Source organism: Hypanus sabinus, chromosome 1 (assembly GCF_030144855.1).
Source record: "Hypanus sabinus isolate sHypSab1 chromosome 1, sHypSab1.hap1, whole genome shotgun sequence".
Taxonomy (NCBI): Eukaryota; Metazoa; Chordata; class Chondrichthyes; order Myliobatiformes; family Dasyatidae; genus Hypanus; species Hypanus sabinus.
The window spans coordinates 13,802,035-14,090,392 of record NC_082706.1 but is presented as its reverse complement, the minus strand read 5'-3'; the positions used below and the strand labels follow the sequence as shown (position 1 = coordinate 14,090,392).

Here is a 288,358-nt window from a genome sequence, read left to right as displayed (position 1 = left end):
AAATCTGCTGCCTTATGAAATCTAGCCTATACGTCACTCCAGATTCACAAACAGTGTGGTTACCTGCCTTCTGACAAACACAGCTTGCTCAATACTTAAGAGGTTCCTCACAATCCAGGGTAAGTTTTATTGGCACACCGTCCATCACCCTAATTGTTCTTCCTCAGTATCGTGGTCACAGTGTCCATCACCTATAATTACTCTTCATTCCTTCCCTGAATTCATCTTCAAAAGGAAATGCCTCAAAAAGGTGGCATCTATCTTGTAGGACCCCCATCACCCAGGACATGCCCTCTTCTCATTGCTACCACCAAGGAAGAGATACAGGAGCCAGAAGACACACAGAGAACCAACCCATAAACATCACCTCACTAATTTTGCTCTCTCTTTTTGCACTACTTATTTAATTCATATATACAAATGGCAAAATTTGTGTGTTGTGATCTGGAATTTTGCCTGCATTGGCTCATATGCCATGTAACCAATCAGTGACGAGATCTCCTTGCTACATCACAATTGAGTTTCCGAAATGACAACCAATCAGCTCATAAGTATATGAAGGCCAAGCATTCGGACGATGCACTACAATTAAGAGTGCACTGATGTCGTCTCCTTGTATGGTGATGAAACATTTGTAAGTAAATTGCCGAGATCAGAGAACAACTCAACCCAACCATTTTTTATTGTAATTTATAGTATTTTTATGTATTGCACTGTACTGCTGCCACAGAACAGCAAATTTCATGATATATGTTGGTAATATTCTGTTTCTGACTCCCAGATCCACAACCTTTATTGAGATCAGTAAAACAAGACAACAGACACATAGGAGCACCTTCACTGCACATTCTCCTCCAGATCTCATAAAATCCAACCTTGAAATGTTATATTCTCATTTCTTCATTATTGTCGAGTTTGAATCATGGAAGGACCACAACCTTGTTGTGGTTTGGAGGCTTGTTTGCCTCAATGACCCGGAGAGCGATGTTGGCTGGGGTCAGTCATGCCAAACAGGTCAAAGGGCAGAGGTCAGACAAAGAGTGGTCCACCAGTCCTCCAGGTTGAGGGGTTCAGATCAGGGCTAACAACCCTGACTGTAAAACTGTTATGGAAATAGCAATAGAGAATCCTTCTATACAGGCAGAGGTGGAGGACCTTCATTGCAGCACAGAACGCAATATTGGGTAGTAAGTAGGTAATTAAGTTAAATCGTGGAATCCAACAGCACACTGGAGCATCTCCATCAGACAGACTGAAATGGCTCCCTGCCAGCGGCCATCTCAAACTGCAGTCAAGGTTGGGAAACAAATGCCGGCATTGCCTGCTCTGTCCACATCCTGCTCAGAAAGACAAAGTGAATCTGAACCACCGTCTCCATTGAATCCCAATGAGGAATGTCCATGCGCCCAGTATGTATGATGCACCATCAATAACTACAGAAGCCTAAAGATGCACAATCAACAATTCAGCAACATCTTCTTCCTCTCTACCATCCAATTTCTGAAAGGACATTGAAACTATGAACACCATCTCACTCTTACTTCTTTTTTATTTCTATTTTTTGCACTTATTCAATTCAATTATTTTATATACATTTATATACACTTAGCTTAATGACACCTGAGGCTATCAATACATATATATATATACACACACACATACATACATACACACACACACACACACACGTATGTATGTGTATACTTACTGTAATACATTATTTTTTCTATTATTATGTATTGCAATGCACTGCTGCTGCAAAGACAACAAATTTCAGGACATATGCCGGTGGCATTAAACCTGATCCTCACACACAAGATGCTGGTGGATCACAGCAGGCCAGGCAGCATCTATAAGGAGAAACACTGTGGACGTTTCGGGCCGAGACCCTTCATCAGGACTAACGAAGGGTCTCAGCCCGAAATGTCGACAGTGCTTCTCCCTATAGATGCTGCCTGGCCTGCTGAGTTCCACCAGCATTTTGTGTGTGTTGTTTGAATTTCCAGCATCTGCAGATTTCCTAGTGTATGTTAAAACTGATCCTGAAGGTTTGACTGGAGAGTTTTCCAATCGTCTCTGGCTAGCCATGACGTTGTAATCTGCAGACACAGCAAATCATAGCTTGCGATCGACGGGAAGATCAATGTACTGGCTGGATCATTGCAAAGAACTGGTACAATAGAGCACCTCCCATTTACAAGATGAAAGGGTGAGGTAAAGGTTCAATGTATAGTTGGAAAGTGTGCACGTAACACTGTTTGGGTGATTTTTGAATCGGGGCAGAGTGCAGATAATGAACACTGAGCTGAATCGAAACACCTTTCGATTATATGTTTTTACATCCTGTAGTTTTTGTTGCCTTTTGCTCGATTTGCTTTTTTTGCGCATGGGGAGATGGGGTTTTAATGATTTTTACTGTGAACAGGTTCCATGATTCTTCTTTGTTTTGTGGTTGTCTGTAAGGATGGCGAACCTCAAGGTTGTTTAATGCAAACACACTTTGATAATAAACGGACTTTGAATCTTTGAATCCTTTGAAATGGGATGGCATAGTAGCACAGTTGTTCGCATAACCCTTTACAGTGTCTGTGGTCAGGGTTCAATTCCTGCCACTGTCTTTAAGAAGTTTGTCTATTCTTCCCGTGACCACATGGGTTTTTAAAGTTTAAAGTAAATTTATTATCAAAGTACATACATGTCGTGATATACCGCCCTGAATCATTTTCTTGCAGGCATTCACAGTAGAAGAATCAATGGAAAACTACACACAAAGACTGACAAACAACCAAAGTGCAAAAGACAAACTGTGCAAATACAAAAAATGATGATAATAATAATAATAATGATAAATAAGTAAATAAATAATACTGAGAATCTGAGTTGTAGAGTCCCCGAAAGTGAGTCCATAGGTTAGGGAATCATTTCAGAGTTGAACAAACAGAGAACATAGAATAGTACAGCACATTACAGGCCCTTCGGCCCACAATGTTGCGCCAACCCTCGAACCCTGCCTCCCATATAACCCCCCACCTTGAATTCCTCCATATACCTGTCTAGTAGTCTCTTAAACTTGAAGTGAGTGAAATTATCCATGATGGATCAGGGACAGTTATGGACCGTTTCCTTTGGGGGCTCCACATTCCAAAAACATTAAGGTTAGGGTTAGTGAGCTGTGGGCATTCTTCGTCGGCACTGGAAGCATGGCGACGCCTGTGGGCTGCCTCAGGTATGAACTGAGAGGTGGTGGTCTTTGACGCAAATGGCTCATTTCACTGTATGTTTTGACAAATAAAGATAATCTTTAATCTAAATATACAGGCTGAAGGAAAGTTCGAAGTTCAATCTACACTTATTATCGACGTATGCAGGCTATATACCATCAGAATCACCGCAATATCTCGCAAAATTTGTTGTTATGCAGCAGCAGTACAATGCAATATGCAGTAATAAAACTGAAAATTACACTGAAAGAATGCAGGTGACTGTAAAGGAACGGAAAAGCAGCTTTGGGGGGGATCAACACAACAGTGAGTTCCATTGGAGAGCCCCTGTGAAGTGTTGCCGTGGTGCCTGGACTTGTTCCTATGCCCTTTCATTCCACGACATGCTGTACAGTGTCTCACCCTGTCTCACCCTGTACTGCTACACCTGCAATGCACCTGCAATGCACGAGACATCAAGGCATTCCTTGAAACCGGTCATCATCGCAAACATTACATACACGTGGAAGGGAGGGAACAACTGGGCTCTGATGAAACGAGGCGGTTCAGTTGCTTATACAAGCTGAAGCAGCACAAACTGCATCAATATACATGCCCCTCGGTGTCCCATCTCAAAGAAATTGCTTCATAGGAAGGCGATTAAACACAAAGGTATTTATTTATACAGAGATCGTATTACCTTGTATTCAACAGATCTGTCGCAGGCAAAGCCCTTCCCACCAGTGAGTACATTTACAAGGAGCATCCATTCCCAAGGACTCCCACCACCCAGACCACGCTCCCTTTCTGCTACTACCATTGGCCAGGAGGTACAGGAGGCTAGGGTCCACACCACCAGGTTCAGGGGCAGTCAATCATCAGACTACTAAACCAGAGTGAATAACTTTACTGAACACAACTCCAAACTGATACTGCGACCTACAGACTAACTTTCAAGGACTCTTCACAACTCATGTTCTCAGTAATATTATTTTATTCATTTGCACAGTTTATCTTCTTTGGCACACTGGTTGTTTGTTAATCTTTGTTTATGTGTGTGATTTTGTAGTTTCTATTATTTTGTTAGCTTTCCTGCAAATGCCGTAGAATGCGGTAACATAAATGTACTTTGATAATAAACTTACTTAGAACTTTAAAATCAAACTATCTTTTGTCTGCTTCAAGTTAAAATCATAATAATATACTGTGTTATAATTAAGTACCGCAGAATGTGAAATGATATTGTACGAAAATGATACAAATCACCAAATCCCTCCAAAGATTAGCAGGCCAGCTATGACAATATCAGACATTCAGTGTGACGGGACCACTGGGTGAAGTATCACAGGGTCAGTGTGTGACGGGGACACAAGGTGAAGAGTCTCAAGGTGCAGGCAAGATGAGGATACTGGGTGAACTGTCAAAGGGTCATTGTGAGACGGAGACACTGGGTGAAGAGTCAGAGAATAAGGGTGAGACGGCGACACTGGTATCGGTGTTGGCATTGATTTATTATTGTCACGTGTCAGGAAAAAACTTCTGACGCCAAATGTTCATACGAATCGCATCACTGCACAGTGTGTTCAGCCAGAACAGGGTAAAACAAAAACAATGCAGAATAAAGTGTAAAAGCTACAGAGAACATGCATTCTAGGCAAACAGTAACAACAAAGATCATAACAGATAGATAGAGAAGTTAAGAGCTCATCTCATCATACAAGAGGCTCGTTCACGAGTGAGATAGAGGCTGTCCTCAAGTCCTGTGCCATGTGCTATCAGACTTTTGAATCGCCTGCCCAATTGGAGAAAGGAGAAGACAGAATGTCATTGATGGTGGGAACGGTGACTATTCTGGTTGCTTTCCTGAGACAGACAGAACTGTAGATGAAGCACCCGGAGTGGGAAATGGCTCCATAATGAGCTATGTCCAAACTCTGCAGTTTCTTGCCATTACATGCAGAGCAGTTGCTGTGCCAGGCCAGGTGTCACAGGGTCAGAGTGTGACACGGACTCAGGGTGAAACATCACAGGATCAGAGTGTGACACGGACACAGGGTGAGACATCACAGGGTCAGAGTGTGACAGAGACACAGGGTGAGACATCACAGGGTCAGAGTGTGACACGGACTCAGGGTGAGACATCACAGGGTCAGAGTGTGACACGGACACAGGGTGAGACATCACAGGGTCAGAGTGTGACACGGACTCAGGGTGAGACATCACAGGGTCAGAGTGTGACACGGACACAGGGTGAGACATCACAGGGTCAGAGTGTGACACGGACTCAGGGTGAGACATCACAGGGTCAGAGTGTGACAGAGACACAGGGTGAGGCATCACAGGGTCAGAGTGTGACACGGACTCAGGGTGAGACATCACAGGGTCAGAGTGTGACACGGACACAGGGTGAGACATCACAGGGTCAGAGTGTGACACGGACTCAGGGTGAAACATCACAGGGTCGGAGTGTGACACGGACACAGGGTGAGACATCACAGGGTCAGAGTGTGACACGGACTCAGGGTGAAACATCACAGGATCAGAGTGTGACACGGACACAGGGTGAGACATCACAGGGTCAGAGTGTGACACGGACACAGGGTGAGACATCACAGGGTCAGAGTGTGACAGAGACACAGGGTGAGACATCACAGGGTCAGAGTGTGACACGGACACAGGGTGAGACATCACAGGGTCAGAATGTGACACGGACTCAGGGTGAGACATCACAGGGTCAGAGTGTGACACGGACACAGGGTGAGACATCACAGGGTCAGAGTGTGACACGGACACAGGGTGAGACATCACAGGGTCAGAGTGTGACACGGACACAGGGTGAGACATCACAGGGTCAGAGTGTGACACGGACACAGGGTGAGACATCACAGGGTCAGAGTGTGACACGGACTCAGGGTGAGACATCACAGGGTCAGAGTGTGACACGGACACAGGGTGAGACATCACAGGGTCAGAGTGTGACACGGACACAGGGTGAGACATCACAGGGTCAGAGTGTGACACGGACACAGGGTGAGACATCACAGGGTCAGAGTGTGACAGAGACACAGGGTGAGACATCACAGGGTTAGAGAGTGACACGGACACAGGGTGAGACATCACAGGGTTAGAGAGTGACACGGACACAGGGTGAGACATCACAGGGTCAGAGTGTGACACGGACACAGGGTGAGACATCACAGGGTTAGAGAGTGACAGAGACACAGGGTGAGACATCACAGGGTCAGAGTGTGACAGAGACACAGGGTGAGACATCACAGGGTCAGAGTGTGACACGGACACAGGGTGAGACATCACAGGGTCAGAGTGTGACACGGACACAGGGTGAGACATCACAGGGTCAGAGTGTGACAGAGACACAGGGTGAGACATCACAGGGTCAGAGTGTGACACGGACTCAGGGTGAGACATCACAGGGTCAGAGTGTGACACGGACTCAGGGTGAGACATCACAGGGTCAGAGTGTGACAGAGACACAGGGTGAGACATCACAGGGTCAGAGTGTGACAGAGACACAGGGTGAGACATCACGGGGTCAGAGTGTGACACGGACACAGGGTGAGACATCACAGGGTCAGAGTGTGACACGGACTCAGGGTGAGACATCACAGGGTCAGAGTGTGACACGGACTCAGGGTGAGACATCACAGGGTCAGAGTGTGACACGGACACAGGGTGAGACATCACAGGGTCAGAGTGTGACACGGACACAGGGTGAAACATCACAGGGTCAGAGTGTGACACGGACACAGGGTGAGACATCACAGGGTCAGAGTGTGACAGAGACACAGGGTGAGGCATCACAGGGTCAGAGTGTGACAGAGACACAGAGTGAGACATCACAGGGTCAGAGTGTGACAGAGACACAGGGTGAGACATCACAGGGTCAGAGTGTGACAGGGACACAGGGTGAGACATCACAGGGTCAGAGTGTGACAGAGACACAGGGTGAGGCATCACAGGGTCAGAGTGTGACAGAGACACAGGGTGAGACATCACAGGGTCAGAGTGTGACAGGGACACAGGGTGAGACATCACAGGGTCAGAGTGTGACAGAGACACAGGGTGAGACATCACAGGGTCAGAGTGTGACATGGACACAGGGTGAGACATCACAGGGTCAGAGTGTGACACGGACTCAGGGTGAGACATCACAGGGTCAGAGTGTGACAGAGACACAGGGTGAGACATCACAGGGTCAGAGTGTGACACGGACACAGGGTGAGACATCACAGGGTCAGAGTGTGACACGGACACAGGGTGAGACATCACAGGGTCAGAGTGTGACAGGGACACAGGGTGAAACATCACAGGGTCAGAGTGTGACAGAGACACAGAGTGAGACATCACAGGGTCAGAGTGTGACAGAGACACAGAGTGAGGCATCACAGGGTCAGAGTGTGACAGGGACACAGGGTGAGACATCACAGGGTCAGAGTGTGACAGAGACACAGGGTGAGACATCACAGGGTCAGAGTGTGACACGGACACAGGGTGAGACATCACAGGGTCAGAATGTGACAGAGACACAGGGTGAGACATCACAGGGTCAGAGTGTGACACGGACTCAGGGTGAGACATCACAGGGTCAGAGAGTGACAGAGACACAGGGTGAGACATCACAGGGTCAGAGTGTGACACGGACACAGGGTGAGACATCACAGGGTCAGAGAGTGACAGAGACACAGGGTGAGACATCACAGGGTCAGAGTGTGACAGAGACACAGGGTGAGACATCACAGGGTCAGAGTGTGACACGGACTCAGGGTGAGACATCACAGGGTCAGAGTGTGACAGAGACACAGGGTGAGACATCACAGGGTCAGAGTGTGACACGGACTCAGGGTGAGACATCACAGGGTCAGAGAGTGACAGAGACACAGGGTGAGACATCACAGGGTCAGAGTGTGACAGAGACACAGGGTGAGACATCACAGGGTCAGAGTGTGACACGGACTCAGGGTGAGACATCACAGGGTCAGAGTGTGACACGGACACAGGGTGAGACATCACAGGGTCAGAGTGTGACACGGACTCAGGGTGAGACATCACAGGGTCAGAGTGTGACACGGACACAGGGTGAGACATCACAGGGTCAGAGTGTGACACGGACACAGGGTGAGACATCACAGGGTCAGAGTGTGACACGGACACAGGGTGAGACATCACAGGGTCAGAGTGTGACACGGACACAGGGTGAGACATCACAGGGTCAGAGTGTGACAGAGACACAGGGTGAGACATCACAGGGTCAGAGTGTGACAGGGACACAGGGTGAGGCATCACAGGGTCAGAGAGTGACAGAGACACAGGGTGATGCATCACAGGGTCAGAGTGTGACAGGGACACAGGGTGAGACATCACAGGGTCAGAGTGTGACAGAGACACAGGGTGAGACATCACAGGGTCAGAGTGTGACACGGACACAGGGTGAGACATCACAGGGTCAGAGTGTGACACGGACACAGGGTGAGACATCACAGGGTCAGAGTGTGACACGGACACAGGGTGAGACATCACAGGGTCAGAGTGTGACACGGACTCAGGGTGAGACATCACAGGGTCAGAGTGTGACAGAGACACAGGGTGAGACATCACAGGGTCAGAGTGTGACAGAGACACAGGGTGAGACATCACAGGGTCAGAGTGTGACACGGACACAGGGTGAGACATCACAGGGTCAGAGTGTGACACGGACACAGGGTGAGACATCACAGGGTCAGAGTGTGACACGGACACAGGGTGAGACATCACAGGGTCAGAGTGTGACACGGACTCAGGGTGAGACATCACAGGGTCAGAGTGTGACACGGACACAGGGTGAGACATCACAGGGTCAGAGTGTGACACGGACACAGGGTGAGACATCACAGGGTCAGAGAGTGACAGAGACACAGGGTGAGACATCACAGGGTCAGAGTGTGACACGGACTCAGGGTGAGACATCACAGGGTCAGAGTGTGCCACGGACTCAGGGTGAGACATCACAGGGTCAGAGTGTGACACGGACTCAGGGTGAGACATCACAGGGTCAGAGTGTGACACGGACACAGGGTGAGACATCACAGGGTCAGAGAGTGACAGAGACACAGGGTGAGACATCACAGGGTCAGAGTGTGACACGGACACAGGGTGAGACATCACAGGGTCAGAGTGTGACAGAGACACAGGGTGAGGCATCACAGGGTCAGAGTGTGACACGGACACAGGGTGAGACATCACAGGGTCAGAGTGTGACACGGACACAGGGTGAGACATCACAGGGTCAGAGTGTGACACGGACACAGGGTGAGACATCACAGGGTCAGAGTGTGACACGGACACAGGGTGAAACATCACAGGGTCAGAGTGTGACAGAGACACAGGGTGAGACATCACAGGATCAGAGTGTGGCACGGACACAGGGTGAGACATCACAGGGTCAGAGTGTGACACGGACACAGGGTGAGACATCACAGGGTCAGAGTGTGACTGAGTCACTGGGTGAGACATCACAGGGTCAGAGTGTGACAGAGACACAGGGTGAGACATCACAGGATCAGAGTGTGACACGGACACAGGGTGAGACATCACAGGGTCAGAGTGTGACACGGACACAGGGTGAGACATCACAGGGTCAGAGTGTGACTGAGTCACTGGGTGAAGTGTCACAACATCAGGATCACGGCAATGCAACATATTTTTAAAATACAATGTTAAGTATTTCTTTCAGAAATCAATCAAACTTGTGTCTGTTGGTGGTGGTGTTGAATGCAGTCTGTGTTCATTATTACATGTTAAAAAAGACACTTCTCATCTCTAAATCCATTTATTGCTTTACAAGACAGGCCGAATTAACCGCAACATTTGTCAAGGATGTGAACTGGCCGAATTAACTCCGAACTGACCCAATCTGTTCTGGAGAGGTGTCTGTGACAGTCTCGCATTCAGTCACAAAGGCAGTCATGCAGTGCTGACAGTGCAGGCATGTGCCTGAACCCCTGCATGAGCACGTGATGGCCGTCAGAAAGCACGGGCAGCTTTAACCTCAGGCTCTTTGTTTCCTCATCACTACGGCCAGCGTAATTTTAGTTTGGAAAACATCAGCATTATTCACAGGTGTCGAGCTGCCGAATGCAGAGTAGGTTCAGCCGAGGCAAACGAAAGGGTTATAGCTGTAGCAGCTGTGTGGGATATGGAGTCAAAGGATCGCTCGTGACAGCAACCAATATGGTTTATACTTTTTTGGCGTCACAGCAGATGACTTGGAAGTTTGCCATAGACTCTGCACCGGCAGAGAGTGTGGATTCTGACAGCAGAGTCACCTTGAGCTGTGTCCTGCAATGAGCAACAGGATATTCACAGAGTCTGCAGTTTCTCCTTGCCCATTCTGGTTGAGAGATGGCAATGTCAAAGCATTTACTGGATTGGACAGAGTGGTACAGAGAGAAGGTGGGATGTATCCAGAGTGCAGGCTAGCACTTTCAGATTTGGCAATGTGTCTGCATTCCTCATGAGGAATGATAGAGAACTGGATTTCAATGTGCTCAGCTCCAGACAATTCACCTTCCGACAGGTCTCAGAGAGAAACAATGGGTCAGAGACAAAGCAAGTTGTGGCAGGGGGAGTGTGGAGGGTGATTAGAGAGAGAGAGAGATGACAGGGTCAATAGCAGACAGCAAGGTAGAAAGATGTGGGGTTAGAGCGAGGGAGAGAGAAGCTAGGATAGAAAGATGTTTGGGATAGAGAGAAGTGAGAGAGAGAGTGGGGGAATAGAGAAAGAGAGAAAGGCTAAGGGGTAGAGAGGGAGAGAGAGGAGGGTTGAGGGAAGAGAGAGGTTGGAGGGGGGATAGGGAGGGAGAGAAGCCAGTGGGAAGGGAGGAAATAGCAGGAGAGAGAAAGAGAGAGAGAAAAAGAGAGATAGAGCTGATAATCAAAAGTTTTCAAAGTCATGAATAGATTCATCACAATGTATCCATTGAACCAGAGATCAGAAATGGAGCCAAGAACAGAAAGCATGGAAACACTCAGCAAGTTAGATAAAATCTGTAGAAAGAGAAACTGATTCACTGCCGAGCGCTTCCACATTTTCCATTTTCATTTCAGATTGATGGCGTCTGCAGATTCTCTGATAGGTATGGGAAATCTTTTTTTCCTTTATCAGGAGAGTTTTGATGCAAAGATCCTTGTCTGAGAACACAGGTTTCAGCATTGACTCACCTTGAAAATTATTTTACAGGGACACAGATATCAAACAGAAGATTGGTATCAGCCGGATAGTGCCGTCAAAACCAGCACAGTTAATGTTGGTTACATAGCATTCTCACGCTCGAAGATTTTATGGCTTTGGGCCTATACTCAATGGAAGTTAGAAGAATGATGAGGAGATCTCATTGAAACCTATTGTCTATTGAAAGGCCTAGATAGAGTGGATGTGGAGAGGAGGTTTTCTATAGAGGCAGAGCCTAGGACCAGAGGGTACAACTTCAGAATAGGACCATGGTCCTGGAGGAACGTTGTTTCATTTTTACTGTGTACTGTACCAGCAGTTATGGTTGAAATGACAATAAAAGCAACTTGACTTGACTTGACGTCTCTTTAGAACAGATATAAGGAAGAATTTCTTTAGTCAGAGGGAGGTGAATCTGTGGAATTCATTGTTACAGACAACTATGGAGGAAAGTCATTGGCTATAGTTAAAGCGGGGATTGATACATCCTTGATTAATCAGGGCATTGAAGATTACAGCGAGAATGGGGTTGAGAGGGATAATAAATCAGCTATGACGGAATTGTGGAGCAGACTTGATGGGCTGAATGGCTTAACGCTACTCCCATGTCTTGTGGTCCATATAAATTCCTTAGCTGCCTTAAAAAGGGGCATGCGTGTGTGCATGCATGTCGGTGCACCCGGGAGAGTATGCACGAGTCCGTCTCTCTGTTGTGTTAAACGTGGTCAGGCACTCTGGCCACTGTGAGTTGCATCGAGGATCTTCCAAACTGAACAACTCTCGAAAGCACAAGCAGCAGCACGGCACGGAGCGCAGTCCAGATGGGAACCGAGACCCACTCCAAGTAGCATCTCCACTTGAAAACGGTTTGGTGCTAATTAAATTTGCATAGCCATTGCTGTTTTATACATAAGCTGGTCAAATGCAGCACTGAGGCCTGTGTTACTCCGAGATCTCACAGTAGTCTGCTTACTTCCAGCTCGTTATGCTCACGACACACTCTAGCTCAGCATCACTGTGAGCCAGTCTTCACTGACGACAAGTATGCAGCACATTCAAAGCAGAAATGATGATTTAGACTGTTGGCTCCAGTCATAACCTGCTTCCCATATGTCTTATAGATCTTGTTTTGAAAGTAATTCCTTATCAACAGAAGTTTTTGTTCTTAATACTGCTAATACAAGAAGTTACAAGTATGGTTAAACTAACCGAGGCTGTGAACCTTCGGTTTGCTGAGAGCTTTAGTTATAATAAGCGTCATCACTATTCAAGGGTTTTGTCAATCCCATATCTCAGCACAGGTACAGGCAACTGAACACTCAACTGATATTGAAATATGAACCCTGAAAGAATCAGAATCAGGTTGATCTTCACTGACATACTGTAATATGGTGTTCTGTGCCAGCAGTACAGCTCAATACGTTGTCACCGTGAACAAGGTCACCAGAGAGATATTGAAGATAATGGATATAGAAGTGTTTTATTCAGCAAAAACATGCAACAGGCATCATATTGAGACACTCTTGTAAAGAGAGGCCTGCTACATAACATTTAATATGCTAAAGATCAACAGTAAAGGCAGGACAATTCTATAGTGACAATGTATCTACAGTGCTTCCTTTGAATTACATATAGTCTTCAAACAACTCCTTCGCACCCACACTCCAAACACTCAAAATGGACGTTAATCAGCATTGGCTGGTTTGCATCAACTCTGGCGCACAGCTCCAGGGAACCCACTGTTCAGAGCTGCATTTTAAATTCAGTCTACAATCCATATTCAGGTCTGAAGATTGGCTGCTGGTGAAATTCTTATTTCCTCTGTACTCTTAACTCCAGAATTTTCCCCTGGCACAATACGCAAAAGTTATAACAAGTCACAATAATATATAAGATATAAATAAATAATGCAAAACGAGAGCAAAATAGTGAGGTAGTGTTCATGGACCATTCAGGAATCTGATGACAGAGGCAAAGAAGCTGTTTCTATAATGTTGAGTGTGTGTCCTAAGGCTCCTACCTCCTTCCTGATAGTAGTAAGGAGAAGAGGGCATGTCCTGAGTGCTGGGTTCCTTCATGATGGACATTGTAGAAAATAAAACTCCATGGTGTAGAAGATAACATACTGGCATGGATTTCCACTTGGTAGCGAACAGGAAATAAGCAATAGGTATAAATATAAAGGGAAGTAAACATTTGGCGTTTCAGACTGTGATACTTCATCAGGGCCCAAGCTGATGAAGAGTCCAGGTGAATGGTCTTGACCTGATATGTCAACTGTCCATTTCCCTCCACAGATGCTGCCTGACCCACTGAGTTCCTCTAGCATATTATTTCTTGTTCCAGATTCCAGCATCAGCAGTCTCCTCTTTCTCTAGGTATAAATGTAGCTTTTTCTGTTCAGCAAAATGTGTTGGGTAGTGTTTCACAGGCATCACAACTACTCACAGTGTTAACAAAGACACAAAGAGTTTCACTAGACAGGTAAGTTAAGTGGCAAAGAGCGTTATAAACAGGTGACTAAGAGTATAGCCTTTTAAGTGAGTGGGGAAAAGATCAGGCATATGAACAATTATTCAGCAGATTCAAAGTATATTCATTATCAAAGTATATATAAATTGTACAACCTTGATATTTGTCTGCCTGCCCGCAGCCACAGAGCAAAAACCTCAAAAGAACCCAATTTAAAAAGGACCAACATCCAATGTGTAGAGGAAAAAAAAGAAACACAAATCATGCAAACAACAGCAATAGCATTCCAGACCAAATTTAGTCCATTGATGTAGAAAAATGTGAAGTTGTCCATTTCTAGAGGAAAAATAAAGATGATCAAAAATAAGAAAGCATGCTATCTAAGTGCTGAGAAGTTGCAGAGGGATCTGATCATTTATTCTAATGGGATATACTTGTATATAAATGCAGGGAGATTACGCTCAGTCACCACTTTATTAGGTACACTTGCACACCTGCTCGTTTATCCAAATATCTAATCAGCCAATCACGTAGCAGCAACTCAGTGCATAAAAGCATGGAGACATGGTCAGGAGGTTCAGTTGTTGTTCAGACCAAACATCAGAATGGGGAAAGAAATGTGATCTAAGTGACTTTGACTGTGGAATGATTGTTGGTGCCAGGCTGGATGGTTTGAGTATCTCAGAAACTGCTGATCTCCAAGGACTTTCACGCACGACTGTCTCTGGAGCAGCAGTTCCCAATCTTTTTATGCCATGGACCCCTAACATTGACTGAGGGGTCAGTGGACCCCAGGTTGGGAACCTCAGCTAGAGTTTAGACAGAATGGTGCAAAAAACAAAACCCAAAAAAAGCATCCAGTGAGTGGCAGTTTTGTGGATAAAAATGCCTTGTTAATGAGAGAGAGGTCAGAGGAGAATGGCCAGACTGGTTCAAGCTGACAGGGAAGCAACAGTAACTCAAGTAACTACCCGTTACAACAGTGATGTGCAGAAGAACATCTCTGAACGCACAACATGTTGTATCTTGAAATGGATGGGCTACAGCAGCAGCAGACAATGAACATCCACTCAGTGGCCACTTTATTAAGCACGAGGTATCTGATGAGTTGGCCACTGATTGTAAATGTAGGGAGATAATATTTTAGTCATATACTGCAACAGAGAGACCACCTCTGAAATACTGTGTATAGTGTTGGTGTCCTTACTAAGGAAGGGAAATGCCACTCAGAGATGATTTACTGGAAGGGTCCTCCACAACCTGGATCAACATATTGATGTTGTGTGGAGGCCTGCGTACTTCAAGGACTCCATCAGGTGATGCCAGCTCAGGGCCACCCATTTTGGAATGGCTATGGACGAGATGTCAGATGAAGATTGATTCAATTCTGGTTCCCAAGCAGAAAGACTCGTGTCTGCCCCTCCTGGGCTACATTTCATCTTGACAAAAAGTGTGAAGGGAAAAAACATCTGCCATACAAAACAACAACAAACTGGACGGGAGAGGTATTTAATTTAGAGGAAAGGTTTGAAGAAATAGAATTGGATCTGTTGGAGTTTGAGGTATACAAGGACCTGCGAGGGTAGACATCGAGAGCAATGTTCCCTCTAGTTTGTAATGACCAGTATGTGCAAAAATCTTGTGCTGTGCAATTTTGTGCCCAGTGACAAAAACTTGTGCGCAAAGAATAATTTCTTCAACAAAAACTGTACAAACAAGCCAGTTCAAATCATCACAAGCATCACCTCAACACGCTCCGCATCAGAAACTGGAAAGATTGTAAAACATCGTGAAATATACTTAAAAATGCCAACGAGGTAGAGAGGGTGACAACCTCTTGTGCACCATTTAGATTCCTTTGTGCGCTTGTAGCAAATGATGTGTGCACGCGCACACCCACACCCACACAAACCTCAGAGGGAACACTGATAGAGAGGATATTTCCTGGAGGAAAACATGAGGAAACCTTCCATCGGGGAGGAGATACAAACACCTGAAACCATGTACCCTACCAGCAGGCTCCAGAAAAATTTCTATCACACTGTTATAAGACAATTGAGCAATGTGTCTCTTGTAAAATAGGTTGGACTATTGACACCACAATCTTCCTCATCCTGACTGTCTACCTGCATTACACTTTCTGTGACTGCAACATTTCATTCAGCATTCTGCTGTTGTGTTAGCCTTGTACTACCACTAAGCACTGATGTAATGATCTGCATGGATGCAATGTAAAACAATGTTCTTCGGTACAATAATAAATCTATTGACTCCCTATATTAACCAACGTCGAGCGGAGGTTTTCTCACAGAAAAATTGAGATTCAGGGATCCCTATATAAAATCAAAAGATCAACCACTTAAGGTGGAAATATTGCTCTCAGAGGGTCATGAGACTGAAACATCCTTCCCCAAGGGCCTAATGGAAGCGGAGATGCAGTAGATAGATAGTTGTAGTAAGATGGTTGTGTGCTCGGATACAGCAGCCTCTACAGGACCAACCAAAGGTGATATTGATTTTTTTCAATGTGCTATTTACAATCACCATGCTGGACATTAAGAATTTAATTATTTTGCAGGTCTACTCCATCAGGGAGTTGCTCGTTGGCAGAGAAACTGAAGGAGCTGGACTTGCTGCAGTTTGTGCAGCTGCTTGTGTCAGAGAGGCACTGGAGTTGTCACGTGAAAGCAGTGTGCAGTCTGCAGCCAGTGATTGTCGGAGTCGCTTCCCTTGTGATCGCAAGACCCCGTTGGATCTTGGTAATGTGGAGTGCTGCAAGTCCAGTTCACTGGTTTATTGGCAGGACTGACGGCGGGGGAGTTGTGCGGCCTTGGCCGTGGGAAGGAATAGCCCTCACGCCGTGGTGTCGGCTGTTTGCAGCCACTCAGGAGAGAGGCATCGGGGCCAATGCCAGAGGTGGTATGCCACAGTGTCCATGCTGGAGTCAGTGCTGCCCTCCAGTGTTCACTTGGTGGATAACAAGTTGTATTGTGCTTGACCAGATTGCTGCAACATTTATGGACTCAGCGACTCGGACTCTGTTTTTTTACATAACTATATTTTACTGATATCTTATAAGTGCTAAATGTGCCTTATGCTGTGTATAACTGTTGGTACTGTGTTTTGCACCTTAGCCGTGGAGTAATGCTATTTCGTTTGACTGTATTCATGGGTATTCATGTATGGTTGAATGACAATTAAACTTGAACTTCAAGAGCAAAAAAAGGGTGAAAAGTTACCACAGGCAGAGTTGATGTTTGAATCTGATTAGCATTGATCCTATTCAGTGATGGAGTCAATCTGAGAGACTGACTGGTTTAATCCTATTTCAATTCATATACTTATATTCAAAATGGGGGGGTGCGGTGTAGATACACCTCCACCAAAGGAGGTGTAAGGTTGCCCTTGCGCAGGGTGTATCACTTGCTTAGCCCACCTCCCCACCCCTGATCATCGTCACGTGAAGCCATGGAAGCAAGTGCTGAATGGTCGTACAAACAGCCGGTGCAAATCACAAGTCCTGGTTATGCGATCACTGACGCCAGGCAGACAATCTCTGAAGAGCATTGATAATGGCTGGGGTCACCCCTCTTGTAAAGACACTGCCCAGGAAAAGGCAATGACAAGCCACCTCTTAGAAAAATTTGCCAAAAACAATCATGGTCACGGAAAGACCATGATCGCCCATGCCATACCACACAGCACATGATAATGAAGATGATGACATTCAAAATAGTAAAACTCTGCATCTGCCTCAGCAGATGCTTAGGTGCCAGTATCTTGTTTTAATCTTAGGTGGCACTCCTGTAAGCTGCAAACATCTTGTTCACTACAATACTCACAAACATTGTCCTGTGGGTGAACAGGATTAAATGATTTATGAGACAGCATCTTTTTAAAAGCAGCTGTACTATGAAGCAATGCTCAGCGACAGCCCTTCTATCAAAGACAGACAGTAGCAGGTATGACCAGCCTGAGCAGATTAAATGTGCAGGGATATGGGAAAGCAGATAAATGGAAACCATGACAAGGCATTTCTTCAGTCCAGGGACTTCATACAACAGTACTGAATCAAAGGTGAACTCTAACCACAAACTTGAATGGTTTATATATAGAACATTACATAATTTGATATCCGATTAAAAGCCTTTATTTTGGTTCATTTGAAGCCCAGCATTTACTGTGCATCCATAATTTCCCCGGATGGGAATGGGTCACCTTCAGGAACCCTTGCAGTCCTGCTGATAAAGGTAGTCCCTCAGTGCAGTGAGGAAGGTGTTTAGACCAAGCAATGATGAGGAAACAATATTGCCTATTTGGTGTAGTGTGTAGCTTGGAGGGAACCTGCCGTTGGTAGGTTTCTACGTCCTGGGTGATTTTAACTTCCCTGTTGGTATTGGACAGTGGTTACTGTAGTTTCCTTGGCAAGCAGATGGCACCTAATTGCATTTGCCCTAATTGAAGTGGACAGGACATACCTGTATAATTTGTTAAAGAAACACCACCTCCAGCCAATCTTATTTCTTGTCCCACTATCACTCTTTCTCCCTGCACTATCATGCTTTTAATTATTTAATCTCTCCAGTTCTCCAAACCTCTCCAACTCTCCTCTCCTTCACTGAACCTTAAATCCTATCCACCTCCAATTTCTCCAAGTCCAGCTGAAAGGTCACTGATTTGAAACACTAACTCCACTCCCTCTGCACAAGCTCAGCAGAATCTGCAGAGATTCAACCCTCATTTTGGTCCATGCACCACCTCTCTTGGCATCCACTGCCTGCTACACCAATGGCATTCCTTGCTGAAGGTCAACACTGGCACACCTCAGGGGTGTGTGCTTCACCCACTGCTCTACCCTCTCTATACCCATGACTGTGTGGCTAGGCATAGCTCAAATATCATTGATAAATTTGATACAACCATTGTTGATAGAATCTCAGATGGTGACGAAAGAGCGTACAGGAGTGAGATATGCCAACTAGTGGAGTGGTGTCGCAGCAACAACCTGGCACTCAACGTCAGTAAAACAAAAGAGCTGATTGTGGACTTCAGGAGGGGCAAGACAAAGGAACAGATACCAATCCTCATAGAGGGATCAGAAGATGAGAGAGTGAGCAATTTGAAGTTCCTGGGTGTCAAGATCTCTGAGGACCTAACCTGGTCCCAACATATCAATGCAGTTATAAAAAAGGCAAGATAGTGACTGTGCTTCATTAGGAGTTTGAAGAGATTTGGCATGTCAACAAATACACTCAAAAACTTCTATAGATGTACCGTGGAGAGCATTCTGACAGGCTGCATCACTGTCTGATATGAGGGAAGGTGGGGGGGGGCGGAAATTGAGGGGACTACTGCATTGGACAATAAGAAGCTGCAGAGGGTTGTAAATTCAGTCGGCTCCATCTTGGGTACTAGTCTACAAAGTACCCAGGACATCTTCAAGGAGTGGTGCCTCAGAAAGGGAGCATCCATTATTAAGGACCTCCAGCACCCAGGGCATGCCCTTTTCTCATTGCTACCATCAGGAAGGAGATACAGAAGCCTGAAGGCACACACTCAGCGATTCAGGAACAGCTTCTTCCCCTCTGCCATCCAATTCCTAAATGGACATTGAACCCTTGGACACTACCTCACTTTTTCAATATATATCATTTTTGTTTTTGCACAATTTTTAATCTATTCAATATATGTATAACAATTTATTTATTTATTCTTCTATATTGCATTGAACTGCTGCTGCTAAGTTAACAAATTTCACAACGTACGCCGGTGATAATAAACCTGGTTCAGATTCCGACCCTGATTTAGGGCAATGATCCAGCTCTGGCAGTGTTCAGGGCTTCCTTCATCTTGTCTGTTGCTTCCTCTCAGTTTTCACTACTGTCTATTCATGCAGGTCCCGGGTGGAGACTCAGGAACACCATCACACTCAGATGTAGAAGGATACTTCATTGCTGTTTCCTAACAATTTAGTTTTACCAGCCAGGGTTGTTAGCCCTGAGCTGAAACCCTGAACCTGGAGGACTGGAGGAGGACACTCTTAGGCTGGCTTCTACCCTTTGATCTGTTTGGCATGGTTGACCCTGCCAAGACCCAAAGCAAGAACTCTCTGAGTCACTGAAGCACGCAAGCCTCCAAACGCTATGACCAGGATGTGGTCTCGTTGGAGGCACCACTCCTGGACCCAGTGTTAATGGTGGTGCCACATGGTCACTGAGTTACACAGTATGGAAACAGACCATTCAGCCCATCCGGTCTATGCCAACTGAGATGTTCCATCCAAGCTGGTATTTGATGATGAGTTGAAGTCTCTCATCCTGAGCACATTCAGAGCCTTTGATCCTCTCTGCTCAACCTAGAGGTGTGGTTAGTGTTAATCAGTAGCACCATGATGTACCCAATCAAACTAATTGAGATCAACAGCCAACGTTCTGGTGTTCCAAGGCCACTCTTTCCTAACAGTAACTAGAGCAGCTGCTGTCCTACCAGGTCATGTTAAGGAATGATGGAAGAGGTTTAAATGTTAGCTATAACTTACAATCTGTGAGTTCAACAATGCCAGATTGCAGGCTTGACTTGGTTGCATAATACGGCTCCCAATTTAGACATCAAACCGCTGAACAAAGCCCTTTACAATGCCGATTGAGCTGGGTCCATACTTGTCATGTCCACATCTAGCTGAAAGGTGAGTTCAGAATCACGCCTTGCTGTTGGTCCAGAGTCACTTGTTCATACAGGGTAGGGGCATTATTATTTCATTTATAGATACGTCATAGGACTTCCCAGCCCAGTGAGCCACTCCACCCAGCAACCCTCCTACTTAACCCTAGCCTAATCTTTAAGACAAGTTGCAAAGATCAATTAACCTACTAACCAGTACATCTTTGGACTGTAGGTGTAAATGAGAGTACCTGGAGGAAACCCACACATGCATAGGGAGGACATACAGATTCCTTACAGAGGACGCTGGAACTGAACTCCAAACTTTGACATCCCGAGCAGTAATAGTGTTGCACAAATCGCTATGCTACTCTGGCACCCAATTCTAGATGACGTAATTTAGTGGATTTAAATTTTGGAGCAGCAGTGGTGGGCCTTGAATTCGGATCACATGGAGAAGAAAATATTAGCGGGACACGGTCTGAATGAAGACGAATGGGATAGGCATAGCGGATGAATTGGGCCAAAGGGCCTGTTTTCATACTGTGTAACTCTATGAACCCATTGTTATTCCAGTCCTCTTCAGCAGCTTAACCTTGACACCCTTCTTTGAATACTGTACACAAAAGAATGACATTTTGTCACAGAGGGTAAGTATTTGGCACAAGAATGTGATATCTTGTAACAGATAATCCACATTTAGATTTTTGAGATATGCTGTTTAGCTCTCTTGCTTCAATTGCCATTGTTTAGTAATGCTTTCAGTATAACAGTTCTTTATTTATAGTTTCTCCATCACTATTGGCAAAGTAATATTTGAACATCCATTGCCTACTTTTCCCTTTCCATTCCTTTGCCATAGCAGTATTGGAAAGTTAGGTGAGGCAAAAGAGATGAGCTTCATTTGTCATTGAAACAAAGAAATGTGTTGCATTGCGTCAACAAACAACGCAGTCTGGGGATTGTGCTCGGACGGCTCACAAGCGTCCCCACACTTCGAACATGCAGCAAATGCCCGCTGACCCTAACCTGTGGGAGGAAATCAGAGCACCCAGAGGAAAACCGCGCAGACGTGGAGAGAGCGTACAAACTCGTTAAGGGCAGTGGTGAGAACTGAACCCTGGTCGGTGGCTCTGTAAAGCAATCACACTAGATGCTGCGCGACCATATAAGGAAAGGATCCATTTAGGAATAGTGCAAACAGCACCCAGAATGATGCTTTCATCACATTAACCCTCACTGAGAAAAGAAAGCAATAAGTAATTACAAATTTTGAGAGAACCCCACATTAAATATCTACCACCCTTAATTCAGGTTTTATCACCATGCTGCATCCTGCCCAAGGTATATTATTATTCTCTTGTGACGTTACCTGTTGCAGCTTAGAGAAGGTTCAGAATATTTACTCCTTTCTGTGAATTACTACTTCAAGGTTCAAACAATTTGTCTACAGTCATGCTTGGTGGGTTAGAGATCAGCCAATGGTCTTAAACTCCAAAATACATTGATTAGCGAACTCCAACCCTCTCAAGAATAACACCAAGCTCACAAACATTCACTTGACACTCACACCCTGTGCATATTTACATCAGAAAAAAAGACTGATGTTAAAGACACAGGTTATGAGATGAAGGGCAGCAATAGATTTGAGGTCATACTCTAATGATACGCAAATAAAAGCCAAACAAATGTTTGTTTGGAAATTTCACCTCTTGATTATGTTTGATTGTGAGACAGCTTGCAGACATTACATCTCCCAATCACATACCCCCATTTTTTTCTGACAGTAATATGCAAAGTACTGGAGAACACAGACTTCTCCTTGAAACAGAGGAGATTAAGGACAGACCTGACAAAGAGGCTCAAAGTTAGGAAGGGGTTTAGTGGGTTAAAAGCTGAAAAACTTTTCTACATGAAGGAGGAACAGAGACCCCAGAGCAAGTAGTGCTGACTGGCAAGAGATGAGTTGTTGAGATGTGGACCATCCTCTCCCTAAGGAGCAGGGAGTTTCTGTAGTAACTTTCAGAAGTGAATTGAATAAACTTTTCAATGTATTTGTATATAGAGAGCTCAACAAAACAGAGGGTTACAAGACCTGGATGGTCTGCCAAGGAACCAGAAGTGCAGTGATTCAATGTCCTATGTTCTATGTTCAATAGATTTGCAGTGAAGGGGTTATAGCATGCATGGGAGGTTGAGAATTCCCTAAAGATCTGTGGGATCAATCAAGATGTGAGTGAGGTTCTCCCGTTGTATCCCTTCTCTTACTGCACCTGAGGTGAACATATGATCTCCTGACCTGTGTACTCTGTACTCATTCTGAAGAAACTGCCCAATGTTGTGGTTTCTGCTTGTCAGTTCAGACCACACTGAAGAGCAGATCCCCCAACAACAACATTGATGCAGGAGCCCAACACAAATCTAGCCACGTCTGGCTCCCAGCAACTCCCAATGCCGAACGCTTCAGAGACGCGCAGCTTCCCTTCTCCGGCTGAGGGCACCAAGTACAAAGATGGGAAAAGTTAGCCCAGTGCGAGAAAACAGAATACGATCAGTCAAGGCAAAGCTGGATTTAGGTCCTAATGCCTACAGTTTCAAAATCAGATTTATTTATCACATGTACGTCAAAATGCGTCATTTGCGCTAACAACCAGCACACCAATGGATGTACTGGGGGCAGCCCACAAGTGTCATCATGCTTTCCAGTGCCTACGTAACATGCCCACCCTGCTCAGCAGAACAACACAGAACACAGTAAAACAGAAGATAACAAGCAAGAACAACAACAGGATTCTATGATGGGAAGACGTTGTGTAGACAGAAGCCATGAACTGGGAGATCCACCCTGCTGGGTTCTGCTTTGCTAACGTGTGCCTCTGTTTGCTGGGCTTTAACTGAGTTTGTTGGATAGTGTTTCAGTATTACATGGTGCTTCGAATAACTTGAGCAAGCTAACTTCGAGCATGCAGGGCAAGAATGAGTTATTTAACAATAACCAGCCACTGGCGAGTCTAGCACCCTGATAGAAATGTAACCTGGCCCTTAAACTCATGAAAGTCAAATGAGTGAATGGCTGGACTTGGTACGTGCGGGTTGAAATGGAGACTGCTGAAGATAGGTATGCAGGTCGTACAGCGTCTTCAGAGAGAGAAGATTGGTTAACGTTGCAGCTTCAATGAAATGGCATCAACTTCCCCCTCCAAAGATGCTGCCTGACTCACTGGTCCCTTCCAATGTTTTCTATTTTTATTTTGGATTTCCAGTGACTTGCCTTTCCACTAGTGCCCTTGAAACGAGTTGCTGGTCTCTTTAAGTACCTGGTGCTGTCGCACTGTGGTTGCTGAGCACCTGACCATGGCTGGTACTCACAATCCCTCCTGACGCTGGGTAGCTATAATGCAATCGGTGTCACAGACAATGGAACATCCCTTAAACCAGATAATTAGTCAAGAGGAGGTTACCCACAAACTGAAGGTTACCAGATGTGCCTTTATGCTGGAAACAGGTTGGAGGTTCAGGCAGACCAGGAGGGGATGACTCCACCAGATCTGCATGATGGACTAAATTAACACACATATGATGGGCCAAATGGCCTCCTGCGTGGAAAATATCCAATGATGTCATGGTTCCGTGATCCCAGACATTAGAATCACAGTCTCCCGAACCTTAAGCACTATATTTCATAACACCTGACGAAATACAACTCAGACTGGCCAGCAAATCCTCAGCTATTGCAGAGACATCATTTGTTAAAACTCCGGCTCCTGACATCGCAATCACACTTAATCTTGTGTCAACATTTTTCGGCAGTTGTTTCCGTCTACTGCAGCCAGCACGCGCATACAGCTGCGGGACTTCGCGTCACTTCAACGCTATTGCCCTTCCAAATCAACCTTGCCCGTGGCGCAGGCAGGAGATACCCCTGGGCAGGTCTCAGACCGTTGGCCGGAATGCTTCGTTCCGTGGTTGTCCCCAGAAGGAGGTTGTTCTAAACGTTTCTGCATCCTGTGAAACTGCACCAACAAGTGTACGTGCTCGCAGACTCTTACAAACTTTACACAACTTAGCAAGTCAAAGGCAACCGTGGATGGAGGTTACACTCGCTGAGGCGCGGTGGAGTCCAAACGCATCTGATCCCACTTCAAGTGTCTTCGGAAATTACTGAATTGCCCACCTCCCTGCCGCTGAACTTGACTTCCTTTGCTAATCACCTGCTTCTTCTGCCTTCCCCTTCCCTCGCTTCAGTGCTGGGGTTGAATTCGCCCTTGGTCAGCTCAGGACCACTGACCCGTGGCGGTTCTGGTCCCTGAGCGCTGCGGCTTCACCCATAGCCGCCTCTTTCACGCTCAGCATTCACCCGGAATTGATGGGTGCTCGGCGACAGAGGGAATACATCACCTGTCACCCCGCCCCCCAACTCTGCCTCACTGTAACCCCAATTCCCTCCATCGCGCTCACCATCCACTCCATCTTATTCACCTTCTCCCCCAACCCAAACGCCCTCGCCACTCATCTTCACTCCCTCCGGTCCGTAGACCGCTCAGCGGCGTTCCTACCTTGCCTCTCTCTTACCCCTGGATCCCACTCAGCCCCATTCACCCTCTCCCTCATTCTCTACCGCACTCACTCATTCACACCCCTCAACCCCAGCACTCGGGGTGGGGGGGGGGGGTGGAGGTAGATGCCTCACCTTCTTCCCCTCTTTCTGTCTCACCTCTTCCCCCTCACCTCGCCCTCCCCAACCCCTTACACCCGGGAGGTCGTTCAGTGACAGAGATGGTGGCTCGTCTCCTGCCCCAACCTGCCTCACCGTCACCCCTTCCGTCCGTCCCGTTCACCCCCACCTCTCGCACCCCAACTTCTTCCACCTTCTCTAAACTCCTTCCTACCTTTTTCTTGCGCTCCCGGGAACGGTTCCTCTTCTTCCGTTTCTCCTCCTCCTTCTTCTCCAGCTCGAGATGCGCCTGAGCCTCCACATCTTTGATCTTCTTCAGCTGCTTGGCGGCTTGAGCCATGTCAGGTCGGACCCCGGGGTGGAGGGAGCCCCGCTGCACGCGTGGCCCGCACTCACTCCCTCGCTCCGGGGCGAGCTGCCCTGTCTCTCGGCTCTCTGGCGCTTCACGCCCGCAGCCTGCACATCACTTGGTTTCAAATCAGCAATGCGTTGTCCTCACCGGCGCTGCTGCTGCTGCCTCGGGGTCCGGCAGCGAGAGATCCCTCCATTCCGCAGCCCACGGCCGCTGTGAACTCGGACTGTGCACACAGACATCATTCAGCCTCCCCCGTGGGGCTGGGTCTGTGGGGGGCGGGGGTGGGGGGAGGTTGGTGTGGTGGTGCGTCTACCTCGCCCTGCACTGGAAGACCCCAGGACGCTGCGGAGACTGGGCGGGATCAGGACCCGGGTCCTAGAGGGGTGGGGTTCAGGGTATATGGGCAGCGGGTGGGTGCCCGCGGGACTGCGCCCCCCGCCCGTCGGCTGCCGCCTGGATAAGACCGAGCCTGCAGCGCTGCTGATGCAGACTGGAGCTGCAGAGCGAGCAGCGGCCGCGGCGCAGCCCCGACCCACCTGAGGCTGGAAGCCCCCGGCAGGTGCAGCGCGCCCGCGCCGGCACCGCTCAGACCCGCCCGCGGCCACTCCGCCCGTCCCGCCCCGACTGTTCGGGCCAAGTTGAAGCGCTTCTCATTCTCTCTGATTTGTGTTTGTGTGTGTATGTGGGGGGGAGGTGGTGTTGTAGTGTGTGTTGTGATGCTTACAGCACTCCTGACGTAAACGGCGGACGTTCCTGTTCCATAATGCAGGAGGCTGGTAGCCAGGCAAGGGTGCTTCAAAGAGAAGCGTGTTTAATGCACTGTGCACGGCTGCAGTACTTTCCCCAGAATTAAATCAAAGCCCCGTCCATGCGACGCCAGAAGGAGATGCTACACCAAAATTCTGCAGGAGTCGGCGTGCGGTACCAATGTGAGTCCATGCATCTGCCGGTGCTTTCCCCGTTAGATACTGCACATAGCAAACTCGGCACAACGCCGGTCGCATCTGCCGGCGCTTGGCTCAAGTCCAACTTTCCTGTCCACGTACCCGTCCGAACGCCTTTTAACCGTGGTCAATCTACCCTCCTCTCCCACTTCCCCTGACAGCTTGTCCCATGACCCCACCACCCTGTGAGAAATTTGCCCCTCGGACTCCATTCAAGTCTTTCTTCGTCTCACCTTAAACCTATACCCTCTAGTTTTGGAATTCCCTACGGTGTTGGGGGTGGGGGGAGTACTGCAGACTTCCGCCAAAATTGGAGTTCAATTCCCGCCACTCTCCTTAAGGAGCTTGTACCTTCTCCCCATGACTGCATGGGATTCCTCTGGGTGCTCAGGTTTCCTCCCACGGTCCAAAAACCTACCGTTTGGTAGGTTAATTGGTCATGGTAAATTGTCCCATGATTAAGCTAGGGCTAAACTGGGGGTTGCTGGGCTGTGTGACTGGAAGGGCTATTCCACTGTGTATGCCTCAATAAATAAATAAGGTCACCCTTTGTGGCAACCAGGTAACACGACACTGGTAGTAGGGTGATATTTTCCAGAGACCAGGGTAATCAAGAGATACGTGGCTAGGCAGGAGAGTGGTACCAAAGTGAAAGATCGGCCATTGCATGCTAGGAAAGATTTGAGGGGCCGAATAGCTCCATTTCTTAAGTGTTACAGAATTTTTTAAGGAAGAGATAACAATGCACTTAGGACCTGGCAGAATCAACATGGACTTATGGAAGGGGACAACCTTTGGCAAATCTATAAGGGTTCTTTACATCTGTCACTATCAAGCTAGATCAGTGGATGGCATCACCAGCACCAGCCCATTTGTCATCAAGCACTCATACACAGAAAGGTGCCAGAATAAGGCCTGTAGTTTCATCAAGACCCCCACCCATCCTGCTCATGGACTGTTTGTCCCCCTCCCATCAGGGAGGAGGTGATGTAACATCCATGCTCGGACCAAAAACAGTTATGTTCCCCAAGCAGAAAGTCTGATCAACACCTCCGTCCACCAACCCACCCCTCCACACCCCCAACCACCACTACTTTGTCATTCCCTGTCAGTCACCTTAAGTACAGGCACTCCTGTGCCTAGCGTTACATTTTGGGCATACAATCAATCTGTATTATATTTATTGTTTTTTTTAATTTTTGTGTTCTTTGTCTTACTGTGTGTGTGTCTTTGCACTGCATCAAATCCTGAGTAACAATTATTTTGTTCTCCTTTACACTTGTGTACTGGAAATGACAATAAACTATCCTGAATCTTCTTTGACTTTCAGAAGGTCTTTGATTAGTTACTAAAAAAGAGATTATTAGATTTAAACCCCGCTACACTGAGGAGAATATATTAGTGAATAGAAGATTAATGAATACCCAGAGAGTGGAAAGAAAACTGTTCTGGGGGAGCGGGGTAGATCACTGTAGTTGCCTTGAGTTTGTTGTGGGACCTCAGCTGTTCATGGTCTTTATCAGGGACTCCCAGTCTTTCTTATGGCACAGACCAACACCATTAAGCAAGGAGTCCATGAAGCACAGGGTGGGAAATCCTGATCTATATCAAGCATTTATATAAAAGGACTCAGTGTCACAATGCTGCCGAAGCCTCACTCAAAACACCGACTCTGCTCTTTTCCATAGATGCTGCCTGGCCTGCTGAGTTCCTCCAGCATTTTGTGTGTGTTTTCCAGCATCTGCAGATTTTCTCTTTTTTTTTGAAATCTCAAGGTTCTATAATTCATCTATATTTATTTGTTAATAAATATACCTTGAATAATATTAGCAAAGCAAGTAGAAGCACCGTTTAACATCTGTTTCATCCATTCTCATCAGCAACAGCATCGCGAACACTTGGAATGCAGCTTCTCTTTGGGGCAGGTACCACCTTCTGCACCACATACAGAAGATGAAGCGTAAAGTGGCATTGCAGTTCTGCCACCAGACTGAGAGCAAACATCAAAACCCTTGCATTAATCAACAGTACTGTCAGAGTGTAAACAGAAACCCAGTCAGTACACAGACATACACCACCTGCAAGAACAGAGGAGACGAGGACTTCTAGGCTGGATGTCTGGAAAACTGAATGGAATTTAATTGACTGAGTCAACATACTCACCATCCAAATAGTTCCTTTATTAGAAGGGGTGGGGAAGTTACTGAGGACTGTTCACGCTGTGACTGGGCTCAGGAAGCAGCAGTCCGCTGAGCATACAGAGCAAATGCATCAATAGTCCACATTCGATTACTGCGGACAAGCCATTATGCTCCTTAGCATCAAAAGACACAGAGAACCGTGTACTTCAGCTGCAGGGGGCTGGCATCAATCCCACTCATCTGTAGACAGACAAGATCTGCCTGCAGCCCAGCTGGCCAGAGCAAGCGTTATCTAACGTGCAAACCACCCCATTCATCAGCATCCTGTTCAGCAGAGTGGCCATGCTCAAGGCTAGTTCTGCCATTCCCTACTGAGCTGTTGTCTTGACAGCACAAAATTCCACCAGTGGTCCTTTCGCACTTTATGACTTCAAACAATCAACATCAGGGAACTGAGACGTGCCTTCCATTTGAACATGGACAAAGAGGCCATAGTGAACATTCTTAAAACGCATTTTATAAATGTCTCCGCCTATAGAGCATGGTTTGGCTACTACTGAAGTACTGTGTCCATTTTGGAGAGGTTAGAGAGATGTTAAAAAAAACAATTCCACCACTAGTCGCCTGGATAGATTGGAGAAGCTGGGCTTGTTCTCCTTGGAGCATTGGCGTTTGCAAGGGATTTGACAGAGGCATTTATCATCATGAGGAAAACGTACAGAGGAAATGGAGATATACTCTTCAGCTTCAGATTAATTTATTGTCATATTCATCAGGGTGCAATGAAATACCTGCTAGCGTGAAGCTCACAGGGGGAAACACTATACGTGTTAATAATAAACGCAACGATGAGTGTAAAACTACAGACTGGTGCAAAGTGAGTTATTGCAAGAAGAAATGATCAATAGCAGAGAGATAGAATTAAGGGCTTGAGAATGTGGCAGCGCTACTGGGAAGGAGATGCGAACAAAAACTACAATGTGGCTTGGTCACTCTACCCAGAGCTCAGGAGGTAACCTGCTGCAAGTGTACTCTCACCCAGTACATCTGTACTTCCCTCTGTCTCAGTAAAACAGCCAACATAATTGTTGAAAGGACTAGATAGGGTGGATGTGGAGAGGATGATTCCTGTGGTGGGGTATCCAGAAATAGAGGGCACACACAGCCTCAAAACCGAGGGCCGACCATTTTGAACAGGGGTAAGGAGGAATTTTTTTTAAGGTAGAGAGTAGTAAATCTGTGGAATGCTCTGCTGCAGAGGTGGCCAGGTCCGTGGGAATACTTAAGGTTGAAGTTGATTGTTTACTGATCGGTCAGGGCATCAAAGGATATGATGAATAGGCAGGTGTATGGGGTTGAGTGGGATCCAGGATCGGCCATGATGAAATGGCATAGCAGACATGTTGGGCTGAATGGCCTAATTCTGCTCCTATGTTTTATGGTCTTATGATCTTATAATCAAGGACTACACCCAACAGGACTTCAGCTCTTCTCCTTTCTCCCGTAGGACAGAAGACACAAAGGCCTGAAGTCGTGTGCCACCAGGCTCAAGGACAGCTTCTATCTGTTCTCAGACTCTTGAATGATAAGACGGACACTTGGCCTCACCATCTCGTTATGATCCTGCACGTTATCATTTACCTGCACGGCACTTTCTTTGTAGCTTTTACACTTCATTCTGCATTGTCATTGTTTTACCCTGTCCTACCTCAATGCACCGATTTGAGCTGTATGAATGGCAGGCAAGACAAGCTTTTCACTGTATCATGGTACACGTGGCAGTAATAAACAAGTACCAATAAGGCCTTTTTCCACCCACTGGAACTCGTTCCCATCTGCTTCCCCCTCCTTTACCTTCTGCTTATGTCATAAGGTGGGCATTGAGAGCGGACCCAAATGCAATACACAGACACTGACGTACTAGGGACAGGACTCGGTGTGTCAAGAAAGCAAGGGAAGTGGGGAAGCAACAACGCTGGACAAGACACAGGGCCTGGGCTAGGACAGACTAAAAAAGTGGGACCTGGACAGGGAACTAGGAACTGGGAACCTGGACCAGGACTCCGAGCCAGAGACTGGACAGGGACCCGGAACCTGGGTCTTGACTCGGGCTCGGACTCCGGACCCAGGCGAGGACAAGACGTGGCAAGGTAACAGGACTGGACGTTGGGGGCAGGACACGGTTCTTCTGGGCCGGACAAGGACGTGAAGCTCAGAGTCGGACTTGGGAGACCAGAACACAGAGCCTTGGTCTTGGGAGACAGGAACGCAGGGACATGGAACACAGAGCAGGGACCACTCCTTGGGAGCAGGACGTAGGGCCGGGATGCATACACAGAACACAGAGAGAAGGTTCCCAAAACAAAGTAGCGGCAAACAGCCAGACCTACCTAGCGAAGGGGTGGACGCAGAGACGGTTCCAAACAACAATAGGCAGTTCCTTACCTAGACACAGCAAAGCTCAAGTCTTGCTCCAGCGGTAAAACCTGACAGCGATACAGGCAGGGACGCAGGCAAGGTTGCTGACATGGCTTCAGGAGGAAGGTGAAGGGAAGGGAAGAGTCCAGCCTCAGGGTAACAGCAAAGACAGCCTGACTTACCCCACAGAGGCCAGGACAGGATACTGACAAGACAAACCATCCCCCACACTCAAACCCAGGGCCCAAGCCCCAAGACCAGCATCAGGTGCCTATGATTAAGCCCAACTGAAACAAGGGACAGCCAGAAGACCCGGAGTCCGGAGTCCACGGACCGGACCGTGAACCTGAACGCAGACTTCATGGACCTGACTATGACAGATTAAGATGATTAATATCAACGACTTTGTGTGATAGCAAGAGTCTTGAATAAAAAACTGCTCCTAAATTGTCCAGTAGATTTTAATGGCTCTCTCATATTTGTAAGCATGGACTTCTGACCCCAGGGCTTGTCAACCAGCAGACCCTTGCCCAGATTCCCAGATGTCTGGACTTCAAATTCCTGAATTACTGATCCAAGGGCTTCAACCATCAGTCCCCGAAAGAGAGTCCACGTCCACGAGCCACTGAAGTGAGTGAGGCTGATCCCAAAGCTGGTGACTACAGGCCACGGCCACCGGCTCAGTCAGTTCAGCACCGTGTCGATGACCGCAGGCCACAGCCGCAGGGCCAGTCCTGTGCCGAAGTGCCTCGATCAAATCACGCCAGTAACAAAAAAAATAAACAAAAGCTCAGGGAGCATGAACTGCAGAGTTCCCAAAGTGAGCCAGAACTCCGAGCATGTTCGGCATTGAGGACACTAAACATCAGACTGCAGGAACCCCAAAAGTGAGTCCATGGCATTTTTGTTTAAAATGTTAACTTTTGTTATGATGGTCTATCAAATCAACAATGACACAATAAATGCAGCTGATATTGAAGAGCACTTACAGTCCTCCCTTATTACAGCTGCTGAAAATTTGTTTTTAAATCATAAGTTAAAAAAAAATATGAAAGCTATGGAAGACCCTAAGACATCGGAGCAGAATTAGACCTTTTGGCCCATTGAATCTGGTACACCTTTCAATTATGGCTGGATAATAGCAAATGTGATTCTGGTTCATTTGGGGCTGTGAGCTACATTTTGGTGGTGTGTTTTTGGGCTGATTGAGCAATCTGGCACTTCGCTGTCTCCGAGATTGTTTCAGGAGTCAGGTGGCCTTGAAGCTTAGAGATTGACTCCATTGAGCCCATGATTGACTCCATTTCCTGCCAATCTTGCCGATTAAAGCGTCGAGGAAGTTTGAAAGATCAAGCGAAGGCAGAAAGCTAGAAGGTGGTCAGTGGCGTCTACCAGCCCTTCGCTCAATGCTGCCCGGAGGAGGTGTCTGCATGTGATGCTCTCTCTGGTTCCCTCTAGCTTGCTGCTCCTGAGGGAAGGTCCCTGCATTCGAATGGTCTCTCTCCCCATCGATGCCGACAGAGTACTGAAGTCCTGGGTCTGAGGTTTATGGTTTGGGCTCTAGTTCCTGGTTGCTCTTCTACCTGTTGCTGTTCTAGGGGGACTTTGAATCAGGGCGACCGGCAGATAATGAACACTGAGCCGAACCGAATATGTACTCTTTCGATTTTGTCTTTTATACTTGGTGCTTTCGGTCATTCCTTCTTGTTGCTGTTTGCGCGATTTTTCTTTTGTTGCGATTGGGGTGGGGTTGGTGTTTTTCTTTGAAGGGGTTCCATGGTTTTCTTTGTTTTGTGGCTGTCCGTGGAAAGATGAATCTCAGGGTTGTATAGTGCATACATACTTTGATAGTAAGTGTTCTTTGAATCCTTTGATTTGTTATCCTTCTCAGTCCCTTCCTTCTCCCCAATTGTATTCATGTCAATCTTAATTGAGAAGACATTGTATGATGGGGAATGTATTCCTTGTGTGACTTTCATCTCTGTAAATTACATGCATTAATAATTTACTGGGGCTTCTTTAAAATGGGTAACTTAGTAAAACAAATTTTACGCTTACTCCTAAATTTAAAATCTCTCCTTCCCTTCCCCCACCTCTTACTCTGGCTTCTTCTCCCTTTCCTTTCCAGTCCTGATGAAGGATCAGGGCTGATGCACCAGCAATAACTCTCGGAGACGTGAGGCGAGAGATAGGCTTTTATTGACTGGGAGAAAGCACCGTCAGCAGCAATTGACCACCACACTGCATCCTGGAGACTGAGGCCGGGGCTGTGTCTCCAATCGCCTTTATACAGGGGTCTGTGGGAGAGCCACAGGAGCAGTCAGCAGAGGGGCGTGTCCAGACAGGTATATATAGTTCACCACAAGGGCCCAGAATGTCAGCTGTTTATTTCCCTGCATAGATGCTGCCCGATCTGCTGAATTCCTCCAGCATTCTTTATGCGTCTTCAGAAGAGCTTGGACAGCGCATCTTGAAACTCTGCCGCAAAATTTCTGCTTGGGAGAGACCTTGCTGATGCAGGGTAACCATCTTGTGTCTTGTTGCTATCCTCACTCTTGCCATGGTGAAAGAATTGACGATTTGAAGGTTAAACGGCCAGATTGGCCACAAACCTCTCACCTTTTAGTTTGATTGTCCTTCACCCAGTTTGATTTATTTTATGTCCATTTCTGTTTCAGTTCAACACACACAGAATGCTGGTGGAACTCAGCAGGCCGGGCAGCATCTATGAAAAGAGTACAGTCAACATTTCAGGTTGAAACCCTTCAGCAGGGCTGGAGAAGAAGCTGAGGGATGGATTTAAAAGGTGGAGGGAGGTATATGTAGTTCACCACAAGGGGAGAAAGAAACACCAGGTGATGGGTGAAGCCTGAAGGGGGAGGGATGAAGTAAAGAGCTGGGAAGTTGATTGGTGAAAGAAACAGAAGACTACACAGGAAAGAAAAGGGAGGAGCCTGGTGGAATTGTTTCTACTGACAGGAGAAGGGGCAAAGGCGGGTTACTGGCCCTTAAAACCCGTCGCTTCAGGCAGAGGTGCTTGGGGCAAACAATGCATTTCACTGTGTGTTTCAATGTACATGTGACAAATAAAGTTAATCTTTATCTTCCTGAAGAAAAAGACTGTGCAAAACAAGTCCATGGAAGCGTTAGGGGTGATCCACAGTGCCCTGTGTTTTAAGTAAGGCTTGAGTTGTGCAGGTTGATTCAGCAACCCGATGGAAGGTAGCAATTCCTGAAGCCGGTGGTGTGGGGCGTCAGACATGGCAGAGGAAACAAGAAGGGGGCTTGAACAAGATGGCAGGGATTGTTGGTGATAGGTTCCACCTTCTTAAGGTCGCTGTCAATGGTGGGGAGGGCTGTGCCGGTGATGGATCAGGCTCTACCCACTACTCTGTGCAGCCTTGTCCGTTCCTGTGCACTGGAGTTGCTGTGTCAGTATGGAGGAGAGAGTGTGGGATCAGGGACCCAGTGTGGGATCAGGGACCCAGTGTGGAGGAGAGAGTGTGGGATCAGGGACCCAGTGTGGAGGAGAGAGTGTGGGATCAGGGACCCAGTGTGGAGGAGAGAGTGTGGGAACAGGGACCCAGTGTGGGATCAGGGACCCAGTGTGGAGGAGAAAGTGTGGGATCAGGGACCCAGTGTGAAGGACCGAGTGTGGGATCAGGGACCCAGTGTGGAGGAGAAAGTGTGGGATCAGGGACCCAGTGTGAAGGACCGAGTGTGGGATCGGGGGCCCAGTGTTGAAGCGAGTGTATGGAAATGGGAATCCAGTGTGGAGGAGAGAGTGTGGGATCAGGGACCCAGTGTGGAGGACCGAGTGTGGGATCGGGGGTCCAGTGTGAAGGACCAAGTGTGGGATCGGGGGCCCAGTGTTGAAGCGAGTGTATGGAAATGGGAATCCAGTGTAGAGGAGAGATTGAGTGATCCAGGACTCAGTGAGAGGCAGAGAGCGTGGGCATACAGACCCAGTGTAGAGGAGAGAGGGGACGGGTGAGTCCTGGACTGGACGTCCTGCTCACTCAAGGAAGGTGAAGCGTCTTCCATAGCCTCTCCTTTCCTGGTGTTGTGATCGCCGCAGGACCACTGTTCGGCTTGCTGTGCAGGAGGTCACTCTTATATGGCCTCTCCTACACTACCGTGCCCATAGCACAGCCTTCACATGGTGTCCCTGCTCTTACTGAGTTTGCTATGCCATGGTGCGACGGAGGGTTCAGTGATATAACTGGGCGGACAGGCTGGGCTCTTCAGCCTCGGCTGGCAGCCCTGACAACTCCCATTCCAACCCCAGGTAGGTGGGACTCGTTAGCCCTGCCAGGCAGTCTGTCTAGGAGAAGGAAAACTCCGATACTCAACCTCCAGCCTTGTGGTCACCATATTCATCGCAGCGCACTGCGCCATTGTGGAACGTTCTCCGGCCTAAAGAGAGGAATCAATCTGCATACACCGATCCTCACTATAAACCTACACAGCGCAGGCGGGAGGAAAACTCTGACAGCGACGGAGATGGGGTGGAACGACATTTGTTAGATGACACTGGAAGTCGCAGTCTTAGTTCCTTGACAGTCACCAATGATCCTGAGGCTTCATCTTCGCTTCTGAGCTTTGTGAGCAAAGAGAAACAGTCATATAACCATATAACAATTACTGTACAGCACGGAAACAGGCCATTTCGGCCCTTCTAGTCCGTGCCAAACGCTTACTCTCACCTAGTCCCACCTACCTGCACTCAGCCCTTAACCCTCCATTCCTTTCCTGTCCATATACCTATCCAATTTTTTTTTAAATGACAACATCGAGCCTACCTCTACTACTTCTACTGGAAGCTCGTTCCACACAGCTACCACTCTGAGTAAAAAAGTTCCCCCTCGTGTTACCCCTAAACTTTTGCCCCTTAACTCCCAACTCATGTCCTCTTGTTTGAATCTCCCCTACTCTCAATGGAAAAAGCCTATCCATGTCAACTCTATCTATCCCCCTCATAATTTTAAATACCTCTATCAAGTCCCCCCTCAACCTACTACGCTCCAAAGAATAAAGACCTAACTTGTTCAACCTTTCTCTGTAACTTAGCTGTTGAAACCCAGGTAACATTCTAGTAAATCTCCTCTGTACTATTTTGTTGACATCTTTCCTATAATTTGGTGACCAGAACTGTACACAATACTCCAAATTTGGTCTCACCAATGCTTTGTACAATTTTAACATTACATCCCAATTCTTATACTCAATGCTCTGATTTATAAAGACCAGCATACCAAAAGCTTTCTTCACCACCCTATCCACATGAGATTCCACCTTCAGGGAACTATGCACCATTATTCCTAGATCATTCTGTTCTACTGCATTCCTTAATGCCCTACCATTTACCATGTATGTCCTATTTTGATTAGCCCTACCAAAATGTAGCACCTCACACTTATCAGCATTAAACTCCATCTGCCATAGTTCAGTCCACTCTTCGAACTGGCCTAAATCTCTCTGCAAGCTTTGAAAACCTACTGCTCATCATGGAGGAGAGAGCACAACAAACTTTACTTGGTGAGCCAGATGCTGGACCTTTGGGATTTCCAAAGGATTTGATATAAAATTACCAGAATTTTATTGAAGCCTTGCCAACAGCCATTCAACCATTTGATTTTGGTGATCAGAATCACAAGTGTGATGGTAGAACACTGAAACAATGGATTTTCACTTCTGACTAAACAAACACTTGCAGCTTCTGAGTTTGCAGTTGCATTTTCAAATGTGCAGTCAATAATCCTAATAACCCCTTCTGCAGTATTATTGATTAACTTATATCAGGAGTTGAAGTGCATTAGGGAGATGTGCACAGTCAACACTAAGTCATTTGTGAAGAGATTACCTGTCCACCAAAGATATCAGCGTAGACTGTGATCATACTGACAACCAATATCAGTGGCAAATATGCCTCTTTAGTTGCACAAACATATCATTTAGGAGCAGGAAAGGGTCATTGACTCTGCCATGGACTTCCTAGCCCAGCTAAGAAAGTAGAGTTGGCTATGGGGCTATCAACCGCATCCCATAAAATTTTAGAGCAACAGAAACATCAGCAGAAGCTCCATAGACCTCATCCCTGGGAGAGGAAGGACCCTTGCCTAGAAGATGTATAAAGCAGTGTGGTGAAAGATATAAGTTTGTGGAAACCACAGCTTTCTATCATCCAGGACTAAACTAAGTGTAAATGTCCACCATTACAGACATTTACATTACACGCTGCATCCACAAAGCAAACAGCATTATGAAGGACTCCACGCACCCCTCATACAAACTCTTCTCCCTCCTGCTGTCTGGGAAAAGGCACCGAAGCATTCGGGCTCTCACGACCAGACTATGTAACAGTTTCTTCCCCCAAGCCATCAGACTCCTCAATACCTAGAGCCTGGACTGACACCTTACTACCCTATTGTCTTGTCTTGTTTATTATTTATTATAATGCCTGCACTGTTTTTGTGCACTTTATGCAGTCCTGGGTAGGTCTGTAGTCTAGTGTAGTTTTTTTTCTGTGTTGTTTTTTACGTAGTTCAGTCCAGTTTTTGTACTGTGTCATGTAACACCATGGTCCTGAAAAAACGTCTCATTTTTACTATGTACTGTACCAGCAGTTGTGGTCGAAATGACAATAAAAGTGACTTGACTTGAAAAGCAAATTGTACAGAGGATGTGGAGAGTCTGCAGAGGGATATAGATAGGTAAAGTGAGTGGGCCAGGGCCTGGCAGGTGGAATACAATGTTGGTAAATGCGAGATCATCCACTTTGGAAGGAATAATAGACGAGCAGCTTATTATTTAAATGATGATATAATGCAGCATGCTGTTGTGCAGAGGGACTTGGGAATGCCTGTGCATGAATCGCAAAAAGTTGGCTTACAAGTGCAACAGGTTATTGAGAAGGCAAATGGGATGTTGGCCTTCATTGCTGGAGGGATTGAATTCAAGAGCAGGGAGGTCATGCTGCAACTGTACAGGGTACTGGTGAGGCTGCACCTGGAGTACTGTGTGCAGTTCTGGTCTCCGTACTTGAGGAAGGATATACTGGCTTTGGAGGCAGTGCAGAGGAGGTTCAACAGGTTATTTCCAGAGATGAAGGGGTTAATCTATGAGGAGAGATTGAGTCACCTGGGACTATACTCTCTGGAATTCAGAAGAATGAGAGGGGATCTTATAGAAACATAAAAAAAATTGAAAGGAATAGATAAGATAGAAGAAGGAAAGTTGTTTCCACTGGTAGGTGAGACTAGAACTCAGGGACATTGCCTCAAGATTCAGGGGAGAAGATTTAGGACGGAGATGAGGAGAAACTGTTTTTCCCAGAGGGTGGTGAATTTGTGGAATTCTCTGTGCAGGGAAGCAGGCTTCTTCACTAAATGTATGTAAGATACAGTTAGATAGATTTTTACATAGAAGGGGAATTATGGTTATGGGGAAAAGACAGGTGGATGGAGTTGAATTTATGGACAGATCAGCCATGATCCTATTGAATGGCGGGGCAGGCCAGATGGCCTACTCCTGCTCTTATTTCTTATGCTCTTATGTATGTAGGACCACTACCATTGGCACATGAAATGTAAAGACCATGTATGGAAGTGGAAAGACAGCACAAGTGGTGGCTGAAATGTGGTGGAAGAACAATGATCTGAGCCTGCTTGGCATCAGCTAAGCAAGATGGCCACATTGTGGGGAGAGGCATTTGATGACTGAGGAACTACTGATTTATCCAGAACTTGAGGAAAATGATGTCCCACACACACAAAGAGTGGCATTCATGCTATCAGCATTGATAGGATGGGAAGCCCATGAGACCCAAATCATCTCAGCATCCTTTAGAAAAAAGAAGAAGAATGTCAAGATGAAAGTCATACAGTATTACGCACCAGCTAATGACAGCGTTGAATAAACCAAGGATGCTTTCTACAGCGGTCTCCAGAATATGTTAGAAGTGTATCCTGAGAAATATGTTAGGATTCTTATGGGAGACTTCAATGCAAAAACAGGATCGGATAACACTGGCTACAAAGACACGATAGGAGCAAACAGACCGACTATCATGAAGGAGAATGGAGAGCACTTTGCTGACGTGTGCGCATTGGATGATATGGTCATCAGAGGCAGCATCTTCCCCCACAAAACAATTCACAAGAACACCAGGGTGTCTCCTGACCGCATAGCAGAGAACCAACTAGTCTATATCTGAATAACCAAGAAATTCAGATCACTTCAAGATATCAAAGTGAAGAGGTGAACAGATATCGTAACTGACCATCACCACCTTGGTTGCAGAGATAAAACTCAAACTGAAGAAGAATTGGATGGAGTCAGCATCAACCAGGCAGAGATTCAACATCAAACTTCTGAAGGACACACAGAGACAAGAAACATTCAAATTGGTCCTCAGCAACAAGTTTCAAGCACTACAAGAATGGCAGAAAGTTAAGGTGATGCTAGTCTCGACATGTCGAGAGGTGCTGGGTGCCTAAAAGGACCTGTAGGAAGAATAGACCTCAACTGAAATGTTATGCAAGATCGAGGCAGGGAAGCAGAAGAAAGCAGTCATGCAGAGGCTCACAGGGCAGTGAAGAAGTGTGAAAGCTGCCAAGTGCATGTACCCCCTTTCTTCTCAGGCATCCCAGGAAACAGCCCATTAGCCCTCGCTGGCAGTCTCCCAGCTCAGTGCTGAAAGACCCACTGTTCTCCAGCTGCCTATGTCTAGGGAATACACACTCCAGTCCCGCCAGATCTGTGAGATTGGGGTGTTATGCCCACCCAAGCCCTGATTTGTGTGACTGCTGTGAATTGCAGCCCTGTTACAACTCGTTACCAGGAAATAACAGACGGCACACTGCGTATAATTAAAGGAAGTATATTTAGGAATATTAACTAAAGGGTTAGTAAAGAAAAGAAAGAAAAAATAACAAAAAAGAGCCCTTTATAATTAAACAGACAAATGTGCACAAATTGGAGCTTAACTCTTCCAAAAGTCATATTCACTGATCCGCAGTTGTCTCCCACACCTGCCTCCATTGAATCACAATCTCCACTGCATGGAATCCTATGGCCGGTTCTCTCCAGCATCTTCCCTCTTCATCTCCTGCAGAACAAAGACAAAGGAGTCAGGCACAAAAAAAATCCCGGTACCCCAGCCTTCTCTCCTGATTGGATGGCTCAAATTCTTAAACATCCATTGTCTCTAACACCGCTTCTCCAAAAAGACCATCACGACAACGTTAGCAGTGAAACTTTTTACACCAGCAGCAGGGTGAGGCAACATAAGGAAGCTGTATGACACCATCAAGAAACTGTCTAGCAAGTACAGTAAGCCTGAGATACCAATCAAGGACTAGGATGGAAAGACAGAGCAGCAGCTGAAAAGGTGGGCTGAATACTTCAAAGATTTGCTGAGCAGACCCACAGCTCTTTTTCCATCTTTAATATCTTTATTTTTCCCTTTCAGGGTTCTTTTGAAGACCCTGACCTGCAGTTACACACCGACTTCGGTTCTTTGCAGGAACGGGACTCGTTCTCGGCGTTTCAGGACTGGCCGTTGTTCGGCACGCCAAGGGCTCGGCCTGGGAGTCCGGCTCGGATTTGGAGGCCTAAGATCTCGGGGCTCTGGAGACGGGCGGATCAAGTGTCGGTGTCACTGCAGGAGAGCCATGTGTCGACGGGGTAGTTGGAAAATCTTCTGTGTGCCCAAAGAGAAGGGATCTTTGAGAAAAAGCAATGTAACTGACTTTTAACATCATAAACCAGTGAGTTGTTTGATATGTCTCCCCGCTCACCTGGAAAAAATGGAGACACCTCCTTCTCCCTTATTAGGGAGAGAGAGAGAGCCTGTGGTATGTTAAATACTGGGTGAAACACGAAGTCTTTGGGATTATTGCAAGTCTGTGTCTTTGCTATTGCTTTGGTCGCATTTGAGTGCTCAGCAGTGGGGGGCTGATGCTTTTTTTGCCAGTGGGAGAAGTGGGGGGGATCATTGCTTGCTGCCAGTTACACACGGGAGGGAGGGGAGCTGGGGTGGGTCTTTGGGGTTCTTACGTTTAGCTGTCATTCATTCTTTGGAGCACTCCTCTGTTTTCGTGGATGGTTGCAAAGAAAAAGCATTGCAGGATGTATATTGTATGCGTTAAATTAAATTGGACCTTTGAACCTTTGAACCTCTAACACCCTCCAACTGCGACAAACCTACCAGAAAGGAGATAAGGAAAGCTGCTAAAGATCGGTAAAGCAGCTGGTCCAGATGACATCCCTGGAGAAGCTCTCAAGACAGACGTGGACACTGCAGCAGAGATATTGTACCCTCTCTTTCAGAAGATCTGGGAAGAAGAGAAAAATATCAACCAACTGGAAAGAGGGCTACCTTGTCAAAATTCCAAAGGGGACCTCAGAAACTGCTCCAACTGTAAAGGCATCACACTCCTGTCAGTCCCAGGAAAAGTCTTCTTCTGGATAATACTAGAGAGGATAAAGGATGCTGTAGACGAAAAGATGAACTAGCAGGCTTCTGCAAGAACAGATCATGAACTGACCAGAGAGCCACACTACGCATCATAGTCAAGTGGTCACTTGAGGGGAATTCATCTCTGTACATCAGCTTCATCAATGGTGGAAAAGCCTTTGACGGTGCAGGCAGAGAGACCCTGTGGAGAATCCTGTGGCGCTATGAAGTTCCAGGCAAGAACATCAGACTGATCAAGAATTCGTACGAGTGTATGTCCTGCAGATTTAACCATGGCAGACAGCTCACCGGCAGCTTTCAGGTGAAAGCAAAGATCGGATAAGGGCGTCTGATGTCCCCTTTCTTGTTCCTTCTGCTCACACACTGGATCATGACGGCATCTACAGCTGTCACGATGTGTGCTGGCAATGTTGGAGGAAAGACAGACTCTGAGGTAGAGATGGTGACGAGACTTTATTCATAATTCCAAAAGAACATCAGTGACGTGGAAAGTACAAGAAGTAACTTTCTCAAAACTAAGACCCACGATTAGTGCTAATGAGGCATCTGCTTAAATAACACAGGTAACACAGAAACCCTGTGTCTATCAAAGTAAACCTAGCAAGTTTGGACAGAAAGTACCAGGAGACCACATTACATAGAGTCAGTCCATAAGATCATAAGGCCATAAGATATAGGAGTAGAAATAGGCCATTCGGCCCATCGAGTCTGCTCTGCCATTCAATTATGGGCTGATCCAATTCTTCCAATCATCCCCACTCCACCATCTTCTCCCCAAACCCTTTGATGCCCTGGCTAATCAAGAACCTATCTATCTCTGCCTTAAATGCACCCAATGACTTGGCCTCCTCAGCTGCTCAGGGCAACAAATTCCACAGATTTACCTCCCTGACTAAAGTAATTTCTTCGCATCTCTGTTCTAAATTGACGTCCTTCAATCCTGAAGTTGTGCCCTCTTGTCCTGGACTCCCCTACCATGGGAAATAACCTTCCCATATCTAATTTGTTCAGGCCTTTTAACATTCGGAATGTTTCTATGAGATCCCCCCTCATTCTCCTGAACTCCAGGGAATACAGCCCAAGAGCTGCCAGACGTTCCTCATACAGTAACCCTTTCATTCCTGGAATCATTCTCATGAATCTTCTCTGAATCCTCTCCAATGCCAGTATATCCTTTCTAAAATAAGGAGCCCAAAACTGCACAAAATACTCTGTCTGGTCTCACGAGTGCCTTATAGAGCCTTGACATCAAAGCCCTACTCTTTTATTCTATACCTCTAGGAATTAATGCCAACATTGCATTCGCCTTCTTCACCACCAACTCAACCTGCAGGTTAACCTTTGGGGTATCCTGCACAAGGACTCCCAAGTCCCTTTGCATCTCTGCATCGTGAATTCTCTTCCCATCTAAATAATAGTCTGCCCGTTTATTTCTTCCACCAAAGTGTATGACCATACACTTTCCAACATTGCATTTCATTTGCCACTTCTTTGCCCATTCCCCTAAACTATCTAAGTCTCTCTGCAGGCTCTCTGTTTCCTCAACACTACCCGCTCCTCCACCTATATTTGTATCATCGGCAAATTTAGCCACAAATCCATTAATCCCATAGTCCAAATCATTGACATATATTGTGAAAAGTAATGGTAGCAACCCCGATTCTTGTGGAACTCCACTGATAACCAGCAGTCAGCCAGAATAGGATCCCTTTATTCACACTCTCTGCTTTCTGCTGATCAGCCAAAGCTCCACGCATGCTAGTAACTTCCCTGTAATTCCATGGGATCTTATCTTGCTCCTGTGTGGCTCCTTGTCAAAGACCTTCTGAAAATCCAAGTACACCACATCTACTGCATCTCCTTTGTCTACCCTGCTTGTAATTTCCTCAAAGAATTGCAGTAGGTTATAGTTAGGTCGGATTTTCCTTTCAGGAAACCATGCTGGCTTTGGCCTATCTTGTCATGTGCCTCCTGCTACACTGTAATCTCATCCCTAACAATCAATTCCAACAACTTCCCAACTACTTATCTCAGGCTACCAGGTCTATAGATTCCTTTATGTTGTCTCCCACCCTTCTTAAATAGCAGAGTAACATTTGCAATTTTCCAGTCATCCGGTACAATGCCAGAATCTATCAATTCTTGAAAGATCATTGTTAATGCCTCCAGAATCTCTCCAGCTACTTCCTTCAGAACCAAAGGGTGCATTCCATCAGGTCCAAGAGATTTATCCACCCTCAGACCATTAAGATTCTTGAGCACCTTCTCAGTCATAATTTTCATGGCACATATTTCACTTCCCTGACACTCTTGAATGTCCAGTATACTGCAGATGTCTTCCACTGTGAAGACTGATGCAAAATATGCATTCAGTTCCTCTGCCATCTCTGTGTCTCTGATTACAATATCTCCAGCGTCATTTTCTATTGGTCCTGTATCTCAACTCTTTTACCCTTTATATACTTAAAAAAGCTTTTAGTACCTTCTTTGATATTAGTCACCAGCTTCCTTTCATTATTCATCTTTTCCTTCCTAATGACCTAGTTTCCTCCTGCAAGTTTTTAAAAGCTTCCCAATCCTGTATCTTCTCACTAACCTTGGCTTCCTTGTATGCCCTCTCTTTTGATTTTACTTTGGCTCTGACTTCACTTGTCAGCCACGGTAGTGTCCTTCTTCTATTCAAAAATTGCTTCTTATTTGGAATATATCTACCTTTCACTTCCTTCATTTTTCACAGAAACTCCAGCCATTGCTGCTCTGCTGTCCTTCCTGCAAATGTTCCTTTCCAGTCAACTTTAGCCAATTCCCCTCTCATGCCATTGTAATTTCCTTTATTCCATTGAAATACTAACACATTAGAATTTAGTTTCTCCTTCTCAAATTTCAAAGTGAACTCGATCATATTGTGATCACCGTTCCCTAAGGGTTGCTTAACCTTAAGCAATCTTATCACCTCCAGGTCATTGCACGATACCCAATCCAGCACAGCCGGTCCCCTACAGGGCTCAACAACAAGCTGTTCTTAAGTTGCTCAAGAAAAACACAAGGAACTCTGAACAATTTAGAACTGTTTTTGAACAACAAGTAACCAATTCAGGTGCTCTAAAAACCTTGGAGGCCAACAATCTCCAGCATTCTGTTTAGGCCCAAAGATCTCATTAAAGTGCCCCTCTCCTTGTGGGCCAGGGAGACCTGAAAACTCGAGATGCAGGGACAACTCAAGAAGCATGGGGAACTTGAGAGGGAGGTATGAGTATCCTGGAAAGGGGGTCCCGGGAGACCTTGAGAGGGAGGCATGGGAAATCTCAAGGGAAACTTAACAAGAAGGGAGACTTGGGGACCTCAAGGGGAACCTTGAGCAGGCCCTTGGAACCTCGAGTGGGGCTCGAGAGGAGGGCCTGGGAGTCCTTGAGATGGGGTTGGGAGTCCTCGAAATGCAGAGAACCTTGAAAAGACTTTGGAGACATTGAAAATCTATTGGAAACTGAAAAAACCTTGGAGACCTTGAAAAGTCCTGGGAGATGTGGAGGGCCATTGGAGACCTGGAGAACTTTGCCAACCTGGACAATCTTGAGAGACTTGGACGCTTAGACTAATAAAAAGTCTTGAGACCCAGAAACGGCATTGAGACCCAGAAAAAACCTTGAACCTGGATACTCACTGAAAACATGAAACTTCAAATGTAGGAAAGATCCTGGAAGGATCTTGCTCACAGTGTCTTATTCTTCACTACTTTCCAGAGGCATTTAGGATGCAGTTCAAAGTTGAAAGTAAACTTATTATAAAAGTATATATATACATATATCATCATATACCCTGAGATTCATTTTCTTGTGAGTACACTCAATAAATCCGTAACACAAACAATGAAAGGCTGCACCGACTAAGGCGTTCGACAAGTCTACAAAAGACAGCAAACTGTGCAAATACCAAAAGAAAGGAAAAAAAATAATAATTACAATAATAATAAATAAGCAATAAATATTGAGAGTCTATTGTTTGTGAGAATATTTTAATGATGGGGCAAGTGAAGTTGAGTGAAGTTATCCCCATTTGGTTCAAGAGCCTGATGGTTGAGGGGTGATAACTATTCCTGAACCTAGTGGTATGAGTTCTGAGGCACCTGTACCTTCTTCCTGATGGCTGCAGTGAGAAGGGAGCATGGCCTGGGTGGTGGGTGTCCCTGATGATGGATGCTGCTTTCCCTTGACAGTAATTCATGCAGATATGCTGAATGGGTGGGGAGAGCTTTATCTGTGATGGACTGAGCTTTTCGTGGGATTTTTCATTCAGTGGCATTGGTGTTTCCATACCAGGCTGCGATGCAAACAGTCAATATATTCTCCACTTCATATCTATAGAAGTTTGTCACAGTTTTAGATGTCATGCTGAATCTTCATATGCTCCTAAGGAAGCAGAGGTGGTCCTCCAAAATTATAAGAATGAGGAATTTAAAGTTGCTGACCTCTCCACCTATGATCTTCTGATGAGGATAGCTCATAGACTTCTTATTTCCTTCTCCAGAAGTCAATAATCAGCTCCTTGATCTTACTAACATTGATTAAGAGGTTGTTGTGCCACCACTCGGGAAGATTTCCAGTCTCCCTCCTGCATGCTGAATTGTCACCACCTGTGACAGTGATATTGTCAGCAAATTTGAATATAGTATTGGAGGGTGTGCTTAGCCACACAGTCATAAGTGTAAAATGAGCAAAGCAGGGGGCTAAGCACACAGGCTTGTGATGGACCTGTGCTGATGGAGATTGTGCAAATGTTGTAGCCAATCTGAACTGACTGAGGTCTGCAAGTGAGGAAATCGAGGATCCAATTGCAGAAGGAAGCAGAGAAACAAAGGTCTGGGAACTTATTGATTAGTCTTCAGGGGATGATGGTATTGAATGCTGAGCTGTAGTTGATACAGAGCATCCTGATGTATGCAACATTGCTGTCCAGATTTCCCAGTGTTGAGTGAAGAGTCAATGAGATGGCATCTGTAGTGGACCTGTTACTCCGGCTGGCAAATTGGAATGGATCTATGTCACTTCTCACTTCATCAACAAACTTAAAACACTGGACAATAGTCACTGAGTGAGGCTGCCATGTTCTTAGACACCGGTAGAAGTGAAATCTGTTTGAAGCAGGTGGTTACATCAGACAGCTGAAGTGGGAGGTTAAAGATCTCAGTGAACACTTAAGCCAGCTGATCAGCACAGGTATTTAGTACTTGGCCAGGTACCCCGTCTGAGCCATGCTTTTCATGGGCTCACGCTCCTGAAGGCTGCTCGCACGTTGGCCTCAGAATGAAATCACGGGATCATCGGGAGCTGTGGGAGTTCATGATGGTTCCTCCATGTTTTGACAGTGGAAGTGAGCATAGAAGGCATTGAGCTCATCTGGAAGTGAGACCCTGCTGTCACTGTCGCTTGATTTAGCTTTATAAGAGGTGATTGTATTCAAGTGTTGAACATCCTTCATTGATACGAGTTTAGTCCAGAATTACCACTTTACCCATAAGATAGCTTTCCAGTGATCGTACCTAGACCTCTTGTAACTTTCTTGGTCACCAGACTTGAATGCCTCTGTTATGGTTTGCAGTGGATTGCAAATCTCATGGTTCATCCAGGACTTCTGGTTGTGGAAGACTCTGAATGATTTTTTGGGAATACACTTGTTTTACAACTGTTTTATTAAAGTCCATGACCACCATGGGGTAATCATTCAGATCTACAGATGAGTCCTTGAACACGGCCCAGTCCACTGACTTGAAGCAATCCTGTAGCCACTCCTCCGCCTCCCACACCAACCTCTTTGATGCCCTAATCTCTGGAGCTTTGTTCTTTAGCCCCTGCCAGAATGCAGGTAGGAGGACAGCCAAGTGATCTGATTTACCAAAATGCAGTCTGAGCAGAAGGCTATACTCTTAACTTTACAGATCAATTCATCATAGATAGGCTCTCCTCATCGCTGAGCCAGCTAGCTGTCTATAGATCTGTATCAATTGTCACATGAAAGTTCAATTTTCACAGCCTGGAGCATGATTTTTATCAAGAAGTTAAATATAAGGTAGCTTACTCTTGATAAGGTTACTTTACCTGTCTGTTTGCACACTCGAGTCTGCAATTAGCATTTGGAGCAGGGCTCTTCAGGATTGGAAACTCAAATTGCTGTTTCTGGACACTCTTATACACTGGAACTTTTGCTACCATTAACATCATTCATTAGAACAGACAGAAGGTTAGTCCATCTCACTACAGTTGTTGGCATGTAAGCTTATTCCCGATAGTGTCCTTTCGAACATTGATTTGACATAAAGAAAGGTGTACCATTACTTGCAATGAACAATATTAGTAAAGGGTGAGATCTTCCAGAATTTGCACTATTGGCTTGAATGCTGATTAGTTGAATCAAACAAGCTTTATCAATAAACTTGCTTGAAGCAGTCAATTATTATGCAGACCTGAGTCATGGGGCCTCAAAGCTGGGAACATACTTGAAAGTTTGGAAAGGAGAGTGGAGGAATTCAGAATGTAGACTAGAGAGCTCAGAACATGGACTCGGGACATAAACTTGAGGAACTCAGAACATGGACTTGGGAACAGATGGCATTCTCACCTAAAGCTGACCGATGTCAAAACCCTGCTGTTCAACCTCTGCTGGGTCCGCGATTTGTTGGGCTCCTTCTGTCACAACGTGTTTTGGCAATATCAGGACCCAAGAGAGGAGAAAAGACAGACTCTGATGTTGAGACAATGACAAGAGTTTATTCATAATAAGTCCAAAAGAAAATCGATGGCTTGGATGAGCAACACTGCAAGAAGTAACATTCTCAAAACTAGGACCCCACGGTTAGCACTGATTGGGCATCCACTTCAATAAAACAAGTAACACGGAATTCCCGAGCCTATCAAGATAAACTTAACAAGCTTAAACAGAAAGCACCAGGCGTCTGCATTCCCTCAGCTCATCCACTGGCAGTTTCCTGCTTCTGGAGTATCATTCCCAACTCTCTGCTTTTCCCTGCTCCCTAGTTCCACCTCTTTCACCAAGTTTATCATCATCTGCACTGCACATCTCCGCATTTGCATACATGCTTGATAATCCTCCTGTAAAACACTTAAAGATAGCTTGTAAACAGGAATTGTTGGTGTAATGCCTTGGGTAAGATTTCTACTGCCGTGCTGTGAAGTATTTTTATTTCAGCTGTTTTCTGTAAAAGCAGTGTGTCCTGTTGGTAAGAATGTTTTGGCTTCGGCTAAAGATAAGGAGCCATGTTGCCCAATTTGGGAATGTTGTGTCAGCCAATCAGGTCTGTCTTGGTACTCATTGTAACTTTCTGCTCAGTGGGCTGTGAGAGAAGATTCTAGGGAGCTGGGCAGGATGAGATTTCTGAAGGACAGTAGTCTGGTTTGGGAGAGCGAAGAGCGCCAGGGAAGACACCTGGGGGATCCCATCTGAAGGGGAGAGCCTAAGGAGAGCTTTGCAAGATGAAGGAGTCCAGGAAGAGAAGTTCTACTGTGGTTGGTGATGGGAATGAAGCACCATGAGTAAAGCAATACGTCCAGCTACTGCAGAAATGAGCTCCAACGTTTATGTGCACATTTAGACGGGTTAACTGTAATGGGCCCTTTTATTTTTTCTTTTATTAATTGTTAGATAAATATACCATCTTCATAATTTTATACTGGTGTATGATCTGTCATTTTTTGATGATCAATAGTTGTGTATGGTCAGTATTTCCTCTTCATTTGCTATAGTCAACATTCCTTAATTGGAACATCCCAACTTCCAGTTTGGTTAGCATACTGATCCTAGACATATTTTGCTTATGTAAGGTGGCCTTCTCACCACCGAGTCACGTGGCCGTTAGATGAGTTAGTTCACAAGCCAAGTTGGTATATGAGCCCTGGTGAGAGGGTTGTATTTGTGGGGTGCTTATTTGGGTTTTGGATGCTATGTGAATGTTGTATCAGGACTGGTTAAGTGGTTTATTTGTATGTTTATCTAAGCCAGTGTTTAAACTAGCATTTGTGGAAGGTGAGGTGTGTCATAATTAAGGTAATTTATTACGGATGCTGCAGGAATTAAGGTTTGGTGCGATTCTAAGAAGTTATCCACAAATAATGCTTGTGTTCTGAGCTGGGTGAATATTTGAATTCCAGATGAACTGCTACTTAGAGAGCTGAGTTCTGTAAAAGTATTGGGGAAAGTTATGCTGGTTTCAGGGCTTTTTGACCAATCAGCTGGTAATGGTGTTGTGCTAGTCCAAACTACCAATGACGTGACTGAATTGCACTGCCCAATAGGATAGGGGCACCTGGAAGAGGCAGGACCATGGGCAATCTATATTTTCAAAGAAGGGGGGAATGTAACTGAGGGTAAAGATTTTAAAAGTAAGGTGAATGTAGCTGAGGGTGAAGGCTTGAAAGACAAGTTGTTCTCTACTCTGCAAAGTGAGGTAAAGTGATTGTCTGATTTGAAAGGTCTAATAGGTCCCTCAGTAGTTAACTTAAATTCTGAGCTGGTTTAGGCTATTACATCACTGGTTGATAAATGCCAAAGTGTACCAGTGGAGAGTCAAAGATATCATGAGCGGAAAGTGCTCTCTGGAGTCAAGCCCACACTTGATGGGGAAGATGAATATGAGGTTTGGGAGGAGTGGACGTCTCAGTTGCTGGATAAGTTGTAGTGCTCAGTTAATATGAAAAAACAGTGACTAGTACAGACTTTAAAAGGTCCAGTAGTGAGCTCCTTAAAGGCAGGAAACTCGTTGGGCACATCCGTGAACTACGTGCAAGCGTTAGAATAATTGTTGGCATGACAGACATCCCAGCTGATCTTATGATGAAGTTTAGGCACACATTCTAGGAAAAATGGGAGAAACTTTCTGCTGACATTTCCAGGCACAAGGGACAGCTGCATTGCTTGTGCTGTTCAACTGGCTGAGATAAATCGATTAAGGATGGAGCAAGCTGTGAAGGGCACGCTGTCACATGATGTGATTGCTTTAAGCATTCGAATGACTCACAAGATGTGTCCCCCTCCTCGCTTGTTGAGCTGATCAGAGAAGTAAGAGATGATATGATGGAGGAGAGGAAGACCTCCACCACTTGGACAATGTCCTCAGTAATAGATTCTGTGACCCTTGATGCCAGACAGGGAGGGATTTGCAAGATGAAGTGAAATGCCTGCAAGCCGACTCATCTCGATAGACATCAGCTAGTCCTGCAACAAAGCACGACAAGCCAATAGGAAACCTGACCCGCCTATAAGATGTTCTAAACAGATGCTGCTGAAAGGGGTTTTTAGATGAGGGAAGTGACTGGCATTTTCTGTTGCAACTGTGGAGAGGATGGGCATTTCCAGCTGGAGTGCGAAGGGCAGGAAAGCCTTTGGAAAGTAACCCAGCTGTTGCTTAAACAGAGAAGAAAGTTGGGTAACTTTGGAGGGGCACAGTAAGGGAATGGCCTGGTGACTTGGAGAGAACACATTGCAATTAGTGTATCAAGGGAAATACTAAAGTGCAAAACTCTATTCCCCAAGGTTTATTGGGAACAAGCTCAGATGTATCCATACGGATAGAGGGTATTGATGCTAGAACTATACTTGACATAGGTTCTCAAGTTATTTTACTTTACAGATCCTTTTACAGCTGGTATTTGACGCATTTACCATTGACGTCCCACTCAGTGCATTAGAAATTTAGGACCTTAGTACTGATGTTTACCCATATCATGGTTACTTGTCATCAAAACTGGTGTTTTTGGAAGCAGCTGGGAACCTTGATACACTAGTATTAGTCTGTCCACATGTGGTCGATAAAGGGGAAGCTTCCATTCTTGTGGGAACAAACACTTCCCAAGGCTGTGTGCTCAGCCCGCTGCTGTCCACACTGCTGACACATGACTGTGTCAAAGAATCCAGCTCAAATCGTGTCATCAAGTTTGAGGATGACACAACAGTGGCTGGCCTTATCAAGAATAATGACGAGACAGAGGTGGAGCGGCTGGTGGATTGGTGTGAGAAGAACAACCTAAGCCTGAGGACAAAGGAAATCAGGAAGGTGCAGATGAGCCATCCCCCTCTGCGAATATACGGCTCCTCCATAGAGAGAGTTAAATGCACCAAGTTCCTGGGGGTTCACATCACGGATGATTTCACGTGGCCCCTTAATATCACCTCCTTGAACAAGAAGGCACAACAGCGCCCTCACTTCCTAAGAAGATTGAGGGAAGCAAGTGTCCCCACCCATCGTAACTGAATTTTACAGGAACACCATTAAGAGTGTCCTGACAAGTTACATCTCCATCTAGTACGGGAGCAGCCGAGCATCAGACCGGAAATCCCTACGAAGGACAGTGAGAACAGTTGAGAGGATCATAGGGGTCTCACTATCATCCATTGGAGACATTTATCAGGAGTGCTGCATACGCAGGGGCCTTAGTACTGTTAAGGATCCCTCCCTTCCATCCAGCATCCTATTTGATTTTCTACCATCAGGAGGAGACTACGATGCATAAAAACAAGAACGGTCAGGATGAGAAACAATTTCTTCCCCCAGGCCATTAGGCTTCTGAACTCCCTGCCACATTGTATTTAAAGCATCACTGGTTATTCTATTCCATACCTTACAATACTTACAATACTTAATACTAATGCAGTTTAGTTTGTTATTAATGTGTGATTCATCTGTAGATGCTATCTCTACCTTCATAAGTTATCGTGTGTTATGTGTACTACCGCGCTTTACATCCTTGTTTGAAGAAATGTCTAATTTATGTACACTATATGGTTATTCATGATACATATATCTATGTAGTTAAGTGAGACGATGAACATAAACAAGGGATTGTGTGATACACCCACGTAACATACTGGGGCGGTAGCTAGAGCAACGGAAAACTCCAAATTGCTCAGAATGCCTGTTACCAAAACCTTCCAGGTGGATGTTCTGGAGGATCATGAAGATGAGTTGTGTTTACCTGCCACAGTGTGGGTGAGACTGGAAATGCAGAAATCTTCTGCTATCCCTGCAGACAGTATGACAGTGATTGTCAGGAATATCTTGGAGAGAGAAGTTACCTTCAGATGGGGGATGCCAATGGCACTTCTTTTCCCTGTGATGGTAACGTCTAGTTTTCCATTGAGAAAAACTGGGAGAGGGACCGTTTCCTGGATTGGGGAAGCAAACAGCAAAGTCATAGCAATGGCATTCATAGCAAAAGGATTTGAGTGCAGGAGCAGGGAGGTTCTACTGCAGTTGTACAAGGCCTTGGTGAGACTGCACCTGGAGTATTGTGTGCAGTTTTGGTCCCCTAATCTGAGGAAAGACATTCTTGCCATAGAGGGAGTACAAAGAAGGTTCACCAGATTGATTCCTGGGATGACAGGGCTTTCATATGAAGAAAGACTGGATTGACTAGGCTTACACTCACTGGAATTTAGAAGATTGAGGGGGGATCTTATTGAAACATATAAAATTCTAAAGGGATTGGACAGGCTAGATGCAGGAAGGTTGTTTCCAATGTTGGGGAAGTCCAGAATGAGGGGTCACAGTTTAAGGATAAAGGGGAAGCCTTTTAGGACTGAGATGAGGAAAAACTTCTTCACACAGAGAGTGGTGAATCAGTGGAATTCTCTGCCACAGGAAACAGTTGAGGCCGGTTCATTGGCTATATTTAAGAGGAAGTTAGATATGGCCCTTGTGGCTAAAGGGATCCGGGGGTATGGAGAGAAAGCAGGTACAGGGTTCTGAGTTGGATGATCAGCCATGATCATACTGAATGGCGGTGCAAGCTGAAAGGGCCGAATGGCCTACTCCTGCACCTATTTTCTATGTTTCTATGTTTCTAAGTCATTGAACTTTGGTGACTCCCTGGGACCCAAGGAATGGGAAAGGAGACTAACTGAGAGGCCATTGAAGCTCGGAGATGTCTTCTCTACTGATAGGTTTGCTCCAAGATTACTCACCACACTACCGGAGTGACAAAGGACACCCCTTTCAGAGAAAAGTCTCAACAGTTAGCATCAGCAAGTTTGAAGAGATGCTGCCAGAGATTTGTGAAGGACTGTTCCAGACAAACCCGTCCTTTGTGTGGGAACTGCTTCTGTGGGGTTACCCTCCTGTGCGGAAGAAAGGGAAGAGAATGGAGGGAGAAGAAGGCAAAAGTTATCTTAGATCTCCCAAGCCTTTCAGGGCAAGATGGGATACAAACTGCAAGGAGGCATTTCAGCTGTTTTAAGTGTTGCTCACTAAAGTACTTGTGCTGGTCTTTGCAAACCGCCAGTTGCCATATGTACTGTGTACAGACACCAGCCATGAGGGATTAGGTGGTATTATAATTCAAGACCAAGATAAAGGATTGAAACCTGTTGCTTTCATTAGCTAGATAATGGTCTGTCACCATCTAATTGAAACTACCCAATGCACAGATTGGAGTTTCTGGCATTGAAGTGGACAGTGATGGATAAGATAAGTGACTATCCATATGGAGCCTAGTTTGAGGTGAGGACTGACAACAATCCACTGACTTGTATCCTGACCGCAGTGAAGTTGGATGCTAAATGTCAATGCTGGTTGGTGGTGTTGTCCGCTAATGATTACAGCCTTAAGTATCAGCCAGGGAGTCAGAGCAGTGATGTGGGTGCCTTGTCCCAGCGGTGGCATGCGGGGCCGGAAACAGCCGAAGAGTGGAAGGGTTTTCCTGCTGTTGGTATTAAAGCAATGTGCCAGATTTGCACAGTGGGCAAACCAGAGGCAAGGCTATGGCCTGAAAGAGCTGTGGGTCATTTGGGAGCTTCTAGTCATGCCATTCCACAAGCTTATGGCAAGCTGACTGCTCTGAATATGAAGCAGTTGCCTGCCTTGAGTACTGCAGAACGGGCAGCAGCCCAACGAGATGGGTGCCATTTCGACACCTGTTGTCAAAGGAGATATGGCCCAAGTTGAGAAGATAAAACACTCTACCATGCCCCTACTGCTGAGGAATAGGACAAATGAAGGTTGAGGAACAGTTTTATACAGGGTCATGTCTCCTCCAGACAGACATCAGCGTTCCCAGTTGGTTTTGCCTGAGAAGTAACGGATGATTGTACTAAAGTCACTTCATGATGACTCAGGTCATTTGGGGTTTGAGAAGTCCTATGGATTGGTCCAAAATCGGTTCTATTGCCTCTGAATGAAGCCTGAGGTTGAAGATTACTGTAAGTCGTGCATGTATTCAGAGGAAGATGCTGCCTATGAGAATTACTTCTTTATCTCAGTTACAGAGTACGGGACCACTTGATTGAGTGTGTATGATTTCTTCTCCATTGAGCCTGATTCCAGTAACATTGCAAAAGTCTTGGTCATCACAGATCACTACACCAGATATGCTCAAACCTTCCCCACAAAGGTTCAGAGAATATCCACAGTTGCCAAAATGTTATGGGAGAAGTATTGTGTTCATTATGGCCTCCCAAGAAGGATACAAAGGGATTTTGAGAGTTGGCTCATGCCTGGAGAAGAGGTCAAGGACCACGCCATATCACCCACAGGGTAATCCTCAGCCCAATAGGTTCAACTAGACATTACTTGACATGTTTGGAACCCTGGATGCCAACAAAAGGAACAAATGGAGGCAGCATATTGGGCATTTGGTACACAGGATGAAGCTACTGGATACTCACCATACTGTTTGATGTTCGGATGCGAAGCGAGGTTACTGGTAGATCTGTTTTGGAGCTGACCAGGAAGACATTTCACAGAAGATGTACCTCAAGTATGTGTCTGGCATAAGCAATGCACTGTATAAAGCTTAAGAGCTAGCAGTGGTTTCTGCTATCAAACAAAACCAAGTAAACAAGAAGAGATACGATCAAAAGATTAGGTTCTCAACTGATACCTGGAGACAGTTTTAATAAGAAATTTGGAGCTATAAGGGAAGTATAAGTTGGCTGACTGCTGGGTTTCTATGTCTTACATAGTGGAGACCCAAACGTCAAGTTTGCCAGTTTTCCGGGTGAAGCCAGAGGATGGGAACAGTCCTGTCAAAATTTTCCTTCAGAATTACCTTTTACCCCTAGGGCAGGAAGTACATGTTGACCCGGAGCCTGACACGGAACCTACACCTCGTAGGGGAGGTCTGCACGGAAGGAGGAGGACAGCAAGGCGACCCATTGACAGTGGGTGCGATTTCAGAGAGAAGAACCGAAGAGGGTCCGACTGTGCAGAGTCAGAGGATGTGGAAATGGGAGTATGGTATGCTTGCCTTCTGCAAACTCACCAAGAACTGATGGAGAGATTTCTGAATCTCCCAGCCCTGACTCAGATGTAACGGGGAGGACAAGCAGTGGACAGGCAGGCATGATAACAGGGGTAGGTAACTGGGCTCCAATATAATTGGAGATGAAGCAGAGTTCAGTCAGGTGGCAGGATCACTGGAAGGTACTAGAGGGACGAGTGATAGAGGGACGGATCCCCTAGTAGACAGGAATTGTCACAAGAAGAGGCTGAAGCTTAAGAAGCTAAGATGAGATAAGGAGGTCTCACAGAGTCAGGAAACCCCCCAGATAGGCTTGCATATGATGCACCAGGGAAACAAAGTGTTGCGTCTATCCCAATAGTGAGATATGTTACCTCCACTCACAAATGGATTGGGGGTCTTGAAATTATGAAATTCGTTTGAACACTGTGTTATTAATAATGGTTTAATAAAGATCCAAGGTCATGAGGACATGACTATTTTTGGTCGGGGGTGAATGCAATGCCCTGGGTAAAATTTCTACTGCTATGCTGTGAGGTATTTTTATTTTAGTAGTTTTCTGTAAAAGTAGTGTGTCCTGCTAGCAAGAGTGTTTTAGCTATGATTAAAGATAAGGAGTCATGTTGCCCAACATGAGAATGTTGTGTCAGCCAATCAGGACTGTCTGGGTATGTGTTGCAATTTTTTTCTCAGTGGGATGTAAGAGAAGATTCAAGAGAGCTGGGCAAGATGAGACTTCTGAAGGACAGTGGTCTGGTTTGGGAGAGAGAAGAGCACCAGGGAAGACGCCTAATCGAAAGGAGTAATTTGCAAGAGAAAGGATTCCATGAAGAGAAGTTCTACTGTGGCTGGTGATGAGAATTCAGCGCCGTAAGTAAAACAATAACACCCAGCTACTGCAGAAACGAGCTCTTCTAACACTTATGTGCACACTTAGACTGGCTAACTGTAAAGGGCTTTTTTATTTTTTTCTTTGTTTTCCTATTAATTGTTTGTTAAAGTTGAAAACTGGTAAACATACTTCCTTTATAATTTTATACTGGTGTACAATCTGTCATTTCTTGGTGACCGATAATAGTGTATGGGCAGTATTTACACTGCATTCGCTATGATCACCAGTCCTTAATTGGAACATCCCAACCTTCCCATTTGGTTGAACACCCAGTCATACCGACCTGAGATGTAATTTGCTTATGGAAGGTGGCCTTCTCACCACTGAGGCATGTGGCTGTTAGCTCACGAGCCCAGTTGGTACATGAGCCACAGTGAGAGGGTTTGCATTGGAAATAATGCTACCATGATTAAAATCAACAATAAATTACATATTTTGAAATAATTTCTGATTCTGGGAAGGGTATCTACTGCCCTAGAAATCGTGGTAACTCTGAAGCAACTGACAGGTGTCTAGTCTAACTTCGAGGGCAAGTATAGATCAAGTGTACTGGTGTGGGACTGGAATCATCTATAAGCCTGATGAAGAGTCTTGGCTTGAATTGTCAATTGTTTATTCTTCACCATAGATGCTGCCTGGCCTGCTGAGTTCTTCCAGCAGTCTGCGTGTGTTACTCACCTATAGGCCTGATGGCTTTATTTCTCTGAAGGACATTAATAGCAGTTCAACTTGTGACTTATCTATTATCTGTTTTAATTCAAAATTTTTATTTTATTTTTTTTTTTTTGAAAATGAATTAAAATTCTCAAATCACCTCACTGGAACTTGAACACGTGATTTTTGGGTTGTTAGCCCAAGCTTCAAATAAGGAACTTAGACACCAGACTTATATGCTCTCAGAATCAGAATCAGGTTTAATATCACTGGCACAGCACGTGCTGAAATTTGTTGTCTTTGTGGCTGCAGGGCATTGCAATATATAAAAATGGAAAAACTATCTGAATTACAGTAAGTATATAAAGTAGTTAAATTAAATAGATAGTGCAAAAATTGAAATAAAAAAGTAGTAAGGAGGATTTCAATGGTTTCAATGTCCATTCAGAAATTTGATGGCAGAGGGGAAGAAGCTGTTCCTGAATCAGTGATTTGTGGCTTCAGGCTTCTGTACCTCCTTCCTGATGGTAGCAATGTGAACAAGGCATGACCTGGGTGATGAAGGTCTTTAATAATGGATGCTGCCTTCCTGAGACATCGCTTTTTGGTGACAGACCAAATCTCCTCAAACCCCTAATGAACGATAGCTGCTGTCGAGCCTTCTTTGCAACAGCATCACTCTGTTGGGTCCAGTATAGATTCTTAGAAATGTTGTCAGCCAGGAACTTGAAATTGCTCACTTTTTCCATTTCTGACCCCTCTATGAAGAATGGGGTGTGTTCCTTTGTCTTACCCTTTCTGAAGTCCACAATCAGTTCTTTGGTCTTACTAACACTGAGTGCAAGGTTGTTGCTGCAACACAACCCAACTTGCTGATACACATATCTTGCTCCTGTACACCCTCTTGTCACCATCTGAAATTCTGCCAAAAATAATTGCACTGTCAGCAACTTTATAAATGGCATTTGAGCTGTGCATAGCCACACAGACATGGGTGTAAAGAGTAGAGCAGTGGGTGAAGCCCTGAGGTGTTGGTTGTCAGTGAGGTGAGGCTGTTATCTCCAATCTGCACAGATTCTGCTTAGGAAGTTGATCCAGTTGCAGAGAGAGGTGCAGATGCCCAGGCTTTGGAGCTTCTCGAACAGAACTGTAGGAATGATTGTGTTAAATGCTGAACTGTAGCCTGACATAGGCATGTTCAGTCGAACAATTCAGCATCGAAGTAGAAAATGGTGAAGCTGCCTCTCAGCTCCAGTGAACTGATCTCTGGGGCTGTCCGTGTAGAGCTTGTGTGTTTCCCCCCCTGGTTCTCTGCTTCCATCCCACATCCCAAAGGTGTGTGGGCTAACTGACCACTGTAAATTGCCTCTAGTGTGCAGATAAGGGGCAGAATCTGGGAGAGGCTTGTGAGAACGTGGGGGGACATAATGCAAATGGCATAAATCAAAGTTCAAAGTTCAAATTAAATATGTCACCATGAAATGCACCTTCTTGCATCTCAACTGATACAAAGAAATACAATCGAATTAACATCAAGAGACGAACAAACAACTAATGTGCAAAAGAAGACAAACTGCTCAAACTTCAAAGTAAATCTATTATCAAAGTGTGTCACAATGTACAACACTGAGATTTGTTTTCTCGCAGGCATGCTCAATAAATCTATAGAATAAAAACCATAACAGAATCAATGAAAGACTGCACAAACCGGTAACAGTGTGCAAATAATTAAATAGATAGATAGGTAAATAAATAATATTGAGAACATCAGTTGAAGGGTTTTTGAAAGTGAATGGCTGTGACGGTCTGGGCAGTCTCGGTGAGCTGGAGAACAAGCAAATCCACTTCTATCCCACTGTTATCAGACTCTTGAACAATAAAATGGACTCATGATATCACAATCTATCTCATTATGATCATTTACCTGCACTGCACTCTCCCTGAAGCCTTTACACTTTATTTCCGCATTATTACTGTTTTACCTCGTTCTACCTCAACACGCTGTGTAATAATTTTGATCTCTATGAACAGTACGCAAGACAAGTTTTCACTGGATTTCGATACAGGTGACTATAGCAAACAAATGCCAATTCTAATATAAATATTGACTTTTTAAAACAGTTCATAAGACAAGCTTTCCACTGGATCTCGGGACATGAATAATAAGAAACTGACCATCGTAATCACCAGCACACCACTACTGTGCCATGTCACCTGACACGGGCAATCGTGGTCTTTTGACCACGGTTGTTCGTTCAAATTTTTATACAGAAGTCGCTTGCCATTGCCTTCTTCTGGGCAGTGTCTTTACAAGTGACCCCAGTCATCGTCAATACTTATCAGAGATTGTCTGCCTGGCTGATTGTATAACCAGGACTTGTGATACACACCAGCTGCTTATACGGCCATCCACCACCTGCTCCCATGGCTTCACTAGACCCTGATCGGGGGTCTAAGCAGGTGCTACACCTTGCCAAGGGTGACCTCAAGGCTAGCAGAGGGAAGGAGCACCTTACACCTCCTTTGGTGGAGACGCATCTCCACCTTGCCACCAATAAACTGATAACCGAAACCAAATGACAAAAACAAGAAATCAAATTGAGATACTTCTACCTAATGTTGAGGAACATAGAACAGTAGATGTGAGGAACAGGCCCTTCAACCCACAAAGTCTGCACAAAGATGATGTATAAAGCTAATTCTTTTCGGATTGGTACATGATCCACACCCCTCCGTGCCCTGCACATTCAGGTCTCATTCCAAAAGCCTCTTAAACACCACTATTGTATCTGCTTCATCCACTGCCCCTAACACCTGGGTTCAGGCATCTGTGTAAGAAAAAGATTAGAATAGCTTTATTTGTCACGCGTACATTGAAACATACTGTGAAATGCATCGTTTGCGTCAAAATAAAAACACAATCAGAGGATGTGCAATTGTCACCATGTTTCTGGCACCAACAGAGCATACCCTCAGCTTACCAACCTTAACTCATATGTCTTCGGAATGAGGGAGGGAACTCGTGCTGTCGTGGGGAGAACATACAGTCAATGGGATCCAAGTCCACTGGTGCTGCTTAGCAAACACGAGGAAATCTGCAGATGCTGGAAATTCATACAACACACACCAGATGCTGATGTAACACAGCAGGCCAGGCAGCATCTATAGGGAGAAGCACTGTCGACATTTCGGGCCGAGACCCTTCCTCAGGACTAACTGAAAGGAAAGCAAAGTATTGTGCTAATCGCTACGCTATTGCGCCGCCCTGCCCCACACATGTCTTTGAAGCTTTCCCTCTTTTGCCTTAGTATTAGACGATTCAACCCTTGGGGGGGGGGGGGGGAGAAAAAGTTCTGACGATCTGCCCTATCTGCGGCCCTCGTTATTTCATTAACTTCTTCTGGGAAGTATGCTGTTCCTCCGTTCAGTAGGAATTTGGAGTACTGGCTACTGGGAAAGGTTGAGAGGGTTGTGAAGAGGATGTTTCCTTTGATGAGGGAGCCTAAGACCACAGACTCAAAATGGAGGGGTGTCTATTTAGAACAGAGATGAGAGAAATTTCTTTAAGCAGAGCCTGTGGAATCCATTGGCACAGGTGGCCATGGAAGCTGGGTCACTGGGTGTGTTTAAGACAGAGGGTGATTGTTTCTGGATTAGTCAGGGCATGAACGGTTATGGGGAGAACACAGGAGAAAGAACAGGGTTGAGAGGGAAATGGATCAGATCAGCCTTGACAAAATGGGGGATGCAGACTGGGTGCGCCAAAAGGCCTAACTCTGCTTCGTTGTCTTATAGACAATAGGTGCAGGAGTAGGCCAGTCGGCCTTTCAAGCCAGCACCACCATTCACTGTGATCATGGCTGATCATCCACAATCAGTACCCCATTCCTGCCTACTCCCCATGTCCCTTGACTCTGCTATCTTTACGAGCTCTATCTAACACTTTCTTGAAATTGGCCTCCACTGCCTTCTGGGGCAGATCATTCCACATATCCAACACTCTCTGGGTGAAAATGTTTTCCCTCAACTCCATTCTAAATGGCCTACCCCTTATTCTTAAACTGTGGCCTCTGGTTCTGGACTCCCCCAACATCGGGAACATGTTTCCTGCCTCTAGCGTGTCCAACCCCTTAATATATGTTTTGATCAGATCCCCTCTCATCCTTCAAAATTCCAGTGTATACAAGCCCAGTCGCTCCAAGTCAGTCTTATGGTCTCATGGAAAATCAAATGGATATGGGAAGCATTTCAGTTCTTGCCCGGTTGGCTGACTCAAAGTGGACACTTGGTGATTCCATGCTTGGCATTGGAACCCCATAATGTGGAGAGACATCCCTCTTTACAGCAGTGCCCCATGGGATCATTTTATTTCCATTTTCCAAAATCAGAGTCAGAGTAGCAATCAGAGTACTTTGATGGAAGTTATTCAATGGTTCGATGGTTTAACTTAATATCAGAGAATGTATACAGTATAAAACCTCAGTTCCTTACTCTTCACAGACATCCATGAAACAGAAAAGAAGCCAAAGAATGAATGATGAAAAGGTTAGAACCCCAAAGCACCCCCTCCCCTCCCATGCACAAGCATCAACCCTCCCCCCATTTGCTCCAACAAAAGCATCAACCGCTCCCCCCCCCCTCCCCCCACCAACCATGCAAGCAACAGCAAAGCCTCCAAAGAGAGACCATGATCTGGGGTCCATCACAAACTACCATCCATCCCAACACTTTGATGCTTCAGACAGACTCTCTCTCTCCCTAGCGAGCGAGGGAGACATAGCACTCCCAACACAGCGAGAGGGGAGGCCGACAGCTCATTGTCACAGTCGCTTGACCGAATATCCCCGACTCAAGGACCAACAGACTCTCACTCACCATCGAGAGAGAGGGAGAGGGAGAGAGAGAGAGGGAGAGAGAGAGAGAGAGGGAGACAGAGAGGGAGAGAGAGAGTGGGGGAGAGAGGGACAGAGAGAGAGAGAGGGAGAGAGAGGGAGAGGGAGAGGGAGAGAGAGAGAGGGAGAGAGAGAGAGAGAGAGAGAGGGAGAGAGAGAGAGAGAGAGAGGGAGAGGGAGAGAGGGACAGAGAGAGAGAGGGGGGGAGAGGAAGAGGGAGAGAGAGAGGGGGGGGGAGGGAGAGGAAGAGAGAGAGAGAGAGAGAAAGAGAGGGAGAGAGAGGAAGATCACTCGGGTGATCTTGATGGCAGATTGCTTGTCACCCTCAGAGAGAGAGAAAAGGGACCAAAGCGAGAATTCAGCAATTCCACATGGATATTTTGGATCTGTCTCATTTGTAAAGCATTCTGCATTCTGCCAACATATTGATCTCTCTGACCCAAGACTTGCCAAGGTACACTTTAATAGCGTACTGTAAATCTAATTCAGCATAATGGTGTAAGTTCAACATTATGAATGGTGTATCTGCTCAGAAATTCACATATTCTCGTTCGACACCACGCTTTCAAACGCACCCCTGTGGCATGATTTCTTTGCCTTCTCATGTTTTTCACTGGAGTTTGAGTTTCAGAACAGACCACAAGAAATTCTATGATGTTAAAAGTGGCATCACAGTTTAAGTTTTAAATCGTTCGAAGTACTTCCCATCCCATTGAGAGAAAGTCGTTATAATAGGGACCTGAGGGGAAACTTCTTCATGACACAAGAACAGTCCGTTTGGCTCACGATATCGCACCAAAGCGGGTGCAGACATTCTGGGCAGAGAGTGGTGTGTGCTTGGATCAAGCTGCCAGAGACAACAGTTCAGTCAGATAAAATAATAACATTTAAAAGACATTTCTGTCAGTACGTGGATAGAAATAGATTGGAGGGATATGTGTCAATTGTAGGTAAGTTGACTAGCTGGGTGGGCACCATGGCCAGCAAAGATAAGTTGGGCAGAATGGCCTGTTTCCATGCTGTGTTTTTCTATGACTCTATAAAAAGTTGACCTGAACCTTTGGTTTAGTTTGTGAGAGGTGCACACCACCAGGATGGTAGGAATGAGGCAGCAGGGAGCTTGGGCAATGTGGGAGGGTGTGCTGAAGCAGAAGATCTCCTGGTCCAATATCTGGCAGGCAGAAAACCAGCACACCTATTTCGAAATCCAGGCTGTGTATGATGTCCTACCTAGTCCAGTGAACCTGTTTGCTTGGGGTAAAAGTGAGGAACCATCATGTCCTCTTGAGGGACCTTGGAACAATCCTCAGCAGCTGCTCAAAAGCCCTGGAAGAAGGCTGCTGCTGCTGGCACCATGATCAGGTGCTGAAGGCAGCAGCAGGAAGTACGTCCTTGGCTAGTAACAGCAGTAGACACTGCTGCCAAGCCAGAAGGCCCGCAGCCTTTGTCAAAGTTGGACAGTCCAGAACAGCAGCAGGCTTGCCCACCACGCTCCTGACTGGCAACTGAAAATCGATCTTGGCAAACAACTGAAGTTCTCTGGCTTCATCATACCACCATCTCTGAAGCCTGACAGAAACCTCGAAGCAGGTGGTCATGGTGGAACTGACAGTGTCATGGGAAGACTGGGTTGAGGAGCCTTTTGAACATAGGAAGACCAAATATCAGGAGCCGGTAGAGCAGAGGAGGAGACTGGGGAGGAGGACATGATGTGGGCTATAGAGGTGAGGTATAAAGGTTTTGCTGGCTGCTCACTGTGCGGAACTGTCTCTCTCCTTGGCATCACGGGGCTGCAAAGAAAAGAGGCATTGGGACCATCACAGAGGCTGCTGAGTGAGTCTCCAGATGGCTGTGGATCAAGAGGTGTGACCCGTAGACCAATTCTGCAGGGACGCCAGCCGGGGCCTGATCAGTCCTGGCTGGGTCACCTGGGCTAGTGTCTCATGTTAAAAGACCCAAAAGTCCCAATGACCCCAAGAAACGTCACTGATAATGTGCTGCAGTGTCCCTAGGGTGCACCTCAGCATTGTAATGCTATCACCTGAGCCAGAGGTCATGAGTTTGAATCCCTGGTACAAACAGCAGGCTGACACTCGGGTGTTGCACCGCGTTGGTGAAAGTGCCTTCTACGTGCGTCAGACGTTGAACCGAGGTCGCTCTCAGAAACAGGAACAGAAGATATGGGAGGTGTTCGACAGATCATCTGTAGGTGAAAGTGAAACAAGGTGATCCAAAGGTAGGTGGGTGGGGGGTATGAAGTTAGAAACTTGGTGGTAAAGGGCTGCAGAAGAAGGAGTCTGATAGGAGAGGAGAGTGGAATGGACCATGGAAGGAAGGGAAGGTGGAGAACATAGAAACAGAGAGACATAGAAAATAGGTGCAGGAGTAGGCCATTCAGCCCTTCGAGCCTGCACCGCCATTCAGTATGGTCGTGGCTGATCATCCAACTCAGAACCCTGTACCTGCTTTCTCTCCCTACCCCCGATCCCTTCAGCCACAAGGGCCATATCTAACTTCCTCTTAAATATAGTCAATGAACCAACCTCAACTGTTTCCTGTGGCAGAGAATTCCACAGATTCACCACTCTCTGTGTGAAGAAGTTTCTCCTCATCTCGGTCCTAAAAGGCTTTCCCTTTATCCTTAAACTGTGACCCCTTGTTCTGGACTTCCCCAACATCATAAACAACCTTCCTGCATCTAGCCTGTCCAATCCCTTTAGAATTTTATACGTTTCAGTAAGATCCCCCCTCAATCTTCTAAATTCCAGTGAGCATAAGCTCAGTCGATCCAGTCTTTTTCATATGAAAGTCCTGCCATCCCAGGAATCAATCTGGTGAACATTCTCTGTACTCCCTCTATGGCAAGAATGTCTTTCCTCAGATTAGGGGACCAAAACTGCACACAATACTCCAGGTGTGGTCTCACCAAGAACCAGATGGAGTTGAAGAGAAGAGAAGGGGTGGATAGGAAGCCAGGAGTGGGAAAGGAAAAGGGGGAAGGGAGAAGGAGGAACAAATTACTGGAAGTTAGAAAAATTGTTTATCTCTGTTTCTTTCTCTACAGATGCTACCTAACCAGCTGAGTGTTTCCAGAATTTTCTGGTTTTATTTTGGATTTCCATTACCTGCAAGTTGTTAATGTTCATCTCTCACAGGTGTACAAAAGATCTCATGGAGTTACTTAAGAGCAGGAATATGTTTTCAGGGGCCCCGGTCGATATCCCATCCAAGCTCATCATCAAGCTTCATGAGCTGAACATCCATACCTCCCTCTGCAACTGGATCCTTGACCTTCTCACCAGCGAAAACTGATAACATCCCCTCCTTGATGATCATCCACACTTGCGCAAATCAAGTCTGTGTGCTTAGACCCCCACTCTACCGTCCATACATACGTGGCTACACGGCGAAGCTCCAATGCCACCTTCAGATTCACTGATGACACCGCTGTATCTGGACAATTCGTAGTGATGAGTCAGTGTAAAGGAGTGGATGAGTTGTGTCACAATGACAACCTCTTGCCCAATGTCAGCAAAACTGTCATGGTCCGGTCCGAAGTCTGCATTCTGGTTCACGTTCCAGTCCGTGGACTCCGGACTCCGGGTCCTCCGACTGTCCCTTGTTTCAGTTGAACTCAAATATTTGCACCTGATGCTCATCTTGTTGGCTGGGAATATAAGTGACTCTGGGATTGAGTGTAGTTGGGGTGTGTGTGCGCGCGATGTCATGTCATATCATATCATATCATATCATATCATATCATGTCATGTCATGTCAGGTCAGTCTCTGCTTGGAGTAACCCACTGGTTGAAGGCTGGTTCATTCTGTGAGTTATGGATTTGGCTGTTCTGTAGCCTGCTGAGGGTACTGGCCGCCTCGAGTCTTGGAGCCACCCCAGACTGAGCTCCCTTCCTGTCCCTCGCCTCTGCTGGGTAAGCCAGGCTGGTTGCTGTTACCCTGCAGTTGGTTCTGTCCCTTCGAGTCCCTTGCCTCTGTTGGGTTGTGTCCCACGTCCTGCCCAGGAGGCTAGCTCCCAAGAACTCGTAGAACTCCAAGTCTCCAACTCCTAGAACCCAGGCCTTGGCATGTCTTTGCCTGGTTTGGGGGTCCAAGCCTGAGTGAAGGCCCTGGTCTGTGCCCAGTCTTGAGCTTGGAATCCACCCCAGGCTCCTTGTTCCCAGTCCCTCGTCCCGGTCCTGCTTCCCCAGTCCTGTCTGTGACCTGTCCTGTCCTTTCCCTAGGACTTCAGTGTCCTGTGTCCTGCATTTGGGTCCAGTCTCAATGCCCCTGTATGACAAAAACAACAGAACCAATTATTGACTTCAGAAAGGGGAAGGGGGCTAAACGGGCATCAGTCTACATTGGGGATTGGTGATAGAGAAAATCAGCAGCTTTCAATTCCTGGGTGTTTTCATGTCAATGACCTGTCCTGGATCCTACACATAGAAGCAACCAGCAACTTTACTTTTTTAAGAGGTAAAGAAGTTTCAGCTTCTATTGATGTACTATTGAAGTGTCCTGACTGGTAGCATCATGGTCTGATACAGCAATTGAAATGCACGGGAACATAAACTGCAAAGGACAGTGGACTCAGCACTTTAATAGTATCCAGAGGAGGTGACATTGATCATCAAAGATCCCCACCATCTTGGTCATGCCGTCATCTCATTGCTCCCCTCGGGGAGAAGGTACAGAAGCCTGCAGCTCCACACCACCAGATTCAACCATTCAGCTCTTGAACCAACTACAGTTTAGCAACACTGCAGAGTTAATCACTTGATCACTGAAACAGACTATGCTTTATTTTGTTCTAACTGCGATCTTTCCTGTGAAAATTGTGCATAATTTATTTTTAATTCGTGCTCTTTATTGTGATATTACGTGCCTAAGATGCTACTACAAATATGTTTTTATCGCACCTGTGCAGACACGTACTTATGACAATAAACTCAACTTTGACGATGGTACTGTAATCTTGTGGTTATCATTACTAAAGTGAGATGATTATTCCTTTTAAACTAGAGAGTCTTCATTAAATTTAAAGTTGAAATAGGTGCCTATGTCTTATAGATAGACACACGTATGATAGAATAATTGAAAAAAGTATATATGATCTGATAATTTTGGACTATGTAGGAGTAGAGGGTTAGATTGAACTTAGAATAGGTTATAAGTCTGGAACAATATGGTGGGCTGAGAAGCCTGTACTGTGCTGTCATGTTCTATGTTTTATCTACCTGGAGGGATTTGAACTTATTAACATTCAGGCACGGTAGGCAGTTAAGAAGGCAAAAAGAGTAATGGGTTTTGCTGAAGGAGAAGGTCGTACCACAATTTATTCTGAAGGAAGTACAGCAAAGGTTTAGCAACAACACACACAAAGGTTTAGCAGACTGGTTCCTGGGAGTGCCAACCACTGGGAGGGTGGCTCTGTCACAAAAGCAGAGATAGAATAGGCAAAGTTTATATCATCTAGAGTTCAATAAAATGAGAACTAACCCCATCAAAACATACAAACCTCAAAGGATTTAGCATTATAGATACAGTCCTGATGAAGGGTCTTGGCCCGAAATGCTGACTCCACTCTTTCCCATTAATGCTGCCTTGCCTGCTGAGTTCCTCCAGCATTTTGTGTGTGTGGTGAACTACATATACCTGTCTGGACATGCCCCCCCACCCCCCCCCCAGCTGACTGCTCCTGTGGCTCCTCCCACGGACCCCGGTATAAAGGCGATTGAGGCCTGAGCCCGGCCCTCAGTCTCCAGGATGTAGTATGGTGGTCAATTGCTGCTTGTTCTTTCTTCCAGTCAATAAAAGTCTATATCTTGCCTCATGTCTGAGAGAGTTATTGATGGTGCATCAGTGTGTGTGTGTGTGTGTTGCTTGGATTTCCAGCGCCTGCAGATTTCCTCCTGTTTGTAATAGGCTTAGGGAGCCTGCTTCCACTGATTGTGAAGTGTAGAAGTAGGGGCCACAACCTCATGACCATGGGGCGGCACGGTAGTGCAGTGGTTGGCACAACACCTTACAGTACCCGCAACCCCGGTTCAATTCAGAATGAGAATGGGAATCAGAATCAGGTTTATTATCACCGGCACGTGTCGCGAAATTTATTAACTTAGCAGCAGCAGCTCAATGCAATGCATAATATAGAAGGAAAAAACTAAAATAATAGTAATAATAAATAAATAAATTGCAGTATATGCAGTAGATTGAAAATCGTGCAAAAAAAACAAAAATAATATATATTTTAAAAAGTGAGGTAGTTTTCATGGATTCAATGTCCATTTAGGAATCAGATGGCAGAGGGGAAGAAGCTCATTCCTGAATCGCTGAGTGTTCAGGCTTCTGTACTTCTTACCTGATGGTAACAGTGAGAAAAGGGCATGCCCTGGGTGCTGAAGATCCTTAATAATGGACGCTCTTTCTGAGGCACTGCTCCTTGAAGATGTCCTTGGTACTTTGTGGGCTAGTACCCAAGATGGAGTGACTAAACTTACAACCTTCTGCAGCTTCTTTTGGTCCTGTGCAGTAGCCCCTCTATACCGGACAGTGATGGCAGCCTGTTAGGATGCTCTCCACAGTACATCTATATAAGTTTTTGAGTATATTTGTTGACATACAAAATCTCTTCAAACTCCTAATGAGTTTGTTGTCTTGCCGTCTTGCATCGATATGTTGGGACCAGGTTAGATCCTCAGAGATCTTGACACCCAGGAACTTGAAACTGCTCACCCTCTCCACTTCTGATCCCTCGATGAAGACTGGTATGTGTTCCTTCATCTTACACTTCCTCGTCCACAATCAGCTCTTTCATCTTACTGACCTACTTCCAAGCACTTTAAATTATGCCCCCTCATGTTAGCCATTTCAGCCCTGGGAAAAAGCCTCTGGCTATACACATGATCAATGCCTCTTGACATCTTATACACCTCTTTCAGGTCACCTCTCATCTTCCATCACTTCAAAGAGAAAAGGTCAAATTCACTCAACCTATTCTCATAAGGCATGCTCCCCAATCCAGGCAACATCCTTGTAAATCTCCTCCGCACCATTTCTATAGTATCCACATCCTTCCTATATTGAGCTGACCAGAAATAAACACAGTACTCCAAATGGGGTTTGACCAAGGTCTTATATAGCTGTAACTTTACCTCACAGCTTTTGAACTCAATCCCATAGTTGATGAAGGCCAATACACCTTACGTCTTAACACCGTCAACCTATAGACATGGACCCCAAGATCTCTCTGATCCTCCACATTGCCAAGAATCTTACCATTAATATTTGATGCACCATCAATAACTCTCTCTGAGACGTTGAGATATCGGCTTTTATTGACTGGAAGAAAGAACAAGCAGTAGTTGACCACCATACTACATCCTGGAGAATGAGGGCTGGGATCAGGCCTCAATCGCCTTTATACTGGGGTCTGTGGGAGGAGCCACAGGAGCAGTCAGCAGGGGGTGTGTCCAGACAGGTATATGTAGTTCACCACATTCACCCCCCCCCCTTGTTTTAAAAGAGAGTCCCCAGTTTCTTACAAGTATATTTACAGGTTAAGTCTATCAGGTGGTCGAATCAGTCACTGCGATCTACGTAGCTCCGGCTGTGATTGCACAGGTGCCGGTGGTGCTTGCACCAGAGACGGTGGTTGTGCCGGTTCTGGCCTGACTTGAGGTGTCAGCACACTAGGTGTCGGTGATCCTTCATGCGTGTGCGAGGCACCTGGTATATGCGGGTACGAGACGCCTGGTATAGGAGTGTCGTGAGGAGTCTGTGTAGGGCTTGGTGTGCGTGGTGTCACCTCGGGTACAGAGTTCATAGTTACCGTGGAGTGTTCGGGGTAGTGGTCTGCTGCTCCTGTGGGCGCCAGGTCGCGGGCGGAGACCGTGTCCTCCCACCCATCAGGTAAGACCACGTAAGCATACTGGGGGTTCGCATGTAGTAGGTGAACCCTCTCAACCAGCGGGGAGTATTTATTGCTCCTCACATGTTTCCGGAGCAGCACTAGCCCTGGGAACATCGGCCAAACCGGTAGGGTGGTCCCAGTGGCAGACTTCCTGGGAAAAGAGAATAGGCGCTCTTGAGGGGTGGCATTGGTGGACATACATAACAGGGAGCGGATAGAGTGGAGTGCCTCAGGGAGGACCTCCTGCCATCGAGAGACCGGCAACCCTTTTGACTTAAGGGCTAAAAGTGTGGCCTTCCACACTGTGGCATTTTCCCTCTCCACCTGTCCATTACCCCGGGGATTATAACTCGTGGTCCGACTAGTAGCAATGCCCCTAGCCAACAGGTACTGACGCAGCTCATCACTCATAAAGGAGGACCCTCTATCACTGTGGATATAGCAGAGATATCCGAACAGAGTGAAGAGCTGGCGCAGGGCTTTTATGACAGACGTGGTAGTGGTGTCGGGGCAGGGGATGGCAAAGGGGAACCGTGAGTACTCGTCGATAATATTGAGAAAGTAGACATTGCGATCGGTGGAGGGAAGGGGGCCCTTAAAGTCAACACTCAGTCGCTCAAAGGGGTGGGTAGCCTTGATAAGTTGCGCCTTTTCAGGACAGTAGAATTGCGGTTTGCACTCAGTGCAGACTTGGCAGTCCCTGGTCATCGTCCTGATTTTCTCAAGGGAGTTTCTGGGCTTTCACGAAATGGTAAAATCAGGTGACCCCCGGATGGCAAAGATGTGCATGGAGGGTGTATAGCTGGTCGAGCTGTGCGCTGGCACACGCTCCCCGGGATAGGGCATCAGGGGGCTCATTGAGCCTTCCAGGCCGGTACAGGATATCATAGTTGTAGGTGGAGAGTTCTATTCTCCACCGCAAAATTTTATCATTTTTGATTTTGCCCTGCTGTTGGTTGCTGAACATGAACACAACTGAGCGCTGGTCGGTCAGCAAGGAGAACCTTTTGCCGGCGAGATAGTGCCTCCAGTGCCTAATAGCTTCCACTATGGCCTGGGCTTCTTCCTCCACCGCGGAGTGCCGAATTTCAGAGCCTTGAAGGGTACGAGAAAAGAATGCTACTGGCCTGCCTGCCTGATCGAGGGTAGCAGCAAGCGCGAAATCGGAGGCGTCACTCTCTACTTGGAAGGGAATGGTCTCGTCCACCGCATGCATCGTTGCTTTGGCAATGTCCCCTTTAATGCAGCTGAAGGCCGCGCAGGCCTCGGCAGAGAGAGGAAATGTGGTAGACTTGACCAGGGGGCGGGCCTTGTCTGCATAATGGGGGACCCATTGGGCGTAATAGGAAAAGAAGCCCAGGCACTGTCTGAGGGCTTTGAGGGTGGTGGGAAGAGGGAGTTCTAACAGGGGGCGCATACGGTCGGGATCAGGGTCAATGACCCCGTTTTCCATGACATACCCAAGGATAGCGAGTCGGGTGGTTCCGAACACACATTTGTCCCTGTTATAAGTAAGGTTCAGGGTTTTGGCCACTTGGAAAAATCGTTGGAAGTTGGCGTTGTGCTCCGGCCAGTCGTGACCACAGATGGTGATGTTATCCAGATAGGGAAATGTGGCCTTCAGTTGGCACTGGTCCACCATCCGGTCCATTCCCCTCTGGAAGACAGAGACACCATTTGTGACACCGAATGGGATGCACAGGAAGTGATAGAGCCTGCCGCCCGCCTCGAAGGCGGTGTAGAGGCGATCCTCTGGGCGGATGGGGAGCTGGTGATAAGCGGATTTCAGATCTATTGTCGAGTACACCTTGTACTGAGCTATCTGGTTGACCATATCCGCGATGCGGGGTAGGGGGTACGCGTCAAGCTGCGTGAACCTATTGATGGTCTGGCTATAGTCCACGACCCTCCTATTTTTCTGCCCAGTCCAAACAACAACCACCTGGGCCCTCCAAGGACTTGTGCTTGGCTTAATGATCCCCTCCCTGAGCAGCCGCTGCACCTCCGACTGAATGAAGGCCCTGTCCCCCGCACTGAACCTCCTGCTTTTAGTTGCCGCAGGTTTACAGTCGGGGGTCAGGTTGGCGAACAGCAGTGGGGGAGGGATCTTGAGGGTGGAGAGACTGCAGGTGGTGTCAGTAGCGCAGCTATCGGCATGGTGCTGGGTGGGATGTGTGGTTCGGTGTGTGTGTGTGGTCAGTAGCGGGGTATAAGGCGAGGTCCCACAAAACTAAGGATTCCTGACAGTGAGTGGTGGGAGGGGCCCATCATATGCCATAGTCACACTTTCGAGGTGGCTCTGGAAGTCCAGCCCCAATAGCACAGGCGCGCACAGTTGAGGCATGACCAGTAGCGCAAAGTTCCAATATTCTGTGCCCTGCACCACCAATGTCGCCACACAACCCACCTGGATGTCTATGGAATACGACCCAGAAGCCAAGGTGACCCTCTGGCTTACCGGCCGTGCCACGAGTCCGCAGCGTTGCACTGTGTCCAGGTTAATAAAACTCTCAGTGTTGCCCGTGTCAAACAGGCAGCTAGTCCTGTGTCCCTCCACCAGGATGTCCATCATTGACCTTGCAAGCTGGTGTGGGGCGCTTTGGTCGAGGGTTACAGTGGCCAGAGTTGAACTGCCGTCTTGGTGCCCGGTAAGCACCGGTGGGTAGGGGGCGGGGCATGTTGGCACCGACAAAGATGGCCTCCCCCATCCGGGCACGTAAGATGGCGGCCCCCATGCCTCGCACGAGGTGGGCAGGCAAGATGGCGGCCCCCATGCCTCACACGCAGCGCTGCCCGACCCCGCTCGTGGTTTAGACTTACAGACCTTGGCGAAATGGCCCTTCTTCCCGCAGCTGGAGCAGGTCGCTTCTCGGGCCGGGCAGCGTTTTCGAGGGTGCTTTTCGAGTCCGCAGAAGTAACACTGCGCAGGCTTGCAACTGGCAGCAGCTGTGGTCGGGTTCGGGGAGTTCGTGGAATCGCGACTGGCAGTGGCGTTGGCGAATTCGTTCGTGGCGGCGGAGGGGTCTGAGGTGTCCACGGAACTGGTAGGGAATCGCGCGGCTGGACAGCGTCAGTGTTGTGCAGAGCAGCCTCCATCATGTCGGCCATCTCGATCGCCGAGCGTAAGGTAAGATCGGCATTTTCCAGCAGCTGCTGGTGCACATACACTGACCTGATTCCTGTTACAAAGGAGGAGCTCCGCATGTTGTTCTGCCGTGAGTGTTTTGCAATCGCAAGTCCGCACGAGTGTCTGTAGGGCTCGGAGAAACTCGGCGCTCGAATCTCCAGGCCGCTGTCATCGCGTAGCTAAGTGATGTCTTGCGTAGACGGTGTTCACCGGCCGCAGGTTCTGTCTTTTGAGGGCGTCCAGTGCCCCTTCGTAGGTCGGCAGGCCTCTGATAAGTGAGTCCACTTTCGGGGTGACCCTCGAGAGGAGAATTCGGTGCATAACAGCGGGTTCAGTCGCACGAACCTCCTCCAAGTATGATTGGAAGCATGCAGGCCAGAGTTCAAAGGCAAGAGCTGCTTCAGGGTCTTGGGAGTCCAAATCCAATCTTTCCAGACGTAAAACGCTTTCCATGTTTTAAAATTTCCAGTCAATAAAATTGATGCACCATCAATAACTCTCTCTGAGACGTGAAGTCGAGATATCACCTTTTATTGACTAGAAGAAAGAACAAGCAGTAGTTGACCACCATACTACATCCTGGAGACTGAGGGCCGGGCTCAGGCCTCAATCGCCTTTATACAGGGGTCTGTGGAAGGAGCCACAGGAGCAGTCAGCAGGGGGCCTGTCCAGACGGATATATGTAGTTCACCACAATATTATATTCTGTCTTCCAATCTGACCTACCAAAATAAACTGCTTCTCACATATCTGGGTTGAACTCCATCTGCCACTTCTCAGCCCTGTTCTGCATCTTATCGATGTCCCGCTGTAACCTCTGACAAACCTCCGGATTATCCACAATACCGCCAACCTTTGTGTCATCAGCAAACTTACTAACCCATCCTTCTACTTCCTCATCTAGGTCATTTATAAAAATCACAAAGAGGAGGGGTGACCACTGGTCACCAGCATCCAAGCAGAATATGAACCATCTACAACCACTCTTTGCCTTCTCTGGGCAAACCAATTCTGGATCCTTGGATCCCATGCCTCCTTTCTTTTTGAATGAGCCTTGCATGAGGAACCTTATCAAATGTCTTACTGAAATCCACATGTATTACACCCTTGGCTTTATCATCAATGTGTTTTGTTACATCCTCAAAGAATTCAATCAGACTTGTAAGGCATGACCTGCTCTTGACAAAGCCATGCTGATTATCCCTACTCAGATTTTCTCTCTCCAAATACTCATAAATCTTGCCTCTCAAGATCTTCTCCAACAACTTACCCACTACTGAAGTAAGACTGGCTGATCTGTAATTTCCTGAGTTATCTCTCCTCCCTTTATTAAACAAGGAAACAACATTGGCAAACTTCCAATCCTCTGATACTCCTCCCATCCCCTATGATGATGCAAAGGTTATCGCCAGAGCCTCAGCAATCGCCTGGAATTCAGGAAGAGGAAATGGGGAGAACACACATTAGACCTCATCAAGGAATCAGCAATGGGAAGGGTGAGTAGTTTCTAGTAACACACACAAAATGTTGGAGGTACTCAGCAGACCAGGCAGCATCTATGGAAAAGAGTAAACAGTCGATGTTACAGACCAATACTCTTCATCAGGACTGGAGAAAAAAATGAGGTTGGAGTAAGAAGGTTGGGGGAGGGGAGGAAGAAGTACAGGGTGGTAGGTGATAGGCAAAACTGAAAAGGGGGAGGGGTTGAAGTAAAGAGCTGAGTAGTTGATTGGTGAAAGAGATAGACAGCTGGAGCAGGGGAACTCTGATGGGTGAAAGACCATTGAAGAAAGGGAAGGGGAGGAATGTTAGAGGGAGGTGATGGGTGGATAAGTAAGTAAAGTGGGTGAGGGGAATGGGGAATGGTGAAGGGGGGGGGGTGACAATTACTGGAAGTTTGAGAAATTGATGTTTATGCTATTGGGTCAGAGGCTTCCCAGACAGAATATAAGGTGCTGCTCCTCCAACTTGAGAGTGGCCTCATTGCGGGAGTAGAGGAGGCCATGGACTGACATGTTGGAATGGGAATGGGCAGTAGAATTGAAATGGGTGGCCATCGGGAGATCCCACTTTTCCAGGTGGACGGAATGCAGGTGCTCGGTGAGCCGGTCTCCCATTCTACAGCGACATGCCACAGGCCACAGCAGGGGCCTTGAATACAGTAGATGAGCCCAACAGACTCACAGGTGAGGTGTTGCCTCACCTGGAAGGACTGTTTGGGGCCCTGAAGGGAGTTGTGGGGGGTAGGTGTTGAACTTTTTCTGCTTGCAAGGATAAATACCAGGAGGGAAGGGATGAAAGGACAAGGAAGTCACATGGGGGCAAAGCAGCAAGTGGAGGGGTGGGGGGGAGAACGATGTGCTTGGTGGTGGGACCCCGTTGGAGATGGCAGATGTTATGGAGAATTAGGTGCTGGACGTGGAACCTGGTAGGGTGGTAGGTGAAGTCAAGAGGAACCCTGTCAGTCAGTGGTGATTAACATTCATTTTGGATGTTGGAGTGTTGGTTTGAAGATCCAGGTATTTGAGAATTATATGTAACTCAAAGGAAGCATTGTAGATACAATATAGAATTGTCCTGCCATTACCTTTGATCTTTAGCATATAAAGATGTTATTTAATATTGGCCTCTACGGAGAGTGTCTCCAATGATGCCTGCTTTTTGCGCTGAATGAGGACCTTAGTGTCTGCCTGTAACTTCAATCACAGTCACAGCAATGACTGCAGTGGTTCTGACTAGTGGCTCACCAGGACAATTAGGGATTGGAGACAAATCTTATCTTGTCACTAACACAGATAATTTCTCATACTGTCACTTTCTTTATTCCTGAAGACTTGCTGAGATTTCCTTCAGTTACAACTGCCCACCATTGCCTTTTGTATTATTCTGGTTTCTCTTCGATCATTTGAGGACTCGTGCTCTTGGCTGATCTCTCTTTTCCTCTGTGGGAGTGAAACCACACCGTATTCAAACCATCGTTGCTTTACAAGCTGCCTTTCCATTTCTGCCTGCCAGTCCTCAACTCTACTCTACTCTCTCAGAATGCAAGATAGAGGGAGGAGTAGACGACTCGGCCTCTCAGACCTGTCCTACCATTCATCATAACCTCTTCTGGGCTCGTTCACACTGCCCTCAATTGGCTTTAGCTCTGGCCCATGACCTTGCCTCCACTATCTTCTGACGTAGAAAGCTTCAGGGAGATGCAGGAATCCAAAGCCGCAGTCTGCTGGAGAACCCACTGGGCAGATTGTTTGTTGCTGCAGAAAATTCCACAGATTTTCTTCCTTATCAATATTGCATAAGTTTGAAAGAATACAGAGAAAATTTACAAGAATGTTTCTGGGATTTGAGCACCTGAGTTGTAGGGAAAGGTTGAATGGATTAGGACTTTATCACCAGGAGCATACGATAATAAAGCAAGATTTGACAGAGGTACACAAATTACACTGGTGGCATAATGGCATCAGCGCTGGACTTCAGGGCAAGAGTCCAGTTCGAATCCAGCCACCTCCTTTACACGCTCTCCATCCGTGCCTGGGTTGAGTGTCGAGCTAGCAACTCGACCTCGTTAAAAAAAACCTAGCGGGGGATGGGCTCCGTCAGGTTTCAGATGCCTGGGACACACCGTACGAGGAGCAATCCCCAAAAAGATCAGTGCAAAAAGCTTGTCATGACGGCGCCCCGACGACTCCACCAGGAGTTAAGGGTGTGCACGCACACAAGTTATGAGGGTATAGACAGGGTAAATGCAAGCAGGATTTTCCAATGAGTTTGGGTGAGATCACAACTAGAGATCTTGGGTTAAGTGTGAAACATAACGAGCCAGCAACTGCAACGGTGATTGCAGGGGTTCAACTGTAACATTTAAGAGAAGTTTGAATAAAGTGCATGGATGGAGAGCTATGGCCAAGGTGTGGCTCCATGGGACGAGGCAGTATAACAGGTCAGCATAGATTAGATGGGCCGAGTGACAGGTTTCAGTGTTGTAGTGCTGTGTTATTCTAACACTAGTCCTCTTGTGGTTTTGACATTACAGATCTAAACCTTATGCAACCATGTTCATATCTGTACAGATGGCATTGAAGTTGTGGGCATTTGTTACATTTGTCTCCTGTTGTGCTGCTGTTAAGCTGAAAGGGAGGTAAATCAGTAAAATGGCATTCCATCTCCCTGTCCATTTGTATTCATCTCATTTGATCGATCCTTTGTCAAAGTTCAGCTCTTCCAGTGACACACACAAACCTCTTTTCAAGTTGTCCCTTCAACTTGGCTGCTTTTACCCTGGAGGAGCTGAATGTGGCTTGCGATGTCAATCACTCTGTCACAGCCAAGTCCACACCAAGGCTCAGATTACTTGGTAGTCACATTCGCCGGGGTGAAACAAAATTCCTTGTTTGTGTGACTATAAATCAGGGATACTTGGAACAGAATACAGATCTACAAATTGGACCACTTTCAGAAATCTAAAGGACAATGGGAGCAAGTCAGGGGCCTGCAGCAAGAAATAGACACAATTTATGCCAAATTCCCCATGGACATGGTAGCATAGCGACTAGCGTAATGCTTTACAGTACCAGCAACCAGGGTTCAATACCCACTGCTGTCTGTAAGGAGTATGTATGTTCTCTCTGTGACTACGTGGATTTCCTCCCACATTCCAAATCAGTAAATAGGTTAGTGAGTTGTGGGCGTGATACATTTATTTATTTTATTTTTATTTAGAGATACAGCATGGAATGGGCTTCTCCAGATCTTTGAGCACCTCCACCCTACAAAGTGCCTATTTAACACTAGCCTGATCACATGGCAATTTACAATTAACCTACTACGTCAGTTAGCAGACAAATATTCAAATGACACTTATCACCGAATTTCTTACGCTTCAATGTATACATGGCAAATAAATCTAATTTTATCTTTAATCTTTAAATATGGAGAGACTTCACAAACACTGTTGCACATCGTTGAGATTGCTTGAGAACTCACATTGACCAGGGCAGAGGTGGGGCATGGAATAATTTATTAAATCAATTCCTTTTTATTTTGCTTCAGTTGAAGTTACTTTTGCTTTCATGTCTCCGAGTTAACTGCAAAGGTTCACAAATCAATGGTTTCCTGCACTGAAATACTTCTGCCATTAGTCTCCGCATATTTGCAAATTAAATTTTCATCACAACCTTGCTTTAGAAGATGTCTTTCATTCCAGTCTCTTCCTGGAGCATTAATAGTTTATTGATGAGAAATTATGCTTTGTGAAGTGGTGATAAACATTGACAAACATATGCTGGCATCTTCCTCAGCAGACTTTTATCAGCATCTTTGAAGTAAGTCTAGTGTCAGGGACTATATGTTAAACAAAATGCTCCCCAATTAGTTTCATGAGACCAAACTCCCACTCTGAGATGCTCATTGCTTTAACAGCACTCCAGTAGAAGGCACGCTCCTACGTAAACTTCTTATTACTAATATGGATAAAATAACTTGGGAGTTTTTCTGATCATCCCGTTTCAGGAAGGATGTAAAAGCTTTGGAGAGGGCATAGAAGAGGTTTACCAAGATGCTTCCTGGTTTAGAAGGCACTAAAGATTAAAATTTTGCTTTATTTGTCACATGTATGTCGACATTTTGAAACATAATGAAATGTGTTGTTTGTGTCAATGACCAACACAGCTGGAAGTATAGTCCTCAGATGATTTAGTACAATTCTATATTAGTATATTTTATATTAGTACAATTCTTAGTTAATTTTGTAGTTAGATCTTTAATCAGAATTAGATAATTAGAACAGATTTCTAATCAGAATTTTGATACAGATTCAAAAAATCATTAAAGATCCCCACCATCTTCTCTCTGCCTTCTTCCTGCTCCCTCCGTCAGGCAGGGCAGACAGAAGCCTGAAATCCTGAACATTAGCTTCAGAAACAGCTGCTTTCCTACAACCATCAGCTATCTCCAAAGCACAGCAGTGCCTCTACTTCCTTAGAGGTTTGTGGAGTTTCGGCATGACATCTAAAACTTTGACCAACTTCTATAGGTGCGTAGTGGGGGGTGCATTAACTGGCTGCATTTGTAGAAAATTCTACAAAAAGTAGTGGAAATGGCCCAGTCCATCATGGGTAAAGTCCTCCCAACCACTGAGCACATCCACATGAAACACTGTCGCAGGAAAGCAGCATCCATCATCTGGGACCCCCACTACACAGGACATGCTGTCTTCTCACCACTGCCATCAGGAAGAAGGTACAAGAGCCACGGGACTCACACCAGCAGGTCCAGGAACAGTTACTACCCCTCAACCATCGGGTTCTTGAACAAAGGGATAAATTTACCCAACTTCATTTGCCCCATCATTGAAATGTTCCCACAACCCATGGACTCACTCTCAAGGATTCTTCATCTCATGTTCTAAATAGTTATTGCTCATTTATTCTTCTTCTTTGCATTTGCACAGTTTGTTGGCTTCTGCACCCTGTTTGAAAGCCCTAGCTTGGCAGTCACTGACTGATTCTTTAAAAGTTACTATTCTTGTTGAGTATGCCCATAAGAAAACGAATCTCAGGGTTCTATATGATGACGCATACATACTTTGATAATAAAATTTACTTTGAACTTCGAACGTTAAACTACAATAAAATAAAATAATGCATCACAGTAACGGACATGGCCGAGAGAACACCTAAATGAAGAAAAGGTGGAGAAAGAAATACATTTGTCAAATCAAAGGGATAATAATCTCAATATCAATTTAAAGTGACAAGGTATATGTGCGACTTCTTTCTAATGTAATATGTAAAAAGCCCAATGATCTGGCAATGGAGAATGAGTCAGAATCGATAAAGTATGTGGAGGAACATCTAGGTAACAGTGACCTTAATATATTTCAGGATGATAAAACAGGTATCCCTAAATTTATGGATGCTCAATTTATGAATGTTTGTTTTAATACTATTAACTTTAAGGGAACGAGCTCCCATTTACATATCTATTTTAATTTTTGAAGTCAGAGAAAGGGAAATGAAATCTAGCACCCATTACCTGTAATAATAACAAGGCCTGATTGGTTTAGTTTAATTTACTACCAGAATAGAGTTTACAAGCACAGCTGTGTCACCAAAACCACTATTGAGCTTGCAGTAATAGTCCACAGAAAGCCACTGTGAATTTAGCAAATATGAGGCTGGATTTCATGCCTCGTGCAAGGCATTGGGCTGCTAGAATCTTACAGCAAAGAGATTACACGAGGAAGATGTAAAACTCATAACCTCAAGAAGTCACATAAATAGGATAGGCAGAGCAAGCTCGGGTTTTTCTCTTTGAAGCAAAGGATGAGAAGTGATCTAATAGTGGTGTACAAGATGATAAGAGGCATAGATCGTCTGGATAGCCAGAGATTTTCCCGGAGTGGGGGGAGGGGAGGTCACTGAGATCCTGAGAGAAAGTGGTATCTGAGACATTGAGACATGGGAAAGCAATGGCAATTTTCAAACATAACAACCCCAACATGGAGCACAACATTAAATATGACTGCTTGACAAAAGATGCCTGTGGGGAATTCTGTCAGATGAAAAATAGATGTCCAAATTTCCGACGACACTTTTCTTATCCCGATTCAGTGGACACTAAGAATTCTAAAATCTTATGACCCTCTGACTACAAAGCTTTCACCTTGACGATGTAAGTAGGTAAGCCCCAGGTTTGTAGCTGTAATCCCCTCATGACCCCACAAGATCTCCCACTAGACCAAATCCTCTCAGGTTCTTGTTTGACTCACCTGGTGAGAACACTGAAAGAATACACTGCCTGCTTATATCATCTTCTTCTGAGGTGTAATTGTTAATGAAATGGTCCCTGGTGATTTCAAATACATACATAAATGCGTGTTTGGGCTTCCTTTGATCTAGAGTGAAACCAGAGATTTTAATATTGAAACTAACAGGAAACATTCTTGATTTATGAATTCTCTCTTAACGAAAGCAACCCCTTTGTTGAAAGGACAAATACCTGGAAAGGATTTCAGGTGTTTAATTTAGGATGGATGGGGGTGGTGGTTGCATTCCTGGGAAACAGTCCATTTCGTGGTTTTCCAGAATGTACACCTACAGCACCTACGCCTACATCAAGAAATTAGTTTCTCAAATATGAATATTGTGTTAATTTATTTACTTCCCCCCCACCACATAAATTCCAGGAAAGCAAATTTTATTTCATATGTGAACTTACAAATTAGTCAGAATCAGATTTATCACTGACTTAAATGGCAAGAAATTTGTTGACAGAACCTGAATTGAATGAATTCTGTAAGGGTGAATTCCCTTTACCCAAATGTCTGCAGCATAGAGGTAATCTGTTTCTATGAAGAGAACCGGATTAATAAATGGGAGAGAAACAGATTTTGAGCGATTGAAGATAGAACTTGACGGAAAAAAGCAGACAATAACGCTGGCAAACAATGTGGAATACTGATAGGTAATACTGAAAATGCTGCTATTATTTTAGAGGATCTGTCCTCGGTCTAGCACGTGAGGGCAATTATGAAGAAAGCAAAGTGGTGCCTCCCATTTCTTAAATGTTTGTGTAGCTTTGGCATGTCATCTGAAACTTTGAAAAATTTCTATAGGTGTGCATCCATGGTCTGATATGGAAACACAAAGTTCATGAATGAAAGAGCCTACAAAGAGTAATGGATACAGCCCGGTCTGTCATGGCAAAAATCCTCCCCACCATTGAACATACCTACAAAGAGCACTACCCCAAGAAAGCAGTATCCATCACAAGGACTCGCACCAACAAGGCCACGTTCCCTTCTCACTCCTGTCGTCGAGGAGGTGGTACAAGAGCTTTATCCCACGTTGCCAGGTTCAGGAACAGTTATTACCCCTCAACAATCAGGCTCCTGAACCGGTGTGGATGGCTTCACTCACCTCAACACTGAACTGATTCCACAACCTATGGCCTCACTTTCAAGGGCTCTACAACTCACATTCTCAATATTATTTATTTATTGGGTAACCCTCTCACCAGGCTTACATACAAATTCGGCTCATTAGCTGGCCCAGCAGCGAGAAGGCCAGCTCTCATAAACAATTTATATCTAGGGTTGTGTGATTTAGGGGTTTAATCAAACAGGAACATCATGATGTTCCAATTAAAGAAAGCTCAATTTGAGGGAATACTGTGTAAATATTGCCCATACAGAATTATCGGTCGGCAAGAAATAACAGATCATGCACTGCATAAAATTATAAAGAAAGTGTGTTTATTAATTTCAGCTTAATCGAACAGTTATTAAAAGAAAAGAAAGAAGAAAAAATAAAAGGATTTGTTACTGTTAAACCAATCTAAGTGTGCACACGACTGTTGGAGCTTGTCTGGTCCAAAGCTGGATATAACTGCTACTCACAGTCTGCGTGAAAGCACCCGTCACAGTCTGAACATCCCTCAAGGTCCATCTTGAACAAACGGGCTCTTTCCCAGGTGTATTTACCCTCCTCCTTGAAGCCATTCATCTGCACAGAGCACTTCTTGCAACAGGGGCTTTCCTTCCCATGGCACTCTCGTCACAGTCTGAACATCCCTCAAGGTCCATCTTGAACAAACAGGCTCTTTCCCAGGTGTATTTACCCTCCTCCTTGAAGCCATTCATCTGCACAGAGCACTTCTTGCAACAGGGGCTTTCCTTCCCATGGCACTCTGTGGCATCTTCCCTTCTTTCCTGCTCTGCAGCTCCCACCAAAAGGCCCCAAAACCAGACTGCTGCCAGTCACAAAACTCTCTCCACCCCGCTCTCCCGAACCCTCTCCAGACCCCACCATTCTGATTCAACGTTCCTAAGTTGAACAACAGGGCTCACTACCTTTAGCCAAATCCACAGCATTTTGACACACTGCTTTTGCAGAAAACTTCTAAAATGAAATACCTACAGCATAGCAGTAGAGATCTTAACCAGAACATTACAATTGTTATTGTTATTTGCTTTCCTTGTATTTGCTATTTGCCTTCTTTTGCACATTAGGTATTGGTCCATCTTTGTGTGTAGTTTTTCATGGATTCTATCGTTTATTTGTGTCCACTCTGAATGCCTGCAAGAAAATGAATCTCAGAGTAACATATGGTGACATATATGTACTCGAGTAATAAATTTACTTCGAATTTGACTTTCAGTGTAGGAAGTTATATACTGCTTAAAGGTCAAAATGAAGTTCCAGGAAGAATAAGTTTGAAGAGAGCAACTGAGGAAAATGAAATCAGATATTCAGTAAGTAACAGAGAAGTTTATGATAAGAAGAGAGAAAGTAGAAGAAAAAGACAATGAGGAACAATGACATTAAATTACAACACTAAAATATTCTACAAAGGTTGAGATGGAAGTAGGATCATTCGTGGTAGTGAGGACAATATTGCCAGTAATTGCTATGGTATCAACCGGGGATTTGTACAGTGTAAGGGTGAGCAGCTAGAAGTCTTGGTGCATATTAGCACCAATGAGATAGGTAGCCAAGGTGAAAAGAACCTTATGAGAGATTTTAGGGAGCTAGGTAGAAGGCTGAAAAACAGGACCTCCAGGGTAGTAATTTCTGGATTGCTGCCTGTGCCGCGTGCCAGAGAGGGTAAGATTAGGATAACTTGGCAGGTGAATGCATGGCTGAGGAACTGGTGCAGGGAGCACGAGTTTGGATTTATGGATCATTGGGATCTCTTCTGGGGAAGGTGTGACCTGCACAAAAGGGATGGATTACACCTGAGCCCGAGGAAGTTGTGGGCAAGTTTGCTAGAGTTGTTTGGGAGATTTTGAATTAATTTGGCGGGGGTGGGGGAGGTGGAGGGGTATGGGAACTGGAATGATAGCATTGAAGATGAGGTAATTTGCTTACAAACAAAGGCAATATGTAGTGGACTCCTAGAGGAGCAGATGATGGTAGAGCAAAGTTGCAGTCAACAGGATGAGATGCAGTGTGAAAGACAAAGTCAAAAAAGGTGAATTCAGGACTGAGAGTGTTATATTTGAATGTGCACAGTATACAGAATGAGGTAGATGAACTTGCAACACAGTCGCAGATTGGCATGCATGACATTGTAGGCATTGCTCAATCATGGCTGAAAGAAGATTATAGCTGGGAGCTTAATGTCCATGGATACACATTGTATAGAAAGGAATGGCAGATAGACAGAGAGGGTGGCGTGGCTCTGTTGGTAAAAATGAAAATCAAATCATTAGGAAGAGATGACAAAGAGTCGGAAGGTGTTGAATTGTTGTGGGCAGAACTAAGGAACACAAGGATAAAAAGACCCTAAAGGGAGTTGTATACAAATCCCCAAAAAGTAGTAAGGATATAGTCTATGGCTTACAATGGGAAATAGAAAATGCATGCTAAAAAGGCAATGTTACAATAGTCATGGGAGTGTGCAGGTAGATTGGGAAAATCAGGATGGAGCTGGATCACAAGAGAGTGAATTTCTAGAATGCCTATGAAATGGCTTTTTAAAGCAGCTTGTGGTTGAGCCCACAAGGGGATCAGCTATTCTTGATTGGGGGTGTGCAACGAAATGGAATTGATTGGAGAGCTTAAGGTAAAAGAATCCTTAGGGGAACGTGATCATAATACGTTTCAATTCACCCTGAAATTTTAGAAGGAGAAGCTAATGTCAAATGTATCAGTATTACAGAGGAGTAAATGGAATTACAGGCACATGAGAGAAGAGCTGGCCAAAATTGATTGCAAAAGAACACTGGTAGGGATGATGGCAGAGCAGCAACAGCTGGAATTTCTGGAAGCAATTCAGAAAACATAGAACATATACACCCCAAAGAGGAAGAAGTATTCCAAAGGCAAGATGGCACGACCATGGCTGACAAGAGAAGTCAAAGCCAACATAAAAGCCAAAGAGGGGATATTCAATAGAGCAAAAATTAGTGGAAAGTTAGAGGATTGGGAAGCTTTTCAAAAACCAACAGAAGGAAACTTAAAAAAATCATTAAGAAGGAGAAGATGGGGTATGAAGGTAAGCTAGCCAATAATATTAACAAGGGTACCAAAAGTTTCTTCAGATACACAAAGTGTAAAAGAGAGATGAGAGTGGATATTGAACCACTGGAAAACAATGCTGTAGAAGTAGTAAATCTCTTACTGTCTTTCCTTTCAGTTAGTCCTGATGAAGGGTCTCGGCCCGAAACATCGACAGTGCTTCTCCTTATAGATGCTGCCTGACCTGCTGTGTTCCACCAGCATTTTGTGTGTGTTGTCTGCAGAAGTAGTAATGGGGGAATGATGAAATGGCAGATGAACTGATAAATATTTTGCTTCACTGTGGGAAGACACTACCAGAATGGTGGAAGTTCCAGAGTGTCAGGGGTCGGAAGAATGTGAAGTTGCCATTATGAGGGAGAAGGTTCTTGGGAAACTGAAAGGCCTAAAGGTAGAAAAATCACTTGGATCAATGGTGTACATCTCAGGGTTCTGATACATGTGGCTGAGGAGATTGAGGGGGCATTAGGAATGATCTTTCAAGAATTACTATTTTCTGAAATGGCTTTGTAAGACTGGAAAACTGAAAAGTCACTCCATTTTTCAAGAAGGGAGAGAGGAGAAGAAAGAAAATTATAGAACAATTAGCCTGACCTCAGTGGCTGGGCAGACGTTGGAGTCAATTGTAAGGATGTGGTTTCAGGGTACATGGAGGCATGTGATAATATAGGTTGTAGTTCAGCATAGTTTCCTTAAAGGATAATATTGCCTGACAAATCTGTTGGAATCCTTTGAAGAAATAAAAAAGCAAGGATAGATGAAGGAGAATCAGTTGATGTGGTGTACTTGGGTTTTCAGAAGGCCTTTGACAAGATGCCACACATGAGGCTGCTTAAGAAGTTAAGAGTCCGTGGTATTACAGGAAAGGTACTAACATGGATAAAGCACTGGCTGATTGGCAGGTGTCAAATAATGGGAATGAAGGGAGCCTTTTCTGGTTGGCTGCTGGTGACTAGTGGAGTTCCACAGTGGTCTGTGTAGGGACTGTTTCTTTTTACATTATATGTCAATGTCTTGGATGACAGAATAGATGGCTTTGTTGCGAAGCTTGTGTATGATATGAAGATAGGTGATGGGCAGGTAGTTTTTGGGAAGCAGAGTGGCTACAGAAGGACAGATAGATTAGGAGAATGGGCAGAGAAGTGGCAGATGGAATGCAGTCTAGGAAGTGTATGATCAAGCACTATGATAGATGAAATGAAGGGTTGACCATTTTCTAAATGGAGAGAAAATTCAAAAATCTGAAACACAAAGAGACTTGGGAGCCCTTGTGCAGGATTCCCTAAAGGTTATTTGAGTCTGTGTTGAGGAAGGTAAATGCGATATTAGCATTCATTTCAAGAGGACTAGAATATAAAAGCAAGGATTTAATGTTGAGGCTGTATGACAGCATGGCCACACATGGAGTATTGTGAGCAGTTTTGGGCCCCTTATCTTAGAAAGGATGTGCTGACTCAAGAGTTCAAAGGAGGTTCATGAAATTGATTCCAGATTGAACGGCTTGTCATACGAAGAGTGGTTGATGGCTCTGGGCTTGTATTCACTAAATTTAGAAAAATGAGGGGAGACCTCATTGAGACCTATTGAAAGCTGGAAGGCCTTAATGGAGTGGATTGTAGAGAGGATGATTCCTACGGTAGGAGAGTTGAGGACCAGAGGGCACTGCCTCAGAATAGATGGGCAGAATGGTGATGAGGAGGAATTTCTTTAGCCAGGGTGTTGTGAATCTGTGGAGTTTGTTGCCACAGGTGGCTGTGAAGGCCAAGTTTTTACATATATTTATGACAGAAGTTGATAGTTCTTGACTGGTCAGGGCATGAAGGGATACAGGGAGAGGGCTGGAGATTGGGGCTGAGGGGAAAAAAGGATCAGCCGTGGTGAAATGGAGGAGTAGTGTCGATGGTCTTACATTTGCCATTGGGGTGAAGCAGGAGTAAAACATTTAAAACTGAGCACGGGGATAAACTATTCAGCCTCACAGGGGATTGCAATCTTAACCTGTGATGCTTTCCTTCATTTTAAAAGGATAGCGGAGCATTACTATGTATATTTAAAACTTTGTTAGAAAAAGGTGCCACACAATAGGATGGCAGAAATTCACATTGAGAAAGGGGATAGGAAATTAAGATCGAGTGAGTTTAACATCAGGACACAGCGCATGGAAACTCAACACAGATGTGAGGTGGCACACTTTGGAAGGATGAATCGGAAGGTCACTCATTACTTGTAAGATGCAAGACTAGATGAGAGAATTGAGAGAGAAACATCCAAGTACAAAGATGCCCCTCATTGAAAGATATGCCACAGACTAGAAAGGTAATGAAGAAAGCAAACCAAGGTTTACAAGAGGGATGAAGTTAGTTATGCTGAAGCTGAACTGAATAAATGTGTACAGTTCTGGGTGCCATATTGTAAAAGGTACAGAATGCAGAGAACATTTATAAGGATGATATAAGAACTGTATGGGTGTTCTCATCAGGAACAGATGAGCTGACTGGATCAGTTTTCCCTTCAGAGGAAGGACAACTGGGGGATGACATTGAAAGGTTCAGAGTCAGAATTTGGTTTAATATCACTGGTTATGTGTCATGTTGTTTGGCCGGAACAGTACAATAATAAAAACCATAAATTACAATGAGTATATATATAAAAAAGAAAATTAAATTACATACAGTAAGTAGTGCAAAAAAAAAGGAAAAAATACTGAGTTAGTGTTCATGGGTTCAATACCCATTCAGAACTCTGATGGTGGAGGGGAGATGCTGTTGCTCAAACGTCAAGCATGTGCCTTCAGGCTCCTGTATATCCTCACAACAATGCACACAAATTGCTGGAGGAACTCAGCAGTCCAGGCAGCATCTATGGAATGGAGTAAACAGTTGTGGTTTCATATGAGATCCTGAATCTCCTCCCTGATGGTATCGATGAGAAGGGTGCAGGTCCTGGGCGATGGAGGTCCTTAATGACAGATGTCACCTTCTCAAGGTATCCTGGATGCTGGGGAGGCTAGTATCCATGATGGACCTGGCAGAGCTTACAACTTTTTGCAGCTTTTTCCAATCCTGTACAGTGGCACCTCCATACTAGATGGTGATGCAGCCAGTTAAAATGGTCCGAACAATTACTCTGTAGAAATTTGATGACATACCAATTCTCCTCAAACTCCCTTTGAGGTCTAGTCTCCCTAATGCTTTCCTTGTAACTGTATCAATATGTTGGGCCCAGGATAGATCCCGAAGATATTAACAACCTGGAACCTGATCCCTCAATTAAAATTGGTATATATTCCTTGACTTCCCCTCCCTGAAGTCCACAGTTAATTCCTTGGTCTTACTGATATTGTTGCTGTGACACCATTCAACCAGCTGATCTACCCTGCTCCTTTACACCTCCTTATTGCCATCTGAAGTTCTTCAACAATGATTGCATTGTCCATAATTTATAAATGCCATTTAAGGTGTGCCTAGTCACACAATTGTGGGTGTAGAGAGAATAGACCAGTGGGCTCAGCATGCATCCTTGAAGTGTGCCAGTGTTGATTGTCAGTGAGGTGATGTTATTTCAGATCTGCACAGCCGGTGGTCTCCAGGAGAGAAAGTCAAGGATCCAGTTGCAGAGGGAGGTACAGAGGCTCAGGTTTTGGAGCTTGTTGATTAGAATGGAAGGCATGATTGTGTTGGACGCTGAGGTACAGTCAATAAACAGCAGCTTGACGTAGATATTGCCATTGTCCATGTGATCCAAAGCTGAGCAACAAGCCAGTGAGATTGCATCTGCTGTCGACCTATTGTGGCGATAGGCATATTGCAGCAGATCCATGTCCTTGCTTAGGCAGGAGTTGATTCTAGTTATGACCAACTAGACTGGCTCTTGCCCAGTGAGTGCCTAATAGCTTGTGAAGGTTCACCCTCTTGAAAGACATTTTGATGTCAGCCTCCGAGAGAGAGATCGCAGTGTCACCAGATGCTGCAGGGATTTGCACAGGAGTAGCTTTATTCTTACTTTCAAAACGTGCATAAAAAGGCATTGAGTTCATCTGGGAGTGATAAGGTTTTGATAAGAGCAGGTGTGGAGAATGCTTCCAGTTGTGGTCATGGGCATAATCTTAAATTGTCAACTACAGGGGAGTCACTAAAGAATGTATTAGGGAATTCAGCATAAATCTTCTTAACCAAAGTGTGTCAAGGATGTGGGATTCATTAAGTAACACAGGACATTACTGCACAGTACAGCCCCTTTGGCCCACGATCTCATGCCAACCTTTCAACCTACCTTAAGGTCAATCTAACCTTAGCTTCCTACATAGTCCTCTATTTCTCTATTATCCATGTGTCCAAGAGTTTCTTAAATATCACTAATGCATCTACCTCTTCCAGCATCCTCGGCAGAGGTTTCCACACACCTACCATTCTTTGTGTAAAAAAAAAACTTATCTCTGATATCCTCCATATTTTCTTCTAATCACTTTAAAATTATACACTTCATGTTAGCAAAAAAGTCTCTGGCTATCCACTCAGTATATGGCTCATCATTTTGTATACCTCTAGCAAGTCATACATAAAAACAGTAGTGATTTAAGAGGAGGCTGGACAAGGATATCTGACAGAAGGGAATATTAATGAAAAGAGATGAGTGTTGGTTCCAGCCGAGCATGAATATGGGCATGGATTGGTTGGGACTGCCAACCTGTATCAGGGCTAGAGAGTCTGTAATCCAGTTCCAACCAAAGCCTTTCATTTCAGGATTCACTCTGGTTCTTTGTATCATTTCCAAAGCCTTGTCCTCTTTCTTTAAGGAACGTAGGCAGCAGAGCGATATATCGATTAATGCTGTCTTGCAACCCCAACAGTTGGGCTTGATCCTGACCTCTAGGGTGGTATGGAGCTTGCGCACAATCCATCTGATTGTGCAGATTTTCTCTGGGTACTCCAGTTTACTCTTACATGCCAGAGATTTGCAAGTTGGTAGATTAATTGGCTGCTATAAATTGCAAATAGCAAGTGACCCTATCATGGGTGAGTGGTTTGAGAATTAGAGTGGGGGACAGTCTTTCGGGATTTGGGAGTGGAAGAGGATTAATGTAAATAGATGCTTGATGCGCATTGCAGATAGTGAGCCGTAGGGCCCATTTCTTTGTGGTGCGGCCATGACTTAATTGCAGGCGACACTTTAACCAATCCTGGAGAAACACTTGCAAATGTTTTGTAGGTGTTCTTATATCTCTTCTTCTGGTCAATTGTCCAAGAAATAAAGTTTTAGACTACATTCTAAACAGGGAGAAAATTGAAAAATCAGAAGTACAAAGGGACTTAGGAGTCCTCATGTAGGATTCCCTAAAAGTGGAATCGGTGATATAAAAGGCAAATGCAATGTTAGCATTGACTCAAGAGGGTTTGAATATAAAAGGGTAGCACAGTAGCATAGTGGTTAGCACAATGCTTTACAGTATCAGCGACCAGGGTTCAATTCCCATCACTGCCTGTGAGGAATTTGTCTGCTCTTCCATGACCGCGTCGGTTTCCTCCTGGTGCTCTGTTTCCTCCCACGTTCCACAACCATACTGGTTAGTAGATTAACTGGTCATTGTAAATTATTCCGTGATTAGACTAGGATTAAATTGGAGGATTGCTGAGAGGTGTGGACCGAAGGCTGCAAGGGCCTTCTCGGCACTGCATGTCAATAAATAAATAAATAATAAAAAAACAAGGATGCAATGCCAAGACTTTAAAAGACATAGGTCAGAATGCCCTTGGAGTATTGTGAGCAAATTTGGGCCCCATATTTAAGAAAAGATGCATTGACAGAGGAAGTTCGCAATCATGATTCCAAGAATGAAAGGTTTAATCTATGAGTGCTTGCTGGAGTTCAGAAAAATGAAGGGGGTCTCATTGAAAACTAATGAATTTTAAAAGGCCTAGATAGAGGGGACGTTTCCTACAGTGGGGGAGTATTGGATGAAAGGGCACAGCCTCAGAATAGAGGGACATCCATGAAGAAGAGATGAAGAATTTCTTTACAGAGTACTGTACAGTGAATCTGTGGAATTCATTGCCACAGGTGGCTGTGGAGGCAAAGTCATTAGGTGTATTAAAGCAGAGGTTGATAGGTTCTTGATTAGACAGGCTTCACAGGTTATGGGGAGGAGGCAGGAGAATAGGGTTGAAAGGGATAATAAATCAACTATGATGAAATGTTTGAATAAGTTCAATGGGCCAAACGGCCTAATTTCCCACTATGTCTTATTTGACTGTTAACCAATTTATCAACTTTTCTGTGCTTTCAACTATCCCCGCTTAATTATATTTAACTTTGTTCTGAAGCACAAGTTTCTGAACTTTATTAAATGTACTTTTTATGAGAAGTTTGTTATGTGCACTTTAGTACATCCATTTTGCTACATTAAAGACAAAGGCACTTCACTGAAAAGATAAATTTATTAGTAGTTCAAATATGATTTACCCAATAGATAAAAGTTGTGAAAAAAGTTTAGACAGTCTTGATATATCCACCAGAGTTCAGAACATCAGGGACATATAAGATCTTGATGGGATAGATATGGAGAATTCTAGGATCAGAGGTCATTATTTTAAAATTAGGGGTTTCCCATTGAACACAAAGATCTCTGTAGCTTCTATCCTATGTTACACAACCTTGTCTAAGTTAAAGATGAACTCTTGACCTCACACTCTACCTCATCATAGACTTTGGACCATTGCATTTTTTGCTGAAACTGTGACACTATATTTGGCATTATGATTGCTTTTCCCTCTAATCACCTCAAGATACTTGTGTGTTGAAACAATCTCTACGAAAGACTTGCTTTTAGTCACTCTATCTCAGTACATGTGACAATAATAAGCCAATAGCAGGTGAGATTATATCTTTTCCTCAAGAAATTACGAGTGTTTCCAACACTCCCTGAAAGGCTTGAGAGAGGAGCTTGCCCAGGTGGATTGGAGGAGGATACTGGCAGAGATGACAGCAGAGCAGAGATGGCTGAAGTTGCTGGGCATAGTTCACAAGGCACATGATAGATATGTGCCACAGAGGAAGAAGTTCTCAAATGGCAGGGGTGGGCAACCGTGGCTGACAAAGGAAGTTAAGGACTGAATAAAAGCCTAGGAAAGGGCATATAAGGTAGCAAAAGTGAGTGAGAAGTTGGATAATTGGAAAGCTTTTTAAATCCAACAAAAGGCAACTAAAAAAGCTATAAGAAGGGAAAAGATTAAATATGAAGGCAGATTAGCCAATAATATAAACCAGGATACCAAAAGATTTTTTTCAGTTATATATAGAGTCAAAGGGAGGTGAGAATTGATACTGGATCACTGGAAAATGATGCTGGTGAGGTAGTAATGGGGGACAAAGAAATTGCAGATGAACTTAATGGGTGCTTTGCATCTGTCTTCACTGTGGTAAACACTAGCAGTGTGCCAGAGGTTCATGAGTGTTGGGGAGTAGGAGTGAGTGCCAATGGTATTACAAAGTTTGCTAGGCAAACTCAAAGGTGTTAAGGGGGATAAATCACCTGGTTCAGATAGACTACTTCCCAGAGTCCCGAGAGAGGTTGCTGAAGAGATAATAGATGTATTGGTCAGGATCTTTCAAGAATCACTTGATTCTGGCATGGTCCTGGAGGACTGGAAGATTGCAAATATAACTTTACTCTTTAGAAGGGAGGAAGGCAAAAGACAGGAAATTATAGGCCAGTTAGTCTAATCTCAGTGGATGGGGAAGTTTTTAAGTCTATATTAAGGATGAGGTTTCGAGGTGCTTGGAGACAAATGATAATGTAAGTCAAAGTGAGCATGGTTTCTGTAAAGGAAAATCTTGCCTGACAAATCTGAGTTCTTTGAGGAAGTTACAAGCAGGGTAGAGAAAGGAGAGGCAGTAGATGTCATTTACTTGGATTTTCAGAAGGTGTTTGATAAGCTGCCGCACGTGAGGCTGCCTAACAAGATAAAGCCATATGGAGTTACAGGAAAGACACTGGCATGGATAGAGGAAAGGCTGACAGGCAGGAGGCAGTGAATGGGAATAAAGAGGGCCTGTTCTGGTTGGCTGCCAGTGACTAGTGGTGTTCCTCAGGGGTCAGTATTGGGACTGCTGCTTTTCACATTGTTTGTCAGTGATTTAGATAATGGAATTGATGGCTTTGTGGCAAAGTTTGTGGATGATACAAAAATAGGCAGAAGGGTAGGTAGTGCTGAGGAAGCAATGTGATTGCAGCAGAACTTAAACAAAGTGGAAGAATGGACAAAAAAGTATCATGATCTTCCATGGACTAGTAAGAGGCAATGAGGCTGGTTCAGTGAGGGGATTTGTGAAGGCATTGAATTTGGATTCAATGAAAATTTTCTTAACACTGATCGACTAGGAACTCCGCAGCAGTTTGTCTCAATGTTTATAAATGACAGAACAAAACACTCAAAAAGCCTAATGGAATTTGTAGTAGGACTATTATTAATTTTAATATTGCTATAAATAACACTAATGCTATTGGCTGTCAATTCAAGTTGTTAATATTGTGTGGGAATTATGCTTTAGTTGCACAGAGCCATGGTCAGACTCCATCAGATGCAGCTTGTTCAGTTCCAGGCACTGCATCTCGTTAACGATATATTGGTCTGAGAAAAGGTGCAACAGAGAATCACCTGAATTACACAAGAACTTGAATGGTTAAAAGGACCATACCTTTTATACCAAGTGGTACATAGCAGTTTAGAAACTACTGAGTTTTGAACATTGAGAGAGCTTTAAGACATAATAAATTTGAACTGAAGTCAGGCAATTGATTCTCCCAGGAACTGGAGACACATTCTTAGAGTCTGCTCATTTTGCACTGAGATCCAGAAAATTTATTACACTGTGGCAATCTGCTATTTCATCCCCAAAGCAAGGCTGTAGCTGCAGGGTCAAAGTACAATGTCCAGTCTGAAGAGTGATTAGATTTGTATTAGGTAAGGGTCTCGTGAGAAACGCAGGGTAAAAGTTCAAATGGTTCCATTTCATGAGAAACTGTATACATTATACCACCTGAAATTCTTGCTCTTTGCAGACATCGACGAAAAACAAGAGTAACCCAAAGAATGCACACAGAAAAAACGTTAGAACCCCAAAGCCCCCTGGAGCAAGTTACTCACAAGTGGACTCAAAGAGTGGAAGTTGCAGAAGGCAAGGGTTAACTATGTCCATACGAGGATAGATTATTGATAGTACACAGAAAACCAAGGCAAGAAAGGGCTTTGAAGAACAATGCTTCCCTTTGCACACCAGTGGTCTGAGGACAAGATAAATTCAGGGAATACAAACCAACTAAAAGACAATTATTTTACAAACTTCAAACGTTTCTATTGACTTTTACACCTCTATTGTGAATACTGATTGATCTTGCAAGTAAGGAATTCGAACATATAGTTTACCTAATGTTCAATATTCATAACTGCCAGTTAATTCTGTATAAACATGGCTTTTTTCTATTCAGACTTAAGAACAGTGTGGTGACAGGGGCCATGCAGTTCTCCTTGTGCAGAAGTAAAAAAAGTATAATTGAGGAATGACAATGAGTTTTTGGAATCCAGTAAATCGCAGATGCCAAAAGGGTGAGTTATCTCATGCCTGCTCTTACATTCCAAACCCCAGCAGATGGAAGGTGACTGACTGCAATATGGCAACTATCCTTTGGCCTTGGGGATACCTTCCACTTCTAGCAGCTTGTCCTGGTCCACTTAACATACGTGCACAATGCAAGTCTATTCTCCTACAGGGGCACAAAGATTTCTGTACTTGAATTATGACTGAAAAATTCTAGTTGAAGGCATGTTTCCCAAACTATGCTGAAATGGTTATACATTGTGAGTGGCATTGCCAGAATGGACAGCGGGCATCAGTTAGCAAGAACAGATCAAATGGAATGGAATGTGGGGAAGTGTGAGGAAACCATCTTCAGTGGATAGAGTGGGAAAACAGAGTGATAGAGGAAAATGGTGAGAAACTGGGTAATGTTGATTTTCTTGGTGTGCTTGCATATACAGTGCCTATAAAAATATTCACACCCCTTTGAAGTTCTCATGTTTTATTGTTTTACAACATTGAATCACTGTGGATTGTGGCTTTTTTAAACACTGATCTACAGAAAAAGGCTCGCGTCAAAGTGAAAACATCTCTACAAAGTGATCTAAATTAATTACAAATATAAACCTCAAAATAATTGATCGCGCAAGTATTTACCCCCTTTAAGCCAGTATTTAGTAGATGCACCTTTGGCAGCAATTATAGCTCAAGTCTTTGCACATCTGGACACTGCAACTTTTCCTCATCCTTCTTTACAAATCTACTGAAGCTGTCAAATTGTATGGGGATTAAGAGTGAATAGTCCAGCCACAAATTCTCAATTGGATTGAGGTCTGGACTCTTGACTCGGTTACTCCAGAACATTAACTTTCTTGTTTTTAAGCTATTCCTGTGCAGTTTTGGCATTATGTTTGGGACCATTGCCTTGCTGGAAAACAAATCCTCTCCCAGGTCGTAGTTCTCTTGCGGACTGCATCAGGTTTTCCTCCCGGATTTCCCTTTATTTTGCTGTATTCAATTTACCCTCTACCTTCTTCACAAGCCTTCCAGGGCCTGTTGCAGTGAAGCATGCTCACAGCATGATGCAGCCACCACCAAGCTTGGAGTGGTCTTTGTCTTCATGGTGTAGTTTTTGCCAGGATACTGTCTCACCTTCCAGACACAGGCATATTTTTACTACAATCAGTTGAAACACCTTGACTGCACATGGTGATCTCCATTTAACTAATTTTGTGATTTCTAACACCAAGTGGCTGCACCTGTGATAATTTGGTGTGTCATATTAAAGGGGGGGGGGGTGAGTCCTTATGCCATCAATTATTTGTAATTAGTTTAGATCACTTTATAGAGATCTGTTTTCATTTTGACACAAAAGAGCCTTTTTCTGTTGATCAAAAAAACCAAATTAAATCCACTGTGATTTAATGGTGTAAAACAATTAAACTCTTTGGGGGGGGGGGCGAGTGGTGAAAACTTTTTATAGGCACTGTAGATCATTGAAATCCAACATGAAGGTGCAGCTAGCAATTAGGAAGATTTTAAGTCTTTATTATGAGAGGTCCTGAATACAAGAGTAAATATTACAAATACATTGAGCCTTGGCTGAGTCCACAATTAGAATACTGTATGCATTGTTGGTCACCTTACTTAAAAGATAAAACCTACCTACCACAGGGCAATGACGATTCATCAGGTTGGTTCCAGGAGCATCAGGTCTGTCATATGAATGCTGGAGGAGACATAGCCAGTCTTCTCTAGGGCTGGGGTTCCCAACTTCTTTATGCCATGGAGCCTTACCATTAACTGAAGGGTCTATGGACCCCAGCTTGGCAGCCCTGCACTGGAGGAATTAGTGATCTTGTGGAACTGAAAAAAAAATTCAGCAAAGCTTGATGCAGGGAAATGAGAGGGAGTCCAGAGATAAGGTGATCCATTGCTTAAAAAAAAATTAGGAATTTAAGATTGAGATGAGGGAAGATTTCTTCCACTTGGGAGTGTGACAGATCTATGAAATTCACTCTGAAGCTGTACAGGGCTCAGTCATTGATGTCATTCAAAACAGAAATCATTATCTTCAGAGTATTAAGGGAATCATAGAACATGAGGACTGTGCGGGAAAATGGCACTGTGAAGGATCTGCCCGTTCATGGCAATATCCAGAGGAGCTGTTCATAACATAGAAGACGGAAGATATTTTATTTTGGTTTCAAGAAGAGATGCAGAATGTGGATGTGATTACAAGCAGTATGTGCAACCAGTCCAACTTCCAACCGTTACCATTGCCTCAGTGACAATTTATGGATAGGTTCTGAGGGGCAATACTGAAGTCTCAGATGCTGGTCACTTAGCCTTTGGACCAAAGAATGACAACCAAATAAAGGCTGTCCCTGAGAAACACAGTTCCAATTTTAAGAGGTCCATGAGTCACTTCTGCACGAAAGTCATCCAATATGGTGAAGAAAGATATCAAAAGATTGTAACAGAAAATGAATTACTATACGTCAAGAGAGGAAACAGGTACTGCTGTTTGAAGGAATGAGCATATGTAAGTATATTGGATGTTTGAATTTAATAATATTATGTCTTGTTTGAATGTAAACGTATCCACAGGTCAAGATCTCATAAGCTGGAGGAGGACTCCATCAACAGAGCAAAACATTTTCAGAGCTACCAGTAGTGAACATTAACTGTGGAATTAATTAATACCGAAAACCACACTGCCTTTAGCAAACCGCTTGGTCCCTTGAGTGTGCTGTAATATGGAACATTGCTGACTGTACGTACGAGCAAAACATAAACAGATCTAATGGTTCATTGGACTCAGACAGAGCAAAATTAGGCAGTGGTGGATGCAACACAATAAATTGATCATGTGGAGGACAGGTGGATTAACACCAAGATATTTGGCAGTGGCTGCTCTTTCATTCAACCAAACTAAAACTGTGTTGCACTTAATGCTTTTATAGGAGAGGATAAAAGTACAAATGTACACTCAGTGTCCACTTTATTCAGCAGGGGAATGGAACCCAGTGCAGTTTTCTGCTGCAGTAGCCCATCCGCTTCAAGGTCCAACATGTTGCGTGTTCAGAGATGCTCTTCTACATGCCAATGTTGTTATGCATGGTTATTTCAGATTCTGTCACCTTGAACCAATCTGGCCTCTCTCCTCTGACTTCTCACGTTAACAAGGCATTTTGACCCACAGAACTGCCTCTCACTGGATGTTTTTTGTACTATTCTTTGTAAATTCTACAGCAGGGGTTCACAACAGACCCTTTGGTTATTGATAGGGGTATATAGCACAAAAAAAGTTGGGAACCCGTGTTCTAGAGTCTGTTGTGCATGAAAATCCCAGGAGATCAGCAGTTTCTGAGACACTAAAACCACCCTGTTTGGCACCAGTGATCTTCTCACAGACAAAGCCACTTATATCACATTTCTTCCCCATTCTGTTGGTTGGTGCAAACAGCAAATGAACTTCTTGGTCGTGCCTGCATGCTTTTATGCATTTGCTGCTGCCACATGATTAACTGATTAGATATTTGAGTTAACCAGCAGATGTGCAGATGTATCTAATAAAATGGTCACTGAGTGTATAATTGTAAACTTTTATTCAAAGAAAATTATTGCCGCCCGACACTGTTCCAAGTACACTTGATTTTCCAGTCGCACCTTTGGTGAAAATATTGTTGGGTCAGCTTAAAAGACAGACATCCAAAATGGCTCAACATAATTTATTTATGTTAAAATGTACAGAGGTCTTTGAAAGTACTTGCTAGAAAGAAAAATGATATTACATACAAGGGAGATGAAGAGGGAGTGTGGCCAGTGCTTGGCGTCTGAATACACAAGCCATGTTGTTCCCTCCTCTTAGCTTACAGTCACCATGTACAATTACAAAGGCTACAAAAATGAAAGCAATATAAACAGACATGAATATTCAGCTTTTTACATGCGGCTTGGAGGCTGGAGGAGGTCTATTCACACACACTATAAGTCTGGAGAATTTATTTTCTTAAAATAGCTTCAATATTCTACAACAAAGATAGAAAAACTCTAGAGATGGAATGAAATGTGAGTTGTTTAAAAGGCATCTGAGAATCACTACCAGTGAGCTTCAGTTAAGATTACCCAAGTTTAGCTGCTAAAAATACCTCTTAACAGAATTGAAAAATGACAAGTACCAATATTATGTAGGATAAATTCATTTTTAATATAGAAAAACATTTTCTATAATAATCCTAAAGTCAAAATGAGCCAGTTTAGCTTTCAAAAAAGGAAGCTGCCTGATCCAACAAAACCAAGAGCACCAGAAACAATGAAAAGGGGGAAAAAGAAAAACTCTTCTTTGTCTATCTTTAATATATCTGGTGCTCTGGGCTAAAACTGGTTCGTTTTTTTTTCTCTTTTCTTTTTTAAAAACATCTTCCCTTCTCCCTCCCACCCCACCCCAAATCAACAGTATTCCAACAAACACACTTGAAGGCCAGCCCAGAAGTGTGGAGTGGTTTTGATGGACATTAATTCCGACAATGGGACACACTATGAATAAAAGTAAGCCATCAAGTGACATTAGGTCACAGGACATACATGTGGCTTGTGCCAAATATGCATGTTTTCAAAACTCCTGCCCACCAACTGTGGAAACATTTTACGTCACATTCTCTTTATTTTTTTTTAAACGCATGAAGTTACTCTGACGGTGGGCAGAGAGAATGGTGTGATTGGTGAACGGACTGCGTGCTGTGGACTTGCAAAGTGCACCGATGACATCCGTCTTTGAGCTGGCGTGGACGGCCAGCCTCAACCCAACACCTCCAATCCCTCCCCTCCCCCTCCAGTATCGTACCACTTGATCTGACACGGGTTACCTGGTGGTAGGCATCAGAACAGACAGCCCATTGCTTGTGATAACCTGACTGCACATCTCACTTGACAGTTCAGTACCATTCACTATGGCTCACCTCTTTTCCCTTCTCATGTTCAACGTGTCCTCCGCTAGATGACGATTTTCCTTTTCGATACCCACAGCTCTGGGATTTGGGGTGGCAGGGCTTATTTTCGTTCTGTACCTTCCCTCACTCTGTCATGTTGATGCATATACTCTTACAACCCATTCTCTGCTTCCACTGGGAAGAAGCCCAAGGATTCCTGAACAGCGTCAAGTGGTAGCAAGCAAGAGACAAGATACTCCTCTCCTTGGTTAAGTGACTCCTGAGCTAATCTTGCCACTTAGTGAGCTAATTGAAACTTGATTTGGAAGCAATTAAAATACATGTGATTATAAGGGGAGTGGGGCAAGTGAGGGGGAGAGTGAAAATATTAACTTAGCTTGCAAACATAGCAGTCTTTTGCATTTGATAAATACTCTTAAAAGGGAACCAAATATACACAGTCTGACAAATCTGAATAGGCTTCTCATGATTGAGAAATTTACGTAAGAAAAATAAATTGGAAATTAAATGTTTTAAGCCTCAAATGTTTCAGGACCCTGGGCTGTCCTTCGAAAGTGCCAGAACAAATACTGTCAATTCTCATAAAAAAATAAAGGCGTACGAGTGAAATGGCTTGCAGTGACACAAGAAGCAATGTTTAAAACATAGTTATAACATACGTGAAAATGCTCTTGGGCCTGTTGCATGCTGCGCTAGAGTCAAACTCAATACCAACGGGGAAAAGGGTGCCCTCAGCATTAAGGTCCGAAGTCCACAAGCGCACAAGCGATCCGGTTTCACCTACTGGCACGGGATACAGTGAGATCAATAAATTACAGCCACACCTGCAACAATATCACCAAGGCAGAGTATGAGATAAGTGCCTCCTGCCCTGTGCCAAGTCAATGAATGGGGACCATGGATAGTCCTCACTCTGGGCTCACATATCTATGGACTCTATAAAAATGTGGACTGCACACACAAACTGAAAGATTAAAAAAATTAAAAATATAAAAAGCAGATAGTCTTTCATTTCTACAATTCATTAAGTAAGGCTTCTTTTAATTAAAAGATTTCTTGTGCATGGTTCCTTAAACCATTTTTTTTTCTTTTATTGAATTCTGTTGCAGAATTTCTTTTCTCTTCCTTTTTTTTCTCTCTTGGGGTTGGGAAATTAAGGCCAAGGTGCTCCGAACATGGCCCTAAGCAGTTCATGAAATTCCTATGTCTACAGCAACCGTTCTATTCGAAATTTCCATTATTTCGGCTGTCATCAGTATAAACAGTGGCTCCTATGGCGCCTGCAGAATCTCCCCTCATCTTCTCATGTACGGGCTGTTTAGTGATTGCTTGGACATACCGGTGTTCATGTAACTGTGGTGAGAGGGGCCTGTGTACATTACGTTGCCATGGGAATTGGACTGCATGTGCTGCTGGCCATATGGCTGGCTCCCCATCATGCCCATCTGCATCTGCATAGGGTACTGGGCTGTCTGGTTCATGTAGGCCGCGTTGCCGTGGTAACTGCTGTTCATCATCGGCTGGCTCATGCGGTAGCTCCCCATGGGGTTCAGCGGGTTCATGTTCATGGAGTTGACGTTGTAGGCGGGGGCGGGCATCAGGTTGACGCCCATGTTCATGCCCCGCTGCACCGTGATGGCGCGCTGGGCCAGCGCCGGTGTGTTGCGGCCGTAGATCTGTTGCTGGTGTGCGGCCGTGGCGGCCGGCAGGGGCGCCGACTTGGAGCGGTTGGAGAGGTGGCCCTTGGCGGGCATCTGGCCCTGCAGCCGCTGCGCATGGGGGATGCCCAGGTTGGATGCCGGCATGTTACACTGCAGGAGGGGCGAAGTCAGGTTCATGGAGGGGGGCGTGGTCAGGTTGGGCGGCGGGGTCATGGTGGCCTGTGCTTGGGGCGCCGCGGCCAGGGCATGGGGCGCGGGGGCGAGCTGGGCCAAACCCGTGTTCGACAGCGACACGCTGGTGGCGTAGGAGGTGACGGCGGCCGAGTGGCTATAAGGCATCGCATGATGGTCCATGATGGTGTTGGTGAGCTGCTGGAGCCGGGCCAGGCTAAAGTTGGCCGAGGGCTGCGGGTAGCCGCCTGTGCTGAAGTCCCCCTGGCCCATCCTGTCATACAGGCTCATGGTGGTGGCGTTGGAGGACTCGGGGATCTCCATCAGGGTCATGGGGGGCGTGGTGAAGCTGTTGCTCATGCTGCACTGGGACAGTGGCTGCTGCTGCTGCTGGGGCTGGCCTTGGGCTTGGGGCTGGGGCTGAGGCTGAGGTTGGGGTTGGGGCTGGGACTGGGGCTGGGGCGGCGGGGGCTGGTTGTTGCTGGGGGGCCTCTCGATGGCGCAGCTCTGGGGCGACTTCAGGTTGCAGTTGGCCGGAGGGGCCACAGTGTTTTGCTGCATCATGCTGCAACTACTGTTCATGCTGGTCATCTGCTGGGTCACGACACAGCTGTTCTGTGTCAGGCTGCCAGAGGAGGAGAGGCCGCTGTATGAGCAGCTAGTCTGGGAGGTGTTGTTCCCGCATATGCTGCCCCCCATGGTGGAATCGTAGCTGCTGGGGTTCTCGTAGTTCTCCGTGGTGCTCTCAATGCTGCCCAGGTCGCTGAAGCCACTGTCGACCACCTGCTGCGAGTGGTCGGACACGGAAGGCACGTCCATCATCGGGCTCGTCTCCATGTTCTGCATCGAGGGAGCCGAGAGGGAGCCCTGCTCGGGGCTTATCTGCGTGTAGCTGCTCTCCAAGGCTGGCATGCTCGGGCTGTTGACTGAGCGGACTGACTGGCTGGGGTGGGACTGCACCGAAGAGATGGGGCTGTTGTGCCCCGACTGCTGGCAGTCCTCCACCATGGTGATCTGTGGGCTTTCCTCAGCTTGGTTGTAACTCTGCAGGTTCTGGCAGGCTTCCAAGGTCTCGGCACAGTCCTGGTAGGCACCCTCCTGCTCGCTGTTTGTTTCCTGTGTCAAAGACTGCACAGCCTGCACTGTTTCTAGATCAAGTTCACTATGTGATATGTCCTCCTCTTCCTCCTCCTCCTCCTCTTCATCCTCCTCTTCTTCCTCCTCCTCTTCCTTGAACTCTGGGATTAATGTCTCCTTATTGTCTTGATCATCAACACGATCTTCATCTGAAGGTGGCACAATCTCAGAGTCCAGCGATGTGTCATTTACTTGTTCTTCTTCAGAGTCTGCATCCATCACATTTTCACACTCAGTATTTTTATCTGGTGAGGTTGTCTCTAAAAAACGTTCTTGGATTGGAGATTCCTCTTTCATGTTCTCTTTTACACTTTCCTCTACTTTCTTGTCTTCGGGGTCCAAATGTCCTTCATCTTCATCATCAGCATCATGGTCATCGTTCTGGTTGAGCTCTTCCTCCTCTTCCTCTTCCTGCTCGTGCTCTTCGTCAGTGTGCGCCTCTTGCTCCACAGATTCGGGTTTCTCATCATTCTCATGGTCAGCCTCCTGCTCCTCGACTTTGGGTGCTGGACTGTGAGAATCGTGGGGCATCCTCTGCACGTCACACGACACCTCTTCCTCCAGCTCCTCCTCATCCTCTTCTTCCTCTTCATCCTCCTTTTTGTATGCCAAGGTCAGATCTGCTACTTTCGGTTCCACAACCGTATTCCCCCGCTCCTCACTGCGGTTTGGACGGCCTTGCTTCAGAGCACCACTGTTTGTTGGGGTGCAAGCGTTCTCAAGTGCAGTATTGGATCGGGCAACCTTGAATCCTGGCTTACGGCCTGGCTTTTTCTTCCATTTGATTGTCCCCCGCTTCACACCTTTTGGCCATCCTCTCTTGCGCTTCAACACCACGGGTGGGGATTTGGGTATGGAAGGCTCTTTAACTTTCCCTTCCTTCACGGAGACAAAGGATTCAAGCGCATTCTCTCCTGAAAAATTAAGGAAACAGGAGTCAGAATTCAGATTTAGCCAGGCTGAAATGCAAGTGAAGTGGTAAATGATCTAAAACTGAGATAATCTTAATGGAATATTAATGACATTCCACTGTACTTCAAAAGACAGTTTTACAGTCTAGTCTCTCAAACAATCAATAACACCAGTCACTTCCCCTGTGTATCGACAAAATGAGATTGCCCTTGCTAACACAGAAAATGTTGGAAAAATTCAGGAAATCAAGCAACATCTGGGCCGTGCCATTTTTCTCACAGCTACCATCAGGCAGAAGGTACAGTCGACCATAAGATACTTGAACCAACCAGCATACCCTTAATCACTACTCAGTATACAGCAACACTGTGACTGCCTTGATAGTTTGCACTACAAAAGGGCTTTTTTATTTTTGTTCTAAATGTGTTCTTTTTGGGAAAATGTGTGTACAGTTTGTGTTTGTTTTATGTTTTGAAAATGCTGCTTATCTGATGCTACGTCTGTGATGTTGCTGCAAGATTTTCATTGCTCTTATGCCCACATATACCTGTGTATCTGACTATAAACCCCGACTTTGACTTTAAGCATGTGTGTAAAGAGAAGCAGAGTCAGGAACTCAGTGGAAGCTTGCAGTAAAATGCCGAATTTATCGTTTTCAGTAAGGCATGATGAAGGGAAAATAGCAAGGCAAGTACTGCCTTAGAGGGCTCAAGCAGCAAATATACACTCACTGGCCACTTATTAGGTACATCTGCTCGTTAATCAAATCAGCCAATCACATTACAGCAACTCAACGCCTAAAAGCATACAGACATGGTCAAGAGGTTCAGTTGTCGTTCAGACCAAATATCAGAATGGGGAAGAAATGTGATCCAAGTGACTTTGACCGTACAATGACAGGGTGGTTTCTCAGAAACAGATGATCTCCTGGGTCATTCACACACAAGCATCTCTAGAGTTTACAGAGAATGGTGCAAAAAACAAAAACCATCAAGTGCGTGGCAGTTCTGTGGGCGAAAATGAGGGGTCAGGGAGAATAGCCAGTCTGGTTCAAGCTGACAAGAAGGTGACAATAACTCATAATGACAGGCATTAATCATTTGGATAGTCAGAGGCTTTTTCCCAGGGCTGAAGTGGCTAGCACGAGAGGGCATAGTTTTAAGGTGCTTGGAAGTAGGTACAGAAGAGATGTCAGAGTAAGTTTATTTTATGCAGAGAGTGGTGAGTGCATGTAATGGGCTGCCGGCGACAGTGGTCAGGGCAGATATGATAGGGTCTTTTAAGATAGGGTTTTTTCACAGCTACATGGAGCTCAGAAAAATAGAGGGCGATGGGTAACCCTAGGTAATTTCTAAGGTAAGGACATGTTCGGTATAGCTTTGTGGGCCGAAGGACCTGTATTGTTGCAGGTTTTCTACGTTTCTAACTCCAATAACTATGCGTTACAACATACAGAGAAGTGGATGGGCTGCAACAGTAGTATCCATGAGTACAGACGTGTATCTAATAAAGTGGTCACTGAGTGTAAATGGCTTGGACTCAAATATTAGTCAGCCCTGAAGGGGATTAAATTTCTTTCCTTGGAAGATATTTGTGAAACATAAGTTTTTAGGACAAGCTGCAAAATGCACTTTTGCTTCCCCCCCCACCCACCAGTGCCCAGTGTAAGGTCCATAATCACTGGATTAAATTACAACTTCTCATTAAATTTTGGCTTTTAGTTCAGTAGTTGGTCCATTATAATTACCTCACATATTCCCTATCGGCTCACAAATCTGGAAAAACAAGTGGCATTCAAATGTCCCTTCCAGTTTGAAGTGCGTAAGTATTATTCATAGGAATCTCATTGAGGGAAAATCTCATTGAAACCTATCGATTATTGAAAGGCCTAGGTAGAGTGGATGCAGAGAGGATGTTTCCTTTAGTGGGGGTGTCCAGGACCAAGCGCATAGCATCAGAATAGAAGAATGTCTGTTTAGAACAGAGATGAAGAGACTTTTTTTAGCCAGAGGTTCATGAATCTGTGGAATTCATTGCCATGGCTGCGGGTATATTTAAAGCAAAGGTTGATATGTTCTTGATTGGTAAGGGTGTCAAAGGATACAGGGAAAAGGAAAGAGAATGTGGTTGAGAGAGATAATACATCAACCTCGATGAAACAGCACAGCAGACTCGATAGGCTTAATTTTGCTCCCATGTCTTATGGAAAATAAGCCATGAAGATCCAGAGATTATGTAGTTAACTTCAGACTTTACAGATGGTGTTAACATCAAACTACCATAAGCTATTATTAAACTACCTTAGGTTAACATTAACCTAAGACTAGATAATAAGAATTTCAAAAGATGATGGTCTTGCTCTTAGTTAGAGCAGGAATATTATCTTCAACAAGGTGGGACAGCAGAAGCCTGATTGGTTGAGGACTGAGACTAAACAATCAGGAGGGTCAGACGATGGGAGTTGAGTATATATGCCACTGCATTAGACATGCCTAACCATCATCTCTGATGAAGATAGCAGAGTCTGTCATTGAAATGCCAGTTAAAATCGACAACTGGGCCCGGCTGGAAGCCCAAGAAGAGTTTATGCGTTATATATGCTGGGAAAGCACTAGATCCTTTTCTTTTTATTAAACTACCATGCTCAAAGAAAGGTTACCAAAAATCTCCTGTAGCCCATATGGTGTGCCTTCTACTGCAGCACAATTCTAGTCTGCATGACCTTGAAATAATGTTTAGTGTGATCCTTCTTAACCCGTCTTGATTCAATGCTCCTGAGTCATATTGAAGTTAAAGGGGCCAATACTCTGTCTCCTGCTTACTTCAGTTTAAGTAATTGTAAGAAAGTGAAGAATGTTCAGCACCCAAGCTCTTACGATACATTGGATAGACTTAGATACCCAATGATTTTTACTTAACACAACCTCTATAAATATCCTCTGATCACACTGGTGATGGTTTATTTCCAATGGCCACATATAGAGTACTATCTTGTATACACTACACATTCAGGTGATCAATGATGTGGATAATATAGGTGCATTACAACCAATCCTGGATGCTATTTTCGATATACATTGATGACATTTTGTGTACTGAGAAACTTCCCTGCTGCTTCGTGCCTGATGAATTTCAGAATCACTACAACGTTTCTAGCGTGATGACAAGTGTGGGAACAGAGTTCCTGAGCAATCTTGTGACTTAAGCTAATGAGAATACTTCACTCAAGTCTGACTTTCTTACCAGCCCTTTAGATATCCACACTTTTGATTAACCGGTACCTTTTTTTTGCACAGAGATCAAACAATTTCCTCTTTCCAGGTCCCACCTTGATCTATTGGAAATTGGGTTTCGTTACTATTCTTGGTTGGTGCGACTGTAACGAAACCCAATTTCCTTCGGGATCAATAAAATATGCCTGTCTGTCTGTATAATCCTTGATTTCTTTCTTGTCCAAAAAATCCATTCATTCCAATAATTGAATAAATTAACCCAGACTATTAATTTCATCTTGTTCCTAATATCTTTTTACCTCGATTATCTCAAATTTCTCTTTTACAGCATGTGTATTGACTGAGCTATCTTTTCCTTTCGAAGGAATATGCTTAGTTCATCTTAAATCTGGTCATCATCAAATGTCTTTCATTCTTGTGTAAATAGTTAACCTTGCAGTCAGCTTTTCTAATCTACTAGTTTTGAATCTTTCTTGAGATCAATTCTTCCTCATTTCAGAATCTTCATTTTTGATCTCTTTCCGCAGTAATTTGAAAGGTAATTCAAATGTTGTCAGTGAAATGATAATGCAGTGGTCAAATACCTTGAACTTCACTGGCATCATCATCTTCTTCTGCAGCCTTCCTCTTGGAGGAAGTGCGTTTTCGGATTCCATCACCCGGTTCCAAGCTCCTGAAGATACGACCACCCCGATGCTCCTTGTCGTTCCTCTCATCCTCTTCCAACTCGAAGGTTGGTTCCAGGTGTGGCATTGGTGGCTCTGTGTCGGAATCGTCAAATGGCTCATCCAGAACCTCAGTCGTCTCAGAGATGGTCTCTGTAACGACACTGCTGTTGTGCTGTTTGCGCTTCCGCCCACGTTTCTTCCGGTGAATTACCACTCGCTAGAGAGAGAGAGGGAGAAAAACAGATTGTTCAATGGGTGACATCAATTAAGTCACGATTTAAAAACATCACTATTTACTTGAACATGTGTGATTGCAAGGTAAATATGTCCGAATTTTTAAACCAAATCTTAGGCGGAAATTCCTGGAAACACCCAGCAGCTCAGGAAGCATCTCTGAAAAGGCAACAGGAGTTACTATTGATGACCTCTCAGCAAAACATTCTTATTTCTATCACCTGCAATATTTTGTTTCCCGATTACACAAGAACACAAAAACATGAAAAGCAATCTAACATGTTGCATCATGACTGTATCGTACTTCAAGATTAACGCTGATTTTCAATTTAGAGTCACCTTTCAGCGTTGTCCCCACATCGCTCTCGAATGAACTCAACAGATAAGCTTCTAAAGACCTTTGGAGTAGATAATTCCAAAGATTCTCCACCTTAAGAGTGAAGCAATTCTCATCTAATTCCTAAATAGTTAGCCTCTTAGTCAGAGACTGTGGCCCCTCATATTAGAACAACAAATTCCTTACATTTAACCTGTTAGCTCTGCAAGAACATTGCAAGTTTGAAGAGATTTCTGTATTAAGTTTACTTAATCTCCCCTTACATAGTAAAGCTACGATCCCTGGCACTAAGTTAGCGAGTCTTTGCTATATTCCTGCAATAGCAGTTACTTCCTTTCTTAGGTAAGGAGACCAAACTATACACTGTCCTTCAAGTACCTATCCAATTGTGATAAAGCATTCTTAATCCTGTATTTTTAATAATAAAAACAAATACACTATTTGCTCAATCAATAATCTGCTGCAACTCCATGTTGGCTTCTGTTGACTTATCTACAAGAATGCCTAAGACCCCATTGAATATGCTACGCAGTCCTGAGACTCTTAGAAAATACACTGCCTATTTTGTGCACAAAATGAATGACTCTACATTTTTCCATATTATATTCCATCTACACTGCCCTCACCTACCTACCTACTCTCATAGTTCAATTCCCCCAAATCCTGAGTTTCTCTTCTATCTGTTCTCATGGTGCATAACCCCTTGAAGCCTACATTTCTCACCTACCTGCTTCACTTGGTCCATATCCCCTTGAAGCCTCCTTACATTCTCCTCCAGACACTCGAACCCATCTACTTCAGTATTACCAGAAACATACCAGACATTTAGTTCCCTCAAATTGTTAATACAGAAAGTGAATAGCTATGGTCAGTTAATTGCAATATCTCAGTAGTCACAGCCCACTAATCTGTGAAGGGTTTATTGACATTCTTTGCTTTCTGTTCAACAACTAATTCTCAATCATTACAAATACATTATCCTCAATTCCTGCACATCGAGCTGTCCTTCATTTATTATGTTAGTTACTTCTTCAAAGAATTTCACAATAATAGTTAAAGATAAGTGTCATAAATTTATGCTGATGTGTTTATTTTTTGTACCATTTTACACCAGTTTGTGTTATTCTAAGTGCTACAGATGAACCTTTACCTACCTCTCTCAACTCTACACCTCACCACGGAACTGCTGGTTAAATGATTTCTAAAGCAGGGAAGGGAAAAAGTTCTAAAAGTACAAACTCTGTAAATTCTCCCTTCTCTGCTATCATGGTGCTTAATAGAACAATACCCCACATAAATCAACTCACAACTTCAGGTGAGACACAGCAGTGCCCATGCTGTTTGTAACCAGCAAAATCAAAATTTATTTCAGCAGCTTGTGACAGTGGAGTAAGGTGAACAAAGGGGTAAATTTCTTTTCAACCAATAAACTCACTTAGCACCAAAATGTGGCAAACACTGCCATCTAGTGTCATTCAAAAATATGAAAAAGCTTCTGATCATCTTTTTCCCATTCGGTAGCAAAGATGATTCTCCATGACGTTACAAGCTAGATAGCTGGTATTTCTTTCATGTTTCACATTTTTATGTTCGCTGAGGTCCCAAATGACAACAAGGAGGAAGTGAAGAGGATGCTTCCTCTTATAGGGGTCACTATTCAAAACCAGAGAGTCACCTCAATACCTAGAACTATACAGCACAGGAATAGGCTCTTCAGTCCACGATGCCTGTGCCAAGCATGATGACAAATTAACTTCAGTTTCTACCTGCACGTGATCCATTCCCCATTCCCCATATAGTCATATGTCTATCTAAAAACCTCTATGATTTCTGCTTCCATTACCATCCCTCGCAGTGAATTCCAGCCACCCACCACTCTGTGTAAATAAAAATGGTCCCACATATCTCCTTTAAATTTCACCTCTCTTAAAGATTCCCAACCTTCTTTATGCCATGAACCAAAACCATTAAGCAAGGGGTCTATGGACCCCAGGTTGCAAACACCTGCCTTAAAGATATTTCTTCTCTGGGATGAAGATAAGATTAAATTTCTTCTCTCAAAGAGCTGAGAATCTTTGGAAAGCTCTTGTTGAAAGGCCAACATATATAGAATCTTCCAGTGTTTTTAAGGCAGGCCAAGACTTACCAGTTTTTGTTTATGCATGGTTTATCGGTGATTCTATTACATTTCTTTACTGTAATTTTCCCAGTATACGATGCCTATAAAAAGCTTTCACCCTCCCTTGGAAGTTTTCATGTTTTATTGTTTTACAACATTTAATTTGGCTTTATTGACACTGATCAATAGAAAAAGGCTCATGTCAAAGTGAAAACATCTTTAAAAAGTGATCCAAATACATAAAACACAAAATAATTGATTACTTATGTATTCATTCCCCATTAATATGACACATCACTGGTGCAGCCAATTAGTTTTAGAAGTCACATAATTAGTTAAATGAAGATTTGTTTTTGGAGACCTGTGTGCAACGTGTTTCAATTGATTGTCGTAAAAATACACCTGTGTCTGGAAGGCACAGCTGCTGGTGAGTCAGTATCCTGGCAAAAACTACTCCATGAAGACAAAAGACCACTCCAAGTGAAAAGGTTATTGAAAAACACAAGTCAGGAGATGGATACAAGAAAATTTCCAAGTCACTGAATTATCTGTTGGAGTACAGTTAAGTCAATCATCAAGAAATGGAAAGAATATGGAACAGCCATAAATCTGCCAAGAGCAGGCTGTTCTCAAAAACTGAATGACTGTGCAAAAAGGAGACTAGAGAGGGTGGCCACCAGTCACAGCTTTATTGGAGAGTGGCAAAGAGAAAGCGGCTCCCATGAAATCTCAGCTAGAGAGTGCCAGAAGGCATGTGGGAGACTCTGAAGTCAGCTGGAAGAAGGCTCTGTGGTCTGATGAAACCAAAATGGAGTTGTTTGGCAATTTGACTAAATGCTATGTTTGGCTACATCATGCTGTGGGGATGTTTCACTGCAGCAGGCCCTGGAAAGCTTGTGAAGGTAGAGGGTAAAAAGAATGCAGCCAAACATAGGGAAATTCTGGAAAGCTGATGCAGTCTGCAAGAGAACTGTGACTTGGAAAAAGATGTGCTTTCCAGCAAGACAATGACCCCAAGCATAAAGCCAAACCTTCACAGGAATGGCTTAAGAAACAACAAAGTTAATGTCCCGGAGTGGCCAACTCAGAGTCCAGACCTCAATCCAATTGAGAATTTGTAGCTGGACTTGAAAAGGGCTGTTCAGTCACAATCCCCATGCAATCTGACAGAGCTTGAGCAGTTTTGTGAAGAAGAATGGAGAAAAATTGCAGTATCCAGATGTGCAAAGCTGTTGGAGACCCATCCACACAGACTCAAGGCTGTAATTGCTGCCAAAACTACATCTACTAAGTATTAACATGAAGAGGGTGAATACTTATGCAATCAATTATTTTCTGTTTTTCATTTGTAATTAATTTAGACCACTTGGTAGAGATCTGTTTTCGCTTTGACAAGAAACAGTCTTTTGCTGTTGATCAGTGTCAAAAAATAATCCAAATTAAATTCACTGTAATTCAATGTTGAAAAACAATAAACATGAAAATTTCCAAGGGGGTGAATAGCTTTTATAAGCCTTGTATGCCTGCAAGAAAATGAATCTGAAGGTATGAATGAATCCACAGAGGGTGGAGAGTAAGTTGCCAGAAAAAACTGGCTGAGGTAGGTACAATAATATCATTTCAGAAGCACTGGGATGAGTACATGGAGGGGCAGGGCTTAGAAAGATATGGGTTGAATGCAGGAAATTGGGATTAGCTGGGTGGACACTCAGTGAACCAAAGGGCCTGTATCTCTGCTATAGAGCCATGCTCTATAACTCTTTAAGATAGGTTATTGACAAGCAGAGAGGTTAAAAGTTCACTGGAAAAGACAGTAATCTGTAATTTAGATTACAATCATGACCTCATTAGATGGTGGAGTAAATTCAAGAGATTGAGTTGCTTCTTCCTGCACATGTTCCAATAAATTCAGAAATTATGACTGGATAGTGTAGAGGATACCTTTTTAATTCTCCTTATCACAAAATGTTTATAATTTGGAAGGGGGCCACTTGGCCCATTGAGCCTGTAATATTTCTATGCAAAAGCAGTCCAACAAGTTTTACTCCCCATCTTCTCCACACAGCTCTGAAAGTTATTTCTGTTCAGATACTTATCCAGCTCTCTTTGCAATGTAATAATTCAACCTGCCTCCACTATTCACCCTGATAATGTAGTCCAGAACCAAATTACTCACTATATAAAAGACATTTTCTTTATTTTTGTCAAATTGTGAATTAACCCATTAACCTGCTGTAATTCCATCAAGGTATCAATAACGTACAATTCACTGTCATGAAAGACTAATATTAAAGATGTCGGGAAAAAAAAAATCGAGTGGCATATATGAGATGGGTGATTACAACATTTTATCCAGGGTGGGGGTATCTGAAACTAGAGGGCATTAGAGGGGAAAGATTTATAGGGCACCTGAGGGACAACATTTTCCACACAGAGGATGGTGTAGAATGAGTTGTCAAGAGGAAGTGGTAGAGGCAGGCATCACTATAATGTCTAAAATATACTTGAATAGAAAAGGTTCAGAGGGATAAGGTCCAAATGAGACTATTTCAGCTAGGCAACTTGGTTGGCATGGTCAAGTTGGCTGCCAAGGCTGGTTTCCCTATGAACATCTCTGGAAGTGAGACTACATTGGTGTTGGAGTAGAGTGTAAAGTTGTAATTTTTTTTTTCTTGTATTTTCCTTGCCATCTAACCTTCCTTGGCTTTCTTGCAGTTTTATATAATCCCCTACTCACTGTACATGTAGTTATTCAGTGAATTTTCTAGTAATTGTGGTATAGTTGCTTCTGCGTTTTTCTGCAGCAGGGGTCACAACATTTTAAGCTGACTATTTAATATGTTAATTGTTATCACTGGAATTTTCTGATCTTTAGTCTAAGCATGAGATGCTCATGACTTTCTTTGTTCTCTTGGCTCTTCCTTTTGTTCTTGTAACACTTAATGAAATGGCCAAAAGCAACAGGTTTCATGCCTCATTCTTGACTTCTGAGCCTCTGGATCACAAAAAAAAAACAGGATTTAATAATGGGATTGGATGGGATAACTAAAGTTGTAAATTTAGGACAGAAAAAGTAACGGGTGATGCTTGTGTCTGTTGCACTTCGGTAGGACCAATCAGGGTAGGTAGCACACAGTGAATGTTAAGATACTGAGGAGTGCTGTAGAGCAAAAGAATCTGGGGATACAGGCCCCTTAGTCACTGAAAGTGGTGTCACTGGTAGAGAGGATTGTAAAGAAAGCTTTTGGTGCATCAAAGTACTGAATACAGGAGATGGGATGTTATGTTGAAGTTGTATAAGACATTGGTGAGGTCGCTGTGTGCAGTTTTGGTCACTTGCCTACAGGAAAGACTTAAATAAGGTTGAAAGAATACAGAGAAAATTTACAAGGATGTTGCCAGGGCTGGTGAACCTGAGCTATAAGGAAAGACTGCACAGCTTAGGACTTTATTCCTTGGAACATAGAAGATTTAGAGGAGATTTGATAAAGATTTTCAAAATTATGAGGGGTATAGATAGAGTAAATTCAAGCAGGCCACTGAGATTGGGTGGGATTACAACTAGTGGTCATGAGTTTAGGGTGAAAGGTGAGAAATTTAAGGGGAATATAAGGGGAACCCTCTTCACTCAGAGGGTTGTGAGTGTGTGGAATGAGTGGTCAGCACAAGCGATGTATGTGATCTCAATTTCAATGTTTAAGAAAAGCTTAAGTGGTACATAGATGGTAGGAGTATGGAGGGCTATAGTCTGGCTGCAGGTTGATGGGACTAGGCAGTTTAAATGGTTCAGCATGGACTAGATGGGCTGAAGGGCCTGCTCTTGTGCTGTGTTGTCTATGACTCCATGTAAGAAAGTCTTAAACCACAGACATCAGCATGGCTCTTAAATATCAGCCTTCATGAGACAACCTGGATTGGCATTTAACTAGTTTGGCATGATCTCTTTGCAAATTATTTGTTGTCTTTAATGTGCAGAAACTGTAATCAGGTTTCACTTTTTGTGAAGACAAAGGCTTATTACTAGTGACGTGTCTGACAATCCCTGACCTTTCTCACCAAGGAAAGGAATAACAGAAAATATAAGGTTGTATCTCCATCCCTGTAATTCTCCCATGAAATCACTTCTTCATGTTTCTGGATTTCCAACTCCATGGTAACAGCTCTGCCTTACAGGGGTTTGAAAACTATGTGCTGTCACTGTAAATTTGTGACTTCTTATAAGGTTTTGCAACCATCTAATATTATTGCTGTGTACCTATAAAGGTTAGCTTTATTTGTTTCAGGAACATTGAAACATACAGTAAAACGCACTGTATGCGTCCACCACCACAGACCGAGAATGTTATGAGGCAGTGGCAAGTGTCAACATAGCATGCCCACAACTTAGTAACCCTAACCTGTATATCTTTGGAGTGTGGGAGGAAACCAGAGTACCTGCAGGAAAACCATATGGTCACGGGGAGAGCGTACAAGCTCTTCACAGACAGCAACCGGAATTGAGCCCCAATCGCTGGTGATGTGAAGCTTTATGTTAACTGCTACTTTGCTGTACTTCACACATTTTCCCCATTCTATCCTTTCAATTAAGTGTCCTCTGTTGTGACCATGAGGACAAAACTATAAACTGGAGGAGATTTTCCTAAATAGAATGACCAGATAAATAATTCTTTCCTGAACAAAACATAGAGCCTTGATCAAAATAGCCAGGCTTCTAAGAAGCACGACATCTGAACCAAATGAACAGTTGGCATTTTTGTTAATAGTCTGTGGACTTTATTACGCAAGGAAGCAGGAGAGGTTACCCTTTTAAATATATTTAGGATATAGTTACAACAGATTTTTACATAGTAGGAGAAATAAGGGAATGGAGAAGAGGAAGGTAAATGGAGCTGAGACCATTGCTGGATCAGTCATAATCTGACTGACTGATGGAACAGGCTCGATAGGCCGGATGGTCCACTCCTGCTTCTACTTCCTATGTTCAAGTCTGTGCTTGGAACAGTAGAAAGGATATGGAGAATATTGCTCAGGTTTAAGAGGGAGCTGGCCGAGTATCCCGCAGAATACTCACACACAGATTAGCCTTTCGGACTACTATTAAACTATAGACCAGTCAGTACTAAATCTTTCAAAAGATGGCAACATGAATAGATAGTCGGAGGATGCCACTTGGCAAATTTTTGAAGACAGGTAAGTATAGCACTGGACCATTGTACCTGCAGGAGGAGATTTACTAATCATTTGTACAATTTAAAACTAATTCCTTTGTTTTATTCTTTCTCACAATCATTAATTCCCTTTTGCTTAAAGTATTTTTCCAGCTTTCCCTTAAAAATGCAACTTTCTACCTTGAACACTAAACACTGTAAAGCATTCTAGACTCCAGCAATCAACTGTGTAAGTGGTGTTGTTAAACTTCACTCTCCAAGTGGCATTCGTAACATGATGACCTCTAAAAAACATTTATTTCATCTGTACAATGGTTATTATTTTACGCAGTTATCAGGAAAACAAACGAAGTTTCATGCGAATTCTTAGACACATTTTGTGCTATTGGACAAAAAGAGTCCAAAGTTGAATCCTTTTGCCCTGTAAAGCAAAAAGCAACTTTTCACCGCCTTACCTTCCTCTTCACGCCACGCAGTGCAGGTTTGGTGAGTACTGGTGGGGAACTTGGCCTCGCCTCATCACCTTCTTCATCCTCACCGTCTTCCTCCTCATCTTCACTGCTCTCAGTGAAATGCTTTCTTTTGTTTTCGCCATTGGGTACAGGGCCTTCCGGAGAGACGTCCTGCCGAGTTTTGCAGCTTGAGGCACACGATGCCATCTGCCGGCCATTCTGGACTGGCGCATAACCGTTGGGTTCCTTCTTATCCCACAAATCGCCCGTGTTTTCATCCTGTTGCAAATAAATCATATTTAGGGAATGAATTAACTTTCATATCTGGGTTTTCCTCTTAACTTGTGAATCACTACCAGCTCCCACTGAAGAGTGTAAAGCTAACAGAATGGATGCCTTTAGCGAGACACAAGTGCATATCAAGTGATTCACTTGTTCTGTTCCTCGGTTTCAGTATGGCATAATCTGAGTCTCTGTCTGCAGCAAGATCTCAGTACAATTACATTAGTTGGAGGAAAGATAATACTTCCATCTTACCTTTTGAAAGCCAGTGAAATGGAGCCCAAGTACATTTGGTAGTTAAGATTTGCATAAGGGAAAGTGTTTGATGGTCTGCTACAGAAAATTAGATCTTTGCTTGTGATTATTTTGTTCAATATACCACAGAACTGAGTGATGAACCGTGACTTCACTGAATTTTCAGAACCCAACCATTCTCTGTTTTGTGTCTGGGCAACATCATCAGCTTATCTTTCATAAAGAGTAAAACCCTTGGGGTGGCTTTAAGATGCTCCTGAGCAACCTTTTTAAGGGTGGGCTGTTATGTCCTGTACATTTCCTGGCCAGTGTTTCCTCTTTAACCTGTGTTGCAGTTCCTTGGGACCCCTGCAATGACCCCTCCATTGCCGGTATCTGATGGAGACTGCTGAAAAATAAGACCATTCCCACTCCCTACCTCCCATTCTGCAGCCAGCACCACCACGCCACACATCACCCTTTGTTTCCTTTACCTTAACTTTAATTTAATAAATAACTTTTGTTTGCAATTCCTGTTGTGGCTGACTCCTTTGTGTTACTTCCTGAGAGCCAAGGTTGTAACAAGGATCAACTGGCTGGAGTGTTCACTGAGAGCGTTAACCTCTCGCTTTGGCTATCTGAGGAACCCACTTGCTTCAAGCAGGCTTCAATTATACTGGAGCTTAAGAAGAACATGGTAACCTGCTTCAGTGACTATTGTCCAGCAGCACTTACATCCACGGTGATGAAATGATGAAGGAGATGAAACATATCAAATCCCGTCTGAACGGCGACTTGCTTCTGCTACAACTGACCCATAGCAGATGCCATTTCATTGGCTCTTCACTCAATTCTGGATAGCAAGGGTGCACACATCACGATCTTCTTGATAGATTACAGCTTGGCATTCAATATTATCATCTGCTCAAAACTAATCAATAAGCTACAAAACCATGGCCTCAGTACCTCCTTGTGCAATTAGATCCTCAATTTCCTCACTTGCAGACCCCAGTCAGTTTGGAATAGCAACAACATTTCTCCACATTTTCCATCAGCACAGATGTGCATAGCCCCCATCTCAACTCGCGTGACACTTACAGCTGTGTGGTGAAGCACAGCTCCAATGCCGTATTAAAGTTTGCAGCACCTTTGTGGTAGGCCGAGACAAAGATGGTGAAGAATCAGCATATAGGAGAGAGATTAAAACTCTGGCTGAATGGTGCCACGACAAAAACAAATTTTACTCAGTTTCAGCAAGACATGGAACTGGAGGTAAATGAGCCAGCCCTCTTGGGGGAATCAGAGGTGAAGAGGGTCAGCAACTTTAAATTCACCAGTATCATCATTTCAGAGGATCTGTCCTGCGCCCAGCACGCAAGTGCAATTATGAAGAAAGCACAGCAGCGCCTCTCCTTCCTTAGGAGTTTGTGACGATTCAGTATGACAGCAAAACTTTGATAAATTTCCACCGATGTGTGGTGGAGAGTATATTGACTACAGCATTACAGCTTGGTATGGAAACAGCAATGAATGGAAAATTCTACAAAAAGTACAGGTCCACAATCCCTTGTCCAAAATCCTTGGGGCCAGTTGTATTTCGGAATTCAGAATTTTTCGGATTTCAGAATCCCACCTTATTGGTTCCCCCCACCCCCCCCCCCCCCACGGATACCAAAAAAACGTATGCTCAAATCCTTGATTTAACCTGTCTCAGTGTGGGTGGACTTTAGGACTCGGTGGAGGTCCGGACCTATGCACATCCTCCCATATACTTTAAATCATTTCTAGATTACTTATAATACCTAATACAATGTAAATGCTATGTAAATAGTTGTTATACTGTATTGTTTAGGGAATAATGACAAGAAATTTTTTTTATTTCCAACAAAAACATTCAATAAAACAAAAAAATATACAGCTAAAAATGAACCAAATCAAACACATGGTAAATGACTTATTGGAATAAATGTAGAATGTCACTGTCACTATAAAACTTCAGTAACTTGTCTTTCTGTTTCTTTAAATCATATACAGTGGTAGTTCCGACACCATATTCTTCAGTAAGATGCCACACAGACACACCATGATCAAGTTTCTGCAGTCACTCCACTTACTGCGTTATTGATAATAATAGATGCTTCCTTCTCTTTTTCTCATTGTTACCCATAGGGGTATCTGCAGCTCTTTTTGACATTTTTACAGTGAAATTAAACACAAAGTCAACAGTGAACACAAAATATCAGTGAACAGCAAATGCACATGTAACCAGTACGAGCACTGAGCCGCAACTGACATCTAACGGCCTCTGCTAGTGCTGCCACATCACACCTGAGTGATGTCAGCTGTTGGCGAAAAAAACTTTGGTTTTCGGAACTTCTCGGATTTCAGAATTTCGGATAAGGGATTGCGGACCTGTAGTGAATACGGCCCAGTCCATCACGGGTAAAGCCCTCCCCACCATTGAGCAGATCCACATGAAGTGTTGTCACGGGAAAGCACCACCCTCCATCAGGGACCCAAACCACCCAGGTCATGTTCTTTTCTCGCGGTTGCCATCAGGAAGGTGATGCAGGAGCCTCAGGACTCACATCACCAGGTTCAGGAATAGTTATTACCCTTCAACCATCAGGGCCCTGAATCAAGAGAGGATAACTTCATTTGCCCCATGACTGAACTGAATCCACAACCAATGGACGAACTTTCAAGGACCCTTCATCTCATGTTCTCATTGTTTGTTTGTGTTTATTCATTTATTCTTTCCTTCTTTCTTTTTGTATTTATACAGTTTGTTTTCTTTTTCATAATGGTTGTCCACACTGTTGGTGCAGTCTTTCATTGAATCTATTATGGTTATTGGATTTATAAAACCATATGATATAGGAGCAGAATTAGGCCATCTGGCCCATCAATTCTGCTCTGCCATTTTATCATGGCTGATCCATTTTTTTTTCCTCAGCCTCAATCTCCTGCCTTTCTCCCGTATCCCTTCATTCTTGACCAATGAAGAATCTATCAACCTCTGCCTTAGACGTAATGACTTGGCCTCCAGCTGCATGTAACAATGAATTCCACAGATTCACCACTCTGGCTAAAGAAATTCTGCATCTCCATTCTAAAAGGACAACCCTCTATTCTGACACTGTGGCCTCTGGTCTTAAGACTCTCCCGGCATAGGAAACATCCTTTCCACATCCACTCTATCAAAGCCTTTCACCATTCAACAAGTTTCACTGAGGTCACCCCTCTTTCTTCTGAATTCTAGTGAATACAGTCCCAGAGCCATCAGATGCTCTGCATATGACAAACCATTCAATCCTGAAATTATTTCTGTGAACCTTCTTTGAACCCTCTCCAGTTTCAGCAGATCCTTTCTAAGAGGCCCAAAACTGCTCACAGTACTCCAAATGAGACCTCACCAGTGCTTTATAAACTCTCAACATTACATTCTTGCTTTTATATTCTAGTCCCCTTGAAATGAATGCTAACTCTGCATTTGCCTCCAAAGACCCTATGCATCTCAATTTTTTGTATTTTCTCTCCATTTAGAAAACAGCCTTCCCTTTTACTTTCTCTACAAAAGTGCATGGTTATACATTTCCCAGCAGTGTATTCCATATGCCACTTCTTTGCTCATTCTCCTAATATGTCAAAGTCCTTCTGTAGCCTCTCTACTTCCTCAAAACTACATGCCCTCCACTTACCTTCGTATTGTATGCAAACTTTGCAAAAAAGCCATCAATTTGATCATACAAATCACTAAAAAGAATCGGTCTCAACACAGACCTCTGTAGAACACCATGAGTCACTGGCAGCCAACCAGAAAAGGCTCCCTTTATTTCCAATCTTTATCTCCTGCAAATCAACCATTGGTTATCCATGATAGAATCTTTCCTGTAATACCATAAGCTTGCAGCCTGTCAAGCAGCCTCATGTGTGGTACCTTGTCAAAGGCCTTCTGAAAATCCAAATATATATCAACCGATTCCCCTTTGTCTAACCTGCTTATTATTTCTTCAAAGAATTCCAACAGATTTGGCAAGCAAGATTTTCCCTTGAGGAATCCAAGGGACTAAAGCCTATTTTATCATGGGCCTCAAAGTACCCTGAAACTACATCCACTCCAGCATCTTCCCAACCACTGAAATCAGACCAACTGACCTGTAATTTTCTTTCTTCTGCTCTCTCCCTTCTTGAAGAGTGAAGTGACACTTGCAATTTTCCAGTCTTCGGGAACCATTCCAGAATCGAGTGATTCTTGTAAGATTATTACAATCTCTTCAGCTACCTTGTTCAGAACCCTGGGGTGTACACCATCTGGTCCAGATGACTTACAGTACCTACCTTCTGACCTTTCACTTCTCCCTAGTAATGGTAACTTCAACACACTTCATGACCCCTTACACCCGGAACTTCCATCACACTGCTAGTGTCTTCCACAGTGAAAACTGATGCACAATACTTATTCAGTTCATCTGCCATTTCCTTGTCCCCTATTACTACCTCTCCAGCATTGCTTTCCAGTGATCTGATATCCACTCTCACTTCTCTTTTACACTTAATGTATCTGACGAAACTTTAGACATCCTCCTTAATATTATTGGCTAGCTTACTTTCATAGTCCATCTTTACCTTCTTAATGACTTTTTTAATTGCTTTCTGTTGTTTTTTTTAAAATTTTGCTCTTTTATATGCCCTCTCTTTGGTTTTTAAGTTTGCTTTGACTTCTCTTGTTAGCCACAGTGGTGTCATCTTGCTTTAGAATATTTCTTCCTTTTTGGGATGTATATAATTTGTGCCTTCTGAATTGCTTCCAGAAATTCCAGCCATTACTGCTCTGCTGTCATCCACGCCAGTGTTATTTTTCAATCAATTCTGGTCAACTCCTCTCTTATGCCTCTGTAATTCCCTTTACTCCACTGTAATACTGACCTTAACTTCTCCTCCTCAAACTTCAGGGTGAATCCAATCATATTATGATCACTTGCCCCCAGGAGTTCATTTACCTTAAGCTCTCTGATCAATTCTGTTTCACTGCACAACACCCAGTCCGGTATAGCTGATCCCCTAGTGGGCTCAACCACAAGCTGCTCTAAAAAGCCATCTCATAGGCATTCCAGAAATTCCCACTCTTGAAATCCAGTACCAACCTGATTTTCCCAATCTACTTGCACATTAAAATCCCCATGATTATTTTAACATTGCACTTTGGAATGCATTTTCTATCTCCTGTTGTAATTTCTACACCCTATCTTTCCTACTGTTTGGGGGTCTGCATATAACTCCCATCAGGGATTTTTATAGAGTATACCTGCAAGAAAATTAATCTCAGGGTTGCATCTGTTGACCTGTATGTACTTTGATAATAAATTTATTTTGAACTTTGCACTCTACCTCAGCAAAAGCAAGGAATTGATTGTGGACTTCAGGAAGGGGAAGTCGGGAGAACAAACATCAGTTCTCATTGAGGGGGTCAGTGGTGGAAAAGGTAATCAGCTTGAGTTTCCTGGGTGTCAACATCTCAAGAGGATCTGTCCTGGGCCCAACACAGATTCAATCACAAAAAAAAATGCCAGCAGCTGTACTTCATTTGGAGTTTGAGATTTGGTAAACCATAAGACAACCCCGTTCTCCTGCCTTACCATACCCCTCCATAACCTTTGATACCCTTACTAATCAAGAATCTTTCAACCTCAGCTTTATATATACCCAATGATTTGGCCTCCACAGCTAGAGGTGGCAATGAATTCCATAGATTCACCAACATCTGGTTAAAGAAATTACTCCTTATGTCTGCTCTAAAGGGGCAGCATCCTCTGGTCCTAGACACTCTCACTATAGGAAAGCACCTTTCCACATCCGCTCTATCTAAATCTTTCAATATTTCATAGGGTTCAATGAGATCCCTCTGCCCCTCCCCCATTCTAATAAACTTGAGTAAGTACAGGCCCAGAGCCATCAAATGCTCCTCATACATTAAGCCCCTCATTCCTGGGATCATTCTCATAAACCTCCTCTCAGTCCTCTCCAATGCCAGCTCATCCTTTCTTAGATGAGGGATTCAAAACTGTTCACAATATCCCAAGTGCAGACTGACCAATGCCTTATATAGCTTCAGTGTTCTAATCCTCTTAAAATGAGTGTTACCATTACATTTGTCTTTCTTAAAACTGATTCAACCTGCACATTAACCTTTAGGGAATCCTGCACAAGTCTTTTTGTACCGCTTGGGTTTTGAATTTTCTCACCGTTCAGCACATAGTCTATGTCTTTATTCCTTTTATCAAGGTGCATGACCATACACTTCCCTACATTGTCATCCATCTGCCACTTCTTCGCCCATTCTCCTAATCTGTCTAAATCCTTCTGCAGACTCCCTGCTTCCTCAACACAACCTGCCCCTCCACCTATCTCCGTATCATCTGCAAACTTAGCCAGAAAGACATCAATTCTGTCATTCAAATCATTGACATGTAATGTGAAAAGAACGGTCCTAACACCAACTGGCAGAACATTACTAGTCACTGCCCACCAGAAAACACCCTCTTATTCGTCTCCTGCCAATGAGCCAATCTGCAATCCATGCTGGTATCTTTCCTGTAATACCATGGGTTCTTCTTGAGCAGTCTCATGTGCATCAGCTTGTCGAAGGGCTTTTAAAAATCGAAGTAAACAACATCCACTGACTCTCCTTCATCTATCCTGCCTGTTACTGCCTCCAAGAATTTCAACAGCTTTGTCAGGCTAGGTTTCCGCTGAAGGAAACCATGCTGACTTTGGCCTACTTTACCAAGTATTCTTAAACCTCATCCTTAATAAAGTCACCACTCTTGCAAATTTCTGCAGATGTATGGTCAAGAGCATTCTGACTGGCTGTATCACAGACTCACAAAGGGCTGCCGAGGGTTGTAGACTCACTCATCTCCATCACAGGCACAACACTCCTTGTCATCGAAGACATCATAGAAACACAGAAAAAATACAGCACCACTTCACAAAACTTCAGCCCACAATGCTGTGCCAAACATGAACTTACTTTAGAAACTAACTAGGGTTACCCATAGCCCTCTATTTTTCTGAACTCCACTTACCCTTCCAGGAGTTTCTTAAAAGATCCTATCGTATCCACCTCCACCACCATCGCCAGCAGCCCATTCCATGTACTCACCACTCTCTGAGTAAAATAACTTACCCGACATCTCCTTGGTACATACTTCCAAGCACCTTAAAACTGTGCTCTTGTGATAGCCAGTTCAGCTGTGGGTAAAAGCCTCTGACTATCCACACAATCAATGCTTCTCATCGTCTTATACACCTCTATCAAGTCACCTCTCACCCTCCGCCACTCTAAGGAGAAAAGGCCAAGTTTACTCAACCTATTCTCGTAAGGAATACTCCCCAATCCAGGGAACATCCTTGTAAATCTCCTCTGCAACCTTTCGATGGCTTCCACATCCTTCCTATAGTGAGGTGACCAGAACTGAGCACAGTACTCCAAGTGGGGTCTGACCAGGGTCCTATATTGCTGTAACATTACTTCTCGGCTCTTAAACTCAATCCCACAGTTGATGAAGGCCAATGCACCGTATGCCTTCTTAACCACAGAGTCAACCTGTGTAGCAGTTTTGAGCGTCCTTTGGACACGGACCCCAAGATCCCTCTGATCCTCCACACTGCCAAGAGTGTTATCATTAATACTATATTCTGCCTTTATATTTGATCTACCAAAATGAACCACCTCACACTTATCTGGGTTGAACTCCATCTGCCACTTCTCAGACCAGTTTTGCATCCTATCGATGTCCTGCTGTAACCTCTGATAGCCCTCCACACTATTCACAGCAGCCCCAACCTTTGTGTCATCAGCAAATTTACTAACCCACCACTCCACTTTCTCATCCAGGTCATTTGTAAAAATCAGGAAGAGAAAACGCCCCAGAACAGATCCCTGAGGCACACCACTGGTCACCGAACTCCATGCAGAAAATAACCTGACTACAACCATTTTCTGCCTTCTGTGGGAAAGACAATTCTGGATCCACAAAGCAAGATCCCTTTGGATCTCATGCCTCCTAACTTTCTCAATAAGCCTTGTATGGGGTACCTTATCAAATGCCTTGCTAAAATCCATATATACTACATCTATTGCTCTACCTTCATCAACGTGTTTAGTCACATCCTCAAAAAATTCAGTCAGGCTCATAAGGCACGACCTCCCTTTGACAAAGCCTTGCGGACTATTTCTAATCATATTATGCCTCTCCAAATGTTCATAAATCCTGCCTCTCAGGATCTTTTCCATCAACTTACCAACCACTGAAGTAAGACTCACTGGTCTATTAATTTCTATTTCTATCACTACTCCCCTTTTTGAAGAACGGAATAACATCTGCAACCCTCCAATCCTCCGGAACCTCCATCATCACCATTGATCATTGCCAGAGGCTCAGCAATCTCCTCCCTCACCTCCCACGGTAGCCTGGGGTACATCTCATCCAGTCCCGGAGACTTATACAACCTTATGCTTTCTAAAAGCTCCAAGACATCCTTTTTTTAAATGTCTATATGGTCAAGCTTTTCAATCCACTGCAAATCATCCCTATGATTGCCAAGATCCTTTTCTGTAGTGAATACTGAAGCAAAGCATTCATTAAGTACCTCAGCTATCTCCTCCGGTTCGATACACACTGTTTCACTATCACACTTGATTGGTCCCATTCTCTCTCGTCCTATCCTTTTGCTCTTCACGTATTTGTAGAATGCCTTGGGGTTATCTTTAATCCTGCTCGCCAAGGCCTTCTTATGGCCCTTTCCAGCTCTCCTAGTTTCATTCTTAAACTACTTCCTGCTTGCTTTATAATCTTCTAGATCTCTATCACTACCTAGTTTTTTGAACTTTTGGTAAGCTTTTCTTTGACTACATTTTCAACAGCCTTTGTACACCACAATACCTGTACCCTACCATCCATTCCCTGTCTCATTGGAACATATCTATGCAGAATGGCACGCAAATATCCCCTGAACTTTTGCCACATTTCTGTCATACATTTCCTGAGAACATCTGTTCCCAGTTTTGCTTTCAAGTTACTGCCTGATAGCTTCATATTTCCGCTTACTCCAATTAAACACTTTCCTAACTTGTCTGTTCCTATCCCCCTCTAATGCTATGGTAAAGGAGATAAAATTATGATCACTAGGTCCAAAATGCTCTCCCACTGAGAGATCTGACACCTGACCAGGCTCACTTCCCAATACCAGATCAAGTACAGTCTCTCCTCTTGTAGGCTTATCTACATATTGTGTTAGGATACCTTCCTGGACACACCTAACAAAATCCACCCCATCTAAACCCCTTGCTCTATGGACATGCCAATTAATATTTAGGAAATCAAAATCTCCCACAACAACCCTGTTATTATCACACCTTTCCAGAATCTGTCTCCCTATCTGCTCCTCGATGTCTCTGTTACAATTGGGTGGTCTATAAAAAAACACCCAGTAGAGTTATGGACTCCTTCCTGTTTCTAACTTCCACCCACAGAGACTCAGTAGACAACCCCTCCATGATTTCCTCCTTTTCTGCAGCCATGACATTATCTCTGATTAGCAGTGCCACACCCTCACCTCTTTTGCTTCCCTCCCTGTACTTTCTGAAACATCTAAAGCCTGGCACTCTAAGTAACCATTCCTGCCCCTAAGCCATTCAAGTCTTTGCAATGGCCACAACATTGTAGCTCCAAGTATTGATACATACTCTAAGCTCATCCACTTTGTTCATGATGCTTCTTGCATTAAAATACACATCTCAAACCATCAGTCTGAGCGATCAAACCAGCAGTCTCCAAGCTTTCTCTATTTGTGAGCCAACCATCTCTTCCTCAGTCTCTTCAGTTCAGTTCCCACCCCCCAGCAATTCCAGTTTAAATTCTCCCCATTAGCCTTAGCAAACCTCCCTGCCAAGATATTGGTCCCCCTCGGATTCAAGTGCAGCCCATCCTTTTTGTACAGGTCATGCCTGCCCCAAGAGGTCCAGAAATCTGAATCCCTGCCCCCTACTCCAATCCCTCAGCCACACATCTATCCTCCACCTCACTCTATTCCTATATCACTGTCGCGTGGCGCATACGGTAATCCAAAATCATTACTTTTGAGGTCCTACTTCTCAACTTCCTTCCTAACTCCCTGTAGTCTGTTTTCAGGACCTCCTCCCTTTTCTTACCTATGTCATTGGTACCAATGTGTACCACAACCTCTGGCTGTTCACCTTCTCACAGGATATCATGGATGTGATCAGAAACATCCCGGACCATGGCACCAGGGAGGCAAACTAGCATCCATGTTTCTTTTCTGCGCCCACAGCATCGCCTGTCTGACCCCCTAACTACAGAGTCCTCTATTACTGCTGCCTTCATCCGCTCCCTACCCTTCTGAGCCACATCAAGAAGCAGTGCTTCAAGGTTGCACCCATCATTAAAGATCCTCAGGATATTCCCTTTATTTGTTATTACCATTGGGGAGTAAGACCAGGAGCATCTACACCCACCTTCAATGTTTAAATTACAGCTTCCTTCTCGACACCATCAAATTCCTGAATGATCCCTGAACCCATGAATACTACCTCGTTATTTGTCTTTTGCACTATTTATTTTGTAACGTACAGTAATTTTTTTTCATGCACTGTACTGTTGCCACAAAATAGCAAATTTCATGAAATATCAGTAACAGTAAACCTGATTCTGATGGAACAGCCAAAGATTTGACAGGAACCAACTGTACTCAAAATGTTCAATACTCTGGTAAGATCCACAAAAGCTCAGCATAACTGGAGAACTTACCAAAGTTGTTCGTGTTTCTTGGAGATTATATTAGAAAAACATCATGTCTAACACACTCTGAAGCAACATATTACACTGTCAGCCAAAGGCAAACCTCTAAACTCACTCTGGCAAAGGTTTCTTGACTGATGCTAAAATGTTGCTGTCTCCTTGATCACCCTTTTGTTTTGGAACACAATGATGTCTGCACATCTCTTGGGAGAGAGCCACTTTTTCAGTAAAAGTTTTGGTGGTTGGGAGGCGAGGCACAGAGGAGATTTACTGTGCTTAATGAGTTCAGATGAAATTCCACCTTTGCTGCATGCTTTATAATATCAATGCCCTGCATTGGTATTAGGCAGAACAATTGTTCAGCATGGAATAGATCATCTAAAGGGCCTGTTTCTGTGCTGTAGATTCTGAATAGAACTTGGTTACAGAACAAAGTAATTTTAATTTTCCCGTGATGCCTTGAAAACTGTCAGTAGGTCAAAACCATTACAATGTACTCAACATTATGATAAATCTGCTTGGACAAGAGAATACTTGACCCATTCTTTACAAAGTATAAGTTCAATCGTGTTACATTTACATTCAATTCCCACACAAGTGAGGTCCATGTAAAATATCATTGCATCTGCTGCCACCTGATGACAATGCAGCGCACTTACACATGCAGAGGGGCTAAGATCAAACCCTATTTTTGCTAGATTCGGAGGAAACTATTGGAGTATTATGGTTCTGTATTGCAATATATTTAATTCAGGACAAGCACAATTGTGTGATAACGGAGGCCAAATTAAGCCGATTAAAGTTTAGGATGATAACTAGTAAATGTAGAGTCAGGTACAACATCTGCTTATTTAATGTGCAATTAAATAACCAAGTCCTCCAAGAGGACCACAAGCTTGTCGTGGTTTGGAAACTTGCATGCCTCAATGACGTGGAGGGCTATGTTGGCCAGAGTCAGGGCTTTAAGCTTTGGCTCTTGGTAGGGTCACCCATACCAAACAGATCAAAGATTTGAGGCCAGACTAAGAGTGGTCCACTAGTTCTCCAGGTTCGGGGGTTCAGCTCAGGGCTAACAACCCTGACTGGTAAAAACAAAATAGTTACGGAAACAGCAATAGAGAAGACTTCTAAATCTGAGCACAACGGTATTCCTGAGTCTCCACCTAAGACTTGCATGACTGACAGTAGTCAAAACCAAGAGGAAGCTACTGACATGATGAAGGAAGCCCTGAACACCACCAGAGATGGAGGACCTTCATTCCTGCCCTAAACACCAGTGGCGTAATGGGCAGCAAGTAAGTAAAGAAATAAGTCACAGTTAACTCTCTGACAATTATGGTGCTAGATCTATATCTGGTAAAATTTGGCTCAGAGGGTAAAGCTGTTTGATGCATCAATGAGAAAGAGAATCAGAGAGCCTTTTTCCACTGACTTGTCCTTTGAACAGTTACCTTTAATGCTGGAGTCTCTTCTTCCTCCTCTTCATCCTCCTCTTCCTCTGACACTACTGTGTTTGAAAAGATTAAAGGCGTCCATCGTAAGCTCTCAGGATCAACTTCAATCTGACGTGGATTAGCTTTGAGCTTTGCCATGTGCTCCTGGATCAGTTTTTCTCGACGGATGACCAGAAACCTTTAACGATTTAAGAAGAAACACATCAAAGGCAGATGCACAATGAATTTTAGAACGCACCAGAGGACCACAACAGCAGGAGTATAGGTATGTAACTGTGCTTTTCAATGTTTGCTATTTAGTCCAACAACATTTGCTTCAATTACTAAAAATATAAGCCATTAGCTGTTATTTATTTCTACTTCTGACAAGAAGGCTGAAGGAGGACATGATTGAGGTTTATAAATTACAAGGGGATTAGATGCATTGTAGGTAGTAGGTAACATTTCACCAATTGAGAGGGATTTTAAAATTAGAGGGGATAAGTTTGAAAGTGTAAAGGTTCAGAAGGATCCAAGAGGAAAGTTTCCACCCAAAGTATGACAGGAATATAGAAAACATGCTAGAGTGGGTGGTGGAGCCAGGCACAGTTTCTAAACAAGTATTTAAAAACACAATTATGGAAAGATACTTGAAAGAAGGGTAGAACTGGCAGCTTAGTGTAGAGGGTTAGTACAATGCTTTACTGTAGCAGAAACCCAGATTCAATTCCTGCTGCTCTCTATAAAGAGTTTGCACGTTCTCCCCGTGAACCCTTGGGTTTCCTCCGGGTGCTCCGGTTTCTTCCCACAGTCCAAGGACGTACTGATTAGTAGGTTCATTGGTCATTGTAAATTGCTACAAGATTAGGCTAAGGTTGAACTGGGGGATTGCTGGGCGGCATGCTCTCCAAGGTCCAGAAGGGCCTATTTCGCACTGTATCAAAAATAAAATTGAGCATTTCAGGGTATACAAGTTTCAGGCCTGATAAGGGGGATTGCAAAAGGAGAGGGGAGATGCACTGCTGATTTGGGGTGACATAATGGCAGAGGATATCCTGAACTCATAGCTGTTTCAACTGATAGGATATACTCATACCAAATCATCTCTTTGACAGAGCACAATCAATGAGCCAAATGGACTAATTTTGCTCTCATGTCTTATGGTCTAATTAAAGAATTATATTACTTTGCAGACTAGCCAATAGTCAATGAGGATTAGAGGAATAGACATGTAATCAAGTTGTTGAAAATGTAAAAGCAACTGGGTTCTGAGAGTGGGGATTTAAATTTTCCCAAAATAACTGGAGTAGGTTAAAGTTGCAAATGAAATACAATATTGGAAAATGCATTGTCATGCACTTTGGTAGTAGAAATAAATGTGCGCACTATTTTCTAAACAGGGAGAAAATCCAAAATCTGAGATGCAATGGAACTTGGGAGTCTTTGTGCAGAACACCCTAAAGGTTAACTTGCAGGTTGAGTCAGTGCTGAAGAAGGCAAATGCAATGTTAGCATTCATTTCAAGAGATCTAGAATATAACAGCAGGGATGCGATGCTGCGGCTTTATAAGGCACTGGTGAGGAATCGCCTTCAGTATTGTGAACAACGAACAGTTTGGGGCTCTTCATAGAAGAAAAGATGTGGTGGCATTGGAGAGGGTTCAGAGGAGGTTTACAAGGATGATTCTGGAAATGAAAGGGTTATCAAACAGGGAATGTATGATGGCTCTGGATCTGCACTCGCTGGAATTCAGAAGGATGGGGGAGGGACCTCATTGTAACATTTCGAATGGTGAAAGGCCTAGACAATGAAGGGGGGTGAGGGGAGAGTCAAGGGCAAGAAGGCACAGCCCCAGATAGTGGGACATCCATTTAAAAGAGGGACGCGGAGAAATTATTTTCGCCAGAGGGTGGTGAATTTGTGGAATTTGTTACCAAATGCAGAAGTGGAGTCCAGGTCTTTTGCTGTTTTTAAGGCAGAGATTGACATGTTCTCGATTAGACACAGCATCAAATGTCACAGAGAGAAAGCTGGGGAGTGGGGCTCAGCAGAGGGAAAAAAAAGGATCAATCATGACTGAGTGGCAGAACATTCTCTATGGGCCAAATGGCCTATTTCTGCTCTTATCTCTTGGTCAGCGCAGCATCATGGGCCAAAGGTCTGTAAAGCACTGTACTGTTCTACTGTATATGCTGTGACTAAGATCGCCTTAATGTAATAGGATTAGATGGGGTGGAGTTTGATTAGAGCATCTTAGAAAGTTTCTGAGACAGTACTACTAGATATTTGAGTGGTGGGATGGGGATACATCTCTACCAGGTGAGATGCAAGGTGCTCCTTCTCTCCATTAGCCTCAGGCCACCCTTGGGCAAAATGTAGCACCTACTTAGCAACCCCACCCCTGACAATCAGGCTCATGTGAAACTGTGGGCGCAGGAGGCAGATGGCTGTACGAGCAGCTGGTGTGTCTATCACAAGTCCTGGTTATGTGACCACAGATGCCAGGCTGACAACCTCTGATGAGTATAGATAACAGTTGGAGTCACCCACCTTGTAAAGACACTGCTCAGAAGAAGGCAGTGGCAAACCACTTCTGCAGAAAATTTTACCAACAGTCATGGTCAAAGACCATGATTGCCTATGTCATACGACAGGTCACGCAATGATGACTACTAGGGATGGGGCAGGAAATTGAAACTGTGAAGGTGATGAAAGTGTCAGTATGGAAACACTTTGGGAACAGTGACAATAATTCTGCAAGTTATGGAAAGGGGTAGGGCTGTTCCTTTTATTAACGTCTAGAATTGTGGGGAGAAGCATTAGACAGCACCTAGTGAAAGTAGATTAGGAGCAGATGCTTGCAGGTAAAGTGACAGTTGGTAAGAGGGTGTTGGTTAAAAGAAAGTTAGTATGAGTTCAGGGCAAGCATATGCTGAATGGTGTAAAAGATAAAGATAGAAAGATAAGAGAACCTTGACTGACAAAATATTTTGAGGATTTCATTCAGAAAAAAATAGGGAATAAATGACAGGAGCACAGAATGTGCAGTAGACAAATTAAAAGAGGAATCAACGGAGGAAGAAAGGGCAGAAGAAATATCCTAGGCAAGTATGAATAAGGAAAATCCTAAGACGTTATTTTTTTTTTAATTATTTAGAAATACAGTAGAGCAACAGAACCTTTTGACCCAATGAGTACATGCCACCCGATTACACCCCCATGTGACCAATTAACCTACTAACCCATAGGTTTTTGGAATATGGCAGGAAACCCGAGCACCAGGAGGAATCCCACAGGGAGAATGTACAACAACGGGGATTGAACCCAGGTTGCTGGCACTGTAATTATGTAATGCTAACTGTTACGCTATGGCGCTGCCCCAGTACTATTCTGCCAGCATTTCAGAAGCAAGAGGATGGAACAGGTTTCCAAATAGACCAAAGGGCTAATCTGTGTGCACAGTTAGGGGATGTGCGCAAGGTCCTAAATGAATACATTATTCACCAAGGAGAAAGGCATGAAGAATAGTGAGTTCAGAAAGAGATGTGTGGATAATCTGGAAGGAGTCAGTATTAAGGAGGTGTCATCAGATATGAGGGTTAATAAATCTCCAGGGCCAGATGAGATCTATCCTAGGCTGTTTTTCGGTGCAAGGGAAAAGACTGCTGTGACACTGTTGGAGAATTATCCCTCTGTTAACCCCAAGTGACCTGCCAGAAGACTGAAGAATAATTATTTATTCTAGTTTAGAGACAGTAGATGGGCAAAAAGTCAGCATGGATACGGTGGTCCAAAGAGCCCAATTCTATGCTGTACAACTCAATGATGGCATAGAAGGCTATCGACCAAGTGCTGATAAGCAGGATTGGTATACGCATTGATGGAGATTGTGGGACAAACAGCCAGTTTCTGTACAATATGACTCTATAACAACTTCTATTTATTTACAGCCTTATGAAAACCAGCATAAGACACCCTGCAAGTGCATCATTAAACAAAAGTGGAACCGGACTACAAGAGAAATAAGAGGATTGAGAACCACAGGCTTGGTCAGATAGGCAGACTTTAGAAATGGCTACTGAGTATTTAATCCACCACAAGCCAAAAATTGCTTGGTTTTACTACTCACAGTATACTTTGTAGAAGGGGAGCAAGAAAAATCAATGAAAGAAAAGTCACTGATGAGCAGCGGGGCACTGACATACCGGTCATTGCGGAACTGTAACATCTTTAGATGGTGGAGGATTGTGGTGATGTCCTGGGGGCAGATCCCTGTTAGTTTGCTGAGCTTCTTGATGCTAAGTAGCTTGTCATGGCATTGGTGAAGGCACTCCAAGATCACACTCTTCCAGTAGGCCATGTAAGAGAGTCGGCCCAGGTCAGACAGAGGCTTCTCTGGGGACCCAGCCTGGCCTTCCCGCTTCGAAAGCAAATAACCTGAGTACACAGAAGTTTCATGTCAGTCAGTTTTCAAAAACAACTGTCAGACCTCAAACAAGAGCAGAAAAGCTGAGCCAAATTGACATTCAAAGAATCTAGCTTAATACATCAGCATTTTGCACACAAGGGATTCTGCACCACGGAAGGGAGGAAATGTGCTATTTAATGACCACAAAGTTACAGCGAATTGAAGAGGCCAGTCCTGCCTCAGACTTTATAAACTGAATTCAACTATGACTTAGGTGCTGCAAAATGAACCACAGACAATAGAAATAAAGCATTCAATGAGTTAACACAAAGTACATCCATTATCCACAGCTGGTTTACAATATGGCCCTGGCAAAAAACTGGGAACTAACTGTCCAATAGTCTCAGCTGCAAGTTCTACACACAGGGAATTGAAATAATAGGTCTGGCTGGTGTATTAGCTCCTGAATGAATAGCAGACAGGTGGAGGAGTAAGGAGCGATGTGTGAGGAAAGTGAGTGAGTTGTGGTTACCATATGCGGGGAGTAGAGGAATAATTGCAACGATGAGGAAAGTGGTATCAGGCAGAGGAAAAGAAATAGTAGGAGACAGAGACAATAAAATCCGCCAATGCTGGAAATCCAAGCAATGCACACAAAATGCTGGAGGAACTCAGTCCATGCAGCATCTACGGAAAAGAGTAAACAGTCCACATTTCGGGCCGAGACCTTTCATCAGGACTCAAAACAGTCTGAGGGCAACAGAGATCCCAGAGGAGGAAAAGTAAGAGAAGGTTTCACTGAACTCCCATCGAAGGGAAGATTTAAACTTCTTCAGGGTAGGCATCCCTGGAAGGGACTTCGCAGTAGTAGTAGTAACACAAACGTGATAAAACATGCAGATGCTAGAAATCCATACATAAAATTCTGGAGGAAATCAGCAGGCTAGGCAGCATCTATGGAGAAAGAGCAAACAGTCAACGTTTCGGGCCAAGACTCTTCATCAGGACTGATGACCCTTCCGGATGACAGGTCTTGGCCCGAAACGTCAACTGTTTATTCTTTTCCATAGATGCTGCCTGGCCTGTTGAGTTCCTCCAGCATTTTGTGTGTGTTGTCAGTAGCAGACAGAAGTGGAAGCGGACCAGAGAAAAGTCAGCACAAGGTAGAAAACAACAAAAGTAGGTTACGAACTAGAGAGGGTTGAACAAGGAGTGGGAAAACAGAAGACAGATGAATGAAGATGTGGAAAGGTGTTTTTGTTCATCTGTGAAAAATCACTATTGTATTCATTTATTTATTTTTTTTTCCTTTTTTTTGCAGTCTGGAGATATGGTGAAACTGTCACAACCAGCAGTCTAACATGTTAAAACACTTTCACAAGACAAGCACTCCATTCTGAATGACTTAGAAAGTAGGCTCGTTTGTGAATATTGTTATAATTTGGCTCACTGTTTCCAGTACAGAGCAACCTGTGGAAGGAAAACCAATGTCAATATACAATTGCCCTTATACTTTCCAACTACAAGACAGCATATGCCACTTATAAAATGCCAACTTTCCAAAGCATTTACTGGATGAAATTTGATGAAGACTCCACAGAAATTGTCAGAAGCCAATGATTACATTTCATCTTTATTCCGTGAGAAAACTGATTGCTCAATTCAGTGATAAATAAATTCAGGTCACTTTTGTCCTGTTTTATCATAGTCTGGGGGAAAAATATTTTTGGTATCTCTATATTGTTTTGATGGTGCTCCTTCATTCTAGCTTGGATTCTGCACTGAGTTTCTTTGCTGGCAGCAGTTGATTGTTGTAAAGAAAATTCGTCAACCTTCTCCTATCATCCTAAGGGTTTAAACATGTTTAAGATCTATGTGTGTAATCTTATCAGGTCCCATTTGCATTTCCTGTACAGCTGTGTTGCAGTACAGTGAGGTTTGAGGTAAACACTTTATTCTAGGCAAAGGCGTTTACTGGATGTTCACATGGGCAACAGTCCTCCGATAACATATAACCTTGTTACACATAACCTTAGAGGAGATTTTGCAATGCTTTGTCAGAAAGTGTGCAGCTGAACCAGATCATTCTCTGGCAGCAAAAAAATGGAGACACAAAAGACAACAGATGCTGGAAATCTGGAGTAACAAACAAAGGCAGTGGAAAAGTACAGAGGGTTAGGCAGCATCTATGAAGGGAAATGGACAATCAATATTCCATCTGTAAGGGTCTTGATCAGGGGTTCCCAACCTTTTTTATACCATGGACCAACACCATTAAGCAAGGGGTCCATGGACCCCAGATTGAGAACTCCTGGTCTTGATCCAAAACATCCATAGATGTTGCCTGACCTGTTGAGTTCCTCCAGTGCATTTGTGTGTTGACAGAAGAATCAATTTATGCTTTAAGTCATGCTTATGTAGCCTGTCACATGGCACATGTGCATTCAACTCTTCCTTTTCACCATTTTAAAGGGTCTGCTTCATCTGGATCTCCATATAAGGTATGGCATTAAGAACGTGCCTTACACTCAGTACTTGTGCAGAGGGTAAACATTTCAAAAGAGGACTTTCACGCAATTTTTGACTCTGGAGGGAATTGGTTAGGTACATTTTGCTGGACATAGGCAGGCATCCATGGAAATACAAAATGGTTTAAGAAGTGAGGACTATTACTGAACTTAACAAGTGGTGTATTTTCTGCAATTGGTTATAACTCAAAAAGAAAATTTATTTAAATCTAATGGACTTGATCACCTGTAGCAGGGTTCCCCAACCTGGGGTCCATGGACCCCTTGCTTAATTGTATTTGTCTATAGCATTAAAAGAAGTTGAAACCCCCAGCCTATTGGATAAACCAAAGTTCTGTCATTGTAATCTAGTAAACAACATTCATTCTGCTCTAACATTATGAATGATGCAAGTAAACAGAACATATATAAGATAGAACATACAAGGTCAAGACTCAAGCATAAAATAAAATGTTCCTGAATTTAATTATGATTGTGCATATTGCTCCAAGTTCAAGAATAGTCATAGAAGAGTACAGCATAGGGACAGGCCCTTTGGCACATCTGATCAATAACAAACCATTTAAACTGCTTACTCCCTTCAACTTGCACAAGGACCATAGCCCTCCATTCCCCTGCCATCTAAGCTTCTTTTCAATGCTGAAATCAAAATTACATCCACCACTTGCACTGGCAGCTTATTCCACACTCTGACCACCTTCTAAGTGAAGAAGTTCCCCTGATGTTTCCCTTAAACCTTTCACACTTAACCCATGACCTCTAGTTGCAGTCCCACGCAACCGGAGTAGAAAAAGCCTGCTTGTATTTACCCCTCATAATTTTGTATACCTCTATCAAATCTCCCCTCGGTCTTCTATGTTCGAGGGAATGAAGTTCTAGCCTATTCAATCTTTCCTTATAACTCAAGTCCTCCAGTGCCAGCAACATCCTTGTAAATTATCTCGACTCTTTCAATCTTATTTATATCTTTCCTGTAGGCTGGCGACCAAAGCAGCAGACATCACTCCAAATTAGGCCTTACCAATGCCTTATACAACATCAACATAACATCTCATAATATTTTGATCAATGAAGACCAAGTTTTCTTTGCGGCCCTGCCTACCTGTAATGCCACATTTAATGAACTCTGGACCTATATTCCCACATCTCTTTGTTCTACCACACTCCTCAGTACTCTGCTGCTCACTGTGTAAGACCTATCCTGATTGGTCCTCCCAAAGTGCAATATCTCACACTTGTCAGCATTAAATTCCATCTGCCATTTTTCAGCCCATTTGTCCAGCTGGTCCAGATCCTACTACAAGCTTTGATAGTCTTCCTCACTGTCCACTACACCCCAAATCTTGGCGTCATCCATCATCCAGATCATTGATGCGGATGACAAACAACAATGGACCCAGCACTGCACTAGTCACAGGCCACCAGTCAGACAGACAGCCATCTACTATCATTCTCTGGCTTCTCCCACAAAGCGAATATCTAATATGGTTTTGGGTTTGTAGGAACCTAAAAACCTTAAAATGACACTAATCAAAAACTCTAACAAATGTCAGCTACCTGTATTCTGGGATATGTTACTGAACTTAAGGATGTTGCTCAGATTTATTCCAATTGCTTAGAATGGAACTACATTCAATACTTCAAACACTGCCTTATGCATGGGGGGTACATATCACTTGTCACTCATTCGGGATTTGATCACAGCTCTTTATAAAGAAAAGGTTTTCATAAATTTGCTACAAGAATATTCACTTACTGAAGTCGATGAGAAACCTTCCATATCCCTTCCTCTGGTACTGGGGAAGGATCATGATACAGGACACATTGTATTTCTGCTGGCAATGCTTCTCCTGAAATGGAAGGGAGAAGTAATTGGGAAAAAAAAGAACATTAGCAAAAAAAAACAAATATAGAGAGTGCACATTAACGAAAACTAACACCCCAGGTAATTCCCAAGTTTTACTGGATATGAGTTCAAAGTTTGCCATAAAATTATCAGCTTTCTACCCCCAACTATCCTCCAAATGGTTTGTGGCATTTTACAATGTAACATCTTTGCCATAAAAACAATATGTACAGATAATTTATTACAGAATAAATGTTCTTTCTGGGTTTACATAAATTAGAAACAAACATTTCCTTTTCTAAAATTACTGAGTGCAATTTCTAGTTTTGGCCCAGTAGATTTCTAAGTAGTTCTGTGCACCCAAAGGCTTGTGGACAGCAGCAATAACTGGCAGCAATAATGAGCACCCTGCTGTGATCTAACTTGCATAATTTCCCTGCTTTGATGTTCTTTGTGTAGACTAAAAAACAAAAAGCATCCTGTAAAGTATCTTTAACCACCTCCCTGCTATCTTTTAGGATTTGTGGATAGTTCTTCTGTTTCCCTACACTCTCAGTAATCTCCTGTTTATTATATACACACAGCGGTCACTGTATTCTGTACACCTGTTTGTTAATGCAGATATCTAATCAGCCAATCCTATGGCAACAATCATGCATAAAGGCATGCAGACATGGTCAAGAGGTTTAGTGGTTGTCCAGACCAAACATGAGAATGGGGAAGAAATGTGATCCAAGTGACTTTAACTGCAGAATGGCTGCTGGCACCAGACAGGGTAGTTGGAGTATCTCAGAAACCACTAAATCACCCAGGGCTTTTCTAGTGTTTACAGAAAATTATATGAAAAACAAAAAAAAAACAATGAGCAGCAGTTCTGTGGGTGAAAACACCTCGTTAGTGAGAGAGGTCAGAGGAGAATGGTCAGACTGGTTCAAACTCACAGCAACTCAAATAACCATGCATTACAGAATGTCAAACCTTGAAGTGGATGGACTATAGCAGCAGAAGACCAAACTAGGTTCAAATCCTGTACCTGATAAAGTGGCCACTGAGTGTACATTTCCATATTATATAGTCACGAGGGTTGAAGCATGAGGAGCATTTGATAGCTCTGGGACTGCATTTGTTGGAGTTTAGAAAAAAGAGGGGGATAGCCCATTTAAACCCATAAAGTCAAACACCATGGGGCCATTCTTTAACAAACACCATTCTTTAGCCAAAGGGTGGTGAATCTGTGAAATTCATTGGTACAGACAGCTGTGGAGACCAAGTCTCTCCACCTCTATTTAAAACAGAGGTTGATAGGTGCTTGATTAGTAAGGGTACCAAAGGTTATGGGGAGAAGACAGGAGGAGGTGGAGGAGACTCAATGGGCCAAATGGCCTCCTAATTCTGCTCCTATGTCTTATGGTCCTGTCATGTTCCAACTTACACAATACATCACCTCACACTTCTCAGGGTTAAATTTTATTTGACACTTATCTAACTACTGACTATACTATCTATATCTCGTTACAGTCCACAGCTTTCCTCCTCACTGCGGACAACAAAGCCAAATTTGTAATATGTGCAAACTTCCTTATGCCTGTGCATTGAAATCTAACTTATTAATATCTAATTCAAAGAGTAAGGGTTTTATCCCCAATACTAATAGCACCCAGTGACAAAAGTTTCCTTTGCTTCCTGTCACTGGGCCAGTTCTGGATCCAATTTGCTATTCTCTGGGACCCAAGGGTTGTCATCCTATATAATAATTTGCTGTGTGGAACCCTGTCAACAGCCTCACTAAAATCCAAGTAGACTACATCACACAGTACTCTTGTTGAACTCTCCTTGTTACTTTTACAACAAATTCAATCAGATTAGCAGGCCTTTAGTACCCTGGCTTCATTTATGGCTTTCTAAATTTAGCCTTATACAGCTTTAATAATGTGCCCAAAAATGAAGTTAAACTACATGGCAGGTAGTTAATTGATTATTCTTTCTTCCTTTTCTAAATAAAAGAATAACATTCTTCTAATACTCTGGAAACACTCCTATACTCAGTAAAGATTTAAAAATAGTAAGAACCTCTTCAATTTTCTCCTCTTACTTAAATAGCTTGGCATAGATTCATTTCAACTGGGTGTGATGACTTATACATTACTGAAGACCCTAAGTGTGTTAATACTTTCTATCCTACTATATGAATCCATTCCAATATTTTGTCCACTTACTCGTTAAAAGTGATAGACTGCCTTCTTCTTAAAGCAAACACCACGGTATGGTAGCACAGCGGTTAACACAACACCAACTCTGTAAGGAGTCTGTACATTCTCCCTGTGACCTCGTGGGTTTTGCCCAGGTGGTCAGGCTTCCTCTCATATTCCGAAGATGTATCTTTAGGGTCAGTGAGTTGTGAGCAAGCTATGCTGGTGCCGAAAGCACGATGACACTTGTGGGCTTGCTCAGCATAATCCTGGCTGACTTGATTTTACACAAATGATCCATATCACTATTCTTTTGATGTATATGTGACAAATAAAGCTAATCCAGATTCTTTAATCATACACAACTTTCTGTGGTTCCTGTGAGCATCTACTCTTTCCCTCGTCATACTATTGCTTTCTAAACTCATGTCTTTTTATCGCCATGCTTCAATAAGAGCTAAAATAATTTATTAGCTTCTGTTTGTGCCTTCAACCAATCTGCCCCAATCACCTTAGCACAGTTCGGGTCCACTTTTGTCATACTTTGCTATTTTTGTTTGTTCGGCCTTGCATTCCCAGGTCTGCTTTGCCCTTTCTGGATCCATGCTAAGCTTTAGCATTCCAATGCCCCATGCTAATTTAAATCTCCTCAACAATGCTGACAAGTTAGGTTGCAACCGTAGAAAGCGTTAAGTGCACCAAATTCCTGGGAGTTCATATCACAGATGACCTCACCTGGCCCATCAATATCAGCTTCCTGAATAAGAAGGCACAGCAATGCCTTCACTTCCTGAAGAGTTTGAGCATGTGAGGCTCCCCTTCTCCACCCCACCCCCATCATAACTGAATTTTCCAGGAGCACCATTGAGAGTGTCCTGACAAGCTGCAACTCCATATGGTACAGGAGCAGCAATGCACTGGACCGGAAGTACCTACAAACAATTGTGAGAGCAGCTGAGAGGGTCATAAGGGTCTCCGTACCACCAATTGGGGACATTTATCAGGAGCACTGTGTACACAGGGCCCTTAGTATTATCAAGGATCCCACACATCCGCTTTGACATTCTACCATCAGGCAGGATACCCCGATGCTTAAAAACAAGAACGGTCAGGATGGGAAACAGCTTCCTGCTGCATCACATTTGAATGTCACCAGATAATTTGTACCGAACCCTGCAGTATTTAATTTATGCACTTTACTTTGTTTATCCATACATAATTCATTTATAGATTTCTTACTTTCTAAGTTATTGTGTGTTACATGTGTGTTAATGAGTACCACTGTGCTTTACACCCTGGTTTGGGAAAACATTGTCTCGTTTGGCGATACACATATATATATAGTTAAAAGACAATAAACTTGACTTGATTTGTTGAGATGTAATGAGCCTGGCTGTAGAGATCTCGCCCTCCTAAGGATCAGTAGAGAAAGACGGTGTCACTCACAATGTGTCAGAAGCTGCAGATAGGTAACCCCAAGTAGTCAAGGTTGAGATAATGAATAACTTTGACCTGATTGCCTCAGAAGCCACAACAGAGCAGAAGGCCAGCCAGATGGAATTCCGAACAATGGGATAGGAGGACTGGAAAGGGATACTGGAGATAAGGAAGTCAATGAAACTAAGTGTAATCTTTTTTCTAAAAATGGTAGGGGATTAAAAATCATAAAACAGCTCATCACCCAAGGTAGGAACTAGTAAATCTCCAATGGCTTTTTTTAATGTCCGGTCTGGGGCAAGGCAGGAGCTTAAAAAACATTTGAAGGGGCCAGTGTTGTGGGCTTTCGTAGACATACAGGAAGCCTAATACTGGAATCAGCTAGAACTCTTGCCACTGCCTTGGACATGACAATAGTGGTCACAGAACAATGAGTTCAGCAACAAACTGACAAAATGAGCTAAGTTATTACCTAACACAGGACTGGTTTCAGAAAGTTGTGGACTCAATGCCAGAACTTCTACCGAAAGGCTCAAGACAATAACTAGTATCAAAAACATGTTGTGAAAATTAAGTGATGTAATCATGAGAAAAATGGAAGGCCATTTGTGAGGGAAGGGTTACATTGATTTTACAGTAGGTTAAAAGGTCGGCACAACATGGCGGGCCAAAGGGCCAGTACTATGCTGCAATGTCCTATGACAATTACCTGTTGTCTTGCACTGTCGGTTTATTAGCTTCCAGTAAACACAGCAGGGACTCACCTTGGAGAAGTAGCCCACAAGATGACAGCCCTTGGTGTCGTTCTGAGTCAGCACATAGAAGAGGAAGGGCTCAACATCATAATACAAGGTCTTGTGGTCAAGGAACAGCTTGGCCAGTAGACAAAGGTTCTGACAGTATATGGTGCTGATGTTCCCATCCACCTATAATTAAAAGATAATTGATGGAAAAATTATTTTAGATTAGGTCGGTTCCTCTTCAAGGAGGAAGAGCACTTGATTATCAAAGACATTTCTAGAAACAACTGTCATTCAAAGGATTCATTTTGGGAGACAAGATGGTTGAAAATTTTAACTTGCTGAAATTAACTCACTAAAGTTGTCTCTACAAAGAAAGTAATCATTAAAATTATTTCTACAGAACAGTTCCTGGAAATTAAATTTATTTCCAATGAAAAACAAACCAAACTGGAGCTCTCGTTGAATTCAAAAACATCCAGCAACTTAATAGTAGTTTCAATTTTATAGTATAACGATGCAATGTCTTTCAAGTTTTGAAGATAGTTGACGTTGATTGGATTACATACATTGTGGAGGGAAAACCATGTGTTATGAAAGTGAGGAAAGAGTGTAATTTGCAGTGGGCAGAAGATAGGGAAAGGAAAGAAAGTAGGGAGGTTGGGGAAGCATTGTGGCTAAAGGGGAAGGAGAGATGGGCCTGTGGGGACAGGATTGGGAAGTACAAGAGCTTGTTTTAGGGAGATTGAAGAGACAATCAGAAGGAGATTGACAGAAAGTCTACTGTGCAGATAGAGTTTGTGAAGGGTGTGTGTCTTTGTATGCTTGCATATGGACATGTGGTTTGTGTGAATTAACGTGCAGGACTTTTGCACACATGTGCATTTGTGACATGTGCCTGCTTGCCTTTGGGGAGGGGTGTGAGACTGAAATACAGATGTATACCTGTGTGTGGGTGTATGGTGGTTTTTGCTTTAAATGGACAGTTACAAGTACCATTGCCTGGAAGCAGAGAAATAGCACCCAACAACTATTTGGAATACAGTTATCTTGAGTGTTAAACTGTGTCATAGTCTGACCTCTGCATTATAATTCAGTAGCTCCATGGCAGACCCATTTCATGGAAGTCAAAACCATGAAACTTACTTCAAACACAGAGATGTTGTCTTTCCTGTAAATCTCATTTGCTGGTGGGTGAAACCAATTGCATTTCTTCATGTGTTGCTGCAAAATGCTTTTGCTCTTCATGTACTTCAGGCAAAATTCACACAAGTATAACTTCGGCAGCCTGTGAGAGACAGATGCAGAGATAAGGACACTGCCACAAAAAATACGCTCCAAAATCCAACCTGATATCATGCTACCCATCCTCCCATAACATTAATTATTTTATGTGTAGATCCAATGAGTACATTTAGAAACAAATCTCCTGCCTACTCACAAACACAGGAGATTCTGCAAATGCTGAAAATCCAGAGCCACACAAAATGTTAGACAAACTCAGCAGGTAAGGCAGCATTTATGGAGAGAATAAACAGTTGATCTTTTGGGCTGAGAACCTTCAAAAGGACTACCTATTTCATCTTCACCACGTGTCGAATAGTTTAATTTAAAACCATGAAGTGATGCCTTTCAATGCAATGTACTTGCTCCTTTCTAGATATAAGCTGTTTCATCACACAAATGCATTCTGAGAGAAACAGCACCAGTGTTCCAAATTGCTCAAAACCAACTGTTTTAAGCCCAGAAAACCAGTACATCTTAGCAGGATTATATTTGTACCCTACTTGGTGCTGCCTCAGTAATTTACTCTTGTGTCCTCAGTTCATATACCCCATTGAATTTAAAAAGAAAATCCTGCTCCAATTGTGTGGGCTGGGAACCTCCCCATTGTAATTCACTAATATATTGGGATATGAGTGATCTGGAATCCTAGCAAAGAACTCCAGTCGGCACGTGGGACAGCAATCAATTGTCCAGTAGTTCAATGTGGAGATGCTGTTTGTAAGGACTTGGTGTTGGGCATATGGAGACTGCCTGTGCGATGCCTCAGTTTCAAGACATGGGGTTCAGAGCTAAACACAGGCAGGCACACTGAATGTTCCCATCACTGGGGACTGAGAGTGCCATTGAGAAATCTCTGGACTGGGTTAAGCTCTGGAGGCAAACAAAGAGATGGGGAGAGACAGCAGACCCATCACATCCAGTGTTGTCATATCCAGGGAATTAGTCAACCTGTGGAGCAACTGCTTCAGGCCTCCTAGTACAGCAATGGCCCTTGTTCACCATGTTGGCTAGGGTGCAGCCTCAAGCCCCACATCTCAATGTTGAGCAGACACACTGCTCTCCTGGCCTGCTCGACACTAGCCGGCACTGATAGGCTCTCTACCCAGAGCCAGTAGCAATGCATAACATTGGGAGTGCCGGTGGAAAGCAGTGCTTCATGCCTGGTTCCCACTACTGTAGTGAGGAGAGCATCCAGTTCATAATGTGAGCATGATCCCTCTTCAGCAGATGCCAATAGTACTCTCATTCCTGGAAGCACAACACGATATAGTCTTAAGATCCTTCTCTGTCACCACTCCCAGTATGCAGATCAATGGGAAGGAGGTATTGCTATTGATTAAGCATTACACTACTGTCATATACACCCAGTGGCCACTTTATTACGTATCTCCTGTACCTAATAAAGTGACCACTGAGTGTATGTTTGTGGGCCTCTGCAGCTGTAGTCCATCCATTTCGAGGTTCGACATGTGCCTTCAGAGATGCTCTTTCACACACTACTGTTGTAGCACACGGCTATTTAAGTTGCTGTTGCCTTCCTGTCAGTTTGAACCAATTTGGCCGTTTTCCTGACAGCTTTCATTAGCAAGCTGTTTTCACGCACTGAACTGCTGCTCACTGTTTTTTTTTTGTTTATAGCAACTCTAGAGACTACTGTATGTAAAAATCCCAGGAGATCAGCAGTTCCTGAGGTACTCAAACCACCCCATCTGGCACCAACAATCACTCCATGATCAAAGTCACTTAGGTCACAATTTGCACCCATTCTTTAAAAACTGAACCTCTTGACCATGCCTGCATACTTTTATGCATTGAGTTGCTGCCACATGATTGGCCGATTTTCATTAATGAGTGGGTGTACAGGTGTATCTAATAGTGGCCTCTAAGTGTACTCAAGGCTCAAATGTCACATATGCGTAAGATATGGGTTTACTGAATATACTGTATGTATTTCATTCTCATTATTTTTCCTTACCACATGGAAGGCCATGTAGTGCACTTCATCTCTGTTAACTCCCTCACAGTTCTCCGACCATCCACCTGCACTAGAATCAGTGTACAGTAACCAATTAACCAGCCAACCTGTAGGTCATCTTGGATTTGGAAGTAAATCAGAGCAATTGGGAAGCCCATGAGGTCTCAGAGAGAACATGCTAACCCCACGCAGGCAGCACCCAAAGATCAAACCTTGGTCACTGGAATCATGAGGCAGCAGCATGAACTGGTGAGCCACTGGGGTGACTGAATTTAATGGAAGTGTACACAGACATTGCCAACATGCAGGAAGCCAGTTGAACTCAAAGGTAACAACCTCGTATTCAATAAACAGGATTTAACAGGTGTCTATCATAGACAATAAAGAGAACCCTACAATTCATGAACAGATTTCCCTTAGCTGCTGTTAATTCTGTTATAGTGTAGAATGTGACTTTAGGCACCCAAAATGCTAGTTCTTTACTTTACAAACCTATTTACAGTTTGTCACCTCAGAACTACTGAAGTTTCCAATAATGTGATACATCTCTGTCAGTAAACACTTTCAGTAACTGTGAGACTAAATACATTGTTATCTATATACTGATATCAAGAATAAAGATAAATCCACTGTATATGGAATCATTACCTAACAAAACAGCTTGAACATTGCCAATAACACCAGATTCTCAATATTCATCATCGTGTGTCATGTCACATGACGTAGACTATCATGGCTATGATTGTTCTTGGCAAATTTTTCGACAGAAGTGGTTTGCCATTGCCTTTTCCTGGGCTGTGTCTTTACAAGATGGGTGATCCCAGCCAATATCAACACTCTAGAGAAACTGTCTGCCTGGCATCAGTGGTCACACAACCAGGCCTGTGAAATACACCAGCTGCTCATACAACCATCCACCTCCTGCTTCCATGGCTTCCTTCAATTGGTTGTGATCGAGAGGGCAAAGCAAGTGCTACACCTTGACCAAGGGAGAACTGCAGGCTATTGGACAAAGGAGCACTTTTCACCACCTTTGGTAGAGACACATCTCCGCCCCACCACCTGAGCCAATAAATATGGCGAGAAGAAGTGACTGAATTCATTCAGCTGAAGAGACACAAGCAGAACCACAGTTCCGTTGTAAAACATCCTTTCAGGACAGCTAAACAATCACACCTGACCCTCCACCTTCTCTTTTCTTTCTCTGCTTGATAAATCAATCTTGCTGCATGTTGACCATCTGCGCGTCTGCTGTCATTCAACATTCTGAGGTAGACTGATCAGCTGGCTTGTATTTATGACAGAAAACCACTGCCTCCCTCCGTTTATTGCTAGTTGAGGCTGGCAGGGACTATGATTCTATTTCCTCGGCTCAGGATTACAAACACCGGATACTGGTGTATGCCTGGTGTTCAGAACTGCAAAGAGCCAATACTCTGAGGAATAAATTGAGGGGATTAAATCGAGAAGAAAATCGTACCACATTAAAGAGATTTTTTTTATTTTCCCAAAACAAATTGGTTCAATTTAATTAAATACACCAACTGACAACACTTTAAAGTACTGATATCAAGGACAATAGACGGTACTTGCTTTGACAATATCAGCAAGGGTATGGCCATTTTTGCATGTTAAAGGCTTGATTTGCTGTAATAAGGCTGGGAGCTGCAATTCATTAGTTATACCACTATCTACTAATGGGCACAATCAGTGTTGCAGCATACTTCAATACTGATAAAGGAGATCGCAACCTAATTTAACCACTCGGTTGTGTCTCTTTGATTTAATGAGCTCTTTATACCTTATTTCAACATAAAATGCATTGGAGCGCTGATGATGAGCCTCATTAAAGCACACTGCAACGGACAAACAGAAAATGTGTGACAAGGGATTGGCGTATAATGAGCTAAATGCTCAGTGTTCAGGGTAATGAAAACCATCAGTATTGTATGTTTAAGTGGTAAGATCATGAATTCCTGAGAGCAGGATTTAATTTGAAGTACTGAGATCCAACATTGAGTGAATAAGTGGCAAGCGGCTCTATGTAAGCACAATACAAGTGACAGGGAAAGGATTTGGTCCATTGTGCACACCTAGAAATTGCTGCAGTTTGAATAGTTAAAGCTACAGAGGGAATCGGCAGCCAGCACTGGTAAACAAGCTGTTCTCTGCCCAATCAGAAATAGCTTGCCTGCTAGGGTAATGGCTTGTAAGATTACTTGGAGCTGAACAATTAAATATCCCAGCCCTCGGCAAGGTTTCATTTGTAAAAAAAAAATCAGTTCACAGTACCCAGAGGATCACTAAGTTTCCCGCAGGGGGTTGATTTGCTTCCTGTAGAGTAACCATCATTTTTGATTCAAGATTACTGCACTAAGACCATCATCTTCCCCCAACCCCTCCCCCAAGCTCTCCTTCTCACTCTAGTCTACGCCCTGCTTCTGAAACAAATTTCATAACATATGCCAGTGATATTAAATATGATTCTGATTGAGTAGATATTTTATTTCATGATACAGCGCAGAATATGCCCTTCCAGCCCTTCGAGACATGCCGCCTCAGCAGAATCCAACACAATTAATCCTAACCTAATCACGGGACAATTTACAATGACCAGTTAGCGTACCCAGTACATCTTTGGACTGGGGGTACCTGGAGCACCCAGGGAAAATCCCACGCATTCCATGGGCAGGACATACAGACTCCTTACAGTGGGCACCAGAAGTGAACTTTGAACTCCAGAACACCCCGAGATGCAATATCGTCGCACTAACCACTACGCTACTGCGGCAAGCATGTTAAGGCAGCAAGTTAACACCACTGGATCAGAACAATCTAATGTCCTGAGGGCTGAACCAATCACTACTGTAATTGAAGAAGGAGTTTCATTCTGATTTTATACACTAAAACAAAAGTCAAAAACGTATATATTTTAAAGGAATCAATATAATTTAATGGACAAAATTAACAAGCGTTATCTTCTGAGGAAGGCATTACGTGTGCAAGACAATATTTTCTAAAGACGACTACTGAGACATTGCTGCATGATGTCATTTAGTTTAATAACAAAGACAAAGTGTAATCACCATCTGGAGGTTTTCACCCTGTGGTGAGGTTTTAACAATAACCTTCCACATGAGGCGTGTGATTAATAATCCACATTCTGTAAAGTAATTCTGAGCAATCATTGAGTCACAGAGTCATAGAGCATGGAAACAGGATCTTTGACCCATGCAGACCAGTGTGCCCTTTTCAGTTAGTCCCTCTTTGCCCACATTTGACATACATCCCTGTAATAATTATCTTATCCATTTGTACCTATTCAAATTTCTTTCAAGTGTTGTTGATGTACCTGCCCCAACTATTTCCCCAGGCAGCTCATTCCATGTATGCACCACCTTCTGTGTGAACAGGTTGCCCCTCACATCCCTTGAATTCTGTCAAGTACTATAAACACTGCATTTAAAATCATTCTGGAACGTTGAATATATTCTTGTTCTCCCACACCCATTACTCAGTAGGTTATTGGTGATGCAAGAATATGAACCACAACCCAAATGAACTTTTAATTCCACGTTAAAACAAACAATTCCCTCTATTTTTTTCCTGCTAGCATTCAAGTTGGGTGGCGGGGTAGAGGTACGTCTCCATCATGATGGCGGCATGACACAGTAGATGGCGGTGCAACGCAGTTTGCAGCTGCCTCTCCTGAGCTGATATCTAAGATTTGTCAATTGGGGTGCCGTGCACAGTCCTAATCTGATGAAAAACGGACGTGGGAGCACGGAGGAACATCTGGAATCTCCTGGAAGGCCTTCTTTGTTGCTGCTGCTATTGTGAGGTCCAGGACTTTGCTGGGAAGAACAGGACCCCAGTCCTTGGAGTCACGTTGCCAGTGGCCAGTGGCAGAGGTGTCGTAGGGCAGAGGATGGTGCTTAGAGAGGCTGTGCCGGAGGGGATGGTCGGAGGCTCGACAGACTTGGAGTCTGCTGCGGTCGGGGCACTTTCACTGCGTGCTGTGTCTGCGAGGCTGGGTCCGGTGGTGCTTTCATTGTGTGCTGCGTCTGCGAGGCCGAGTCCAGCGACATTGTGGAAGTCCATAGTGGGGGTATTCCCTTCTGCCGCCAGCGTGGGATGACACGTCTGTCGGGACCTTGAGGACCTGTGGAAACTGTGTGGTGGTTTCTTTCGAACTTAGTCTTTTAACATCTTTGGACTATTTTTACTGTGCCCATGGTCTGTTTTTTTTAATCAATTATGGTATTGTTTGCAATGTTGTAACTATGTGGTTTTGTGTAGGTCTTGTAGCTTCAGTCTTTGGTTTGTTGGGTGGTAGAGTTGGTCTCCTGACTTGGTGTTTCTGGGTAGTCTTGGCTTTCTGGTGGATTTGGAGCTCCCTTCCGGGGAACGTGTTAAGATGGTAGCGCAATATTAATATGCAGCAGCCTCTCCGGACTCTGGATTTGGGGATTGACAAACATTATGTGGATTTTCTGGTGTAGTCTGTTTTGTCGTGTACTTTTGTGATATCATTCTGGAGGAACGTTGTTTCATTTTTTAACTGCATTGCAGTTGTGGTTTCTAAATGATAATAAACCAAAATTCAATTCAATTCAATTTAATCAAAGGAGGTGTAAGGTGCTCCTTCCTTCCACTAGCCTGCAGGTCACCTTTGGGCAAGGTGTAGCATCCCCATCCTGATCAGCATCACGTGAAGCCATGGGAGCTGGTGGTGGATTGTCGTATGAGCAGCCGGTGCATATCACAAGTCCTGGTTATACGACCACTGATGCCAGGCAGAAAATCTCTGAAGGGTATTGATAAAGGCTGGAGTCACCCAGCGACACTGTTCAGAAGCCATTTCTGTAGAAAAATCTGTCAAGACCTATCATGATCATGGAAAGACCATGTTCACCCATGTTATATGACACAGCACATAATGAATGAACAAACAAACATTCAAGTATATAATGCAATTTTTATACTGATTTTACCTTTTAATGTGTCGTTCACATTACAAAGAGAACAGGTCACATGATCGGACATTCCCTTTTGGTCCTCCCTCTCCCACCCAACCCAACCCCACCCTTTCCCAATATTAAAGAAAAATCAACAAACGAAATATTAAGGTAAATTTTTAAAAAGACAAATGCTGAACATCTGAAAATGTTGGAAATTATTCAGCAGGGCAGGCTGCATTTATGGATAGAGAAACAAGAGATCTTTTCTTTTAAAGTAGCCAAGAAGGTTGATGAGGGCAGGGCTAACTGGATACAGAATTGGCTTGAAGGCAGGAAGTGGTGTGATAATGGAAAGTCATTTTCCAGACTGCAAGCCTGTGATGGTGGTGGCTCAGTGCTATCCCACTGCCATTTGATATCCATGTCAATGATCTGGACGAGAATGTACAAGGCATGGTCAGTAAGTCTGCAGATGACACTAAAATAGGTGGTGTCACAGACGATAATGTCAGAATTTAGAGAGGGATCTTGATCAAGTGGGCCAAGAAATGGCAAATGGAGTTTAATTCAGAAAGTGCAAGATGTTGCATTTGTAAAGATAAATTAGGGGAAGACATTCACAATGAATGGCAAAGCCCTGGCAGTGTTGTAGAACAGAGGACCTAGGAGTAAACAGTCCCCTGAAAGAGGGTTCACAGGTAGACAAGGCTGGTGAAAACGGCACATTGGCACTTGAGTACAGAAGTTAGGATGCAATGTTGCAGTTGTGAAAGGCATTTGGGAGACTGCATTTGAAATATTGTCTTCAGTTTTGGTCGCCCTTCTATAGAAAAGATGCCATTAAGTTGGAAAGAATGCAGAGGACATTTATGAGGATGTTGACGGGACTCAAGGGAATAAGAAGCTGAGCAAGTTGGGACTTCTTCATTGGAGCATAGGAGAATAAAGTCTAATCTTATGTGTAAAATCATGAGGATCATTGATAGGGTGAATGTACATAACCCTTTTCCCAAAGCTGGGGAGTCAAGAACTGAAGGGCATATGTTTAAGATGAGAGGAGAAAAATTTAATAGGAACTTCAGGGACAACCTTTTCACCCAGACAGTGGTAAGTATATGAAATGAGCTGCCAGGGGAGACGGTTGAGGCAGATAAATTAACATTTAAAAGGGATTTTGACAGGAGATAAAAGGTTTAGAGCAGAAATTCACAAGCTGGGGTCCATGGACTCCTTGCTTAATTATATTGGTCCATAGCATAAAAAAGAGAGATATGGGACAAACATAGGCAAGTGACTCCAGCTTAGTTGAGAATTTTGTTTGGCATAACCAGTTGGTCCAAAGAGGTCTGTCTCCATGCTATATGACTGTAAGAGCTCTGATTTTATTTGGATGAATAAAGTGTCTTTGACCAGAAACATGATTTGTTTCTCTTCCTACACTGTGGCCTGAGCTGCTGAGTATTTCAGCACTTTCTGTATTTAAATTAACCTAAAGCATTAACTCTTTCTATCTCACTAAAGGAACTATCTTTAATGAGATAGAAAGAGTTGGTGCTATTATGCCTTCGCCACAATAGGTCTACGGCAGATGCAACCTCATTGGCCCTCCACTCAGCCTTGGATCGCTTGGACAATAGTAATACCTACGTCAGGCTTCTGTTTATTAACTACAGTTCAACGTTCGATACAATCATACCCTCAGTTCTAATCAACAAGCTCTGAATCCTGGGCCTCTATACCTCCCTCTGTAACTGGATCTTTGAATTGCTCATTGGGAGACCACAGTCTGTGCTGATTGTAAATAACATATCCCTTGCATTGACGAACAGCACTGGCACACCTCAAGGATGGATGATTTGCCCACTGCTCTACTCCCTCTACACCCATGACAGGGTGGCTAAGCACAGCTCAAACGCCATCTATAAATTTGCCAACGACACAACTATTGTTGACAGTATTTCAGATGGTGATGAGGAGGCAAACAGGAGGAAGATTGATCAGGTGGTTGAGCGGTGTCGCAGGTCAACCTCGCACTCAATATCAGTAAGACCAAGGAACTGATTATGGACTTCAGGAAGGGGAAATCAAGGAAGCAAATACCAGTCCTCATCGAGGGATCAAAAGTTGAAAGGGTGAACAGGTTCAAGCTCCTGAGGATCTATCCTAGGCCTAAAATATTGATTTAATTACCAAGAAGACATGATAGCAGCTATATATTATAGGGAGTTTGAGGAGAATTGGTATGTTACCAAAGATACTTGCAAATTTCTACACATGTACCATGGAGAGCATTCTAACTGGTTGCATATCCATCTGGTATGGAGAAGCCACTGCATAGGATCAGAAAAAGCTGCAGAAAGTTGTAAACTCAGCCAGCTCCATCATCCCAGCATCCAAGGCACCTTCAAACAGGTAATGCCTCAAAAAGGTGGCATCCATCATTAATGACCCCCGCCACCCAGGACGTACCCTCTTCTCATTGCTACCATAAAGATAGAGGTACAGGAGCCTGAAGACACACAGACAACATTTCAGGAACAGCTTCTTCCCTTCCACCATCAGTACTTTTCTCTCTCTCTTTCTTCACTATTTAGTTAATTTCATTTGTAAATATAAATAAATGTACTTATTTAGATAAATAGAAGCATATATATGTGTATATATTTCTTATTGTAATTTACGGTTTAAATTATTACATATTACAATGTACTGCTGCCACAAAACAACAAATTTCACAATGTATAACAGTGAAATTAAACCTGATTCTGATTCTATCTGATATGACTAGCATAACCAACATTTTCATCTTTTATTTATCATGGAAAGAACTCAATTTGACATAGTGTTCCACTGCTTTAATTGGAAATGTTGCTGGCATCAAACCAAGGTCACTGAGGTCAGGCCCCTGGACAAAATTCAGTGACAGCTGCCTCCCTGTTATAGCAACTGGTCTATTTAATCAGTTTCAAATAATCAACAAGAAAATGAGAATGCTTGAACATACTGTACCTGGTATATTCCTGGGGATATGGAGAGGAATACCAGGTCTGGATCTCATATTTTCCAAATTCAATAACAGACGGTGAGCGGACCTGTGGATCTGGTGGGCCAGTGACTCCAACTTTCTGTTAAAGAAGAAATTATGTAATCAAATATTAGAGTTTTTGAATTTTTTTTAATTCTGGAAGTATTTTTCTACAATAAATATAGGTTATTAGAAAAAACCACACAGGAAATATAATTATTAATTCTTCAATAAAGAGACAACCAGCATATCACTGGTTATCTAGTGTTTGGCCTACAATTATTTTCCACAGAAAAATACCATCACCATGACTCATTCTATTAATAGGCATTGCTTAACTTTCACTCTGCATGCACTTGCATGAATAACCAGCACTGCTGCCCTTTTGCTCTTTCCTGCCCTTAAATAAAGAAAATACTGTTATTATGTTCACTTCTGGAGCATTAAAACATCTTTGCAAGATTTTCCAGTGTTGATTTGGCTCAACAAGCATGAAGAAATGTGTTTGTGCTGGCAGCCTTTCCATTTACAGAACGTAATCACCAATTGTTTGGCAGTTAGCTTTTTGCCGTGACGAGCAGTTGGCCATGCAACAATCTATGACAGGGCTTCACCACTATATCAAACACTCCCCAATGTAGTGAGGCAGCAGCAAGAAACTATAGTTGCCATGGAAGAGAAGTATAAAAAGGGAGAGTGCTCCAATCTTTATAGACAGGATATTTAAATCCTGGTATATGAGTCAATGCCACAGAGGGTGCTTTGTGCCCAGTGGTCCAGAAAACCATTCAAGAATAGCCAAATTAAAACAGAAGCCTCAAGAACTGTCCAGCCAAATTTCATGATTTCTCATTACTACCAATATGTAGCCTAAAGACCCACAATCAATGTTGTAGGAACAGGTCCTTCCCCTCTGCCAACAGTTTTCTGAATGGTCAATGAATACTACCTCACTATTCCTTTTTTGCACTATTTAATTTTATTTTAACTTACAGTATCTTTTTTAAGGTCTTGCAAGGTACTGCTGCCACTAAACAATGAATTTCACAGGATTTGTTGCAATGTAACCCAGCAGCATTCTACTCTGGACAAGACACACGGCAATGATAATATGATTGAATTTCTAGGCATTAATTTGCTCCAAATCCAACCCTGTTAGAACCTTACCTGCTTCTCTTTGTTTTGAACACAAGAGATTCTGCAGATACTAGAATTCCTTTCCCCACTTCTCCGACAGAAGTGGGGAAAGGAGTTGCAAGAATACCAGTGGCTCAGGAGAAGACGAGTCAGCTCTTGCCTATGAGTGGAGGTGGACAAGATTGAGAGGATCTAAGGAAAGGCTAGGAAAACAATGCAGTAAAAGAGGATATTCATGAATTCCATCAATGGCCAAATGGACAAACGGACCCTGATAAATTAAGCCATAATTATCAAGCTGAGTTTGAGCTCCTAAGCTGTACTGAAGTAGCATTCGGAACACAATTTCTCTTAGCAAACTGAGTTAAGTGGGATGGGGAAATAAAATTTAGTGTGCTTGTTCAAGAAGCTTGTACATGGAGATCAGGTTTGGGATCTGGCCAAGTCATCTTCAACAACCAAACAGCCTACAAATATAGAACATCTAGGTTTACCGTAAAGCAGGACATAAAGGTATCAGTTGAATTGATCATCTCTTTACCACTAACAGAAATTTGACATCAAAAATCCATTCATCAAACATATGGGCTGTTTGAGAGATTCCAGCAGATTTAATCATTCTTATCTTTCTGTATATTGTACAAACAGGAACATCTCAATAAATAAAGGGGAACCAGTGGAAATATTAAGATTGGTAATTGTTTTAAGAGCATATTCATGCTCATAGACACTCATGTGCATGTAACACCCATGCCTGCAGGTAGGTAAGTTAGACAGCATTAAGTAACTCATGTGTCCATGGAGTAAGACAAACTTTTCCAGAAGTACTGCAACACAATAGTCTCTTAGTTCGGAGACGGTGTGTAATTTCCTTACGTTTATAATACAAAGTCAAGTTTATCAAATGGGAATACAAGTTTGACTTTTCAGAACTACTGTGACTTAGTAAACAGAACTCTTAAATATACATTACAATCAGTGATTTTGATCAATTTAACTGAGAATTTATATCTGTGAATCACATGCTCCGTTCTTCACAGTAGAGACCAAAAAACAGGGAAAATTGTAAAGCATTGAAAAAAAATCAAAAACTGAAATGTAAGCACTTCAAAAGTATTCACCCCCCTTTGTTCAGTACTTAGTTGAACCACCTCCCACAGACATTACAACCAGTAGCCTTTTTAGAATAGTGTCTATTAGCTTTGCACAATGTGATGGAACAAGATTTGTGCATTCAAAAGGTTCAAAGATGCAAATATTCATTTTATTATCAAAGTATGTATGCAGAATACAACTCTGAGGTTTGTCTTCTCCAGATAGGCATAAAATACAGAAAACCAGAGAAGTAGTTGAAAGAAAGACATCAATTCCACGTGCCTCACAAGAAAAATAAGCAAAACTTTGCAAACCCCTAACACCCCCACACAAAAAACTAACAGATCACTAACAGTCCACCAATCAGCAACAAGAAAGAATGGGTGAGAACATGAAAGAAACATAGAACTGTTGGCCTTGACGGAAGGGTCAACAGAACTGATAGAGGTCAATATGAATTACAGTCCAATCCATAAAATTTCAGAATTTCAATAACATCTCCAAGAGCATCGGGACCCAGCACCCCCTCCAACTGCTTTGGAAACTTACTGTAAATTTGCTCAAGCTGTGCCAGGTTAGTTGGGGATCAGCAGTGAACAGCAATCTGAGATCTTGTCAGAGATGTTCAATTAGGTAAAGGTCAGGACTCTGGGCCACTCAAGAATATCAATTTTCTTCAGTTGAAGCCACTCCATGGTTGCTCTGGCAGCGTGCACTGGGTCATTGTCTTGCTGAAAGACAAGCTTCCTCCCCAGTTTAAGCTTCTTGGCAGAGGACAGCAGGTTTTTATCCAGGATCTCTCTGCATTCAGCAGCTTTCATCTTCCCATCAATCCTGACCAGATTTCCTGTCCCTACTGCTGAAAAGCATCCACACTACAGGGTGTTACTTTCACCATACTTTACAGTAGGGATGGTGTGACCTGGCAGGTATGCAGTAATAGATTTACACCATACATACCGCTTTTAAGAAAAGCATATCCTTGCCCATAAACACTTTGCAAAGCATTACATAGAAGATACTGTAAAGATGTGGAAGAAGGTCTTATGGTCGGATGAGACTGAAGTGGAACATTATGGCCTCAACACTAAACGATATGTGTAGCATAAATTTAATACTGCGCATCAGTTTTTGAATTTTTAGTTTTCCATGCTTTACAATTTTTCCTGTTTTTTTCAGCTCGATTTTTTGTAAAAAAGGGAGCATGCGATTCATAAATAAAATTCTCAGTTGAATTGATCAAAATCTATGGTTGTAATGCTCATTTTTGTGAACAAAGGTTAAGGGGGTGCTGAATACCTTTTCAAGCCACCATACGCTAGTAAACCAAAATTAAAAGTTGGCTAAATAACCTTGTATCTGTAAGTACACGACATTGAAAGTCTACTCAGCTCTGAAGTCTTGATTAAGACCTGAATTCCCTATTGTATAGGCCACTTGTGTAAACTACTTGCCAAATCTTGTAGTTTTAATAGTGTGCACTGCCAAGAACACTCGTTTGCTCTTTTAGCTTTTTTTTAAAATGACATCTGTTAAGCATATTTTAATTTTGCAAGAAGAAAAATAATCTGATTCAAATCCACCCTTTAGATTTAATCTGTCCTTCATGTAACTTGGGGCCTAAGGCACCTAGATTCAAATTTCAGAAAATGAACAAGCTCTTTCCAGAAAATCCAACTATATTACAGAAATAAGGACATAGAACCTGGAAATCCTCAAAACACAGTTAAGTGATTTCCAATTTATTTCTTTGAATGTAGAAGATGGAGTGATCTTATGGAGCAGTACAAAATCATGGGGGGGGGGGGGTGTATAGATAGGGTGTCCTCAGGATTGAGGGTTCCAGAACTAGAGGGCATAGGTTTAAGGTCAGAAGGGAAAGATTTAATAGGAACTTGAGGGGCAACTTTTGTTTTAACACAAAAGTGGTTTGTCAAATGATCTGCTAGGTACACGGATAAGAAAAGTTAAGACGGTATGCACCAAATCCCAAAAAATGGGACAAGCTTAGATGGGGTATCTTGGTTGGTATGGACCAGCTCAAAGACAGAGATAGAGTGTATGTGTCAGGGGTTCCCAGGGTTTGGGGAAACAAGAACTAAAGGATATAGGTTTAGTTGAGAGGGGAATAATTTAAGAGGAACTTGAGGGGCAACTTTGCCACCCAAAGGGTGTCAATACATGGAATGAGCTGGCAGAGAAAGCGGTTGAGGCAGGTATATTTACAACATCTGAAACAGGGATTCTCAACCTTTATTACGCCACCAACCAATACCATTAAGCAAGGGATCCGTGGATCCCAGGTTGGGAATCCCTGATCTAAACGATACTTGAACAGGTACATGGATATCAAAAGCTTAGAGCAGGAGTTCCCAACTTTTTTTTATGCATGGACCCTTACCATTAATTGAGGGATCTTCTGGTTTAGAGGGATATGGGTCAACTATGGGCAAAAGGGACTAGCTTAGATGTGAACCTTGGTTGGCATGTACCTCTTGTGTGAAAGGTCCCATTTTCATGTTGAACAATCCTTTAAAGTACTAAAACTTCTCAAGGTGTTGTTTAGAATCATCATACAAAATTCAAGACTAAACTACACAAGAGGAAATTAAAGCTTTTGACCGAAAACTTAGTCACAAAACTGGCTGTTAAGGCAACTCTTCAGAGACTTGGAGAAGTTCTCCAAGGCTTGAGGCAGTTGATGGTGGAGTGAAAAATATTAAATAATTATTTCTATTTTTTAATTAAAGTCATGCCCCTAAAGACAGATGCCCTACCAAAACACAGTATCTCATGAACCTCTCTTACCAATTTTTGTTAATTATATCTTTCGCTTATCATTCATCATGCTGACAAAGATGGTTGTCTTTGACTTCCTGTTTCTTCTTTTCAAACCTCATTCATCCTTTCCTCTGCCTATCCACTGAGAACAAGCTCTTCCTTCTCAGTTGCAATTGTGCTTGTATTTATGAATGTAGCTTGCAATTGTTTTACAAAAGGACAGAACACATTACTTTTAAGCTTTATTTTGACCACTGCTGTTTTATTCTCACTCAATAAATACTGGAAAAAAAGTTTTTTTCTAATTTATTACTTTGGTCTTTGACATAAATGAGTTCTTCACAATCCTAATCCATGATCAGGTGCTTTCCAGTTTGCACACACACTACTCTCTGTCTTAAAGGCCTGCCAATGCATCTTTCCATTTTCCCTGGCTAATCTTTCTTCCTATTCCATCAAACTGATGTGGCACCTTAGATCAATAAAAATGACTCATTTCCCATTAGGTATATTCACCTTCTGATCTTTCTTTGTCCATTTATATAACTACTTCAAACCCAGTTACATTCTGCTCAGTTTCATCCTAATGCTTTCATTCTGCAACACTCTAATTAGCCCAACCTTGTTCCACAATACTAGGTTCAACATTGCTTGCTTTCTTGTTGGTCAGAAGCAAGCAGGCTGAGAAAATTCTCAAGAGGACATTTAGGGACTCCTCACCATCCTTCATTCTTCACTTTCCTGGTATACATTTACAGAACGGAAGTCTCTAAATATACGTGTAAATTTCACACTGTTATATGAAATTTACCAGAGTGGTTTCTCAATTCTCCGTGGACAATCTATGGTAAGCATCTAAAGCAGGGGTTCCCAACTTTTTTTAATGCTGTGAACCCCTACCATTAACCGATAGGTTCATGAAGCCCAGGTCGGGATCCCCTGATATAAAGGGTTTTTACTTCTTGCATCTAGGGCTAGGTAGTGTTGGAAAGTTCCTCATTCTAACCAAGCCATATTTTCAGTGAGCAAACGCGAGGAAATCTGCAGATGCTGGAAATTCAAACAACAACACACACAAAATGCTGGTGGAGCACAGCAGGCCAGGCAGCAACTATAGGGAGAAGCGCTGTCGACGTTTTGGGCCGAGACCCCAAAGACTCCCTATAGATGCTGCCTGGCCTGCTGTGTTCCACCCGCATTTTGTGCATATTTTCAGTGAACTTCTTTTATATGCCTTTCTCCTCCCTTAGAATTTTTTTGTGGTTATCTTCAAGAGGGAGTCTTGTCAGCTTTCCTGATGCGTCACAGGAATGTTCGTAGACATTATCAACATGAGTGACCACAGTGAATACAATGCAGCAACACAAGAGATATCAGAAATAAGTGCCTATAGGTGTTCTTGAGATAACCTGAACTTTGCTCAGTGATAATCCTATATATACAAACTTAGCTATACAAAGAAAACTCACCAAAGGCACATGTTTGAACATGAACGCGATTAGTCATTCCCTTAATGTTGGAGCCTTAAGCAATACTTTAGCATGAAATGGTATACTGCACGATTCAGTTATTTTGGGGCAAGTGCTGCAACAGGTGTGTCGACCAGTGGTATAGTGGTATCAACACTGGTCTTTGAGACAAGTGGCCCTGGGTCTGAACCTGGCTGGCTCCTTGCACACTTTCCATTCGTCCATCCATGCTGGGTTGAGAGTTGAACTAGCAACTCGGCCTCATAAAAAACAAAGAACTGCTAAAGAAAGAGCAAGCTTGCTGTCTGTTGTGCCAGAAGGCAAATAAGAGGAATAACACTGCAACAGGTGAGTTATGCCATTTATAGTTTTAATACAGGAGGAAATGTTTTTTTGAAGACAAAACACAGTGATGAGGATTATGGATGTGGGACATGCTCCTCAAACAGAACGGCTCATTCAGCATCCTCACATTCTGGCAATATTCACCATGTAACATCATAAAATTAAAAATAGAGTAATTGTCTTATTGAAAAGAACAAGTTGTAAGTTTCTGCATTAACATACAGCCCCTAAAGAAGTTGAAGCTTTGAGCAGACAGAATGCATTTGTAGTTGTGAGGACAGCTCCACTTTAAAGCAAGGCAAAGAGCTGCAGTCACTGGTAATCCAAAGTAAAAGCAGAAATTGCTGTACTTAGAAGCCTGACAGTATCCGTGGAAAGAGAAACAGAATAGACAGACCACTTCCAGCCTTTTCAGTTTTAATTCCACTTCTGGGAGCTGCAATTTCTTTTCAGACTACACATTTTCAGAATCATATTCCATGCTATGAAAAGTATAAATTTATATTTGAAATTTTCTTTTGTTTTCACACAACTGGTTAGGGGATCATCTGATGGCAATATTTAAAAATGTGAAAGAACAGGACAGGACAGGAACCAAAAACTTTCATGAGGTTCCCATACTGAGGAGTTACTGAAGGATCACCAAAAAATTACAAAACAGCAAGTGATACTTCTTACAGATGACTGAGAGAACTGAGTTCATTTATAAGTTTAGAAAATAATGCAGAAAATGTGTTAACAGTCAATGTGTTAACAGTTCAGCAAAAGAAAGGGGGGCGTTTGGAGATAGGAAAATAGTGGGTGATGATTAAATCGATAAGCTATGCAAATTGGCACTGCAGTGTCAATTTGGTTAGCACAATCACTTCAGAGTGCCAGCAATCACCAATAGATGTGTGATTTCTACTGCTTTCTGTAAGGAGGTGTACATTTTCCTGTGAGCACATGGGTTTTCTCCCACATTCCAAAGATGTATAGATTGGGGATAGTAAATTGTGAGCACGCTATGTTGGTGTGGGAAGCGTGGTGACACTTCCTCAGACTGTGTTGGTTGTTGACACAAACCATCACATTTTGCTGTTATGTTTGGATGTATGTGGAACAAATAAAGCTAACCTTTAGAAATAAAAGACTGATTGGATTGAATCAATCATTCTCCTGCTTCTTTGTTTTCCCACTAAGTATCACTTGTAAGCTCAGTAAGCTCCATCATGAGCACCAGCCTCCAAAGTATCCAGAATATCTTCAATTTTAGCAATTCCTCAAAAAGGTGACATCCATCAATCAGGACCCTCCTCACCCAGGACACGCCCTCTTGTCAGTGTTACCGTCAGGAAGGAGGTACAGAAACCTGAAGGCACACATTCAACGATTCAGGAATAGCTCCTTGCCCTCTGCCATCTGATTTCTGAATGGACATTGAACCCATGATCACTACATCACTACTTTTTTTTTATTTTTATACGATTTTAACTACTGTAATTCACTATTTTTTCTCTATTATTATGTATTGCATTGTACTGCTACTGCAAAGACAACATATTTCATGAAATATGTCGGTGTTATTAAACCTGATCCTGATTACTCTGCAAAACAGTTTTACTTTGAAGTTCAGACTAAAAGAATTATATATTCTTATTTCAGTCAATTATTCAGATAGCAGAACACTGACACAAGTACAAAATAAATGAAGAAGTGTTAATATGCACAAATAACTGCACCACCGGCAGGGGTTTGATTCCCACCACTGTCTATAGGCAATTGCACATTTCCCCCATGATTGCATGGGTTTCTTCCCATATTTTAAAGGAGGAGGGTTAGGGTTAGTGAGCTGTCGGCGTACTATGTTGGCATAAGAAGCTTGGCACCACTTTTGCAAGCTGCCCCAATCCTCCGGCTGTTGGTCACTGACGCAAATGATGCACTTCACTGTATGTTCCGAAGCTTTGATGTATATTTGACAAATAAAGCTAATCTTTATAAATAAAACATAAAGCCATTTAAGAACAAGAGGAGTAACAACAAAAAAAGCAAGAAAAATCAAGACAGACTGTATGGAATTAAATGGACAGCATGTGTTAAATTCTCGATAGGGATATAAAACAATACAAAGGAGCACTTTTCTCCACATGGGCCGTCATGATGCAGTTATTTCACTCTGAATTAGGTGATAATTTAAGAAAAAGAGATCATCATTACCACATGCGTCTGTGGAAACAAAGGAAAATGCTTCATCTCTGGGGGAAAGCTGATCATGAATACTGAGCAAAAGCCTGCAATCATGCTACTTCTAATCACAAGCACAAATGTCTTGATAATTTAAAGACATTGGCTCTCTTTCTGCTGGCCCTAGTCATTTCTAAACCATAAAATTTATATCACATGTACACACTGATCTAAACCATAACTGGTTTAATTTTCTAGGAGGAAGAGCTTGTCGTCACACAGATCATTACAAAAAAGCACATCTTCAAGCTGAAGGGAGATTTATGATACAATTTATGTGCGGAAACTGCATTCAGATTTCATGGCTTTTGCATCACAGTAAGAAAGATTATTGAATGTACAGTAAATATATCAAATTACCTACACTGACTTCTAGACTACTGCTTCCTGAGGGTTTAGTTTTCTCTAATGTACAATAATATTGCAAGGGCCATGCAGCCCGTCTAGGTCAATTACCTTGCCAACCTATCTTCTCCTCATTAATGAACGAATGTGGTGGAGTTAATTTTGGTAAACAATCCAATATGTTTGATTTTATGTAATCATGCACCACAGAAAAACATTAAGAACAAGAACAATGTCATTTAGGGGAAAGGATTTCTCATCTTCACTCACTCTGGGAATGTGCTTCATTCCCAATTAATACCTACAATCAGAGGGAAGTCAGGAAATCCTATTTATTTATTTAGTGATACAGCATAGTGTAGGTCTTTCCAGCCATTCAAGCAACACCACACCAGCAACCCTCAACAACCCCAATTAACCCTAACCTAATCTTGGAACAATTAAACTACCTGGTATGTCTTTGGACTGTGGGTGAAGCTGGATGACCCAGAAAAACCCCACCCATTCCACAAATGAGGATGTAGAGGTACTCCTTACAGAATAAAATCAGAATTGAACTCCAAACTCCAGAACGCCCCGAGCATCGCGCTACCGTGGTGCTCCTTATCCAGAGTGGGAAACACCCTGTGCATACTTTAGTTTTCAACTACTGAAGAGTTAACACATGAACAGCTCAACACCATGTGGCTAAAGAGATCAACACTGGAGCCATGAAACTCCTTGTTCCTCTTTAGGACTAATCATCCAAAGATAAGGAATAGGTCATGTAGAATTGAGATCAAGAGGACTTAGTTCTATCTTTGGTATGGGATTCTCTTCCCAAAGAACTTTGATTGTTCATCAGTTAAACACGTTCCAGAGAGAAACTACTTCACATAGGATGTGAGGAGATCAAAGCTGAAAGAAAATTTATTATCAAACTACATGTATGTCACCATATAGTCCCGATATTCATTTTCTTGCAGGCATGGTCTTATGGAACTACTGTGGCTCTCTCCTATTTTTAGTTAATTTATTACTTAACTCATCAATATCCACATAATTCTTCTCTTCCTTGTGTGCTTGCATTGAATACATGAGAACAATATGCTTAAAATCCTCCTGAGGTTTCTCCCGAATTCCCATTTCGTAAAATCTACATCAAGAATATGTGAGAGTTTAATATGATATCACTAAGATCTCTAACTCTGTTTTATCTTTTCTGGAGATTCTTAGCTATTCTCTCATAGCTATAACCTCTCCATTCTGGTTTTCCCTCAAGCTAATTCTTACTTTTGGCATTTTTCTTAATTGTTTAATGCTGCAAGATGAACAAAATTTTCCAATGCAACACACACAAAATGCTGAAGGAACTCAACAGGTAAGCAGCATCTATGGAAATGTCAGGCTGAAACCCTTCTTCAGGACTAAGGAAATAGGAAGACACCAGAATAAAAAAGTGGTGGCAGGGGAATGAGGATAGCTGGAAGGTGAAGGGGAAGCCAGTTGGGTGGGAAAGGTCAAGGGCTGGAAATGAAAGAATCTGATAGGAGAGGACAGTGGACCATCGGAGAAAGGGAAGGTAGAGGGAATGCAGGGCAAGAGATAAACAGGTAAGAAGTGGTTAAAGGTCAGAGTCGGGAATAGAGGAAGAGGGGAGCAGTAGGAAAAACATGTTCATGCCATCAAGTTGGAGGCTAGCCAGATGGAATATAAGGTTTTGCTCTTCTACCCTGAGGGTGGCCTCATCAACTTACCAATCCTGTTGCACCAGCACTGAACCGCAATCTCGTTTGCTTCTTTTGTGGCTTATTTATGGTTAATTTTAGTAATTCGTGCACCTACACCTTCTGATCCCTGAACTTCATTTTCTACAGAATTTATCTAGCTTATTCTTCACATCAGAACATACCAATCCACACCTACCAAAATTACATAAAAACATAAATGCCATCATCAGCATGTTTTCTGGAAACCCACATTGAGTCATAGTAGTTTGGAAGATAATAGGTGGAACTCTGTGTCCTCTCAGAATTCAGCAAGCCATTGTGTAGTACCCCAAAACGACACCAAATAATATAGACTAGCCTTTCAACAAATGTGATTGAGTGAGACACAAGGCTGAAACAGACCTGTATCTAAACAACTGCAAAGCCCTGGGAATTTGATCCAGTGCCTGCTTACTCCATGCTCAGTTACTTCACAAAGAATAAATTGCAGAAGGTATAGATCGCCCAGGGCTGATTAACCAATGACAGAATCTCCTGAGCCAATAGCGTTGCTGTAAAAGCAAAGACCTGTTCATCAATACTACCTTTTCAAAGAAAACAAACTGTATGAACTTACACAAACATAAATCTGAGTATAAAAGTTTGAAATAAAGTTCCTAGGAGCACCATTAATCTTCAGTTTGAATTACTTTGTTTATAGCATTCAGGCTTCAATAAAACTTTTTCTCTTGATACCACTCTAAGGGCATATGAGCAGAAACAAAAAAAGACCATGGTTCAAGACAAAATGAAAGTCACTGAGTGATCAAGTGCAAGAACAAATTTTCTCAGCAAGACAGATTTATACAATTGAGAAATGTAGATGAACAATGGTTAGTATAAAGAGGTGAGAGGGCGGGGTGACAACCAGAATCAGATTTAATATCACTGACATACAGTATTGTGCAAACGTCAAATACATATATATTGTGATGGGGGAAGGAGGGGAGAGAGGTGGAGAGAGGGCGTGCACTAGGGTGGCTAAGACTTTGCACAGTACTGTATTCATTTTATGTATTGCACTGTACTGCGGCCACAAAAACAACAAATTTCAAGACACATGAGTGAGGGATGATAAACCTGATTCTGACACAGATTTCCCTTGTAGACTGAGAGTGGGAAGGAATGAGGAAGCACCTGAGAGACATTCTGTAATGCTCAATAAGCCAAATGTTTGGAATCAAATGACTTTGCCTGGTGTCTCAAGGCTGGGTGTGTCTGCACCTGTGCCACCCCCCCCCCGCCACCCCACCCATGACATCCTTTTCTGGCGCCTGTCCCACACCCCATCCAAGGCACTCCACCAACGCTGTTCCCAATATCCTTTGCTCCCGCCAGATTAACAAACATGCTCTCCACTCCATGTTGACAAATAGAGTATTGTGTAAAAGCCTTAGGCACCCCAGCTATATAAACGTACCCAAGACTTTTGCAGAGTACTGTCTGTTGAGAAATTTTTTGTCTTGTGACGGCAGTACAGTGAAGCAGGTGATAGATAGAAGGATGCGAGATGGGAGGCTGATGAGCAGATGGAGCCAAGTGGGGGCGGGCAGAGGGGGAAGTTTAGAGACGGTGGCAGGTGAATGATAAGTGGAATCAGATAAGGATGATAGGCATCTGCCCATCAGCCTTCCCTTATCTGCTTCACTTTCTAGCCTCCATCTCTTCTTCCCCCTCCCCCACCTGGCTCTTCTCCAAAATTTTCATCGTATCTGTTTCTATCCATCAGCTTCGATCTCCACCCCACCCCCACCACCCACCTTCCACATTGCCCATTATCGTCCCACTCTACCTTTCAGCCCTCTCTCTCACCTCTTTACACTGGTCATCTGCCCTCTGCAATCTTTGCCCTAGTGCAGGGTCTTGAACAGAAATGTTTGTCCATCCTATTGCCTCCTCAAAGCTGCTAATTTCCTCCAGCAGTTTATCTTTGCTCCCATTTCCAGCATCTGAAGCTTTTCTTTGCCACCATATTTAAAGATGATTATTACATTATCAGGGTATGGCTAAATACTTTTTTGCGTGTGCTTTTTATTTATTCCAAACCAAAGCAGAGCATTAACATTCAGGCAACGATTGTGAGCACTGAACACTGCTTTTTCCTCCTTCAAAATGCCAGGAATTTCTTAGTGAGAGTGGCAAGGTGAAACTGTTCTTAAAATACATGACGATGCACAACCAATGGCAGAAAGTGTGCTTTTCTGTATAATTGTAGTCAAACATCCACCTCAACGGATTCTTAAAAATCCTTGGATAAAAGTTCAAAGTAAATTTATTATCAAAGTATGTACACGGTACATCACCATATACAACCCTGTTTTATTTTCTTAAGTGCATTCACAGTAGAACAAAGAAATATAACAGAATCAATGAAAACCTACAAAGACTTACAAACAACCAACGTGCAAAAGAAGACTAACTGCAAATACCAAAAAAAACACTAAATAAATAATATTGAGAACATAAGCTGTGGAGTCCTTGGAAGGGTGCACAGGTTATGGAATTAGTTCAGAGTTGAGATGAGTGAAGTTATCCAAGCAAGTTCAGGAGCCTGATGGTTGAATGATAAATTCATGCTATTAATCATTGCAGGCCTTACAAAGACCATTTCAGAACTCCAAAGGCCTGCAGAGTTTAATAGACTAACAAGTCAGTAATTTATTTCTTCATCATGTTAGAAACTTCCAACTACACAGATTTAACTTCAATTCAGCTAATTTAAGATTAACAGCAATTGATAACCTGGTCTATATCTTCCTTGTCAACACACAAGGGAACTGGAGGAATGAAGTGGGTCAGGTAGCATCAATGGAGGAAAACAGTTGACATTTTTGATCGAGACCTTTTATCAGGACTCAACTGGCCTGGGGGAGCACTAGTTTAAAGAAATGTGGAGCAGCAGAGATCACGGCGGGGGACCAGTGAGATTGGATTTCTGAAGAGTGGGAAGAAACCTCTTCTGGATAGGCATAACCTCGAGGAGATTTTGCAGTGGTGCTGTAAACTATATCTCTCTGCCCACGATGAACTCTGAAACAATACATCATTCAATAAAGACTGACAATTGAAAGAATGTGTCTTCCTGAGCCAATGCACATGTTATCAGACTATTTCCTATGTGTCTTCACCTCTCTTCCAACTGAAATTCACGTGGGAATGCTGACATTTGGCTCCAATACAACTGTTTAAACATGAATATGCAAACACAGGAAAAGAACAAAAATTTGAAACGTTACCAGTTTTACTGAACTTTATCTTGAATAAAAAGCCTTTCCTTCTGAGGAGGAAAGAAATGCAAAGATTTACACTCTCACCTATTTGCAAAGGAAATGTGAGTTAACTTGCTGGCCACTGAAATGTCACAGCAGCTGTGACACTGATCATGTGATCAGTGCACAGCATATGATTTCAACGAAGCAAACACACTGGGCACACAGAACAATACTGGCAGTCTGCCTTAATCCTTTGAGGATCCAAAGCATTTGTTTATTTCAGTTTTCTCCACAGCACACACTGGCCTACAATCAATAGTGGTAGACTATATATTGCTAAACATGCTGGGAGAAGTACTTGCAAATTTGGGTTAAACTTCGATATTTCCCCTCCCACCTCTCTCAAAATTCAAGCAGCTGGCGTGGGAGCAACTAGTAACAGTTTCTCACTGATCAACCTACTTCAGTTAATTTGCTAGCCTATGAACAAATGGATTTCCTCACCAAGACACAAGAGCTATTGCAGATGCTGGAAATCTAGAGCAAAACACACAATTATGCAGGAGGGACTCAACAGGCCACACAGCATCTATGGATGGGAATAAACAGTTGACACCTTGGGCCAAGATCCTTCATTGGGACTGGAAAGAAAGAGAAGTCAAAGAAGAATACAGGGGGAGGAGAGGAAGAAGTAAAGGTGGTAGGAGATGGGTAAAACTGCGAGAGGGGAAGGGGTGAAGTAAAGAGCTGGGAAGCCGATTGGTGGAAAAAATAAAGGGTTGGAGAAGGGGGAATCTGATAGGAGAGGGCAGAAGACAATGGAAGTAAGGGAATGGGGAGGAGCACCAGAGGGAGGTGATGCACAGTTGGGAAGGTATAAAAGGGAAACGGGAATGGGGAATGGTAAACGGTAAAGGAAAGGAGGGGGGTAATTACTGTAAGTTTGAGAAATCAATGTTCATGCTATCAAGCTGGAAGTTAACCAGATGGAATATAAGGTGTTGCTCCTCCAACCTCAGTTTGGCCTTATCGTGGCAGTAGAGGCGGTCATGGACCAACATGTCGGAATGAGAATGGGAAGTAGAATTGAAATGGACGATCAACTGGAAATCCTGCTTTCTATGGTGGACAGAATGAAGGTGCTCAATGAAGTGGGATTCCAATACACGTTGGGTATCCTCATCAAGACCACAGAGATGAAAGCGTGGCTTGCTGAGACAACAACTGCAAACCGACTTCAAGGTTTGGTTGTTATCATCTACATGATATCAGAATTACTGTCACTGACTTCAGTCTATAAGGAAGATCTGCTTCCATCCTTGGCAAAGTGGAAATCAGCTGGGAGGACTACACATTCTTGAGGTGCTCACCATAAGCCTCGTTGGCAGCACTCATTTCTTTGTAGGTCTGACCCACTCTAAAGACAAGCAGACAAACTTCAGTTTGACATACTGGGGGAGCTGTTAAACAAAAGCCCCAGAATCATACTCTGGCCATTGCAATGACTTATGCAAGTTCTGTGATGTGATGGTTATGTGAAGCACTTTGGACACTTCAAGGGGACCACATTCAAGAGGATTTCTTGATCTTAAATGGATCTCAGTGCAAGACCAAGGGCAAATTATAATCAAATGTCAGCATTGTGGCCAAGCTTTGAGGCTAAGCAAGAAGGAATTGCAACAGCTAATTAGTGGATTAGTCATGCAAGTTAAAGTATTAAGTGAAAATCTCTGTTACATTCTGCACTGTGTGACATGGCTAATACTTCACTCAAATGTTTAGCAATCCTACTGTCGGAAAACAGCAGGTTTGCCATCCAATAAGGAGGGGCATGGACAGATGAGGAAGTCCTAGTTAAAATAGCCATCCGTGGGTCCTGGAGACAGGTTCCGCCCTGGATGAGTGCCTAGCAATATTCAGGGAGTATGCCCAGACCTGGGTAACAGTACAAAAAGAACACACGGTATACACATAACATTGAGGTGTTCCGAAACTAATCGGCACATCAGGGGAATAAATGCCATCCTTGATAGGGATGGGAATGCGTCAGTTTAGTCTGTGTTCATCATGGTTTGCAGGCATGTTTGTAATATAATTGTATAATAGCACTCTTGTGCTTTGAATTTATAATATAACCATGTAACAATTACAGCGCGGAAACAGGCCATCTCGGCCCTGCTAGTCCGTGCCGTACGCTTACCCTCACCTAGTCCCACCTACCTGCACTCAGCCCATAACCCTCCATTTCTTTCCTGTCCATATACCTATCCAATTTTTTTTTAAATGACAAAATTGAACCTGCCTCTACCACTTCTACTGGAAGCTCGTTCCAAAAATAAAGGTATTTTTGTAAAAAAATTATTCAACTTGCAGTGATCGTAGCTCATTTCAGAATGCAGCTTTCAGGTGCCCACCGATCCGAATAGTTTTTAAAAAACTTACATTTCCAACACTGATTGAGATAAATATGCCACTAACAAACTTCACTGACCTGAATTACCTATGCTAGCTTCCGGACAATCAAAATAAGAATCCATTCACATCCTTATGCTCAGAAACAACTATCTTTGTAACCACCATCTTCCCCACGGCCAGTGGAGGGTTTGTGTTCCTCTGCGTTTTGCCTTCATCTCAGCTGGTGTCAACTGTTCATGTTCCAAGCTCTGGAATTATTGCCTAATATACCTCCCTCTCTTTTCTGTTTCTCACCACTTCCTGCTCTTTAAAGCCTCTCTCTTTCTTCCAAGCCAAGTTGTCTTATCTAATACCTCCTTCTTGGGCTCAGTTTCAATTATTTGCTAGGATCACACTCCTTGGGAGTTCTACTGTTACCAGGGATGCTGTATATTTTTTGTTATGAAGTTTTGAAGTAATTGTTGAAAGTTGGTAAAAACAAAAACAATTAACATCCCCCAATGAGTGGATATTTATTCTTGGTTCTAGTGTGCCTTGCAAAAGGTCCCTGAGAAGCAGAAGCTGTTGAATTAAGTCTGAAGTAACTATGTGCCTTAGGCAGCAAGCTGCTCGTTCTTCACAGTAGGTAGAAGATGGAATGAGAGATGAAGGGGAAAACAGAAGATAAGACTTACAGTAGGAAACAGAACGAGAAAATATATCTCATCTAGATGTGAAAGAAAACAGTGGAAATACTCAGCAGGTCAGAAAGTACTCTGTGGAGAAACAGTGTTAATGTTTCACGTCAATGAACTTTCATTCTGATGAACGATCACAAACCTGAAATATTAATTATTACTCTCTCCACAGAATGAAAATACCAAAAAACATAAAAGTCGAATGAGATCATACAGCCCATGAGTTTGCTCTGCCATTCCATCTTTGCTGATGTATTATCCCTCTTAACCCCATTCTCCTGCCTTGTCCCCATAACCTTCGATGCACTTATTAACCTACTATGCAGTCGCATGCTTTTCCTGCATTTACTTCTAGATGTCCAGCTTCTGCAGTATTTTGATTACCACCTGGGAAGGGATGCTCGCATAGTGGCTAGCACAATGCTTTACATTCCCCGCTTTCTTCCCACAGTCCAAAGATGTACTGGTGGTAGGTTAATTGGTTATTGTACATTGTCCCATCATTTGTTAAGCTTAAATTAGGGGCTGCTGAACGGTTTGGCTCAAAGGGCCTACTCCATGCCTTATCTCAATAAATAGATAGCTGGGTAAATGAATGAATAAATAAATAAATACTGACAGTGTGGGAGCTGTTCTCAATAGCAGCAGCTCCAGTTTTTCAAACTATAAGTATTTCTACAAAACATCAGGATATATTCGGTATTTACTAGTTTGATTAATATGCTACTGCTACAGAGCTGCTAGTCAAATCAAAGTCAAGAAAGCAAATTCAACATCAAGGTACCTACAGTACTATACAAAAGTGTCAGGCACCCTAGCTGTATGGATGCGCCTAAGATTTTTGCACAGTACTGTATGTATACTAGCTTGAGATTCATTTTATTGTGGACATTAACAGGATAATGACAAGATGCACATGAAGGTTATTTTCAAAGGCCATACCAATGATATTTTGAACAACAGGGAAGTTGGAGATTAGACAGGAAAATGAACGAAGCACATGATTAGCCATCATATTACTGAAATACAAAGGAAGACTGAGTGGCATTTTTACTGGCTGCTCACATATTCCTCAGAATCAGCTTTAATAAGCTGGTGATAGTAAACCTAATTCTGATTATGTTCCTGAGTCTCAGAAGTAGGACAAAAATGTCCGTTTTCTATTGATTAGTACTGCTGACCACGAGGTGAGGTGCCTTCTGTTGCATCAAGGCTGCACCAGTTGACACGAAGATCAACAAAGTGTTATTTTCATGCATGTGGTCTCACAATACAGATATGTAATTCTATCGATCTATATTTAGCATTTCTTACTTCCGCTGCAAAAGTTAATTTTCAACCAATTATTATGTTGCTGGAACTGGGCCAATTGCACTGTCAAACTCAAATTACCCATTGTTTGTAGTTTTGAAAACTCTTTGGGAATAATGTGAGTGCACAGCTTGCACTCAAAAATTCCTCTACAGATATAATTACCAGTCTCACTGGGTGGTTCTGAGTACTTCACACTTAACTATTCTCTTATGGACAATATCCTTGACACATCAGATGACAATTTCCATTTGCAAACATTCCATTGCATTTTACTTCCGAGTGTAAATTAGCATTCAGAAGTAATATTTCTGTATTGAAATTAATTTCACTCTAATCAACAAGACACATCTTCATTTCCTGCTAGGCTCATATTTTTCTTTGTATGAGATAAAAATAAATCGCTGATCCTGACGTCAATATTTGCAACTTAAGCCAGCTTGCTAGCAAATAGGCACCAAAAACAATATGCTATATCTCACCTCCAATGCAACTTCCTGAACATGCTGAAATAAGTCTAGGTCTTTCTCCGTCACAGTGTCTTTGCTCAGCGATTGGTCATCGTCGTTTTCATGTTTGCAGCCCCACAGGCCCTGATTGTCTGCAGATTCAGAAGAAGAATGTATTAATGAAGGGACTTCTCTTCAATAACCTCTCCTCCCTCTCCTGCATGTGGAGAGGCAGAACGAGGAACAGACAATGTTAATGTGTTAATATAGTTGCTGAAAATTAGTGAAACCATGTTATGGCACTTACTTCCTCAAAACTTTTGCAACCAACTTAGGGGATAAATGACAGGTAAATTAAAATTGTCCTGTTGTCCATTAGCTTGATTTCAGTTGCCTTGTAATGCTTGCTGCTGCATCTAGAACTTCGCGTATCCTTTCCCATTCAAACAATGTGAATGTCAGCTCCAATTTGACAGCCGATGAGCCAACAGAGGTACCTCCAGCTGAGTGTGGTACCTCCAGCTGACGAGCTCTTGACTCCGAACTAAACGTTTCAGAGTTCTAATGCTGAAGGTCTGGTGAAACTCACCTGTCTCAGATGGTTCTGCACCAGTTCCCAACCAACAGACTGAGACGAAGCATTCTCAAGACTCTGCCAGTGCTCTGCCTCTTGAACAGGCTCCCCTGGAGGTAGACATCAGAACATGGGTTGATGTGCCCTCCCATTCCCTTTTTTTCTCTCACTGGGGAAGCACCTCAACTCTGTTCGAAGCATCCTTTACCATGCATGAGCTAAATCCAGGAACTCACCACTGGCAGGGCGTGGCAAAGTTCATTAAGAAACTGAAATGATACAATAAGCCTACATAACCAGTTAAAATAAAAAAGCAGAAGTGCCGAATATAGTCAATGTCAATTACAATAAAGAAATATCATGTAAGCAAACTAATACAAAATGCAACATGAGACACAGCAAAATGCGATAGCGGCTAGAGTCAAGTAGATTTAAAAGCATATTTAGAATACAAAAATTAGAACGAAGCACTTATTTGGCTGGAATACTAAGCCAGTTACCTCAGTTCAGGTTTGTTTTTATCTCCAATAACTTCCATGCCAAAAACAAAACAGAATATCTAAAAAATATCCACACAATATGATCTTGGCAAGCTGGCCCTGTGGTATGGCACACTGGTGCGGCAGCCTTTACCACAATAATGCACTGTGGATGGGTGGGGCCATGCTTTCTAAGACAGAGGCTCAGTGGTCCAGCCCTGACAGAGACGGGGAGTTTCAAACTCTCAAAACCAATCTACGTGACAGATGCAAGCGCCACACACGCAAAAGGATGGGTGACGGCCATTACTGCGCCCCAGGAATTATGCGTGGGATGAAAGGGGATTGGCCAGAGAGCAATTAAAGGGGGTGAAAGAAAACTATAGTTGCCATTTTCAACTTAAACAGCACCAAGGTCATGATCACTATGAACATTCTGGAAGTACACAGGTAACTCACAGAGAGATCAGAGTGGCCCGTTTTGTCCTACTTCTACTGATCCTCAGGCTCAAATCCTTTGAATGAAAAGTAATGGCTACTATATGTAGTTTTGTAACAAACAATAAATAATTGCTGGTCACCTGCCCTTATCAATTTATACATGACAGGAATATTTCTGCCAACTTTACACTGGGAATATTTTCCACCATAAATGGATACTTTGGCTCATGCCATGAAAGAGACGTCCGACATCAATGGTGCTAGCACAGCTCCTTTAACGTGCATTTCATGACACTACATTTTTTTTCTCGACCAGTTGGAGGCAGCCTGAAGTGATTGGGCGCGCAGTACTGTTCTTTTGTGCTATAAGCTCAGCCGCCTCTCTATATTTTCCACAAGCCAGCCAAATTAAACACTTCAGCAATTAGAATAAACACCGCAAACACTGGAAGTCTCAAACTAAGGCAGAAAATATACAGGATGCACAGCGGGTCTGTCAGTTTTTGACAAAGAATAGTTGTGCTGAGAGGTCAAAAGGTTAATCTACCTTTCCTCTGTCTGATTTTGATGGACCTGCTGTGAGCCTTCTGTTTGACTTAAGGGCAGAAATGACTCGGTACAGAGCTACTTTCATGGCATAAGCCCACCCCCCCACTTCCTCTTTAAAAAGACAACAGCAACTGAAGCACCCCAAAATCAGCGCAATATGAAGCCAAATTCTAGTGCTAGCGATGCGTGGCGGTATGGCGTTCACATCTTACCCTTGTACTCGGCACTCAAACTCCTTCCTAATTCCACGTTTCCCTTTCTGTGCCAAAGGATCTCCTTTCCGTGTCTCACTTTACAACGGCTGCCCCTTATTGCTTTCTCTCTCACCGAGAAAGGCAGGAAATAATGTGACCGCGGTTTAACCGCCGTTTCTACGGGCGTACTGAGTTGCAGGTAAGGTGAGGATTGTAAAGTGCAACCATCTTTCATGCTACCGTCCCAGTGGCTCGGGAGATCAGTTTTATCAGTGGACGGACATGGCTCACAAGGTGTAAGGCGAGGAGGAGTTAATTCATAGTCTGTTTCACCACTGAAATTGGGAGTACAGGATGAGGAAGGAGAGTCAACTGGTTCCCTTCTTAACTTGGGCATTCTGGACACACTTAAATGGTCAGTAAGTGTCATCTCACTGAAGTTACCAACAGGGTTATTACGGGAAGATGGTTTGAAGCTATTTAACTGCCAGCTTGATGCTGGTAAAGAAACCTCAGGCGATACTGGGCATGCAGGGATTAATGAGGTCAGTGCAGTACCTGTGGGCCATGTGCCGCTGTCAGAAGTGCTTGACTTTCGTGGCCCCTTTTTCTTGAGCCTGTATTGCTCAGCTAAGTCCAGGAGTTCACCCCGTGGCTTGCGGCCATCAGGCGAGGGGGTGAAGAATTTGCTAAGGCCATCAATGAGCCCTTTGGTTTTCTTATTCATTTTCAGACGGGAAGATTTGCTGGTTCGCGAGTTCAACACACTCAGTCCGTCCAACCGGCCCGACTTAGATGAAGGGATTGCCGTGATTTTACGCTTGCGCCCTCGACCTGGACCTTGTCTCTCTTTGTCGAATGACTGAGAACCTTTCGATCTGTGGAAGAAGAGAGGATCAGCTGAAACTAGGGTTACTCAAAGCTCATCTCCATTTACTGTCAAATGGCAGCCTGCAATCATAAGACCATAAGACATAGGAACAGAATTAGGCCATTTGGCCCACTGAGTCTGCTCTGCCATTCCATCATGGCTGATATATTGTCCCCCTCAACTCTAATCTCCCTGCCTTCTCCCACCCTTACTAATTAATAACCTATCAATCTCCATTTTAAATACACCCAATGGCTTAGTCTCTGCAGCCATCTGTGGCAATAAATTCCACAGATTAAGTAAAAGAAATTCTTCCTTATCTCTGTTCTAAAGGAGTAACCTTGTATTCTGAGGCTGGACTGTTTTGTCCTATAGGAAACATCCTATCCACATCCTCATTCTCCTAAACTCAAGCAAGGACAAGCACAGAGCCATCAAATGCTCCTCACATACTAAGCCTTTCATTCCCAGGATCATTTTTGTTATCCAACAGAATCCATAGGACCAAGGACACATCCTTCCCTGATTATGGCAAGGTTCTCCTCCTGTGAAGTGTTCTTATCACAGACTGTTTGCAAGTCAGAAATTCAGCCATGAACTGAGTTCCTTGGCAGCAGGAGATGTCTGCAGACCCACAACAGCTGGCAAATCCATCCTGCTGGGCTCCTAGCAGCTCATTCGTAAGCCAAGTGGTTGCAAGATGGAGAGGACCTGTCATCACTAGAGAGTTTGAAACTCAAGTCACTCCATGAACATTTAAAAAAAATTCATGTTCATGACTTCCAAGAATTTTTTGGACTGAATATTTTAGGAGTCACCATACTCATTTGGATGCAATGAAATATTCAAAGAGCAAGTTTCAAATTATACACCTTGTGAGAAGCTCCTTATCTTTAATGACAAGGTTCTCTCTGGTTCTTCATACGGAACAAAAGAATAAACTTTTGTATGTTGGAAAAGTCATGAGCTAGCACACACTGCGTATCTATCATTCATTGTATTTTGCAAAGGCTGAAATGAATGTTTGAGGGTAGTTGGTGTGGAGAACGGCAAAATACTTGTTTTGGCTGGGGCTAATTTTGTCAATCGGATGTTTTTTTTTAAATACTGGAATTTGAAATCACAACTAACTTGACTTTCAAAATTTATTTTTGAGGCAGTGGGGTGATGTTGGTAAACAGGGTTGTTGGAAGATATTGGGATGCCCTAAGGTCTAGAATGCAAGAGTAAATATGTGATGTTGAGGCTTTATAAAGCACTGGTGAGGCCTCACCTTGAGTACTGTGAACAGTTTTGGGCCCTTCATCTTAAAAGAGATATACTGGCATTGGAGAGGGTCCAGAGGAGGTTCACAAGAATAATCCCAGGAATGAAAGTGTTAGCAATCAAGGAACGTTTGATGGATCTGGGTCTGTACTGGCTAGAACTCAGAAGGATGGGGGGGGGGGGGGGCAGATATTATTGAAACCTTTCGAATGTTGAAAGGCCTGGACAGAGTAGATGTGAAAAGGATGTTTCCCATGGTGGGAGAGTCTAGGACAAGAGGGCACATCCTCAGGATAGAGGGGCACCCTTTTAAAACAGAGAGGTGGAGAAATTTCTTTAGCCAAAGGGTGGTGAATTTGTGGAATTTGCTGCCACACGCATGTCGTTGGGCATATTTAAGGCAGAGATTGATAGGTTCTTGATTGGACATCAAAGGTTACGGGGAGAAGGCTGGGAACTGGGGTTGAGGAGGAGATTTTAAAAAAAGATCAGGCATGATTGAATGGCGGAGCAGACTCGATGGGCCAGATGGTCTAATTCTGCTCCTATGTCTTATTATGGTCTATCTTGCACTGACTAGTGTTAATATTTCACAAAGGTGGTTAATGCATAGGGGCAAAGCACTTTAAAATAAAAACAGCAACTGCAAACTGTGAATATGAAGCAAGGTAAAGGCTGAATTATCTCATTTTGTTCAGTTTTGAAGCAATTGACCCAAAGACAAAACTGAAACGTCTCCCAACAAGCCACAATACGCTAAGCAATCAGTGAGTGAAATGTATGATTTCCATGTGGGGATAGGTATTATTAGTTCAGCAAAAACCTAAGACCATACAGCTGAAATCACTACAGCTGCAGAGCGGAGAACCTTAGGAGATAGGGGATATTTTCATGAAGTGTCACTCAATCTTTCTCACCCACACTCTCACTGTAGGCTGGCAATAAACTTTGGCAAGTTATTTTGAATAGCACAAGAGGAATTCATTATTATAAAACTTGGAAAATGAAAGAAACAGTCACAATTTGCATGTAAAAAATTTTTTCCTCACGTTAGATTTCACACAGTCACTTAATGGCAACTTCTTCTCGAGAGTAGGGACTGAACCTATTTACATCGTCTTGGTGAGAACAGTACTACCAAATGAGTCACAGTTGACATGCAAAAATAAAGCTACAGTGGTTCTGGTTAGTTGGGCCATCACTTAATCAGAGCAACTACTTCTTTGGGACAGCTCTTAAAGAACAAAAACAAATTGAGGAAATAGCTGGGACTCCTGTTGTTTACTTAGGACACTATGCTGCTTAATTGAGGCAAGATACTGTTGCTGAACATTTTCTAACTAGCGTCAGTCGTGTGCATGTCATGTGCCCGTGAAGAGCGAAGTTTTTAAACAGCTTCACTTGCATGCTTGTGTTCAAAAGACAGTGATTTTTGCTACTGATAGTTGGCAAGTAACAAACAGTAAGACAATTCAGAAATGTTTTATTTACTGCGGTTTCAAACCTTCAGGCTTAGAGATACCAGAAACGGCCAGGATTGAAATTGAAACGAGTTCACTACTTCAACAAGTTAAGGACTATGAAGAATTTGAAGGCATCAACAATCATCTTGAATGCTACAATGAAAAAGATTTGGAGGACGCAATCATTGAAAGCACTGCTTGAAGGGAATCCGTCATCGACACTAGGTGTCTGTGCTGATTTTGTTCATTTACAGTCAATACACTGAATGAATTCCTCTGATAACTATTAGGAACTAATGCATGGTTTTACAGTATTGTAGTAGTTTTAGTAGTGTCTTAATTTATTCTGTATTTCATTTAAATGCATAATATTTTACTCAGTTAAACAGTAGTTTGTCTTTTTTATACCATTTTTAATTACTTCCATGAAACTTCAGCTACTTGGCACAGCTGCTTAATTGGGCCAAAATGTGCTGGTCCTGATGTGTCCTAATTAACTGGAATCCACTATATATCATAAACTCAAGAGATTGTATAGATGTTGAAAATCCAGACTTAGAAAACATCATGGATGGTAGGTATATGAAGGGCTATGGTCCCAGTGTAGGCGGATGGGGTTAGGCAGTTTAAATGGCTCGCCACAAACTAGATGGACCAAAGAGCCTGTTTCTGTTCTGTAGTTTTCTATCACTCTACGACTCTAAATGCTGGAGGAATTCAGCAGCATCTATGGAGAGGAGTAAACAGCCAACTTTATGGGCCAGGACCCTTCAGCAGGACTGGAAAGGTTGGGGGGGGGGGGGGGGGTGGAGGAAATGCCAGAATCAGAAGGTGGTGGCAGTGAAATGAGTACAACTAAAAGGTGATAGGTGAAACCAGGTGAGGGGGACGGCAGATGGATGGGTGAGGGAGAAGGAAGTGGGAAGCTGGAAAGTATATCGTATACATCCGTGTCTATACCTGTGCTATAATGTAATGACTGCTAATACAGAATCTGTTACCAAGTATTAAAAATACAACAAACCAATTTTACTGGCAAACAAGTTGCCAATTTAAGTTCGACAGAATAAATACAAACCAATTCTAGAACTGCAGTTCCAGCAAAAACTTCTGGGAAATTCAAAATAGTACCTCAAGTGTAATCACTTGCTTTGTTTTGAGTGATGGCTTAAAGCCTTGCTATTCGGACTAGCTGTTTGCTTTTAACTCCTGCTACTTTTGCTGAAGTTAGGAGTAACTAAAACAGGAAGCGTGGGCTTTACAGAAACATAGTGCTATATAAAGTGTTACAGCAGTGTCTATTTATAAGCAGTAATTGCACCCCAGTAACATGGACAGACTTAGATCCTGCAAGAGCCGAACATGTGCAGGGGCTTAAAAATCAATACTTAGGTGAGGATTATCCATTTCATTCTCAGGCAAGCTGTGAGGTAAACAATTGCTCTTCGGAGATCTTTTCACCGTCTCTCTCACTAGGACTGCAAAATAATTAAATATGTTTGCTGAGTCTTCAAGGCTTTTTCTCTTGGGGTACATTCCACAAACTGTACTTATTCTGAACATCAGGTGGTCCCACGGCTCCTGTCAACCCTGCATTTACAATGCTGAGAAGCTCTGCTCAAATTCCATACTCACTGTGGAAGCTGCTGGTCCAGCAACACCACCATCTAATCACACAGGTTACGGCTTGGTTATAAATAGTTTCCTTTTGTAGTTCACTGGCCACTTTACAAAATCAATCCCCATTCGAAGTCAATGTGTGAGTTTTGGTGGACTTGGGAACTTAGCCTCTACGCAAGAGTACTGTATTCTGTTTTCTTTACACTAATACTACCTTGATGTCATTATCAAGGGCATGATCTGTCTGGATGACCAGCAAAACAAATACTTTTCACTGTATCTTGGTACATGGGACAGTAATAAACTGTTATCAAAAATAATTCAGCAATCAAATTTAATGGAAGTTGCAAAAACATTTCAGGTTAAAGATCTAACATTGGACATCTTTATAAAGTCACTGTCATGAAACCCTAAGGCTGTCTTGTTCTTTAAAAATGCAGTTAACTTGCTAAGTATGGCCAGACTTCTCTGCTTTATCCCAATAGTAAACCATTAATTTACCTCTTGAAATAGTTCATGGCCCAGACTCTATTTTGCCTTTCTGCTAAAGTGATAAAGTGGCTGGCATGCATTCCATGTCATTATGTCTTGGCAAACCAACGTAGCACAGCAGTGATCAGAAAGCAAAAATAAAACCTGGAAATCTGAAGTAAAAATACTAAAGTGAGAAATACTCAGCTGGTCAGGCAGCATCCACAGAGAAGTACTGAAAGATTAACTCTTGCTTCTTTCCACAAATGTGCTGCCTGAATTTCAGAGTATTTCACATATTTCTGCAGCTCTCTATGCAGAGATTACCTGACAAAACATTCAAGGCTTCACTTTGTGGCATACTTACACTGTTGTTTTCTTTAATCTATTTTTTGAATGCCCTATTGCAGTTGCATAGCGCCTTTTAATCTGTACCGCTTTCTTGTGTAACAGCTTTCTTCCCTTTTTCCGTGGCCGACAAATCTGACACACCCACATGCCTGTGAGGGAATTGCAAAATCAGATCATACTGGTCGCTTTTATTTACAGCAAAACTTACGACCCAAAGTTTACAAAGCTTGGAAACTACAAAAACAGAACACCAAGGCAATTGTGTCTTGAGATTATGCCTTGAAAGGGAAAAATATTTTTCGACCCCCACATTATGTTCATGGCAGAATTACTGGATTTGTAAAGGGGATCCATTAACTAATTGTTTGGCAAATGCCAACTTTGTGCTTCAGAAGGACCAAAGTTACAGGGAGAGATTGAATAGTTGAGGACTTGATTCCTCATTGAAGAATGAGGGGAGATTTGATACAGATACACAAAATTATGAAGGGTGTAGGTACAAGTGGGGTTCTTCCACTAAGGTTGAGTGAGACTAGAACTAGAGGTCAAGGGTTAAGGATGAATGGTGAAATGTCTAAGGGAAACATGCAAGGAATCTTCACCCAGAGGATGGTGAGAGTGTGGAACGAGCTGCCAGTGGAAGTGGTGGATGCAGGTTTGATTTCAACATTTTTTTGAGAAATATGAATAGGTACATGGAGGGCTATGGTCCAGGTACAGGTCAATGGGACAGGACAGAATAATAATTCAACATGGATGAGGTGGCCAAAGTGCCTGTTTCTGTGCTACTGTGTTCTACGACTTTGTAAGTCACATACAGTGATGTAAATAGGTGCTTTCCACGTAACCAGGAACTTGTACATTTCAAAGATTATGTACATCACTAACGGAACAAGAGTCAAGCACGAGTGCTCTCATCAACTTGGGTGTCAAAAATTGATAATGGGTCTCTGGATGTATATACAAATGCTGCACTGGACAGAGCAAATCTTTCTAATATACTCTGACCGTACATCAGACTGAGAATTACAAGCAGTTTTAGTCATATATAGAAATGGATCAAAACACACAGGACGTTACTATTCTTTTGAGTTTTAATCACAGAGAATGTTTTGTCCAATTATAATCAACTGTTCTTGTGCCAATGTTTATCCAAACAGCTATTTAATAATACAAAAAGAACAGTGTGATTCAAAGGAAGTTATATCGATTGGTTTATGTTATAATTTGACAAATTACCTAAAAATGAATTCAACTAATTACCTCAAGTTCAATTTAAATTTAACTAATTAAATTTCATAAAATGTACATAACAGAAATTTTATGATTTTAATCTCTTGGATTATAACATAGCTAAGTGTTCCAAACAAGAATAACTTCAGCACACTGTGCGATCTTGGAGTTGTTTAACATTGCTGAATCTCATTGTTTGAAAATCAAGTCACGTATGATCTTTAAAACCAAGATTTATTCTACCAATCACATTGAGAATTTTTAGCATATATTTAAAGTTGGAAGTAAATTTTATTATTAGAGTACATACACATCACCATATACTATGCTGAGACTCATTTTATTGTGGGCATACTCCCTGTCCTATCCTGTTAGCAAAAGAATATTGTTATTCCTTTACTCTCCACTCCTCCTTCCTCTCCACCTGCACATTCTTACTTTTATTCCATGTGTCACCATTCTCTCCTATAATATCCTATTTTCCTCAGCCCTTTGTCACTTCTACTTATCACCTCCCACTTGACATCATTGCCACTCTCACACCCCTCCCTCACCTAGCTATCACCTGAATTCAACTATCACCTGCCAGCTCTTGCTCTACCCTTTCTCCCACTGCAAACTCCCTTCTTTCTTTCTAGTCCTGATGAACAGCCCCGACCCAAAACACTGACTGCCCCTTTCTCTCCACAGGCGCTGCCTATCCCACTGAGTTCCTCCAGCTCCTTTGTGTGTTGTTCCACATTACTAATATGTGATAACTGTGACATTACTGATGTAGGTTCCTTAAGGTTGCTATAGCCGAGGGAGGTAATGGAAACAAGCTCCCACCACCTATTAAATGCTCCCAATTGTGCGCCTCAAATAGTCTTTGACAACCAAGTCCTACTCCTGACTTTTACACGTGGCTCAACTACTAAGCCCGGTGGAACTATTTCGACTGACAGGAGAAGGGGCAAAGGTAGGTTACTGAGACTTTAAAACCTGTCATTTCGGACAAACGAGGGTTGTCAGCAGTGGTTGGTTTCTTATCTAGGAGAAGGAAAATCTGAAACCTCCACTGCCTTGCGGCTATAGTCACTCATCTTCAGGAGTAAACCCCAAGGCAAGGTCTGGAGCTGGAGTCCCTAAGCCAGTCCTATGTTGAGTTCAATGCTGACTGGCAACTACTACAACATGCTGGTATCAAACTGTATTGGTCTCTGCTGTTCTTTGGATTCATCAGCTATGTGGAGAAGAGGAGCTTGCAGCATGGGCAACAGCATGCTCTCCATATCGTACTGCCTTGCACATCACATAGACAGTGAGGATACAATATCTGTGGTCGACCCCGACCAACAGAGGGCCTCAACTCAATAATGGAGAGATAAAGGGGTTTAACAAACTGCTCTTCAAAATTTGCAAAACCAGTTATAATGCTGGCTTAAAGGGCCAGATGATTTTATTCATCACAAGTTTCAACTGCTTCCCTGGGTTTCTTAACAGTTAGGTTTTCATATATAATAAATACCCCATTATTGCCACAGGGAACTGAAAAGGCACAAAGACAGGTTCAAGAGGAAAAGGCCAAGTTATCAAATTATTTTAAAACATTTTAAAACTGTCAGTTGTTCTATAAGATGCTATCCTTTAATAACTAATATAAAAAGCTGCCCTGCTGCTGCTTTTAGTAATCTCTAATTCATTTTAAGAAATATTTTTGAGGGTTGCATTCTGCAAGAGCCTACAGTTTTTGCACAAAGTCTAGTACTTCTCTTTTCTTCAGTGACAAAAACACTTATCATTTGTTAGCAAATACAATACTTGAACAATTACAATGAAACATTTACTTGCATTAACTTATTTTGACCAGAATTACTTTCTGCAAGAGAACAGCAATAGACACCACAAGAATCAGGCTGGGAATTTGTCTTACAGGCGACTATTTAATGGGCTGAATTTCATCATGGGTATATTTTAGCTACTGAACTGGTACTTAGAGGCAGAACTTCAAATCCTATCATGACAGCAGGGGAATTAATTTTAAATAAGCTATTTGTTCTAATGATATACTTGATTCAGCAAAGTTCAAAGTACATTTATTAGCAAATTGGATATATGGCAGACTGAGATTCATTTTCTTGCAGGCATTCACAGTAGAACAAAGAAATACAACAGAATCAATAGAAAACTACATACAAATAAAAACCGACAGAAACCGACATTGTGCAAAAGAAGGCAAACTGCAAATACAAAACAAATCATTATATAAATAAATAAATGGATAAATAAATCAATCAATCTGACAAATGAGTTGTAGAGTCTTGAAAAGTGAGTGCATACGTTATGAAATAAGTTCAGCGTTGAGATGAATGGAGTTATCTACGCTGGTTCAGGAGCCTGATCATTGAAGTGTAATAACTGTTCCTGAACTTGGTGACATGGGACCTGAGGCTCCTGTATCTCCTTCCTGATGGCAACAGTGAGAACTGAGCGTGGCCTGCATGGTGGGGGTCCTTGATGATGGACGATGCTTCCTTGTGCCAGTGTGAGAAGAATGTTTAAACTTCACCTGGCCTTGAGTGATTTACATAAATAAACATTACCAATCTTAACTCCCCTCTCAAGTTCTTTAGGGTTGGGTAATAAAGCTTGACCTTGCCAGTGTTATCCATCTCTAATGAATGGATAACCAAAAGTGAATTCTTACCTTTGGGCATCCTGGTAAGCGGTGGATCACAACACTCCATGTGAAAACCTCGATCACAAGAGTCACAGAACAACATGTTATCCTGCAGAGACAGAATGATAAAGATTATTGTACTTTATTTGAAAATTGAACCATCACACATCAAACTTTACTGATTGCCAAATACACCAGGGGTGGCTGGATTTATAAGATTCACCCAAAAAAAAAAGTTTCTTTGTAATTTGTTGAAAAAAAGTTTGTGAAATTTTACTCTAAATAGCCAATTCCAGAGTTAGCCTGGCTTTTTCCTATTAACTACACAGATTAAAGATATTGATCAGCAGATTATGAGCCACAACACAAAATCCACACTATGATTTAAAAACAATCATTTTAGCAATGTTTACAGGAAGATATTACAAAAAGAGTAACAACCATCATAATTACACGTAAACTTGTTCGCCTTCAATCAAAACTCTGCTCTGGGAGAAAATCCCTCTTCTCATCAGAAAACTTTGCAGTAGTTATCTTTCCATCACCTTCAAAGTCTGAGTTATTAAAGATATTCTATAAATATAAGTTGTCCTTGCCATCTTAATAAAAGTAACATATTTATTCTAGGCTTTAAACTAAATAAAATGTCGCAGAGCAATTCTTACAATTCACAGGAGCATTTATCAAAGAAAATGAAAATAACAGTACAGGTGAGGAAAAGTCTGAACCTGAAACCTCGAATGTTTATTCCTTTCCATCGATGCTGCCCGACCTGCTGAGTTCCACCAGCATTTTGTGTGTGTTGCCTTGGATTTCCAGCATCTGTAGATTTTCTCGTGTTTGCAATACGTCTTAAAGTTCATTTTAAAAGGGGAGGAAAGGCCAGAGAGGATTTCAAATATTTGGGTTAAATAGTAAAAACGATGCCACCGATGATGGAGCAATGAAAATTGAATAAGTGCACAAGCCCTGAACTGGAGTGGCTCAGCAGCCACGAAGTTAGAGGTGGTATGGGAGACTGAGAGGCGAAAAGGTCCTTAGAGAAAAAAGGATAAAAAATTGTAACATAACTAACTGAGAATTACAGGGAACCAGCAAAAAATGAATGAACAGGATATGACGGGCATTAGCAAATTGGCAGCAAGTTTTTAGCTGAGTCGAGTCAAGACAAAAGTTAAAGTTGGAGATTGACAGGACAGCACTGGAACAGTGCCGGCAGAGTCCAGGAGTCTGGCTGCAATTGGGCTTACTTCCCTACTTGTTCCAACATCTCCAAGATTCCTTCACGAGACCTGCCACTTTTTAAGATAATCAGGTATGGGAGCAGAATTTAGCCATTGCGCCCATCAAGCCTGCTCCACCATTCAATCACGTCTGATCATTTCTGACCAGCACTCAATAACTTTACGAGATATGGGTAACATGTTAAGAGCATTTTTTTCTTTGAAGGTTGTAGCTTAATGAATGAACTTCCACTATTTACCATGGCACTCAGAAATTTTAATTATGTATCCATTTTCTTATTGATCCAATCCACAAATCCACTATATAATTCCGACATAGTGCCCAATGCCATTACAAGCGTCTCACTGAGAGTCATTTAGATGCTTAGATTTTACCTCATCTACAATATGTGTGTTATTAAAAGATAATTCACTGCATCAGCACAAAATATTGTAACTTAATCATTTTGATAGCTTATTTCATCACCCGAAACCTTGGCTGAAGCTCTGCTCTCTAAGATAACAAGCTTCCTACATCTAATTCTATTTTTGCTGCTGGTGCAGTCCCTATTTGGTTAAACCACTGCCCTTGAGAGCAATGTTAATGAGAAATGGACTAAAAGTTTAAGGCTTTAATGTTTCGCTTACTTAACCAGATTTCAAAGCTAAATAGTCACTTTTATTCCTTTTTAATATATTTGGTACCTTCAGACAGCCATCTTTTCAATCCATTTTCGATCATTACTTTCATTCATTACTGGTTTCCAAGGCTCAAGAAATGTCTAGCATTACAAAATGCAATCCTCAAAATGAATAGTTCAGCTAAGTTGGTACATACCCAAAGCTCGAGGGTAAACATGACAAAATGGGCTTGATAATCACTGAAGAGGGCTGTGCATCAACACCACTTGACAAAGCCATCAATAATTTCAGTTAGAATTTATTAAAAACCAAAGCAACCCTACACAAAACACTGGACTAACTCATCAGGTCAGGCAGCATCTAAAGTCAACGTTTCAGGCCGAGATCCTCTTCAGGAGCTTTAAGCACACAAAAAAGATAATGAACTGCTTAATGTACTGTGGCACAAAAACTTGTTTGATTAAACAAGAAGAATTGACCAAGCATTATATCGAGGAAACTGTGTGACATGGAGGTAAGAAAATGTCAGTAATATGTTTTAGGTTTAACACAGGAGTTCCCAACCTTTTTATTTCATGGACCCCTACCATTAGCTGAGGGAGTCTGCCGATCCTAAGTTAGGAAGCTCTGGTTTAATGTTTTCTTCCTGTTATTGTGTAAATTATTCTGATCTTTCACAAACTGCCATTGAGCGGGAAGTAAAAGAATGAACTGCTGCCAAACACAAGAGTCTAACAAGGCCTCCTTGTTTGAGTATGTGCAACATGCTGCTTCTTTCAATTTGCAAATTTGAATTTCAACACAACAGCAGCGACATACCTACACTCACCAGCATCTCACCTACATGTGAGACTCCATATGCTCTGAGAACACAATCCAGGTCTGAAGCAACTCAAACTGCCACTGCTGTTGAGTGTATTCCACATTGTAATGAACTAAGTGTAATACATCACAGTCAAGATCAGACTTTGCAAAACCCCAACACTATTTAACAATTTATTTCTTAAAGTCATGGGATAAACTGTATTTGAACTTGTGCAACTTTAACTCTGAAAGTAGCTGCAGATGAGTGGAATGTCTAATGGCAGATGGGTTAATACAAAGGATCCAGTCACAAGTGTGGCTACAAAGAAGGTAGGAAGTAATAGGCAGATAATGAAGGCTTTTCTATGACAGTGACAAAACCTTCTGTTTTGAGTGATTTTGTGTTTCTCCCAGAGGTCAGTGAATTTGTACTGCTGATTCCTTCGTCTTCAGCCCTTTACCTCTTCTATCACCTCCCAGCTTCTCACTTCATATCCTCCTTCCCCCACCCATCCAAATTCTCCCTCAACCCATCACATCACCTGCCAGCTTGAACTCCATCCCATCCCCCCACCTTCTTATTCTGGGTTCTTCCCCTTTCCTTTCCAGAGCTATTAAAGTGGCTCGACTGTTAATTCCTCTCCAAAGATGCTGGCTGGCCTGCTGAGTTGCTCCAGGATAGAAACATAGAAACACAGAAAACCTACAGCACAATACAGGATCTTTGGCCCACAATGCTGTGCCAAACATGTACTTACTATAGAAATTAACTAGGGTTACCCATAGCCCTCTGTTTTTCTAAGCTCCATGTACCTATCCCAGAGTCTCTTAAAAGACCCTTTTGTATCCATGTGTGTTGCGGTGAATTTGAGGAAGTGGGCTCCAACGACTCAGTCACTGATTAGATCAAAGGCAGAAGCCGACAGATTTTAGGCAGTAAAGGAATCCAGGGATACGAGGATGATGCAGGAAAACAGCACTGAGGTGAAAGAAATATCACATTAGATAAAGATACTAAACTCCCTCAACTCAGTTCAGGTGGGCTACAGAGGTCACTTAAAAGAAAACAAGTACTTTGTGGTCTTTGATCCAACAAACATCATTCACTTCTAAGGGGCTATCATCCTGTTTCACCTCTCTCACCTCCAACCACTCCATCTACCCATCAACCAAACACTCCTATTGGGACTCCTTCCCCATCAGTTCCTTTTGGCCACCCCACCTCCCTTATTCAGTTCCATGTTCCACCTTTTCCTACCAGATTTCATCAGGTACAGCATTTTGTTGTTCCCACCTATCACCCCCCCACCCCAGTCTGTGTCAGCATTTCACTCCTCCTCACGTGGATCCACCTATCGCTTCCCAATTCCCCAGATTTAGAATTTTTATCACACGTACATTGCAGCCTCAAGCTGCGATGTTGCCAGCTTACAGCCACCAGGAGATGGGCGCCGGAGCCAGTGCATTCCACTTGGGGTGGTGTGATACGGCATCCAGTCTGGAAGCAGTCTGCACCCCCACCCCCCCAGTGTTTGCTCAGCAGAAGACAAGCTGTATTTTGGTCAACTACAGATTTCTGCAGCATTCCTGGACTCAGGATCTGAACTATCTTTCTTTGTATGGCTGTGTTTTACTGGTATCTTACTTGTGCTTACAATGCTGCATGTGTTAAGCGTGCAACTTTGTACTGTGTGTGACTATTGGTACCGTGTGTTGTACCTTGGTGCCAGAGTAAGGCTATCTCATTCGGCTGTATTCATGGGTATTTATGTATGCTTGAATGGCAACTAAACTTAAATTGAATCAAACACAGTGAAATGCAAACACGAGGAAATCTGCAGATGCTGGAAATTCATACAACACACATAAAATGCTGGTGGAACACAGCAGGCCAGGCAGCATCTATAAGGAGAAGCACTGTCGACGTTTCCGGCCGAGACCCTTCATCAGGACTAACTGAAAGGAAAGATAGTAAGAGATTTGAAAGTAATGGGGGGAGGAGAACATGTGAAATGATAGGAGAAGACCGGAGGGGGTGGGATGAAGCTAAGAGCTGGAAAGGTGATTGGCAAAAGTGATACCGAGCTGGAGAAGGGAAAGGATCATGGGACGGGAGGCCTCGGGAGAAAGAAAGCGGGAGGGGGGGAGCACCAGAAGGAGATGAAGAACAGGCAAACAACTAAAAATGTCAGCGATGGGGTAAGAAGGGGAGGAGGGGCATTAACGGAAGTTAGAGAAGTCAATGTTCATGCCATCAGGTGGTGAGGGAGGAAGCGTAAGGGCAGGTGTAGCACTTGTTCCGCTCCCTCCTGGCGCACATCTTTTCCTCCCTTCCCCCCCCCCCCCCCGCTTTCTGCAGGGATCGCTCCCTACACGACTCCCTTGTCCACTCGTTCCCCCCCCCCCCCCCCATCCTTTCCCACCGATCTCCCTCCTGGCACTTATCCTTGTAAGCCGAACAAGTGCTACACCTGCCCTTACACTTCCTCCCTCACCACCATTCAGGGTCCCAGACAATCCTTCCTGGTGAGGCGACACTTCACCTGTGAGTCGGCTGGTGTGGTATACTGCATCCGGTGCTCCCGGTGTGGCTTTTTATATATTGGTGAGACCCGACGCAGACTGGGAGACCATTTCGCTGAACACCTACGCTTGGTCTGCCAGAGAAAGCATGATCTCCCAGTGGCCACATATTTTAATTCCACGTCCCATTCCCATTCTGATATGTCTATCCATGGCCTCCTCTACTGTCAAGATGAATCCAAACTCAAGTTGGAGGAACAACACCTTATATATCGGCTGGGTAGCCTCCAACCTGATGGCATGAACATTGACTTCTCTAACTTCCGTTAATGCCCCTCCTCCCCTTCTTACCCCATCCCTGACATATTTAGTTGTTTGCCTGTTCTTCATCTCCCTCTGGTGCTTCCCCCCTTCCCCTTTCCTCCCATCCCACGATCCTTTCCCTTCTCCAGCTCTGTATCCCTTTTGCCAATCACCTTTCCAGCTCTTGGCTTCATCCCACCCCCTCCGGTCTTCTCCTATCATTTTGCATTTCCCCTCCCCCCACTACTTTCAAATCTCTTACTATCTTTCCTTTCAGTTAGTCCTGACGAAGGGTCTCAGCCCGAAACGTCGACAGTGCTTCTCCTTATAGATGCTGCCTGGCCTGCTGTGATCCACCAGCATTTTGTGTGTGTTGTACAGAGTGAAATGTGTTGTTTGCGTTAACAACCAAAAACACCCAAAAGATATGCTGTGGGAAAAAGCTGTTGAGAGCAACCATTGCTCTCTTTCCCCTCACATCTTTATACTGACTATCTCACCTGTCTTTCAATCCCCCTGATGGATCTCGTCCCAAAATATAAACTGTCCATTTCCTTCCACAGATGCTGCCTGACCTGCTGTGTTCCTCCAGCATTTTGTTTGTTTTGCTCCAGATTCCAGCAGTCTCTTGTGTGTCCATTAATATATTTAATTTCCTAACAACATACAAGATATAGCTGCCCAAATGGCTTAAAGGTACTCAGCAACACGCTGCCCATACTTACTTACTGCCCATTACACTGCTGGCATTGAGGGCAGCATCAAAGGTCCTCCATTTCTGGTGGTATTCAGGGCTCCCTTCATCATGTCAGTAGCTTCCTCTTGGTTTTGACTACTGTCAGTCATGCAAATCCCAGGTGGAGAATCACGAATATCATCGCACTCAGATGTAGAAGGATTCTCTATTGCTGTTTCCTTAACAATCTTGTTTTACCAGTCAGGGTTGTTAGCCTTAAGGTGGACCCCCAAACCTGGAGGTCTGGTGGACCACTCTTAGTCTGCCCTCTACACTCTGACTTATTTGGCATGAGTGACCATACCAAGAACCAAAGCAGAAGGCCCTGACTCCAGCCAACATAACTCTCCAGGTCATTAAGGCACACAAACCTCTAATCCACGACAAGGTTGTGGTCCTCTTGGAAAAGTATCATAAGCAATGATACTCTTTATTGCTTATTACAAAAAATGATGGATTTTACTAGCGTCAAAAATAAATCTTATCAGTGGCAACACCAGAAATACTCAATGAACAGTTTTCGTTCTGTAGCCACTTGCCCCAGAATAACTTGCCACAGGTTTAAAGATTTTTGCCACATGGATTGAAGGGCGACTTACAGCATTTTTCCCCTGGTCCCGACAGGTGCTGCATGTCTTGCATTCAATACACTGCCATCGTAAGGCCTTCACACGAGCTGTTAGTTCCGCAGAAAATTTCAAACAGGACGGATGACCTGGGAATACAGCAGAAATTATGGTGAATCTTTCATCCAGACATACGTAGCCTTTATTCACATGGTCATACAAAATCATAAGTCATTCAAGAACAGAAGAGATTCTGCAGTTACTGGGAATCCAGATTAACACATTCCATAGAGTGGGGGGGGGGGGGGGAGAGACGGATAAAAGAGATAAGAGGGGCAAGAGGGAGAAGAGGGGAAACACACTCATAGGCTCTGGGTCAATGATGAGTCACTTTCTTCACTTTTTAAGGCTGTTTACAACTGCAATTCAGTGTGACAACTGTGTGCCAAACACAAAATTTTAAATCTACATATTTGTAGATATCTGTGGCTATATTCATTGGATTAGTATACATGAAGATACACTATCAACATTTTAGGAACAGCATCTTCCCCTTTGCCACCAGATTTCTGAATGGAGAATAAACCAACAATGTGAACTTACCTCACAATTTTTGCTCTCTATTTGCATTAACTATTTTATCTAATTTATATGTATATAATTTATGTTTATTCATTTCCATGGATACTGCCTGACCTGCTGAGTTTCTCTAGCATTTTGTGTGCGCACTGCTCTGGATTTCCAGCATCTGCAAAATCTCTCGTGTGTATAATTTATAGTTTGTTTTTATGTATTCTATTGTACTGCTGCCAAAAATCAACAAATTCCATGACATATGTCAATGATATTACACCTGATTCCGATTCAAGCAAATTAACAAGTGTGGGGCAGCCTACGTTTTACTGCAGCTGAAATTAGGTTTCTATTACCAAACTGGAAAGAAGATTTTGCTTTAAATTGATTCTTTCATCAAATATAGATGTCATTTGCATTTATTATCCATCCTGAATAGTGTATTTTCAGGTTTAATTTATATGACTTTCCCACATTTTTAATGGTAACCATAATTCAGCAGTAATTATTGTTTCGTTATGAATGAAATTACTCGCTTGCCTTTTCATGCCAAAGTTCCAAATAAAGCCAATTGGAAAGGTGTTCTAGGCATTGTACAGCTGAAGTTCTGAACTGCAGTGGAATTTGGGTGCCATGGTAGTATAGTGGTTAGCACAATGCCATTACAGCTCGGTGTGTCAGGGTTCAATCCTGGCATACTCTGCGAAGAGTCTGTATGCCCCTCCCATTGAATGTGTTCCTTTTCCAGTTTCCTCCCACACTCCAAAGATGCACTGGGTAGGTCATTGTAAATTGATTAGGTGAGGGTTAAATTGGGGTTGTCAGTGCTGCTGTGCAATGCGGCTCAAAGGACCGGAAGGGCCTATTCTATGCTGCATCTCTAAATAAAAATAAGTAAAATAATATATTTAAATGTTGTGATGGCACTTTGGGAGCATAAAAATAATGGGAAAGAGCTGATGAGATGTGGAGATATTGGATAGAATCAGTGTTCTGGTCCTTTAAAATATCCAACAGGGAGGGTGGGAACTGCTTTTGGTGTTGAAGCCCTGGGAGAAGGCTTTGGAGTGTCAAGGAGGAATGTACTGCAGCAGAGAGCTGTTTCTACAAAAATTTCTTTCAATCAAACCCAAAAGAATTGCCAACACATACTTTTCCATAATATGGCGGCAACTAATGTGAAGCCTTGCAACCCGTCAGAATGCTCTCCACTGCATATCTGTAGAAATTTGCTGGTCTTCAGTGACATATCAAATCTTCTCAAACTCCTACTGAAGCATTGACTGCATCAATGTGTTGGGTCCAGAACAAATCCTGAGGTGTTGATGCCCAGGAAACCCAAGATTAGAGGGGACACAGTAATTTAAAACAGAGGTGGGTGAAAGCTTCTCACAGAGGGTTGTAAAACTGGAATTCCCTGCCCCAGAAGGCCAGATCATTGGGGGTGTTTAAAGAAGAGATGTATAAATTTCAACAGGACCAGGAAATTACCAGGACCAGCTATCGGGAACTTACACAGAGGAGCAGATGAGGCCTGAGGTAGATCAACTGTGATTATATTGAATGACAGGACAGGCTTGATACTGTCTCTTCCAATGATAGGAGAGAAAACTCTCCCTGGTATTTGTACAATTATAACAAGTATTTAAATGATCATTGACAGTTTAAATTGATTAATTTTGGATCTGTTCAAGCACAAGGTATTATTCCTTTAAATAAAATATTCCAAGATAAGCATTTGACTTAAGTTTAGGATTGTTTTAATTTGAGTTCTTCTTGAGGAAGCAACATCTTAATCTGAATTAAACTGACACTAATCAGCAAGGTTGAAGTTGAGTAAAATGTTTCACAGGTGAACAAAAATATTCCTAGCTTAAAATTGATGGTAGTTTAAAAACAGAACTCTATCAGGGATGGACTGCAGGATCTCACAAGCTGCATGTGCACATCCTGTGTGGTTTACTGAATATTTTCAAAGCTATTCTGCCCACACATTCTATGCTATGTATATCACCCACAACAAGGAACTCTATCAGGCAATTAGTAATCAGCAGATATTATGTGATGCAGGAAATAAATTCTGTACACTCTTTTTACATCTATCTGTACTTCCTACTGGTCAGATTTTTTTTCCTTTGAGAGGAAAACTTGTTCCATGCTTGGATAATGCAACCATTTAACTGAAGTGCATGTATATCAAAGCAATGCTTTTAGTTGACTTAAATGATACCCTAATGCTCCAAAGACGGTCACAATTAGCTACTATCACCACTTAAATATGTTATTTTCTTTGATTCAATTCAATTGAGGTGTCCTGGAAGAGATGCACACCAAACCTCAAGATGTTAGTTCTCATCAATCAATGTTACCTAAATGCACAGCAAAACACAAAACATACTGGAGGAACTCAGCAGGTCAGGCAGCATCTACTCCAACTGTTTAATCCTCTCCATAGATGCTGCTTGATCTGCTGAGTTCTTCCAGCATTTTGTGTGCATTCCTCTGGATTTCCCGCATCTGCAGAATTTCTTGTTTTTACCCAAACCCAGGTCACTCTTCCTGTTTTTGTTTGCTTCGATGTCCCTTTCCTGCACTCCTCCCACTGGCATTCAACCACTTTGCCAGCTTCCAACCAACATCTCTCAGATCTACTGTGGTCATCACTTACCAAGCAACAATATAACAAAAACATTGTGATTTGATTTCCTATCTTCATTCCCTGTTTTTGATCAATTCAGTATACTATCTGAGAATTTGGACTTTAAAAGCCTATATGTCTTCTCCAAAAATTTTGAGAACTATTCTACTAAATGGCAGAGACCTCAGTCTTGAGATAGAACAGGATTTAAATTTAACTCATTGGACCACCTTTTTAACTAACTCAACCCATGGTTATTTAGGGAAAAAAAAATAAGAGCAGACAGAACTACAAAGGAAATAGCTATCATATTTGGAATTGACTTTTGAACTAAGCATAGAAACACTAGAAAACATCCCAACACAGAAGAACAACACACACAAAATGCTGGTGGAACACAGTAGGCCAGGCAGCGTCTATAGGGAGAAGCGCTGTTGCTTTCAAATCTCTTACTATCTTTCCTTTCGGTTAGTCCTGACGAAGGGTCTCGACCCGAAACGTCGACAGCGCTTCTCCCTATAGACGCTGCCTGGCCTGCTGTGTTCCACCAGCATTTTGTGTGCATTGTTGTTTGAATTTCCAGCATCTGCAGATTTCTGTGTTTGCCCGACACTGAAAATCCTGTTTTCCATTGTTTCTCTAGTTAGATAGGGAATTATTAGAGATCTCTATAGATTACTGTGTGAACTTATTATTCAGTTACATAATTGCTTTAAATATAATATTGTATTGATCGGGGAAAAGGCTGTTCAACTTTTATACAGCTAATCTGGTTTGGGATCTGAAAGGTCATAAATGGAAAATACTGCTATGTGCCCATCTACCAAACAGGTCTAAAGCTTCAAGATGGCAATTTTCTGCACCAGGCAGGAAGTCAGATAATGGCTATGACTAAAAGTTAATATTTGAATTTGACAAGCTAAGTCATTACTGATGCTTGTGTAAGACATAAAAATTGGGGAATGAAAGAGAGACAGCTAAATAAAGGTTGAAGGTAAATGTATTATCAAAGTATATATTGTCACCATATACTACCGAGATTCATTGTTTTGCAGGCATTCGTAATAGAAAATACAATAAAATCAATGAAAAACAACATACAGAAACCAATGTACAGAAGAAGACAAACTGCACAAATAAATAAATAGATAGATACATAGATGGATCAATACCAAGAACATGAGTTGTCTTACGGGCTGCAAATTGCAGCAATAACAGGTCAGAAGATGTGTTGCATATCTCAAAAGTTTTGTGAGCTGACTGCAAAATGGCAAAAAGAAATAAAAGTATTGAGAACAAACAAGGGACAATAAATAAAAGGTGTAGGGAAACACAGAAAGAGAATGAGAAAAGTGACCAAATAGGGATAAAACAGGAGAAAGAGGCACGAAGGGGAGTGCCGTGGAGGCCCAAGTGATAGAGGGAACAGAAGAAAAGGGAGAAGAGATCATGAGAATAAGAAATAAGTACATGGTGAGAAAGAAGCAACAATCATAAAAGGGGATCTGGAAAGAACTGTGAGCTTGGATCAAAAATAATGAAAGATGAAAGATATGGGAATAAGAGAAGAAAGTAAAAGTGAAAAACAGACAAGCACAAGGGTTTAAGAAAAACAAATCTTGGTTAAACTGTTGGAGAAGGCAGCATTCCAAATGGCACTTTAATGAGCAGGATTTTGAAACGTTTTGCATAATGTGCCTGTCATCTGGCATGAGTAAAAACAATAATTAAATTTCTAATTTCTTTCCCTGGCTCTGGAGGTTTGAAGTTAGCTGCCCTTTGTAGGGTCATGCAATCAATCATCTATTATAATGCCTTCTCTGGACTCCAGGCACCAATGGAACAGGAAAACAGGGAGTTGGGGTGAACTTGTTGCTCTTCATATATGCTTTCAGCCTAGGATCCCATGATGCAATAGCTGAATTCTCAGCATCACTAAAGCAGAAACAGAGAAACCACACACGGAACCTTTAACCCAAAAGGATCCTTTTGTCAATAACTTAAAACTTCCAAAGATTCACCCAGCAGCACTAAAAAAGTGTTAGATATTATCAAAAAGTTTTGAAGAATACATACCGCTATTACCGCAGTCTGCACAGGAAATTAGTTCCTCGCGTTTCTTTTCTCGGTTCTGCTCTTTTGTTCCAAGACAAAATCCACAGATTGGAATTGGCTCCGCACAGGGCTATTGGTAGAAGAAAACAGATGTTTTCAAGAGCTGTACATCAACATTGTCAGCACATTTGCCATTAGTGTCAATGGAGCACAGAGCCAGGGTTTTATAAAGAACTAAATGTTGTCAACTAACCTAATGACTCAACAAACATCCAAGTATTATTTGTTTTGGGGAAACCCCCACTCTGTATGACAGTTGGCATGAGACAGATGAACTGTCATTTAACATCAAATACACACCTAACCACCAACCCCTCCTCCCCACCCTTCCCCAAGTCCCTGCTGAGTGCCAACTTTAGTTCTTAAATCAAATCCCCAAGTGGTGATCGAAGCCAAAGCAGCAGCTCAAAAGTCAATGTTCTGAATAAAATTACCTTGGTGTGCCATTTCATTTTGGAAGTATCTCCGTTAAGATTAAAATTACAATTGTTCTTGCTCAAATCTTTAAAAATTGCCAACTTGATTACAACGCATCGAAGAGATCTATATCATAGGTTTAATATAGTTTTCTTTGATGGATGTTAGTAACCATTTTCATACTGGTATTTGACACACGAGAAATAGTTGGACATTTTATTTTGGCAATCCTGCAGACTTCAAATTCTAAAGTTTGAGTGCAAATCAAAAATTGAGTACTTAATACATAAATAATCCAGAGCTTAGTTTAATAGGTAAAAGTTTTACCAATACATCCATCCTTTTCAAGATTATCAAGTTTCAGTCACCTCTCTGCTCACATGCAAATTTAACAACATATTGATACCGTACTATAAACCTAACAAAACATACCAAGGTGCTTCATAGGAGCGTTATCTTTGAATCTACATGGAAGGACTTAAAAATTTGGAATCTTACAACGAAGAAACATAGGTGTAAAGGCAGTGTAATAAAGGCTGGTAATTCTGGGAAGAAGCAGCAACTCAGGCAGCATTTATCAACATTGATCAAGAGCTGAGGTCTCAAGTCATCCACCTGATTTTCTTTCTGATTTAATGCAGCTGCAGTTCTTTTGCTATTGGCATATCACTGTGCTTTGAAAACAAATCAATAAGAAAGGCTTCCTGAACATATTAACACTGGTGAGAACAACTTGGAAGGAATGTGACCCACCACATAGCAGGCAACTATGGACCCTTCACATTCCCTGATGACAGAGAATTTATGCTGCATTCTTTCCGGAGAACCAACAAAACAACCTACATTGAGGCCATTTATTGCAGAAAATTAAATAATCTGATTTTATGCAGTGCATTGCTTGGCTGTCCCAGGGTTATTTCCAGCCAGTGAAGGATTTCCAAAGCACTGTGAAATGAAAAAATATATAGCGGCAAAGTTCTAAAACTACAAAGTACTGCAAGCTTTGCAGTACTCTAGCTGCAGCAGGGAAGATCACAAAGTACTCCAATGGGTAATTAGGACGGCTCAGCACATTGTTGAGACTCAACTACTGGACCTGGAGACAATCTACAACACTCTGTGTCTACGGCATGCTTATAATATCATGAAAGACCCACCTCAATCGGTAAAGTGGCTGTTCAATCTCCTGTCATCTGGTAGGAGATACAAAAGGCATCATAGCCAAGACACTGAGACTGAAAAGCAGCTTCTTCCCAAAGACTGATGTACAGCTAAATAATCCTACTCCCCAGCTTGCCAACGACCTTTGAGTATTTATAGAGTGTTAAGATTTCTTTTAAATTAAGCCATACCACATGTATTGCAAGTATCTGTTTTCGCACAGATTGGAGTAGGACAGCAATCTCATTGTCTTGAGCAATGACAATAAAGTTCCTATTCTGACATGTCAGTCCATGTCCCTGGAGGTACATGGAGCTTAGAAGAATGGGGGCTATGGGTAAGCCTAGTAATTTCTAAGGTAGGGAGATGTTCGGCACAACTTTGTGGGCCAAAGGGCCTGTATTGTGCTGTAGGTTTTCTATGTCTTCCTCTACTGCTGTGATGAAGCCACACTCAGGTTGGAGGAGGGACACCTTATATTCTGTCTGGGTAGCCTCCAACCTGATGGCATATACATCAATTTCTTGAACTTCCAGTAATTGCTCTCCCCCCCCCTCCCCACTTAACCAAACCCCATTCCCGATTCCCTCTCTCACCTTATCTCATTACCTGCCCATCACCTCCGTCTGGCACTCCTACCCCTTCCCTTTCTTCCAGGGTCACCTACCCTCTCCAGTCAGATTCCCCCTTCTGCAGCCCTTTATCTCATTCGCCAATCAACTTGCCAGCTCTTTACTTCACCCCTCCCTCCCTCCCGGTTTCACCATCACCTACCACCTTATACTTTTTCATTCCCTTCCCCCACCTTCTTACTCTGACTTTTCATTTTTTTTTCCAGTCCTGATGAAGGGTCTCAGCCTGAAATGTCATCTGTTTTACTGTTTCCCGTGCTGAGTTCCTCCATCATGTTGTGTGTGTTGTCTGGATTTCCAGCCATCTGCAGCTTTTCTGGTGTTTGTGACAACAAAGTTCTACTCTATGCTAATGTGTAGATGATCTGCTCCAGCTCCTCAGTGTCACAGAAGGATACATCTGAAGAGGCACACAATTTAAGGTCTCATTTACCACTGAATATGGTATATTTTTATATATTATTTTCCTTCCAATATAGAAAGCTGTCTTCCACAGAGCTTTCAGGGAAATCCCATGAGTTCTATTCCCCCACTTACTTCCTAGTAAACCTTTTTTCTCGCTCTGTGCTTAACTCAACCTCCTGCTACCCACCAATTCCATGGGTAATTCAGTGGCAAATTAACCTGCCAACTAGCACATCACTGGGCTGCGGGAGGAAACAATCTGGTGTGTGGGAGTACCCACACTACCAAGGCAAGAATGAGCTTTGAGCACAGGGGCACGGAGACAACCGTGCCAACAAATTCCACGTGAAAGGACATCAACTTAATGTATCAACGTGCATAGGGAAGTTCCCCACCTTACTACATAAGAAACGTCTGTAAAGCCTTATAAAGTTGTATAGCACAGAAAAAGGATCCTGGGCCCAACAAGTCCAAGCCAAACCTTCTACCCATTTACACTACTCCTAGTTGCCTGCATTAGGACCATAAATGCCTATCTTTCATCCCTTTTTGTAATATCATCTCCTCTATTATTGTTGATCTGCAGACTCCCTCACCAAGCTCATCTGCTCCTTAGTGCTGTCAGTCTTCTGAGATGGTTTCTCATTTTCTATCTGCTCTCCCAGTTACCCACCTGCCGGCTGTATTTACCAATGTCTCGACCTCTGCAGCAATCTGGTGTACAGTCTACCTCATAGCTGCGGGTGCCTTGCTGACGTCATCACTGACCCACGTACTAAAAGCACAACAGATTTACTACACAAGATATATTAAGCTGAGACCATGACAAGAGGGGAAAAAAGCACTACTGGAAAGGTTTTAAATCACCTTGAAGATCTAAGAAAAGTCTCCCCAAAAAAAACAAATATATGGTGTACTAAAATATAGTTGTGTTGACTCTGGGATCATTTGCATAATTTATTATTTCAATATATTTGCATATCTTAACCTGCATCCTTGACACCAGATCATGGTAAAACTCAATAATATATGCTTTAATTAACATTAAAGTACTCCTCTCTGACCTTAATTTCTAATACTCCTATTAATGGACCGTCTACCCACAGAATAATCCAATAGGAATAGTTTTCTGGAAAGAGTTTTATGGCGCTAAAAGGAAGGAAATTCAAAGACAAAATAAATGTCATTAGATTTACATGGCAGCTGATTGCAGCCTCCCTTACTGCTGGGTAACAGACACGACCTCATGCTGTTCCATTATAAACAGCAGGTGGTGCAGCTCCAAACCAGTCTGAGAGCTGCTCCCCAGCTGCCCAAACCAAAGGCAAACACATTGCAGAAAGTACTCGATATCTCTGGAATAGCTTGAGGAGGAGACACAGCCAACAAGCCAACACTCAACCAAAGACCAAATAATCTGATAGGAATCTTTAACACTTCCTTTAACAAGAGAGATCATATTTAATTTTTCTTTTAAAGGTTGCTTCTTGGGCCTTTACTCCCCTTTTCAGACGTCAAAAGGCAGCTTCTTCTTACATGCCACATTCTGCTCAAAAGCCACCACTAGAGGTCACCAACTGCGTTACATGGTTGACCAGGCCAATCATTTCAGCACAAATGCAAGTACTTCCATTAAGAAATCACAAGAACAGCAAAGGGCGGAGGTCTATAAACCCTCTGTGCAACTGCTGACGCTTCGTATGAACAGCCGTAATCAGTCTCACCTAATAATACCCTGAAGATGGAGACCAGCTGACGAACAGGAAGCAGAGGGTACAGGCACAAATGGGTCTTTTTCTTGTTGGCAAAATGTAGCCAGCAGCAGGCTACAGTGTGATATCAACATTATGTGCCATGTCATATGACGTGTGCAAGCATGGTCTTGGATCATGATTGTTCCTGGCAAATTTTTCTAAGAAAATGGCTTGCCGTTGCCTTCAGGTGGGTGGTGTCTTTACAAGACAAGTGACCCCAGCCATTATCAATACTCTTCAGAGATCGTCTGCCTGGCGTCAGTGGTCGCATAACCAGGAGTTGTGATATGCACCAGCTGCTCGTACGACCATCTACCACCAGCTCCCATGGCTTCATGTGACCCTGGTTGGGGGGCTAAGCAGGTGCTGCATATTGCCCAGGGGTGACCTTAAGGCTAGTGGAGGAAAGGAGTGCCTTACACCTCCTTTGGTAGAGACTTATCTCCACCCCACTATAGGGTAACACACACAAAATGCTGGAGGAACTCAAGAGAGTCAGGAAGTTTCTATGGAGAGGAATAAAGAGCTGACAATTCAGGCCGAGACCCTTCATCAGAACTGGAAAGGTACTGGGCAGCAGCCAGAATAAGTTAGTGGGGGGAGAGAAAGGAGTACAAGCTAAGTGATAGGTGAAACTAGGATGTTAGGTGGGTCAGAGGAAACCACAGGGATTGATTCTGGGGGAACAACCTTTAAAAACTTATACAAATTACCTGCAGGCCCAAAAAGGGTTGGGAGGGAGGGAGGGAGGGAGGGATGGATGGATGGATGGATGGATAGATAGATAGATATAGATAGAAAGAAAAAATGTAAAGATGCATAATGAAGCCACAGAGGGTTGTAGATAGGTTTATTAAAATGGGCAAAATGCTAGAAAATGGAGTGTAAAAAATTGAGGAACTGTGAAGTTACCTATTCCAGTTGGAAAAGTTAAAAAGGGACATGTTTTCTAAATGGTTTGGGATTATAGGATGCTGAGATGCAGGAGAATCTGGATATCTCAGTGCATGGTTGCAAAAGACAGACCCGGCAAGTAATTAAGAAAACAAACTGAACCACATCATTTACTGAGCAGGGAAATGAATACAAAATAAGGACCCTATGCTTTAGTTATGTGGGACTCCGGTGAGACCATAATGAATCCGTAATGAATCTCAGTACATGAATCCAGCAAAGCCTCTGGGCTCTCAAGTTGAAGACTGAAGAGATTGTAAAGTTGAAGACAGAAGTATTGACAGAATGACAATTCCTATAAACATTATTTATAAGGAATTACATAAATTTGTGTAAAGATTTCTTGAAAGAGTTGAATTTCAATTTGCACAAGCCACAAGTTCTAAAATTGTAGGAAGGAAACTGCTTAGATATTTTAAGCTGTGTTTCCATGCATTAGGGTTCTACATATATGCAATAATTTTTTCATATTTTAATGGGAAATATATAAGAATCTTTATCGCTACTTTCATTTATGTTGTGGAGATGTTTAATTAAGGCCACAGGCAACTGAAAAATTCTCAGAATAAAACTTCTGTTAAAGTTGGTCAGTCTTACTTCATACCCACTCAGAATTACAGGCGTTTGACACATTTTTGACAAAGACTTGAATGGTTAAAAAATCGAGTCCCTGCACCAATCCCAAGTTTTTACAGGACCTTCATAAAAGCCTTTTGCAAACTATTCACTAGGACATGAAATTTCCATCTCAAGAGTTCTGCAATCACTCTCCGTCCAGAAAATATACTTCACTTTTTATTTTCCTGGCACAGACGACAATCATTAAAAGAAGGGCCATAAATTATTCCCATACTTCTTCAAACTAAAGTCTTGGTTCCATCAGATGGAATTAACAGCTACAGCCAAAGCTTATCTGCTAGGTTCAAGATGCTTAGTGTAAATATTCTCAACAAGGAAGAGAAAAAGTGTTGCATGTACTAATCTAAAAGGAGAGATCAAGGATCAAAGCTAAACATTGATATCCCTTGGATATAAAATAACACTGTACATCAGGTATCTGAAGCAAGTATAACCCATAGAAAGGCAAATGTTATGCAATATAGAGTATGCATTTTGTGGAAGGGATTTGCTAGAATGCTGGACGTGACACTTTTTGGATTTTCTCATGGATTTAGTTATGGTTCAACACTGGTGGAAGTACTACACTGGCATACTCTGAAAACTGGTTACCAGACACAAAGCAGAGTAGAAATAAACAAATCTTCTCAAGTTTGTGGGCACTGTAGTGATGAGTGCTTGGAGCCCTAGCAAGGTGAACAATTTAGCTGAGGGAACCAAATATCATATTTCCAATTTTCTGACAATAATCAACTGCTCTGATTGTCAGAACAGAAAGGATATAACAAAGTAGCAACACAAAATGGGTAAGAACAGAGCAGATGGAACATAATGCACATACAGTCGGCCCTTCTTATCTGCGGGTTCCGTCCACATGCACGAATTCACCATCTGCGGATCAGGAAAACCCGGAAGTTCTCTCTCCAGCACTCATTGTTTGAGCATTGTTCGCCTCACATCTCGTCTGGTCGCTACTTTGTTTCTGTGAAAAGATGACTCCTAAAAAGCAATTAAGTGGTCAAAGCAATTCCTCAAAGGCTAAGAGGGAGCGTAAAGTCCTATCTCTTGCCGAGAAAGTAGAAATCTTAGATCTTTTGAAAAGTGGCATGTCGCTTGCCGAAGTGTTTGATGATGCAAAGAAAAAGAAGAAACAGCTTCCTATAACAACATTTCTAACTAAAGCATTTGCGATTATGAAGTCTCGACTTTCAACGCTTAAAGTTCCTCAGCCCTCAACCTCCACAGATCCTGACTTTAGTACTATTGAGCCTCCTTATTTCCTAAATACAGTGTAACAACTATTTACATAGCATTTCCATTGTATTAGGTATTATAAGTACTGTAATCTAGAGATGATTAAAAGTATTTGAGCATTTCTAAATTTAAACAGGATATAGTTTGGGAAAACCATTGAGATGCAGTTGGAGGATTCATCTCTTTCCAATCCAATAAAATCTTCTAGCCATTAAGGTAGCAAATGCAATCATCCGCCGAGCTGCAGAAGGCAGATCAATCATCGGTAAGCCAAAAATTGCAGTGATAAGGTGAGGTTGTAAGTCAATGTGCAAAACTGTAGAGAATATATCAAAAATATCTTTCCAAAATTTTTCCAAAAGTGGGCAAGACCAGAACATATGAGTCAGGGAGGCTACCTCAGAATGACATCTATCACAGATTGGATTTATATGAAAGTAAAAACGAGCTAATTTATCTTTAGACATATGAGCCACTTTAAACTGAATCAACGTATGTTTAGCACAAATAGAAGAAAAGTTAACTAATTGAAGAATTCTCTCCCATTTCTCTGTAGGTAAAGAAAATTAAAGTTCCTTCTCCCATTCATTTTTAATTTTATCGGATATATCTGACTGTATTTTTATAATTATATCATAAATATTTGCTACTTGATAAGGGTTTAAGCCTAAGATTTTTTTCCATGATATCGGTTGGATATGAAATCAGAAAAGTAGGTAACATCGTATTCAAAAAATATCTGATCAGTAAATATCTAAAAATAATAGGATCTGGGTAAACCATTGATCTCCTTTGGTACCTTTGATATCTCGGTTAAATTTGAAGAAACCTAGAGGCCTTTTATTCAATACTTTCATAGAATGTAATTTAACCCTTTCCGATTCCTTTATATTATTGAGTAGAGGAGCAGAGTTGACGACACTAATGATTTTATTTGATATAACAGAATAGCCCAGCTTTGTTTAGTTTAGTTTTTAGTTTTGTTTAGTTTAGTTTACTTTGTTTTTGATATCTCAATTTGTTTTTTTCATCTTTTTATTTCCTTGTGTCCTGTTTATATTAAGGGTTTGGGAGGTCAATTATATTGGTGTTACCTATAGTTTTTACTCACGTGTTAATTGCCAACAATGTAATCCCACTCGCTTTGTACTATTATGACCATTATGTATCATCTTTGAAAATTTCAATAAAAAGAATGAAAAAGAAAGAAAAGTATTCGAGCATTGTTCACCTCGCGTCCCTTGTGTTGTGTTGTGAGCAAGAGGAAGGAGTTTATGGCTAGTAAGGGACGGCTGGCTAGCTATGTAAACCGCTACAGCCTCAAGAATTTAAAGATTACAGGAGAATCGGGATTGGCTGATGCCGAGGTGGCATCAGCATTCCCAGAAAAGCTACGATGGTTGTGTCTGTACTGAACGTGTACTGACTTTTTTTCTTGTCATTATTCCCTAAACAATACAGTATAACAACTATTTACATAGCATTTACATTGTATTAGGTATTATAAGTAATCTAGAGATGATTTAAAGTATACAGGAGGATGTGTGTAGGTTATATGTAAATACTGTACCATTTTATATAAGGGACTTGAGCATCCGTGTTTTTAGTATCCGCTGGGGGGGTGGTGGCGGTCCCAGAACCAATGCCCATGGATAAGGAGGGCCGACTGTATAGGAGCAGAATGAGGCATTTGGTCTTACGAGTCTGCTCCACCATTTCTATTTTCCCTCTCAGGCCCAATCTCCTGCCTTCTCCCATAACCTTACATGCCCTGATTAATCAACAATTTATCAATCTCTGCCTAAAATATACCCAATGATTATAGACTCAACAACTGCCTGTGGTAACAGGTCCCATAGATTCACCAGTCTCTGGCTAAAGAAATACCTTAACTCCATTCTAACTTCCAACTTCCTTCTTTATAACTTTTTAGCTGCCGTCTATCGGCTTTTAAAAGCTTCCCAATCCTCTAACTTCCCACTAATTTTTGCTCTATTATATATCCTCTCTTTGGCTTTTATGTTGGCTTTGACTTCTCTTGTCAGCCATGGTTGTGTCGTCTTGCCTTTAGAATACATCTTCTTCTTTGGGATGCAGATATCCTGCACCTTCAGAATTGCTCCCAGAAATTCCAGTTGTAGCTGCTCTGCTATCATCTCTCCCAGTGTTCTTTTTCAATCAATTTTGACCAGCTCCTGTTTCATGCCTCTGTAATTCCCTTTAATCCAAGTCAGCCAAGGTTGCCCCTCTCCTCAGTTGAGGAGGAATTTAAGGCAAGGAAAGCACGCCTCATCATGACCCTCAAAGACTCCAAGGATGACAAGATCAGTGAAGCAGGAGTCAAGATACAGACAGGGAAGCAAATAGAAGGTGGTAGAGGCAGTAGAAGAAGCAGAGACAAACACGAGGAAATCTGCAGATGCTGGAAATTCAAGCAACACACACAAAATGCTGGTGGAACGCAGCAGGCCAGGCAGCATCTATAGGGAGAAGCGCTGTCGACGTTTCGGGCTGAGACCCTTCGTCAGGACGTCAAGAAGCAGAGTCCCGACCGCCACAGAGACATTGTCGGAATAGTGTGTAACAGCAGACAAGACCTAGGGTGTGAGTCAACAACCAGGTGGAGGGAGGCCAACCCTAAGGACAGACTGCACTTTGACCAGCAGGAGAGAAGGAAGAAAGAGGAGGCAGCTAGATATGTGTGAGCAGTGGAGATGGGGAGTCAAGGGACCTAGGCAAAGTGGGAAACAGAAGAGAGAGTGTTGACATGGGATGACATATGGAAATATACATCTTTCCAACTCCAGTTCTTATTGGGGGCTGTGTATGATGTACTACCAACTCCAACAAACCTGCAGAACTGGGGAATAACAGAAAACCCAACGTGCCATCTGTGCCAGAAACCAGCCAACCTAGGGCATATATTCTTTCTTCATGCCAGGTTGCCCTTTCCTAAGGATGGTACAGATGGAGACACGACCAGGTTTTGATAGCACTTGCCCATACTTTGGAGATGGAGAGGAAGAAGGACCACAAAAAGGACAGCCAACCAAACTTCATCAATTTCATTAGAACCGAGGACATGCTGCAGCAACAAACAAATGCAGAGATGGTATCCTGAGCATGGCAAAGGACTGGGAGATGAAGGTCGATCTTGAAAAGAAGCTGGTGTTCCCACCAATAGTAGAGACCACACTCGGACCAGACGTTCTAATATTGTCAGAGAGTGCAAAGAAGCTTGTGGTGATAGAGTTAACAGTACCAAGGGAGACCCAGTGCCAAGAGGCCCACGAGATGAAGCTTGCGAGGTATGAAGACCTAGCAGCAGACTGCAGGCGGCAAGGCTGGCAGACGTGGAACTTCCCTGTCGAAGTGGAGTCAAGAGGATTTCCCGCCATGTCATGCTGGAAGATGATGGCAGCTTTAGGGATACAAGAGAGAACCAGGAAGAGAGCCATTAACACCGTGGCTCAAGTAGCAGAGAGAGCATCCTGTTAGCTTTGGCTGCGATGGGACGATAGTAGCTATAAGTCTGACCGTCAGGGGTAGAAGACTGATCACCTTCTGCTGTCCCACCATCCCGAGGATGTTCCGGGTTAGGGGATGCAACATCTGGAGACGGACGGACCGGGCTGATGACTCAACAGTCCAGCAGCAGAAACATCATAGCTGTTTAAGGTAATAACACTGACACATCTGACTTCAGCTTCTCCTTCTCAAATATGAGATTTGAGTGCAAAAAAATCTCACAGCAATAGTAATAACTCCATGCTGCCACTGGATCTCATCACATATGAAGCACCAGTAGCGTTATACTGTTTACTTTGTTAATGCACTTTACCCTAAATGTCAATCTTCTGGAATTTACATATTTTACTATTTGTTAATTTATTTGTGGTAACATTATGTAGTGTGTGAGTTATATGTACTGTGCTGCTGCACCTTGAACCAGAGGAAGGCTGTTTCGCTTGGCAGTATACATGTGTGCAGTTGAATGACAATAAATTTGAACTTGAACTTAATTCTAAACTTGACAGGTTAAATGCTTCCCTTAGCTAAGGAGCTAGAATACGTTAGAACTGAGTTGAGGAGAAAATTCTTTAGTGTGGTGAATCTTTTGGAATTCTCCACCTCAAAGTGAAAATCGAGCTTATTGTCATAGGCAATGAAAAATTTGCTTGCAGCTGCACCACAGGCAGATAGCATCAGAAGAGCAGCATTCACAAGACAAGCATAAATTTCAGATAAATTATACAAACTTTTTACAAGGAAGGAGGTTCGGGGGATTGAGAAGATTTGGTCAAGGGATAGTGGTGGAAAATGGCACTGAGGTAAATCAGTCATTATTTTGATGAAAGGCAGAACAGCCTCAAAGTCCACTCTGACTCTCATTTCGAAAGAGACATCCTATACACTCAGTGGCCACTTTAATATATGCTCATTAATGCCAATCAAATGGCAGCAACTTAATGCAAGAAAGCATGCAGACAAGGTTCAGTGGTTGTTCCGACCAAATATCAGAACGGAAAATAAATGTGATCTGAAGTAACTCTGACCGTGGAATGACTATGACTGTTCTGTGGGCAAAAACGCCTTGTAAATGAGAGCAGTCAGAAGAGGATAACCAGACTGGTTTAAGCTGACAGGAAGGTGACAGCAAGTCAAATAACGACACGTTGCAACAGTGGTTGGCAGAAGAGTACCTCTATGGGTGAAAATGCCTTGTTAATGAGAGAGGTCAGAGGAGAATGGCCAGACTGGTTCAAGCTGACAGGAAGGTGACAGTAATTCAAATAACCACATGTTATACAGTGGTCTGCAGAAGAGCATCTCTCAATACATGTGTCCAACCGCATAGTGGATGGGCTATAGCAGCAGAAGACCACGCTGGTTCTACTTCTCTGCATGATAAAATGACTGCTGTGAGTATGTATTTGCATATGTCAAAATAATCCTTTATCAAAACAGACTCAAGAAATCTACCCTTTAGTAGACGGTACCAATTTAACAAGACATGGAATTCAGCAGGTGAGGGATGAAAGTCTTGAACCAGTTTCTTCAGTAATGTGACAGACTCAAGCAGTATTTTCATCCACAGGAGAGGGCACACAACTGCCTCAGCACGATTATTTAAAAAGGCACATTGCCCATGAAATTACCTTCTTCTTCACCAAAAAGTGTCAGCACACTATGGCCATCCTGTTGCATGTCACGGTATAAGCCGCATTTGTGACAACATTGATGCAATTATCATGTGAAATCAGCATATAGTGACACGTTCACCAGCAACTGGCCTCTGTACACTCCGGCTGCGGAGCAGATTACTGAAGCAAACTGCAGTCTGATTGCCACAGTGTGTACAGAGGGCAGGATGGATCCACAGGAAGCTGACATCCTAACCTCTTTGCCTCAGGGATCAGAGCTCTATAACCCACGGCAATAACAATCTACTTAAGTCGTTTGATCTCAGAGTCGGTAATCCCTGGATACACGAACTAGTTCGAGAGCTCAGAAAAAAAAACCTCTGTAGGACTTTTACCCATTGCTGTGACCTGCATTTGAAATCCAAGCCAAACCAAGCATTGGCTGTTGATTAATGTCAGCCAATGTCATCTCATGGAGCAAGTGTAGACAGTTAACAAATATACCTGATCTCTAAAATCAGAGGGGACCTCTTCAGTGAATCACAGAAATGTGTGAGAGGTCAGAGTTCATACAATCTTTACAAAGTAAATCAACAACACTCCCCACTAAAAAAGATGCTCACTGCTATCAATCTTTTTTCTCTACAGCTCTATACAAGCACCTTACCAATTAGGCCCCAAACTGAAAGGTAGAATAACCTCGAAACTGTGGACGTGGAAAGAATGCTTCTTGTGGTGGGGGAGTCTAAGACCAGAGGACACAGCTTCAGAAGAAAGATGTCCTTTTAAAATAGAGATAAGGAGGAATTCCTTTTAGCCAGAGGGTAGTGAATCTGTGGAATTCATTATCACAGGCTGCTGTGGAGGCCAAGTCATTGGGTACGTTTAACGCAGAGGTTAACAGATTCTTGATTACTCAGGGCATGAAGGATAAAGAGAAGGTGACAGGGAACGGGCTGAGAGGGAAAATGGATCAGCCATGATGGAATGGCAGAGAAGACTCGATTGGCCAAATGGCCTGATTCTAAATCTTATGGTCTAACAACTTTATGAAGCTCTTTTGATGTGGAACATTTAAAAGATGCTTCATAAAATTCAAGAAATAAACTTATTTATTTAGCATCATTTTCACTCTAAGGAGGTCCAAGGATGTTTTTGAAGAGGACTTCATGAGATGCAAAGTGTAATAGAGGAAACAGCAAACGATTTGCATACAGCAAGCTCCCATGTATAACAGCATACTAATAACCAGAAAATCAGAGGGTTTTTGCAGTGTTGAGTGTGGATAAATGCTGCCATCAAACTTCTGAATAGTCCAGGAACTCATGAACACCACCTCACTATTTTTACATTTTAGAAAATGTTATTTGAAAAGAAAAACACATTAGTCAGGTCTTATTGAAAGAGAGATGGAAGGAAGAAGAGATTTAGCCTGAGAACCCCATGGCATGCAGTGTGCATTGCAAAGATACTGTTACAAATGCTGAAGGAAACAAAGTTATAAAGAAAATCAAATTCTAGATACAGAAAGGTTGATAGGTTGTACACAAGGATGAAATGGCATAGAAAGAGAAAGGATTTGTTTGATGTTTAACACAAGGATGACAAGTTGTGTAAACTGGGCATCAGGGAATAATATTGATCAGTAGGAAAAGAAATAAACTTTAGGCTACAGTGCGACAGATTACAAGTGACAGCACATTAAGTAAGTTCAGTAGAATTTAGATAAGTTTATGGAATTCACAGTAGATGCAATCTCACTGGCTTTCCACAGCTTTGGACCACCAGGATAACTGCAATGCCTACATCAGGCTGCTGTTTTTCCTTATTAAAGCTCAGCGCTCAACATTATCATCCACTTTGTACTAGTCAATAAGCTTCAAACCCAGGTGACTGTGCCTTCCTCTGCAGCTGGATCCCTGATTTCCTCACCAGGAGACCATAGTCAGTGCAGATTAAAAATAAATTCCTCCTTGCTGACAACACAGGTGCATCTCAAGGATGTGTGCTTAGCCCACTGCTCTACTCCTCTACACTCATGAGTGTGGCTCAGCACAGCACAAAAACGCCATCAATGAATTTGCTGATCACTCAGCCGTTGCTGGCATCATCTGAGATGTTGATGAGGCATACATGTTGATGTTGATGTGAGATAGATCAGTTAGTTGAGTAGTGTCACAACAACCACCTTGCACTCAACATCAGTAAAACCAAGAAACTGACTGTGCACTTTAGGAAGGGGAAAGTACACACACCAGTCCTCTTTGAGGGGTCAGTCAGCAGTGTCAACTTTCTGGAAGTCAACATCTCTGAGGATTTATCCTGGGCTCAATGTACTGATGCAATTATGAGGCAAGCGTTCCAACAGCTATACTTCATTAGGAGTTTGAGGACATTTGATATGTCACCAAAAGTCTCCCACAAATTTCTACAGATGCACTTTGGAGAGCATTCTGACTGGCTGCATCACTCGTCTGGTAGAGGCTCCATTGCACAGGATCAAAAGCAGTTGCAAAAGGCTCAGCCTGCTCCATCACAGGAACAATCCAACTAACCATCAAGGACACCTTCAAAAGGCAGTACCTCAAGAAGGTGGCATCCATCATTAAGGACCCTCACCATCCAGGACATGCCTCTTCGCATTACTACCAGGAGGATTTATTAGGATCCTCTGGGATTATTACAAGGAGGTGGTACAGGCCTGAAAATGCACATTCAGTCTTTAAGGAACAGCTTCATGAAACAACAGATTTCATGACATCGTTCTGTGACAATAAATCTGATTCTTATTCTGGAAGGTAAAACCAGGGAGGTGGCTATCAGATAGATTGAGACAGTTCATGTGGAGAGTCATGGAATTAGAAACGTGGGTCTGAAGATCAGTTTTCAATTGAATAAGCTGCTGATACTCCCTCAGCTAGTGAACAGAAGGTGACTGGACTTAACGGTCAAGAAACGAAGATGGTGGTAACGAGTTACTTATTTAGTCTTACCAATATTACTTTGAGGAGAATGGAACTTTCTGAACAGAAATGAGCCCCAATTAAATTGAATGTAATTTTGTCACTTTGCAGAATTCTCCCAAAAAGGAAAATAGTGTATTTTAGACCGTGATAGTTCTTTTCTCCCTGTGTAGAATCCTGTTACCAAAAATTATTTTGGTACTCGCGCCACCAGGTTGAGGAATAGTTACTACCTCTCAACCATCTGGCTCTTGAACAAACAGGGTAACTTCACTTGCCACATCATTGAACTGTCCCATCAATGGGCTCACTTTCAAGGACTTTTCATCTCATGTTCTTGTTATTTATTTATATCATTGCTTCTTCATTTTTTTGCATTTCCACAGCATGTTGGCTTCTGCACTCAGATTGAAAGCCCTAGTTTGGCAGCCGCTCACTGCTTCTTCTATGGTTACCGTCATGAAAGGACAACGTAACTTCATTCGACATGCGGTAAGGAAAGAGGAGTTAGAATGTACAGTAATTACAGGAAAGATTGAAGGGAAGAAAGCAAGAGGAAGGCAAAGACAAATGATGATGGAGACAGCAGCCAGAGAACTGGAAATGAATACCAATGAGTTGATCCACTTGACCCAAATCAGGAGTGTGTGGGCCATGGCAGTCAAAGCTCAAACTGGGCATGCCACCTGATGATGATGATTGTTACTATTCTATAGATCTGTTGATTATGCCCACAAGAAAATTAATCTCAGGGTTTTATGTGGTGACATATATGTTCTTTGATAATAAATTTACTTTAAACTTATTTTAGGACAGACATATGTAGCTAAATGACAAATTTGTGATTTCATGAATGCAAAAATAGTACTGTTAGATTTGAAGCAAGTCTAAGATTCAGTGATTAGTAAGTCATTATATGAAGCAATGAGCGTCTTGCAGTGCATAGTACCAAAATAATGGCAAATTGCATGACTGGTCATAAGTGGATTCAAAAAATATTCAATGGAGTTCCAAAATACTGAAAGTATTTGCTATCTTAAATTCTTCATACAACAGATTTACCTTTCTATATTTGCTTCTCCCCTTAAAAATGCTTCACTCTCCTATTTACTCCATTGTGTAGTTGGGTGCAAATTTTTGTTTGAAAACACTCATATGAGATGCCTCTAGGCATTCAATTCTCTGGAAAGCATAACAAGCCGTTATTGATGTTCAACTCTTACTTTGTCCCAGAGGAAATAATGGGTTAAATTACTATTTTTTAAAGAATTCCTTCCACTTTGTTTCTATAGATTCTAAGATGGACTAAGAGACTTATACAGGATCCTTGGGTCTCTGTCAGAAATGGAGCTGGAAGGGTTGCTTGGGGTGTTTAGTACTCCTTGCACGTGGTCTACATGTATTCCCACTTGACAGGCATAAGGTGCTCCTGGATACTCTTTCTCCACAAACTAAGAATTTGCATAAGAATGTTGCAAATGTACCCCTCAAGGTGGCTTTGAAAGCATCCTTAAACATTTTCTCTGCCCTTTGTGGTAGCCATCACTGTGGTAGCTGATGTATACATCAGCCCTTGGGCACAAGTACAGAACAAGGAGCTCCAGAGGGCTATAGGCTGAGCCAGCATCATCATGGCACTAGCCTCCCCATCATTAAGGACATCTTCAAAAGGCAATCTCTCCAGAAGGCGGTGTCTATCATTACCGACCCCAGTCATCAAGAACATGTCCTTTTCTGATTGCTACCATCAAGGAGGAGGTGTAGGAGCCTGAAGACACAAACTCAAGATTTTAGGAACGGCTTCTTCCTCTCTGCTATCTGATTTATGAATAGTCAAGAAACCCATTAACTCTACTGCACTATTTTGCTCTTTTTGCACTGTTATTATTTTACATTGTCTTATTGTAACTTGTAGAATTTTTTTTATGTATTGCAGTGTACTGTTGCCAGAAAACAACAAACCACAACATATAGTTACAAGAAAAAGTTTGTGACCCCTTCCCAATTACCTGGTTTTCTGCATTAATTACTCATAAAATGTGGTCTGATATGTACGTCAGTGGCAATAAACCTGATACTGATACAAGTCTACACTATTCTTGGTTGGTGCAACAGTAACGAAACCCAATTTCCCTCGGGATCAATAAAGAATGTCTGTCTGTCTATGCCCAATTGCAAGGGTGTTCAAGGTGGCTGGAGACTAATCTTTGCCATGCTGTTAATAATATGTACAACTAATGGTCGCATATCCAAATTTTTACCCGTACATTCACCTATTCCACTCTCTCCGACACAGACACACACTTTTAGCCCACAGCCTATCCATTAGCCCCCAGTACTGCCCTTCTGCTTCCCCTCTCCACACCATCATCCTGCCTTCACTCTGTGCTCCTCCTCCTCACTTCACTATACCTCCCCACACACCAGTCACTAATCATGGACTTTCTACAGTTAAGATGCCATGCTAGGATTCAAAGTCCTCAAAGCTGTGATTAAGTTCCACTACAGTGGTCCGAATTCCCAATAACTTTTAAGCCAAGATTTTTAAAAAGCTGAAGGATACACAGACATTCACACAGCCACTGAGGATCTTGCATACATAGCCATCAGTACTTTACACATCTATAGAGCAATCAGCTCAAGACGATTTCAAAGATTTGTTACCTTACTTATTAACTTTTGTTGGGCTTAATTAAACAATTTGTTGGGCTTGACCATCAGATAGTGCTTTGAACAAAACTGAAATGCTTCAATGGTCAGTGTTTTCATTCCTATTTTTTTTTAATAAAAGGAAGGAGGACTACTAACAAAAGCTGGAAAGGCAGATGCAAAGGCACACCCCAGACTGGATCTCTAAGCCAGGAAGTCAGTCAGCCTTGCAGATCAATTTCCTCGTCATCTAATTGGCTCCTCCATCTCAGTGACTTAACTGATAATGCCAACGTGCCCTGTGAACCAATATGTAATTCCAGAGAAATACACTAGAAGTTACATAACAAGTCTGAGCACTGTTCTATGTTATCTGGTACAAAGAGGAATAATTTCCCATTCTGAGAAATCTTAAGAAAAAATCAAAAATGTACACACACGAGTTTTTCTAGACAGAGACATCTTGTGGTGTCTGTCACTTAGTGGGTTTTCCCCAGTGGTAACATTAAAATGACCACTGTTATTTAGGCATTCCTTAATACCTCTTTCAATGAGGCTCATGAACTCATAGATGTATCTACGAGGCAAATAGATGTCTGACATCAAAGAGAATAAATAGATCGTAGTTTTTAAACAGCATGTCCAAATAATTGCATTTATTTCTCCCCTTCCATCAGAAAATGGCTCTAACCTTACACTGCAATCATACAAGAGAAATGGCTTAATTCAAAATCTCATTGATTAGAAGCAGACTTGGATTCTTTGCTTTGGACTGTACCCGCCAGGCCAACTATCCACCAGTATGGGAATGTCTCTCATACTTTCACTATTCTGGTAACTTTGCCTTCTGCAAACAGTATGGCAGCATACCAATGAGTCCAAATGGCAGATTCTTACAGCTGTCAGGACTTTAAAAATAAGCATCTATTATAAATACATAATAAATGTTAGTCAGCCAGCCAAATTAGTCTGCAGTACTATTCCATAAATTCATACCTGATCTAATCTTGGCCACAATTCTATTTTCTGCTTGCTCTCTATAACCATCAATTCCTATGTAGTCCAAAGTTCTATTTGTATATAACTGGGCAGCGGGGTAAAGGTACTTCTCTACCAAAGGAAATGTAAGACACACATTCCCACCATTAGCCTGCAGATCACTCTTGGGCAAGGTGTAGCACCTGCTTAGCCCTCCGATCAGGGTCAGGTGAAGCCATAGAAGCAGGTGGGGGACAGTCGTATAAGCACCTGGTGTATATCACATCCTGGTTATGCCACCATACTCACTATGCAGAAAATCTCTAAAGAGTATTGATAATGGTTGGGGTCATCTGTCTTGTAAAGACACTGCCCAGTAGAAGGCAATTTCAAACCACTTTGTAGAAATATTTCCCAAGAACAATCATGTCATTGGAAGACCACGATCGCCCATGTTATATGACACAGCACATAATGATGATATATTTATTTACTTGTGATCCACACGTTTCCTGGGTAATGAGTTCCAAAGGTTCACAATGGTCAGAGAAGAAACTTCTCATCTTGGTCTTAAATTGGGATCCTTTTATCCTGGTTCTAGATTACCCCACTTAGGAAAGCAACCTCTTAGCAAATACACCATCCAGTTCCTTAAGAACCAAATGTTACAATAAAGTCTCATTCTTGTAACCTCAGTATAGGCACAACTTTTCCACTTTTCCACCATTAGGCAATAATATGTGTAGAAGAGAGTGTCATCAATCCATCGCATGCTGTTATTAAAGGTCTGCATTGAGATGCCAGGTTATAAAGTAGTAATAGTTACATATTGAGAAATACAGCGTAGTAAAACGCCCTTCCAGCCCAACGAGTCTGTGCTGCACAATTAACCTACTGGTCCATACGTCTTTGGAATCTGAGAGGAAACCAGAGCACCTGGAGGAAATCTACGCGGCCACAGGGAGAACGTCTTTACAGACAGCAAAAGAATTGAATCTAAAACACTGGTGCTGTAATAATAGTATACCAACTTCTATGCTACTGTGCCACCCCATATCTGTTGTGTACATGATCATTCCAACCATAATAAGGTGTTGATCATAGCTTTTAATGGAAGTCCAATCCCACCCTTCCTTTCTTAATTAAGTAAAAAGCTGTTAACATTTTGGCAAACTCATCTACTAATTTTTTTGGAAGGAGTTCAATTTACTTCACTCATGAAATAACCATTTTCAAATATGTCAAGTTATGGTTACAATCCATATATAAAGATAATGTGAAAAATATTCTTTAAAAAAGATCTCAGAATTAAATAAAACTATTTATTTTGTAAAAGAAAGGAAAGGGCAGTCAAAAGAGTTACTGATTCCTGGATCTCAATAAAAACAAAAAATTCAAGGTAGACTCACATATTGTAGATTGTCCTGTGAATAGGCTAGAGTTAAATAGGTAAGTTGTTGGGTGACACGGCTTGTTGGGCTGGAAGGGCTGTCTGTGCTCTATCCCTAATTAATAAATAAACAAAAAAATGAAAAATACTCTCAAATGCTATTGGCTTTTCAGCAAGATTACTGAGCTAAAATACTTAGAAGACAATCTCAATTTAACTATCCCTTATGTACATGAAACGCTGTAGGAAAGCAACATCCATCATGAGAGATCCACACCACCCATGCTCTCTTCTTGTTGTTGTCATCAGGTGTCGGGTTCAAGTGACTCAGGACTTGAACCAGATTCAAGAACAATTACTATCCCTCAACATTCAGCTCTGGAATAAAAAGGGATAACTCCACTCAATTTTTTTGAGAATGGCTATCTTTGAGATGTTTCCCAAACCCAATGATCTCAGTTTAAGGACTCTTTACTTCATTGTCTCATATTCTCACTATTTATTGTTATTTATTCATATTTGCATTTTCACAGGTTATTGTCTTCTGCACTGTCATTGACCTTTCATTGATCCTGTTATAATTACTATTCTATAGATCTGCTGAATATGCCCAAAGGACAATAATCTCAGGGTTGTATATGGTGACATATATGTATTTTGATAATAAAATTTACTTTGAACTTTGAACGTAATTGCCTCATAGAAAACAGCCACTTGGGACAGCCACTTAGACCAATGGCATAAAAAAAGCCAAACTACAATTCACTTGATAGAGGTGTTGAAAGATGATGGACAGTGCATGAATGAATCCTCACACTATCCAGGCTCACTAATTCTTTCCAGATTTCTTTCCTGTCTCCCTTTTAAAAAATAAAACCATGCCACCAATACATTCTGAATGCATTGTGTGTAAACAATTTAAAGAAGATGTGGCAATAGTTCTACAATGGAATGAGGTTTTATTAATAGGGTGCAAATTTATTTACTTTTAACTTTGATTTTATAAAATGTGCTTCCCCTTGCAGCTCGTGTTTAATGTTCCTGTAGCATCCTGCATCAATTTGCCTGAGGGAGGTTGCTCAGCCAAATCTGTTCTGCATCATCCCCTTGGGAGATACACAGGTGCAGGCCAGGGTGACTCTTACTCCCATTTTTAATTTCAAGGAGCAGATGCTTCAACTCACCAGCCTGCACAGACAAGATCAAAAACACACCGTATGATGAACCTGCATGGAACAAAGCTTCATACTTCAGCACCTGAAGTTTAAAAAAATAACACGAATGACAAAGCCATAACAGTCTGTAGTTCTGGTAAGTTGTGTGGCTTCTTCTTGAGATTTATAACATTAAAAGGCTAAACATGGCACGGTATTTCCATATAACATAGAAGAAGCCATTTTACACCATTATCCTGGAAAACCCTATTCCCCACCAATCTTTCCTATCATCTACTCTCCCTGCATTTCCCCTCAACTCCCCAACCCTATCCCCCGGTTTCATTATTCACGTGTACACTGGTTACAACTTACAATAGCTAATTAACCTATCGACCACCAAGTCTTTGGGAAGTGGGGGAATAAACACAGTACCCAGAAGAACCACATGCACAGAGTATATCTTCATCGCACAGCACTGCAAGTCTGGATTGAACCTGATTTACTGGAGCTGCAAAGTAGCAGTTCTGCTAGCCACACTACAGTGTTACCTATTTATTGTCATTAGCAATGCCAAGATAACCAATACATGGGCACACGAGGCTGTCAGATTTGAGGTCCATTCATTAAAAAATTAGGACAGAATCTTGACAGAGTAATTGAGTAAAAAATAAAGTACAACTAGCAAAAGACATTTGGAGCACAACTAGCACTGGGTTACAGAGATCAAAGAGAATATTTTGAGTTATAAAGTGAGGCCACACCTCCTTTACCCAATCTCTTTATTTTTCGGTGAGAACTGCAGCCAATCTGCATTTCATTTTCACAAGTCAGGATACAAGCCAAGCAAAGTAACCTATCCCAGTTAACTTCTGTTGCCAGGCTTGATTACCGCAAAGCAGAAGAAAATGACTGTGCCAAGATAGCCCATGATGAATCTTCCCCAATTTTCCACACTTAACTAATGGATATATAGAGACTTTATGTTTGCCAAGTGCAGCATCGCATTAGAAAGTGCAATTGATTGCTGCTGATTGCAATGCATTGGACAGGAATTGCAAGTGTTATTCAATGTAGTGGCTGGGATCAGGATAATTGATACTTAAGATGGAAACAATCTATGAGCAATGGCCAATATCCAATGTGTTGACTGGTGTAAGCTTCAGTGATTTCAAGGCTGTGTTTCAAGAGCAATGCGGAAGATACTACCATTGCAGTGAAATAATACTTATATCTGCCTACATCGGACATTTTGCCTCATCTTAAATTCACAATAATTTACCAAGATAAATACAAACCTTTATGAATAAAAATAACCATGGAAAGATAATAAAATCAAGTTCAAATTTTTAATTGCCATTCAACCATAAATGATTACAGCCAAACAAAACAGCGTTACCCTGCAGCCAAGGTGCAAAACACAGCACCAACAGTCATACACAGCACAAGGCGCATATAACACATATAAGATAGCAAGTAAGCCGGCTGGGACTGTAGTGACATCTGCACCGGACTTTGAGCCAGATGGTCCGAGGTTCAAATCCGGCTGGCTCCTTGCACGCTTTCCATCCGTGCTGGGTTGAGTGTTGAGCTAGCTTTTCATAAAAATCAGGCAAAAATGCTAAAGAAATGGCAAGGTTGCCGCCCAATGGACCTCAGGTCCCAATGCACATATAAGGTAGCAGAGAAGTACAGTCACATAAAAAAATCCAAGTCCCTGAGTCCATGAACATTGCAGCAGACTACAGCCGAACACAATACAGCTTGTCTTCTGTCGAGCGAATTCCAGCATGTTATTCCAGTGGAGTACACAACTCTGATGCATCCCATGGGCAGCAATAAATAGATGGCACCGAGCTTAAGGCTTAGACCTCACTACGACTAAGGCTACACGGCCCCCTGTTGGCTGCCTCTGCAATTCACCATTAAACCAATGAATTGGACTTCCAGCATTCCTCGCCACCAATGTCCAAAAGGGTCCTGCATTCACAAGAAAAGCAACTGAGACAATCACTTGCTGCTAGACTACATATTACCACTGTGCACCCACTTGGACTCTCCAGCGCAAGCAGAGGCACGATCATCACCAAGTCCAGCTCCTTCAGTGTCTCTGCAAACAAGCAACTCACTGACACAGTAGACCTGCAGTACTTTAAGTTCTTATTGTCCAGCAGGCACTTGCAATCATAAAAAATATGTACAAAGAAAAGACAATTACCCCAGAGAAGCATTGCATCTGAGTGTGCCGCCAACTTAACAGATGCTTAAAATGTGTCTTAATCAAATCACATGTATTAATTTGACACCTCTACAAAGTTGGGTTGCACTCAAGATCCTCACAGCTATTTACTTCCTGTTGTTGCAGATGAATGTAGCAACCAATTTGTCCAAAGTAAGGTCACAAAAAGTAATACATAATGTTCCAGGAATTTCCTTATGTACTATTTTGCCAAGGGACAACCAATGGAAGAATTTCACCATTATTTAAACACTGTCACAGGAATTTTTACATTCCGGTGAGCAGGCAAATGGGGCGTCAGTTTAATGTCTCATCCAAAGGGCATAAAACAAGATATTTGACACTAATTTTGGGTTTGACAAGCCAATTACTGTGTAAATGTTCGGTAATATTTCAGCAGTGTGATATGGTGCTAATGCAAGACACAACTGTTCATCTGATTCAAGTTATGAGTGAGATTATGGCAGCAGCACGGATTGCTGTTCATTTAATTATCACTTACACATAATAAGTGAATGAAGAGTGGATTAGTTTTCCTTCTTTAGTTCAGAAACCAAGCCTGCTTTCAGAGGCAGGCTACCCAGTTAAACGTACTCAGTCCAAGTGAGTGAAGAAATAGCGTTCAGCATTTGCAGAGCCTAGGCTGTATTACTCCCATCTCCAAATAAACCTTGTTCTGGTAGGGCAGGTCACAGAGCTTGAAAAGCTACTGCTGTGATCAGAGCTCAGTTCTTCACCGCTTCCCTTCACTAAAGCAGTGGCACGGAAATGCTATATGTAACTGTCCGATTAACACTTGATTTGACCCACGGGCCAAAAACATGCCTTTGCCTTCTTCTACAGTAATTCGTTAAAAAAAAAGTAGACTCTTCGCAAGTTCACCAAAGCAAACCACCCCCTAAGCTTGCTTCCTATTACAACACAAGTAACAGTGGACAACATGCACTTAAGATTCTCTGGAGTAAGCCCAAAATAATTTTGATCACAAGATACATTTTGTTTTTCTCAAATCAACATTCGCTAAACCACTCACATTAAGGCAGTACTTGGAGTTATACTTCTTTAAGACTGTTCTGCAAATATTCTAAGAGGAAAATGCATTAATAAATTGAATCAAATGTTTAATTATCAATGCAACAGCACTGTATGGGTAGACAACCAAACTACAGTATACAATGTGGGTACATCAAGGCAGATGGATCTGCAAAGTTTGGGGAGAGGTGCTAGGGACTTCACTGAGTAGAGGTTGCCAGAGTAAATTAGGAGGGTAGGTAATACAAGGGTAGGAAAGCAGCTTCCATCATAAGGAACCCCCACTACCCAGGACATGCTCCCTTCTTGCTGCTGCCATCGAAAAGGTGGTAGAGGTGCCTCAGAACTCACACCACCAGATTCAGGAAATTACTAACCCTCATTCATTAGGTTCCAGAACCAAAGGGGATAACTTCACTTGCCTCCATCATTGATATGTTCCCATAAACTAAAGGCTCACTTTAAATTACACCTCAACTCATGATCTCGATATTTATTGCTTATTTATTTATTATTATTATTATTATTTCTTCTGTTTGTACTTGCACAGTTTGGTGTCTTCTGCACTCCAGCTGAATGCCCTAGGTGGGTGATCTTTCATTGATTCTGGTATGGTTATGATTCTATAGATTTAATGAGCATGCCCACAAAAAAATAAATCTCGGTATTTGATAATAAAGTTATTTTGAACTTTAAGGGTACTGGCAGGCTAGTTTTCCTATAACCTGGTATCACTTGGAATGGGGGACGACACTAGGAGACATCCAGGATTCAATGACGAAGGTGGAACTAACCAGGCTTAAAAGTTATAAATGGTTTGAAATGAGTAAATTCAAACAGGAGACACTGTGAAAGCAGGAAAAGGGCATGGCAGGAATGAAAACGCTGAATTAAGAATACCAGTACAGAGTGTATGTCATGTGGACATGAGCGTACAGGTAGTGTGAATTTCTGCATCAGGGTGGGCAGGAGGAATGACATCAGAACTGGTCTCCACTGTCATCGTTGCAGGAGTGACCTCCCTTTCCTTCGATGGAAAGACAGAGCCTGTCTGAGACACTGGAGTGCCTGGACTATGGACTGTAGTTTATGATTGACTCTGGATCAAGGTCTTTTTGAGGGGTTTTTGGGATTGCTTACACAGTGGGGAGAGGGGTGGAGGGCTAGAGCTTCTGCTGGCACAACTGTGGGTAGAAAGGGGAGGGTCAATGCTTCTACTTGTGCAGAGGGAGGGACGAGGACAGACTATGGGGTTCTGTTGTTTCTATCCATTATTCTATATGGCTTTTTTAGTTTCGCAGATGTCTATGGAGAATAGGAATTGCATGTTGTATACTGCACACTCTCTGATATTAAACTGAACTATTTGAATAAACTGTTGGACCAAGGGGATGATGTCTAGAGAACTTTTCTAACCAGCACAGTCACAATGGGCTGAATGGCCTCACTCTGCGGTGTACATTTTCTATGATGGCACTGAACAATGGTTTCCATCATTTTCAATGGAAGTGGGCGAGTCTGCTGAGGATAGAGTAACAGATACTCTGTTACAGTGGTTCTATGGGTCTTAGTGAAGTAATCTTACTAATTTGGGAGAACGGGGTGGGGGTGGGCTATAAACTTTCACAGGATCTCGCAGCTTTGTAAAAAGGAGGAATCAGAATATTTGAAGGAGTATGGCAAGGGGGCTTTGGGAATATTTTATTCCCTTCGATTTGTTAAAACACTAATATGAAACAGAGTCCTGGGTAGAGCAGAATATAAAGAATCTTGTCTCAGTCTATGGTGCCTCTGGGAATTTTCAGAGCAAAACAAGCTTGTCTGGCGTCAGTCGGTCACACCCATGACCTCCACCTGAACTGCAGGAGCAGGAGGGCGTATCTATTCATCTGGATTTATTTCCTGAAAGTTTTGCTCAGTCGATTAAACAACACACAAGGGCAGCGATCCATGTATGGTAGCTGCTTGATGGCCACTCAGGAGTCTAAAACAGCATGTGCCTTTCTTGAAACTCCTTTTGAACAGCACAATTAAACATACGAACTACCAACCCTGTCACAGGCATGAGGTTCTCAAAGGCAAGTTGAATACAAGTGTGAAGTGTTTGTTACCATTAGAAAACAAAAACAATTTAAAATGGCATCAGTTACTTGCGTCAATAGAGACCACTGCCCCCTGCTTTAATCCGACTTGATGCCATAATATAACTGATGGAGCTTTTGTAAATCCATGACATCTCAGTTATCTTGACAATCTTTACATAACAAACCTGAAATGTGTTGGACTTATTAGAATATAGTAATTCAACAAGGTAGAGACAAACCAAAGCTTTGTTTATAAAGAAAGTCACTTCCTCCCACAAAATAAACTGATTCTAGGACCCTGGTTTTTAATCAGATTCAGCCACTAATAACTACAGTGATCAAGAATCAAAATCACACTCAGTTTGGAGGAACACCTTATATTCCGTAGCCTCCAACCAGATGGCATGAACTTCAATTTCTCCATCTTCTGGTAACTGCCACCCCCACCCCCCTCACTATTCCCCATTTGTGTTTCTCTCTCTCAGCTTATTTCACTACCTGCCCATCACCTCCCTTTAGTGCTCCTCCCCCTTCCCTTTCTTCCTCTCTTTTATCCTCTCTTATTAAGATTCCCCCTCCTCCAGCCCTTTATCTCTTCCACCAATCAACTTGACAGCTCTTACTTTACCCACTCCCCCACTCCTGGTTTCCCCTATCACCTGTCACATTGTACTTCTTCCCCCTGTCCCCCACCATCTTACTCTGACTTCTCACCTTCCTTTCCAGTCCTGATTCAGGGTCTCGGCCTGAAATGTCAACTGTTTACTCTTTACCATAGATGCTGCCTAACTTGCTGAGTTCCTCCAGCATTTGGTGTGTGTTGCCTTGGATTTCCAGCATTTGCAGATTTTCCCATGTTTTTATCATTGACATATATTGTGAAATTTGCTGTACTGTGGAAGCAGTATAGTGCAGCACATAAATTACTATAAAATATAAAAAATAACTAATACAAAAATAAGGTAGGTTCGTGATACATTTCATACATGTGATGTGTGACCTTCCAAACTTCACAGCAAACACAGACTTGGAACAGAAACAAAAAAAAGTGTTGAAAAAAAATCTCACAGGTCAGGCAGCATCTTTTATAAGAGAAACAGCCAATGAAAGGAGATTTTTAAAGGTTTCTGACTCTGGCATCAAGTAGATGGGTGGTACAGAAAGCAATTGGCAAGCTTGCCATCATTGGTGAGGGTGTTGCGTATAAGAGTAAATAATGCAGTTACTATAAAACATTAATCAGACCACACACAGAGTATTGCTACAGTTCTGACTGCCCCATTATAGGATATGAAGAGTATGTGAACGGTCCAGGAGAAATTTACCAGGATGTTGTTTCGATTTGCGGGTATAAGCTTAAAAGGAAGATTGGATAAACTTGGGTTGTTCTCCCCAGAGTGTCAAAGATGAGATGATAGAGCACTTTTTAAATTATGAGACATACAGAAAAAGAATACATACCGGGCAAACTGTGCCATGATTTGGTTCAGGTTAATCGAATTTGTCAGGGTGTTGCGGGGGCGGCATGGTTCAAAGGGCAGGAGGGGCCTACTACATACTGTATCACTAAAATAAAATAAAAATAAAATCTTTCTCCCAGGGTAGAAACATAAAGCACAATAGGACATTCTTTTAATGTTAGAGGGGTGAAGTTTAAAGGTGGTGCGAGGGTCAAGGCTTTTTTTTATTATGCAGAGAGTGGTAGGTGCCTTGAATGGGTTACCAGGATAGTATTGGAAGCAGGCAGTTTGGTGGGGTTTAAGAGGCTTTCGAATAGACACATATGAAGGGAATGAAGCATGGGCTCGCAACCAGAGGTCCATGGACCTCTCGGTTAATGGTAGGGGTCCATGACATAAAAAAGGTTGAGAACCCCTGGAATGAAAGGACATGGATGGTATGTATAAACTAACATCAACAACAGCATATTGTGTTTGTATGGTCTATCCAGTTCTGTATTGCTCTACACAGCTTGTTTTTGATTTTCATGAATGGCATGGATTCAGGTTATATCACATTCTGGGTCCAGAATAGCTTAGAAATACAGGTGGCACAGTAGCATAGTTGTTTTACAATGTTGCACAATGTTTTACAACACCCAGCGACCAGGGTTCAATTCATGCTACTGTCTGTAAAGAGTTTGTACATTCTCCCCATGACCGTGTTAATGTCCTTCAGGTGCTCCGGTTTCCTCACACAGTCCAAAGAACTACCAGTTAGTAGGTTAAGTGATCGTTGTAAATTGTCCCACAATTAGGCTAGGATTTAATCAGAGGGCAGCCTGGCTCAAAGGGCCAGAAGAGCATATTCCACACTTATCTCCACAAATAACTTTTTAAATTCACTTATGACTTCTTCTTTCTAGCTTTTGCCTCTCTAACTATCTATAATCACCATTTGTTCTTTTTGCTTCTTTCTATCCTCGTAGGCCACTTAAACGCAGATGCACCACAAACATCCATTTTGCCCTCCAGGACTTTGCAGTCAAGCAAAAAGCCAACAGAAATTTTCATGCCTTGAGATGGTATTGCTGGAACTGTGGGAATCATGATCTCATGGATGAGGCTCCTGCCAGGTGCAGGAGATGGTAGGTGAAACCAATCCCAGATGTTTCTCCAGAGTTTCATATTTTATGGACTGACACGCAACAGCTTCATCAGTTACTAAAAAGCCAGAAACTGGTGTTAAACACATTGTTACAGATAAATTCCACATTGACATCATCATCCCTCAATGATCATGCAAGTCCATGTTCAGTTAGTTCATTGCACTCCTGCTGCTAAATCAAGAAACCCACAAAAAGGATCTAGCACACATCTGGGTATATAACTGCATTTTCAAAATTCTTTCTTAAACACCTTTCAAACATGCCATTAATGAAAAGACAAGCTGGTTGTTTGCTCTTATTTACAATTTATAAGCTGCTTATGGAGAACACGTAATTGTTGAGTTCAGAACACAAATAGATTTTCGAAGTAATTGGTTGGGAAGAATTGGTTGGGGCTGTCTAAACATTATCAAGAATCAGAATTAATAAGGCACCTTTCCTTTTCATAGGTGCATGACAGATCGAAGTGTAAAGTAAAAAGTATCAGATTATGTGACTGCAGTAATGCCAGAAATAGGAGCAAGAGTCTTCAGATCTTTGACCTCAATTCCACTCTCCTGTCTTGTGCCCAAACCTTTGATCTTCCTGTCGTACTGAATTTTTTGCAGCTTTGAGTATATCATGGGAAACATCCACACAAAGTCTAGCATTTGTCCCTTTAGGCCCCTCATAAGTTCCATTGAGATCAACGCTCATTATTTTACTCTCCGGAGAGAAAAAGCCAATACTTCCTTATTGCACAATCCCCTCATTCCCCAAGGATCAATTTGCTAAAACTACATATCCTTCATCAAAAAAGGAAACCAAAACATCCTCAGAGCATCACAGAGTTAAACAGTACAGACACAGGCCATATAACCAAAGTAAGCTATCTACCCATGGTGGTTCCATTTGCCTGTGTTTGGCCCATATCCCCCTAAAGCAGAGATTCCCATCTTGGGGACTTATGGATCCCTTAATTAATGGCATTGGTCAATGGTATAAAAACAGGTTGGGAATCACCCTGCTCTAAAGCTTTTCTATCCATGACCTTGCCAGGTGTGTTTTAAACACTGGAACTGTACCCACCACTCCAGCTTCCTCTGACAGATCACTACATGTATCCACCACGTTTAGACATGGCCTCAACAAAACTATCAAAGAAAAGGACTGGAACAGTTTGATGGGAAGGGAATGACTAAAAACAATGACGCAAGTTTTGAAGAGTATATGGTTGAATGACAATAAACTTGAACTTAAAAGACTTCCAGACTCTTTCATTCCAATCCCTTTTCAATAATGGCAAGGTAATGTTCCCATTGGTGGCGGGGTGGAGATACGTCTCTACCAAAGGAGCTGTAAGGTGCACCTTCCCTACACTGGGCTGTAGGTCACCCTTGAGCAAGGTGTAATACCTGCTTAGTCCCCTAATCAGTGTTACAAAAAGCCACAGGAGCAGCTGGTGGATGGTTGTATGAGCAGCTGGTACATATCACAAGACCTGGCTATGTGACTACTGATGCCAGGCAATCTCTGAAGAGTATTGATAATAGCTGGGGTCATCCATCTTGTAAAGACACTGCCCAGAAGAAGGCAATGGCAAACCACTTCTGTCAAAAAATTTGCCAAGAACAATCACGGTCATGGAAAGACCACATCACATGACACGGCACATAACAAATGAATGAAAGCTCCTATATGGAGTGACAGAATATGATTTTTCCTCAGCAAGCACATGTCACCCTCTTCAGCCATTTTACAAGGTATCAGGCCAAACTGTATCAAGGTAGTTGACTTATTTTCCATTTGGGTATAAAACAGAATTGGCAGAAACCTAGGAGCAAGCTATTCGCTTACTCTCTCAGCTGATAAATAGGTCTAAAAACAAAGGAAAACACATTCGAAAAAAAGAATGAAACAATACATATTACCTTAGGTCTCATGGAATTTCAAAACCCAGCAGCTTGAACCACAGATGGATGTTGTACATAAGCTATGCCACACAGCTAAATATCCCAAGAGCAACGAATATTCAAATTATTTTTTTTATTCTATTCAGTGAAGTGGGAAAGAGCTGTTTAAAGCAAATGCTGCCATTGACATTTCAAGTAGACTTGGATTCCAACGACTTCCACTGTTGTATAAAGTACCACATTAAGCAAAACACAAAAGAACAATGGTAATTAGGCTTGCTTGAGAGAAAGATTCTCTGATTTTCTATTAATATGCAATGACTTTTTTACTTTAACATTACCCAAAATATGAAGTAAATGATGTTGATCACAACTGAAGTAAATTATGCAGCCTCTTATACAAAATAAAATGACTCGAGGCATTTGATGGGAAGAGAAATGACTAAAGACAGACAATAAGGCAAGTTTTGAAGAAATTTCAGAAGAGCAAAGGGGGTGAGAGAGCAAGGCTAAAGAGATTTGATGCACATCACAGCTGAGGTAATATGGTGGAGGGAGGAAAGAATGCATCACATTCTACAAAACAATATCTGTGCACTATCTGATGCCTCCAAACCATGAATGGGAGTTGGATCATAGTACAGATGTTGAAGCCTCTGAGGAACTAAGGAAAGAGTGTCATCATGTACCAAGGTGATATAATACCTATGCAGGACAAAAACAGACCAGAGGTTTTGAAGTGGATAGAGCTTAGGAACAGTTTTGAAAAATTCGTCTTTGATGTGGTAAAGGTACAGATTTCAAGGTAAGAAATACATTGGATAACATTAAAGAGGAAAAGGCATTTTGATAATAGAGTGGACTTACTACTAAAATGCAAGCTCAGGAAATTGAGTCTGCACATCTGAAAATGGGGACAAGGAAACCTTAGTTCAGATGCCACAACCTCAGAACACTGTCAATTGAAGTGCTATTACATTAATAGCCCTGGTAATTCCAGATGCATCCAGTTTCTACTCACAATTTTAAAAAATGTATTTTTTAAAGGGCAACATAAATCTCCTCAAGTACTAGATTTAAGTCCCCACACTCACAAATCTTTCAAGTACAGAACCAAATAAACCTAAAGCAACACAATTCACCAAGGTACCAGCTACATCAGCAGCACTGATGCAAGCTTATAGCTCTATAAATGTTAAATTTCTAGCCTCAATCAGATTGCCACATTAGTTTACAAGAGATGATCATGTCGTTCTTTATCTTTTCACTTGCTTACTAATTACAACATGGCACACTCAGTTTTCTGCTTAAGATTTTACCCTGGTTCTCAACTTCCAGTTCTGTACTTGACTTCAATGTACAGTAAAATTTAGCTCTCCGATCAAGTGCACCAAAACAGCTCTATTCAAACCCAATGAAGCAGAGGCACCTCCAGCCTCTTATAGTTTTATAAATGGCTTCTTTCCCTATCCTTGGAAGTAATTTGCAAAACTAACTTCACTCACCCCATCACTAAACTGTTCCTAGGGGACTCATCATCAATGACTGATGATATTTATTGCTTATTTATTATTATTACTTATTATTATTCTATTTTTTCTTTCTTCGCTTTCTTTTTGTATTTGCTCAATTCATTTTTTTTTCAACAATTTTTGTTGTCTATCCTGTTGGGTGAAGTCATTCATTTGTGTTCCTATTATGCTTCTTGTAATAACTGTCTTAGCCCACAAAAAAAATTATTCTCGGGGCTGTTTTTTGGTTACTCTATGTACTTTGATAATAAATTTACTTTGAACATAGGTAGATTGAGGTAGACAGAAATTATGAGACAAGTTTTAATCAAAACACTGATGAATTATCATGATTCCATCATTCACTATTGACACGTCAAAGGAAATGTTATTTTCTTTAGATTTGTGATAACTCATCAGTGCTTCTGAGAAAGGTTATCTAAGTCAGATCAGAATTTTGCAATTGTGGGTATCATCTCCATTGTAGAGCATTAGAAGTATCACACATTGAATTTAAAGCTTGATGACACAACAAAGAGTTAAAGATAATACCATGAGAGTTCATAAAGTGCTGTTACAACTCAGAAAATGGACTGCACTACATGTGTGAAATTCTATTTCAATGCCAATTCCTTGATTGCAGAAGTGTATATTTTTCCCACTTGTAGAACTATGCACAATCAAGGAGGCACAAATCCATATCCTGTGGTCTAATAGCCCAAGTGAAATGAGTAATGATTTTCACTCTGGTAACAGGAAAACCCAAGACATCTAAAATGGGCCAAATGTCCCATGAATCTGAGCAGTGACTGCCAGACTACTTGGTGAAATTGAACAGGATATTAAGGAAAGTCAAAAGCATAATATATTATCATTATTATATTATTATTACTAATAACTGATCTGGAACATTTGTAAACAAGTTCCAGCAGACACCACTTTCTGGATAATAAAATGGAAAGTTCAATATTTGTGTTTCAGTTTTAGATTACTGGCAATTTGTTTTTTAAACCTCAGCAAAGCAAAAGATAAAATTTTAAGACACACACACTCTATGTTTTAGGAACAGCTTCTTCCCCTCTGCCATCAGATTCCTGAATAGGCAATGAACCTATGTAAACTAGCTCACTATTTTTTTTTCCTTTTTCTTGTTTTCATTTTGCAGTATTTATTTAATTTATTCTAATATGTATTTATTATTGCAATTTATAGAGTTTTTAAATGTCCTAATGTACCCTAATACCCTAATATATTGCTGCCAAACAGCAAAGTTCATGACATATCCCTGTTACATTAAACCTGATACTGATTCTGATTTATTTCAAACATGTGATTACGGACTGAGATGAGATTTGAAGTGTTCCTGCAATTACAATTACATTCATGGTACACATTTTGCAATTTGGTCTTAAATACAAGAAACAGAACATAATCTTTTGCACAACATGATTTAAATAGACTGCAAGAGAGATACATCCAGTAAGTAAACTGGTTTAGGTGGTTTCTATTTTCGTCTGTTCAACAAGAGTCCAAAGGGGATCATAATATTTTCATTGTTTTTTGAGTAAGAAGTTTGTAATAGCCTTAAACTGGAACATAGCTATTAACACCAACTAAAATGTTGGTTTGTCCAGTCCTTATTAGTTATAATTACCAAATCAGAAACCTGTCATTACAAAAGGAAGTAGTCAGCCAGTCAAGCAGCATCTGTGGAAAGAGAAACTAGTTAACGTTTGAAAGCTCAGTAACACTTCCCCAGAAGTGGGGGGAGAGTAAAGGGATTTCAGTTTTCAAAGCAGAGCTATGGGGAGTAGTGAGGTGTAAGACAAAAGACTAGAATGGAGGTTCCAATCTCTTAGTTCCATCTCCATAATCCAATTTTCCAATTCCAGGTAAACCACACTCCAGATCTTCTCCCACAGACACTCATATGACCACCTAGATTTCTTCTTTATTTTTTCACATCTTTCATTATCTTCTTCTTCCCCCATATGGTCCCATCTGCCCATCATCCCCAACTATCTGGTTCCACCTATCACTTGCAGCCTCCGTTACCTGTCAGAGGTGTATCAAATCATGAGGGACATCAATAATGTGAATACACACAATCCTTGCTCCTCAGAGAAAAGGAATCAAAAACTAAGAGTTCATAAGTTTTACGCAAGAGGTGAAATATTTAAAAGGAACCTGAGGGGCAATTTCTTCATATGGAATGAGCGACCAGAGAAAGTGGTTGAAGCAACAGCTTAGATTGGCATCTTGGTCAGAATGGACAAGTTCATGGAAAGGCCTTATTCCATGATGTATGTGGCTAAATGGGACAGCTAAATGTGGCTATCTTTCCCCTGCCCTCCCAGTCCTGATGCAAATTATCAACATTAGTCTTTTGCCCCCATTTGTAGTCGCTGTCTTAACTGAGGCCATACACCACAGTACTGAATGCTCCATGTTCTCATCTCCATAGAGACATTCTGCTTCAGATTCTAGTTTCTACAGTTTTGTTTGGTTGGGTTGTTCTCCAGTCTTGGTAATTTACTTGCAAATGTTTCATCTCCATAACGTTTTGTCATCACTGCACTGTTAATTGTGATGTGCCCTTCAAATGCCTGGCCTTTACATTTTGCTTCAGATTCCAGCAACTACAGTTTTATTTGTTTTACAATGATGGGAGGAATGCAAGAAATATAGCAAGATAGAGGCTCAGAACTATCAAATGCTATTTTCTTATGTAAATTCATTTTCATGAGACATTTGCATTGCTGACAAAGCCAGCATTTATATCTTCCCTCTCACTGTCCTTGACGTGTCAATGAAGGTCTCCACCTTCTTGAACCACTGCAGTTCCTATGAACCAATTACTTTAATCATCTTTGTTGGGTTGGAATTCTGATTTGGATATGATACAACAAGTTGACATTTCGGGTCAAAACCCTGCTTCAGGGCGTCAGGACTTCACAAAGAGATGCTACTGAACCTGCTGACTTTCTCCAATAGGATAGTGGTTGCTCCAGGTGTCAGCATCTGCAGCAGTCGCTTGTGTCTCCATTTCAGAAGGCAATTCAGCAACACCCTTTGCTTCAGCCTCCAAGAGCATACAGGCCAGACTGAACAGAGCCAGCCATCAACTGAATGACAGCTGGTTATTTCCAAGGTTCATAATCAAGACCAGATAAACACCCTATTGTAGCTTCCTAGTTGTTGTCTTGACTATACTGAGGTGTACAGCCTTGTTAAAGCAAGAGAGGTGCAACAGGGGGTTCTAAGTGAAAAATAAGAGAGTCTCTGCCATTGATTGTGATCTCTACAGCATGAGAACACAACCATATGAGATGCCCTCTATTAGCTAATAACCAGATGTGTTTCAGTTTCTGGGCATCTATAACAGGTAGTCAAAATTGCCCAACACTTCACCAGCACCAACCTACCCCTCATTAAGGATATACGCATGTATAGAAAGGTGGCAGAAAAGGTCAGTGACATCATGTGGGAACCTACCCACTTAGCATCCACGCCAGGATCTCTAGACTCAAAAACTGTTACTTTCGTCAAGCAGTAAATCTTTATTCACTAATCCAGCACTCCTCACTGCACACCCGCCACCATTATTTTATATCCTGTCAGAGTCATCTTATGTACAGGCATGGACCCAGCATACAAGTGCAAATACAAAGAAAGAAGTTTGCGAAGATTCAAAAAGACATCTAAAACATTGACAGACTTCTATAGATGTGTGGTAGAAAGTATATTGACTGGCTGTATTATGGCCTGGTATGGAAACACCAATGCCCTTGAGTGTAGAATCCTATATAAGGTTAAAAAAAATACAACCCAGCCTAGTCCAATCACAGGTAAAGCCAGCATTGAGCACAACTATATGGAGTGCTGATGCAGGGAAATCGCATCCATCATCAAGGTCCCCACCATCCAGGCCAGGCTCTCTTTTTGCTGTTGCCATCAGGAAGGTGGTACAGGAGCCTCAGGATCCACACCTCCAGGTTCAGGATCAGTTATCATCCCTCAACCATCAGGCTCTTGAACCAGAGGGGATAGCTTCACTCACCTCATCACGAAACTGTTCCCACAACCTACGAACTCAATTTCAAGGACTCTTCATCTCATGTTCTTGATAGTTATTGCTTTTTATTCTCTTTTGTATTTGTAGAATTTGTTGTCTTTTGCACTTTGGTTGTTTGTCTGTGGAAGAAACTTTCCTTGTTGATCAATACTGTCCATCCTGTTGGGTGTGGTCTTTCATTTATTCTATTGTGGTTCTTGGATTTACTATATATGCCCACAAGAAAACAAATCTTACGGTTGTATATGGTGACATATATGTACTTTGATAATAAATTTACTTTGACCTTTGGAAATTACATTAAACAATCTTGAATCTTCACGAATGATTCAAGGCCGTCTGAATTTATGTGGATGAGGTAAATTAGCTAAAGAAAATCACAATTATAAATAACATACTTGTATTTTGGTTCCACACATGTTTATACAGCTGGAAATGATGAGAAAAGCACCATGCCTAAGCTGTCAGCCATACCCAGCATTGATCCAATGACTTCAGTTTTGCAGACAATCAGAAGTGACTCACCTGCTGATTTTCACTTCCTCCCTGCAGAGAGATATTTAGCCTCTGCTCCCTACACGTCAAATTAGCAAACAACCATGTGATAAACTGTGCCCAAAACCAGCCTCCTACCTCTAATACGACAACATACAGGAGTATCAATGTATAACGCCACCACCCTTGCAGCTCTAAGATAGCGATGATCCATCACTCTGAGAAATGAAGCATTTCTCCTTTTGAGCAGCATCTGAAATTCATATTCTTCAATTAGACCTCTGAGAGAAACAAGAGTTATTTTTCCAAATTACTGACAGTACCAAAGGAAGTAGACTCTTGAGTGTTACCTCATCAGCAATGCAAGATTTGATGTTTATCCCTGAAATCTTTTTCTCTCCTATTGGTGCAAATCACACTGTCCCTATTTGTGCAGTAATCCACTTAAAGTAAATGGAAGCACCAGCCAGTAATAATTATCCACATCTTTCAGCATTTTACATACTGTGCCTGGCCTGTCAGCACCATAAACACAGGGCAGTTTATGGGAGGGGAGCAGTATGAAACTGAGCTACATTTCACATATTGAGATGAAAGGATTGTCAATGTGCAGGCCTTGTCTTAAAACTTCATTAAATATTCAATTCATAATCCCAAGAAGCTCTTCAATTTTAGAAGTATTTTAAACAATTGTAGTGTGCTACTTCTATTTCTCAGTCCGACCAACGTTCACACAGTCAGACTCAATAACTGTTAAGTGATGGCTCTCTGAAGTCTAATAGGAAAAATATTTAGTGAAAAAGTCAAGACACTTGAGCCAGAGGTATTTTGTTAAACATGATGCCAAACTCTAAGCAATCAAAGAACAAGCAGCATTAATAGGAAATACTGGAATATGTATATCATTAAGCCATATGAGGATGGAGTAAGAAGAAATACTTCAGCCTGGCAAAATTTGACCCTCCTGCTGCCCTATGCTGGCTCTTAAATCCAGTTGCTGATACACAAGACAGCACCCATTCTTAGTGTAGAATTAATACTGTAGCAAATAGCCCTTATTATTACCTCTGTAGGCAGTAGGTGGAAACTCACAGGGAAAATCAGTGAGGTAAAGTTATACTGAGAAATAAATTATTTGCAAATATGTTACAGATGAACCACAACAACTTCACAGGAAATTTTCAGGCAAACTGTGACATTCCTCAATGAGCAAATGCCCCTGGGAGCATATGAACTGATAGGATCAGGCCCGTGTCCTCCAGGTCAAAGACTGCTTAACTTCAAACCAAGGGTTGATCAACAGATACAGACAAGTCACAGATATATTAAAGCCTGAAAGAAGGCTGTTCAGCCCAATAAGTCCACATAGGAATTAAGACAAGGAAAACCAGCTGGTCCCAATCTCAAGCCCCTATCCCCAAAGACTCATTTCTTTCAGATGCTTATGCAACACTCTGTTGAACTACAATTGAACTTTCCTCTACTACCCCTGACAGGGATTTTACTGTGTAAAACCAACCCCTCAAATCACTTTTGTTTCTTTTACCAATTACCTTCACTCTGTTTCCTAATTCTTGACTGTTCTACCAATAGGAAAAAATGTCTCCTTCATGACTTTAAAATTTCTCTACTAGACCCTGTTTGAAGGAGAACATCCCCAATTTTTAGACTATCTGCACCACTAAAGCCTTTTATTTATTTGTCTATTTGTTTACTTATTGATTGATTGATTGACAGGCAAACAGTACAGCATGAAGTCAGCCCTTCTGGCCCTTTCAGCCATGCTGGCCAGCAATCCCCCAATTCAATCCTAACCTAATCATGGGACAATTTACAATGACCAATTAACCTACGATCAGTTACGTCTTTAGGTTGTGGGAAGAAACCAGAACACCCGTCAGAAATCCACATAGTCACGCGGAGAATGTACAAACTCCTCACAGGCACTGGCAGGAATTGAACTGAGGTCACTGGTACTATGAAGTATTGTGCTAACCACTACGCTACTGTGCCATGTCTGGATCATTTTGGTAGATCTCTTCAGCATCCTCTCTAAGGCCTTTAATTCTTTCCTAAAGCGTAGCACCCATAACTGGACACAGTACTCCAAAAGGGCCAAGTAATGACTTGTCATGCGATTGCTTCACCACAACACTCATCACAACTTCCCTGCATAATGCTCTGTACCCAAGAATCCTGTTATTTTTTAGAAAATACTTTCACACACTTGTCAATTTCACAGAAAACCTAGTCTCTTGCCAAATCAGATAGCCTTGTCCAGAATTTAACTGGTGCCATCTCGTCTCTGACATTACTTTCAATACTGTCTAGCCACATGCTAAACAACATGCAATCTAAAATCAAAAAAAAAACTGCAGAAGCTGGAGATGTACAAGAAACAGAAAATACTGGAAATAATCATTAGATTAAGATGACTGACTAATTGGCTGAATATTTCCAGTATTTTCTGCTTTGTTCAGAATACATAGTTAAAAATAAAGACTTTTCTTGCCAATCCATATTTACTGGAACAAATTCAAGACACCTAATAGGCAAAACCTGTAGCTAATAATGGTAAAATGCACTAACTTTCTAAGCTTTCTGTTCAAGACCATGCAGAAGTAACCAACAATTCAATTTTCCAGGTGCCCTGCAATCACATCTGCCACTAAGAACTGACTGATTGAGTGGATAAGTCTGTAATGTAGTAACAGATTAGATTGAGCATCATTATCATTGATTAGTGTGAAATTTCAGATGTTGCAACACCATTACTGAGTTTTCAAACTGCAACTCAATAAGCACAGCTTAAATCTATTATTTTCCTTTATTTATAAACACATCTTCAAATAAAACATCATGAACAGGAGCAGGACTTCCTGGTGGCCATTCCTGTTTCCAATTCTGACATGTTGATTCATGGCCACCTCTTATGCCAAGATGAGGCTACCCTCAGAGTGGAGGAGCAACACCTTATAATTCGTCTGGGTATCTTCTTAGCTGATGGCATGAGTATCAATTTCTCCTTCCAATCAACTGACTTTTCACTTCTTTTCACTTGTCCATTGCTGGCGCTGTAATAGCATTATTATGCATAATTTACTTACTATTATTATTTAATTATTTATGATTTTATATTGCTATATTTCTACACTATTCTTGGTTGGTACGACTGTAACAAAACCCAATTTCCCTCGGGATCAATATAGTATGTCAGTCTGTCATTATGCTAACCACTATGTTACTCAGCCGCCCCAGTCCTGCCAGCATTTCAATTACGGTTACTCACAGTGGTTCCAACATTCATGCCGAGGGAATATTTAATTTCTAATAAATAAGTTAGTATCAAATAGCCATCAGCAACTAACTAGATACTGTACTGCAACTTCGTAGGTTACCTTTATCATCTTCTTCTGCCCAAACTTCAACAGATTTCATTCAGGCAGACTACAGGAAGCATTTGCTGTTACCATAGAATCAGATTATTCTTATGATTCAAAAGCAAACACATTATTAGAACATTCCAGTAGCATATTCTCACCAATTGTTCAGTTTGAAAATTAGAACTGGTGGTCATCAAAACCCAACCGATAGCATGATCACTGTACATACAGAATACTTATAGCTCTTGGAATAGTCTACTATCTGCCTTGATAGATACACATATTTAAATCTCACGTACACACACACACACTAACTTACAAGAGATACATAATATAATTTTGCCACTGGAATTTGTGCAAAATTTCAGGAAATTAAAAAAGTCCTCTTGCTTTCCTTCTGAACAAGGTAGTGTAACAACTAGCGCAACACTATTACAGCTCGAGAGATTGAAGTCCAGAGTTCAATTCCGACATCACCTGTAAGGAGTCTGTATGATATTTACTTGGAATGCATATCTCCTCTGGATGCATCCATTTCCTCCCACACACCAAAGAGGTACTGGTTAGTAGGTTAATTGGTAATTGTATAGTGTCCCGTCATTAGGCTAGGGTTAAATCAGGGGTTGATGGGTGGTGCAACTCAATGGCCCAGAAGGGCCATTTCTGCGCTTTAGCTCAATAAAAGTAAATAAATAATTTGGATTACTCTGGGTTCTCAACCTTCTTTATGCCACAGACCAATTCCATTAAGCAAGGGGTCCGTGGATCCCAGAGGTTGGGAACCCCTGCATATGATTATTGAGCAAACATGAGGAAATCTGCAGATGCTAGAAATTCAAACAACAACACACACAAAAATGCTGGTGGAACACAGCAGGCCAGGCAGCATCTATAGGGAGAAGTGCTGTGATGTTTCGGCCCAAGACCCTTCGTCAGGACTAACCGAAAGGAAAGAGATAAGAGGTAAGAGATTTGAAAGTAGTGGGGGGAGGGGGAAATGTGAAATGATAGGAGAAGACCAGAAGGGGTGGGATGAAGCTAAGAGCTGGAATGGTGATTGGCAAAAGTGATACAGAGCTGGAGAAGGGAAAGGATCATGGGATGGGAGGCCTCAGGAGAAAGAAAGGAGGTGGGGGGAACACCAGAGGGAGATGGAGAACAGGCAAACAACTAATTATGTTAGGGATGGGGTAAGAAGGGGAAGAGAAGCATTAACGGAAGTTAAAGAAGTCAATGTTCATGTCATCAGGTTGGAGGCTACCCAGCTGGTATATAAGGTGTTGTTCCTCCAACCTGAGTTTGGATTCATTTTGACAATAGAGGAGGCCATGGATAGACATATCAGAATGGGAATGGGACGTGGAATTAAAATGTGTGGCCACTGGGAGATCCTGCTTTTTCTGGCGGACCGAGCGTAGGTGTTCAGCGAAACGGTCTCCCAGTCTGCATCGGGTCTCACCAATATATAAAAGACCACACCTGGAGCACTGGATGCAGTATACCACACCAGCCGACTCACCCCCTATAGATGCTTCCTGGCCTGCTGTGTTCCACCAGCATTTTGTGTATATGATTATTGATCTGTCTCTGGTCATGGTGACAGTTTTAAATAATGAAGTGTAGCAGCTCATGTGTTTCTTTCCTGCTATATTTAGATTATCAAATTATCATTGCTGTCTGCCATTTTATGAAACAACAGCACAGAATAAAAACATGCTAAATATAACTATTTTATTAACCCCAAATAATATTTGAAAATGCAGTAAATTTCTAGTTAACGTAATGTCACCTTCTTCCCAAGATAAATAAAAATTTGGATTTTATGATATGATTTTAACCCCAACATCTTATCTGCGCTTTACTCTGAATAATAAATTGGTGTTATTTATCCTGCTATCTGACAAGGATAACTCCAAACAACTTCCAAAAATCATTTTTCAAGTAATCCAATTTTGTGAACATCAATCTTCAAAATGTTATTACGTCTCTTGGTTTAAAAGTTAGAATACAAGTGAAAATTACAAAATTATTATGATAATCTCAATTTACTTCTCAACTCAGTGCTTCATTCTTATTGTTCTCTAATTGGTGCTAAAATATGAATTAATTGAGATTTTAAGCTGAAATTATGACTTTGATATGGTCCAGGAAAAACTCAAATGTCTCCAAAAATAACCATTCTCTATTCTATCCAGAATGTACATTTTAATTATGCTGTGACAAGGTATTAAATCAATTTGCACAGAAAGCAATCAGTGTTTCTTCACTGCAGTTTTTAAAAATTCATGTGCTTTGAAATGTGGACATCTGGGTTTCATCTACAGAGCTGAACAATTGAGCCTTTACTTGTCAAATACTCGAATCATCAACTAATCCAAAAGTTGACCATGTGTTGATGCTTGGGCTTCATCAGAGCCTACATAATACTCTGAGCTTTGGTGTGTTGTCACTGGACTTAATGCATTTTTATGGCTGTTATGTTTTAGGAAACATAGATTTTGTGGAATACGTATCTTATGCAATGCCTTTACTGGGCTTCTGCTCTATAAACAAAAAAAAAACTGATAGTATAAATTACATCCTGCTATATCAGCATCAGAAAACACAAAATTACAGATGTACCATCTTCCAACAGCTGCACACAGCCATATTTACTTCAGTCTTGTGAACTGACTTTGCCAAGAGCCTGTTAAGAGGACTCTGCCAAAATTGGTAGTGTGAAGCATGTTTGTCTGAAATCAAAACCACCAAGCACTGTCCCTTGATTCAAGCACCTTGCTCTCACCACTACCAAAGAACGAGGTGTGATCAACATACCAAAATAATTTTAAAAGACAATATCCACAAAATTTTGTTGACAAGGTACATCAGTGATGGTCTTCCTTAACAGCAAACAGTAAGGAGCATGTTTTGTTTCTGTTTCATATGTACTAATTACTTACATACAATACAGAATCTTCAATAAATTTGACTACAGTAATTTAAAGCTTCTACATAACAGAAACGAAGAATCTTCATCCAATGTAATTCTCTGCACGTGGTATTAAGAAACGCTGGGCGGCAATGGAAATAGCAAAGGCTAAGGCATGAAACAAGATCCCAGCTGTAGCATGGTAAACTTCCTTTCAAAAAAAAACTACAACACTTGATCTAACAAGCAATGAGAAAGTTTGCCCAGGTATTTCCTGGTCAGAATGCAAGAGACATATAATCCCAATAAGTACCATTCTTTCATTCTATTCACTATCAAAGTTATTGACGGTACTGTGGACAGTGGTAACCTCTTCACTGATTCCCAGTTTGGGTTTTTACTCACCTTCAGATTAGTGAATAAAAAAAATAATCGATAAAAAAACTGAATTCCAGACTCTTAAGATTAAAGTAGCATTCTCCAGCCCTGGTACAACTGAAGATATTAGAACTGAGGAAATTAATACCTCTTTTGTTCTACAAGATGACTACCATAGTTGAAGGTCAATCATCCCAATTCCAGGACACTGCAATAATATTTCCTCAGGCCCAATAATATTTCCTCTTTCATCAATGAACTTTCTTCCACCATTAGGTCAGCAGTATGAGGTGTACGTCTACTCAAATGCACTGGCTTTTATTCTGTTTGTAAATCCTCATGCGTAATCCAGCCCATGCATATTTTGAGTACATTTACAAGGAAGAAAGCAGCATCCATCAAAGATCCCCAGCATCCAGGCCACACCCTCTTCTTGTGACTGTTATCATAAAGGAGGTGCAGAAGACTTAGGAACCATATCACAAAGTTCAGGGAACAGTTATTAGTCCACAGCCATCAACCTCCTGAATCAACATAGATGAACTTCAATCACCACTACTCTGAACTGAATTTATGACCTCAGACTCACTTTCAGAACTCTTTACAAGTCATGTTATCAGTATTATTTTTGTTTGTACATTGTCTTCTTTTGCTCACTACTTGCCTCTCTGTGACAACACCCAGAATAATGCAGCCTGCTTGAATGGCAACTCAGCTACAAATTAAACAATCACTTCCTTCACTGTTGGCACATCATGGTCACAGTACATAACATCGACAATAAAAGCATTGCATTTACTTTCTTGGACCATTCTAAAATCCCATGACCTTGACCATCAAAATAGGAAATGCTGAAGTTAAATGGCAACATCAACCATGCAGCTTTCCTTCAAGCCACACACCATTCAGACTAGGAAAAATACACTGTTATTCCTTCATTGTAGAGACACAATCTTACAACTCTTTCTCTAACAGCACTGTGGGAGTACCTCCGTCAGAGGGCTGCAATGGTTTAAAAGCCCAGTCCGTCACAGGAAAAGCCCTCCCCACTATTAATCACATCTACAAGGAGTGCTGCTACAAGAAAGCAGCGTCCATCATCAAGCACCCCCACCTTACAGGCCACGCTCTCTTCTCACTGCTACAGGAGATACAGGAGCCACAGGTTCCTCACCACCAGGTTCAGGAACAGTTATTACCCTTCACCAATCAGGCTCCTGAAGCAGCGTGGATAACATCACTCGCCTCAACTCGGAACTGAATCCACAACCTATGGGCTCAGTTTCAAGGACTCTACAACTCATGCTCTCAGTATTTATTAATTATTATTTGTTATTTCTGTATTTGCACAGTTTGCCTTCTTTTGCACACTGGTTTTTGTCAGCCTGTTTGTAATTTTTTTTACTGATTCTATTGCATTTCTTTGTTCTACTGTAAGTTCTGGAAGAAAATGAATCTGAGTAGTATATGTGACATGTATGTAACATACTTCAACAATAAATTTGCTCTGAAGTTTAGAAAGCATCTCACCACACCTTCTCATCAACAATTACCAAAGGATAATAATTGTCTTGTTAGTGGCACCTAAATCCCAATATTAAAATTATATATAAAATCTTCTGATGAAGAGCCTCAGCCTGAATTGTCAACTGTTTATTCCTCTCCATTGATACTGTCTGACCGGCTGAGTTCCTCCAGCATTTTTGCGTGTGTTACTCTGGAATTCCAGCATCTGCAGAGTCTCTTGTTTGTAAAATTAAAAACTGTGTTGAAAATCCTTCCAGCAACACTGGTTTAGCACATGCTAAAAATAACTTCTTGTTATCACCAGACAATTTCTCCCACAATAAATAAGGATTAATATTTCAGGTATGAGTTGCAATTTGGACTAATATACCTTTGCTAGAAATTACTTTCAATAAAATTAAAAATAAATCCTAAATAATCTTAAAACTGATTTCCTGTGCAGATATGAACAAACGTGACATTCTCTAAACACAAGAGAACAGTCAAAAATGAAGAGAGGTGCACAACCCTAAATGGCTGTGTTCAATTCACAGCCGGTTCTGTTTTCCAATATAACACTCTCAGCTCATCAAGCAGCTCTAGTCTCACTCTGCATGCAGACCTCCACAATCACAACCAGGTGGCAGGTGCACAATCAAACTATTACAATGCACAGCGTGGTCCAGAGTTTTACAAACAGCAACTTGCCAATCTCAGCCAGGCTGGGAGCAGCCTTTGAGGCTTTGCCGACTTTGAGGTCTGACACAAAATCGACAAAAAGAAACAATTTATGGCCTCAGTACTCAGGCTCCCATGTACATTGACATATAGACAGTACACATATTTGAAGCTGAACTGTAGTTCATTTCTAATGACTGAACAAAAAAAATCACTGAATTCTATTATCTTAAATATACTTTCTAAAATGTTAATTGCAGGTCAAATATTAAGAGCCAGATGAGAGGAGTTTCCAAGCATGAATCATTGGATGAAATGTCATAACTTCTTGAACATCCAATATGAATGAAGGGCAGTGATTCTGGTCCAAGCTCCTGTTGCCACTCCAGGAAAGCCACAAGAAACAACTACTGAGTTGCTGATCTGATCCATTTTTCTGAACCTGAACCAAAAAACTATCACAATGCTGATGAAGGGTCTTGGCCTGAAACGTCGACTGTTTATTCTCTGCAAATATGCTGCCTGACTTTTTGTGTGTTTGTTGGTATTTCTACCATGTGTCTGACTTACAAAATCAAAATCAGGTTTAATATCACTGGCAAATGTTGTGAACTCCGTCGTCTTTGCAGAGGCAGTACAATGAAATGCATAATAATAATAAAAAAGGTAAATTACAGTAAGCATATATACTAAATAATTAAATTAAATAAGTAGTGCAAAATAGAAATAAGGAAGTAGTGAGGTAGTGTTCATGGGTTCAATGTCTCTTAATAAACCAGAAGGCAGAGGGTAAGGAGCTATTCCTGAATTGTTAAGTATGTGCCCTCAGGCTTCTGTATCATATTCATAATGGTAACAATGAGAAGAGGGCATGACTTGGGTGGTGGGGCATGACTGTCTTTTTGAGGCATTACTCCTTGAAGATGTCCTGGATACTATGTAGGCTCCATGATGGAGCTGATTAAGCTTTAAACTCTCTGCAGCTTATTGATGGTGAATATTATTCATCCATTTTGATGCAAATGTATTCATGGCACATCATTTGCAAGTGATGATCAACAACACAAAAGACTGTTCCCTAATGAAACAGTCTACATACATTTATATCCACACAGTGTTACTTTAATAAAATGTAGACAAGTGACCTAAACTACATTACTTACATTCCACAACGATTATATTTTTAAAGTGCATGTATGCACATCTGACTAACAAAGGGTCAATTATTTTTATATTTCTCAGGAAAGATGACTAAACTGAGGCCTGAAAACCAAACTTCAATCACTTCATCTCTCCTTTCAACCATGAGAGTAATGGCACTTTTCCAAAGGCCAGTCTAATTTACTGAAATAGAAGATGTCAAACATGAAAAGGAGTGGTCTGTGATTTCAGCTAATAAAGCAGCAGGTAACCAAAATATTAGAAACCACAGCACCAACTTTCCAATTCTGATCTGTATCCACTGAAAGTATGAAACAGATGGGGGACATTAACAGGATTGAGGACAATAAAGTACTCCACATTATTACATCAGATGCATGTCAATCTAAATTCAGAGAGGGCACAATTGGACTGGCATAAGAAAGGCAACATAAATCTACCTGAAAGCATCTCTGACCCTGATCACATTGTTGTTGGAAAGTTAGACACGGCCATTAGACGCAAAATGCTGGAGGAACCAGCTAGTCAAGCAGCATCTATGGGTGGGAATGAACAGACGATGTTTTTGGCCAAGACCCTTCATCAAGACTTGGGGTCTGACGGTACATTGGGGTCTCAGCCCTAAATGTCAACTGTTTATTCCTCTCCATAGATGACTGGTTAAGTTCCCTCTAGCATTTGCATGTGCTGTTCAAGAATTCTAGCATCTGCAGAACTTTGTGTTGAGCCAAGACCATGGTTTTACTTGTTGACAGAGTGGCTTGCTCATGAAGAATGACGATATGTAGGGTACCTTGGAGCAAACAGTTTCTTATTGAACCATGACTTGCATTTCCTAGTACTACATCACTCCAATTATGGTTGGCTGGGAATGGGTAACACTTGATGTCATCTATCTCCTTCTCCATTGAATTTATTAACACAGGTTATCCCTGAATCAAAATGTCTCCAACTTCATTCCTCTGATTTCTCAGTAGATGCATGCACTGCATAGTTTTTCAAGTGTGAATGTAGGCAGCAAGACTAATAGCTATTCAGACAGAAGGCATCACAAGCAAAGCCAACCTGACCATGTCTAACTAAAAATGGGCAGCACAATAATGCAATCAGGATCTTTGTCTTACATTTCACATCACAGTCCAATTGTACCCCAGCCCAAGTGAAAACTGAATACATCAAGGAACTCTAAATACTTCCTGAGGACAACTCGCAATGTACATTCATTGTAAATTTATAAGAGATGGATTGATGGGTTGCAACTTTTCATGCTTGGAGATGGTAGATAATCAGTAGCAATTTATCTTTCAATTATTTTGTAATGTTAATCAACCACCCAGTTAAAAGATGCTGCTTCTCTTTTGACACCCAGACAACTATGATCTACATTCAGTGGCTACTTCGTCAGGTACATCTGCTTGTTAATGCAAATATCCAATCAGCCAATCATGTGGCAGCAACTCAATACATAAAAGCATACAAACACGGTCAAGAGGTTCAGTTGCTGTTCACACCAAACATCAGAATAGTGAAGAAATGTGATCTAAGTGACTTTGACTGTGGAATGATTGTTGGTGCCAGATGGGGTGATTTAAGTATTTCAGAAACTGCTAATCTCCTGGTACATTCATGTGCAACATCTACAGTTTACAAAGAAAGGTGCAAAAAAACATAAAACATCCAGGGAGCAGCAGTTCTGTGGGCAAAGAGACCTTGTTAATGAGAGAAATCAGAGGAGAATGGCAACGTTGGTTCAAGCTGTTAGGAAGGCAGTAGTAGCTCAAATAACCATGTGTTACAACAGTGGTGTGCGGAAGAGCACCTCTGAACACGCAACATGTCGAACCTTAAAGAGGCCATTGAATATGTATTCTAGGTTTAAACACATGTACCGTATGTAAAAATGGCAACTAAAAAACACGGAATCCAGCTTTGACCAGCTAATGTTATGGAGGAAAGGGAAGCAATAAATTCAATGATCATAACTGCTTCAACCAAGCAGTGTACTTCATCAGAAGTCAACTTGGCAAAGTTTCATTTATGGAGAACCATTTTCTTCACAAGATACAAAACAAAAGAAACTATTAAAAGGAACTTCCTGTATGAGTAACTGTAAACAACAGTGAAGGTCAAAAGAAAGAAACTTCCAAACTTTATCGATAAACCATTTGTGATACATGTAGGCATAAAATGTGCAAAAGTGTGTAGTAGAGGAAAAGATAATTCAGTGAATTTGCATCTCCATTTAGTCCCATTCTCTTGTCATTCCCAAGAACCTGAGATTCTTTTCCCTTCAAGTATTTAACCAATTGAAAGTTATTATTGAATCTGTTTCCACCACCCTTGCAGGAAATGCATAAAGGATCGCAATAACCTACTGCATGAACAAAAACCTCATCTCACCTCTGGTTCCTTTGCCGATTAAAGCAAATATTTATCTAGCATTTTCAACACTGCAAAATTTCTGAAGATATTTCACAGAAGCATTATCAAACAAATGTTGACACAACACTATTTTAGGGCAAATGGCCAAATGTTTAGGTCAAAAATATTTGGCTTCAATAAACATCTCTATTAGAGGAAAAAGAGCCAGAGAAATGAACAGGAAGCAAATTCCAGAGCTGATGCTTTGGTAATTGAAAAGAGTCACCAATGGAGTAGCAAGCAATTAAATTTGGGATGAGCTAGAATGGGAGCACTGCAGACACTGCAAAGGGTTTAGTCAATAAGACCATAAGACACAGGAGCAGAAATAGGCCATTTGGCCAATCCAGTCTTCTCTGCCAATCATAGCCAATCCTTTTTTCCCCTCCTCAGCCCTACTCCTCACAACCTCTGATGCCATGTCCAATCAAGAACCTATAAATCTCTGCTTTTAATGCACAAAACGACCTGGCCTCCACAGCTGTCTGTGGTAATAAATCCCACAAATTTACCACCCTCTGGCTAAAGAAATTTCTCTGCATCTCTGTTTCAAATGGTTACCCCTCTATCCAGAAGCTGTGCCCTCTTGTCCTAGACTTCCCCACCATGGGAAACATCCTTTCCACATCTACTCTGTCTAGGCCTTTCAACATTCTAAAGGTTTCAATGAGGTGCCCCCTCATCCTTCTTAATTCCAGTGAGTACAGGCCCAGAGCTACCTAACATACCTCGTATGATAACCCTTTCATTCCCATAATCATTCATGTGAGCATCCTCTGAACTCTCTCCAATTCCAAAACATCTTTTCTTAGATGAAGAGCCCAAAACTGTTGACAATACTCAAGGCTTTATAAAGCCTCAGCATCACATCCCTGCTTTTGTATTCTAGACCTCTTGAAATGAATGCTAACATTGCATTTGCCTTCCTCACCACCGATTCTCCCTGCAAGTTGACTTTTAAGGGTTCTGCACAAGGACTCCCATTTCCCTTTGTATCTCAAATTTTTGGATTTTCTCCCCATTTAGAAAATAGTCTGCAAATTTAATTCTACTACCAAAGTGTATGACAAAGCATTTTTCAAAATTGTATTTCACTTGCCACTTTCTTGCCCATTCTCCTAATCTGTCTAAGTCCTTCTGCAGCCTACCTGTTTCCTCAACACTACCTTCCCTTCCACCAATCTTCGTATCATCTGCAAACCTGGCAACAAAGCCATCTATTCCATCATCTAATTCATTGATAGACAGCACAAAAAGAAGCGGTCCCAACACTGACCCCTGTGGAACACCACTAGTCACTGGCAGCCAACCAGAAAAGGATACTTTTATTCCCACTCGCTGCCTCCTACCAATCAGCCAAAGCTCTAACCATGTTAATAACAGTCCTATAATACCATGGGCTTTCTAAGTTGGTAAGCAGCCTCATGTGTGGCACCGTGTCGATGGCCTTCTGTAAGTCCAAATATGCAATGTCCACTGCATCCCCTTTATCTATCCTACGGGTAATTTCCTCAAATAATTTGAACAGGCTCATCATGAAAGATTTTCCCTTAAAGAATCCACGCAGACGTTGTCCCATTTTGTCCTGCATCACCAAGTACTCCATAACCTCATCCTTAACAACTGATTCCAACATCTTCCCAACCACTGAGGTCAGGCTAACTGATCTATAATTTCATTTCTGCTGCCTTGCTCCTTTCTTAAAGAGTGGAGTGACATTTGCAAATTTCCAGTCCTCTGGCACCATGCCAGTGTCCAATGAGTTTTGAAAGGTCAGTACTAATGCCCGTAATCTATATCGCTACCTCTTTCAGAACCCTATGGTGCAGTTCATCTGGTCCAGGAGATTTGTACCCTTAGGTCTTTCAGCTTTTTGAGTACCTTCTCCTTTGTTAATAGTAAGAGTACTCAAAAACTGATGCAAAATACTCATTTAGTTCATCTGCCATCTCCTTGCCCCCCCCCCCATTATTATTTCTCTGGTCTCATTTTTTAGCAGTCCTATGTCCACTCTCATTTCTCTTTTTTTCCATACTATCCATTTTGATATTGTTTGCTAACTTGCTTTCATATTTCATCGTTTCACTCCTGATGATTCTTTTAGTTGCACTCTGTAGGTTTGTAGTAGCTTCCCAATCCTCTGTCTTCCCACTATTTTTTGCTTTGTTGTATGCCCTCTCTTTTACTTTTACATTAGCTTTGGTTTTCATCCCTGTCATCCCTGCCAGCATCTCCTTCCAATTTACTTTGGCCAACTCCTCTCTCATACCACTGCAATTTCCTTTACTCTGCTGAAACAGTGCTATGTAAGACTTTACTTTCTCCCTATCAAAATTCAAATTGAACTCAATCATTTTGTGATCATTGCCTCCTACAGGTTCTTTTACCTTAAGCTCCCTAATCACCTCCAGTTCATTGCATAACACTCAAATTCAGTATAGCATGGTTTAACCAAGCTGAAGGAAATTACATGTGTTGGGATGGAAGTGGGAGACCATAAAGGTACCTGAAAACCAAGGTCAAGAAACTTTAAACATGTTTTAACCTCTCACTACCATCTCCAACTTTTCCAGAACTTCTTGCTTGAATTCCTCCAATCAAGCTTATGCCCCTGCCACTATTCTACTGCAAGTAGCATTCTTCCTTAGCATTATGGTGTCTGAAGTGCTTATGCTTCATTATGCAAACTTCAAATTAAATCTGTAATCAGAGTACATAATTGTCACCATATATAACCCTGAGATTCATTCTCTTGTGGGCATACTCAGTAAATCTATAGAATAGTAACTATAACAGAATCAATGAAAGATCAATCAGAGTGCAGAAGACAACAAACTGTGCAGATACAAGTATAAATAAACAGCAATAAATAATGAGAACATGAAATAACAAGATAAAGAGTCCTTAAAATGAAATCATTGGTTGTGGGAACATCCCAATGGATAGGCAAGTGTGTATCCCCTTTTATTCAAGGTCTTGATGGTTGTGGGATAGTAACTGTTCTTGTAACTGGTGGTTTAAGTCCAGAGTCTCTTATACCTTCTAACTGATGGCAGCAGTGAAAAAAGAGCATGGCCTGGGTGGTGGGGATCTCTGATGATGGATGCTGCTTTCCTGCGACAGTGTTTCATTTAGATGTGCTCAGGGCCAAATCCACTACCTTTTTGCTTCTTGTCCTATCCCTTGGTATGGGTAATGGTGCCATGCTCTGCCTCTCCCTACCATTGTTCAGTTGGTGTGTGGTCAATTCCTTTCTTATCTATTAATCAATAACCACACATCTCTGCCAAATGTTTCCCATTCCAATGTCATACATTGATGACATGTTTTCCAGCCACACAAAATGAGGAAGGTAAATCAGTAATGGACATTAATTTAACAATAATAACAGAAACGGGCTAATGATGAATTTACAATTAACATTTCAGAATTAGATATAATGTCACTGGCATATATTATGAAATGTGTTCTAATGCAGTAGCAGTGCATTGGAATACATAATAACTGTAAATTACAAATACATACAAATATTATATATTTAAATTAAATAAGTAGTGGAAAAAGAAGGAAAAAAAGTAGTGAGGTAGTGTTCATGGGTTCAATGTCCATTCAGAGATCTGAAGGCAGAGAGAAAGAAGTTATTCCTGAAATATTGAGTGTGTGCCTTTAGGCACTGTAATGAGAAGAGGTGATGGGGGTCCTAAACAATGGATGCCACCTTTTTGAGACATTGCTCCTTTAAGATGTCCTGGATGCTGGGGAGGCTAAGTGCAAATGATGTAGCTGACTTTACTGAGAACTTTCTGCAACTTATTGTGATCCTGTGCAGTGATTCCCCCCCCCCCCCATACCAGACTTTGATGCAGCCAGTTAGAATGCTGTTCATGTTACATCTGTAGAACATTTCATTGCAAATGTAGTGCATGGCAAACAGACCTGTGTTCCTTAAAAAGGTTGAATTTCCTTGTATTGTTAGTCAACTGAGTAATCTACTGAAGATGGTACTCATGGTGCATCTGTTACTTCTTCAACAGAGATGCCATTGAATATTCCAGATCCATTCATGCCCATTTTCCTTCATTAGAAACCAAAACAACTGAAAATGACTTCAGTTAACTGAACCAATTAAATTGCCTATATGGACAAAAACATGTTAAAATGTACGACCACTTGTTGAAAACTGGATGTGTCTGCCTGAGGCCACAGAAAACAGCCTGTCTTGGAGTTCGACAACTATGTATGTGCATGGGTGGGTAGGAGGAAAGTGGCTTGATTTTCTGCTGGTGTTTGTTGTGGTCTGTGTTGTTCTGTCGAACATTGTGATAACGCTATATTGGCTTATACTGGATTATGTGGCTTACAGAAACAGCCTCTTTGGCCCATCTAGTCCACGCTAAGCCATTTAAACTCTCTACTCACATCAACCTGCACTGGGACCATAGACCTGCATACCCCTACCACCCACATACCTATCTAAACTTCTCTTAATCACTGAAATCAAGCTCACATGCACCATTTGCACTGGCAGCTCACTCCACACTCTCACGGCCCTGAATGAAGAGGCTTCCCCCATGTTCCCCTTAAACGTTTCATCTATCACCCTTAACCCATGACCTCTAGTTGTAGACCCACCCAACAGTGTAAAAAAACCTGCTTGAATTTACCCTATATATAACCCTCATAAGTTTGTATACCTCCATCAAATCTCCTCTCAATCTTCTATGTTCCAAGGAATAAAGTACAAACTTATACAATCTTTCCATATAACTCAGGTCCTCCAGACCTGGCAACATCCTTGTAAATTGTCGCTGTACTCCTTCAAGCTTATTTACATCTTTCCTGTAGGTAGATGACCAAAATTGAGCACAATACTCCAAATTAGGCCTCACCAATGTCAAGTTGTGGGCTACCCCTCAACATATCCTTCAGTGTGTTGGATGTTAACTCAAAAGATGCATTTCACTCTGTTTTGATGTAACGCATGATAAATAAGCTTGTATCTTGAATGTTGAACACAACCATTTCCACAAGCCAGGGAACCACAATCACCATTCTGGTCGAAATGGGTGATTAACTTGCCATGCTACACAGTGGAATTGAAGAGTGGTTTGGTCCTATAAGCAGGCAGAGCACTCAAGCTGTTCCCCTGTGTGTTTGTCTGTTATAAAATGATTGTGCTTTTGCAATTATTAGTTTCAGCATCACTTCTTGAAACCGGCAAACTCCACAGGTCTTATGGTTATAACTCTTTGGGTAATGCAGAACTCACAAACCATTACTCACAAGACAGGAAATAAAACCAGCTCTCATTGAATTTATGTGAAAAGAAAATAAACACATTTTTCAGCTGATGCAGATGGCGTGTAGAGAAAATTATGACAAGGACCATTTTCTAGAAATACACCTGTAACACAAGGGTCATCTGCATTTCTAACAAGGAATGTTGCTTCTGTTTTTACCTCTCACAGATAGATGGGAAATCCTTCTAATTTCCAAATTGTCCCCAATTTGCCCACATTATATATATTTTCAGCCCACTCTATTAATGGCCTAACCTTTTACATTTAAAGTAGGAATGAGTTTTCCACAATGAGTTGTATGTACATACAGGAACTTGAGATTCTTGACGAGAACACACACACAAGTTGCACTTGCGAAAAAGACCTGGAATGGATAGGGTTAAAAGCCTGTAAAATATTTAAGTGGCACATTGTGTTCAGAATGTATTCCTTCAATTGTACACAGTAATGCTCTACACTAACCTGATGCGTTCTCGTATTCCATGGTTCTGGTACTCTAGCTAGAGCTTCCAGAATGTGATGGTAATTTTTTTTAGAGATACGGCACTAGGTACTGGGGGAGGGGGGAGGGGGGGAGGGACTACTAAACAGAATTGAAATAAGGTTCAGAGAGTTGTAAACTTAGTCAGCTCCATTATGGGCATCAGCCCCCATAGTATCTAGAACATCTTCAAGGAGGAGTGGGTTAGAAAGGCAGTGTCCATTATTAAGGACCCCCCCCCCCCCATCCCCAAATCATGCCTTGTTCTCACTGCTACCATCAGAAAGGGCACGTACTCAGTGATTCAGGTACAGCTTCTTCCCCTTTGCCATCCGATTTCCAAATGGACACTGAACCAATGAACACTACCTCACTACTTTTTTTTATTTTTGCACTACTTATTTTATTTAACTATCATATATGCAATTACTGTAATTCATATTTTTCCATTATTCTGTATTACATTGTACTGCTGCCTCAAAGATAATGTTATGCTGGTGATATTAAACCTGATTCTGATTCAGACCTAATGAGCCCATACTGCCCAATTACACCCATGTGACCAATTAACCTACTAATCCATATGTCTTTGGAATGTGGGAGGAAACCAGAGCACTCAGAGGCAACACAGGAAGAAAGGTGGCAGAATTGCACCCGCATGACTGGTACTGTAAAAGCGTTACCCTACCGTTCTTCCTGCCAATCTACTATCTAGTCAAGTTGAGGCTGCAGTAAAAACATCTATTCATTGTTAATGTCACTCATTCAAATTGCCCATCAAGAATAAATACATATGTTAAATAATTTTTATTCAGGAGCACACAAATATTAAGGATTACCTTTAAAAGACTATGATAAAAGTACCTGTATAAAAACTAATCATAATGTATTTAATATCATGCAATAGGATTTCAAAAATTTGAGACCACCCTAAGTATCAAAAATAAATAAGGCATAGGTATACACTTACGACTTGCACTGTAAGCAGACCACTTATGTCAACTTAAAGTCTCTAGCTTCAAAATACACAACCACAGTTCTTTCCTGCCTGTTGTCAAGGAAGCCTACAGCTTACACAGCAGGTGGTCTCAAAATTTCAGACTAAACCCTTCACTGATACTTAAAATAATAACTGCTTTCAGACATACATGAAGCAATTTTAAAATCACAAACAGCAATATAATGACTACGCTGAAATGCTTGTAACTATTTGACATGTAGTAAAAGAGAACAAGTTCAATTGAAGTTTTCTTATTAGTTTGATCATGGTATTTCCTGTGATGTTCTAATAAACACATGGATCAGACAATCAAAGGGAGCAAATGGGAGATCACGTGGGAGTGCTGCTGTAAACTGAGAGACAAGGAGGTGGGGGGGTGGTGAGGGGGGGACAATATTACAAAATGCACGATTACAGCAAATGATTCCTGGTCCCTTCCTTAGCTACAGGGGTGAACATGCCAACTGATAGTGCATCAAACATCAAACATTTGCGAATAGCAACAGAGGCACCAAGATAAAGCAAGGTATTGCCTATAGGGAGAACAAGGTTTGGATGGCTTTCTTTCACTTTCCAAGCATTCTTTACAGTGCATGTGGAATGCAAACAAGGCCACCCACTATCTCTGTGGCAGAGCACCAGGAGATTAGCACAACCAATGTTTTACCAATGCAGGAACAGGAAACAATTAGGTACTGAGAGAGACACTACATTACTGGAGTTCCTGGACTGCCCGAGTCTCTCTGATAACAAATGAACACACTGCAAGATCACACACACAAAATGCTGGAGGAACTCAGCAGGCCAGGCAGCATCTATGCTGCCAGGAAAAGAGTAAAGAGTCAACTTTTTGGGTTGATACCCTTCATCAGCATTGGAAGAAAGATAAGTCAGAATAAGAAGGTGGGGGAAGGGGAGTATAAGGTGGTAGTAAAACCGGGAGTGGGGAGGGGGTGAAGTAAAGAGCTGGGAAGTTGACTGGTGAAAGAGATAAAGGGCTGGAGAAGGGGAAATCTGATAGGAGAGGACAAAAGACCTTGGAAGAAAAGGAAGGGGTAGGAGCACCAGAGGGAGGTGATGGACAGGTAATGAGATAAGGTGAGAAAGAGAAATAGGATTGAGGAAGAGTGGAGGGGGGGGAAACGACAATTACTAAAGTTCAAGAAATCAATGTTCATACCATCAGGTTGGAGGCTACCCAGACGGAATATAACGTGTTGCTGCTCCAACCTGAGTGTGGTCCAATCCTTTACCTCTTTCAGAATCAGAATCAGGTTTATTATCACCGGCATGTGACATGAAATTTGTTAACTTAGTAGCAGCAGTTCAATGCAATATATAATATAGAGAAAGAATAATAATAATAAGTAATTCTTATTCAGATTAATTTATACAGCATACATATATTGAATAGATTAAAAATCATGCAAAAAGCAGAAATACTATATTTCTTTAAAAAGTGAGGTAGTGTTCAAGGGTTCAATATCCATTTAGAAATCAAATTGCAGAGGGGATGAAGCTGTTCCTGAATTGCTGAGTGTGTGCCTTCAGGTTTCTGTATCTCCTACTTGATGGTAACAGTGAGAAAAGGACATGCACTGGGTGCTGGAGGTCCTTAAAAATGGACGCTGCCTTTCTGAGACACCATTCCCTGAAGATGTTCTGGGTACTTTGCAGACTAGTATCCAAGATGGAGCTGACTAGATTTACAACCCTCTGCAGCTTCTTTCAGTCCTGTGCATTAGCTCCCCCCCCCACCCCGCAAAAACCAGACAGTGATGTAGCCTGTCAGAATGCTCTCCACGGTACATCTATAGAAGTTTTTGAGTGTATTTGTTGACATGCCAAATCTCCTCAAACTCCTAATAAAGTATAGCTGCTGTCTTGCCTTCTTTATAACTGCATCAATATGTTGGTACCAGGTTAGATCCTCAGAGATCTTGACACCCAGGAACTTGAAAATGCTCAGTCTCTCGACTTCTGATCCCTCTGTGAGGATTGGTATCTGTTCCTTTGTCTTACCCTTCCAGAAGTCCACAATCAGCTCTTTTGTCTTACTGACGTTGAGTGCCAGGTTGTTGCTATGGCACCACTCTACTAGTTAGCATATCTAACTCCTGTATGCCCTCTTGTCACTACCTGAGATTCTACTAACAATGGTTGTATCATTAGCAAATTTATAGATGGTATTTGAGCTATGCCTAGCCACACAGTCATGGGTATATAGAGCTAAAAACACATCCGAGATGCACCCGTGTTGGTCTTCAGTGAGGAGATGTTATCACCAATCCACACAGATTGTGGTCTTCCTGTTAGGAAGTCGAGAATCCAATCGGAGAGGGAGGTACAGAGGCCCAGGTTTTGCAACTTCTCAGTCAGGATTGTGGGAATGATGTTATTAAATGCTGAGCTATAATTGATGAACAGCATCCTGACATGGTGTTGTCCAGGTGGTCTAAAGCTGTGTGGAGAGCCATCGAGATTGCGTCTGCCATTGACCTATCGTGGTGATAGGCAAATTGAAATGGGTCCAGGTCCTCGCTGAGGCAGGAGTTCAGTCTAGTCATGACCAACCTGTCAAAGCATTTCATCACTGTAGATGTGAGTGCCGATCAGATGTGGGTTATACCGATTAAGGCTAGCTAGAAGGACAAGTTCAGCAAAATCATGGGAAGACCACCACCTACAAGTTGTCTTCAAAGTCACACACCATCCTGACTTAGAAATACATCACCATTACTTTACCCATCACTGGGTCAAATTCCTGGAACACTTTCCCCCAACAGCATTGTGGGTGGACCCACACCTCAAGGAGGTGCAGCAGTTCAAGGTGGCAGCTCACCACCTCCTTCTGAACAGCATAGTATGTGGGCGGTCACATGCTGGTTCCGCCTGCAAAGCCCATGTCCCTTTAATGAGTTTTTTTTAAATCAAATTCAATAAAATGTTTGTCTGTTTCAACCTTTGATTATTTTTTTCCAAGCTCAAAAGAGTATTGGCCCTGTCTGCTTATCATTTCTCATGGGACAAACATGCCACCCCAGGAATCTACCTGGTGAATCTTACATTCCTATACTGCAAGCATATCCTTCCTTAGTTGGGAGATCACACTTCAACTTTGTATTGCAAAGTCTCAGTAAGGTCCTATAAATCCAGTAAAATATCTTTTAACTTTTCTATTCAAGTCCTTTTACAATAATGCTCAACTTCTATTTGCTTCCTAATTATATACTGGTGTTGCAGTTATTTTCAGAATCCCATAGAAGATCTCACTAAACACCAAATGTTCCAATCTCCCATATTGAAAAAGCAATAAACAACAATCCATTTTCTTAACAAAGTGGATGAGTTTACATTTTTCCACATTATATTCTGTAAGCCATGCCACTGGTCTGTTCAGTTCCCTCTGAAGTCTCTTCTGCATCCTCCTTAAAATCCACATTGCCTTCCAGAGTTGTGTCATCTGTGAACATGCATATATCACATTGGATTCTTCTGCCGCCCGGGCTATTTCATTGATTTTGATCATGAACAGCAGGTGCCACAGTGATGGCATCTGTGGCACGCTAGTAATCAAGTCCTTCCAACTAGAGAGTGGCTTGTTTATTCCTACAATGTTTTCAGTCTGTTCATCTATCTTTAATCTATGACAGTACACTAGCCCCCAATCATGTTGCTCTAATTTTAAAATACTCTTGCATGGAACTTTATCAAAGGCCTTCTAAAAATCCAGTACATCAAGTCCACTCATTCTCCCCGATCTATTCCTCTAGTTACAATCTCAAAAAAGAAAATTCTCAAACACCATATTCCTTTGGTAAATCATGTTGCTCTGTCTAATCTTATTTCTGAAGTACTTTCATGCCACTGCCTTAACAATTAGACTCTCACTTTTTCTCTACAATTGATGCTAGATTACTTAGTTTGCGGTTCCTCATTTTCTCTCGACCTCCATTCTTAAATAGTAGGGTTAAACTGCAACCTTTCATTCTGTCATTCAGAATCTATTGAATTTAGAAAGCTGATACCAGCTGAATCTCCATCACAATCTCTTTTAGAACTCTTGCATTAGATAATCAGATCCTGGAGATTTATCAGTTTGCCATTCCACTAATTTCTCAAAGACTTCTATGAATAGCTATATCTATACCACTTTGTCATTTTTCAATCAAAAGAAACATATTACTTATAAACTATAAATTAATTATCTATAATGTTAAGGCGTTGCTTGCTTACAAACATAATGTAGTTTCCCAATCTGCCTTACCCAACCCAATTTTATAACTCTAAAGCCAACTACAAAAATATCCAAGTCTGAGAATGAGCAGAATCATTTTCATTCTTTATTTGATACTCTATTATAAGATTTTATATTTGTCTCAAAGCCCCTTAGCTTCAAACATTAAAACTTTCCATCACGTTAACATAACCATGAAGACGGTATGCCAGCATGATATTTCATTAGGAGTTTCAGGCTTGGTTTTTCATGAATACTACCAAATTTCCGCAGATGTACCACAGAGAGCACTTCGACTGGTTACGTCACACCCTCCACCACCCCCCCAGCCCCCCCCCCCCCCACCGCCAGGAAGGCTCCAATGCATGAAAAGAGGATTGAAAAGAGCTGCAAAAGGCTTTAGGCTCAGCCACCTCCATCATGGGCACAACCCATACCATCATCAAGGACATCTTCAAAGGTTGGTGTCTGAAGAAGGCATCATCCATCATCCATCATTAAGGACCCTTAGCACCCAAGACGTGGCCTTTTCCTATTACTACTATCAGAGAGGAGGTACAGGGGCCTGAAGACTCATAATCGACATTTTAGGAACTGCTTCTTCCACTCTGCCATCAGACTTCTGAACTGTCCATGAACTCATGAATGGTACCCGGTTATTTGTCTTTTCTGCAATTTGATTTTTTTATAGTAACTTAAAGTTTTTTTTTGTCTTGCACAGCAGGCACTGTACTGCTACTACTAAACAATAAATTTCATAACATAGGTTAGTGATGATAAACCTAGTTCTGTTTCTCATTGCCCACTAACTCACTGCTTCTTCAATGATCTAGATAACCACCACCTACACAATCCAGTAAATCATCCTCCAATTATTACCGAGTTTAATTTGCTCAATGCTTATCAAATTACCTCATTGAATGCATCTCTAAAATCTTGATTTGTACTTTGCCCTATATTACACCTATTATTTGAAGGCCCTTTAGATAGCTTTTACATCAAACCGAACTGCAGATCCTGGACACCTAAAATCAAAACAGAAAATGCTAGAAGCTTTCAGATCAGGAGACATCAATGGAAAAAGGAGTGTAAGTTTCAAGTCCAAGACCCCCAAAATTCATACTGAGAAAGTGCCAGAGGTTGATTTTAAATTGCAGGAAAGTGAGGAAGGATTTGATAGAACAATGTGATTGTGGCTGAATGGGTAAAGCCAAGGTACTGAGGTCATCTCATCGTTTATGGAGCAGACTGGTCAAGCAATTAATGAAGGCACTTAGAGAGAAATAAAGAAACAAAGATGTTAAAAGCAAGGAAGTGCATATCTGAGCTATTGCTCAAATCAGGTATCAAAATGAGAATGCTGCAAGTGCCCAGATCAGACTGTGTCTGTGGATGTAGAAAAGCTGAGTCAGATGGGTAGCCTTGGAGCAGAACTAGTCATTGCAGGTCACAGAGAGGTTAAAGTGGGAGTTGGTTTGAAAATTAAGGCCACAAGTAATGAGCAGTTCAGGTTTACCCTCGTGGTCGCACTGAGGTGCCACAGTGATTGTTTGATTTGCATTTGGTTTCTTCCTCGTTGAGGTGAGCACACTGTGAGAATTGTAATTGCTGACATCACAGGCATATGCCCCCCTTTCAGTTTTCATCAGACCTGATGAAAGGTCCCTGACCTGAAACATTAATCTGATTTTCTATTCAAAGATGCTGTCTGACTTGCTGAACATTTCCAGCAGTTTCTGAATCTGTTACGATCTTAGAACATAGAATAGTACAGCACATTACAGGCCCTTTGGCCCACAATGTTGTGCCAACCCTCAAACCCTGCCTCCCATATAACACCCCACCTTAAATTCCTCCATATACCTGTCTAGTAGTCTCTTAAACTTCACTAGTGTATCTGCCTCCACCACTGACTCAGGTAGTGCATTCCATGCACCAACCACTCTCTGAGTAAAAAACCTTCCTCTAATATCCCCCTTGAACTTCCCTCCCCTTACCTTAAAGCCATGTCCTTTTGTACTCAGTGGTGCCCTGGAGAAGAGGCTCTGGCTATTCACTCTATCTATTCCTCTTAATCATCTGAGCTATGATCCTTTCACTCTATTCCCTTTATCCAATGTTTCACTATCAGAGTCCCAATGTCATCTGATTCCTTTCCAATATCCCAAAATATTCATTTCCCAACCTTAGTCACCTTACCACCTCATCATAATAACTATTAGATCATATCCATTTATTTCCACTTGTGCCATTTACCTTATTATAAATTTGCATTCATTCAGATATCGAGCCATCAGTTTTGCCCTTAACCATTTTCCCTTCACTTAGATTCCAATTGGCAGTATACTCTTATGTTGTTGTTCTCAGTGCTTACAACCAATAGTTATCATAGTTGATTTCGGAGCAAAGGATGTTGGGAATTGCAAAGGTGGTACACCGCTGGAGGAGCGTGGGACAGGTGGCAGAGAAAGGTCAGGGTCAGGGGCGGGGAGGCGAAGGTGGTGCAGGTGCAGACACATCCAGTCCTGAGACACCAGGCAAGGTCATTTGATTCCAAACATTTGGTTTATTGATCATTACAGAATGTCTCTCTGCTGCTTCCTGCTCTCTTCCTCTCTCTTTCCCCTTTCCCAGCCATGATTCCCCTCTCCCTGCACCCTTCCCACTCTCAGTCCACAATATCAGAATCAGGATTAGCATCAATCACATGTCACAAGTATTTTTTTTTGCAGCAGGAGGGCAGTGTAATACATAATATTACTACAATACTGTGCAAAAGTCTTAGGTACCCTAGCTATAGATAGATAAATAGACACTTTACTGATCCCAAAGGAAATCAGAGTTTCACAGTAGCATTACAAGTACACAGGTATATAAATATTAAAAGAGAAATAAGAAAGAATTTAAAAAAGTTACCTCAAACAGTCTAATGGGAGGGAGCCATCACTTCCCCAGCTACAGGGTTGATTCATTATAGAGCCTAATGACAAGGGTAAGAATGACCTCATATAGTGCTCTTTGGAACAGCACAGTTGTTTCATTCTATTACTAAAACTGCTCCCCTGTTCAGCCAAGGCAGCATGCAGAGGGTGAGAAACCTTGTCCAGAATCGCCAGGATTTTCCAAAGGGTCCTTTGTTTTACCACAGCCTCCATTATGTCCAGAGAGAGCCAGCCTTTCTAATCAGTTTATTGAGCCTGTTGGTATCACCCATGTTGATGCCACTGCCCCAGCACACCACCGCATAGAAGACTGTACTGATGACAACAAACTGATAGAACATGCGAAGGAGAGGCCTGCATACTCTAAAGGACCTCAATCTCCTCAGAAAGTAGAGGCGACTCTGGCCCTTCCTATACACAGCCTACATTGGTGCTCCGCTCGAGTCTGTCATCCAGGTGCACCCCAGGTCCTCACCACAACCACATCCTCACCATCAATAGTAACACAGAGCCCTGCAAGCTTAGTCTTCCTAAAATTCATCACTATCTCCCTAGATTTATTGATGCTGAGCTACAGATGATCCACCACTTGACAAAGTCCTCCATCACTTTATACACCCAACTATTGCTGAGTAGTCAGAGAATTTATGACATGACTAAATATTGTATTTTAAGTCCAAGGTATACAGGGTAAACAGGAAGGGAGCCATTACAGATGATGAAAGCAGATTCGCTCACAACATTAAAATACCTAGGCAAATATTTGAATTCCAAGGCATAAAAGACTACAGACCTAAAATGAGTAAATGGATTTAGAGTTGCTGGAAATAGAGTGCCAAAGTGCCTATTTTCATGCCATACATGTCTATTCCCATAACTACTTCACATCTGGTCACTCATTCCTGTCTCACTTGATTGATATATTATGCAGTATCTAATCAAAGTATGAATGCCTCCTGGAAAAGTGACCAGGCCATTTCCCTACTCTTGTTCCATTGCCATGACTGAATCATAGACTTTGAACTGCAGACACCTACTTGCAGAGCTGATCACCATGAATCACACCAGCTTCCATAAGCTCCCACATATTACAGCTGCAACAAGCTGTGAAGGCAAAAGAGACTATGGATGATGGAGTCTTGGACAAAAAGAAACAATGCTAGTGAAACAGGTCAAGCAGCACTTGTGGGAGCAAAAGGTACAAGTGTACATTTTGTGTTAAGACCCTGCAACAGAACTCATAATGTTGGGTCTCAACCTAAAATGTCGACTTACCCAGATGCAGTTAACCCATTGAATTTTTCCGGTGTTGTGTTGGGCCTGCCTACTATGGCTGATCTCCTAGGTAATGCAGCAAGGAAGACTATGGACACTGGAAACCTGGAGGAACTCAGCAGGTCAGGTATCATCCATGGAGGGAAATAAACAGTCAATACTTCAGGTCAAGACCATTCATCAGGAACTAAAGGACCTTGTTTTGGTCATTTACATTTATGTGCTTTTCCTCCTGCACAAAGACACAATATACATATACAACTTCAATTCAAACCTGATGTCCACAGCTGTTGCCAGTTTTGCCTGCAGAAAGATGTAGGCCTTGATGGCAATCTCATGGCTTGCTGCACGCTATTGATAAGATACAATGGCACTTTCCTTTCAATTTGTCATTTCTTGTGCCTGTGTAATACAGTCACAGAATCATAGAGAAATACAGCACAGAAATAGGCCCTTTAACCCATCTTGCTGAAACCAGTTATACTGCCGACTCCCATTGACCTGTGCTAGGGCCATTGCCATACATACCCCGACTATCCACATACCTATCTAAACCTCGTAAACATTGAAATCGAAGCTCACATGCACACTTGTGTTGGCAGCACATTCCAGACTCTCACGGCCCTCTAAGTGAAGAAATTTCCCTCATGTCCCCTTAAATTTCTCACCTTTCACCCTTAACCCATGGTTGTAGTGTTAGCCAACCTCAGTGGAAAAAGCCTGATTGCATTTACCCAATCTATACCCCTCAATTTTGTATTCTTCTATCAAATCTCCTCTCAATATTCTAAGTTCTAAAGAATACCGTCTTAACCTATTCTATCTTTTCTTATACCTCAGGTCCTCCAGACCCAGAAACATCCTTGTAAATTACATGTACTATTTCAACCTTGCTTATATCTTTCCTGTGGACAGGTGACAAAAACTGCAAAAAATACTCCAAATTAGACCTCACCAATGCCTTGTACAATTTCAATAAAGCAACGGCAGCAGCAAAGCAACTCCAAACCCATAAACTCTGATAGTCAGTTCCTAATTTCCAATATTTAGAAAATTCTTCAATATAGCTTTCTTTAATCCATAGTGGATGGGCCTACTTAATTTAATTGGACTCCATCTGTTACAGTTTTGCCCACTTAATCTGTCCTTGTGCAACCTCTTGCCTGCTGTTTACTGTGCCAGTCTCTCAATGTTGTCAGCAAAACTCAAATAAACGGCTCTCTATTCCTTCATCCAAATATTTATAAATATAGTGGTCGGGTACAGGATTTCTAAGCAGCAGCCAAGATCAACACAATACTCCAGCTGGCAGACTCGACTTGAGAAGGCTGCTGTTTTCCACTTCTTTTAACCAGGAGAGATGAGAGTAATTTTTAATCTCATTACCACCACTCTGCTTAAGATCAATACATCGTGCAGATCAAAACTTTGATCTATCTTGTCTGAATGTAGAAATTGCTTGCATTTTCATGCTGATGAGCCCTGCCTGGTGATCACATGAACTTCACCGAATCCCATATCTTCAGAGTGGTGCTGAAGCTGAGAAAAGTTATTAAATGTCACATTAGCAAGCGGCTAGAATTTATTGCTATCTGAAGATTTAAAAAAAAACTCAGCAGCAACCCTATCTAACCACTAGGTCACCTCCAGGTGCCGAAACAACTTTCCTTTCTTCCCATGAAATTCCCAAGGAGACAGATGGCAACCGAGTGGGAAGACAGCCTCTCCCCCTGGACAGCAATTACTTTCATCTCCAGTGATGAGATATGAATCAAGGACAGACAGAGAGAGGAGACCTGCTTTCTAACACTTGTAAGGATCCATTCAACTAAGTTTGGCCAAGCTTGACAAGCAAAGAACTTTATTTAACTTTGATATAGATGTATTCATCATTCAGGGTGCCTACCCCATACAAAGCAGAATGCTTTATGAATACAAGCATGCAATAAATCGTACTAGGTGATATGGCCCCTTAGTCCACCCTATCATTCAATATCTCAACCACAAATCCACTTTCCCATGAGATTCTCATATGCCCTAACTCCCCTTATGTTCAAAAACCTCTCAAATGAAATATTCTCAAAATAGAAAAATCTGGAAATATTTGCATCAGGCAGCTTCTGTGGAGGGAGGAAAAGAGAGTTAACATTTTACTTCATGAATTTTCCAAGAAAAATGCAATAAGTTAGCATTTAAACAGGTTTTAAGTTCTGAAGAAAACTGGAAGAGAAACTAAAGAGGAAGGTTTTGTCGTAGAGCAGAGCAGGAAATTTCTGTAAAAGCAGATGAATAATGAAAGGGGCAAGTATAAACAGGAGATGAATTAAGGCCAAATTAACAGGGGTAAAGAAAGTTAAATTATGGAAATATAAGCTACCAGCTGGAGTGACTGATTAATTGAAAATGGTGATTTCCTGTAACTGCTGACTATGATGTTACAACAGAAAGGGTGCTGCCATTTTGCAAGCTGATGTTTAAATTTGTTGCCACAGCTTTGGAAGCCGAAGACAATGATCAAAGTGGGAATGTGATGAAAAGTTAAGGTTACAGATAACTGGAAGCTTAGGATCATGAGTTTGGAGTTATCAGAAGTTACAAAGGACAAAAGTTGAGACGCTGTGTGGGGGGGGTGGGGGGGTAGTGAAGGACAAAGTCCAAGAAATAGGACAGCTCTTTTGAGATCTGACTGTGACACCTAGGACAGAGGGAAAACTATCATTAAGGAAAATATTTGCATTAATGAAGCAACCAAGGAGCACATAGCTGGAGAATTTCAAAAATTCACAACCTTCAAGAAAATTCCATCTCAGCCCAAAGCAGGCAGCTTCACTACCCAAGATTATGCCCCCCCCCCACTCCCAATCTTATCTTTCCAGCAGGTAAGCAGCGTAAATGTAAGAATAATCTTAAGAATTTTATGATTCTGTACTATCTCCTAATGGGCAGAGGGGTGGAGGGGTCACTCTTGGGCAAGGTGTAGCACCTGGTTAGCCCACACGATCAGCATCAAGTGAAGTCCTAACAGGTGGTGGATGTTTTTATGAGTAGCTGGTGCATGTCACAAGTTCTGGTTATATGAACACTGATGCCAGGCAGACTATTTTAAGAGTATTGATAATGGCTGGGCTCATCTGTGTTGCAAAGGCACTCCCTGGAAGAAAGAAATATCAAACCACTTCTGTAGAAAAACTTGCCAAGAACAATCATGGTCATGAAAAGCAACACACACAAAATGCTGGAGGAACTCAGCAGGCCAGGCTGAGTGGAAAACAGTAAACAGTCGACATTTCAGGTCAAGACATCAACTGTTCACTCTTTTCAATAGATGCTGCCTGGCCTGCTGAGTTCCTCCAGAATTTTGCGTGTGTTGCTTTGATTTCCAGCCTCAGCAGATTTTTTTCTTGTTTCTGATGATCACAGGAACACCACAATTGTCTACATCATACAAAGCACATAACAAACAATCTCCCAAAGTGCAGAAAATATAGGTTCAGTGGACTAAATAGGAAACTAGGGCACTTAATTGTGTAGCCATCCCAAACTATCAGCAGCCAGAAAGTGCTCACAATGATGATATATGGAAAATCCTGTGTCTATTCTTGCAATAACCTGTAGGGAAATCCACAATCCCAAAAAAAGTCTTTCTCATAAGTTAACAATAAGCAGTAATATTTTGCCACAAGATTCAACCTTCGTGTTTATAATGGTTTTATGAGTATTACCCAATATCAGATGGTACAATTCAAAATTAATTCCCTCAGCAGATCTGTGTGTTTGCTATAGCATCTGTGATAATTCATCTTAGTTGCCACCTGTCATCAAACACTTCCATTTGAGCTTGGGTCAGATAATTCATCAACGCTAGCAGTCTGAAAACAAAAGTTGCAAGCATAAGATGCTGTAGATATAATCTTCTGTTTTGAGATAATATGTATCCTGAACTATAGCTTCATGAGACAAAAAAAATCAAGGCAATAGTCTCAGTGACAGATTTTATTCTTTGGTGTAACTGATGTGGGGGGGGGGGGGGAAGAGTGCATCACTCCATTTTTCTGCTGGGCTTTGAACATTACTTTCTTTGAAACCTCACTGCAGAGTTGACAACAGCACCTCCAACAAGAATGAGGCAGCAGTGCAACGGTGCTCTGCTCACTTACTTACCAGACCACATATTAAACCACTGTTCATTCAGACAGGATTTGATGGTACACCAAATCCTTTGAACAGCAGACTTGCTTTACTGCAACTAGGTAAAACAAAATGCATTTTGTGCAAAGCAATTCTCACCATACCTCTGGTCTGTAGAGGTTTTTCTTACGATACTGCTTTTGCATATTCACTCTGTCAAGCATCTCTTTGGAAACGTAAGAGACGGCACAGTTCAGCTAAGAATAGATTATAAAAATATGCACCCAAAATACAATCAACCACAGTTCATGATGACCCTCTATTGAGTTGATTTTCCATGCGAACAAAGAGCTTCGATGTACATTTGACAAATAAAGCTAATCTTTAATTTTGTTTTCTGTAGATTTTTTTATGGCATATATACCTAAATGCTAAAAAAAAACTTCCATTCAAATTAAAGAATGGGAAAACAAGAAAGATAACATCAAGTGATAATGTGAACAGGAGCACATTGTTAGAACTGTCAAGAATAAAATAAATCAATAATTATTTTAATGACAATTGATTTTAACGATTCAGTTGCACAATAATGGAATACCAATAGTTATGGTTCCAATGTGTAAAAAAATTTACCTCGATTATAAGATAAGATTTATTTATTGAAATACAGCATAGAACAGGCCCTCTGGCCCTTCAAGCCATGCAACACAACAACCCCTGATTTTACCCTAGCCTAATCACAGGACAATTTACAATGACCAATTAACCTACCAACCAGTATGGCTTTGGACTGTGGGAGGAAACCAGAGAAACCCACGTGGTCATGGGGAGAACGTTCAGACTTACGGGGATCCGGGGGAGGGGCGGGGAATTGAACCCAGGTCACTGGTACTGTAAAGCGTTGTGTTAACGACTACGCCACTATACAACGCCTATAGAATTCTCTCATACTATAATTCAATACTCTCAAAGGCTCTCATCACAACTTCTCCATAGAGTCCCAAAGTCCTCAGGTATCTATACTACTCCAATATCAGCTTCTTGCATATTCTAATTTCCCCGAGCCCCAGCAGGGACACAACAACAGGCAGGGACCTGTATCTGTGCCGTATTGCTCTATGATGATATGAGCAGGAATCAGCCATTATGTCCATTCTATCCTTCAGTACAATCACATCTGATAGCACAGTCCTGTGCTCTCCCTATTCCCCCCTTCATGAGAATGTGACACATGGTCCTCCATGTTCTATCAGAGGAGATATCTTCCCTGCTACCAGTCTGTCTAAATCCATCAAATCCCTTCTTAAACTTCCGAACTTCGTTAAGCTTATACAGTAATTATTTTCAAGTGCAATGCTGTAAAGGAAGGAGTAAGGAGCCAGGTAATCCAAGGACAGGCAAGGTGGGTGAGAAAAGCAGGCAGAGGCAGCAGGAGGAAACCAGGAAATCAGGTAGTTGGGGGGGGGGGGTGAAGAAATCGGGGAGAAAAAGATGGCAAGAGTACAGAAGAAAGGGCAAGAGAGAGGGTATATAGTATTTTCTATCACATTTAATTTCCTGCAATGTTTTAATCTCCTGCAACATTTGACACAGGTCTACAAAACTATGTAGGGTACGGATGGGGTAAATGCAAACAGGCTTTCTCCACTGAGGTTGGATGGGACTACAACCAGAGGCCATGGGTTAAGGGAGAAAGGTGAAAAGTTTAAGGGAAATTTCTTCACTCAGGGAGTCACAATATTAAGGAACGAGCTGTCAGCACAACTGGAGCATGCAAGCTCAATTTCAATGTTGAAAAGAAGCTTGGATGGTAGGGGTATGGAGGGCTACGGTCCTGCTGCGGGTTGATGGGAGTAGGCAGATTAAATGGTTTCAGCGTGGACTAGATGGGCCAAAAGGCCTGTTTCAATGCTGTACTCTTCTCTGGCTCTATGACAACTTTACTCCCCTATCCTCTGCCTCCTACTCACATTGCACCTCCCATCTTTGGTCAAATGAATGGTCAGAACTCTAGATATCTTTCTGACAGTGTTTAACTATATCTTGTGTGGACTAGTTGACTACACTTTTCAAGTTGGTAGATTTCTACAGCTTCTCATTTCTCACCTCACTGAATTCACTTTAACAACACAATCAGTTACACTCACCCTAATCTGATCTTATATATTTCTATGCAATATGACCAAGATGTAGAACAAATTAGCAAGTACCTGAACGTTATATATTTGAGTATCTCTATTCACACTCTGAGCCAAAGATACTTGGATTGGACATATCTCCCACATTCAAGTTCACCCCATTTGGTCTTGTTTTCCCATGTGCTGTCACCGAGACTCAGGACCTGCATTTCCATGACTGTCCCCAACCTCATTCACCGCTACTCTGAACTGATTTGATGACCTACAAACTCATTTTCAAGGACTCTTTACATCTCATGTTCTCAGTATTACTTTCATTTGCACGGTCTGTCTTCTTTTCGACGTTAGTTGTTTGTCAGTGTTTGTTTATACTGTATATAGTCTTTATAGAACATTTTATTTTATTTCTTTTTTTCCTGTAAATGCCTGCAAAAAAATGAATCTCAAGATAGTATATCATCACATCTACATACTTTGATAATAATAAATTTATCAAGGATAAAAACACAAGACAGTAATTATGAACTGCCTCAAGTTTTTGCTAGCTACTGCAAATATTTGGTGCAAGAAGGTACCCAAGAGTCTCGGTCTGAAATGCTAACTGTTTTTTTTTCCTCTCCATGGATGCTGTTTGACCTGCTGAGTTCTTCCAGCGTTTTTACTTTGCAACCCACCTGATTTTCAACTATGAACTCTATGTTTATGACCTCAATGAGACCATCAGCACATTTCACATTTACAACCCATTTGAGTCACCACTAAACGGTCCAGACCACTTCTTTCCTGCAGTAATTACTCAATATTATAAATAGAAGTAATAAAGTAAACAAGAAGGCAACGTTTCCCATGGCTAGAGGAGCAGAAACCAGATCTAAGGTGATTAGCAAAAGCAAATGGTGACTCAAAGATGTTGCTTTCACACAAAACTGGATTGTTTGAATGTTCTACGATTCAAACCAGTGAGACCATTTCTGGTCTACTCACTGAATATTTGGTCATCACTTTACAAGACAGAAAAATGTTAAAATATTAAGAAAATATAACAGCACAGAAGTGGGAGATTTTGTTGGCACGTTATGCAAAATGTTTCTATCAAAGCTAGGATCAGAAATTAACGAGTTTAAACTGTAATGAGTTAATTAATGCTGCAAATGTACTGTGATTGAATTGGTGAGTGGGTGTCCATATCTTAATAAAGAGAGACAAAGCCACTAATGACAGAAATTGATCTGAGCTGGAGTGCAAAGCAATAGCTTGTACCATGAATTTTGAAACTGCTTCGACCTTTGCTGAAACATTTTATTTCCTGTAGTGGCTGCAACTTGCTAAGCTTCCACCTCCTCCACAGGCGGAACGAGAGAAGGAAACCTCTGAAAGAAGTCATCTCAAACAGGTGGACATTACTTTGATTCCTTGAGCAATGCAACAGCAAGTTAAAAGCTACAATGATCAAAGTGAGTCTGTATTCCTGCTAAGGAAACATTACAGCTATTATGAATCTATCACATAACAATGTCCTTTCAAGTCTTACAAGAAACCGGAAAAAGTAACTTCAGTCTTAATTAAGTAGTTGAATCAAACACAATATTCAGAGCAAACACTGTCAGTAATTCAGAGAGTTTCTTGCAGGCTGTTTGGGTTTTTGCAAGTTTTATTCCCAAAAGTACAGTGTAAGTTTACCTCACAAGTAGGAATTTTGAACAAAAAAAGATCACAGACATCCATGACGTTGAATGGAAGTAGGTTGTGGATAACCCACGAGATCTTATCTCATTAAGTTGGGAAATCTGAAAAGTTATACTCAGGTGGCTTCGAAGCTCTTGACTTTGTAAACACAGCACTTAACGGCTGGACACAAAACAACCATAGGTTCTCAGCTGATGTAAACTGTAGAGAGAACATGTCCACATAATTTCATTTTATACTCAGCTATTATTAAAAATGCAGCCGGATACTACACCACAAATTCAAAATATCCAAGCAAAATTGCACAAACAATAACACCCACAAACAAACTGTCTTGGTATCCTAAATACCAAGACATGAAGGACTGTCTCTATCTAAACCAGGAAAACTAGTGAATCTATCAAGATATCAGTTTTGCATCAGATTCAGGTTTTTCCACCTAACATTATTCAGTGTGCCTTGTTCCTGAGGTTTTTCAACCATGCTAAATATTACCTCAGTTACATAATATATTAGGACAATACACACTAATGAGGAGCAAACACAAATCACAGAAAAAAATACAGAACTTTATTTTCTTATATGAAGTTGTTGCTGGTAGTGCCAGAATTTAGCACCCATTCCTAATTGCCTTTGAGGTTATTACTGTGGCAGGGTGCAGATACATACGTCTCTACCAAAGGAGGTATAAGGCATTCCTTCTCTCCGCTAGCCTGCAGGTTACCCTTGGGCAAGGTATAGCACCTGCTTAGCAACACCTCCCCTATCCTGATCAGGGTCACGTGAAGCCATGGAAGCAGGTGGTGGATGGTCGTATGAGCAGCTGGTGCATATCTCAAGTTCTGGTTATGACCACTGACACCAGGCAGACAATCTCTGAGGAGCATTGATAATGGTTGGGATAATGTACCTGCCTTGTGAAGACAATGCCCAGAAGGAGACAATGGCAAACCACTTCTGCAGAAAAATTTGCCAAGAATAATCATAGTCAAGACCATGATTGCCAATGACATTCGACACAGTACATAATGAATGAATATACCAAAATACAGAAAAAAGCTTTGTTTTGCATGCCATCTATACAGATCATTTTGTCTCCCAAAAGAAACCACTTCTGTAGAAAAATTTGCCAAGAATAATCGCCATCATAGACCCTGATCATTCGAATCATTGACACGGCACAGCATCTGCAGATTCACTCGTGTTACATAATGATGATGACTGAGTTATCTTCCATACCTGCTGCAGCCCATGTTGTGAAGGTTCTTACAATTCCCAAGACAGCAATGACCAACACCTGAGAACATCTGTTCAAGAAAACTGTATCTCATTAAAGAATTTTCACCTCAGGCCTAGGTGTTTTTTAAAAACAGAGAGTGATGGGTACCTGGAAAATACTGGTGGGGGTGGTGGCAGAGACTGATACAATGGGGACACTTAAGAGGCAGCAAGACCAAAGAACTGATTGTGGATTCAGAAAAGGTAATGCGAGGCAACACACACCAGCCCTCATAGAGGGATCAGAAATGGAAAGTACAAGCAATTTCAAGTTCCTAGATGTCAACATCTCTGAGAATCTATCCTGGGCCCAAGATATTGATGCAGATAAAAAGAAGGCACAACAGTGATATTTCATTAGAAGTTTGAGGAAATTTGGTTTGTCACCAAAGCCACTTGCAAATTTCAACAGATGTACTGTGGAGAGAATTCCAACTGATCGCATTACCATCTGAGTGTTCGGGGAGGGGGTGGGAGACTGTTACTGCACAAGATCGAATTAGGCGACAGAAAGTTATAAACTCAGTCAGCACCATCATGGGCACTAGCCTCCCCAGCATCCAGGACATCTTCAAGGGGCAATACCTCAGAAAAGCGGTGTCCATTGTTAAAGACCTCATCACCCACGACATTCCCTCTTCTCATTGCTACCATCAAGAAGGAGATTCAGGAGCCTTAAGGCCCACACTCAATAATCCAGGAAGAGCTTCTTCTCCTCTGCTATCAGATTTCTGAATGAACATTGAATGCACAGACACTACTCACTACTTTTTTTGCCCTCACTTTATTTAACTTTTATATAACATATGAAACTAAATTAAATAGTTTTATATATATATATATTCATCCGACTGCAATTTTTTTAATTTTTTAAGGTTGGTTCAATATTGTAGGCTGAAGGACTCATACTGTGTCCTACTAGTCTATGTTATAGTATGGAGTTAGCATACCAGGATTTGGCACAACAGTAAGGAAAGAATGCTGATATACTTCCAAATCAGAATGTTTTTTTCCCTTAGCATGGAATTTGAAGGTGGTGGTGTTCTCATGTGTTACTCCCTTTATCCTTCCTTTGCATCAGTTTGGCTTAATTCTTAAATTGCTATATTTAGGATTACACTAGTAGCAACCAACTTCTCATGCTATTAATATATAGCTTAGAGGGACACCTCTATTCAAATCCAAGTTTGAAATAAAATAGGATCTAATTTAGTACCACACAAAAAAATCAGGTACATACAGTATTTTTTGTGCAAATACGTGCAAGACAATACATCTTCATGCACTTCTCACTAAACTGGCAAGATAATCCTGAACTCTGATGATTGGCTTATCACAAAGGAAATGTACACAAAATATGAAGATTGCATAATAACAAGGTTAAATTAATTACCCCCTCACAACAATTACAAGATATCTGTATGGATTCTTTCAGTTTTTAGGATAAGAGGCCGAAACAGGTTATCTGAATTTCTGTTGCATATACAAAAGAATTGTTAAAACATATTATATTTGTTATTGCTACATCCATCACTTTCTCTCATTCACTTCTACTTTATTTTCTTCTTCCAAAGACAAAAATACTCAGTCATCTGTGTCATTGACACTCAGTGGCCACTTTATTAATTCCTCATGTATCTAATAAAGTGGCCATTGAGCGTATGTTCACGGTCCTCTGTCATTATAGCCCAATCACTTCAAGGTTTGGTGTGTTGTGCATTCAAAGGTGCCCTTCTGCACACCACTGTGGTAACGTGGTTACTTTAAGTCACTGTCACCTTCCCGTCAGCTTGAACCAGTCTGGCCATTCTCTTCTGACCCCTATCAGTAACGAGGTGTTTCACCCACAGAACTGCCACTCACTGGATGTTTGTTTTTTCCACACCATTCTCTGTAAACCCTAGAGACTGTTGTGCGTGAAAACTACAGATCAGCAGTTTCTGAGAAATTTAAACCACCCCATCTGGCACCAACAATCATTCAACAGTCAATGTCACTTAGATATCATTTGTTTCCCATTCTGATGCTTGTTTGGTACTATAACTGAACATCTTGACCACATCTGCATGCTTTTATGCACTGAGTTGCTATCATGTAATTGGGCAATTAGATATTTGCATTAATGAAGTGTACATACAGGTAGCCACTGAGTGTATTCTTCTATTCAAGATGTAAGTTGTCCATTTTCTCATCCCCTAAAAATAAGCTGATTTTATGATTGGCAGTTCACCTGGAACAGTCTACTCAGAACAGATCAACGGTGAAGAGTGAAGGGAGACGGATCCATCTACTGTCCTGAATCAACACAAGGTGAAAGAACAAGTGTTTCAACATCAGGCAAGAACAATCAATCCAAACAGAAAAATTTACTTCTATTCTCCAATGTGGGAACTAAGTTGATTCAACTCCATGCTATTGGCTTGTAGCATTGCTGCAATAATAAGCCAGTGTGGGTCACTTTCTCACACTCTGCTGCAAGGTAATGGCTTATACCACAAGCACATTCCGCAATTGAACAACATTTCTAGAAAAATCTGACTAGAAATGAGCACAAGGCAACACAGGATGCAAAGTAATATACGACTGCAACTATTATCAAATTCAAAATCAGACTACAGTGCACAGCATGATTTGTCCTTTCCATTCTGTGCAAGCCCTACAGACTTGCAAACCAAGGCAATGATCAAAGTTTGTTACCTGTCTGAGATGAGTTATTTTGAATAAAATTAAACAAATCATTTTCCTTCATTTGCCTCCACTTCTTTGTCACTTATACTCACCTGGATGAAAACTGTTTTTTTTAAATACTTGGCTAGAACAACACAGGGTGGTCCTTAGATAAAATGGAGTAGCCTGCCATTTCAACTTTCATTTCTCTCTGTAATAAATATCCATAACACAAATTACGATTGTTCCTCAGCAAGAGTATGTGACAACATACTCAAGAAAAATTGTTTGGCTGATTTTTATCTCACTCCATCTCTCACTTGATGAATTAGTACTCCTCTATATTCAACATAGGCTGAGGGCAGTAGGCACATAAGATGTTGAAGTTATTGTCCATCACCAAGAATAATACATCAATATACAAAGCTGGGCAAGCCTGAAGGACGTGGTGTCACTGAAATGGGCCTTACTGTTTATCACCTCCATGCCAACCACTCTGCCCATCTATATTAATCCCATATGCTCACATTATGTTCATGTCCTCTATACCTTGTCTACATAAATGCCTGTTTAAATATCTCCCAGGTGTAGTGACTGTCCCTGATTCAACCACCACCTCCAACAGGGATTCCAGATATCAGTATCAGTATTAGTTTATTATTGTCACATGCAAGATACAGTGTAAAATTTGTCATGAACAGAAAGTGCACTGTAGGTAAACATTAAAGTGCAAGGTCATAACGAGGCAGGATGAGGTCAGGAGTCCATCTTATCATACAAGACGTCCATTCAAGGAACTGATAACGACAGAATAGAAGCTGTCCTCGAGCCCAGTGGCACGTGCTTTCTGGCTTTTGTATCTTCTGCCCAATGGAAGAGGGGAGAAGAGAGAATGTCTAGGTGAATGGAGTCTTTGATTACCCCGGCTGCTTTACTGAGACAGTGAGAAGTACTGATACTGGTATTTGTAATGGTTCATTATTGTCACATCTACCAAGTTACAGTGAAAACCTTGTCTTGCTTACTGTACATACAGATCAAATCATTACACAGTGTATTGAGCTAGCATAAGGTAAAACAGTAACAAAGCAGAATAGAGTGCAAAGGTGCAGAGAAAGTGCAATGCAGCTACTCTATGTAGAAAAACTTTTTCACCTCAGATCTTTTAAAAATTCCTTCCTCTCACCTTAAACCCCCACCTTGTCCATTTGTCCCCCCCAACATCCCTTCCCACCGATCTCCCTCCTGACACTTATCCTCGTAAGTGGAACAAGTGCTACACCTACCCTTACACTTCCTCCCTCACCACCACTCAGGGCCCCAGACAGTCCTTCACTTCACCTGTGAGTCAGCTGGTGTGGCTGTGAGTCCGGTGCTCCTGGTGTGGCCTTGTATATATCGGTGAGACCCGACGCAGACTAGGAGACCTTTTCGCTGAACACCTACACTCTGTCCGCCAGAGAAAGCAGGATCTTCTAGTGGCCACACATGTTAATTCCACGTCCCATTCCCATTCTGATATGTCTATCCATGGCCTCCTCTGCTGTCAAGATGAAGCCACATTCAGGTTGGAGGAACAACTCCTTATATTCCGTCTGGGTAGCCTCCAACCTGATGGTATGAATATTGTTTTCTCTAACTTCTGTTAATGCCCTTCGTCCCCTTCTTTCCCCATCCCTGATTTATTTATTCCCCCCTCCAATTTTTTCTCTCTCTGCCCATCACTCTATGCCTATTCTCCATCTCCCTCTGGTGCTCCTTCCCCCTCTCTTTCTCCCTAGGTCTCCCGTCTCATGATCCTTTCCCTTTTCCAGCTCTGTATCCTTTTTGCCAATCACCTTTCTAGCTCTTAGCTTCACCCCTCCCTTTCCCATCTTCTCCTATCATTTCGAATTTCCCCCTCCCCCTCCTACTTTCAAATCTCTTACTATCTTTTCTTTCAGTTAGTCCTGACAAAGGGTCTCGGCCCAGAACGTTGACAGCGCTTCTTCCTATAGATGCTGCCTAGCCTGCTGCGTTCCACCAGCATTTTCTATGCGTTGCTTGAATTTCCAGCATCTGCAGATTTCCTCGTTTTTGAGGTTTCAATATGATCCTCCTTCACTATGTCACTACTGTTGACCCCACAAGAAATATCCTCTCAGAGGCTAACCTGAATCCTCTCCCTTGAAATTTATAAGCTCTGTTCATTTGTTATGTGCCATGTCGTATGACATGGGTGATTATGGTCCCATCACCATAATTGTTCTTGGCAAATTTTTCTACAGATGTGGTTTGCCATTGCTTTCTTCTGGGCAGTGTCTTTACAAGACAGGTGACCCCCGGCATTATCAATACTCTTCCTCTGAGATTGCCTGGCATCAGTAGTCACATAGCCAGGTCTTGTGATATGCACCAGCTGCTCCCATGGTTTCAAGTGACCCTAGTCAGGGGTTCTAAGCATATGCGACACCTTTCCTAAGAGTGACCTGCAAGCTTGCGGAAGGAACGAGTGCCTAACACCTCCTTTTAGTATATCCACCCTGCCACCCAAGCATAAGCTTCAGTGAGATCAATTTTCATTTCTTCAATTATCAACCTGCTCAACCTATTCTTCACAAGGCAATTCCTGCATCCAAGGGATTATCCTAATGAACCTGTGCCCATGCAAGCCTTAGCAACTCCCTGTACAATTGTACTATTCTATTCCTTTTGTGACAAAGGCCAACAAACATACCAGAGATAAATATATTCTGTAACTTCACATCACCAATATGACCAAGCTAGGAGACCAATGTTCAAGAAGGAGTGTGGCAATTACTGGACATATTCAAAAACGAGATGATTTGGTGAAGTCAAAACACATGGTAAACAGCAAAATCAGCTTGTTACAAAGAGCTAAATGAATCCACAACCGATGTATCAATTCTAAGCAGGGCAGTCCTGCCACACAAAGTCATGAACGGCAGAGGACAACTGCATCAGCACTGGACTGTGATCCCGAGTCTGAATCCAACCGACTCCTTGCACGCTTTCTATCCGTGCTGAGTTGAGCATCGCGCCAGCAATCTGGTCTCGTAAAAAGGTCAAATGCTACAAAAACAGCAAAAATGCTGCCTGAAAGGGACAACAATTGGGAAAATGTGGGGAAGGTAGTTCCACACACTGCTGGTGCATGGTGATTACAAATATATATAACTTCCACAAGATGTACTTCAAAAGACCAAGCCTTTCTCAACCACATCTAACCTAACCATAATTCCCCCACCAATGATAGGTGCAAGGAGCAGAGGGGACACACTGACGCAAACAGATTAAGTAAGCATCTCACCAGTAGCTTCTCAAGGGAACTAGGGTGGAATACACATTTTGGTGCTTTTGATAAGGTGCACATTTTCACCTTCCAGATTCAAACTTCATGTAAGTTTATGGTTTTCCTTCAAAATGCACATCATGCGCCCTGCCTCAGTTTCTTTGCACGTCCATTAATCACCCACTCAGACACTAAGGACAGCCTTACAATAAAGGCCACGTTCAAAGCAAAAAGTAGCAGCAGATTCAATTTAATAGAAGCAAATTCTCCTTTCACATGAAACATAGCAGCACCTGTTTTATTAATGTCACTAGATCACTGGCCTCAGTGAAGGAAAAGAATAATTGCCTGGCAATTAAGCATGCCTCCAAACTCCTGTAGAGAGACAGCTAATTGGTGCCGGCGATAGGGGGACAAATGTTGAGAATTAATACCATCTCAAAGGAAATAACATTAAGTCACATGATACATTTTCGTAAATACTTTCCAGCATAAAAACTACTTTATAGCAAGCTTAAAGGACAACAATGTTCTATCGGAAACCACACCACACAGGATCTCATACCTGTCCACATGAGAACAGCTGAGCAAATTAACTCCATAGTATGTCATGACCATCCATAACACAGGCCTATTCTGCACTGTATCGCAACAAAAATAAAAAATAAAATCATGTTTATTTTGATTATGTTATTTATGCTGCATCAGATCTAGAGGCACGGTCATTTTGTTCTCTTATCCTTCTGTACTGAGAAGTGACAATAAACAACCTTGAATCTTGAACAATTAGGGTGAAATAGGTGTCAGCCTTTGGTGCACTATCATTAATAACTACTGCACAACCTCTATCCACCATACTCAAGCTTCTAAACAATAAAAGCTAAGCTGAGACTTCAATATTTTGTTGGATTATTTAATTTTCTTTCCGTAAGCTTTCAGCAATGTTAAAATAAACCAAATGTCCCCACACAAGTGAACTGTCTCACATTTTATTTCATATGGAGCAGATGTTTTCGGACACTGCAGTGCTTGGGGGGGGGGGGGTGAAGAATGGTGCAAAGTGTCACAATATCATCGAGCTGCTCCCACCCTCATTCACATGTTTCAGCTATTTCCTTCACAATTTCTCCCACAGCTCTCACTGCCTTCGCCTACAGGTTGCAATTAGACAGACTCTGCTGGAAGATTACTGCCAAACACATCCAGTCACTTGGTCACATTGTGCTGTCCAAGGCAACTTCTGTAAATCTTCTATTAGAGCACTTCTACTCACTCCACTTGACAGAAGCATCAGATGTTGTCTCCCTGCTGCTTCAGCGTTAACTCTCAGACATCAATCTCTCGTGACCGCTGTGAACCTTTGCAATTCCTCTTCCACCCCTAATGGTCCAATTACTCGCTCTCCTAAAGAGGAAGCTGACCTTTCCGGTTCATTTCTGCAACCTGGTTTGTTTTGGTGAGAAACATGTACACTTCGCAAACACCTTTAACAAGAATCTGGCACTTCTAAACATCATAAAAAAAGCTGTGCATTTGATTGCCGAACTTCCTGTCAAATTGCTCCACCTTTGAAATCGAATTGCAACAGGCCATTCCACCTCCAATTTCTCTCGGATTGTTGTCAATGCCTCTCAACCACATCTTAAATACAATGAAAATATCTGTTTGGATGTCTTCTTCACCTCCTTCATAAACATAGTCACAGTTACAATCCAGGTTCGATGGCTCCATTCTTCACTGTCCTTCAACCATCAAGTTTTTTTATAATGAAATACCAAATTCAAGTACAATCCTCATATCCAGTCCACTGCTTAAGATTCAAAACATTACATTTTTACTTAATTCAAATTCTCTTCCTCAACAACTTCTATGTTTATAAAGACTCAATACCAATTGTACAGAAATTATTTAACTGCCCTTCTTGTTCCCTCTATTATTTCCAAATTTTTGAAATCAAGAACACCCACATATTTTTAAACACCAAACTGAGGAGATTTTAAACATATTCAATTTCTCCTTTTCCTGCAATTGTCATCTGCAACCAAACCCTTCTGCCACCAAATCATTTCCCATTCTTCTTTATCCTATGGAACCCACAACAAGTTGGTAACAGGTTACCACAATACATAGGAACAGAAATAAGCCATTGAGCCCATCAAGTCTGCTCCATCATGACTCATTTACTATCCCTCTCAACCCCATTCTCCTTCTCCTTGTGACACCCTTATTAATCAAGAACCTAACAACTGCCACTTTAAATGTACCCAATGACTTGACTTCCACAATGAATCCCACAGGTTCACCACCTTCTGGCTAAATAACTTCCTCCTCATCCCTGTGCTAATGAGACATCCTTCTATTCTGAGGTTATGCCCTCTGGTCCTAGACGTTCCCACTATAGGAAACATCCTTTTGATGTCCACTCTATCAACGCCTTTCAATATCTGATAGGCTTCAATGGGGTCATCCCCTCCCCAACATTCTTCTAAACTCCAGTGAGTACAGGCCCAGAGTCACCAAACTCTTCTCATACATTAACTCTTTCTTTCCTAAAATCATTCTCCTGAACCCTCTTCAATGCCAGTTATAAAATGCTAACAATTTATAATTGGATTGCGTTTCACAATATTCGAAATCAGTCACCACAACGTGTTCTGTGACTGAAGCCAATAGGTTTGATAGAACTTGGACATAATTTTTGTTGTATGGTCCATTCATGGGCACAAACAATTCACATACCTTAAGGGTGAGTGAGGCACAGTGTTGACTGGACAGTGGTATCAATTACAAGCCCCTTGCCAAAAGAAACTTCAGTCCATCCAGATCCTAAACTTGTGAGAGCCGGAATTCAAATTATACATTATTTTAACACTACTGATCTGGGAGAGCAAGCTTACGTGCCTATCTTCATGACATTTTCGTGACTTCCTTATTGAGAACAATCTTATTGTAGGGTTTGGAGGCTTGCATGCCTCAATGACCCAGAGAGCTATGCTGGCTGGATTCAGGGCATTCTGCTTTGGCTCTTGGTAGGGTCACCCATGCCAAACAGGTCAAAGAGTAGAGGCCTGACTAAGAGTGGTCCACTGGTTCTCCAGGTTCTGGTATTCTGCTCAGGGCTAACAACCCTGACTACAAAACAAAATAAAACTGCTACAGAAACAGCAATGAAGAATCCTTCTACATCTGAGTGTGATGGTGTTCCTGAATCTCCATCCAGGACCGACAGTGGAGAAAACCGAGAAGAAGCTACTGACAAGATGAAGGAAGCTCTGAACTACATGAGAGATGGAGGACCTTCATTGATGCCCTAAACGCCAGTGGCGTAATGGGGCAGTAACTAATACTGAAAGCTAAATACCAGAAACATCATCTCCATCACCTGTCCATCCTCAACCAAACATTGTCACCACTGGGTCCTCATCCCAAGTTCTCCCTACATTCTCAAATACCACTATGCTCAAAACCATTACAACAGAGCACCAGGCTAGGAATAATAAATGTGTATAGCCACACCAGCATTCCAAAACCAAATTATTAAGTGCCACCTGTCATCATTGCAACCAACAGAGAAAATTCTTCCCGATTTCAAGCATAAAAGTAAGAACAAAAATGATGTATCATCCTTATACTTTATCCTTCAAAGTAAACTATCACAAAAGTGAACCTTTCTAGCATACTGTCAAGAACAGAAGACAACTACAATGTAGTCATACTGCAAAATGACACAGCTGTAGTTGGTTTTTAACTCAACTTTATCTACAGATCTTGGTGACAATACTGCAAGGACCGAGGGAACATTCAAAACCAGAGTCTAATATCTCTATCCTGTCCCCAACGTGTCGATGCAGCTACAAAGAATGTACAACAGCAGCTATATTTCATTCAGAGTTTGAGGAGATTTCTTGAAAATTTCTACAGATTGGAGAGCATTCTAACTGCCTCAAAAAGACAGCATCCATCATTAAGGATCCCCATCACCCACATCGTAACTTGTTCTCATTGCTACCATCAGGAAGGAGGTACAGAAGCCTCAAGGCACACACCCAATGATTCAAGAACAGCTTGTTCCCCTCTGCCATCTGATTTCTGAACGAACAATGAACCAATGAACTGCTTTTTTATTTCTATTTTTGCACTACTTATTTAACTATTTTATTATTTTATATATATATATATATATATATATATATATATATATATATATATACACACACGCATATTCACTGTAATTTGTAATTTTAATATTGTGTTTTGCATTGCACTCAGGACATATGCTGGTGATATTAAACATGATTCTGGTATAAAAATTCAGGCCAGACTTAAAGTCCCAAATATAACATTGCAGCTGAACTCAAAGGCAAAGTACAATCCATAATTGGGAACAGTAAGAGTTAGAGCATAATACAGCACGGTAACAGGCCCTTCTGCCCAACTCATCTATGTAAACCAAGTTCACCAATTTTGGCCCACGTCCTCTAAATTTGTACCTACCTGTCTGAATGTCTTTTAAATGGCCATTGTACCTGCCTACATCACATGCTCCATTCCACATATCTACCACCCTGTATGGAAAAATTTGCTCCACAGATTCCCTGTTTCCCGCTCACTTTCAACTTGTGGACGTTGAGTACCCCTTATCCGAAATGCTTGGTGCTGGGAATGTTTCAGATTTCTGATTTTGGGATATACAATGGGATAGCTTGGGATCGCCATTATTTCCGACACTGAGTTAATGTGCTACTGGTAAGCAGTCTTCAACTTACACTTGTTCTTCACACACAGAGCTGTTCAGCAAGTTAGATTTTCATCAGTGACGACCTTAACAAATGCAATAATGTATTTCCCTGTTGCTTCATGATCAGCAGATGCTTTATCACAAATCTTCAAAAAATTAATGACGTGCACTTTCTTAAATTTCTGCATCCAACCTGCTGCAAATTCATAATTAACTTCAATTTTTAGTTTGTTGTGATAGATTTTTGCTTGTTTCATGCTAGACATACCATTAAGTAGCACATGTTCACTGCGACACTGACGAATCCACTCTTTCAAATCACAACCAAGATCTTCATGTTTCACTTTATGCCATGGTTTTTCATTAACTTCTGCTCATTACATATGTGAGGTCACTTCTCAGAACTGTCTGTGGTGTGCACATCACTTGGGAATCTTCCCTGCTCCTTGCTGAATTTTCTATTTGTGACATCACGTCAGCATTCCAAAAAGAATATTGCATTTCAGAGGTTTTCAGCTATTGGAAGTTCATATAAGGGGTACTCACCCTGTAGTATAAATTACAAAGCACATATCTACCTGCTCGTTTTGATGACTATTTGTGATTTTCTAATTTTTTTCCCAGATGAATTCAATTCAGAAGCTGCAATTTCTCCTCTTTCCTCTACTATGCCAGCCTGACTCACAGGTAGCTTTCCCATCTCCAAGGTAAGAGGTTGCAAAGTTCATGCCCCCTCTCAGACCGATAGACTGACAGTCCAATTACATTCTGAGAACTGCACTATTAGAGTTGGGAACTCTTAGATGATGTAATGCCCAGTTTATGTTCTAATGGATTGAAAAGACCTTAATGAGAGTACGGAATTTGTACATTCTAGCAAAGAATTACCATTCCAACTATCATGACCAAACCCAGATATAAGGTCATCACTTTTATGGTGACACTTGCTGCCTGTAAATTAACTGCCCTGCGTGTTTGCATGCAGAGGTAATTCACTGGATTTAAAAAGCCATAAGATATCCTGAGAAAATGTAAGCCCTTTAATAAATGGAAATTCCTCACATATCTGAAAGAGCAATAATTGCGTTCAACTCACTGGACACCATGAAGTTAATTACTGTACTGTTACGAGCTCAACAGTTAAATGGGTAAATGAAGGCTAACCTTTATGTTGCAAACTTTCGTATCAGGCTAACAAATTAAGTCTAGTGGATTTCCTAATTTCACACCTTCACAAGCACCAACTCTAACATGACAAATTGTCACTTTTAGACTAACAAAAGATCCACCCACTCTTAAAAAAAACGCACAAACAGATTAAGACAAAGTATCCCATTTACACTGCAAGTCCAAACTCATGGTAACGCAGAACTAAACCCTGAATGGGCTCATCTTGGAAATTTTTTGAGATTTAAATGAACAATTCAGCACAATAAACATGACCAAATGTGTAAAGCAATATATCAGTTGTTATTCATTTCGACACAGAATAGATCTCAATCAAATTGTTTGTGACCTGCAGCAGTATTATCTAAAACCAACAAATACAACAGCCAGTGATCTAAGATGCAAGCAAACTCCAAGCGTTGTACCACACATGTTGCATTGATTTGTGCATTGCATTAACACCCTGATGTCATCTAAAAGGCATCTTGTAGAAACATATTCATGACCAAAAAAATGCCTTTAAAATCAAACATAAATACCCTCAGATACATAGTCAGGAAAATGCACAAGAACTACAAATGTTCCACAGCTTTAGGTTAGTGGTATCTACAAATTTTGGCATCAATTTCCCTCCTATTGCAATAAAAGTATTTATAAAGCCTACTTGAGTGATAAATCAATTGCCCACGGTCACAAACCACTTAAGCAACAAATTTAACTGCTGATCACGTCCATCATAGCTATCGGATTTGATATATCTCTCAACTGCAGAGAACCTTCTTAGTACTTGGAAGTATTTGAAAATGCTGCTACATCTCTTCCCATCCCACCTAGTAAAAAGCAAGTCTCATTAGTCATATCGGAAGTACAGGAATTAAGTACACGATTAGACACCTGGTCAAAACCTACCATCTGCCTACTTCCTACTTCCCCAGGATCACAAAATTTATACAACCGTCTCTTTCGTTCCTTGAGCATCAAAGTGTGATACAACCGTCTATCTTTATTCAAAAGCCACCTACCTTATCCTTTTCATGAGTCAGGAGGCTAACAGGTGGGAGGCAGGAGATTGAATCTTGGCCCTGCTTGCTATCGCCGCCCGATTTGCCACGCAAGAGCCGATACAGGGGCCCGTCCTTGATTATTCTGCCGTGGCTTATGGCGCGCTTCAGGGACAGCCTCAGCTGCTGGTGGAGGGCTGAGGAGGCTCCCGCTCCAAACACTGCTATCACATCCTTCTGTGCCCTCAGGTACCGTTCAATGTTCTTCAGTGATGATCCGTTGGGCTCTGACAAGCCTTCTATTGCCCTTTTGAGAAGTTTATTCCAATCAACATTGTGTTTAGCATCTGACTTGGATTGATTCCGAGGCTTGGGGAGTACAATCCGTCCTGGATTGTCTGGATCCTTGTAAGAATTAAGTCCTTTATTTGTAACCTTTAAGATTGTCCCATCTTTGACACTCAGTTCCAGTTGCTCCAGGACAGTTTTTCTGTCTAATCCATGGGATGAGGCAACAGCATGGCAAATCCTTTCCTCTGAGGGTCTCTGTTTCTGCTTTTTCACTTTTTGGATTGCCTCCAAAATCCACTCGGTGTACAACGGATTTGCCAGTTTTACCATGGCTGATAACTCCCAGTATCCACAGAGTGTTACCCCTTATCTCTGTGCTGAATCAGTTCCACACATAACAAAAATAGATTTCTCGGAATAAAGCAGTTCACCATAGCATTGACGTTTTTCAAATCGAAGCCAATTTCCCCTCTCTCAACCAGGTCTACTTCTCACGAAGAGAATACAAGGGGAACAAAGATGCTCTTCTTCACAAAACAGCCTTATTGAAATATACGATTTATACGATCCCAACCTTCTGTAAAGGTCCCAAAACTCCAAACCATCAGAAAGCCTCCATTCAATTGCCTACACAGGCATTTACACCGAATGTAATGCAAGATGAACACTAGGCAGAACTACGCACCTGGAGGAGGAAACACAGAAATTACACATTGAGTAAAGGAAGAGGTAAATGTTATGCTGTACTTTGCAATAATGAGTAGATAGGAGGGGAAGGAGACTGTGACGGGGAGCAGTGAAAGGGGTAAAGATTGCAGTGACTTTTGGCAAGAGGCTGAGGGGGTTACAGAGAGAACACAGGGGAGGTATCTAGGAGGTGTAGAAGGTGCAAGTGCGGCAGCTGGGGGTGGACGATGGCATACTCGGGTGGAAGGCGAGTGCATCTGTGGCAGTGCAGGATATAAATGCTATTTAAGAGGGAAGGCAGGGTGAGGAATGAGGGGTTACAGTAGGGATTCCCAACCTGAGGTCCATGGTCCCCTCAGTTAATGGCAAAGGTCCATGGCATAAAAAAGGTTAAAAACCCCTGATTACAGGGAGCAGGGACCAGGATGGAGCGCAATTTGGTGCAAGGAGCAGGGTAGGGGATACAGGGTGGAGGCTAGGAGCAAGGGGGCAGGGAAGAGATATGGGCATAAGGTAGTACAGTGAGCAAGGGGAGGGTAGAAGGATGGACAGATGAAGAGCTAGTGGGAAAAGGGGAGAAGAAAAGTGAGGCAGTAAGGGTGAGTGTGCAAAGGTGGAAGGAGAGTGTGGCTGGGGAGTAGAGGTGCCGGGCCAGAAGGGGGTGCAGGATGTGGAACAGAGAGCAGCCCGGAGAGCTGCAGCAGTGTATTTAAATGCCCGGGCTGTAAATAAGGGCCAGCGGCCAGTCAGCCCGGTCGCTTCCCTTCTGGCCAGGGACCGGCGCCTTTTGTTTACAGCCCAATACCGAGGTTCCGGTGCGTCGGGGGCCGCAGGTGGCTGCCTCGGCCGCCCCAAACACAGGCTGCTTTTCACCGTAGCATCCCCTCCCCCGCCGCCACTGCCACAACAAGCGCCCATTCTCCGCTACGCCACAACTCAGAGACCGAGGCCTGCGGCCTAGGCCACGGTCGGCGGCCGCCTGCCAATCGGCGACTCTCCCAGCGGAGGGGACGGCTCGGTGGCCGTCGGCAGCCCGGCCTGGCTACAGCAGCCCCGACGTCGACCCGGGGACACCCCGCAAACGCTCGCCCTGCGCTAGGCCGCAGGCCCGAGCGGCCCGGGCTCCGGTGCTGTCGCGGCGCTGCGGTCGCGTTCGCCATCCAACCGGCCAGCCTCGCTGCTATCGACAGGAGGCCGGTGTCCGCTGCCGGGCGAAGCCGGAGCAGTGCAGCGGAGCCCCAGCTCGGGGCGGAGTAGACTCACCCGAAGCGCAGGAGAGGGAGAGACGGCGAGCGCCGCCGCCATCTTCCAGAGAGCAGGCAGCGGCGGCGGCGGCGGCAGCAGCGAGGGGGCGGCAGAGAGAGAGGGAGAGAGGGGAGGGGAGGGACGGCAGGGAGGAGGGGAACCTGGGGGGAGAGTAGGGGGAAAGACAAACTGAGGAGGGGGGGAATGAGATGGCGTGAGGGTGGTGTGTAGGGGGAGGGGGAGGTGAGGATGGGGAAAAGGATTGAGGGAGGCGAGGAGCGGGGAATGGGGAGGGGAGGAGTGGGTGGGGGAGTTGAGGATGGAGGGGGTTAGGGGGAAGAGTGCGAGGAGAGGAGTAGGGGAGGGTGTAAAGAGAAGGGGTAGGAAAGAGAGGGAAGGGAGAATGGGTGAGAGTAAAGGAGGGAGGGTTTTGGTGGAGGAGAGAAGCTGCAGATGGGAAGGTTGAGGGAGGGGAGAGAGGAACAGGTGGTTGGGGAAAGGAGGGAGGGGTTTGGGGAGGGGGAGAGGAAAGGTGGGGGAGTAGAAGAAATGGAGGGCAAGGGGAGGGGAAAAGGGTACAGAGATGGGAGAGGGTAAGGGGATAAGGAAGAGGGGTTTGGGTGGGTGGCAAGGAGGGAGGGGACAGGGGAGGTGGAAGCTGAGGATGGGAAGAGGATTGAGGGGTAAGGGAGAAGGAAGAGGGGAGTGGGATTGGGTGGGAGGAAAGGAAGGGTGGTTGTGGAAAGATAGGTGAAGCTGCAGTTGGGAAAAGGATTGAGGGAGGGGAGTGGGTGGGGAGCAGAGGAGATGGGGAAGTAGGAGAGTTAGGAGTAAGGGAGGGGTGTGAGGAGAGGGGAAGGAAGTGGGGAGGGGGTGAAGTAGAGGGTGATGGGTGAGAGGAATGGAGGGAGAGGGGTTGGGGAATGGAAGGGAAGCTGAGGATGAGGAAGAGGATTGAGGGAGGGGAAGAAGAGTGGGGAATGGGGAAAGGAGGAGTGGGTGGAGGGGGTAGAAGAGATGGGGGTAGGGAAGGGGGAATGGGTAAGAGGGGAAAGGATGTAGGGGAGGAGGAGGGAATGGGTGTGAGGGGTGGGGGAAGAGGTGGTGGAAGAGGGAGAAGGAGCAATGGGTGGGAGGGGCAAGTGAGTGGGGAGGGGGATGGGGAGGATTAGTGGAGATGGAAGGAGAGGGGAAAGGGGATAGTGGGGGGAGGTGGGGAGGAGTAGGGGAGAGGGGAGGAGAGTAGTAGAGGCATGGGAGGGAAAGGAGTAGGGTGAGAATAGGAAGAGAGAGAAGAGGGAGGAGTAGGGGAGGCAGAGGAGGGCAGGTGGGGTAAAGGAGGGAGCGGGTGGAATAGGAGAAAGGGACAAAACTGGAGAAGGATAAGGATGAGAACTTGAGGGTGGTGGAGTGAATAGGAGAGGGACATTGATGACAGAGGATGAGAGAGAATAGAAAAGATGGTAGAGGGTTAGAAGAGGTGGGAGGAGGCAAGTTTGGGAGAGGGGAAGGCACATCTGGAGAGGATAAGTAATATTAAAGAGCGCATGGAAGGAGAAGGTTAGAGGAAGGAAAATGGGGAGGAGGAAGAGGAAAGGTGGTGACAGTGAGATTAAAATATGAGATAATGGGAAAGATGTAGACTGGGTAAAGGAGAGTGTCAACTGGATAGAGGCGAGGAGGGTGGGGTACAGAAAGCAGAGAAGGAGTAAGAAGAGCAAGTAAAATAGTGGAACTGGTTGGGGAGGTGATGATTGGAGAAAGTGGGGAGGAGGTCAATGCAGAGGAAAGGGGAATGAGTGTTGCAGAGGTTACAGGGAGAAAGGGAAATGTGAAAGGGATGGGGTTTGGGAGCTTATGGCAAGGAGTCAGTATAAAGGGTTGTGTGTGAGGGATTGTGGAGGACGGAGAGGGGTGGAGAACTGGCTGGAGGAGAGATTTTCATTGAGACTGAGTGACTCAAGTAAAGAGAGCTCATGTGGAGGAAATGAAACAAAAATTGCGAATTAATTGGGCTGAAAGACGGAGGACTGGCAGAGAAATGGAGACGAGGAGAGAGAGTGAATGGCAAAAGGTGGGGAGAAGGAAAGATGAGACCTAGAGGGGAAGGGGTGGTGAGAGAAGATGATGAATAGGGGGAGGTTGAGGGAGGGAAAACAGGGAGGAATAAAGAGGATGAGTGAAGATCGGGAAGTCAAGGGAAGGTAGAAGTTGGTGGAGAAAGCAGAAGAGGAATCAGAATTGGGTTTATTAGCACTGACAAATGTAATGAAATTTGTTGTTTTTCAGCAGTAGTGCTGTGCACTAAGAAAAAAATAGTGAGGTAGTGTTCATGGACTATTCAGAAATCTTA

At 42.5% G+C, this 288,358-nt stretch overlaps 2 protein-coding genes across 9 annotated transcripts in view; both read right to left on the bottom strand.

Annotated features, from left to right (window-relative positions):
* The window catches only part of LOC132391523 (ankyrin-1-like), a 449,124-nt gene extending 423,446 nt beyond the window's left edge, over positions 1 to 25,678 (bottom strand). For 4 of the 7 annotated variants that reach the window (XM_059964825.1, XM_059964840.1, XM_059964849.1 and 1 more), the window contains exon 1: positions 25,449 to 25,678. In XM_059964825.1, coding sequence (XP_059820808.1) covers positions 25,449 to 25,574 — 126 coding nt within the window. In that variant the 5' untranslated portion in view covers positions 25,575 to 25,678. The remainder of the gene's footprint in view (positions 1 to 25,448) is intronic. The other 3 variants (XM_059964875.1, XM_059964884.1, XM_059964858.1) reach the window with 2 other exon arrangements.
* A 72,925-nt stretch (positions 25,679 to 98,603) lies between these two features.
* Positions 98,604 to 286,175, bottom strand: LOC132391514 (histone acetyltransferase KAT6A-like). 2 transcript variants are annotated; one of them, XM_059964802.1, is made up of 17 exons: positions 286,024 to 286,175; positions 283,804 to 284,758; positions 196,567 to 196,675; positions 191,313 to 191,428; positions 184,510 to 184,591; positions 180,607 to 180,739; positions 174,567 to 175,426; positions 172,345 to 172,463; positions 153,086 to 153,201; positions 143,000 to 143,141; positions 141,878 to 142,039; positions 137,398 to 137,491; positions 132,911 to 133,142; positions 128,723 to 128,903; positions 115,936 to 116,211; positions 107,539 to 107,839; positions 98,604 to 103,723 (listed from the first exon to the last, which is right to left on the bottom strand). In XM_059964802.1, exons 2-17 carry the CDS (start codon positions 284,401 to 284,403, stop codon positions 101,136 to 101,138), a joined length of 6,111 nt encoding a protein of 2,036 aa, XP_059820785.1. In that variant the 5' UTR covers positions 284,404 to 284,758; positions 286,024 to 286,175; the 3' UTR covers positions 98,604 to 101,135. The 2 variants fall into 2 exon arrangements, with proteins under 2 accessions (XP_059820785.1, XP_059820794.1); XM_059964811.1 differs by having other exon boundaries at positions 175,107 to 175,426.
* Between the last annotated feature and the right edge of the window lie 2,183 nt (positions 286,176 to 288,358).

What these genes read in the sequence shown, in the direction of transcription:
- LOC132391514 (XM_059964802.1), bottom strand. Translation starts at nt 284,403, where the DNA reads ATGGTAAAACTGGCAAATCCGTTGTACACCGAGTGGATTTTGGAGGCA. An exon ending in TTTGAGTGCCGAGTACAAGG is followed by an intron (nt 172,464 to 174,566) that starts GTAAGATGTGAA and finishes CTGAATCTGCAG; the next exon opens with ACAATCAGGGCCTGTGGGGC. An exon ending in AAGAGACTCCAGCATTAAAG is followed by an intron (nt 116,212 to 128,722) that starts GTAACTGTTCAA and finishes TATTTGCAACAG; the next exon opens with GATGAAAACACGGGCGATTT.